Raw genomic sequence first — 257,690 nt, 5'->3', positions numbered from 1 at the left:
AATATCAGTAATGTTTTATAGGTGCCTGTACGTCACAGGAACGCTTCCACGGATCTGCCAGTTTTTACAGTAACAGTGGTAGCAGCTGGGCTGCTGTTAGCTGGCTTTTCTTAGGCCTCCTCTGCAACACAAAGCAAAAGGTGCACTGGGAAAAACACATCTAAAGCATACATGGGCACGTACAGCATTTACTAAAGTACTTCCTTCTGTGGGAACTCCCCGATAAAACAAAAGACGTCCACAGTTAAAACACAGCTGGGCAGTGATGCAGCTGAGTTTTGTATTTCTCAATTACAGAAACAAGAAGGTTGGATTCATAGTTTCACTATTTGAAAATGTGGCTAAAATACAGTTTGTTCCCACCTATCCTACAAATAAAATTTGGCATGTGATGATTTGATATTCAGTGGGAATAACAGAACAGCAGATCTCTAATTAACAGGTAGAATTTTAGTATAAGCAAAACCATCTTCAGAGCTCATGCCACTGCTGCTGTATTACACATTTGTTTAGCTGCATCATGTTTTCCAGGGAAGCGTTTGGCCAGCAAGAGCTTTGTGAGTATGCAGGAGAAAAATCCTTTTTAGGGCTGGGGAATCACAGAACACCAGCATGTTCCACAGCGTCAGTGGTGGGGGAGCTGTCAGGTGGGCATCACTGCAGGGCCATGCTGATGCAGCGAGGGCTGCCCAGTATAACAGAACTGGGGAGAAGGGTGCAGGGGAGCAGTTGACCAGGAAGGTGGGTGGGCTTCTCGCTCCAGAAAGAAAAGCCAAGGTTGCTGCGTAGCGTGGTGTCAGGTCTGTCACCCAGTGAGACTGCGTGGTGGAGGAAGGCTGTGGTGGACCAAGATGGGACGACAGTAGAGATGATGGAGAGGGAAGAGGGTAGGGGAGAATGTGGAACAGAGTGGCTGATTCACCCCGACACAGATGCAATTCAGATGCTTTGTGATTGTTGTGGAACTTAATATTTGGGAATGTATTAAATTCTGAGATAAAATGTGCTTGAAATACAAAAATGCAATGTGTCAAAACAGGATGTTTCGAAATTCCCAATCTTTTATTTACATCTCTGCTCTTCGTTTTAATGATACAGAAAACACATGGTAGAGAAACTCAATATTTAAACCAGGAAGGACTCTTGCCCCAAAGACAGCTCTGAGTGCCTGCAATTCCTTGCAGCACGCTCAGTGACACCGCTTTGGCAGCTGTACGTGGGCTGGGAATTGCATCATGGTGCTAATGACGGAACAATAATGAAGTGCTTAACCTCCGACGTCCTTGAGCTTATGGGGAAGGGCCAGTGAATAAAACAAGCCTGCCGTTCTGGGCGGAGAATATCACGCAGCACATACTCGAGGCACAATCAAGAACCAGAATATCATTGCGTTTTCTCTTTTTTTTTTTTTCACTTTCATTTTCGAAACGAGCAAAGCTGCCAGCACGGGGGCTGTGGGGCAACGGCAGACTGGCGTCACCGGGCGGTCGGCACTGAAGGACTCACGCCTCGAGGCGCTGAGCGGCTCCGGCTGCTCCTCCGCGCAGCTGACCCCGCTGGGCTGTGGTCCTGGTGCGCTGCCAGCAGCGAGCAGCCGGAGCAGCCGAGCTGCCTGAGGGGCGCAAGGGGTGAGGGAGCTCCACGGCCCCACACGGGGTGTTCTGGGGGGAAAACACGTGTATCGGTTCCAAATCTGAGCTGTCATTATGTGGGGGTCTGAAATTAAAAGGATTCTGTGGGCCTCCCCACTCTCCTTTATTTTCTCAGTGTTTTTCTTCCTAAAAAATGAGACTTCCAATGTAAAAAATGTGAAAACATTGTAACAAGTACTGCTAAGAATTAAGCAGAGTTTGATCGCGGCTGAAAGACACAGCTTGCAGTACGCGTTCTTCAGTGAGGCTTTAGCATTTCTTACCTGATGAAGACTATTTTGCAGTAGGGAAAGCGACTTCAAGATGGAAGAGCAAAGTAGTGGCAGGGACAACACCTCACTGGGTTTTTCCCACAATTTTTCAGTGCTTGACTTTTGAACAATAAGCATGATTTAAATTATGGAGAGCTGAAAAGAGAATAAGCCAAAAGGCGCTGCTAAAGATGCTGTCTGACTCTTCTAAAATAGATGTCAATTATTCCAAGAAGAAAATGTAACAGAAATTCTTAGACTTTTGAAGATAATGTTAACAAAATGGGAAAAACACTGAAGTTCCATAACCAGGTGACAAACTTTCTCTTGGGAACTTCACAGATAAACCCTTGCCTGGCAGACTAAACACCCTCCTTTTTCCTGTTATCTCTGTGCTAAGCAGAAGTGCCTACAAACCACAGATCTGCCACTACAGAGCATCCCAGTGTAAATCCAGCGTTTTCAGACTTTGTTTACAGTGGCATATCTTGCAATTCATTAACAAAAGCTAATCAGGAAAATGCATCTGGGCTTAAAATAAGCTCTAGCTGATATCTGTCACAGGCTATTCTTTGGTCTGCTGTAAATAGTCATTGCATGTCATCTAACGTATGGTTCATAGTGCTATTCTGGGACATGCAGACACAAATGGGCTTTGCAATCTCCTGAGCTGAGGGTAGCTGCCGTATCGTGTTGCCGTCAACTCTGATATGAATCACACCGCAGTTCTCAGAAAATCCCAGCTCCATGCTCTGTGTCCTATGAAAAGTTGCTCTGGGACCATTTTCCCCCGTGCAGTTATCTCAAGAATTTGCAGTGAAATAGATGTTGAAAAGAGAATTTTCCCTTTTCTAAGGATTTCCATAGTTTTCCTTCAAGCTTAACAGATAATTAGATTTCATGTGTTTATTAATTCAGCCATTGTGGGTATTGAAGTATCAGGGCTAGATAACTGCCCACCAAACCTCAAGCAATCAACTGAAATTGTCCCAAAGAAGCAAAACAGAAGCAAAGAGGAAAAAAGACAAAAAATGGACACAAATAATAATGGAAAGTGGTAAACAAACACCATGTAAGTCTGAAGAATACACAAGTCTTTCCTGAGGCAATTATTTGCTCCCAATGTTGCCTGCTACAGAGATATCACAGCTGTATAATTAAGGCTAGGTCAGGGCTTTGCATATATTTCTTAATGCTAGAAATGAGTACATCAGGGCAGCCTGTATTGCGGTATTACAGATGGAGATTGATCTTATGCTGTAAAATGAACACAAGACGTGATGCTATCACTGCCCATCAGTATACTGGAGATGGAAAATTACTAATTTAAAGAACAGCTGACAATAATTAATGGACAAACAGATCGCTAGCAAATTTAACTCAGAAATTATGGGGATCTTGGATTAACTGAAGCAATAGAGCTTTGGGAAGCCTTCTACAGAGAGGTGGGAGGAAGAAAACAGCTTTAGAGATGACACAGAAGTGTAGATGGGATCCTGTGCAATGGTTCCCCAATAACTGGAGCCTGCGGCACCTCCCAGCAGGGCGCCTCCAGGAGCTTCTCAATCCCTGAGCATACAAAAAGCTGACAGTCTGCAGGTGGGCTCCGCCGTTCTGTCCTCCTCCACAGCTCCTGTGCTTGGGCTGCCCACAAAGCCAGGGCTTGGTCCCATGGGCTCCTCACTGACAGATGAAGGACAGTGGCTGGGTACAAGCTCAGGCCTTATTTCTCCATGAAGACCTTCAACAAGCTAAACTGAAAGTTCCCTAATTCATGTCTTGCCCAGGTACCAGCCCTTCCCTCCTTGCCATCCCAGCTCCCTTGCACACTATGACTTCCCAGGAAAGAAAAACATCTGAATTTGCTGTACATCAAACACATTCCAGTGATAGATTTAATGACGTAAGCTTCCACAAACTGCCCAGATTACGTCCCTGCTACGTCGACGTGCTTCACGCTCCATTGGGAGACATTTTGGGTCTGTTGACACACAAAGATACTTCATGTTCACTGAAATGTGAGCTGAGGATCTAAAAATACGGCGCCGTGCTATAGGCTGGAGCAGCCCCACTGCTCACGCTTACAGAGGTGCTGTGAGGACAAAACTTCCCCATAGCAGTACTGCACCGGCCCTGCTGCCTCGGGGAAGGGGATGAGCCCCAAATCCCACACAGAATGGATTGGGAGCATTAAAAATATAGAAAAGTGTATTGAAAATGGCACGTGTCCAATATCCACTGCTACAGAATTTTCTAAATAGGAATACTGACTTTTTCTCCTTTAAGTATTTCATCTGTAGCTAGCCAGTACTTCCTCCTGTTGGTATCTACAGTTAAGATCAGAAATAATCTAATTTAAGAGCCTTAAGAGTAATAATAAAGCTGATTTTTAATTTTTCTTTCAGTGTGAACCGTGGCTGGACTTCCAGTTAGATAACAGATTTTTGGGACACATTACTCCTTCCAATGCATTTTTACAATAGCAGACCCAATGAAAACTAACTTGAATTGAGGCTTGGCAGGAGTGATCTTGATACCATGAAAAGGCAGCTCAGTGTCTGCGCCACAGAAGCTTCATCACTATCCCAGCTTTTTTTCCTGCACTGTTGTAGATCTCCTCCCTTTCCTGTATAGAGAGGGGCACATTTTGGAAAGTAATTTCCCTGATGAGTGATACTGTGACTTTAAATAGCAACCAAATGTGCAAAGGCAGAATTTATGCTTACACTCAGTTCACTGAACAGCAGGGAAATGTCCCACTTGCCAAGGAGCCGAGTACCATGCAATGACTCTGCACATTTAGTCTGGGGGGGAGCTGGGTGTGTTCGTGGGTGCTGTGGTGGGTTCCCTCTGAGTGACGGGAATGACCCTGAAGCATTGCTCCAAAGAGACTTCAAGCTCTGAAAGGCACAAATACGCTTCCAAACTCCTAGAATAGAAGGATTTTTAGTGGATTGCTTTAGTAAGCAAAAGCAATCCAGTTTTCCTGTGTAAGGAAAAGCCCATATGCTCACTGAGTATTCTGGCATATGACATCAGAAACCTTGCTGTACTGGCAAACTTAGGGAACTGTAGTTCTGCTGCAGTAACACGAGGAGAGATCCACAGCACCCAGTGCTGTTAAGCTTAGAGCAGATGCCAGGAGCACCCAGTGTTGTTAAGCTTAGAGCAGACAGTGTTATCGGTGCGTAATGTACTCCAAGATTTTAAGTGATACTGAAATAAAAAAGGATCAGGAATTCATTATAAAGCATGGATTATTAAAAATACATCAGTCCTAAAATAGGAAATGCTTCTGTCAGACTTTCTCCATTAAAAGTGAGATACATCCAGGCTTCAGTACTGAGGCCAAACTGCCACATTTATAATGTACCAGACATAATACTGACATTTCAGCTGCTACTAACCTACTGAGAATCCGTAAGAGTTCATGCACTCAAATAAACATAAGAGTCTAATGGAATACCTGCTTATTGCCCACTAGCTGCCCCTGTGACAGGACACTTCAGAGTGAATATTGAGAACAGCTGGACAGAAAGTGCTCCCAGCAGGCGCAATCCCTAGCCAGCATTAAAAAGTGTATTTTCTTGAGGATTTTTGTAAGGAGATTTAAGATATTTTAAAACAGAGCCCAGGAGATAACAATGACTTCTGATAAGGCAAACAGATGAAGCCGCAGTGCTTCCCTGCGCTCAGTGTAAGGGCTGCTGCCCGCAGAGCCCCAGGTGTGCGCTGCCAGAATGCTGCTCCTCTTCTGTCCTCGGAGCTCTGCTGTGCCACAGCCTGCGAGGAGGTGATGGAAGCACAGGGAGCTGCTGGCATCGCTGAGGGCTTCTGTGTTGGGCTTAGTGATGTGGGGAAAACAACGTGCCTTTGGATTCCTACATCTGAGCTGTGTCTCCTCACAATCAAGCACTGGACAGCTCTGGTCCCCATGGGCTGCACCTGCAGTGCCTGCAAGGCCGGTGATGGTTCAGGGATTGCTGAGCCGTGGTTACACACTGCGCCTGCAGCAGAAACGAGCCTTTCGGGAACCGAGGAGTTTTGAGAGCGTGGGGCAACGAAAAAAAAGACCAGCTTAAAATTACCGAGGAGCAACACCTGAGGAGTGACACAGGTTCACTTTCCCTCTTCTGAAATCCAGCCCTTCCCAGCACTTCTTTGGAGCGTTCATGCTACGACCAGAGATGTTACGCCCTCCTCCCAACTCGCGACGTACCTTCATGCTGATGTGAAGCCGCAGCAAGAGGCCGCGTTGGCTTATTCGACTGAACGAGTAAAGGCGAAGCTCCGCGCGCGATCAACACCCTCCTGACCAGCGCCCGCCGCCTCCAGCGGCGCCACAGACTTCCCGCACATCTCCACCCATCGCTGCCACGGCAACGGCGAAGCAGGAGAGACGGGCCGAGCAGCGCGCCTCCCTGCCGCAGGGCGCCCCCTCTGCCCGCGGGAGGACTTCCTTTCTGTGGCGGCCGCTCCTCCTCCCCCAATGGGAAGCGCCGGCCCGGCATGCAGCGCGGCGCGCCTCGCTTCCCGGCCGCGAAGATGGCGACTCCCATGCATCGCCTCATCGCTCGGAGACAGGCGTGAGTGCGGCGGGCGGCGGGCCGGGCCGGGCCGAGCTGGGCGGGCGAGCGGGAGGAGAGCGGCCGAGGCTTGGTGATCCCCGGCTGTTGGGCGCAGCTCGCCGTGCGAGGCGCGGGGTGGTGGGCCGGGCCGCGGGGCTCTGTGTCTCTGTGTCTCTGTGTCTCTGTGTCTCTGTGTCTCTGTGTCTCTGTGTCTCTGTGTCTCTGTGTCTCTGTGTCTCTGTGTCTCTGTGTCTCTGTGTCTCTGTGTCTCTGTGTCTCTGTGTCTCTGTGCGTAGTGCCGCAGGTCGGAGGTTTGGTCGCACTCCGCGACTGTGCGGGACCGCAGAGAGCAGAAACGAGCTGGAGCTGCTCTCGGTAAAAACTCGTTGGCTCTGTCCGGCAGAACTGATTCATGTTGAATTTCAGAGAATTACGGTGGTGGAAGGATTTGTGACATTATTGCTTTCCGTTCCTTTGTCATTGTGTACCGTAACTTATTTTCTATTTTCCGCAGGAAAGTAACTGGGAATTCAAAGCGCTTTTGCAATACTTGCTCTTTTAAGTTGTAAGAAGTCATTGCTTGATTTCAACGCTTCTGAAGTCTTCATATGCCTGCTAGGTTTATACTGATTTGTGCATCTGCCAGTCTTTGCTTTCAGGCAGGAGTCACTGATCTGTGTTAAATGATTACCTTAATCTCGTGCTTTCCATTAACACGTGTTGGTGTTGGGATGGTATTTATAGCCCTGTTTTTGCTGAGCTCTTTTGATCTGTTTCCTGGTAATTGCGTTGCTTTTAGGGCTCGATCTTATTTTAGCTTGCATGGGATTCTCTGCCTTAGTCACGTGAGCCTTGTTAAAGCCCAAGAAATATGGAGTTGTGTTACTGCTGCTTTGAACTTCTACTCCTGTGGAGTCAGGTCTGGCCTGGCTTGTGACACCATCTCTGTTGATGAAGCAGAGAGGCTTTCCTGGTTCTGCTTATGTGCCACTGTGGTGGCAAAGCCAGAAGTCCCAGACGAGACAAAGCTAACTGTTCTGCAGGCCTTGTTTTAGGTGTCCTGGCCTTGAAAAACGAGTCATTTGGTGCTGAAAACATGATACAAGGGCAGAAATAAATTACAGCAGTTCTCATAAAGCTCACTGGCTCTAGAAGTAGTTTATGGTATGGCCTCAAGTCAGTCACTTGAGTGCTCTATGAGTGTCCTTATTTGTAAAGCAGGAGTGTATCTGTGAGAAGATACAAAAGCAGCTGTTCTTTAAAATAAATAAATAAAACTTAAATAAAGCTTTAGAATCGTGGAGCAAATGCTAAAATCTGAATACACAAATTTTTCTTAGTTTTCTGCTAAAAGTGATCAAATTTATCTCTAAAAACTGAAATGCAGTTGTAGAATGCCCACTTGTGGTTCTGATGTTTGGTTGATTTATACTGCAGAAAGTGAATAAGAATCTGATCATTCTTACAATAAATCTTCTGTCAGGCTTTAATAGATCGTAGGGAAATTCAGATAAGCTGCAGCTGGGAGCAGCTCTGCTTCACTTGCTCAGATCCTGGCTGCTTTGAGTGAATTTGGAAGCGCTTGGCAGTTGGGTGATAAATACCAGGGTGTGAAACTGAGGAGTGCAAAGTAGACTTCCAGAAGTGTGTACAAGTGAGAAAAGAAATTGAGCTGCAATTCATCACTGTACGGACAGCCAGTGTCCCAGTTCAGCATTTGCTGCTTTAACCAGAAGCAGGCTTAAGCTGAAGCTCTGGAATAGAGGAAAAGCATCTTTCTCCTTCCATAAATAGTTGGTATGAGAGTAGCTTGGTAACTGCAGTAGCATGTTTGCCAAAGTTCTGTGTGTATTTGATGTTACTGTTCTTGTTCTGATTCAAAAGCACCCATGGACATCAGCCTGCTTTAACCGTAGTGATGTGTGTTGTGAAGGCTGTGCTAAAGAAAATGCGTATTTTTTCAATAGGTAAAACAGGCAGATGTGGGATCGGTCACTTAAATAATTCTGCATTTTTGTAGGGAGGCAAACAAGCAGCACGTAAGATGTCAGAAATGTTTAGAGTTTGGACATTGGACGTATGAGTGCACGGGGAAGAGAAAATACCTGCACAGACCTTCAAGGACAGCTCAGTTAGCAAAAATTCTGAAAGAAAAAGAAAAGCAACTACTGCTGCAACAAAGGTAAGACTGACAGAATGAGAATGTTCAGCTTATTAACGAAGAGGTAATTTGGTGTGAGCGTGGGAAAGGTGGTGCCCTAGGTTTTCTTTTGTCCTTTCATCTGCACTCTGTGATACTTGTTCAGTTTTAAAGCCATAGTGTGTGCTGGGTGGGGGAGGTACACTCAGAATGCATCTGAGGCAAAAAATAAAGCGTGCTGAAGTTAAAATAGTTGGAGACTTTTTTAGTGAAATGCTGACTCCTGAGTAGCTCAGTTTCATATCTTTGTGTGCTTGGCCAAGCAGGTTGGTGTGGAGCTGAAGATGTCTAGAAGCGGTTCTTTAACTTCTGCTTAGTTTTGTTGTTAAACTGTTCCTACAGGTGGCAAAGGTCCACTGTTAAGTACATAATGGTTCAAACAGATGAGCCGTAGGTTATTGGGTTCTCAGTCCTGTGTTCCTTGCAGTGTGAAGACCTCCCACTAAGTTGTGTATTGGTCCTGAGAACCTGAAGACATGCCTCCTTGTCGCCACCTCGTGCAGCTCAGTGTTTTGACCATAGGTCACCAGTGCTACCAGGATGTGAGTTATGAAAGAGCTCTGTTATCTTGCTAAGAAGAGGATAGGTGGTGACCTCTGTCAGAGTGATCTGATTTGACCTCATTGGCTGTTTCAGCTGAGACAGGAACGTAAATTGCAGTGCTGAAATACTGACTGAACTGGGAGTTGTCTTGTGTTAAGAGTACTATAAAACATTTGATTTTGAAATAACTTCTGATCCAGTGAGTAACCATGAAGCAATTTTAATCCTCTAGTAGTGCAGATAAGCACTCCTAGAGCCTAAGTGCCTAGGATCTAAAACTCGCTTCCTTTCGAGGCGTTTTGGAGGACTGCTGCCACTTTGAACTGAAACCAGGATGCTGCAGTTTTATTTATGGCTCTGCAAACACAGCGTGGTGCCTCGGGGAAAATAACCAGGTGTAGCGGAGCAGCTTTGTTTGATCTGCAGCGGATCAACCACTTTTTTGTGTAGTTTCTTAGGGAAGCAAACTCCTGGATTCATGTGAGGGTTAAAGCTCAGAGGGAGGCACAGAGCTGTGCCACTGCAGCCTGCCTCAGTCCTAACGGTGCTTCAGAGTGTGACTGTGTGCTCACGGTGGCTCTGGGACCTGGCAGCCTGTGGTAGGGTTCTACAGCCTTCGTAATGGGAATGTTTATAACATGCAGAGATACAGGAGAGATTCAAACTTGGTTCAGTTTGGAGTTTAATGAATTTTCTTCTTGCCTACAGGATTTTGTGAGGGTGTGGAAAACTCCTCGTGTAATAACTGTGATATTTTCACAGTGGTTGTATGAAAACACAAATGTGCCAAATTTCATTTTGCTAGCGTGCAAATGGCACTGAGTGAACTTCTGTTGAAATAACATAGCTTATGCTTAATGTTTTCTTGTTCCTGCCCTTCTCTGGAGTCTTTCTCAACAAATACTGCTTTCTGATTTCTAAATATAAAGTATTTCTAAATATAAAGTATTAGCAGCTCTTCCAATTCACGTGCTTTCTGTTCTGTGCGCTTAAGATGGCTTTCAATAATAATTTCAGCTGAGGAAAAGGTATCCTCCTTTGGGAAGGAACAGACAACCTCCTTATGTGTCAGAGGTGCATTAAGTACCTTGTAAATACATGATGAGGAATGACGTTAATCAGTTTAATTCAATTCCAGGCTAAGTTACATGCTGTGTTCTGACAGTCAGGTGTGAAAAGGATGCAACTGGTAAATTTAACTGAAATGTTTGGAGGGGAAGAAAAAATCTGAACTTGATGACTGGTGGGAACCTCTTAAAATAGACTGTTAAAAGAAACTTTGTCCTGTGGTATTTGCTACTAAAGCCTTCTGTGAGTGTATGAATATATGGGAATATGAAAGACAGGTTGCTGGTAGGGTCAGTAGAAACAGGTTGTTCTGTGCCTTTTGTGCCTGTGAGAAATGTGATGAAAGTTGCAGACTAATTTCATCTTCTAATCCTTTGTTTCAGTCAATTCAGTTATTGTGAAATGTGGCTGCACAGGACCTCTCTGTATCCTTATCCCCTCTGCTTTTCCTGTCCCAAGATGCTGTCTGTGCAGTACAAAGAGAAGAGTAAAGGATAAAGCATACTTACACAGGAAATTACAGATGAATTGCTTTTTTTTTTTTTTTTTATTGCTTTTTTTTTTTTCCCTCCCCTGTCCTGGGTTTGTGGACATTCCTTCTAGTTTGAAAAATGATTGAAAATGCATCCTGAATGAGTTTTGGGCAGCACAACTCTCTGCCAGTGAGACAGCAGTTCATTGATACTGAACTCAGCTCTATTGTGCTGCTAAATATTTCCTTTTCCTATGCATTAACTAAAGGCATTGTTTTTTCCCCCCTAATCAGCACTGGAGAAAGTACTGCAGAAAGGAAGACCAAGAAAAAAAGGTATGTGGGTAATGATGGCAAGATGTGCAGCTATTTGAGTGTGGGATCTTGCACTTGGGTGTTGCAGCAGGCAGTTTGGGAGGGCTGTGTATGGAAACTGAAAGGCAAAATTGTGAATGCTGACTTTGCTGCTGCTGCTTTTAGCCTCGTTACAGATGTTTGTACAGCAGATACTTGGGAGAATTTCTATTCTTCCCTGTCCAAAAACTCTTAAATTTTTTGTCTTCTGTTTTCTGTTTCTTTTTTTTCATACTGACTCTTTTATCTCTTGTGATTTTGCTTTAGTAGAAATCTTGTTTTTGCCTCAAAGTTCATCAGGTAGTTAAATGTGCAAGAGTAACACACTGTTTCTAGTAGGTATTGTTCCACCTATCTGTCTTGCTCTTCTGTTGTTTGCATCCCCTTTTCTTAACAGCTGTCTCTCTGAAGCTTTGTTTAAAGAATGAAATAAGTATCTTAAAAATAATAATAATAATAAAAAATCAGGGAGGTAAATATTCTGTTCCCACCCCACCTCCCGTTCCTCTTCACTCCTGGAAAAGAAATAGTAATTTGAGCCAGAAATTCTTAGGACGTTCTTCCTCCTTTAAATCCATGGTAATGCTAGCTTGGGAATCCACTGCAATCTCTATTAGCAGAGCCCTTTCAGGAGCAGCTTGAGCCCTGCTGCAGTGCAGCTGAGCATTAGTCTGACACATGGGGCACGTCTACAATAATCACCTCCTTGTCTCTTTGCATTTCGTAGCCTGTCCTCTATCTCTAAATCTGATCTAAAGCCAATTTCAGGAGGTTTTTGAGAAGAAGCCTTTTGCTTTGTGTGCCAGTTGTTCTCAGCAGCTTTTAAAAACATGCCTTTATATGAAGCTGTTGTTCCTTCTGGCTTTATCGGATTACTTGACAGCAGAACTGAGGTGCTGCTCAGGATTGCTGAGGGGCTCTTTATCAGGAGGGTCCATTTATTGCTGGAATTACCTGGAAATGGTGAGGTCATAAATCCAACCGATTTCTAAACAACGGAGTTCTTAATTCTTCCTTCCTCAGCTTTCTCGTGTGCTGCAGTGCTCTATTTGGCATTCTGTATTTCAGAGCATTTGAGCCCTGAACTGCTGCCAGATTTAAAAAGGAGCAGAAGGATTTGTGGTAGGAAGTTGTTCAGCCATTTTTTCCCCCTAAAACTTCTGTGCTCTTCCAATTGGTGTCCTGTTTTGATGCAAGTATGAAATCCAGCAATATAAATTCCTTTTGAGATAATGTGGGATTTCTGTCTCTTTGTTGTGATCCAGGAAAAATTAAATGCAGAAAATTCAGCAAAGCATTGCCATTAAATATGCAGGTTCCAGAATAAAAAGAAAAAAGCCAGAGTAGTGGGTTCTGGCAGAGAGCACAAAGCCTTGACACAGTGTGTGTGTGTGTTCTGATAGCAGCACAAAGCTACAGGCTTAACCAGAAAAGCAGGAATGGGCAAAACTGCCATTGTACAATGCTGTAACATCAGGTGGCACAGAGTTGGCTTCTGTGTTGGCTTCATCGTTGCTGTGTGGCATCCTTCATTTGGTAATTGAAAGCCCCCTTCGTGGAGGGCTTTTTTTTATGAATCACAAACAACTCTAACTGTCTAAAGGGTGAAACTTGTCCTAATTCACTCGTTCCTTCAGGGCACACAGCCGTAAACATCCAGGTAACTGTGCTCCACGTTGCAGGTCTCATTTAAGTAGCGTGTTAAAATCACTGGAGGTTGTTAGATGATTTAGGTGGAATTAGGAAGGATAAAGTCTGAGAAGAATGATAACATGCATTACAAAATGCAGCAGTTGTTCCATGATTTGTGCGTGGAAACTCACGAGTTTATTAACACTTACGAGCTTGTGAGGTGAATGGATGCTGGAGAAATGTTGTGCTTTTCCAGTGGTGTACCCACAAATCTGGAATCTACCGATGGTTAGCATCGAGGATGTTACATCACCTAATTAGGACAAGAGAAAATAGGTGAATTTTAGAATAGGTGAATCCTTTGTCAGGTTCTTGCCCATATAAATGGGTCTGAAATTCAGTGAAGCTGTTTAGACAGAGAGTTTGTGTGGAGCTGCCAAAGGTCAGTTTAAAATGGTCCCGTTCTCTCTCATTTAGCGACTAGTTTTACATCAGCAAAAAGTCTGTATTTAACCAGACCTTAGGGATTTTTTTAATAAACAGCCATTACATCTGCACAGAGGAAGAGAGATAAGAGATGGCAGATGTATTACAAAAACTTCAGTGGTTTGTTTACGTTGCGTTACAGACCTTGATCTTGAGAACAGCTGTCTTACTGGAAGGGCTACAAATGGGGGGAGAATAAATGAAGTTGCAGAGCATGCACAAACCCACTTTCCAGTGTTCCTAATGTCTTTATCCTGGACTGTTTCCACACCTTCTGTCCTACCCTGCAAACATAAGCACTGTGTAATTGCAGAAAGTTTGGCTCCTTTTGTCAGGAGTAATCTAGGAACAGTTTCCATTGAGCACAATTCTGACATCTGTGAAATCACTGATGAAATTTCCACCAACACTTACATAGCCAAAATGTCTCTTGTTATTACAGTTCTGGGCATCCAGTCTTTGTTAATTTCTGCCTGAAGCTTTAGCAGTACAGCACATTCATGCTTTTTCTGCAACTTTGTTCTTGTGTTGAGGTAGGCCAGTGAAGTCACTAGATGTTCCTAAAAGCCTTGCCAACTTTCAAACTTACCTTTTTTCCCTGTAGTCCTGCATTTGCTTTGATGTTGTATGGGCCAACTTACTTCACACACGTGGTGTCATTCTGCTGTTGCTCAAATAGCCAAAATTTGTTCTTTCAGAATAAAGGCAGGAGCTGGGAGGAGGACAAGGAGGGAGGGAAGATTCTTAAATTGTCAGGCCTGGAAATGTTCAGAGCAATTAATCGATCTTTGGATTACAGCAGAGTATAAAGGGCAGAACTGTGCTCATCTATGTATTTGTTTTCTTTCAGATCTAAAAGTGTAACAAGTTCCAGCAGCAGCAGCAGTGACAGTTCAGCTAGTGATTCCTCATCTGACAGTGATGATTCTTCTACCTCTTCTTCTTCTGATAGTGACAGTGATGAGAGCTCCTCCACATCCTCCTCTTCTCCATCCTCGAGTAGTACTTCCTCATCTTCGGAGTTTGAATCAGATTCCAGTTCCTCCAGCAGTAGCAGTAGCAGCACAGACAGTAGCTCTGATGATGAGCCACCAAAGAAAAAGAAGAAGAAATAATGAACAGGGAAGAACTGCTTCTGAGTGAATTATAACATTCTTCAAAGAGGTTTTGAGCACGTGGTTGCCAAACAGTTTCAATGGTCAACATTTCTTCTGCTAAAACTCTCTAAATGTTCTGTGTCGTTCATAGGACATGAAAGGTATTAAATGGCACGTGAAACTTACTGAAAGAGTATTTTTGAGGTTTATCATTTTATGGGAAATCTTTTTTAGTTTAAAAGTCTATCATCAGATTTGTTTATATGAGCTGAGGCCCAGTGACCTGGATGTTTACGTGCTGGAAAGCAAAATCTCTTTATTTCAGATCATGCTGTGCATCATGTTCTACTGCTCTGTTTATGGCAACTTTTCTTACATTTAGAAAATCCTCTAAACTATCAGAAGCAAAAGCTTCACACTGCTGCCTGTAGTGCACTGTCATTGCTGACGTGGAATGCACAGTGCACACGGAGGACCTGCCATCTCACTGTTAACAAATACATGCTGCTGAGCTTTTTTCTGGTGGCTTTTCCCGATGCTTCCAGGCCGAGTCTTACTTGCACCACAGAACTTTCAGTGGCGTTCCTTTGTTCGTGCTGGATGTACTACTTGTGCTGTACCGAGGCTTTGCCTGTTTCCACAGTTCGTGTATTTGTAGTGCTTTTCTGAGACAGTGTCTCTTGCAGCAATGTCTGTGTAAGAAAGAGGAGCAGTGCACGATGGAAGGATTGACTGATGCTGCTTAGGAGTTTCATCTTTGTGCCTTGTTTTGTAAATCACTTGTATCCTATTGGAAGAAGGGCTTGAATAGGTGTGTTTCAGAACTATTAGCTTTCAGTATAGAATAGGCAGTACAAACGGTAGTAACAAACAAAAATGGCACTATTTTTAGGAGAGAGGAAGGCTATTTTCACTGAATGTTCAGTGAGGAGAAGAGTCGTCTCTAAATGGAATTCCCAAAGGAGAGAGTTTCCCTTTTGATATTTTTGCAAAAAAAAAAAAAAAAAGAAGTTGTGTAATGTGAGACTGCCAAGCTGTGTTGTTGGGCAGGTGGTGGCTGGCGTTGTGCTCTGCAGTAGGAGCAGCCCTGCGCTCATGGGAGGTGTGTGTCTGTGAGACTCTGCAGCAGGAGGTGCAGGTTGGTGCAAAGGAATCCCAACGTGCTGCAGAACAATTACTGCTGGTTGCAGGTTGAAACTTCTGTGTTCTTTTGGTGGATTTGAGCATTGGCATTCGTATTCTCATTTGGGATGTTGTCTCCTGGATTTCTTATTGTTGGAGTTCCCTTTTTTTTTGGGAGGGGACGTCACACGTGGAAGAATTCTTAAATATCTTGATTTAGGTAAAATATAGTAACTATTTTTTATATTTTTATGGAAAATGCAGTGTGTAGTATTACTTTTGAATAAACTGTGCTTATATTTAAATGTTTGAAAATATGTATGTTGTGTGTTTTAGTCTGTAATCATTACTGTGTTTTACAGAACGCTGCAGACTTGTAAATAAAATTAACAGAAAATCGTTTGAAGTCCTCCTTAGTGAATGTACTGCTTAATGGGAAAAAGTTAATAAATTATTAAACGGTGCTTTCTAAGTTCATGCTTAATGGCAATCAAAATGTAAGTGATACAGTAGTAAAGCGTGGAAGAGGCGGTGGTGGTAGGGAGAAGGCATTTGGAGAGCTGTATTCTTAGAGGTGACCCGAATCCCAGCCCTGTGACAGCTTTGGCAAACTGATGACTGAAGCAGGTTGTTGGGAAGCTTGCAGCCCTGACTTCCATTGTAGGGGCACAGCAGGAATGGGGGACTGCTGGAAGAGGACACAACACCCATTTCATGGAGACCGCGTGCAGAGAATCCAGGCTCTCGTTCTGCGTGGCATTGAGCTGAGCAGCAGTAGCAGCAGTGTGGATGTGAAGGGGGACTGTGATGAGGAACAGCAGTTAATTAGGAGGGAGGGGACAAGGGATCAAGTCTCAATTATCTTTGCTGCCCTATTAAGATCGTGTGGGGTGTTTGTTTCTGCAATCTGTAATGCTGCCGGTACTTGTGTGGGTGGTTCATCAGAAGTGTAGTGATATTCCTCATTAACTCATCTCTGCCAAGAAAGGAAAGTTGATGATTGTCAAACAGCCTGCTAAGTGCTAAAGCCAGTTACTAAGTTCAAGGGTTGGTCTCTTCCTACTTATGTTTGCAGTGTCTGCAGCCAGCTAAATTGGGTCAATTCACCAAGGCAAAAGGAAATCCTTGTGTATGTTATGTTCTGTTAGCAGGAGATATGAAAAGGTAATATAATTACAGATAACATTAAGGAAACCTTAATTTCTAGCCCACTGTTGGGTTATGAGTGGGGAGACTGAGGTGTCTTACTGCTTTAACTGCATATCACATACTGCCTAGAGCTGATAAGGTCCCAGACCAGCCACAAAGCTATCTACTCTCACACTGGGTGTTTACTTTTGAGTATGTTTTATTTTTGTGAGTTTATGTATCTTGTTTTACAGATTAAAACCCACCAGCATATGAAGAGCCTTCCTTACCAGTTCACCTTTCAACACACTGCATCCTGATACCTTGTCACAAGATGCTTCAATTCCAATCCTTTTTGACAGGTATTTCTTTAATTACCATCCTTCAGAGCTCCAGGTTAAGTACAGAAAGGCATTAATTGGAAGCAAACAAAGCAACCCTCCCTTCTCTGAAATTATTTACTGAGCACGTATATTTTTACATGAGAGTTGTGTATCTTGGATCAGGTTCAATTTAATCCTTCCTATTTCAAGCAAAGCTGCCATCACTAATTGAAGTGAAGCAATTGATGCAGTCTGGTAGAAAAACAGCCTCAGGAAAAGGCATTGCATTTCAAGGGAAAACACTACTGAGTGATAGGAGAGCAAAAGAAGGGGGGAAACCTGATATTCTAGTGTAAAGCTATTGGGTGGATTTGCTTTATACAGAAATCATTCCACGTACCTGAGCCTCATGGATGTAATCTGTTTTATGAAGTCACATTTATCCAAGATGTGTCTCTAACCAGACACTGAGATAGGAGTGGGGTCAGGCAGGTCTTCACAGCCTAATTTTGTTCAAAATGTGTTTTTTAAAAAAAAAAGTGTGCGTGGGGGGAGAGGCATTAGGAACAGTACAAAACGTGACACGGAATATCAGCTTGAGAGGTGATACCCCGAAAATGCCACTGTCAAAATATAACTATGAAGACATGAGTGAGACGTAACACGAATGAAGCACTTTGATTACTTGCTGCTCCTCTATTTACACTGCAGCGTTACTTTCTCAGCGAAGCTGCCTGTGACCTCCCCACCTCTATAAAGCAGGGAAGTTGTTGGCACTTAACTTTGAGACAGGGCAGAGTTCATCCCCATATCATCGTATTTTGTAGTAATGTTGGTAATTTCTTGGTTTCGTAACAGAGCTCACATTTAACTGCCAGTAACAACAGTTGATCTATTGCAGATGGCGCCAGGCTTAGCTCGATTGGATGTTTTTACAGCGTCTTTGCAGGAAGGTTCCCTGCAGTCAGAGCCTCCATTTGGATGCGGTGCTCAGGGCCGTGGTTCAGTTAGATTGCGCAGTACGGTCAGCTTGTGACTTGATGATCTTGAGGGTCTTTTCCAACCTGAGCAATTCCATGATTCTTTTTAAATGCTGGAGTTTAAATTGCAGTCGTGCAAGAATTTTTTTTTACAATTCTGCTGCATTTTATTTGCACGCTTTAACCTGTATCTTTTAGTATGAACACAAAGTAGAACTGCGCTCCACTGCACTTAAAGCCATCTGCTTCCACAAACCAGCTCTGATGTATTTATTTTTGTTTTGCACGGGAGCTTTTACACAGTTTAAACTTGCAGGCTTTTCCACGATCACCGACTTTGGGAATTCTCTTCTTTTAAAAGCTCTCCCATGTGGAAGAGCCGTTCCTCGGGCGAATCCGCCTCCCGAGGTGGTGGCTGCGCTTCCGCCCGTTGTTTCGGCTCGGAGCCGCGCTCCGTTCCGCCGGGCTGCGGCGGCCAGAGCCCGACCGGGAGCCGTCGCTGCCCGCACGTGGCGGTGCTGAGCGCGGTCCGGGCGAGGCTGTGGAGAATTGTTCTGCGCCCCGCCCGACGGGAATCCGCGCTGGGTCTGCGATCTGCCCTTAGAGGAACGCGGGCCGGCCGGTAACGGCGCGACGCGGCCGGGATGGAGGCGCGCTCCCAGCGGTGACGTGGAGGTGACGTGAGGACGTGCGGCGCCGCGCAGCTCCCGGCACGGCGCGGGGGGCGGCGCTGAGGGCGGGGCGGAGCCTCGCAATGACGTGGAGTGAAGACGAATTCCGTAAGCGGGGCTCCATTCCCGCTCCCGGGGTGCGGCGCGGCCCGTGACGTGACGTGACGTGACGTGACGTGACGTGACGTGACGTAACGCTGCCGGCGTGGTCACGTGCCCGCGGAGTCTCTCTCTCTCTCTCTCTCTCTCTTCCCCCCACCCCGCCCCCCAACCGTCGGCGGGTCACGTGAGCGGCGCGGGGCTGCGGCGGCGCGGGGACTGCCGGGAAGCGCGAGTGCCCGGCTGCGGGAGGAGCCGCGGCCCGGCAGGACGGGCGCAGGGCGGGCGGCAGCCGGAGCCGGGCCCAGGGCCGCCCAGGCCGACGTCGCCAGCCCACCCCGAGCTCGTCTCGCCGCCAGCCCGGCCCCGGACTCCGCGATGGAGCGGCGGGAGCCCTGGGGAGCCGCCGTCGCCTCCCGCCTGTGAGCCGCTCCTCCCGCCCCGGGCCTCGTCCCGCGCCGACAGCCGGGCCTGCCGCTCGCCCTCTGCTGCCTCGGGGCTCCTCGCACCCCTCCTCCTTTTTCTCCTCCTCCTTCTCTCCGCCCGGCGAGCCGGTGGCGGCAGCCAGGAAATGGTCCGGGCCTAGCGGAGAGCGGCGAACGGAGGTGAGACGCGGCCGGGGGTGGGGGCGCGCCGGGCCGGGCAGCGCCTCCCGCGGGGATCGGAGCCACGGCGGGGCGGGCCGGGATCCCGGCGGCGGCTCCGCTCCCCGGGCGGCCCCTGCCCGGCGCTGTCCTCCTCCCGGTACAGCCGCCCCCATTTGTGTCCGCGGCGGGCCTGGCCGGCGATCCCCGGTCCTTCGGGGAGCGGAACCCCGCGGGCCGCCGCCAAAATGTCTGCTCGGGACGCCGCCGGGTGCTGCTGGGGCCGGCGCAGCCTCCTCTCTGGGCCGCGGGGTTTAATCCTTCTTCTGATTCGATCCCGGGGCTTTGTTCCTTCCCCTTCGCTCTCTGTTTTCGGCACCGAGCGGCTGTGCGGAAGGGACAGGGCCGGGGGGCTCTGTGTGCCGCTGCGGGCACGGCCGATCACCGGGCACAGGGACTGCACGGCTCGGAAGGGGCTGCTGGCCGTTGGTGTATTGCTGTTACGTAAAGCATCGCCCGCGATGAGGATGGCGTTATGCTCTGTGATTGGGAGAGCTGTCACCTAACATTCCTGAACCCGGGTTGACAAGGTGTTTTTTTTTCCAGTCAGTGCTGTTGGGTGCTGGGCTGCAGAGCTCAGTGCTTTCATTTGCTGACTGTTCTGTTTGCATCTTTAAATGGGAAAGTAGCAAACTTCATGACTTCCTTTCACCTGAGTGCTTACACCCGTGCCTCAAGATTGGTCTGGAACGCTGATGCCCCGATGAGAGCAGTGCCTCCTGTGGGCCCATCTCACAGCCCATCTCCATTGCACTCCTATGTGATCATTTCCTTATGAAGGCGCTGACGGAGCTGTGTTCCCACTGATGTCAGTCTGCCCTCCCACTTGCCTCCTGCGAGCAGAGCAGGCACTTACTCAGCACTGACACTCTTGGAAATTAACTTGTTCTCCTCAAGCGTCTGCCTTTATTTTCACCACACTGCCAGCTCTCTTCTCCTTACTGCACTACTCAGAAGTGCTTCTCCAGCTCCTTACTGTGAGAGGGAGTGCTGTGCAGCCTGGGGCGTTATTGTGAAATAGGGTCCAGTCAAGTGATGGAAGGAGTGGCATTCAGTATCTCCTCTAATGAGGGAACCGCCATTAAAATCACAGTGCTGCTGTTGTGTCCTGTGCCCCAGCGAGGTGTGCGATGTTCAGCCTTAGCCCTGTTGGTCCTGTGTGGCTATGGTACACGAGCTGTACAGCGGCTCGTATGGTGATTGTGGGGTTCTTGCTGTCAGTAACAGGAAGGGAAACTTTTCCATTGGGCATCGTGAATATTTTGGCTGTCTTGATGCATTAGTATTATCTTTTATGATTTCCCAACTTCGGTGTATGTGTTGTATAGCGTTGTACAAGAGCAAGTTCTCCTCTGCTGAATGCTGTTCTCAATCATGAAAGAACACAGCAAAGTTCAGCTCCAGCTTCAAAAGCAGATTAAAGCCCTGATATTTTCTTCCCAGCTCTTAGTTACTGCTTTTCTGAAACATTGTGAGAGGGAGATGGAGCACCTGGGGTTGGTTTTCTTCATCAGTTTTGTTCAGGAAGCCACACGGCAGCCCCCCCCCCCAAAAAAAAGATATTTGTGTGTTTTGCATTCTTCCCAGTTATAGTGATGTGAGCTTGATAAAAATCCAGTGAAATATTTCGTGCTTGTCTTTTCAGTGATATGGAATGTGTTTTTCCCTGGTTATAACCCAACTATTTAATGAAAGAATGCCACTTTTTTTTTTTTTTTTTTTTAATCTGCAAACACCATAGAGTTTGCATTGTTCAGGTTTTGTAAATAAATACTTTCAGCAGAAGTCTGTCCTGACCTCACAGTTGGTAGATAATAAGTTGGCAAGCACACTTGAGTTCCTCCTTCCTTTTCTAGCTCTCAGCTGCTGCCAAAGGTGCTCTGCTGCACTTTGTGTTCCACAGTGGTTGCTCCTGGATGTCAGATGTGACTGAAGGCACACAGCTTGTGTGTTACTTGCTGAGAGAACCGTGTCCTGTCTCTGTTGAAGCAGGCAGGACTGTGACTAGGTGGTGGATGGGGAAGCTCAATGCTGTCTGTGTTGCTGAGAGCAGCCATAACTGCTCATCACTGCTTCAGCGCCTCTGTTCTTTTCCCTCCTGCTCCTTCTCTTGTTTGGAGAGTTCCTTGTAGTTGTTACTAGTCTTTTCCTTTGCTTTAGATCACCAGAAGGCTGTACTGAGGGCAGAAACAGCAGCAAGCGATGTCTGTGTTTGAGGCTGAACACTGAGTGCTGAGAGGTGAAACGGGCAGCTGTCCTGCAGGCAGATTTGTCCCTGTTAGAAAGTGGGGGAAGAGTGCTAGGATCTTCCAGGAGGCCACGTTAATGGGCAGCAGTGTGTTTGCAGAGCTGGGAGAAAGTGACACAGCGTCGTGTGTGGGGTCAGAGGGTGTCAGAATAGATTAGAGATTTTAGTGACTGTGAGGTTTGTTCTCTGCGGCAGTAATTTCACATTGCTACATGTGCGTGCTTTGTTCTATGGGCAGGCTTCTGTCTGCTGTTACTGTAAGCTCGCAGTTACCTTCAGACGGGCTGAGAAGGAATAAAACCCAAGTCTGCTGCCTCCCAGGTCGTTCGTTTTCAGTGTCTCACTTGGAGTTTGTGTCACAGAGCAGCTGATGTTGGTGCTGTTGTCTCTAAAGCAGAAAACCTCCAAGTTGTGAAGAGATGGAGGGGCCATAGCATGGAGAGTGTGAAAGCGAGTCAGGAAGCTTTAAGAGTTTGTGCTTCGGTAGAGCAGCGTTAGACGTATGTAAAATATATTGCTAGCTGTATTAAAACAAGAAAATGAGAAAGTGAATTGATGGAACTGCAAAAGCAAAGATGAAATAACTTAATCTAGCAATTACTCTTCTCTTGCAGGGTTGTTCCTTTTCTGCAGTTACTCAGGGCTGACAAGATGACTTTTACCTTGTGAAATGTTAGGGGTTCTGTCGCAGCTCAGGAAATATAACTGCAGAGGCTCCGGCTCCTTCCTGTCATAAAGCTTTTCTCCTGAGTTTAGTCAGCCAATATTTTTATAGCAGTACTGTTCTTAGGCTTCTCTTTTTTTTTTCTTTTTTTTTTTTTTTTTTCCTTCTTTTCCCCTCTGGAAACCCAGACGGATTTTCTCTTGCAGTTACTGTGTCACTGGAGGGACGTATCCCTGCTGCGGCAGTGCTGGGAAGGGGAGGGCGGTGCAGTGACCCCACGGAGGTGCCTCGCCGTGCTGTGGGAGCAGGGCTCACTTCCTCGCCTGGTCTCGTGCCAGCTTTGTACGTGCAGTCCTGAATCCCACTTTCCCATTTAGCTGCAGGACTGTTTGCATCATGTGCTCATGGCTCCTTTAGTGCCTGCCGTCTCCCCAGGCTCTCCGGTTCTTACTGCTTTCCAGATTTCTTTCTCTAACTTTGTTTCAAACCTCCTTTTTTCCCTGGTGCGGTGAACTGTTCTGCTTCCCGAGAGCATTGGCTCGTAGCTCTTCAAGTCGTCGTGTCTCTTGTTCTTACTTGATTTGTTAATTATTCCTGCTGACGAATGTGAAACCCAGTTTATTAATAGCACCAGGTACCAACAGGAGGAAAAAACCCTCATGTGCTTGTACTGTACAAACACAGAATAAGAGAAGTTCTTGCCCTGAAGTCTTGAACTAATTTTCTCCTGTTAACAGCTCATTACTGCTGTTTGCCTGCACTTGGTTCTGTTGAGGCGTGGTACCAGCCCTGCCTCTCTGAGCAGCTCCCCATTTATTGATCTCTCTTTATCGAGTCAATCTCCCTTTTTATTCATGATTACTGATATTAAACGATTATTGAGAACTCAAACATGTTAGTTGTCCACTAATTTAATTGTTTTAAAATTTGTTTTAAAACTAAACAAATTAACAGTGTATTTTTACTAATGTAGTTATCCTGTAACGATCGTGTTTTTCAGTACAGACTTATCCCAGATCTCTCACTGCTGATAATTCTATTCCTCTCCAACCCAGAGAAGTCTCTTGCTATGTATTTCCTTACAATTACAGGGCAGAATAAAGACTACGTGTAGCAGCCAGCAGCTGGCATAATGCTGCAGCTCTCTTAAAGCTGGCATCATGGTTATTTTCATGTAAAAGACCGACTTTCCTTCCTTATCTGCAATCTGTGAAAGTGGCTTTAAGATGTGTATCCTTCCTTTAGGCCGGGCTTGAAACTGTCCTCAGCTGCTGAGTTTGGTGGCTCTTGAATGGAGTGTCGTGGTTCTGTGATGTTTGGTTCTCAGTATTCCACATCGTAACGTCGTGTGGGGCACGGGGAGTTTAACTGTTAATGCTCGAGTTCTGGGTACCTGCCCGGAAGAGAAGAAGAGCTACATTCCCATGACATGGAGGAGCAGGAGGGAACTGTGTGTGCGTGCCTCTTCTTATGGCTGGGGGATATCAGAGCACCTGCATTAAAGCACAGGGAATTCCAAACTCAGTGCTTTTAAAGCTTTTTCCTATGTGTGGTGTTAAAATGAGGAGGCGTCCAGATTCAGGTACCCCATAACTTCGTAGTCTTCAGGAAGCAAAGGTGGATGCTTGGTGTGATTGGTTTGGATTGTACGCTGCTTGATGCTGTTTGCCATGCAGATGCAGTGGGCACTGCTGGCCTTCCCTACAGGTGCTGCTGTGTTTAACTTCATTACAGCACCACCTGCTTCTTTTCCAGAGTGGCCTCTTCAGGCAGTCGTCGTTGGGGCAGAGCTGCGCTTTTCCTAAGTTGATACAAGGCAACAGTGGAGACTTGAGTGCATTTCTTGGTGTCGTGTGGCTTTTTTTGCTCTGCTGTATCTGCATTTTTTAAGTATTAGCTATAATTAATACATGATTTTGCTGGTTCTATACCTCTCACAATTAGGACCTGCCCAACAGTGGTATCAGAGCCTTCTATCTTCCAACCTCACTGCTTCCCACCCTGACCTGCCTGGGCTTCTCCATCCCTGTCCAGCATCGCATGGCAGCTCCACGCCTGGCCGTGCCTCCACATTTCCCCTCTTTGGGTCTTCAGGAGGGTGTTTGCACGGGGGTTGTGTGCAGTGCAGCACTGTGCTGCTCTTCTGATTCCCGCCTGAATTAGCTTTTCAAAACGAACCTTTGCAATTTTGAAGAAAAAATGAAAATATATTTAATTATGAGAACTGAATGCTGAGAGCTCAGTGTGTCTAACCAGTGACCGGTTATGAAGTGCTCTTGAGACAGGAAGAATTGTTTAAACTTGTCCTTAGCACAGGTTGTAAGATTTCAGCGGGGTGAGATGGCATGTGCTCCCTGTGAGGTACTTTGCTTGGCAGCTTTGGTTCCCACACACTGAATTCTCACTCTGCTGAACACCACCTCTCTCCTGCCATCTCACTGGTACTGCAGGTACATGGGGATCTTTTCAAGACCTGAACCGTGACAAAGCTGCAGTGTAATAATAGAAGTGTGTTTCGAGTACAGAGACCGTGGATATGAGAACGGAGGAGCCGTTCTGCTGCTCCTCCAGCGTGCATCCTGGGGTGGCAGGCAGCAGATAAGCGCACAGCCACCCCGGAGCCATGTAAGGCAATGTGAGCATAACTGGTCCTCCAGCAGCAGAAATCTGGAGACGAGCTGTGACAGCGTTATTTACTGCAGCTGACATTTAGAGAGGGTGCTGCTCTGGTGCTGTAGGGCTGCATGGAGCCGTCAGATGCACAGTGCCCTTTCCCTTGCCTTACTGAGGTCCTGCTGCAGGCGGCCTGTTTGAAATGACTGCTGCAGGCCAATGTAAATATTAAATATTTTTATATAAATCATGCTTCAGAATACTAAATGTGTGCTTCCATGTATGTCGCTAGCTATTCTGATGTTACTGAAAGCTCAGTAGCTGATAAAAGTCGTGCGCTTTTATATATTCACATATATAGCCTTGTTTCTGCATTTAATTTAATTTTCTGAAGACGTTACAGAGATTTTGTTGATGGAAGTGCTTAACTGGTTTTAATCAGACTTTGATGTGCACGAATCATTAAGGCAAGTTGGATGAGGAGATAAGAGTCCACAATTCTCTTTGTATAGCTTGGCTGCAGAGCAACTAATAGAAAATTTTTCCTGTATGGGAGGGTAGAATGAAATCCAGAAAGCCACATCAAAATGATTTTGTGCAGTGGTATGTCTTTGTGGGCAGAGGAATATAAGCCATAGTTTTCTGACAAAATCTGAAGATCTCATTACCAGTTTTCCATTGCTATTAGCATAAACATTTCCTCGTTCAAAGATCATTAAAAAATCGCTTGGTCAAAGTTCCGAATGTGAAAAATTGAGCCTTTAAGTTGACAGTATTGGAAACAATGAGCAGAAATGCATTAAAGGAGTCTGAAAGGAGGAATGCTGGGTGAAGTTGGTGTAGCAGGTGGGACTGTTTTGTTGTAAGTGAAAACAGTAGCTTTAGTGGAAGCTGCCGTGATTGGAAAATGTTTGATTTTATACAGATGCAGTTATTTTATTTGCCTGACTTTGGGGGCCTTCAGGCATAAAGATTGGACAAGATGAGATGCGATGGGCGTGATATTTTTACTATCTTACATCTCTTCTTGATGTGCTGGGTGGTCCTGCGTGGCAGGGAGCTTACCGACAGATTTGTTTGTTTGGAGCGGGCTTTGTTTGTGCGTTTGGGTGTGTGGGTGCCTGCTGATGTTAGCTGTTCTGTTTTGTTTTCTGTTTGCTGCTTTTTTGAGACTGACATTCAGCCTTCCAGCGCAGCGGTGGCGATGTGCCGGTGACGGGATGCTGCGCAGCTGCTCTGGGCCCTGTTGGCTGCAGGTGTGAGGCAGTGGGGCCGCTGCTCCTGTTCAGCATTGCTTCCAAGCCCCCGGTGAAGTTTTGGAATCACTGCCTTTCGATTTGTTCTTACGATGCAGATGGGATGGGTTGGCATTGTGAACGTGGTGATAAGCATTTCACACCTGTGGAAGCGATAATGCAGGTACCTGGAGAAGGTGGAGTGGAAGGGTTCTGCTTGGGTTACTTCTGCTGAAATATCTGTACCAATTATATTTAATGAGGAGTTTGTGCTGTGATGCATTCTTAGCCAATAATTAGCAGAAATGCTTTTTGCAGTTCAAGCGGTCTTCAGCTTAAGTTTGTTAATTGCTAATAAGCTCCTAGAGAAAGACTTTTCTTGCTTCCTGTATCTCTCATTTCTGGCTCCTCTCACTGTTTTTGTGATTGTAAGAACAAAGTCTCATATTCTCTTACAGCCACATGAAGCAGGAGCCACACGGAGGTGACACATGCTGATGTTCCCTGGTGTCATTTCCTGCAGCTGATCAGCCCAGTGCTGCCCTGGGCTCCATGTTGTGCTGGGTCAGAGCCCAGGGCTGTTGGCACCCGGCAGCACACGTTCCTTCAGAAGAGTGGTAGAGTGCTTCTGGGGGTGGGTTACAAACAAACAGAAAAAGTAAAGGTGGGCAGAAATGAGTACGTTTTCATCTTGGTTTCTGTTTAAGAGGACTCCACCATTTGAATCTCATTGGTTGGTGTCATGGGGTGATTTCTTGCTGAGTACAAACACACAGCACGCCATCTGTTTTAACCCAGTGTGCACCTCAATGTTTTTGAAATTATTATGTGTAAGAAAACAGTGAATCATACATTCCAAAATTGCTCTTCGCTTGTACCGTGCTGATTTTGAAAGGGAGATAGATGCAGGTCATTGGCAAAACCAGTAAGAATGTGCCTCCTGTGCCAGACAGGGGAGGAAGGCCGAGCTGCTGGGCTGAGCTGCTTTGCCCCCCCATGGCTGTGGGCTGTGCAGGGAGCAGGTGCTGTGATTGCTGTCACACCTGGGAGCAGTTGTACCGTTAGCTGAGGTGCTGTGGATGGGCTTTGTGCCTTGTAACACGCTGACACGGTGCCTAGCAGCCTGTTGCTTTAAGGGTTTCGAAATTCCGCCCAGTTCTGGCAGGAGTTTTGCAAGGCCGCTTGTCTATTTCCTTAAATTCATACTAGAAGAAGTTTTAACGTTCTCTCTAGTGGCAAGATTCATTGGGTCTCGCTGATTTCAATTTATGTACGTTGTTAGGATTGTACATTCTGCAGTTTTGTTTGTCGGGGTGTTCAACTCCAATTAGAAATACGTTAAGAGTGGCAGCCAGAAGCAGCGTGCACAATGCCTGTGCTGGTTTATCACACAAAGGAGTTCAGTTTGCATCCGAGCAGACCAAAAACTGCACGTATCTTCTGTGGAAGGCACCTCATGGCTGCTGTTACCCTGTGAAGAAGCCCCTAGGGGCAGGGGCTGCTGATTGCAGAGGAGCAGGACCTGCACTGGGCCTCGGCAGCACCGCCTCTCGCTGCCTGGATGTGGTAACACTGCACAGCATGGCTGCTGCATCACAGCCCTGCCCAGGTGGGTGGTGAAAAGAACTTTGAAAGAAGTATGAAATAGAAGCAGGAAACGCGTTGAGGGGAGCGCAGTGCCAGCAGTGGGCAGGTGGTGAAGCGGGCCTGGGGGTGTGGGGCGGGGGGCAGCTGCCCCATGGCATGGCCAGCTCTGCAGCTGAGACTTGCACGGCTCAGTTACTGCTTGTGAGCTGCTTCCTGAACCACTTGCGGATCCTGAAGATTGCGTCAGATGAGAAACCCACTTTTTGTGCAAAGTCCTCAGTAAGGCTGGGCACAGCGTGGGTTAATAGCCCAAAATAGTGTTTTGTTACCGATGCTTGTGCTGTGAAGATGTATCAAATAAAAGTAGAAAGAGAGCTGTGCATGAAGGAGCCCTGAGCGGGGCAGAGATGCTCTCAGTATTTGTGCAGTGTGTGGAGCAGGGCGTGCAGCTGGGAACGGTTACACAGGACCTCGATGCTTGATGCAGTGGCTGAATTTATCATCTCAAAACTGTGTTTCTTTTAGTGTGTTCTGCAGCAGAATTCTTGAGTCTTGGTTATGATAGGAAGATAAATGTCTTGCGAGAAAGCACAGACAGATGATCCTTCAGTAGGACTGGAGGAAATAGCAGTTAAACCTGCGTAATGTAGGTGATAATGTTTTCAGTCCTGCTGCTTCTGAAGTTCTGTTGAACAGGAGGAGGAGGTGGACCTGGTAATGGATTGATGTTCCCCTTCTGCCCCAGCACTCCCTTTGGGTGGCACTTTGTTAAAATGTTCTGTATTGCTTCAAATCTTACACAGAACGTATTTGTCAGAGAATTTCTGCAAAGATCCTTTCTTAATCCTAGTGCTGTGGAGTTCATAATACTCGAATGTAATGAGACCTTACAAGACAGTCAATTAACGTGAGGAAGTCAGAACTCTAATAGCCAGATTAATGCTGGATTTCTGAATAGCTATTGCTTAATAAAATTTGAGCACCAATTGTCTTTGTTTCAAAGTTTAAACAGAAGAACATGTAGGCACAGGAATTCTGTTATTAAGTTTCTGTCCAATTAAACTGTAGAATATTGTTGGGAAACTATTATAATATGCTTGGTTAGCCTGTGTGGGCATGAAGAAATCGCACGTAGAAGTTTTGTGTTCATGGTGCTCCATCTTTGCATCGTGGGAATTGTAGAATCTGCTCATGATTGAGCACTGCAAGGACGAGAAGAACGTTGTTTGAATGAAAGATCAAATTGGGCTGAAGTATGCTGATTTGGGATTCGTGCGAGAAACAAAATGGTGTTCTCAGCAGAAGGCAAAATTCTGCTGCAATGAATCCTCAATGTAGTGCTTGCTTTCTTGTTGTCTTCTGAACGTGAGCCATCAGAACTGGATTTCATTGGCTTGGTTAAGAAAACATTTTATCCCTGAATGTTGCTTTGTTATAGCAAGACAAAGCAAAGAAATGAAAATACCAACGAAAGTGAAGTTGAAATTCTGCTTCACTTTACAGCAGAAATGAACTTTGCTTGGCTTGCAAGAGTTTGTTGTTGAAGCCTCTTTATTCTGTCTGACTCGGAGCCCTGGCTTGGAGTTGTGGTAGATGCAGAAATGGCAGTTTTGGTACATGATGGCTTTGTTGCATCGCAGTTTTCAATCTTTGCCTTCCAAGTCCCGTCCCTATGGCTGAGCCACTGCTGCGCCCTCTGTGCGTGTGGTCCTTTGGGGGCTGAATGACCCCTTCCTCTGCTGTTTGCATTCTCCGGAAGAGAAGGGGGGCGCAGGGCATTGTGCTGTCAGTTGTTGGATTTCCCTCTTTCTGTCCCCTTTTCTGTAGTAACAGGACAAAAAGGAGGGACTGACGCTGGTGGCCTGTGAGCATCTCTACTGCCTGGGAAGAAAAGAAAGCTGGGAGAGCCGGGCAGCTGCTGCCTCATCCTGTCCATAAAAGGAATAGAAAAAAGAAAGCCAAGCAAAACCGATTGCTTCAGATCTGCATTTTTTTCCCTTCCTCTCTCAATAGGAGATAGGGCACGTTTCTTTCTAACAGTGCTTTGGATGCTGCCTGCCAGCCTTGTGCAGGAGTCTGGCTGGCGATGTGCAGCCCCTCCGTGGGTGCCTTGCTGAGCTGAGAATGAGCTGCAATCACTGCTTTGTTCTTAGAGCCGTCCTCAGCAGTGACACAAAATAACGCTGCTGCCTGTGTAAGGTTAACCCAGGGGAAGGGGTGGTGGTGGGCCCAGATGTTTTCACCGCCCAGTGATACTGCTGCACAGAATATGGAGTTGTAAAGAAGGAGTGGTTTGGGTTCTCTCAACCCTTCAGTAAATTCTTGGATGTAAACATTTGAGGCTCTTTTAATAGTGTGTTTTAAAGAACGACTTCAAACTTTTCAAATGAGCTCTGCTGCTGAAATGAGAAGTTTCCTGTTTTATTTGGGTTCTAAAATTCGGTTGCTTTGTTCTTATCTTAATCTAATTATTATCTTAGCATCTATGAGCTGGATCTTGGGCGCAGTGAGTAACACGTCCATCTCACACCTGAACTTGTCTAATAAAATATGCTTACAGAGCCTTTTTTGTTCTAAAGAATCCCCAAGTCCTTTCTTTGTAGTCAGTGCTGAGTTACAAATCATCATGATAGCTCTTGCATCCATCATTGAAGGGTGGTACTTTCAGAAATAGAACATGCTAGCTGTTTGGTACTTGGGTAATCCAGTACAGTGTTGTGGACTGGAGGGAGGAATCTGGCAGCCAGAACTAAAGGAGCAGGATGTAATTACCTGCATCTTCACTTGGCTGGGACACTGGAATTAATGAGCCGCTCTTAGAAAAGTGCAGAGGTTTTCCTCAGCTAAGAGTGGTGAAGGATTTGTGCTCTCTGTCTGAGGAGCAGCGGCAAGCCCAGGCACATAGTGCTTTCTTGGGGATTTTTGCAGTTCCAGAGCTGATCAGGAAGGAGCAGTGCCCTGTAGCAAGCTGCTCTTTCTCCCTGGTAGTTCTCATCAAACATTAACCTAACCCAAGGCAACTTTTTCCCTTCTTTTTTTTTTTTTAAAGCTCTGCCACCCTGGCTGTGTGTACAAAGGTGTTCAGCTCTTACAGTACTTTGTCATCGCACTGTTGTGAAGTATGGAATAGTTAAACATTAGAAACATTAGAATTTATCAAAATGATGAAAATCTGGTTCGTATTTGTGTGAAATTACCAGTGCAGTTGTATTTTATTTTATTTTACTTTTTGCTGGTAACACAGACCTTCTGATCGAGCTTTGGAAGAGGGGATCTCTCTATTCAAAATGGGATTATGTTTTAGAAACAAACCAGGAAATCTTCATTCTCATTAAAATACCCAAGTGAGGTTGTGGTTCAGGTACATTGGTGCCCTCACTGTGTGTGCCTACCACGGATGGTGGCCGATGCTGAGCTCTAACTGCAGAGCACCTCTGGCTTAGCCAACCTTTCCTCCCATTGAGCAGATAACATTTGCACTTGGAGCCATCCCAAGCTAAATACCCCTCCCTTGTGGCAGAATACCAGTGCTATTAACTAGAGCTGATGGAAAACTTCAGCCATTGTGTTGAAAGTGCGAGGGAGAGAAGTAAAATGGAGCTCTTCATTCCTTTGAAAGCTTTCTTTTTTTTTTCTTTTTTTTTTTTTTACTGCTTCTTAACACACAAATATCATTTAAACTCTCTGTCATTTCTTATGGTGGTGTTCCAGAGCTCTGTGAGGGCTGCTTGGGTGGTTGTCGTGCTTCTGTATCTGTGAGATTGTGGTTATCCTTAAACTTCACCTGGAGTTTGTGCTGCTCTGTGCAGGGCTGGAGCACTTCTGGAGGAAATGGTTTGTGGGTTTTCTCAGCAGTTCTTTTTTCGTTACCGTAGTGTAGAAAGCTGTAAGTTAAGACTGCTTGTTCACTTTTATTTGGTAAGTATTACATTGTTAGTGATGAGTTCTGAGTGCTTCACTGTTCTGTGCATCGTGTTCCTGTGTTTGCTTTGTTGTTCTTGAGGAGCAGGGTTATTCTTTTTGTTTATTGTTTGTTTTATTAAAGTCTTCCTTTCTTACTGCTCCTATTTGAGTACATTCATACTGAGCTGACAGTAATTTGGGGATTGTGCAATGTTAGTGACTGGCTCAGTAACAGTGCCATCCTGTGTGTGTGAGCTGGGAGGATGGGCAACTCCTGAGATTTGTACAAGCACAGGAATACTCAAAATAAACAACAGGTATCTCTGGAGGGGAGCTGGATGTGACATTGAAGGGGTTTCTGGCATTTCTAAAGTGCTTTGTGAAACACATCATTCCTAGTTATAAACAGGATTTCCAGCTCGGTTGCTTTGAAGAGCCGCGGTGGGAGCTGTGTGCGCGCCGTGCCGCCGCTGCGTCCTGCAGAAGTGCTGCACGTCGTGCGTTTGTTCCCTGCTCTCTCTGAACACTTTATCGTTCACGGGCAGATGCTGTCAAACAAAATTGGTGCTCGGCACGGCCCATTAGCCGGTACAGGATACGTGAGCTGTTTGATTTGTGTTGCTTACGCAGCCGATTCAGACAGGGGGAAAGAAAGCCCTTGATATAAATGAGGTTGTCTCAGAGGAAGTCTTGGTGCTGTGAACACGCTTTGAAGATCCACCAGAGCCGCACCGAACGGCCGTGGGTTCGGGACGTTGTGTGGGGCGCAGGGAGGCTCCCCATGGGCGCTGCCGTGCCGTGCTGCTGCTGGGGCGGTGCGGTGAACTCATGTGAGCATCACAGCGCTGTGATGCCTGAGGTGCTTCGGGGGGATGAGAGGGCAGGCTGTGAGTCCTGCACCTTACCCAGCGTTTGGCCGAGGCGCTCTGTTCTGCAACAGCGCTGCTGGGAAAACTCCAGGGATGCGTGGGTGGCTTTTTCTTTTTTTTTTTTTTCTTCCTAAACTGGGATCGTGATCCAAAATTCCCATACATGGGCCTGGTCCTGACACCCCGGAGCTGGAGTGGAGGGAAGGGAGGTGGGAAGGGCTGAGCAGCAGTTCCACAATGCTGCTTGGAACATCCAAGGTGGTAATTGTGTGAGGAAGCCATTGCCAAGGCCACAGCCTTCGTGTGCTGGTGTGAGCAGCAGCACCAAACTGCCTTCATAAGAAATGAAAACGACATTTCTGGTATGGATGGTTTGGATCGCGCTCTGCTCAGTGCATTTAAGTGAGCAGCTGACAGTTAACATAAATGACGTAAATGAATTTGGTATCGGATGTTTCTGATCATTTCCTGCTTGAATTGCTCCAGCTCTTCAAATTGAGCTGGAGAATAGGCACAGAGTTTGGATGCTCAGTTCCGTGCTGAGATCGCGTTCTGAGTGCGCTGTGCTGAGTGCAGCATGGCTGCCTCTGTGTGAGAATATTGGCTAAAGCATGTAGAGTTAGACTTTGAAAATAGAAACACTGTGCTGTGCTTTAGGCCTGTGCTCTAATTTCTTTTAATTTTTGCACTTTTCTTTCTCCAGATGTGGAAATTAAGGTGACTTGGGTCCTTGCAGCGGGGCGTTAGTTTTGCCTTCCTTAGCCTGGTTGTGATCCTGCTAGGAGTTCTCACATTCGCTCAGGCCTCCCAGGAAGAGGGAAAGGGAAATTATAGCAGGATCCTGTTTATAGCAGCAGGTACAAACCAATGAGTTCTTGTCTTCTGCTTCCAGGCCTGGCATGCAGGGAGGGAGGAGCAGAGAGCTGCGGTCCTATTGCAGGGGTGGGTTGGGGAGGTGGGGGTTTGGCAGCTGTTATCCCCCTCCAGGAGCAGCCTGAGCCCCAGGGATGGGTGTGGGCTGGGTGCTCCCCAGCTCAGGCTGCCCTGAGCCCAACCAGCCCTGGGCACCCAGCAGCACTGCCAGGGCAGTGTTCCTCAATGACAGCAATATATTTTTGGAGAGCAGACTACAAAAAATGGGTGTAATTGCGTGTGTTCTGAAGGTCACTTCTGCAATTCCTTTAGGCTTAATTTAATTGCTAGCAGTACTGATTTGCTAGGCAGGCCATTGTCGTTTGCTTTTCAGGGTGCCGCTACTGCTTATTTTTCATGAACAAAGACAAAGTTGTCTGCTGTTTCATGGCTGTGTAAGAGAATCACAGAATCACAAGGTTGGAAAGGACCTACAAGATCATCCAGTCCAGCCAAGAGATAAATGTGACTGAAGAATTGTCCCAAATACAGAGTTAGAGCCCACCAAATGAGCATGCACTGAATTCATTTATTTACGTATTTCCTACTGGTGTGATTTGAATAGCTTGGAGATGCTCAAAATATCTCTGTGTAGGGATCTGAAAGAGTGGATCTAGAAGTGTAATTTGGATCCCATTCAAATCAATGATTCCCCTCCCTTTCTTCCTGCATAACAAAATATAAAGCAAACCCACCCCCGGTGCCCATGCAGCCCGGCTGACTGCTCACAGAGGTGGTTATCCCTTGCTGTGTGCTTCACGAGGCCAGGGATGGGCGCTAAGAAAAGCGCTTTGCTGGTTCAGTGTTTTGGATAACTAAGTTTGCAGGTAGAGTCAGATCAGCTGTGGTTTTGCTCCGGCTCTGAACTGGACCGAGTCCCTGCTGTAGTGTCACTGCTGTGTGACGCTGTTACCAATGCTGAGTGTGTTTCCTCGGCAAAAGAGTTGCAACAGATGTTGATACAGTTTTAAGGGTGATGCTGGTCTGTGTAAGAGCTAGTGGAGGTCCTCGTGTTAAAATGTAACTCTCTACTTGTAAAGTGTAATTATCATCTTCCGAAGGGAGAGCTGCTTGTGATTCACTGTCTTAGTGCCTTTACGGGAATGAATTCCTCAAGGGTAGGTGAGGATACGCTGCTCCCTGCCTGACATTTTTGATAGTAAAATGGCATGGATCCTAACGGTTGGCTTTAACAAGTCACTGTCTGTAATTAAGTCTGACATTTGTTTCTGTTTAAATCTTGGATGTATGAGAAATCTGAAGGAGAAAAAAAAAGCTGTTTATACCTCCGACTTTCAAAGCAGGCTTACGTTTTGCCATTAGGGTGAAAATTATGTTGGTGGTTTGGCTGCTCTGCAGTGTGCAGGGCCCTCCCTCAGCAGGCAGACTTGCATTCGCTTGCAGTTGCATGAGTTCAGCTGATTTTAGCACAGTTGGAGAAGTGATTTTCAGATGTACATTAAAAGTTAGCACGCTCCTAGGCTTGATGTCAGCCTCAGGTTGGATTATGCTGATGCTTTTACCTTGTTTACAGTGCAGTTATTTCAGGGAAGTGCAGCAAACTCACACCCTAAAGCATCAAGTCTTTAAACTTACACTGGGGATTTCTCCTGGTTTTGATGTCCCTGTGGATATTTTTTATAGGCAGAGCAGTAGAAAAAAATGAAGCCGGGTGAGTGAGAAATTGCAGCGAAAGACTCCAATGATTTTAAGGTGAAAAGCACAAATAATGGTTTTTAAAAAGCTGAGTGGTCGGTGGAAGTTCTGCTTAGGATGGAATAGCTGGTTTTGTAGAGCTTTCAGATGGGCTCTGTGGCAGGCTTATGGTGCTGTACTTTTAATAACCGGGCAGCTGTCTGAACATATGAAATAATGACTTTCTGAGCAGACACCTTCATTTTACACTTACACTGGAACAGCATTTATGTTCTGGAAGCATCTATTGTAGTTTTGTAGATCAAGAAGGCGCTTTTATAAATCTCTTAATGCAAAGTACAGTATGGCACATACAAAAAGAGTTGGAGGCCTTATTTATCCCTTATTTTGTTTACTCCTGTAAGTCCTGGTGCTTTATGAGCCTCAAAGGAAATCATTGCTGACTTGTTTTTAGATTTTGTGTTGCTACAACTCGACGCATTGCTGTGAACACAAGCAGCAAGACCAGACTTCCAAGGCAGATCTGTAATATGTGAGATTTCTATTTTTTTTGCTCTGCACTGTTGCAGTAGGAGAACATTGTAAAGTGGTGTGTGCTGTCTGCTGGCCTTCGAGAGGGGCGATCCTCCTGGATTTCCTGGAACCTGGACAAGCTCTGGCTGCTGCATCGCAGTGCCAACAAAGCTGGAGGCTCCAACTTCCAGCTGTTTGCCTGAGGACTCTGATTTATTTATTTAACTGCACAAACTGTCCCTGTCAGAAACAGATTGTAGGTTATAGCTGCTCTAAATGTGAAATGGTTCAAGCTGGACAAGCTTCCTTTCAGTTTTGAGGAGCTGCAGTCAGCGGGGGGTTTTTACCTGGGATCTCTTAGCAAAACAGGGGTAACTGTGTGCTGCCATCCCTCCTTCCTTCTGTGACCAGGAAGCTGTTGGTTGTGTTTTGCAGCAACATGAACCGTGAAGACCGAAATGTGCTGCGAATGAAAGAAAGGGAAAGGCGAAATCAGGAAATCCAGCAGGGTGAAGAAGCCTTTCCGCCCAACTCTCCTCTCTTTGCTGAACCCTACAAAGTTGTGAGTTCATTTTACAAATGCTTTTTTTTTTTTTTTATAGCAGAAATTGTATGGAAATATGTACTTCAAGTCTATTTTCATCTGAAATGTTTTTAGGTTGGCACCTTAACCAGTGTTTAAACGAGTATTTGGACTGACTGGCAGATTTGGACTAATGCTTGTGAAGCAGGCACTGTTTTGAAGTGAGGAAAGGGATAATGAGACAGTATAGTATTTTTTTTCTTAAAAAAGCTTTATTTTGCTTCTGCTGTGGTCATTTAAGTGGAACTATTTAAGGTTTTTATTGCATAGTTCAAAACTCACTTTGAAAACAAAACCATTCCCTTATCACAGTTTTGTTTGCAAGAGGTCAAACATTGCAACTGAAATCTTTTCTCCCACCGGAGGGAAGCTGTGAGGTGGTTGTTTGATTCCTGTCCTCCCTTTACTGTGCACAATAACTAAATCCCACAAGTATGAAGCTAACTAAAGCTGGTTGGGATTCAGTGAAACTGATTTGGAGGGCAAAAAAGAAACAAAGCAAAGAACCCCGACTGGTTTTTCAGGAAAGAACTCCTATAACTGTGTTAGCAACAAAAGTTATTCCAGTATAAATAGGAATTAAAACTTACATAACTGAGTGGAGAGAGGTGTAGCTGATATTATTTTACTACTAAGTAAAACTTTGTATGACCAATGCATCACAGCCCTTATGGTGACGGTGCCTACAGTTCTTAAAATCTTGCATGCAACCACCAATACATTCTTTGAAGCACTAGTTAGTGTTGTTTCAGTTATTCCTGGTCAACTTTAAGTGATGCTGTATGGAACTGCTACTTAAAATCCCTGTTGAAACTTGGCTGGAGGCCCAGAATTTGGCTGCAGATTAAATAAATGCACTTTCTTTGGCCCGAATAAGAATTAGAATATAAGAATATAACAAAACTGAGTTTATGAAGTGCTCCGTCCACTTATTTGAAGTCAGCTGTAATTCTGTGCAGATGCCTTTCAGGGAAAAGAGAAAATTTTGAGGGAGAAAAAGATGGACAGAGAAGAATTGCATTACTGTGGTTGGTTGGGGAGAATGTGACTGTAGGGCTTTAAGATACGAGGATCTCTGGATCATATTCAGTCATATTTTTTACTTGTGTGACTACTTGCTTTTGCCTGTTTCCTTTACCTTCTAATACATGGGACTAAAAACTCTATTGACCGTATGGATTTTTAACAGCAGCTTCATTTTTTAGAGAATAAGTATGAATTGGGCATCAGTCAAAAACAGTGAAGTTCATTTGGCTTTTTTCCTGTAAACTGTCAAAATAAGGGTAAAGTATTTCAGAGTATTTTGTTCCTGTTCCTTCCCTTCTGTGCCTGTACGAGTTTTGTTGTTATTTTCTATGGACAGATGTTTTCTCAGTGTCTGCTAAGACAGTGGTAATTAGGGGTGGATTTCTATTGGAGATCTTATTTGATATATGCAATTAAGAAGTTTTAAAGGGGCATTTATGCAGAAGAACACATGGAAGTGATGTTTTATTTGCTAATGGCAGTTCTTTCATTCAGCCCACGGTAGTCTTTGGTAAATAGATACAGCTGACATTTGGGTTTGCTTCCTTTCTCCTGCCTCTGTAAAAACCAATACTTTCAGTAATGCTTTTCTTTGAGTTTTGTGTCCTGGGTATTTTTGTGTCTTCCCAGACTGAAGGATGAATTTTCTTCACAGATACTTTTAGGCCATGTGAAATAAGATGAGAAAATGATAGCTGGGCAAAGTGGCATTTAGTGTTAAACTTGATCAAAGATTGTAATAGAATTGTCAGTTACTTCTTTGTTAGAAGCAGACAGGTGTTACTGCTTTTTAAGTTAGTTGGCTTTTCAACATTGAAGAATTCAACAGAGAATTCAAACAGAGAAAACAAGGATTAATGAAAAAAAAATTAAAGATGAGAAACAGACTTTGAAAATAAATATCTTCCAATTTTCAGACAGGCAAATAGAGAAATAACTCGGTAGTACTGGTGGCCCTTATGGTGCGTTTCTGTCAACGGGAAGTTGGGCAGGTTATCTGCCATCTTTCTGAGCTGGTGTTGGTGTACACCAGTGCTGTGCTCATCATATTAAAAGGTTTTAGAACACGGGACTTAATGATGGGGGAATCTCTGTTCCTTACATGGCTCTTATGGGTATTATGGATATCTGTGGGCACTCAGTTCATACCGGGAGCGACAGCTTTGCCCATGAACAGAGGTGGGGAAGGTGGAAAATGCCCATGTGATTTTTCAGTAATTAGAGATCAGAATAAGAAAAGAAGAAGTGCTGCTGAGGTACATCTTTTCTGCATGCCACGGGGTGTGAAATTACTGCTTAGAGAACAAAACCTGGGAATCAGAAACACTAGCAAAAAAAGGCTTGGATGTTAGCCACGATCTTAGCCTTGAAATTTAGATTAACTACAGTAGTTGTCGAGTCAATTAACTGAAAATGAAATTGTGACTTTAAAGCTGTGTTTTGCATTTGCATTTTCTTTAATGATTTTCACAGACCAGCAAAGAAGACAAATTATCAAGTCGCATTCAGAGCATGCTTGGTAATTATGATGAAATGGATGATCTTATAGGAGATAGATCGCTACCAAAGCTTGTTGGAATTCCCAAACCTACTGTACCATCAACAGCAGATGAAAAATCAAACCAAAGTTTCTTTGGTGATCAGAGACATAATACTAGTTCACATCAGAGTAGCAAATGGACTCCTGTAGGACCAGCACCCAGCACTTCCTCACAATCTCAGAAACGGTCCTCAGGTTTACAGAGCGGCCACAGCAGTCAGCGTGGCAGTGGCAATAACACTAGCAGCAGTGGCCAGAGGCACGACCGTGACTCGTACAGCAGCAGCAGCAGTCGCAAAAAAAGCCAGCATGGATCAGAACACTCCAAATCCCGTTCTTCCAGCCCTGGGAAACCACCTGCTGTTTCTTCATTAAGCTCCAGCCATTCGAGATCTCATGGAAGCGATCATCACAGCAAAGAACATCAGCGCTCAAAGTCTCCCCGGGATCCGGATGCCAACTGGGACTCTCCTTCACGAGTGCCCTCATTTTCAAGTGGGCAGCACTCTAACCAGTCTTTTCCGCCTTCGCTCATGTCCAAGTCCAGTTCAATGTTACAGAAACCCACTGCTTATGTAAGGCCAATGGATGGGCAGGAATCCATGGAACCAAAGTTATCCTCTGAACACTACAGTAGTCAGACTCACAGCAGCGGTGTGAACGAGCTGAAGCCTAGCAGCAAGGCACATCTGACCAAGCTGAAAATACCTTCTCAACCACTGGATGTAAGTTGTTATTTACTGGGTTCTTGAATGTGAATCCCTTTGGGCTGGGATTTTCCAACTTCTTTAAAATCTCAATAAACTTTGTTTACAGTAAATTTTATTTTTTATTAAGTAAAGCATCTTAAACTTTCGCAGTGAAGACCTGTATTGTCACTGGGAAATGCACAAATGCTTCTTCCGTACAGATACTGTGATTTTTGTTAAGCAAAGCCTATGAGATGCACTGAGAAAGGCTAACCGAACCCAGACTGACAAGTTTTCCTAGAGTACTTTAAATTATAGTCAGAAGTTGGTAAGATAGTAGGATACTCACAACTATTTTGACAACCCGTATGCGTGTATTGTCTTTACGGTGGGCCATGTTCTCTTAGACAGGTGATGCTATCTCCCTGTCCCAGATTTTCATTTGAGGAATGTAATAATTTATAGATAGCTTTGCCTAAGCAAAATAAGCTAACCCCAAAGCATGCCAAACTGACAGAGGTTCAGACTTCTCATCAGGTATGCTGAATACAGAGTTCTGTTGGGCACTGACATTGACTATAGCTCGCATACAAAGAGTGTGCCTTACTTAATAACAAAATGTCATTGCATCTTGTACTGTTTGAATTGTGGCTAGAAAGAGAAAACAAAAAAAACATTTGTGCCTGGAATTTCAATAAGGAGCAAAATAAGATTGAGAAAACAGGTAAGGAGAGCTGGAAAGTGAATTACTTCCATATTCTGAAAGACTTCATGTGCTAACGGTGAGGCAGTAAAACATGCAGTAACTTTGCTTCCTTTCTGTTTGTAGTGTCAGGGATGCAAAAGATTTATAGTTTCACAGTTATTGCTGTTTCTAGTTCATGCTGTCATCTATGTTTTACTTCATAATGCAGTTTGCCTTATTGCGTATTCGTGGTCATCCATTTGAGTTCAGCTGTTATACAGCCGTGTCTTCCCAGGGATGATTGAAAGCTATGATTTTTTTCCCTCTCTCAGTTTTTAATATCCCTGACTGCTTAAGATCACTTTAACTGTCAAGTGAAAAGTAAGAGATTGTTGTGGCAGTTTCATAGGTCTAATGTATTTGCTTTTCATGACTGGTTGTGACTCATCCTGTAAAAATCTGAGTCTAGCTGATATTAAAATTAATGTTGCTGAAAAGAATTAACAAGATCTGTTTGTATTTCTGTAGAGTCTAGATGAATCATGATAAGGACCGAAGTTTATTTTTAACTGCTTCATACCCCTGGGATCTTTTAGAGAAAATCTGCTTTAGGAGACATTAATCTTGAGTTTTGATTTCTAGGCATCAGCATCTGGTGATGTGAGCTGCGTGGATGAAATTCTGAAAGTAAGTTCTCTGTCCTTTTGTTCATAACTCATTTGTTGAATGCACAAACGTTACTAAGGAGGTGGAAAGTACTCTGCACTGGATTAGTCCTTTCAAATTGGTTTGACTGCAAGTCATTACAGGAGGACTCCTCAGTTAATCCTCTGAAGCAGGTAGACTGGGGAACACTGGAAGCAGAACTGTGCATGCTGGGCATGCTCATCTCCTGGAGATCCTCATTGAATTGCTTTTCTTCTATCCCAACCCTCTGCTGTTTTCCCCAGAATTAACCATTTCTTCCACCAAACTAGAGTCCTTACATTCCAGTATCCATTTAGGTTGTAATAATTTTTTTCTACCCAGCAGCACAGATCCTTCTTTTCTACCTGTGTTATTTTCTCAAGTCTTTTTATTCCTCGTGTGACCCCTGCTCTTATGTCTGGTATCACAAAGGTATCATTGGATGCTCCACGAGCATTTGAGTAACTTACTTGCTCTGATCTTCAGTACTCCACAGTTATTGGAGATGCTCTGAGCGAACACAGGATACTTTCTTTCTAGCTTCAGGCTTTTGATTTTCACTTATGTCTTCCAAATTTCTGTGCTTCCCTTTTCCAGGTTTCTTCTTTTTACCCTTTGTCTCACATTCACTCTTCACAGCCTGATGTGATCAGACTTCAGTTTCTGTTCAGGCAAACCAATTTCATTGATTTGTGCTTTTCTTGTTTTGTTGCTATGTCTAATCTGTTTTCATGGGTAGAAATATTTTTGTGCAGTATCTCCATTATATGTTTGGGAAATTAAGATTTGAGTATGAAGTTTAGTGAATTATGAACAGTGAACTGAAAATTGAAAGGTAGTTACCATTCGAATCAGGATTGTAACTTGAAATCTTTGTGCTTTTGCTTTGCTGATAGCTGGATTTTTGCTCTGGTTACAGGAGATGACCCATTCTTGGCCTCCTCCACTGACTGCTATTCATACACCATGCAAAACTGAACCATCAAAATTTCCTTTTCCAACGAAGGTCAGTATTGTGATCAAATACTGAATGCTGTTAAAAGATGAGCTCCTGTTAATGGTCAAGATTTTGGAACTCTTTTAAATTGAATTCTGTATAGTTCTGTGTTTGTTTCTGTACCTTGAATCTCTTTATCTTACTTCACAGCATTGCCATTCTTACAAAGAATGTCATTTTCGTTCCTCTGGTTTACACACACAGAGTGGCTTGCATAGATGTATATGGGATAGCTTTCCTTCAAATATTAAAATTAGTTTCATAAATTTAAACTGTCTTTAAGGTAATTGTGAAGTTTTAAAATGCCATAGAGCTTTCTTCTGTGTTGGAGAAAACACTTTGCACTATTGTGTGCAGAAGCAAGCATTGCTTACCTCTATCTGGCAAGCAGTGGTAAATGCTAAGAAATGTAAATGTACTTTTCTGCTTAAACTGAACTTTCCTCATAATTTTGAGGTCCCTTAATAGTGCTATTAGATCTTAAGTTTTTCAACTACGAAGAAAAAAGTTAAGTTTTCAAATCAGACACTTGCTAAAGGCATTCTGAGATCACTTACCCTGAAAGATGCCTTCCTAGCATCCCATGTGCTTAGTAACTACTGAAGTGTTTAAGCTGTTGCTTTTTGCTGCTGTTGGCAGTCGGCATATTTCCAGGAGACCTGCTGAGCTGACACCTCTGAGGAGGGGGCTCTCATTCTCAGCTCTCAGCTGCCTGCTCCCCCCCCAGGGCTGGATCTTGCATCCTCAGCAGCAGTGCTTTCAGTCAGACTGGCATCAGTGATGGTTTGCCTTGAAATGCTGCTCTGTAATCTGAAGTATTTTGTAGGCTGATGAGTGCTCAGGGGAGACAGTTGTGGGTAGTGACTTGAGGAAGCACAGTTTGGTTTGAGGTAGCTGACTAATATATGAAATCATGTTTTGCTTCCTGTATCTACTGATTAACAGCAGTTGATTTAACTTGAGAATATAATTCTTCTCAAGACTCAACATATCTCCAAAATGGGTTGCTAATGTGGCATGATGCCATCTTGCAGAAGTTTTGATGGTCGCCTTTTAAAAGTTGCCTTCCTAACCATGAAGGCTCCACTTTTCCTGACCAGTCTGCTGATTTTTAGCACCATTTAACTGCTCTGCGTTTCCTGTTAGATCCAAATTGTTTCCCAAACCATTCAGTGAAGTACTTCTTAAAAATTTTCTCCCCGAGATCTCTAATGAAATCTGTCAAAGCAGATTGTGCTGTTACACAAATGCTTTGACATCAACTTTCTAGTCTTCTTACCATAAAGATGTTTTTGAATTTACTTTCCATTTGAAACCCCCCTTTAAACCCTAATATAAGCAGGTTGAATTACTCTTTATAACAATCTAATTTGAAAAGAAAGGTGTTTTGTAATTTTGATTGGTTGGCCATAAGTAAATGTTCTCATGAGTCCTTTGTAACAGTTTCCTCAGGGTAGCAGAAATGTTGAAGCTGGGTGATTCACCCAGGAGAGCAGTGGGTGAACGCAGCTTTCCAGAAGGCTCCAACTGCAGCTCATGGTTGTTTTTTGGCCAAAGGTTCCAGGCTGTGTTGTAAGTGCACATCCACCAGACTCCCACAGACTGATGGGAGGTTAAATCTTCTGTTACTGCCACTCCTGAACAGCCCAGAGCTACGGGCAGCTCTGTGTCAGCAGCCTCTGTCGCCAGCATTCTTCTCTCGGTGCCTCTTTGACTTGGGGAGGGAAAGAAGGTGTACAGAAATACAGAAGCCTCTGTGCTGCAGAGAGGAAGGACATGAGATTGCACAGCCTTGTTGACGTCTGAACACAAAAGGAGGCTGTGTTTTTCCTTTTGAATCTGTCGACCTGGATTGTGTTTCTTCACTAAGTTTGCAAAAAATTCCATTTATGGCTGCTCCGCGTCTTTCGACTTTTTGCCAGCTTTTTTATTTTGTGGCTGCACATCTTAGCCATGGAACTTTGTCAAATTCTCTATTTCCAAAGCCTGTAATTTCCTCTGCCTTCTCCCCTCTGTCATTCTTGGCAGTGGGATTTCTCAGAATTCCAGCAAGTTAGTGAGCCATAGGCTTCTACAGCCCAGACCCGGAACAGAACGCAGAGAGCTGAACACAGCACTGGTTTACTTTAATCAAGCCACACTGTTCTAGAAAATCTCTTTCTCTTTAATATTCTATTTATTTACAGGTTAGAATGCTGCAGCGTTTCACAGCATTCCTTTTGTGTGCACAAGTCTGGTACGCTTTGCCTGCACGTAGAAAATTAGGCTCATTTTGGTGGACGGGTGGATTTTATGTGTAAGATTGCTGGCATCAGATCCTTTTCCCTGTGTGCAGAGTATTTGCAGGGACCCAACATCCTGGCTGGGGCCTGTCTGCATTACTATAAATATATCCTGTAATTATCAGGAAGTCTTTGAATCAGAAGATAAAACTTTGTGAAAATAGGTCGCGAAAAGTTTTATGAGTGCTGTGAAAAACAGATTCCTGACTCTTGATAAAAATGTTATCTCATGACCTAACACTCTATAATTTTATCCTACGTAAGTCTTTTTAAAGCTATGGGCTCACAGTCAAAAACTCCAGAGCAGGAGGACTGGCGTGTTTGTAAAACACATCCAGAAGTGCAGCTGTTTCTTGGTGGGCGGAAGCTTTCCATCGGGAAGCAGGCAGGTGACATCACTGCCAGCTGTTGTGGCTGCGTACCTGAGCTGGGAGCTGCAGACATCTCTGCAGAGGTGCGCTGTGTCTCCAGGTTTGCTCGCTCTGTGCCCTGTGCTGCAGTAGCTGTGAAGGCAGTGGTCGGTTGTGTTGATGCCTTGTAATCCAGAACTTTCTTCTGAGAAGCAGAAGTGAGGTCTGACCCCGTTGTCAGGCGTTAAATGGAGATGGGTCCTGTTCACCACAGCCTGCGCTACAGCCAAACCAAAAGTGTACAGATAAGCATTATATACCTAACTACCATTCTAATCCCACCACCATTTTGTGGCAGAGTACAAGCAATGATTTTGTTACCTGGTGAAGTGTCTCCCACCAACTGCAGCAGCCTGCTGTGCTTTTGTGAAAAGCATGTCCTTCCTTTAAAATGTTCTTGATTTCTTCTTCCTCAAGAAATTGGACTTGAAAAAACACATATTTCTGTTTGTTTCTATATTAATCCGTGAGTTTCTGAAAGACATATTTATTCAAAGACAAAATAGATGACGAGTTATTTGGAAGAAGTTGCACATTTAAACATAACACCTCGTTAAAGTGCTCTTAACTGGAATAAAGCCTTAGAAATAGGAGGCTGGCGGAGGTGAGCACTGAGGCAGACACTTTCTGCAGAATTTATGCTGTGTATGCTGGTGAGAACAGTGCCAGTTACTCATCCTGTGCTCAGTACAGTACAGTTGTGCTGCATGTGGGGCATTTTGATTACTACAGGGTCTTTTTTTACTTATGTTTTATCAGTCTTATCTACTTGTCTAAGTTGACAGGAAAAAGGAAACTGAGGAATCATGCTTGCACTCATTGAACCTATGTGTAAGATAAGAATCAGTTTGTATTCTGAAGAGAGCATGGCTTTTGCTTTCTGTTGAAGTAAGAAGACTTTTCTGTAACTTGATCTTGACTTTGCAGTTTAAACATAGGTTAATGTCTTTCAATTAGTAAAATGAGGGGCATTTGAAACATCTTAAAGTTCTCTAAAAGGTTTTGTTTTTGAGAAAATTGCATTCTCTGTACCACTGACAAAATGCTCATTCAGGTCATTATTTCAACTGCTGCCACTTTTGAAATAAAAGTGTTAAAGGAAGTTGGATATATGTAGGTATGCCTTGCCGTGTGGAGCTTTTGTGTGTTTATAAAGTTTCATTTGGAAATGGCATACGTAACTGCATCGCATCACTGGGCTGCCTGTTTCAGAAGACTGCTGTGCAGCTGCGCCCCAAACCCCTGCAATTCACTGTCACCATCAGCTTGGTGAACTGACTCAAATATTCTCAGCTTTTATGCATAAGGTCAGCATTTGTCCTCATTTTAAAAGGAGGTCAGGAAGGTCCTATTTTAAAATGGCACGCTAGCTTAGAAGTAGGTTTTTGGTACCCTCTGTGTATTTGTTTATTAAAAAAAAAATGTTTAATGTTTCAGTGTTTGATAATGTAATGTGTTCCAGGAGGCAGAATTGGGTTTTGTGGAACAGGAATACCAAGGATCGAGCCAGCGCTAGAATTGGCAGGGCTTTATCTTTCAAGGCTAGATTCATAGACAGCAAATCCATTATACATCCAGGCAGGTATTTATCACTGTCTATTGGCTTTTGTACAGCCGGGTTGCCCAGTTACATGAGGATTTGGCCGTTCACCAAAGACACAGGGGTGAAGGTGAGAAAGGGAAGATAGGGCTTGCAGAAGTTACGCAGTGTTTCTGGAGTTTCAGGTATGGTGTATGACAACTGCACGTGGCCCGTCTTCAAAGCAAGCAGGCAGGTACAGATGGCTCAGTGGGACACATGAGCTAAGGATGAGGAATCTCAGGTGCTCTTCCCATGTGCTTGCTGCTCTGCCACAGCTGGTGAAGGCAGCTGGGGCCCAGATAAAGGCTCTGTGTTTCTGGTTGGTTGTTACTGCTGGGTTTTGTTTTCAGCATGTTGGTTTTTCTTTGGGAGTAGGTGTTGGTTTTGTACTGTTGTTTTTTATAAAGGATGGGTGCCATCCTTTAGAGTCAGAACAATAACTGGATTATGGCATGATTTTTGATATGTTAAAATTCCCTTTGAAAAAACTCCTGTGATCTTTTATTCCCTTAGGAGTCTCAACAGTCCAGTTTTGGCACTGGAGAACAGAGTAAGTACATTAAACTTCCTTTCCTATGTGCTGTGTTTTTGTTACAATTGAGTATTCTTAGCACCCCTTAAGAAGTCAGGCTTTTAGAGAATGAGACTCTCCAGGCTGGAAAAGGAATGGACTGTATGTGAAGATTGTCTGTACTTTCTCAAGACCTACAAAACAAGCACTTGATTTTATTTGTGGCTTCTTGTTGAGAACTGCAAAGTTAATTACTATTGTGTAACTCCCTCATAACTTCTGAAAAAGGGGGGAAAAAAAAAGTATTGAATCTTTAATTTGTTGTTATTTTTTGAGAATAAGCTTCCTTGGTTGATTCGATTGAAAATAGCAGAGTGTGAAAACAGAACACCCACAGAGAAAACCCCTGGGCACATTGGAAAGCAACAGAGTGCATGTGTTTATATTTTAATAGAAAAAGCACAATGCATTTTCTCCTTTTTCTTGTCCACTTTCACTTTGTGGATGTAAAAATCGAAGAAAACTGATCAAGGACTCAAGTTGGGTTGCTAACGTTCTTGAGTGCATTATCCCAGAATGTATTTCCAAATGTTAGACAAATAGGCCTTTTATTCCTATCTGACTGGATCTTCATTTTGAATATTACTGAAATGAAGCATTTTACCAGGTAACATATCTGGCAAAACTGAGTTAGATTTGTGCTGCTGCCTTCCAGCAGCCCTACCGGTCCCTGTCAAAGTGATTAAACAGATTAAATAGTAAAAGCGGAATGGTTTATTCTTAGGTATTCACAAGCAGCTTATTCTAAACACCTAATACACTGGGGAATTAGGAAAACAAATTAAGACTTAATTCCATGAAGCTAGCCAATAGATTTAAATTCTGGAAACAACTGGCCTTTAGGTATGTAATCAGAGAGGCGGCGTAGATAAAAGCACAGAACCATTTCTCAGCTCCTCTTTCAATTTTCTGTGAGGCTTCTAACCTCAAGTCTTGTTCTGTTGCACTATGCTTATTAGTAATATACTAGAACTAAAGAACGGGGAAGGAAAAAGAAGACAAACTGAGAAGCACGTTGTATCAATCTGTGTTCTGACTGTAGGATTTGGTTTATGAGTTTGCTTTGTGGATTTAAAGACTTCTCATTCACTAAAAAGCTGGGTAGGAATGCTGAAACAGATAGAAAAGTTGACAGGCTGATTGATCTCCTGTACTCAGCACGCAGAAGGTAACAGAATAATTTTCATGGAATGGTTTGGGTTCTAGGGGACCTAAGATCCCATCCAGTTCCAAGCCTCCCACCAGACCAGGCTGCCCAAGCCCCATCCAGCCCGGCCTCAGGCACCTCCAGGGATGGGGAACCCACAGCTCTCTGGCAGCAGTGCCAGGGCCTCCCCATGCTCTGACTAAGGAATTTCTTCCTAATGTCTAATCTAGACCTCTTCTACTTTAGGAGAGTCGCTTCTATCCTACCTCGATAAAAGCAGAACAGTTTTTCACACCTTCAGAAACAAATTAAGCACGTGTTGGCTTAGACAGCAATGATTTAAAAAAGCCTTCTAGATTTTCTTGATTGAAGTGGTTGTTTCTCTTGGCATTCTGTCTCTGCTCCGCTCACTTGGTCCATCTGTGAGCGGCTGCACCTGACGTCAGCTGGTCCCTCTTTCTCCTGTTCACTCGGCCATTCTTGAGTTTGTTTAGCTGAGCCTGTTTACTTCTGGCTGCTTTGGAGTGACCGTTTTGCTGTCTGAGTTTGAGTGTACAGCTTTTTTTTCTTTTTCCTTCTAGAACGATATAATCCTTCATCAAAAACATCCAATGGCCATCAATCCAAATCGTAAGTAGCAGTCGAGAGAACGTTTCTCAAATAATAGTCAAATTTAAATGTAACTATTTCTTTAACAGAACGTGTCAGTTCTTGCACACTCTTTATCATGCTTGCACTTCACTGACAGGGGGAAAAAAAAAACTGTTTTCAAGCCATTTTCAGGGACAACAGTGCAAATATGGTGCTTTGGTGTGAGGAACAAACGCACTGTGCCTTCCTTCCATTTCCCTGCCCTCTTGTCAGCCATAGGATGCTGAGCAGGACTTTGGCCTTAGGAACTGGCTTGTGAACTGGAAAGGTATCAGCACATAAGAATGGGCAGGATGGGGCAGGATTTACCAAACATGTGCACTGCTAAGCTGTCAGTTGGAAGCAGCTTGTTGCAGTTGCACAAATAGGATGAGGAACTGTTCTGTTATTAGAGAAGATGGTAAATTCATTGGGCTCCAGTTAAATTTGTACTACTCGTTCACTGAGTGACTGACAGGCTTTTTTATTGGTTGTGTACACAGACCTAACATTATGCTTCATTAATCATACATCAGAAAGAAAAAATAAAAAGCAGCAGGAAGATTCTAACTGTAGTCTGCCTTATTCATACCTGAAAATTGATTATATGCTGTTTAAATACAACTTCCAAACAAAAATGTCCACACTAGCTGATGGAATGTTTATTGAAAGCGATTGTGGATTCTGGAGGTCTGGTATTCTAAGTTAATACTTGCTGTGATGCAGTTGCAAAATGAAGTTTATCTTTTCTGCTTATCTGTGTACATTTTTCAGTATTAATAAGATTAAAAAACGTGATATATGAGAAGGAAATGGAAAATAATTGAAGACTCGTTTGTTTATTTATTTGTTATAGACGTAGTCAGTTTCCTGAAAACATGAGGTTTCAGATGTTTATACACGGCCCCTTCAATAAGTGGTAGCAATAGGAGTTCATCATTTGGCTTTGCTTTTGTTATAGCTGTGTAATCCTCTATGAAAGAGCTGTGCTGGTTCCAGAACGAGAGGATGCAGGAGGATGCAAGAATTAGAGTTAGCACTGAACGCTAGTTGAAGTGAGGTGCATGGGAAGAGGGATGAGAAGATATTTGCTGTGCCAATAGAATTTCTGATAAATTGACTGTGCTCTGTTCAAAAAGCATTAAAAGTGAGATAAATGCATCTTTTGATAAGGGTAGCAGCAGAAAATAGATATGGAACTAGATTCTTGAGGTTGGTGTTTCTTTTCAGACTATAAGAGCAGCTGTACTGTGAAAGTGGGAACTATTCTAATCCTTTCTTATCTTCTTTTTCCAGATGCGAATCGAACCAGACAGAGTAAGATGTTTTATTTTTGTAATAAAGGTGTTTTTCAATAAGCACAAATACCCCACTATGTTTTCACTGTGCTCCTGTACTTCAGTATCACGAAATAGCGTGTGTATGGATGACTAGGATAAATAAGAGTAATTATACCAAAATTTGCCTTGTAGAACTGTTGGGTTTTTGCCACTAGACAGGAAGCAGTCACAAGTCTTACATTTCTTAATTCAGTGTGAAACAGTATTCTTGGCCATTGTGTACACAGATGTTTTAGCTCCTCCTGCATTAGTAAAACGTGTCAGAATTCCTTTCTAAACTTAAAAGAATGAACAAAGGAATCAAAGCACTACAGTCCATAGTTTTCTTTAAGGAATGACTTAATTTGCCATTCTCAAACGTTAAATGTTTTAAATGGTAACTTGTGGATTTCACCCACACGCCCAGCTCTGTAGTGTAAACAGTAACTTGTTGGAATATAGAAGAATGCTTTGAATGTAATTAAGGTACATGGAAAAACTTGTCTCACTTTCTCCCTTTTACTTACTTAGTATGTTGAAAGATGACTTAAAACTTAGCAGTAGTGAAGACAGCGATGGAGAGCAGGTATGTTCATGAGAGACCCAAGTTCCAGAAAAATATACTAAGTGCATTGACAGTTTGTTACTTCAGCAGTGTTCAGTAATCCAACAGCAAACTGAGCAGCTTAAGAGGAGGATTTGCAATTGAGATACAAAAAAAACAGTTAGCAAGTTTTCAAACAAACTTCACGTATTCTAAAATGCAAATCTGGGGAAAGTCATCTGTTTTGTGAGAACAGGACATTTGTACCTGCAGAGTCATGCTGTGATTTCAGATGGGCTTTTTCTGAATGCGAAATGGAAAAACAGAGTCCCTTCCAAACACACACATGATGGGCTGCCACTCAGAGAGCCCCTCATGTTGTGCTGTGCTGGCTAAAGAGTGCGTGGCACGCATGGTTCCATGCAGCAACCGGCTGGGGTGAGAGCTGCTGTGTGTGCCTCTTACTCCCAGGTTGTATCAGTAACCATGAGTCTAGAAGCTCCTTTATTTTTGTCATCTCTTTTTTCCTCTTTGTTGGTATTAATTTTGTGCAACTCCAGCCAGAGGCATTCAGCGTGCTGAATAAAACACACCTGTTGAATTTATGCTATCCAGCAGGAGTCCACACTACTTTTTTTGCTGTTCTCAGTTCTGCTGTTTGGTATTTTTTCACATGGAAAACTTGAAGATAGTGCGTTTAGTTGGTTAACTGCTAGGACATGGGACATTCCTGGAGCAGCATGCTAAGAATTTGTATCATCTGGCTCTAAAACATGGTATGGGGGAGTGGAGAAAATAGGAAATCTCAGAACTACTGTCAGAATAGAGAGTTCTGAGATGACACATTTGTGGTAAAAGCTTGGATAAAAGAACTCTGATTTATTTTTCCTTCTATACAAGGAAAAGGCAGGCAAATTTAAACTTCTGTGTTTCTGAATACTGAAACGCTCTGAACACTCTTCAGGCTAAATATTTTAAATCTTTAAGACTTTAAATCAACACTTTGCAGCATAATTGCATATGTGCAACTCTGAAATAGCTTCCAGAAGCCTCACGCTGTTTTTAATTGCAGGACTGTGATAAGACAGTGCCAAGGAGCACACCTGGAAGGTAGGCATTCCTTTGCTTTCTGTGCTGCAATCCACCAGTAGTGATGTTTGGTCCAGTCAGCACTCCTGGCTTGATCTCATTCCTAAAATCAGTGTCTGTTGTTTGTCTTTGATTAGAACAGAAGGTGATTAGAGTTTAATCAGTGGCTAAATGACGCATATTCTGCAAATTGTACTGACAACACTGTGAAGGGGGGAGGGGAACAAGGTGCTCAGCTGCGTTGAATTCTTTAGCAAATGGTAGTTAAAATATTACGTTCTATTCTCCCTGATGGAAGAACTTCCAGAATGCCTTTGTGCACTGAGTAACGTTGGTTTATTTTTCTTCCCTTTTGTTTTCAGTAGTTCTGAACCTTCACAGCATAACAGTGAAGGAGCAGATAATTCAAGGGATGACTCGAGCAGCCATAGTGGATCTGAAAGCAGTTCAGGATCTGACTCTGAAAGTGAAAGCAGTTCCAGTGATAGTGAAGCTAATGAACCGTCACAGAGTGCATCCCCTGAGGTAGGATTTGTCAGGCGTTTGGGCATTGATCCTGAGTTTTGAAAGCAAAAAAAAAAAAAGAACGTGTTCTCAGTCTCTATTTTTAGCAAGAACTTCATCTGTCAAGTGTAGAATTATTTCTGCATTCGTTCAATATTCTTTCACTAAAGTACCTGTAATTGGATATGACAGTGATGTTTTTTATGAGCACACATTTGTTATTCGAGGTGATTTTGAGCATAGTTATCTCTTGGAGTGCAGAAGTAAGATATGGGAACAGCAGCTTAAAAACCAGTAGCTTTAAGTCTGGAAAGCCGTGGCAGCAAGTGCTTCCTGTGGGTTGCAGCTCCTCTGGTTGAAGGAAGAAGGAGACCTGCTATTTGTAATTATATGCATTTTTCATTAGTTAATGACCTCAGGTGCACCTCTTGCTTTGGCTTGCAGCATAGTACAGCTGCAGAAAAGATGAAGCCATGTGAAACACTGCATCTAACAGAGCTTTTTTAAAATTTGTTTTTAGCCAGAGCCACCGCCAACAAACAAGTGGCAGCTGGATAACTGGTTGAACAAAGTTAATTCACATAAAGTGTCACCAGCTTCTTCCGTGGACAGCAATATCCCATCCTCACAAGGCTACAAAAAAGAGGGACGGGATCAGGGAGCAGGAAGTGGGTACGCTGATCAAAGTGGATCCAAGGACTCGATTTCTTCAACGCCAGGGCGAGATTCCAAACCCACCCAGAAGGGCTCAGAGAGCAGTCGTGGCAGGCAGAAATCACCTGCCCAGAGTGACAGCTCAACACAGAGAAGGACTGTGGGTAAAAAGCAGCCCAAGAAAGCAGAAAAGACATCTGTTGAAGAGCCTAGAGGAGGTCTTAAAATAGAAAGTGAAACCCCAGTAGACATGGCAACAAACATACCTTCGAACAGGCATAAGGCAGCCACTAAGGGTTCCAGAAAGCCTAATATAAAGAAAGAGCCCAAATCTTCCCCTCGGCCTACAGCAGAGAAAAAGAAATACAAGGCTTCAAGCAAATCTGCCCAGAAATCCAGGGAATTCATAGAAACAGATACCTCATCCTCTGATTCAGATGAAAATGAAAGCCTGCCTCCTTCATCACAAACACCCAAATACTCCGAGAGCAATAGGACTCCTGTTAAATCTTCCATGGAGGAGGATGACAGCTTTTTTCGGCAAAGAATGTTCTCTCCTATGGAAGAGAAAGAGCTTCTGTCACCACTCAGCGATCCTGATGAAAGGTACCCACTTATTGTGAAGATTGACCTGAGCCTCTTATCAAGAATACCAGGGAAGCCTTACAAGGATGCTGACGTGCCCAAAGTGGAAAAGAAAAATGTGCCAGAGAAGCATGCAAGAGAATCCCAGAAGCAGCCTTCAGACAAAGGTTCTACAAAAGGCAAAAGGAAACATAAACAGGTAATAATACTGTAAATAAAATTTTGCCTGTTATCTTAGCCTTCTAGTGTCTCATTACAGGGGTTAAGCATATGGCCCAGTAACCTATGTCATACCTCACTGTAGTGGCTCGGTAATTTAGGAGATGACTTTGTCTACCTATTCTGTGTAGAAAAAATGGATAATTCCTGTGCCATTATAATAGGGAATATTGGAGTTTTCGTTTGGAGTGATGCGTGAAAGGCAGCAGGTTGTGCCTTCAGGTGTGTTGGCACTGTAGCTTCAGTTCCTGGAGGTAGAACAGACTGTATACCCTGTAAACCCTTTGACTTCAGGATTAGATTTATGTAAAAATCTTGTCTTCAGCACTTCTGGGAGACTTAAAGACTATTAAGGTTTCTAGCATTCATAAGATACCTGTGTATGACTCCCCAGCATAAAATCTGATTTTGTACCAAAACCTTTGGCAGATTTTCCTGGTATTTCATAGTGATGTGCTTGTTATCAAACAACTTGAGACTGCCACTTTTCAGATATTTGATACAAGCTGGATGCTTCAGGGAATGTTTTTGTGGCCTGTATGAATCTTATTCACTGCAAGATGCCCACTGAATTAAATCTGTTAAATATGAAAAATTACTGTATCTGTGAAGCTTTAAATGTAGACAGTTATTTGGATGTGTTTCTTGTTTGCTATTCAGAATGAGGATGAAAACAGAGCCAGTGAAAGCAAGAAAACGAAACTGGAAGAAAAAGCTCCATCAGGACACAAGACTTCTAGCAGTAGGGAGTGAGTATCTTGCCTGTCTCTGCAGCTGTGAAGGCTCAGGGTGATCAAAGGGAAGACTGATGTCCATCTCCACCTCTTCCTTACCTTCTTCCCCTCCCTCCTCAACAAAATGTCTCCTTATTATTAATCAGTGGGTAACATTTGGTGGCTTCTATTTCTTCAGACTGATTTTTTTGAAGTTTCCATTAGTTGTTGGTGGAAATTCATTTCCGTAACCAAAAACATTGACCAAATAAACCCTACCATGAAGGGTTCGCCTTTGATATACTATTTCAGATCAAACAACTGACAGCTGGTGTAATTACACCATGGAAAAAAAATTCTCTACAGTGAATATTTGTTGAATTACTAATGTGTGAGAAGCTGCAGCTTCTGGCTGCAGATGCCAGAAGTCTCTCTGAGTTAAATGCTTTCTTTGTATTTGTTAGGAAATGTAGAAAAAATGGATGCTCGTCTGTCGTGTTTTTTTCCTTTACTCCTAATATTTTTTTGGTTGCTAGTGTGATTATCTGAAAGGCACTTGGTTAAACGCGACAGCGTGGTTTTCAAAAAGCTGTGTATAAATAGTTATTTCATGAGCTGTTCTCTGTGAAAAGGGGAGCCAGAATTAGCAACTGGAGTCCTCAGCAATCAAGGTAAGACTGTACCAAAGGCTAATGGCTTCTAGAGAGCAGTTATCTGGGCCATCTTTTTTCTGAGCTGTCAGGCTGACTCGTCTGCAATAGACAGACTGGCGCTAACGCTGGCAGTCGTTTCTGACATTACAAGTGTTGGGGTGTTTTTAAGAACTGTTGAGGGATGTGGTTTTATGGTTCCAACTTGCCTTCTGCGTTTTCAGGTCAGAACAGATAAAATGGTGAAAACTAGTTCAATCAGGCTGCATAACGTTTCGTTACTGTGGAGATTATTCTCTTCCTCTGAATCTGTCTCGTTACGGTCAACATTAAAAATCTTGGTGGGTTTTTTTTGGGGGGGAAAGGGTGAAAGCTGAAATGGAGAAGGGTGTGAGTCTGATTTAAAAGAAAAAAAAAAAAGTGATATTGGATTTTTTGTTTATTTCTGTTTTGAAAAATAAAACTGAACGTATTCATTTTGTCCAGGTCTTTAAAACCAAGTGCTGTTAAAGAGAAGGATTTACTGCCATCTCCTGCTGCCTCAGTCCTTCAGAAGGATTCCAAACAAGAGCACGGGTCCCGGAAGAGGACAGTCAGTCAGTCGTCATCCTTGAAGTCCAGCAGCAATGTTAGTAAGGACAGCAGCAGTGGCAGTAAAAGCAGCTCATCTTCTAAACAGAAGAAGATGGAGGGAAAAGGTTCTGGCAGTGCTAAAGAAACAAAGGTAAAGGGCCTGTTCTGCGAATGCCTTGAACTTATTTCTTGGCTTTGCAGTTTGTGCGCAGTGTCATCTAAATAATTTGCAGTTGAAGATGAAATGTAATTAGTTTCAGATTTGCCTTGTTTCATGCCATGGTGCTTAAGACTCTAAATTGGAAAAAAACTTGGGAGAGATTGTCAAATACTAATGTTTATTCCTACCAAGTATTTGTGTTAATTACTAAAGTGAATTTAGTCATCCTTTGATGACAGATGCTGCTTATATTTGCTGTTTAATTTGTTAACGAGAAATATCACTACGAATCTGTTTACCCAGAATGAACAATGAGGTTACTCCTATGTTGCTGGAGCAAGTACAGGTCTTGTCCTCATTTTAAGGAGAACAGGAGCTGAGCCTCTGCACAGTGCTGAGATGCAAAGCTGTGGCTCTTATTTTTCATCCTAGGATTCTAGAAAGGTTCAGCTGATTGCAGCTCAGGAAGGCACAGGGCTCTCTGTGGTTAGAGTAGAGAAAACTGTTGAAAAGGTGATGCAGAAAATATTTTTGAATCAACTTAGATTAAGAACATGTTTAGTTGGTGGGTTTCAAAAATATTATAAGATGAAGAGACTGTAAGGTCATGAAATGTAACGTGCTTTTTCATTAGTATATAAACGTGCCTTACTGGACAGAATTTAACTTGTGAGGACACCTGGGTATCTGTGTAGAGCAGTTTCTGTTGTATAGCCAGATTTGAGTGTAATATGTTGAAGTTGGATGGCTTTCACCCTTATCTTTGGGATTCCAAATGTACTGTTTGTCTTTGAGTGCTATAAAGTGTTCAGGAAGGATAATTGATCTGGGGAGGAGTAAAGCAGCAAATGGCCATTAGCAATGGCAGAAAGTAGCTTAGTCATCAGGGTGGAGTTCATGCAATATTCAAACTGGGAGACCTGCTGGATTAATTTATGTGCCATTACTGTGAGATTTTAGAAACCTGGGAAGGTTGTGTGCATCGGTGTCTGCACCTACAGGAAGCCTGTAGATAGCAGGTCTGCAGCATAGACTGCTGCTCTGGTCTTTCCTTATTCATCGGCACAGAACTGTCCCTAAACCAGCTGTTAACTTGTTTAATGTTTATCTTTTCATACTTTGAATATGCTTAGTCATGTCTTTTTTAAAGTAGTGTATTTTTCCTGTATTTCCCTGTGTGCTTTGGTGTGTTTTATGTTGCACTGGTGGAGAGGGCATTGCTGTGCAAGTGTAACGCCTTGCAACTTCGAGATCCTTCTGATTAGCAAGGATCTGATGAAGGCAGGTTGTGAAATACTCTGTGTAGTTGGCCTTTGGTCATGATAAATCCAAAGGGCTGAAAGCACACTGAAGCTGGGAAGCTGCTTTATGGTGTTTAAGGACAGATTCATGTAGAATTCACAGGATGTTTTAGTGTCCCTTTAGCCTGAATTGTCACATTGAGCCATGTAAAATTAAGGGGAGCAAGGACAGCATGCTGTGAGGACAGCTGTTATTTCTCCTGAAGATGATGTTTCTGAAATACTAATCTTTTCAGGCCAGAGACATTCAGCAGTGCAGTGTTGAAAGACATGAGAAGTAATAAAAGTATATATAACCTCTTTGTTCAGAGTGGAAAATCAAGATTTAGCAATATGGGAGATCTCCCAGTGTAGTAGGACTCAGCTTAATTATAGCCTCTGTGTCTTCCCTGTGCCAGCATGAGATGAAAGCCTCAGGGAAACTGTGTTATTATATGGTGAATGGCAGCTAAAGCAGCTACAAAACTGACCTTATTGCTTATAGAGTGTAAAGTCATAGGAGAAATGTATACATTAAATACCTTTTTGTCTTTAAAAAAAAAAATTATTGACATTTCAGGAGAAGATTCTGAACAATTCATCGAGCTGCCCTCCTGTTTCTGCTCCATCTACAGAGAGCTCAAAGTCAAGAAGAGCAAAACTTGTTTTTGATGACAGGTAAGAAAGGCAGAGGATGCCTTTCCCTTTTTGGGGATGCTCATCTTGGAGCACAGCGAGTTCTCTGTGGAGAAGAGGGTTGTCCTGTTTGCTTCACAAAAGATGCTGAATACTGGTTTATGCTCTGGAAATCTGTGTATTGTTCCTGCAACAATGTGCTTCTCTGCCTGCTCTGTGCACCATTTACTTGGCACAAGTGCACTCCTAGAGGAGGAACTCCAGCCTGCCCTGTGTGTTCCTGCAGAGCATGGACCAAATGGTAGACTGACATATTCCAGGCTCGTCCTGTTTCTAAGTGTTGATGTATCCATTGCACCCTTTCAGAATATCACTACGGCCTCTCTGCCTGTTCTCTTTTAACAGAGCTGCTTCACCCATAGTGAGCAGTTGTTGTTTTTGGCAGCAGAGAGGAGCCTTCATTTTTGAATTGCAGATCTACAAGAATGGGATTGTGATACAGTAACTTCTGTTATTGTAACTTGAGTTAGAGGGGGAAGAAATGAAAGCTGTAATGTTAAGAAACTTATGTCAATAAAGGAAGTGCAGCGTAGGTGATCTGAGTCCATAAATGTGTCTTCTATTGTAGGACTTACTCAGCTGATCATTATTTACAGGAGGCAAAGAAGTTAAAACATAATGCAGATGCGTTGGTAAGTAAATCTGCAGTGTTTATCCAGTGTTTGCACGTTGTGCTGGGTTTTGTTTTGCTTTTGCTGTGTTGCTGCCTGTCTGTACTAGAACTTTCTGGTATTTCCTCTCAATATTTCCCTTTTTTTTTTCCCAATCTTCTCAGTCTGACAGGTTTGAGAAGGCTGTGTACTACCTAGATGCAGTGGTGTCGTTCATTGAGTGTGGGAATGCATTGGAGAAAAATGCTCAGGAATCCAAGTCCCCGTTCCCTATGTATTCAGAAACTGTGGAATTAATCAAGTAAGCACTGTAGGGCACATACAAAACTCAAATGGTTGGGGAAGAGGGCTGGAAATCAGGGCTTCTACATTTTACCGATGTTCTGCCACTAACTGTTGACCTCCCGTACTCTCCACTGAGAACGGATCACTTGCCACTGTGTTGCAGTTACTGAAGCTTAAAGTATGTTCCTGCAGGTTGAGATCCTTTGTTTCCAAGTTCTTGATGCTTTAACAATTGGTAGCATGTGCAGAGCAGAACCATTCAATGATTGCCTAGCCGTGTTCTGTTTAGGGTCTGAGGGAGGGACCTGAAACAGGGAAGGAATTGAAATTAGAATTTCATAAGAACTTTGGTGGCTGATAGATGATAGTACGATATTTTGTTTTGTGGTTTACTTGATAGATTGATTGTTTTCTTGTTGATAATTTGTTCATAGGTACACTATGAAACTGAAGAATTACTTGGCACCGGATGCTACGGCTGCAGATAAAAGGCTAGCAGTGCTCTGGTACGTGTACCCTGACCTTTATACCACACACCAATTAACTGAAACTGCTTTCCCTCTGTGAAATGCTGTCTTACACTGGGTTTTCAGGTGTTTGGAACCAAATGGGAGTTTTCCATTTGACTATACAGAACGAAGGATGCTATAGATTGATTACTGTAAATGAGGACGGGGGGCATGGTAACAACAGCAGAGAAGTCTTTCAGCTATTAAGGAAATCACTGGCTTCTTTCAGCTCCGTAGCATTACGTCAGTTGATGCTTAGAATGTGATGTCATTGGTCAGCTGACTGTTGCATGCAATGAAGTTGTCAATGTGGCTAAAAATGATAGAGGTGCCTTTGTGAATTTCATCATCCTTCATGTTTTGATCAAATTGCTGTTGATGAACTGATCTCTTCATTTTCTCTCTTTGTGAATTACAATGTACAGAAATAATGGATTACTGTTGAGTTGGTTGCGTAGTCATCTGATGTTGGGCTGTGACCTAAATGCTTTGGGAAACTGTAAGATTGCATTAACAAGCAAACTGTTGTCTGGTTTTGGCTTTAATTTTTGAAATTAAAATAATCAGCACACAGTGCTTTACTCAATTGAATGAATTTATGATTCTGATTTGAAATTTTCTTGGAAAGGTGAACCTCTCAATTGGATTTGCGAGGAGTAACAGCAAAAAGATTTGGGGTCCTTGCTGTGTGTTCACCCAGTGAAATGGCAAAACTTGGAATGGCTGTTAAGAATTGTCACTTGCCTCCTGGATTAATTAAATGGCTGCAGCAAGTAGCAAAACAGAGCTGACTGTCAGGTGGAAGAGAAAAGAGGGAACGGTGGCAGAATGCACCAGACTCTTGATGTGAAAAAAAAAGTAATTAACCCCTTCTGTAGGAAGTAAATTAGAGTTGTTAGCTGAGCTCAGAACTGGAGATGACCTGTGTCACTGCAAACTGTAGTTTCAGCTTAAGGCACAAAACTGTTCTTTACTTTCTTGAGAAGTAAAGGTGGTGTGGGACTTCTGCTAGTTACAGCTTGACAGTTGGCTTTTTAATGTTGAGGGAGAAAGCTTTTAAAAGCACAGGTACTCAATTTTTGACTTTCAGCATGTTGTGATAAGCTTGACTTTAACTGTGAATGTTTTGCTGTTCTCTCTTTGGTTAGTCTTCGGTGCCAGTCTCTACTATACCTAAGGCTTTTCAAACTGAAAAAGGAAAGTGCATTGAAATATTCTAAAACTCTGACTGAACATCTGAAGGTAATTGGAGATATATTTTCTTCAAATATTAAAAAACTAATCCAATTGAAGCTCTGCATCACTTAAAATTCCTCTGCCTGGTATTCAGACTGCTGCATGGGAACTTCCAGCATGTCCTAATTTAGGACTGGACCTTGGAAGTGCGTTCAAGCTGCGTAGTTTAAAGCTGGGAGGATGCAGCATGACTGTAATGCCATCATCCCACTGGTCCTAATGATAGCTTCCTATTAATGTTCTGATGCAGCTTTTGTTTTTAGTAAATTCAGTTGGCTTCAAAGAGAATTTTAAAATAATTCTATTGTTGTTGATATAACAAAGTTAAAACTTTGCTGATTTGTGTCTTAGTCATCACTGAAAGAGATGTTTTTCCCAATTTTGAAAGTACTTTGATGTTATTTGGGATTTTGATTATTGCTTAAAAGAAAAGCCACAATAACTCGTGTTCAGAAATGACCGATTAAACAACCAGATAGAATATAATTAGCTGAAGGATAAACATAAATTTATTTTTTCCCAACAGAATTCCTATAATAATTCTCAAGCACCGTCACCTGGTATGGGAAGGTAGGTCGTAAAAGTTTACCTGTATTTCTAATTTATAGCTCGTTTTCCACATAACCTGCAAGTCTGAGGTGCTCAAAGAGCAGCTTTCACTTTTTTGAGCCTTGGTTGCTTTTGAACTAATTCCTAATTGCTCTAAGGTCTAGGTTTTGATTCTGTTGTTCAGATGAGTGTTCTGATAAGAGGTTTAGAAGACCGCTGTGCAGAAATATTCTCAGGCAACTCCTCGTTGGGAGGAATGAACAAAAAAATCCTCAGTGTGTCCTTAACACACAGGTCACTTGTCTCTGTGGTTAGTTGTTTTATGTAATGCTTTTTCTCTCAAAACAAGAGCTTTATTAGTGCTGCAGTGATGCACTTGAAGCCCACATGGCTACAAGTACTTTCATGATTGGCTTTTCCATAGTACAACAATTTACTTCTGTTCTTGAAATATGACAACAGATTTTTAATAGATCACTCTGTAAAAAAGCAAAAACAAAAAAACCCCAGAATTTTAGGAGGGCATTTCAGATTTGTATCGTGTTACTTGAAAATATAATGGCAGTATAATTGCCTTGCTTTAATTTTTCCATTATTACTATGTAAGGTTCAACTTATTTAAGCAGTGAATTTAATTGAAAGATGCTGCTTGTATCGATTTGGCTGTGAGGCTAAAATACAGGAGCTGGAGGAACCTCAGAGATTTTCACTTGTTGCAGGGCCACTCTTGACTTCTCAGTGTGTGAAGTGGGAGTGCTTTAGCATCCCGTGTTCTGAGCTGCAGGAAGAGAGGTTTGCATGATGCACCTGCCGTACCTGTGCGTGCCTTTTACAATGAAATGTTTTTCTTTGGATGAGCAGCAAGCCTGTCGGTATGCCGTCTCCGGTCTCTCCAAAGCTGTCTCCAGGGAATTCAGGAAATTACTCTTCTGGGGCAGCCAACCCTTCAGGGAGCGGGTCTTCAGTGACGATCCCCCAGAGGATCCATCAGATGGCAGCCAGCTATGTCCAAGTTACATCCAACTTCCTCTATGCCACTGAAATTTGGGACCAAGCTGAACAGCTGTCTAAAGAACAGAAAGGTGAGGGTAGGCAAAGGCAAGTTATTACCTCAGGCTTGCATGTTGTGCTAAATCCTGACAGGTTTTCAATTTTGGAGTTATGGTTAACAGTGCACAATGGTACTTAATTGGGTCCTCTGCAAAAGGAAGATGGAAAGTAATTCCTTCGATGGCAGTGATGCCCTGGGCTGGCTGTCTTGGTTGTCAGTTGGTGTTGTAAGAAAATGTAACATTTCCTGCCAGCTGTGCTTAAAGTAAATGAATAAATAAATCTTGCATTTCCGGTAAGTTGTTCTCTGCAGGAAGCAGAACTTGGTGCATTTCCTTTTCTGAAATCCTGAAGTGAATATACACATCTGAGCAGAAGGCCACAGCGTAATTATGCTTAGCAACCTGTCTTCTGCAAAACAGTAAAGAAATGAACTAGAAAGGCCCTCTTTCCTTGCTTTCTCTCCTGCCGTCATTCAGCCATCTTCCCTTTCTTCTGCCTCCATCTGGAAGATTCGTGCTGAGAAGGGAGCGCAGTCTTTCCCGTACAGCAGCCAATGCGAAAGGCTGTGCCTAATTTGTGTTTCTGTTGTTTTAGAGTTCTTTGCTGAACTGGATAAAGCTATGGGCCCTCTGGTTTTCAATTCGAGCATCATGACAGACCTGGTGCGTTACACCCGGCAGGGACTGCACTGGTTGCGCCTGGATGCCAAGTGATACTTGGAACTGAAGGAATGGAAAACAGAACGCGTTCTTCTCGCTGCCTCCGATTTATCTCCACAACACTGTGTCATGTCAATAAGGAAGACTGCCATAACACATTGCTTAGTTGACACTAAGAGCAAGGAATGCTTTCCCGTGTCTCCCATCCTGATTTGTGTTTTGTGTTTTAACCCAAAATTATCTTGTTAATGGACTCCTTCAGTATTCCCTTCTTAAGTTATTTAAATATTTTTAAATTTGCGACATATAAAGGTGTAGCTTTGCTAATCTATCGTGGATAGATTGGGTCATTGGAATTCCCGTCATAATACGTAAATAGTTGGTTTAAATCCTATTTATTTTAATTTTTTAATTTTAATTTTGGAGAGCCCGATTTTGGGCAATTTTTAGCCGTTTCTTCCCTAAATTTACCCTTCCAAGTACTTAGGAAAAATTAAACATAGACACTTTATTTAAGTACTTTGTGAGCTTTGTTACTCTGTAATGTCTTGTGGTGGTAGAACCTGTAAAAGGAATTAGGATTGATAGGTTCTAACGTGTAGAAACACCATACTTTTCATGCCTAATGCCTATGAATCAACTAATAAATGACAGCTAGAGTTTTATTATTGCAGAATTTGTACTAAATAGAAAAATTCCAGATATTCTTCTACGTATTAAAATACTTCATTTAAATGAATTTTAAAGAAATTTATATGGAAAAATATTTAGCTGGATCTGACTTGGGTTGCTTTCAAGGCAGTTTCAAAGCATTGATTTAACACTATAACAAATCACGAAACATTGCAGTGATTTGCATTTGATGTAATATCAGAGTAATGGTGTAGGAATGACCTTCTGATAGGTGCGATGCATATAGGAAAGGTTTCTGAAATGGACAATCTTGTGCTTTTTTATATCTCTTCATTTAAGACGCATTTTGTTTCCTTGCTTGTCATTTTTTGACACTTGCAGAATCCGCCCTTTTGTGGTTTAACAAACAAACAAACAAACAAACCAGTAGTTAAATTCCTCCCAGAACTGCCATTTGCATCTTCTTCATTGACTGGAAAATCAGGAATCTTAAGTAGAGATGGAGATCCATTTTTTCCTTTTCGGGTCTGATGGTTAATGGACACTACAGCATGACAGTGCAACAGCCATGGTGGGGTGGGAGCACACCTGCTATTACAGGGAAGTTGTCTAATCGTTTTGATGCAGAATGGATTTAAAACTTGTATTTACCCCATATTAGTGAAGGTCCCATTCATGTTTGATGCATTTGGTGGAGCAGAATATTCATGTGAGAGGAAGTGAGTGGGTGCAACAGATATAGTTGGTGGAGTTGCAGTCGACTGCTCCCAAAACATGTAAACCAAAGTACCTTTCCACGTGAGGTGCTTGTCTGAGTCAAAGGTTTAAAATGCTACTGCTTTCAGTATTGCTTAGTGCCCCTAACATGTCTGGTGTGCCTTATGCCTTACTTTTAGATGAAGATTTTATGAACTGTTTACAAGATGTTTTACAGCAGGACCAGGTGTACTGTATGCAGTGGTCTTCTGCAGTACTTGGGTAAAATTCCATTTCCTTTTTAAAAGTACCAGTGTCTGTCATGCGAACTGACTTCTCCTTGCAATGGTCTCCTTTTACAGAGTCAAGCTCTGAACGTTTTGGAGTGCGATTGTGGAATGCTGCTTTGTTTTATCTCCCATTTAACCCTTAATTCTGTACCAGAGATGAACGCGCACGTTCAGGAAAAATTATTGCACTAAAGTTTTGTGTCGTTGTGGTTAAGTGCCAAAATCATGGCAACCTCGACAGAAGGAATAGAATTCTACGCTCTCAGTACTGCAGTATGTCCTATGGGCTTTAAGAGTTTAGAAGTTTTGCAAACGAGTAACCTTCCAAAAGGTAGCTGCATATTCGTAGAGCTTCCTTTGCGTTCCAGCGTGTTTTGTACTTCCAGAAGAGCTTTGCTACCTACGAGCCAACACGTGGTTGGTTGGCAGACCTGTGACTTTTCCCATTACAGCTGAATCACTGATCAGGTCTGCTGGTTGGAGCATCCTTTTTATTGAATCACTGTGCAAGATGGCGTTTCTTTTCGTGTTTGCTGTTAGGGACAGAACTCTGTACCCTCAGACTCTGCACCCTGGTTAATGGGACACTGTCAACTAAGTTTTCCTCTAATACTCTAAAGTGCCTAGCACTCTTTTGACGCTATATGAAAAATACCTTTGTAGGAGTTGCATTCATAGTTGGTTTTTTTGTGTAGAGCTGCGCCATCCGGCGCGGCTGCTTTTGGCTTGCTCCTTTGTGCACCGTGACTGTAAGCAGGAATGGTCTCATCTCGGGGAATTCGTTCTCTTTTTTCATTTCCTTAGAGTCCCACAAATACCTTTTGGTGTCACCCGCAGTTGTCTCTTAAAAAAAAATGTATCACTTGTCCCCGGGTCGGCGGGTCTCAAAATACTGTCTTCACGTAACTGAAAGACTTCTCACGTTGTGTCACAATGTGGACCTGAAATGGCTGACAGAATCTGTCACAGGGAAGTGTTCCCTGGAGTGCTGTCCCAAGTTTTCTGTCCGTATGGGAGATACGCAGTGGTCTTGTTATTGGAAAAGAAATGCCTTACTCATCTGTGGCTGTTTCCATCAGAGAAACTTAAACTTCACGCTTCCAAAAGCATATCTGCTCCGGGATTTACTGTTGCGTCAAAGACAGACGGGTGCTTTGTCAGATTTCATAGCTATAAGAAAAAGCAAATACTTAATATGCTTCCATCCCAGTGCCACAATGCAGGCAAACAGCCCGACTGCCCTTTTGTTAACCTCTGCACAGCAGGTGGTGTCGGTGCTGAGGCAGGCTGCAGGGGAGGCTGAGGAGGGGATCCCTCGCTCCTGGCTTCCTCAACGATTCCCTAAACGATTGTATCTCAAATACATATCAGTGCTGTGATTTTCATCCCCTTCCTGAACGCAGTCCCAGTTGATGAATCTTAAAAATGGCTTAATCAGACTAGGCTTGCTCAGATATCACTATTGTTTGGGTTTGCTGTGAAACCTGCAGGTTCCTAGATGATAAGGTGCAACCATTTCTGTTTAGAATCGAATCTTCAGGACGCCAGAGTAAAACAGCCCGATACTTTTATTTTGATTTGAAACTATTAGCCATAAAGTAGAGCGTGTGGATGGCTCTTCTTGGCTTTTGATGGCAGTATGCAATTTGTATTGTATGTGTCTTTTAATATATATGTATATATATATGAAATCAGTCTGTCCAAAGTATATGTTATACTTGTTTTTAGATTATGGTGCAACTGACTATATTGATATATTATTTATTGAGTGCTGCGTCACCATCTTACTGGTGATAAATCTCGCATATTATACAGGAGTGCAATGTATATTCCTTTAGATTGCTGAGGCTTGATTGCTGTGATAACAAAAGAAAAAGGAAAAAAAAAAAGCCCTGAAATGTATTTATGAATGGCCCCAACATACGGAGAGTCGTTACTTTATGGAAGTGATGTTGTGCTTGCCTGGGGCAAGTAAAATAAAGCCGTAGGCAGGTAATTATGTAGTTTTCCAAAATGGGAAACTATTGGAAAGAGAGACTACCTTTGCTGTATTTAATGTTTCCTTTACCCAACAGATATTTACTGTCACCGCAGCATTTAAGGGCCTGAGCAAGTCGAGTTTGAATTGCCCATTGGGGAGTAAGCAACTTCCAAATTTTTAGATTTCTGACAAATATTTTGGTCAGGGTTTAAATTGCTCCATCTAATGAAACAGTGTTATGAAACCTGTATGTTAATGCTGGATATCTTGAAGTGTGAAGACTAACCAAAGCTTTTGGTGGCCAACTCGGACAAGTACAGAGCTATTATGGAGGCAAATCTCCACAGTGTGAAAGTTACCTAAAAGCAATCAATCAGGGAATCGTGATGTGTGTCAAACTCCATTACTTTTCAAGGAATTGGTTTCTGATGCCATGATGCCATTTGAAAGCAGCAGTGTTGGGGGTGGGAGGGCTCAGCTGTGTGGTGGGGACGCTTTTCTCTCAGCAAGAGCTCTGGTCTTTGTGGATCAGCCATCGACCACGTTACTTCTTTGCTCTCTGCCCATCTCAGCTGAGTTTCAATTGAATTACACTAGACTGAGCAATGCTGTGTGACAGCATTAGGGTTTATATAGGCTGTCTTTATGTCAACGTTTTAATTTCACCTAGAAACTTAATGGAGACGTTCCTATTCCTGCCGCAGCTCTCTGCGGTGCTGTTGGAGCTGATACAGGCCAATTGGAATGCAGTGTTCCCTGACTTGGTTTTTATATGCAGCCCTGGGAATCGGTGCCGCTGGGTGCACAGAACTCCTGCAGCCTTCCTGCTGGGCTGCACTGACGTTACACAGCTGAAAACTCAACTCTAAGGACCAGGCGTGACTTTTGCAAGCACAGTTCCTGACATTTGTATCTGGTCCCCCTTTTAAATTGTTTTAAGAAATTTTGTATATGGAGGATAAAGTGCTTATATATTTATTAAAAATCCTTTATCTTAATTGAAATTATTATTTGATGAAGAAGGGTTTTTTTGGGGGGGGGGTTGTGGGTGAGGGAAGGTAACTTTTCACCTGTCGCTTATAAACGAAGCCCTTACGCATCCTACAGAAAGGTACTGCTGGTGACTGACGGGGTGTCTCTGTTCCACACTTTGTACATGACGAGTCCATGTGCTGCGTTTTGTTTCTATCAGAATATTTGGGCATCTGTCTTCAACCAAAACCTAAACAAACACACCGACTGTGATTTTATTTGTTGCAATACATTCGAAATTTCAAAGGGTACTTTGGGGGCTCAAAATTAGGATTTCTAAGTCAGTATGTGCATTTCACGTAATAAAGCTGTTAATGGTGAGCAAAGTATTATATACTAACTAGATTTTTTCCACATCTGTATAGTATATTCTATGTATTTTGTGGTATTGAGATTATAGAAAGTTTAGTGTCTGAAACATGCGTTTAATGTGTATTTTTAAACAAATTTATGGCAATTAAAATATTTGGAGAAAAGGGTATCACATTTCAATTTGTAAAGATCTTTTTAACTACTGTGTCATTAAAATGCTTTGTACAATGCAAAACTGTAACTGGAGAAACTAAGTTTAATAAATATCAAATAGATTTTCTGTATTAAACTTCAGAGTGGTCCTGTCTGTTGAGTGGGCCTGGCTGCTCCCTGCTGCTGAGTTCTTAAGCAGAGGGTTCTTTTTTGATCCCAGCGCTCCGTACGTAACGAGGGCAGATGCATTCAGTCGTATTTATGTGTGCCTCAGACCCTGTTGGTGTTTGGCAGTCAGAAGCAGCTTTGTTTCTCCCAGCTCTTTGAGTTAACGCCTGTCTGGTCAAAATCTGATTTTGATAAAAGGAATGTTGAAATAATAGGATTCTTCAGGCAGGGGGGTCAGCTTGGGACGTCGGCAATTTTGATTAGAAATAATTTAAAAGTAAATACTTCTTCCAGTTATCACCAGATATATTTAGTATATTGAATCTGCTAGCACTATTATTATCAGTTTGTTTGCTCTCTCTTCTAACAGGCCTTTATTTGAAGTACGGATAAGAGTTCAGCTGTTGAGACTGAAATGAGATGGAAGCGTGATCAACTTTACGCGCTTGCCAGGTTGAAGGATAAATGTCTAAAGTCCACAGTGAAATAAGCACCTCTGCTGGAAATGCCTGGTGTGCTGTCACCATACACTTTGGTCACAGGATGCAAGGAAAAATCCAGGTAGTTTGCTGAATATAAATTTTTAATGCACACCTTAAAAAAAAATATATATGAACAATTACAAAAAAAAAAACAAAACAAACATGAGATGCAGAGTCCTTTTATTGAGCTTGGCCACAGTCATCCTCAGTGCGTGCTGCGGAGGTACAGCCTCAGTGAGCAAATGCTCTCCATCTCTTTGAAGTCCTTTTGCCAGTTCTGTGACAGGAAAGTCGAATGTACTTCTTGTGGATTTGCTGTCGTAGCTTCTGAGTTGGTCAATAAATACGTCCCAAGTAGAGCTGAGCCATGGCAGCAGTAACAGGGGCGGCTGTTCTTCATGGCAGGTCACTCGGAGGCCGTTCTAAGGAAGCAGCGGTTCTTCCTGGAGGACAAAACATCATCAGGCACTGGCAGCTCAGACTTGCAGGGCTTCTACGGGTCTGTCTGGCCCTAGCAGGGCTCATCTTACTCAGCTGTCGCAGTGGTGCTGCTGTGGGTCTCACTGATGTAGTGCATGTTACCCAGGTCTAAATAGTCAGGTAGTGGTGGACAAATTACGCATATGAGACACCTTTTTGTCTATTTTTCTTCCTGTGGCTGCTGTTACAATTCATCCATGCTATTCAGTAGAACCAAAGGAAGCATTTCAAATGCATGCAAAAGAGGAGCCTGACTACCTTTTCCCGTAGATTTGCGTGTAGATGATGTATGTGTTCTACTCTTCTCCCTTTTGCTTTCTGGCAGGAGTCCAGTAGGTGCCACACAAAATCAGCTTTCAGTCTCTAAGTAACTTTGACATCACTTTTTGTAGGTATTTGGACATGCACAGCATGCATGGCAACTGAGGAATGTTGGCTTTAGTATTTTAGCTCACTTTGAACTGAGAGCTTAAGCAGTCCCCATTAATTAATATATGCTTTAAAATGAACGGTAATAGTTTAAGAAGAGTTAATTTTAAGGCCTCTTAGCTAATACCTAAATTCAGTCTAGATTTCCGTGTTCTTTTTGCTTTTTTTGAGATGACTTTTTTGGGGTTGCATTGCAATGGCTAAGGCTTGTCATCAAGGACACATGGACTCTGGTCTGTTTGTACTGCTAACACAAGAGGTCTGAATCTATTGCTCCATCCTTTTTCCTGGCATCTTTTATGCACAGAATTAATCCCGTATCTTGTTTGACTGAGAATAAGAAGGAGCTTCCTCTACATAGCACAGTATCAAGCGTCTCTGAGCTTTGCTATTGATTAGGGTTATTTACCTGCATAGCATTGTAATGCATTCGCTGTTGTCCCTACATGAGGCTCCAGCAGGTCTCAGTGAGACCCCTCTCCAGAAAGGCGTCATCCGCTTCTGTCTCAGCGCAGGCTGTGGTTGGTGCAGGGAAGCACAGTGCACCTGGAACAGAGTTGCAGCCAACTGTCAGGAGCATCAGCAGCAGTCGGCAGGGGGGCGTTCTGGTGCTCGGGTCAATCATCTTAAGCATTTTTAAGGGCTTTAAATCGTCCTTGATTTCAGACATTGCTCTCTTAAAGTATGACTGCTTTTATCCGAGTCCTAAAGGAATAGTTATTAAAAATCACCATTTTAGTGACTCTGGGAGGGGAGGCAGTTACTGGTTCAATTACTTTCCAGAGTAACCCATCTTCGCTAGGCAGTCACTCTCCTTCTTTGGGATGCTGAATGCTAACAGAGCTCTACCCATGCCGCAGACTCCTGCCGGTTTCTCTCATTCGTGCACCTCTTTGCTGCCTGACATTTGAACTAGCACTTCAAACAGTTACATGTGCTTACCTGACTGAGCAGCAGTGAGAAGAACAAAAGGAACGCCGCAGTTTTCAAACAGTGCATCTTCACAGTATGAGCTGCCCCTTCAACCGAGGAGCAGCCGTGGGCAGAGGAGGTTGGAAGAGCCCCGAATAGAACTTCCCAAGCTACAGCCAGATCTTTATAGACTTCATTCTCTTATCACTGCATCAGCTGTCAGTCGTTACAAGAACAAAGTTCATTTAGGAGCAAGAGGGAATTACAAAGTTAGCATCTATGAAGTGATCTGGTTCAAGGCCTATCTATCTAGCTAATAATTTACTCTCCTTCCACCTGTACTTTGTCTGGTCAGCTTACCAGATTTGCCAGCTGTTCCTTCTTTAAAGTCTATCTAGCATGTTACCAGAACTCTGTTGTGTGCTTGCAAGTAAAAGTGTGGGTGGCCAACAGTATCATGGTGAAGATCAAAAAGCCATAACCTTATTTGACTTCTGGGACATTCACAGTATGCACAGCTCTGAGTTTGCCAGCTGGGAGGGAAATACTTTTCTCCTGAGAGTGTTTGGAGCAGAGAATCAAACTTTCGATTCTGCTTCTCATTCTCGGTGTGCAAAAGAATCGCACCAAGCCATTTAACCTTCCTTTCCACAAAGCAGTACTTGAGAATCAGACGTAATATTTTCCATGTGGGGTTTGGAATGCAAAAATTATGTTATTACTTGATAGGTAAATCACAGATCTGTTCCTTCACGGATCCTCACGTGCAGTGAATCTCTAGATAGCTAAGCACAAAGGTAGGAGAGATGGTTGCAAGGATTTGGTGGAGACGAGTTGCTCTACGTAGCAAGCCTGGTTCATTGAGATGAACACTCTGCTGTATCTGTATCTCACAGTGTAACTCATCTTCTGAAAGGTGCCAACAAAACTCCCACTGCTGTGGACAGGCAGACTGTAAGTAAGGGGAATCTTAAACTTTTCTGTGCTGATACGAGATTGCCAACAGCCTGGAGAAAATAGTGTTTAAAAAGGACTACGTGCTGCTCTCATTTCTTCCAAAATATCAAAGTTGCTTGTCCCACTCGTCTCCCACTGAGACAAGTAGGAGCAGTGCGTTTCTGAGATCACTGCTCTGTAAATGCACCTTGTCAGTATCCACTCCTTTTTGGTGGTGGGATTTTATGCATTCAGCTACCATGTATGTCCGAGTGTGCTGTTTCTGTCCAGGAAATGATTCTTTCCGTTGCAGAGTAACAGAATGCTGATGTAGCTGTGTCAAGTTCTCCATGCAGATTTTGAAGCAGTCTGTTTTAAAAAAAAAGAAAATAAAAAATAAAAATTCAAGTAGTCTGTATAAAATATATATATATATATGTAGTATATAAAATATACTGTATAAAAATAATTATGCTTTAGCCACATTATAAATCCAAATGTGAATGCAGTAGGCTACAGTTTTCTGTGATTGCTTAATATGGAGGCATAAGTGCCAGCGTGGAAGGCAAGTTACATAGATTAAGATAATACCTGCTATGTCGTCAGGTTCCAGACTACAAATGATTACAGTGAAGCCCAAATTTCACTGGGATTAAATAAAAACCCTTTGCAGCATATTGCCTCCAATCCACTGCTGGAAGATTTGTTCCTTTCCTGGGGTTCCTCTTCACTTTTCCCACTTCCCCTTATTTGTCTTGCTTCCCTGTGAGGAGGAATCAAAACTGGTCTTTATTTCACATTCTTGGGTCTCACATAATCATTGCAGATCAAATAGCTGAACTTCACTGTTGTGTTCTTGTTGGTTTTTTACATTTGGCTGCGAATTTCTCAAGCACTTCTTCCACTGAATCCTTTCTTTACATACATCTGAGTTTTAATTCCTTCTTTCTTTGCTAGGCACTACAGAGCAGAGACCGGGGAAAAAAAGCCAGTGATTTGTCTTGACTTCACCTGCACAGGTTTGAAATGGCGTCTCAGCTCTGTAGCAGTGCCTTCAGCACGTCATTATTTCTCAGCTTTTTTGGCTAGCTAAAACTAGTAATTTGTGATGATATGTCAAAACTGTTGCGTCTCCTAGGCTCTTCATAGTGTCTGTGTAGTTGCAGATCCCTTTTAGGCTGCAATCTGTTTCACTTGTGCAAGAGAAAAAAAGGGACTGATTGTTTCCATGTACACAAATGCAGCGCAGTCCAGGTGTCTGTGCTGGCCAGTAGATAGCTACTGCAGCTGTTTAAACAACTGACAGAAAACATGAAACGCGGCTGCGTTCCGCTTTTAACAGTCAGTGAAGGAACATCAGAAATAAATCAGGTGAGGGAGAAATTTTCAACTGCGTTGTTCAGATTCTGAAACGCTGCTCAGCTGAACTCCCCCGCCCCAGCCGGCAGGGGGGAGCCAGCACTGAGCGCCCGTGTGCAGGGTTTGCATCTCGCTCCCTGCTGCACGGGCTGGGCCTGCAGGCAGCTGCAGAGATAACAGCTCAGCAGGATTGCAGCAGGCACTGCCAGCAGCGGGAGCAGACAGGGAGCAGCTCCAGCCCGCCTGCTGACCCTGCAGCACGAAGGTTAAAAGCCAGGGCCTGGCAGTGCTGCCGCTCGGGGCTCACGGGGCTGCTGGGTCGTAGGTAAACTCAGCAGCGGCAGCTGAACGTGCCGCCTGTTTACAGTAGTCTAGCAGCTGGTCGGGACGTAGTCCAGCTGTCTGTGAACGGGGGCAGAGAGCTCATCAGAAAGGCTGGGCTCTGTTCTGAGCTGCTCGTGCTCAACAGAACTGCTGAGAGGCATTGAAAAAGAAGTATTGGCTCAGGCTCCCACTGTGTGAAGCTTAGACGTCCTGTTATTCAGGTTACAAATCAACTGCTGTCACTCTTTGGGGGTAAATAAATAGGACCCAAATAAGAGTCCTGAATGAAATATGCCTGCAGACATCTTTGGCTGCTTGAAACTGGAGTGCCCAGTTCATTGTTCCCTTGCTTAAGTGGAAGGTAGGATTGAAGTGAGAGTTAAACAGAGATTATTTGTGGCAGAACTTGCAGCACTGAGTAGCACTGAGTAGCTTGCTTCACTCGTTTCTGCCAACCTCAGACTGCACTTGGGAGTACAGACAAGAAAACCTTCAGCTATAAAAGCTGTGTATCCCCCAGCTTGCTGAAGTGAGAGACTGAGCATCTTTGCCTTCCAGACAGCTCAGCCCTTACCCCACAGAGGAGCTATCACAGAAGAACGTCACACTGCAGATTAGATAAATTTTCAGTACCAGCTACAGGAATAGCGTAACAGGGAGATAAATGTATAACTTTGCTCGTGCTTGAATTTGAGACAGACAGACTGAAAAAAAAAACGAAGATAAAGGAATGAGCCAAACGTTCTGGACTTTGCAGAGCAAAGCGTGTCGTGTGCTTAACAGCCCCAGGGTGAATTTTGTAAGCACGTGTTTGAAAATATGATGGTAGTAATAGAGTTCCTCAAGTCATCCTTGGGTGTTAAAATAATCCTTTTACTTCCCTGCAGTTCCCTAAAAACTGCTTTTAATTCAGCCAATTAACACTCATCAAACATCAGAACTGCAGTTTATCATTAGATTGTTATTAATAAGGACGATAACCTGGTAACTGTAAAGAGGGTCAAAGCTCATATTCAATTTTGAACCATCAGTCAGGTTGGGCAATTTTTGTCAGTATCATATCAGACTGTTTGTTCTTCACAGGTACAGGACTAGAATGTATTCTAATTCAAGCGAAAAGCGGCTACTGAAAGATAAAGGGATCAAAGAGCCTCCGTACTGTTATTTCTCATCACCTGCATTATAGCAAGGGCTGTCTTCAACTAACTGCACTGAGAAATATTTCCTGAAAGCAGAGTCAGAGAGTCTGGAAATGTAAAATAAAGCAATTGGAGCTTAGAGAATTTTAGTACGGTTATCTCTCAGCATGGAATTCACCTCACAGATAACGTGGTGCAATTCACCTTAAACGCTGTAAGATGGAGACTTCACATGGGACAAAGTTAAAGTTTATTAGGCATTATTATATATTATCTCTCCATCCCTCCGGTTACATGAACAAGCACAGCAACAAGCCGCTGGTAATACAGAGCGGTAACGCCTCAGAGGTGCAGTCACTGGTCGTTCTCATAGTCAGCAGGATTCTTCCTCTTCAGCCTCTCAAACTCTTGTGTGCCCCAGGAGTAGAGGAGGTAGGCGCCCACGAAAGCTGGCAAGAAAAAGGAACGCTGACACAGGGCAAGGCACGGAGCGGCCTGGGCCACCCGCAGTGCTTCTGAACCAACCCAGCCCCGCCACGACACCTCGCTACAAAACCCCAGCGCCCCGCTCGCCTCCCTCTGCCCTGCGGACGCCGGGCCTCCTCGCAGCCCGCCGCCTACTCACGGGGTGCAACCTTGAAGACCTGCGAGCTGAACCGCCGCCACACGTTGGGCAGCGCGTCCGAGAAGACGTTGGGCAGGGCTCGCTGCTCGAAAGGCGACAGGCTGTAGGTGATGATGTGGCGCACCCGGGCCAGGTTCCCGAAGTGGATGCCCATGGCGGTACCGTGTCACCTTGCGGACCGCGCCGCCGCCGCGCGCCCCGGAAGAGCAATCTCAGATGCTGCTTCCGCTTCCGGGCCGCGCGGTGGCCGTTGGTTACCACGGGTTACCATTGGTTACTATGGGTTACGCTGGCGCTGCGCGCCCCCGTGCGCGAGGCCCCGCCCTCAGCCGCTCTCCTCAGGGCTGCAGGCGGCCGCGGAGCTCGTCCCGCTGCCCCGTCGCATCTAACAGCCCCACGCACGCTAATCAGCTCCGTTAAAAGCGCAGCTTCTGCTGGCTTTGCAGGGAAGGGGAAAGGAGAGGAGCGAGGCGTCTGGAGCTGCTGAGGGTGGGAAAGGCCTGGGCGCCGTGGCGGTGGGCCGCGAGGGCGGTAACGACGCTCACAGTTCTGCGCCTCCTCAGCCGAGATCCGCTGTTGCACCGCTGTGTAGTGCTGCAGGGCTGTGCTGTCACACGGCGCGGGATGAGCCCTGTAATCCACCGCAGGTTTCTGATACGAGGTTACGCATTCCTGTGACTGTATTTTACAGCTTCCGTAGCCTGAATGCTTTCTCTCGAATTTGCTCTTTCACACTCGTGCTGAAGACCCAGTAACTTTGTTTTACACCTCCATAGTTATTTCTGCTGAATCAGCTGCAGCACACCCGATCTCTTCAGTCCCCACAAAAATGCTGTGAGAAGAAGTCACCAAAGGATGTTGCCAGAATTTATCACCGAGAAAAGAACCACAGAGATCATCTGAAAGGAGGCCACTTTAAATAAACAAACGTTTGGCGGAGCTGAATTCCCATCGTTTGAAATGGACTGGTGGGAGTGACACTTCTTAAGCAAGGAACCCTTTTCCAACCCAATCAAATACAGCGCTGACCTGGCGCTATTTTGCCTTGAGCTCTTGGTAAGATGTATAGAATCATAGAATCATGTACCCTCACACTGAGCCAAAGCAAGCACTGTTTTTAGTGCAGCAGCCCCAGGCTAACACAATCAGCAGAGGCTGCATTGTGCCAGGCAGCACCGCAGCTCCACACCGCCTTCAGGCTCACGCAGAGGCCCTGAAGCACTCCTGCTGCCCTGCAGCATGCTGTGAGCCACATGCAGCCCCTTTGGGTGCTGTGCTTCCCCCCCAGGCTGCATAGAACTTTGTCACGATCCAATGTTAGGGATTGGTAGGAAATGGAGGAATTTATGCAACAATGCATTCACAAATTGTTTTAAAAGCTATTCTTAGCTATTGCAAAAAACAAAACAAAAAAAAAAAAACACAAAACAGAGCTGCATTCTTCTATTAAAAAATCCCTATGAAAGCAGTCCTTCGTGTGAGCTGCAGCCAAAGTTCCCTTAGTTCGAGTTCTCAGCCTGCAATAAGCATTTTCTGCAACATTCCCACAAGAAAAGTGCTGGGAGAATTGGAAATTTGGAAAGGAAAAAGAATGAAATACTGAGAAGGTAATTTTAATATTAAGCTTTCCTCTTTCCCTAGAAACTTAGCAAAGCATCATTACAAAGGATTTCTTTTTACAGAGGAAGACCAGCAGACACTGAATTTAAGTGATACGAGTGATAAGCATTTGTTTTATTTATTATTAAATCTGTAACAAAACAGCTTAAAATAGGCATCTGGTAGTTGAAACCACTTCTGTTCAAATGCAAGATTATTCCAATAAAAAGATATTTACATTTATTTTCACATTCTAGAGAGACCAAGTGGCTACAAAAATAGTGCTATTATATAAACACCCTCTTATCCCATGCTAAATCCTATTCAGTTTGAAAGAGCTGCTAGAATTACACAAATGCTACAAGTATTTTGAGAATGCAAAACACCCAAACTAAGCATGAAGCAGCTCAGGGGACACCCACTACCGACAAGTGCACTTAGTAGCTATCATGTCCTCGTATTCCTTGTAGACTATGGAGCCATCGGGCTCTATGGTCAGGACGCTCAGCGGGCTGTATTCAGCAGGAACACAGGAGGGCCTGGGAACAGAGGAGTCCAGTTTCTCATAGATGATGTTCTGCACCATTGTATGCACGGGAGAGCCGTAGCGGTGCCCGACCGCCCTGGGACAGTCGCCCTTGCAGTACTGAGGGCTGTACCGATGCGGCGCTATGATCCATTTGTCCCACTTCAGTTGGCTGAAGCTTAAACGGAAGCTGTGGAGCTCACACTCGTTCTGAGGAAACAGAAATTGTTTGAAATATTCACTCAAGTTTTGAGGCGGAGTTGCTGGAGCTTCCTTCAGATTCTCTGCCCTTCGATGCCGAGATGCCCTTTTACCCTGCGTGTTCTCTCTTCCTTCGCCACCTGGCACAGCAGCAAACAGGCTGCTCCTCTGCTTGGGCCGCACCGGGCTTTTCCTTCTGTGTCTCAGTGAGTTCCACCTGTGATAAGCTTGCTCGCTGGTATCGTTTAGGTAAAGAAGGAGAGAAGGGGGGACCAGAGCCATGTTAATGAGATTATCCTGTTCAGTGTTATGTTGCGGGTTACCCAAAAGACAAGTGAAGTTCACAGCCATGTGAATATTCCTCCTGTTAGTAGCAATGAGAGGCTGCAGAAAAGAAGTCACATCAATCTCAACCCACTTGCGCTTTCTAACTTCAAAGTGCAGGCTAAACGCTACGGAGTGCGAAACGCTGGGACATACTTGGCTAGAAAAGTCATGCTCCTTCACAGACAAATGGCACGTGCACGTAAAGGAAGAAGTGGGAACCGAGGTGTCAAATGAGTAGAGCAAGACAGACTTGAGTAAGTGCTCGAGAGCAGTGACACGATCCAGGTTGAAGAGCAAATCCACCGAGTGAAAGTCTCCTGAGAAGGGAAACAGAGATCTTGCAGTTAGTGCATCCTGATTTGTCACCTGTACATAAATGCTACGGCACAGTGGATAATCAGACATCGTTAAGCAGCAAAAGAAACCAATTTAGATGCCTGTATTTTTGTTATATGGAATGTCTGCCTAGGTCAGAACCAAACATTACCAACAACACCGAGGCGGCCCAAGGCTTTTAAGAGGCATTAGCATGCAGGTAAGGAGCAGCACACAAAATTGGCAGTTGTCCTTTCAGTTCTGGGAAGGGGAAAGAGGAACCAGATGCTTTGAAGTGTACAGAAAACCATAAAATGAAATAGTGTCAGTTTTAAAGGCGTGCTGCCAGGTTCCCTTTAAAACTTCAGGTTTTTTAGCATTAACTGCAGTTATTCTTCCTGCTCGCATATTGCTGACCAACAGCTGCCAGTGACTCTGACTAACAGCAAAGCAGAAAGTCATTTTTGTCAGTTTGCTTTTCTCTTACGAAGCAGAAAGGACAGCTTCCAAGCTATTTTGAATGCGTGTTTCTGTCTCATTCACCCCTACTGCAGGATACACTGTTCTTGTCATTTCCCATGATGTTATTTGTATTTAGTGGGATTTCCATCTCGTTCTGGGATTGGGGAAGCCCTGTGCTGGCCCTCTCTCCAGGCGTGGAGAATGCTCAGCACACTGCTTCTCTCACTGCTCAGCACTGCCTCTTTCCCTCTGAGTTAGAAATTGTTCCCTGTGACCACACAAGTGCAGTAAGGGATCCCCAAACTCACAGAGAGCAAAAGATTTAGAGTCAGATGAGGGCTCTATAGATCTTAATGAACTTACAATATGGTTTATGTTAATGATTTTTCATCTCAAGTTACGAATGTTAACAGCAGCCTTAAAATTCACTTTTGGAAGTTGGTTCAGATTCAGACCACTGCTTTCTGGTGCTGTATTTAGGATACCTTGGCACGAGATTTCCTATTCAAAACCAAAACGCCTACAGCAGTCTGAGCTGGGCGGCTCCACACCTACCTGTAATCAGATCCCTGTGGCGGTGCTGGCACTCGGAACACGGGGTGAAAAGTCGAACAGTGTTATAGAGGTGGCTCCTGTGGGCCTTCGGGATCCCCTCCTTGGTGGCATACATCTTATACAGCCGCTTCATGTACCGCAGGGCTCGGGAGTCCGGCTGAAGCCTGGGGGTCCCGCTTTCCCAGCTCTGACGTCCCTGGTCGGTCAGCACTTTGAGCAGGGGGGGCAGGAGGGCATAACCTCGGCTCACGCCCTGGGGCAGCCGCAGCAGCGGGTGGAGCTGGCTGAGCTCAGGAGCTCCCGGGGGCCCGGAGAGTTTGTCAGGCGCTGCGCGATCCCTGGAGCGGGGGGAGCACTGGATGCTACAAGAAAGCCAGTGAAGGCAGCAATAGAAACAAACGCAGATCCTCCAGGTACCCTCCATGCTCTTCAAAGCCGCAGCCTAACAACGCCTCCCCCAAAGACATTCAAGAAAAAAACCCTTCGAGCACGAGCCCTTTTATACGTTTCAGCTGTGTGAGATTTCTCTGCGATTAGAAACCGAAGGCAAAGCTCCGCAGCTGGCTGTGCAACACACGTGTGTGCGTGCGGCCGGGCTGAGCCTTCGCACGTGGAAGCGTCTCACCTCCAAACCCCGCTGCTCAGCGTTAAACTTTTCCGCCCGCTGAGCTGCGATGCGCGGCTGTTCGTGGATCGGCCCGCAGGGGGAGCCGGCAGGAGAAGAGATGCCAGCAGCGGGGATTCCGGTGTTTGTGGGTTAGGTTTTAAAGACAGTGCAGCAACAACGCCGGTTGGCATCGCTTAACGTGTGTAAGATGCTCCCGAAGACTCCATCTGGAGAAGCACTGAGTGCTCGGAGCGTTTAGAAACTCTTCTTGCAGGATTTGAAAGGGATGGATTCTTGTTTTATTTAATAAGGAAATGTGTGAGGAAATGTTTTCATGCCAGGTGCCTTTAATTAGAGCTGTGCTATCGGTAATCTAGGGAAGTGCCACCTGTAATCTGGCTTTCACATCTTAGGGCTTCTAAGTAAGGAGTGCTCGTTCAGGGGATGCCTGATTTACTTCCAGAATTCTTTCATTTGAGTGGAAGGTTAATTCAGATAACAATCTCTGATGTGAAACAACGTAACCTTTTTCCTTAGATCTCTTAAAGCTGTTTTGACTGTGATGGAAGGTACCATGGGATTCCATCAGATCTAAGGCCATCTGTGCAATGCAGCTTTGGATGAGGTTGGTTCATTTTAAAAGTACATCCTTCAGTGACACATGACGAGCTGATCTGCTGCTCTCCTGTGCTTGTAAACCATTGACACTCTGTCAGTGTCAGACAAACGTGACGATGGTTTCTGCCATTCCATGACTATTTTAGCTGCTCTCCAACATCTTTTCTTTTTTCCTCACCAAGTACCATATTTGTACTATCACAAACAAACAGCAGTCTTTGAATTTTGATACAGCAGAGAAGAAGACTCGTGCCTTTGCCCTGTGTTAGATAATGACATTTGTATGCTTCCACAAGAGAGAGAAAGCATTGATTGCAGGTGCAGCTGGTTCTGCCCCAACAAAGTGCTTCACTTGGGCTTGCTGAGCTGATTCAGGGCGCTGTGAAATACAAGAAGCACCAGGTGCTCTCTGTAAGGTCCCTTAATAATGCTGCAGACCCGTAGCTAACTGCACGCACACTGTAACTGAGCTCAGTGCCTGCTGTGGAGCTGTGTCCTGCTCTGAGTGCAAAGCTTGCTGCGTGCACTGCTGAGATGAGCTGCACTTCTCCATGCCAGGAGCAGGGCGTGCTGCAGAAGTGCTCTGCTGCTCCTTTGGATGCGTTGCCAGCAGCGCTGGAAGCTGAGCGTGTAGCACAGCATTGAGGAGAGACCCCATGGGCCCTTTGTACCCCTGGAATTAGTAACTGTTCTTGGCAGGGCAGTCAGTTGGTTCATTTAATACACGAGTTTGGTGACTGAATAGGCAGCGGTGTGAGAAAAGCTGTACTTCACCCTTAGTGAAAACAACCTCCTGGCACAGGGCAGCCCTCCTTTGGTCGCTGGAATGGAGCCCGGCCCTCCTCCTCTCGTGGGCTGCTGGGGCTGCTTGGCTTTGTCAGTTTTGCTGCAGTGAAGGTACGTGCTTTGGAGTGCTCACTTACAGCTCCTCTGTACTGAAACCTTGGTTTACAACTCATGCATGCGTTGTTTCCCATCAGCCATGTGATGATAGGTGATAAATGTTGATATTCAGAGTTCAAGCACGGCACTCAGCCTCACCCGCTCAGCAAATACAGCACAGAAGCTGCTGGGTCTCTCCCCGTTGTAATCAGATATTCATTAAAAAAGAATGATGAGAGCTCGTTCCCCTGCTGCTCAATCCATCCGGGGCTGGGAGGCAGCTCGGGCTCTGCCCTTTGTTAAAGAGGAAGGTAGGAGGTGAGGTGCTGGCTTTGCTGTGCTGGTTGGGATGCTGGTTAGTGTGGTTTCTCTGCACAGTGATACCATGCAGTGCTGTCATCAGGTGCACAATTTGGGTTAGAGTCATTAGAAACAAACCAAAGCACTCCTAATAAACACAGAAATAGGTTTGCAGAAGTCCTTCTCCCTTTCTATTTTTCTTTAGATACGGGAAGGATAAAAACCCAAATAAACTGACAAGCCAGGAGATGGGGGCTGATGCTTGGCATTCCTCCTCCTGTCTCTGTGTGCTGCGGAGCTGAGATCTGCCGCTTCCTCAGATCGGTTCATTGGAAGGGACTTGCAAGCATCACCAGACAGCAGTGATCCTGCTGCTGTCACCTGGCCTGGGGCAGCAGAGGCACCAGGTAAATAACAGCACCCACATGTGAGGTGTTTCAGATTTTTCAAATCGTTTTTCAATGAAACAGCAATTCCAGCCATTCTAGCCGCCGGCATTCATCGCGACCGGGTCGTGGCTGTAAGGTAGGAAATTGTTGGTTTTGTTGGGCTGCCACGCGTGTCCTTGTGTGACCCCCAGCGAGAAAAGCTCTGAATTGTAAGGCAGCCCATCGGGGCAGCTCGGAACTCCGCGGAAGGGAACCCACGCCGTTACTCTGCCCAGCGCTGCCCGTTCCCACGACTTCGGGGCAGCTGCTCCGCTCTTTCCCCGTGTCCGTATGTGTGTGTGGTGTGTTGTATGTGTGTGTTGTATGTGGGAGGCTCTCTTCCTTTCGGCCCAGCAGCTCCCGCTCCCAGCTGCCTCCCCTGACCCCACCTCCGTGCCTCCCCGCGGCCGGGCGCTCGCAGCGCTGCGGGCGTTGAGCTGAGCGGGATCCGTTCCGGCTCCGCTCCGTGAATTGCGCTGCTCGGGTCCGAGTGCTGAGAGCGCGTTACCCATCTGAAAGTGATTTGGGACTGAACGGAGGTGGATGGGTTTGGGAAGGGAGGAGGGGGAGGGATCGCTCATGCAGCGATTGGAGGAGGGCCGGTGAGCCCTGAGGAGCTCGGGGAAGTTCTGAAGGAGCGCTTTCGAGGGCTGCCGTATGGATTACTGCGGGCAGCCGATGCTGGCAGCGTAGGGCGCTGACTCCTTCCTGCCTGAAGCGGTCCCAGCTGGAAAGGGGCTCTCATCTGTCCAACGCTAAAGGTACGCTGTCCTGTTGGCTGCTAAAATGGTCTTAAAGATGATTGTATCAATGTGATGTTACCTCCGCGGCGAAAAGAGCCCTTTTGTAGATTAGAATAAGCGGCGTTACACGGCTAAGGTGGCTCTGCTGTGCACCAACGTGGCTTGTTTGTGCCGTCCTCAGCAGGAGGCTTTCAAATCTTTGTGGTCACGGCCTGAGCTGCATCGCTAATTCCTGCGGACGTCCCGGGCCGGGCATTGCGGGGTCTCCTTTGAGCAGCACAGGTCTGCTGAGCGCCGGGATGGAGCAGAGCGAATGCACTGCACTGCTGTGAGCTGATCAATTTGCTGTGAGCTGAGCAATTCCGAGCTGAACTCCCGAGCGCCGTGATGTACGATGTTCGGAAGTGTTGTGTTTGTGAAGTGTCTCTTAGCAGTGTGTGCTTCGGAGTGAAAGTCTATGGGAAAACGTTACAGTTAAAACTTGTGAACCGACCTGAGCATACAGCTGAAAAACAGAAATCCAAGGTGAACAAACCGGGCAGAGGTGTGGCTGGGAAGGAGAGCTGTTTGCAGGGGAGGGGGAGAAAATCCCAGGAGACTTTCCAGTGGTTTGTTTGGTGAGAGCAGATGCAAATGATTTTCTTATGAATCCACCTGGGAGGTTTTGTGCGCTCTGATGCTGCCTCTTGTCTGCTGGGTTTGGTGCTGAGCTGCGAGTCTGAGCACACGCAGGGCTGGGGATGTGGGAGTGCTGCCCAGCTGCTGTGCTGCCATACTGCTGTGTTTCAGAGTTGAACCCTCCTGTTCTTTGAACAGCAAAGTCAGCTTTGGAGTTGAACCTGCTTGCTGCCTTGTTCTGACTTTGCTGGAGTTTGTTTCAGCTGATAATTTGCACTCTGGCTGTTTGCTCGGTCTGGGTTTTTGGGACAACGTGAGTAGAACAAACCCTGTGTCCCTAACAATGATCTTAGAGCATAAAATGCTGTCTTCCCTATTTTCAGGAGTTCTGAGCTGTCGCTGAACAGCTGCATTTCCCATGCTTTGGAGAAGGGAACTAATTTTTGTTTTGCATGCATTTGCATTAGGGATGCACTTTTGTTCTTCCTTCTGAAGAGCCTCCCAGGTCTGGCCAATTAATAATCACCAAGAAATGCACACCTTAAATGTCTGAGGATTGTCTTTATCCTGCTGGAATCTCCAGGAGCTCCCAGCCATGGCTGGGCTGACGCTGGGCTCATCCCAAGGGCCAAATGACCCGGCTGCCTCCAGCCCATGCCTTCAGGTGCAGAGCTCGACTGCCACTGTGGGCTCCTGGGGGGCATTGGCCACACTGGAACTGTGGGCTCTGCCACTGACTGTGTGCCAGGACCTGTCAGAGCTGGGAGGGTGGGAGTGGGGCTGGGAGGGGTGGGGCGGACACAGATGGAGCAGGAGTTCAGTGAATGTTCTTTAAACATAATTATAGGCATGGATAATTTTCATACAGACAGCTGAAAGCAACGAGGAGGGGAAAAAGGAGCTAATTGCAGTTAGTTCCTTTTTGTTTGTGATGTTTTGCTAACCTTAGTTATTAAAATCAAGTTTTAATTTCTTTAGAAGTTATTTGCAAAGAAAAGACTGTGTTAGAAATATGGTGCCAAGTCTCATACACTTAGCTCAGTCCTTAAACACATTCCAGTTTCTGTCACCTTCCTCTTCATCATCTGCTCTTGTGACATCAGCTCACCATTTCTGCAGGCGTGTGGCAGACCTGGAGATCCAGCTGAGCTTAATGGAACTTCATGTTAATTTTGTACGTTTTCAAAAGTGAACAAATGTGTTCAAATATTTCATGACCTGACAGGAACATTTCCTGGAAGATTCTTTGCTGTCAGGGAAGAGATGATTCTGTGGCTTAGAGAGGCTGAGGGTTCAGGCACTGAATACTGTGGGGAGTCAGAATGAATGGGCTGAGCTGGGGGTGAAGTTGGTTGCACCACTCCTGGGGGCGTCTGGTAACCTCAGGTTCCTCTGGCTGTGCACGGAGTGGAGGTTGGGCAATGAGAAAATCACACCCAAATCCAGTCCTGTGCGTTACAAGTGATACAGGATTTACATTTTCTATTCTGTGTATGTGTGGGTGTAGGCTTTGTGTTTGAGAACGAGCTATTTGTGGCCTTTTGATGTGCAGATGATGGCAGTGCCTGGACTCGCTGTCAGGGTGTGCAGTACTATGGCAGCACAGGCTTGAGCTTTGAGACTCCTCGTGCAGTGAATGAAATGCAGGGCAAATGTAAAGAGAATGAATGTAAATAATCAGTGTAAACAAGCAACTGTAAGTCACTATGACTGCTAAAACCAGGGACTTGTCAGCAAGAGATATGGTCACTTTCTTGGTTTCAAGTGCTGATCTCTTTGCCCAGCCAAGTTAGGCTCTTCTAGTTTCCATATAATCTTTGTCTTCCTCTCCATTCTCTTCCAGAACAGCACTCCTGTTGATCTATTTTCCCCTCTGCTCACACCTCTTTTAAGCTTCCTTGCTGTGATGGCCTTTTCTGCTGTTTCCCTGCCCTGCTGCTCTGCCCTCAGTGCTCTCCTATTCTGCTGTGTTCCACTTTGCACTGCTTCTCCTCTTCCCTGTGTGAGCAGAGCCCTTCGCTCCACCCACACATGATGGTGGTGACACAGAGATGGAGCACAGCTGAGGGCTGCTGTGTTGTCAGCAGCTGGGGGTGGTGCTGTGCTTCTAAGGGGAATTCCAGGGATGGCTCTGGGAGCTGTGGATGGCCTGCATGCAAAGCTCTGTGTCACATCTCTAGTGATGTGATGTGATGCGATGTCTATTTGGAGACCTCTGATACTCTTTTTAGAGTTTGGTTGTTAGAATAACAGCACTTCTACTTCTTGAAACGTGCTTGAGCTGCCTTGCATGATGGATGGATTTTCTTCAAAAGCTGCATTCAAGAGCCATTGGTTTCACTCCTGCTGGGTTCATGTGCTCATCGACTCCAGTGCAGTAAATGAAAGCATATGGAAAAGAAATATGTTACCAGTTGTCATCCAGAGCTGAACTGTATTAATACCAAGGATCTTCATGTCATGTCTTCCTATCAACTCTGGGCACTTTTTGCCTTAAAGAACAGCAAGCTGCCGGCTTGCACTTCTGTCTATTTACCTGCAATGGTGGCAGAGCTGCACCAGCCTGTATTTGGAACTCAGTCGGGTATTGCTCCTTTTCCTTATGTCATCTGATGGCTGCATTATTTATTTAGCCTCCCCATAACAAAGACACCATTGTTTTAGAGTGCTGTGAGAGAAAGCAGAGTGCCTGCATCTGCCCTGCGACCGTACTGATGTCCCCCAGCCCCTCACTTCTTCATTTCTCTAAGTGCAGGGGAGGAACCTGTCCTGACCGCAGAGCAGGCAGCAGCTGGGGAGCTGCTCACACGGGCCCCTGTCCCAGGGGAACCCTGCTGTCCTTCTCTGTTTACTTCTCTCGCATTCTGCGGTGCCTGAGAGAGAAACAAATGGGCCTCGGTTGCCTGGGAAGTGGTGGAGCAGCATCCTGTGCTGCTCCTCACTGCTGCCACTGTGCGATCCCCGAGCGTTCCTTTAAATGCAGTCACAAGCTTCGTTTACATTCTGGCTCAATAATTACCTCTGGAAAAAAAGAAAGCATAGAACTTGTGAGCGGCGATGCTTTTGTTGGACAGAAATGTCCCACTGCTTGTTCGAACACCCTTCCACTTGGCCAGCCTGTGGAGCTCAGGGTTTTACAGCACCAGAGCCGAGGTGGGCGTGCAGCAGGGCTGTGGCTGCCTGTGCTGGGCACAGGTTGGTACCTTTGGTACCCACAGGGAGGGTCCGCCCTCTGCTGATAGCACACGTGGCCACAGATCAGAGGAAGGGCTGCAGGAATTGGGCTGCTCAGCACCAGGCTGCGGTGGTGCAGAAGGGAGCTCAGCAGTGCTGCTGCTGCTGCAGTTATCTCAGGGTGTGTTTCTGCTTGGTTCTGCTGCTCAGTGCTGCTCTGACCCAGTAGTGCACTCTTCTTTGCTCCCTGCTTGCACTGACTCTGACATTTGTGCCACCCTGAGCTGCAACAGTCCCAAATCAGTTCCTGAGCAGCTTCTGTTAAACGAGCAAACCAATTCATCCCGGTGCAGAACCCGGTGCACACTAGAGCTGCTGCTGGGAGGGATAGGCTGGTGCTGAGGATGGCACAGAGAACATGGGAACAGCAGGGCTGAGGATGGTGTCTCCCCTCCCAGCAGCAGCACACCGAGGGAGTGACTGCAGTGTGGGATCTGCTGGAATTGCACAAGCTGCAGCCATGGTGGGGAAAGGTCCAGTGTGGCTCTAGAGGTTCTGTCCTCTTCTCCCAGTACCTTTAATTGTGCAAGAGCTCCCTTATCCATTGCTTCTCTGTACAAATAAAGCTATTGAGGTATTTGCATGGGATGTGCTGGGTTAAAAAAGGTAAAACAAAAAGGTAAAACATACGGATTATTCAATAGATGTATACCGTGTTTAGTATGATCTTATTAAAATGAGGCTTAGACGTTAGGAAGTGGTCATAAATGTGATGGAAAACTGAATGTATTTTACTTTAGGGGATGTTAAAGGCTATCTTCTTCAATCCAGCCCCCAGCAGCAGCAAGGTGCCTGCATGCCTGCTATTTCCATTGGTACAGTTTGCACTTCAGTGACTGGAGCAGTTTCCTGGCTGTGGCCCATGGGTCTCTGGCAGTGCATGAGCTGTACCTGATCAAGTTCACTTAGTTTAAGAAACTGCACTAAACAGTGGCATTGAGCCCGCTGTATGCCTATCCAGGCTGCTGAAGCCCTTGGATTAAGGCACCAAACCGTCACTGTGTTGTGTGATACAATGTTTGGTGTTCCCCAAGAATTCTGCGGGTTCAAAGAGCTTAGGCTCTGAAGTTTTAGCACTTAAACACGCTATCAATGTGCTTTCAGTTGGGAAACTTGTTCAGCTAAACATGGTTTTATTTTTCTAATCAGGCCTTCAAATATGATTTGATTGCTCTGACCTAAAGACCCACAATTACATATTTTCTGGGAACAAATCCCATAACCTGACCCGGTCAAAGCCTGCAGCAGAGGTTTCTGTTGCTGTAAGAATGGCTGTGCTTTCACAACGCAAAGCCTTTGGCAGCAATACCAACATTTCAGGTAACTGCTGGCATTGGTGCCTGCTTTTCCTTGGCACTCAGCTGTTTGCTTCTGCTCCACACTGCAGCTGGAAGCCCTGTGTGCTGAAACTGCCCATACTGCTGGGATTGGGAAACCATCTCCATGGGAGCAAGGGCAGGGGAAGCCTCTCTGAGTGGCTTTGGCTGCAGAATGCTTTGTATGAAATTGGGGACTGGAGGAGTGAAGGGACATTGGTCTTTGATCCGGGGCACGTCTGTATGAATTACAGCAGCGGTAGTGCCATTATATTGCCTTTTGCCTATAACCTGCTAACAAAAAATTAAGTACATCTTAGGAAATGCTGGAGAGCCACTGAGTGTGTTTGCTGTAAGGTTACGCAGCAGGATTAACTCCTGCAGGAATTACAGGGTGATGGTAAAAGACACTGAGTGTGCATCTGTAGCGATGCTCCAGTCCTCTGCCCCATGCACTGCTCTGATCGCTCAGCAGTACAGCTGCCAGGCCTGGGGTTAATGAGGACTCTCAGGGAAATTATTTTCTCTGTTAGGCCGCTGTTATTCAGATGGTTCGGGTTGGTAAAGCCTGAGATTGTTACGTTTTTCTTCCTATTTCTGCTACCACTGACCTAGTTTTTGAAGCCGGTAACCCTGAGCAGCCATCTGTAACCCAGCTGATGCCAAGTAATGAAAATAACATTGAGAGGTAACAGCCCTCTGGGTGGATTACAGCTTTATGGGTAGCATTTGCTGTTTGTGTTTGCACAAACAAACACTCCCTCTGGGTTTTGCTTTCTGACCTGTGGTGCAACGGTTTTGGGGCTCCAGGAGCAGCATGGGCTTACAGCAGCACTGCTGCTTTGGTGGTGCTACATGGTTTGTGCTAGAAGAGAGTGGCAGAGCATCAGGCGCTATTAAGGTGAACTGGCAGCGGCCTTCTTTGTTGGCTGCAGCTGTTTTGTGCATTTTAACCAGAAATACAGCTCAGTGTATTCAGGAGCTGCATGCACATGCAGAACTCACCCCAGCAGTGGGAGCCTGAGGCAGAAGCTCTGTACAGCAGTATTCAGAGGTGAGGGTTGGTCCCAGAGATGGATTTCTGCTTTTCTGCTTCTAAGCACTTTTATGCTGTGCCTGTGGCAGAGCAGCAGTGGGGGGGTGTGCTGATGGCCACTGCAGAGCTCTGTGCCCTGAATGTTACGAGATCAGATGCATCTCTGAGGACACAGGCTGTGTCAGTCCAGAGGCTCCCAGGTGTCTCAGCTTCCAGTTCAGAAATGCACTGTGTCACCATTTCTGACAGAAGAGTTTGGAAAGACACTATAAATGTTCAGGAACCCAAGGACAAATAAAATGAATCTCAGCTCAGTTGTATTTACAAAACCCTTTAATGATCTTTATTCCTAACCATTTGTTGTTACTACCATGGAAGTTTGTGGATGACAAACCTTAGGGTGCTTTCTCGTGGTGTGATGATCTCCCAGGAGTGCAGTTACTCCCTGCTGGTGCTGGAGGAGCAGCTGTTGTGTGCGTGGCTGCATGGCACAGGAGGGAGCTCTCTGTCTTTTTCCCATGCATTGCAGTGTTCTTATTGCCAGGAGCACCTGTAAGCCCTCTCCTTTGGGGTCTCCCTGCTGCACATCATGCGATCGCTGTGAGCTCTCATCACATTGAGGAGAATGTGGGGACACGGCCAAGGGCGTTCAGCCCAACCTGCAGCATTTGGTGTGGAGGCTGGGAGAAGGGTTCATAGTTAATATTTGCACAATGTGGATTTACTGTGACAGCTGGGGGCTCTGAAGGAGCTGCAGTGCCTGTTGGCCCTGGACCCTGCAGCACCCACCTCCAGGCAGCCCTGCTGGGAGATGCATGCCATCGTGGGCTGCGTCTGTAGCTTAACAGCTTCTTTACAGGGCGCCCGGTCTGTCATTTTGGAGGAGCATTAGGAGGCATGTGATCTGTGGTTTGGACTAACTAGTGAATGCGATTATTGTATGCATAATACCACGTTATTCTAAGTTACCAGTAAGAGTTGTGCTGGTTTAGGGGTCGGGGCTGCGGGTCCCTCGCTTCTTAATGGATTTATCCCCTCAGCAGTGTGGGAAGAATAGCGTTACTTGTCACCAGCCTGCACACAGGAGATGCCTGCCAACACGTTTCATTTTAAGGATGCTTGAATTTCATAGAACTTCAGTGTCTGTGAAACTTTCGTCCAGAGTGATCAGGAGAGGGAATGTGGACTCTGCTGTATCCAGGAAACGTTTCGCTGCCTTCACAACCTTGGTGCCTTCTGAGGGCTTAGCAGCTCTCCTGATACAAGTGCCAAAGCTCGCAAAGATTTCTGGCAAATCCAGGAGCTGAACTGAACTTTCTGAAGCCAACAGGTTAGCTGCTGAACATTGCTGTCCTTGCAGTGCCTGGCAGAGGCAGGGATCAGTGCCTGAGGCACTCTGCTTTTCCTCCAGCTGGTCATTGCACAGTGCAGCACGTACCCCCCCATGGCTCAGACCCCTTGAAGCCATCCCCTCACCTCCTGTTTTGGCTTCCTTCCCTCAGATACCGAGTCACTGCTTTCAGAAAATGTTGTTACAGGCAGTGACTGAACAGGAGCTGGTTACTCAGTAACTTGCTGGGAGCAGCTCTCTGTTCTCAGTCACCATCAGCAAGTCTGCAGCTCATGTTCTCTGCTGGAGCACAGAGATGGAGGGCTGAACCCTGGATCCTGGGCCTGCTCCTGCTGGAGAGCAATTAGCTGCTTCTCACCACCGAACATAGCCATGGCAAACAGGGTGTTTGGGTTTATTTTATTTTATTTTTGGTAGAAATCTGAAGATTTCCCCCTTTTTCCCCTGGGAGACCATACATGAGAACAAATGGGAGAGCTGTTGCCTGTGTGACATTGCCCAGTTGGCAGCTTAGTTTGAGGAAAAAATAGTGGCATAAAATCGGCTTATTTTTTAAGCTCAGCTGGAAACAATTCGGAATTCATCTCACCAGATGAGGATGTTATAAATGCAATATCAGGCTCCAGCAAATAGATTTGAAGGCAGGGAGGAATTTATTGCAGAGGCTTGAATTGTTTCACTCGCACAAAGCAGATGAAAGCCTCAGCCTGCGTCTTCTGTGCTGCTTTTATGAGAAAAAGCACTTAAAAAAAAGAAAAAGAAATCACAAACCTGCAGCACTTAAAACACAGCCTCAGTGTTTCCCTGAACCACCTTGGTGTTTATTGTGCCATCCTTTTTCAATTCATCCTCTGGAAGCCGTGCTCTTTAGGGAAGGCTGGCAGCGGTGGCATCTCGTGGCTCCTGGGCTGCTCTGAGCTGGGCTGTGCTCACAGAGTGGGCGCCCGGCTGGCACAGCGCAGAGCTGGTGCTGGGTTGGGGTGGGCAGCGCTTGCCCTGCTGTGGCCTCGGCAGCATCTGCGTGGAATGTTTCGATTCCAGCCACGTGGGAGCCACGGCCCAAAGGCTCGTGATGAAAATGGGCTGCTGTTAATAATTGACTGGTGAGATAATGAAATAGCTGCGCCTGCTGTTTGCTTTTCTTTCTTTTCCACTGTGACTGTAACGCTGTGCACGATGGGACGTAATAAACCGAAGGGCGATTTCTGCAGGTGAGGCAGTGGGGCTGTGTGTGGATGCGGCCACAGAGCCTGCAATGTGTGCGGAGCCACCCAGCAGCCCTGAGCTACCACAGCACGTGGGGGTCCAGGTAAGGGACAGCAGAGCCACCTCTCGGGCCCTTTTCCAGCTGGACTTGTTAATTGCTCCTTAATTGATGGATGAATGTGTGCATTTGGGGAAGGAGAAGGGTTCTGTGAAACCCCACGGGCAGATCTTGGATCTGCAGGGAGTGTGTTCGTGCTGTCTGCTCAGTGTCCTCGGGCTCTCAGTATCCTCAGGCTCTCAGCACAAGCAGATTTCTCTTCCCCTGCACAGTGACCATTTGTAGCACGTCGCAGAGCATCTGCAGGACACGGGTGCGAGGACCTGAGCGTGGCTTTGTGCAGTCCATGTGGTGTCACCTGGTTTGGGTGCTGTCAGATGTACCTGGCCGTGCCCTGGCAGCAGGTTCCCTCCAGCAGTGCTGTGCTGCCTGCCTGCAGCTCCCTGCAGTCGGGGTGTGGAGCACTGCCTGCTGGCCGGGGCATACCGAGCTGCTGGCTGCGTGCAGAGAAGGTGACTGTGGGCACACTGCATGCCCACACCAGACACGAGCTCATGGGATCTGGCAGGAGGAAGAAGGGCAATGCTGGAACATGGAATGTCCGTGTTGTGCTTTCTCTGGATCCTTTTCACCGAGTGCTAACTCTGCCCTTGGTTGCTTCCAGAGCATCTGCTGCCAAAGTCCATCTGCTCCCATCCAAAGGCATTTTTTTCTGCAGCAGTCAGCAGCAAAGCAGATGAAGGAGCAGGAAGTGTCCTGGAAAACATTAAAACCACATTTTGCAATGTTTAACCTGGGTTTGGAGCAGCCTTAGGGATGTGTGATGATATGAGGCCTCCCACTTGCCAGGGCTTATCCTGTGCATGTCTGAGTAGGAAAGATGAGGCTTTTCTTGGCTAAACATGGAATGGAACATAGTAACTGGATTTATACCAGGAGTAAAACCTCTCAGTAAGGGACAAGTTGTGGACAGTCTGACACAGCAGCTCCAGAGCCGTCAGCCCAACACGAGAGCACTGCTCAGCCCTGCAAAGTTCTGTTTCTTTGCTGAATAAAGTCTGTCTCTGTGTGAGGGAGCGGAGGGAGGAGGTGAGGCAGCTTTACCTAGAAAAGTGTGCTTAATGATCCTGAGCCATGGGCAGTGCTGGGGTGATGGGGCTGCTGGTGAGATGCAAGGTGTGGGCACTTGGTTAGGGAACATGATGGAGAAGTTTCTGCAGAATGGATTCAATGCAGAAGGCCATACCTGAAGGGACTCCTACTGCCTTTGTTCTCAGAATGAATTCTGTTTATGCTTTCCCTGATCCTTTCTCTCTGTTGTTTCTTGTCAGTTTTGTAGTCTGAGAGCTGGTTGTAGTGGCACACAAGCAGTTAATTGCTGCCCTTGATCCCAAGTAACTTGCAACCCACTACTGTACTTGTGCTCATACACTGCTGTGTAGTTCCACTTCGGTTTGAACTATCAGTAGTTCCTCATTGTTATGGAAAGTGGTGATAACAGCGTTTAGTGTGAGTAAGAATAAATACCTATGAGCTTTGCCCAAATGAAAGATGTGGGAAAATACCTGAATGCAACACTTGCCAAAGAAATGGGCCGGTCTAATATATTTCTTGTATATACTTGGTGTTTTTTCCAGTGGAATGCTCTGTTGCAACTGGAGATTACATTGCTGCCTCCCTCGGCCCAACGGCAGCCACAGTCATGGATAAATGAGACTGAGAACAGGCGACTGCTGGAAAGGAATGGCTTCTGGTTCTTATGTCAGAACAAGAAGATGGGAGCGGGCACTGCCCCTGGCCCAGCACTGGGTCACACTGGTTGAAGCAGAGCATCCACACCTGCTCTCCTTACAGCTTTGTCTGTGGAAAACATAATTGCAGCACAGAGAAACTGAAATTGCAGGCTTTTTCGGTCTGGGCCTCATGGGTTGCAATGGCAGAGCCATCCATTAAGCTTCTGAGGACAGAAGAAAGAATATGCCAGAAAACCACTGTCCAGAAGATGACTTCATAGCATTTCTTAGCCAGCCAACCCTCCCTGAAGTCTGAGTGCATGGGAGCTCTCCTGGAGCTCTCGGGGAAGTTTGGGGATGGCTGGCTCTGATCTGTGGGTGCTGTTGGTTTGGGCTGTCTGCTAAAATATGTGGGAACTGCTTATCCATCAAGGAGAAAGTCTTCCAAGTGCATCCCCATGTATTCAAGACTTGTCGTCTCTCTGTACTCAGTCAAGTAGGGGCAGAAAATGTAGTTCTATGGCCTTAATTCTTTTAAACTTATTGGGAGGGTATGAGTGCAAAGGGAACAAGAGCTTTGCAATTGGTTTGAGTTGTCTTTTATGTTTTCTTGGATGTTAGAAGATCTGGTCCATACACACGTGTAAAAATCAACAATTGTTTCTTCTCTCTGAAATTATGAGGTCATCAGACCTTCTGGTTTAATGCTGTTGAGTGTTCTGCCTTCTGTTCTTGGATAACACATTTTGGGTATTAAGCGAGCTTGATCAAGCTAAAAAAAAGAAGGAAAATTGTGGTGAAGGAAGAAGAGCTGGAATGGGAAAGTCTGGAAAGGTGTGTTCTGGGGATGAAGTAGTGATTTCTGACAAAAGCAGGTTCTGTGAAGTGCATTCTGAGTTGGAAAGGAAAAGAACTGTTTGGCGTTCAGCAGATTAGGGAGTAAGGATGATGGAAGTCAGGATACATTTTTGAGGCTGAATGAGGAAAGTCAGTGAATTGAGGACAATGGAGAAGAATGTGGCGGGTGACTGCTCCGATTAAAAGGTCAGACTCTGTTGGGTGCTCAAAAAAAGGTCTCTCACAGGGCTGTGGAGAATTGCCAAACCTGATCTTCCTCATTAAATCATTGGTCAGAGATCAGACTGTGGCTCTTGGGCCCAGAAACATTTTATTTGGGTTGCAGTCTTCTGTCAGCCAAGTTCAAGTGGGATTTGAGTGGCAAACGTTCCTGTCCACAGTGATGGTGCTGGGAAGGGCTGTGCCAGCCCAGAGGGTATAAAAATGTATTGTTTTCATCCCCTTCTGAATTAGTCAGGACACTTCTCATGGCTCCAGAAAGCCAAAAGTCTGTTTCTGTGGCTTTTACATGAAACTCATTTCTCAAACAGTGGTGACGTTTATTTCTGTGCGCTTCAGAGGCACCAGCCACATCCCAATCCCATTTCAGCTCTGTCTCACTAACGCCCAGCACTTTGACTTTCTTCCCACTGCGTGTCTGTAAGGCAGCCTTGTTTGGGTGCACGATCTCCCCAGCAGCCCCCAGGCAGCAGCCTGTGTGATAACCCTGGGAATGGCACTGGGTGGGGAATGTGGTACTTTAGAAAACACCCATTAGCAGATGTGTTTTCCAGTTGGCTGATGAGAATGTTGCAGGTGGTACCTTCATATGCTGCTCTCCTACAAGGCAAGTTTGAAACCTAAAGTTGAAAGTTCAGTATTGTAAAGTAGAGGGGCAAAAGAAAGGCAATGTATCTATTTGGTAAAAAGGAAAGCTGGGACAGGCTTGCAGGGCTGCTGGCACAAGGATGGGCTGTGCTTTTGTGGCTGTGCCGTCCTTCTCCTTCCCTCACCCTTCTGACAGTCGTGTGAAAGTGGCAGAATCTGAAGACTGCAGACATCTGTCTGGAATTGCTGGATATTACAGTCTGGTCAGAGGAACAGCTCCTGCTGAGACGTGATGCGTCTGGAAAGCAGAGATGCAGTCAGTGGGAATGTGTGGGTCATCCACATGGTGTGCCCATGGGTTTGTGTGCAGGAAGTCCTGGATGGGGCTGCGGGAGCCCCCAGGGAGCTGCTGCACAGTGCTGCCCATGGAGCCGGGAGCCATTAAATCAGGTGGCCCGCAGAACAGCTGGATCAGGTGCTGAAGACTGTGCAAGTGATTGGAATCTGAAGAATTTTGGCTAATATTTACACAAAGTGTTTACCCTTTGATAAGAAGCAGGTCATTCACAAACACGTACATGGCACAACGCTGGGAGGTTGGTCACAGTGTTTGCTTTGTGTTCTTTGGAGAACAGTTGCATGTTGTAGTTTGATATGGATTAATCTGTATCAAAAGCTGTGGGCTTTTTTACCTTTCTTTCCACAGACCTGTTTGTTCAAAAGGGGACGTTTTACAGAAATAGGTCTGTGAAGCTTTGTGCAGGCCGACCTCTTTGCAGCATGTCACATTTATCTCCAGAATCCTTTGGAGAGGAAATCCTCTTGGATTTCCCAAAATGTGGTGCAGGTATAATTTTTCATCCACTGACACTGATAGGTCAGTCCCAAATGAAGGTTTGAGCTCTGCTTGTGTTCATTAAGTAGCCATTCCTGCTCCTCTGGTGGAAAGATTGCCTTGGTAAACTGTAAACTTGGTAAACTTCAGTGGAAGTGAACACGTGAGCAAGGGTCCTGCATGGCTGCATTCAGTGCGAGGTTCTGCTCCCCAGGGCTTACTGAGATTAATGGAGATTTGACACAGAAAACAGTTCTGTGTCAGACACAGGGGGGTGGCACTGTGTTGGGGCAAGCACTGTGTGTACCTGTAAATGAGTTACAGGTTAATTAGCAGCACCTGATGTCATCTAAACGAGGTCAAACAGGAACAGGCTGTAACTAGAAGAAAGCTTGCCCTTAAAGGAGCAGTAAGTTGCTAACAGCAAGCAGCAGGTCGCTGACTCTTCTCTGCGCACAACACGTGTGCTGGAGACACGAGGCTCTCACCTGTTCAGCTGGTCGCAAAGACCTCAGGGTTGTGCAACACAACGCCTTCCCTTGGTGTGATGGGGTGCTGCTGGCAGCCTGTGAGAACCACGGCCATCAGCAGGACCACAGCCTCGCAGCATGCTCTGGGGCTGCCTTGGTAAGCTTTTGTCTGAAGGAGGAATCTCAGCGTACAGCACTTGTGTCAAGCTGAGTCAACCAACAGCATGGGCAGCAGCAACATGAACCTGCTGGCACGGCTGTGCCACTCCTGTTCTTTTTGTCTGCTGTCACGGCAGAAACTTGGAACAAATCTAAGACACTTTATTGGAGCCCAGAGAGCGCCCAGCCTGGGCACAGAGCACGTCTGCACCGCCTTCTGCTTTGGCCGCCCGCCTGCCGTGCAGCACTGGGCTCCTCGCTGTCCTTGCTGAGATCCTGCTGCTCGTTTTCATGCTTTTGTTCACCGCGTTACTTTGTCAGATGTATGCAGCACAGGCCGTATGTTTGTGTTTGCAAACTGCTTTGCATAGAGGGCTGTGCTCCGTGTGCAGTTTCCTGGGCAGAACGGGAGTAAACATAAGAAAGAAGTGAACAGAAGTGAAATTAACTTTTTAATTTTTGTTCAGAGTTTTTAGAAAGAACGCTTCTGTCCGGCCCTTAGCAGTTGTTAGTGGGCTTAGTTCTTCCTTGGGCACCTGGAATGACGTGCTGTTAACGCACCTCCCTTCACCTTGCAGTCTCCTTTGTTCAGATATACTTTTAATTCAACTTTTTTTTTCTTTTTGCTTCTGGAGGTTTACAGTGAAAATACAGTGAGCTAATCTGGAACCCACGAACCCACTGTGTTACAAATTTGCCAGGGCATTCTGAGAGCCAGAGGCAGCTCCATGAGGGTGTGCTACACCAGCTGAGAGAACAGCAGCATCACTGGTTGTGTCAGTTGGGTTTTAAGAAAATTCTTGCTCTTGTGGAGGGAGAACGGCAGCTTTTATGTACTTATTTACACACTGAGGTCAATGATTTTTTTTTTCTGCCAGAGTTTAAGCAATGTCTTTCCAAATAGGATGACAAATGCAGCAATAGGTTTTCTCTCTAGATGTGTTTCATTATCATATTATTTAAATTTTAGTAGAGACTGCTGGAGAACAGCAGATAACTTCAGCTCTTACTACTTTTCTGTCACTTCGAAGATGTGCAATTGTAAGCTTGCACTTAAAGGAAATCAGAGCCATGGCAAGAGTGGGAGCAGAGGGCACTGCAGTGGAGAAAAAATTCTCCTGCTTATCTGGCACTTGGCTACCAGGAGGAAAGGCTGCAGGCAGCTTCATGAGGGAGCAGGAGAGAGAGCAGCTAGGGAAGGAACGTCCCATGACGTCCTGTGAGCATCCATGTCCTCCTGCAAACAGTGGGTCAGTGGTGGCTGCTGCTTTTTCCAGCTCAGATGGTCTTACCTTCCCCTTCAAAGGAGCTGAAGTTGTATATTTCCTGTTATTTATGGTGCCATATAAGCTTGAGACATAAATTGGTTTTGTTGCTGACTTCACTGTAAGTGACAAACAGGGGTAGCCTGAAATAACGGGGGGAAAGAGATCTTGGGAAACACTGGCATAGGAAACCACAAGAGCTCTTTCACCGATGTACATAAAACCAAAGCACGACTGTTGTTTAAATTCTACACATAGCTGTGGAAAGTGAGTGCCAAAGTCATGTTGTAAATCAGGGTAGCACCATGACTTCCATGGAACCGTGCCAGCACGTCCCAGACAAAGACTTGGCTCGGCCTGTTAGCAGTGGTCGGGATGTAAAAGAGCTGCCTGGAGAAGTTCCACTGGAACACAGTTTTGACTAGAAAACGAAGATCAGAATGATGGGGGAATCTGCCTCATGGTTCTCTCGTGGTTCCCACAGGGCTTCATCCTGGGCAGCTCCGGTTGTGCTGGAGCTCACAGAACTGCATGGGAGCACATGGCTGAGGATGGTGCTGTTCTGAGGCCGTCTGCTCTGCAGGTGATGTGGGCAACCCGGGGTAACAGCACAGGTGGTGCAGTCTGGCTGTGCTCTGTACCAGCATCACCGCTCTCTCGTCTGCTTTTCTCCTTCTGTGGCTTCAGGAAACCTCCAGTTTTTGTTTCACCAGATTTCTAAGGTTTTTATTTCTTGAAATTCTTCAACGTGTTGTGATGAAAAAGACAGGGAACTTCAGCAGCAGCTGTTGATGTTTGTTGTGTCACCCCTTTACCAAGGAGAGACTAATACACAGCTGCATGTTAGATGATGTTAGAAGAGGGAGAGGGAACCTCACAGTGTGTCCTCGGGTCAATTTCTGACTGCAATTTCTGGAAGAACACAGCAGAAATTCCAACCTTGTGGCGTTACGCTCCTTTCATTTCTCAGAAACTCGTTAATTTATTTACTGTGCCCCACAAGTCCAAGTTCTCTTTATAGATTAACTGGTGTATTTTGGCTTCCATCCATCTCTTCCTTTGGTGGAAGATGAATGATACCATGACTGTCTTTGAAACAGGGCAGGAATGTGGTGTTTTTTGATTAAACAGCAGCATCAGCCCTGGGATCTGTCTGTCTGCCAGCCCTGCGAGGCCCCCTGCTCTGTGTGCTGTCAGGAACAGAGGATGGAAATCTGAGTCCAACCTCTGTGATGAAGACAGACGTGCAGAACTGCAGTAGGATCTGGAAACCATTTGCCTTTCTCCAAGAGGAGCATCGCTATGGAGGAGCTCATTTCTGAAGGCTCTTGGATCTGTTTATTTGTTTGCCTTCTTTTAATAACTAATTGATCCTTACAGCTGATCTAAATGGGAGTTCCTAAATGCAGCCACTGCCTGTGGCCTGTCAGGCTCACCGGGTTGGGTTTCCATTGGGATTTGTACCACCTGTGTGCACATCAGAGGGGTGTAAAGCTGCAGAAGCAGCCAGGGGGGTCACACACAGCATGGCCACCTCCTGCAGCCTGCTGGTGCCCCTTACATGGCTGCCTGCAGAGATCCCATTTCTCAGAGTAAACCTGTGTGTGTTGTGTAAGACTCAGAGTAAATGTCAAGTGCTGCTAATGAACATGGGCTGCTTTCTCGACTCCACAAGAGTTCTGTATTTGTTGCATGTGAACTTTATTCTGGTGCCTCTGGAATGTTGGCAGAGCAGGTCCTAACATCAGGCATAAAAGCATTTGCCTGTTGTTTGAAATCTGTGATTTTGTTACTGACCACAGAACCCCTCTCCCAGGTACCACTGGTCTCCTCAAGGCACTTGCTGTAAGGCTCTGGGAAGGGTCTTCCAGGATAGGTATTTTTAAGCATGGATTGACATGGCATGAATTTATGTTCCAATTTATGTTCACTTCAACAGGGCATCGTTTACATCCTGTTCGTTTGGTTCTCGCTCCCCTGAGAAGCAATGGAAGGCTCAGAGGAGCAGGGCTCTGGGGGGCTAATGGTCATCATGGTCATCATGATTTCTTCCCGTTTGATCGTTCTTCTGGGCTAATCCCTGTGCTACTGTCCACATGTTCTGTATGAGAGCTTCTGAACAGAAATACTGAACAGAGGTGCTGGCAGGGTCAGGTGCACTCTGCGAGTTGTAATTGCAGCATTGTGTTTGCAAAACCTCCTGCTGTTCAGAGGAGGGCTGCGTTGATCCAGCTGAGAGCTGGGTGCCGACCCATGGCTGTGAGCATCTCCCAAAGCACAGCTCTGCATCCCTTGGGCTTTTCATGGAGCCCTGTCTGTGCTGTGTTTGGGTACCTCTGGGATCAGGGAGCATCTGAGCTGGAATTTCAACCTCTCAGATTTATTTGTAGGTAGACTCAGAATCAGGCTCTGATTTTGTCCCTTGGTATTTGCAGTCATAACAAGAAGGTGTCTTCCAGTTGTATGCAGCCTTACATTTAGTAAAGATCTAGAGAACTCTTGTTATTAAAAACTTAGTTGTTGTTTTGCAGTAAAGGAATTGATGGTTTCAAAATCCCTGTACCTACTGAAGCTATGTAGCTTCTCTGAACATTGTTTTCTAGTTCCCATTTTCAACAGGTGTGTGATGCTAACTGCCTGCTCTCCCTGAGTGCCACCATCCTCCCACCCACTCTCTTTCACCATTCTTTTTTTCTCCTTTCCATGTTAGGATCCTGTAAATACTGTTGAAATGTGGCTGCAGTGCAAAATGGGCTTTTCCAACAACGTGGGTGTGGATATCTAATTGAACAGCTTCCTGGAAAGTCTTCCCCATGGCTGTATCTGAGAACGAGACAGAGAGATGGCCTCGCAGGCACGGCGGCGGAATAGGAGCACTGATGGAGCCCACAGCTGCTCCTGACAGCAGCCGTCTGTCCCCAGTGCCATCCCTTGGCAGCACAGACCACGTCCTGTACCTCCCTGGGCGAGCAGACTCTGCGTACAGCTCTTTCTCAGGGAGTTCAAATGTTCCAGAGTATCACACCCCATCGTGTTATGAAGCAGACTGCTGTTCAGCTTCAGAGCAGGTACCGTACATGGACTCGGAATACGTAAGAGGCATTTATAACCTCAGCGCAGCAAGCTCTGCTCTCAGATGCCTGCAGCCGTGCCAGGCACCAGCCCAAGGCATCCCTGCTTCCTCTCACAGCCCTGCTCTTGCTGAGTGCAGCAGTGGCACTCCTTCCCGTGGGACGCTGGACCAGGGACTGCTGCCTCCGGCTGCACCTCCGCCCTCTCCTCCCATGCGACTCGACAGCTACAGAGTCACCAGACACCTGGAAAGCACAAAGGGGAGAGGGAGGCGGAACTCTGGAGGTCTCAGTGAGTGCAGTGTGCAGCAGTCAGCTCCTTGCGTGGACAGCCAGCCGGTGAGTGCATTGCATGGCCAAACAGGGGCTGGAAGCGGTGAGCCAGCTATGGTGGCAGCTAGAAGAAGGGCTCTGGAAAATAAGGGTCCTTCTGGTTCTGCAGATGGAATATCTGTATCAAAACTTCAGGGGTTAAAAATGGAAGAAAATGGAGAGTGGAGCCCATCCCAAAAGCCTGTGAGGAGAAGTAATCCCCACGTTTACAGCAGGCCATCTTCCTTCATTTTTCAAGAATATTTGAAGACTGATTCCATGGCTAACATCCCTAAAATTCTGTCTGCTTACGGTTCAGCTCACATGCACTGTGTTTCTGAAGAGGTGAAGCCCAGGCCCTACACATGTGCACACAGCAGCCCTGGTGCTGCTGGTGATGCAGGAGGGGGTGAGCTGTGCCCATGCAGTGCACACCGGGCAGTGCTCGGGGATGCAGAGCTGCAAAGCCGATGGAAGGGATCCCCACTGTGCGCTCAGTGCCCGCTCCGTGCTGAGCTGCCTCTGAACGTGGGTCAGGAGGTGTTTGAGGACATTTGTGACTTGAAATGTACGGAGAATGCTCTCCTTATAAAAAATGCATCCAGGAAGTTCAGCATCTGTACAGATAAAAATGGGTGCTATGACTACAAAGGAGAAATCGGGAGTGTTGTTAGGGAACCGCTTCTGAACCCACCAGGCAAAATGCAGAAATCGCCGCTATCCTGCAGCAGTGATGCTGTAGAATTGGAGCAGCCTCCCTCTGGAAAGTTGGATCATGGCAATAAGCAGTGCTGCGATAATACTGAGCAAATGGCTTTTCTTAGATCAAAGGAAGATTCCTCATCACAGCCTGTGAATGAAGGTTGTGCCAATAGCAGCAGTCCTGGCCTTAATGTGCAGCTAGAGCAAGAGCAACCTCCTGTTCCTTATCAGAAATGTCAGCCTGCACTTCAGCAAGAGCTCTTAAGACAGGCACTGTATGATCCTGCTGGTGAGCAAATAACCAGACAGACAACTCCGATGCTTTATTACCTGTCTGGGGGAAGGGCTGCCAACGCCACACACCACACTAAGCTCACACAATGTCCAGAGGGTGTGAGGAGCTCACCAAAGGGATTTGCAACAAGCAGCCAAGCTGCCTCAGCATGGAGCACAGAGATGCAGAGGGAAAGCAGTCAGACCCGAAAGGCTGAGCATCGCCAGCACTGTGCCAATGGGGATCCCCTGAACGAGGCCGAAGACATCGCTCTCGGGACTCCTGCTTCATCCGTGGAGGAGAGTTCTAAGAATGACTACAGAGAGAAACTTAAAGTGGCTCAGAAAAAGGTTCTGAGAGAAACTTCCTTTAAAAGAAAAGACTTACAAATGAGTTTGCCTGTCAGACTGAGACAAAAGCCCTCCAAAAGGCCTTCAATTGAGCACCTTAGATCTTTCTCATTGTCCAATGCAAACGAAGATTCCAAACCTGCTCCTTGTTCTGCTTCTCACCTAGAATCCTTGGAAGGTTTCAATAAAGACACAGAAATTAAGAGGCCACAAGCAGGTCGATTAGGGGGAAGGAAAAGGTTGACAAAAGAGGAAAAGAAACTGTGCTATTCTGAACCTGACAAACTCAATCTGCTGGCAGACAAGGAAGTCCAGGGGAGCAGAGGCAACGATGAGAGCACCGAGCAGGATATGGCCACAGCCAGGAGAAGGACTTCGGAGAGCAGAGGCAGGGCTCTTTCCAGTTCGAGCATCTCCAGGACGGAGCTGAAGCAAATCCAGCACACTGCGCTGATGGAGTACATGGAACGGAAGATCAGTCAGAGACCAGGCAGCACGCAGCACGCCCCACTCCATAAACTGCCCCTGCAGACGGGGCCTTCGCATCCTAAATGGCCTCCTGGCAGGAGCTCCAACCTCGGTGAGAGCAGAAAGACACCAAGCAATGATGCTTCCTGCCAGGTGTTCTCTGAAGAAGCAGCACCAGATGTTTTCCCTCCTTCCTCACCTGTTCCCTCACCAAACGCAGACGGTGGATGCAGGACGGTGCCAGCAAAGCCCAGCCTGCATCCTGCAGCACCGGATTGCAGCTGCAGCACTGAGTGTGTGTCTGTGCACAGCATCCCTCTGTCAGGTGCTGCTGCCCAGGGGAGGGAAGTGGAGCATCCTTCCATGCAGGTGAGCAGTGTTGGGATGGCAGGGTGCAGCCTTCTGCTGCAGAGAAAGCGGGTGGGCTGGTCACTGGGAAACCTGCTCCTCATCAGGAGTGAGAGGAGATCAGTGCTTGGCTTCTGGCAGGAGGTGGAAGAAGTTGGGGTGAAGGCCTGTCTGCTTAATCCATAGGAAATGCTACATTGCTGCTTGAAAGCAAAGCCTGTGCTCTGCTTTTGCAGCGTGCAGAAGTAATTGGGAGGGGGGATTTGAAGAGAAGTGCTGACAATTGTGATGTATTATGTATTTATGGTTACCAATAACTGTGGTATTCTCAAAAATATTTTGTAAGGATGTATTGCAGACAAACAAGGTGTCCTTTATGCAAAGAGCTGCAACATGAGTGTATAAAGGAAGGAACTTTCTGTGACAGAAGTGTGCTTGGTCTGGGCAGAAGCACATGCACAATTAGTGCACAGCTATTGCAAAGGGGGGGAGGTGGATGGGGGCTGGAAGAAAAGCTTGTGTCCAAAGCCAACCCTTTGGGAAACTCCCAAACAACTGGAATCCAAGTGAAGGACCCATCTGTTGATAATGCAGCTGCGTGGTCTGAGCGCCGCCTGTACTGTGTGCTGCTCTCATTTCCAGGCTGCAGACAGATGTGCCAGCTGTGCGGTGCCACCAGCCCAGCCTTGTGGAAACCACATCAGCACCCCCAGGTAAGGCTGCAGGAGCACTGCTGTGGGGCACATGGCTGTCTTCTTCTGCCTGGAGAGGGACAAAACCCCCCGACCTGAGCTCATGGGGCAGGGCAGAGCTCACCCAGAAGCACAAAACCTCCTGGAGTCCCTCCTGCACTCAGAGCCCCTCTGGCCTCATCACTGCTCTGTGTTGGGGTAGCCCATCTTCTGGGGATGGGTTTATCCGCTCCTAAAGCGTAGCAGAGCCCATGTTCAAGCAGTGACAGCTTAGTGCTGGGTTTGACTTCCTGCTTCCATCTTCCTTTCTTAGCATCCTTTGTTGGCCATGCGGGAATATTTGTGTACTATGCTTTAAAAACAAAAAACAAAAAACCTATTTTCATATTGGAGTGACCTTTAACATCATTTCTCCTCAGCGGAGGAGTGTGTCAGTGCTGTGTGCCTGAGCTGCTCCTCTGGAAGCACAGCTCCCTCGTGTGACTATTGGAGACGGCCGCAGCTGCGCTGAGCAGCACGGGCTGCAGTGCTGCGTGTGTGTGTGTGTGTGTGCATATGTGTGTGTGTGTGTGTGCATGTGTGCCTCCTGGGTGACAGTGAAGCCTTGGGGCTCTGCTTTCTCAAAGAAAAAAAGACATACCGTGCTGTGTACAAATAACTAGCTAGAAGCAAGGTGTGTTCAGTCTTGCTATCCGTTTTGCTTGCTTTAGCAGCAGGGGTAAAGAGAACCTGAGCTTTGTCTCAACACAGAAATGAAGCTGACGCCTGTATAATAACCTCTATAAATAGGATTTCTGCTGTTTCAGTCACTTGAGCAGCCCCCGATGGCTCCTGGAGGCCTGCTCCTCTTGGCAAAAGTCATTCACAGCTTCCTGAGATTTGGAATTTTGCTTAAACGTTCCCTTTTAGCTTGGGAGCTCAGTGAGTTTCACTTGGGGTTTAAGACAGAGCAGTGGAAGGGCAGAAAAGTGTTTGATCAGAGTTCTGTACCACGTGCTGAGTAACAGAGATGAAAAGCCAGTAGCTGGTTTGATTAGTAACTAATTTAGATGATTATCTTTGGGAAAGAACTTGAAGTATGGATTTCACTGCAGCACTTGTATCTTATTTGTTCTCTTGGTTTCCTTCCCAAGAAAGTGCTATTGAGCTGTGGTGGGAAATGCAGAGCATACAGGTGTTGTTTGTGCTGTTAATTACTACAAAGGTTGTCCCATGTAAGACTTGCAGGGAGAGTGACTTTGGTCACTGTGTGCATCTCTTCCCAAGGCTACCATCCCTATCCCTAGCTGGGAAGTCCCTCCACTGGTCCATTCTCTGTCAGGGAAGTAAAATACTTACATTAGGTTGGCTTTGGGAAGGCCGATGCCATCTGTTGCACCAGGGTGAGCAGCAGGGGTGGGGAAAGGACAGATTTTTCTCTCGGCTGTGTTGACTTTGTGACCTTAGTTTAGGTTGACAAGCACTGAGGTGAACTCTGTGCCCATTCTGTGGGACAAAACTTCTGCTTTGTGTCTACAACTTTGAAGTTTGTAAGTCAAGTCAAATCAAGGCTTAAAAAAAAGCCCCTTTTATTGAAACCCTCGGCTTTTCCTTTCTGCCTTCACAATCACAGTATTTTATTTAAAAAGGTGCTAGTGGGCAAAGAAAGTTTTGTTCCTTCAGTCATGTCAGCACCCTGCTATTCACACGCATGGCTGGGCTGCTCTGCTCGTTTTCATGTGGGTGTGTATGCATGAACACCATTTCTGCAGAGGGTGGGCTGCAGTCACCTGGAGTTCAGAGGGGCCTCTGCACTCACAGATTTGGTCCTACATATATTTTACAAGTACCTGCTCCTGCTTACTGTACCTTTATGAACATAATTGCTTATGGTGGCCTTTCCCTTCAGTTACCTGCAGCTGCTTAGCAGTATGGCAAAGTGTCTGCTATAGAGGAATCATCTCCAGTAAAGGGAACATCTGTCTTTATTCTTACAGTTCCCATGATCCCAGGGGAGACGGATGCCAGAACCACGAAGATCGAGACAGTGTTGTTGGAAGCTCTCTGTGTCAGCACAGTGAGGAGCCAGCTGCCAGCAGCTCTATCCCCAGCCCAAGAAAAGGAAGCAGGGACGATGCTCAAATAGAAAAGAAAAGCAGAAGTGGATCTCAGACTGGCAGTGCTTTAACGACGTGCCCGGAGCTGCAGCCGAAGGCAAGCAGTGCTGCGGCTGCTGAGGAGAATGTGGCAAGCTGCCTTGTGCTGCCAGCTCAGCCTCAGCAAGGAGATGGAGGTGCAGCCCCAGGTCGGGGTGCAAAGGAAGCAGCTGCACACAGCGGCCGAGGTGGTGATCTGCAGGAGGGGGAGACGGACCTGCCCCAAAGGAGGCTGTGCTCTCCTGAGGACCAGCGTTACGAGGAGCTTGCGATGGCTCTCATTGCCAAAGACAGCTCTCTGGTTGATGTCCTCATGCCTTATCCTGTTAGAAAAACTGCTCTGGACTTGATGGAGGGTCTTTTCCCTGTTAACGTTTCCGTGTTGGAAATGCACAGAAGGAAGGCAGATCTGCGACGTGCGCGGGAGAATGAGTGAGTAGACAAAACCCATTAACTGCTGTATTAAGATGGGATAGCATGTGAATGTTATACATGCACCAGCTCTGAGAAGATGTGTCTTTCTAATGTTTGTTTCATTAGCAAAGTATTATAGTTTTCTGGTTTACCTGTCCAAAAATATCTGAGGCTGAGGGGGCATGAGGGAAGAAAGCTAGAATAGGGCACACTGTGACAGCTGCATGCAAAAGAATGTGCTGTGTGCATTGAAAGCATGAGAAATAAGTAAGCTGTGCACTGGTGGATGAGCATCTGAGGTATGACAAATTTAGCCCCTTCTGCTGGGGGGGAGTTTGGTGCTGCTTAGCTGAGCTGCATGGTTTCTACATGCTGACAACTTTTGCAGATCAGATCTTCTGAGCATGCTGCATGTGAGAGGGAGATGGGCTGAGCAGGGACAGGAGGTGCCCTGGTGGCCGTGCTGCTGCACTGAGTGCATGGCAGCAGTGTGCTGAGCTGCCTGCACTGCAGTGAACAGATTGAGACCTGTCTGAAAGGGACTGACAAACCTTGTCTGCCAAAACACTCCACAGCCTTTAAAACACTAAAACGTCCCTGCTGTGAGATGAGACACAAGTGATTCTGAAGAGATTCAGAATCTCTTCTAGGTGTCTCACTTAGGAGACACCTAAGAACAAGAATGCAGCGTTTGTGAACAGTACTCAGTGTTTGTCACAGGTTATTTTCTGTTTGAACAGCAGGAAAAGCAGTGGAGATGTGACAGAAGAATGTCCTGAGTCTGAACTCACCGTCAAGCAAAGGAGTGAAGATCCCACTGGGAAGGGAGACCATGCGCTGGGCAGGAGTGCAGATGACACGAAGGACCTAGATGACATCACGTGTAAGAAGGTAGATGAGCATCAAATGAACCATTGCTATTTCACCACGTCACAAACTTATTTGCATCACATCTATTATTGTGGACGTTTTTATTCATAGCTTTTATCCCAGTGATTGTGTTTGGTGGATAACTTTGAGTCAGTCTTTTTTTCCAGTAGCTAATGTTCTAGGAATAAGCAAGGTGATCACAAATGGTGGTGTTTAAATTCTGCCTGATTTCATTCCGGTCCCTCTTTCCACGTGCCAACCTTCAGCAGGCCATGGGAGCAGTGTGTGCAGCACACCCATGGGTTGCTTGGAATTGTTTGATTGTTTGCTTCCTTGTTCCTGCACAGCTCCTGGCTTGTGAACTAACATTCAAATGTGGTCTCCATATCTGTAGAATTCATTACAATTGGCAGCCTAAATAATGAACAATAAATAATAAATGATTTTAACACGGTGAGAACTTGGCAGCATTTTACACTAGTAGCCTATTAATTTCCATACTTGCAGGGAATAGAGGTGGGCACGGCTGGATGCCAGTCCTACAGATAGGAGCATGGCATCTTAGAAGGGTAACACACAGCTTTGAGGAATTACGCTATTTTTTTTCCTGTAGAAACTCCATCTCAGGTAATTACAATCTGCCCTCTTGAAATTCCTCCTGCTGTGGGCATAGGGATATTTTCTGCTGCCTGCTGTTGATCTGCTGCTGCTGCTCATTACGGAGCCATCGGCCTATTTCTAAACAAGCTGAGGCAGTTCTTATCCCTCTCTGATCTAGGAGCCTTTTTCCATATCAACACTTTGGTATTCGACAGCCTCCTGCACCTGCTCTGCCACCAGGCCCTTGGGCTGAATGGAATCACCTGCACAGCTGCCTTTCTCTGTGAAATGAAATTCCAGTCTGTCCTCGTGCAGCAAAGTAATGGAGCTGTGGCTTCACACTCATGTATCAGAGCATAACCGTGTTTAAACACGTGGAAGTCTTTGTAGCAGTTCGCTGCTGACTCTGGCTCTCTGAGTGAGGAGTTATGGCACCAATTGAGGCGATGATCAGTTGTTTGCTTCTCAGAGTTTGAGAACTAAGTATACCATGGATAATCTTCCTTTTCTTCTTTCCCAGAGCTTGAAATTATTTTAAGCTTTAAGTGGGGCAAAGATGACATGAGAAGATCCATCCTTTGTAAGTGATACGGCTTATCTTCAGCAATCCATTTTCTCTACGCTTTTTTTTCCCTTTGCAGCTGGAGCTCATCTCCAGCCTTAGGGCCAAAGTGCGGGTGCTGGCAGAGGACAGGGAGCTCGTCCTTGCTGAGGCCAAGGAGTGTGCAGAGCGTGGTGAGGAGCTGGAGGCTGCCGTGCGTGCTGCCTGCAAGCCCAACGAGTTTGAGCGCTACCTGATGTTCATCGGCGACCTGGAGAAGGTGGTGAGCCTGCTGCTCTGCTTGTCCAGCCGCCTCGCCCGCGTCCAGAACGCCATGAGGAAGATCGATGGCAACACAGATGCTGAGGAGAAGGTGAGAGCACCAAGTACTTAATTAGTTCTGTCCACATCTGTCCCATGGGGCTGCACTCGCCTCGCTTCCCACAAGCCCTGCATGCTGGTGAGCTGCACACCGGCGCTGAGCTGCGGGGGCCATCCAGCCCAGGGCTGCTCCCCGGGGTCAGAGCACAACCTGTGCATCTGGGGTGGGTTTCTGCCCACTGGTAATTGCTGCTTTAGAAAGCTTATCTCATTTATAAGAGCTTATCTCCCTATAAGAGCTTGTCTTATAGGGAGCAGGAGGAGGAAGTGGTTGTACCTTCAGATAAAGTTCCCCATAGTTTAACTTGACCAGCAGGTTCTAGTGGAAAATTGGGAATTTTCTCATGCTGCCAGAAAATCTTATTAAGTCTGAAATACACCTTTTTTTCTAGAAAACAAGTATAGCCTAGGGACAATGATTTCCTGCTGTCCTTACTGCTTCTAGGCATGCATTTATCAAAACAATACCTGCTGCTGCTATTTCTTTATGGGGGTTGGTCTCGATGATCTCTAGAGGTCCCTTCCAACCCCTACAATTCTGTGATTCTTATTAGGAAACAAAAAAGCACGGCATTACTGCTGGGGTTTCCTGGAGCTGTGCTTCTGACCTTTACTGTGTGCTTTAGAGGCTTGCCATTATTTAGATCTAGATGAGGAGAAGCAGGATCTACCTGCTCTAAGACATCCATCACGTTAGCATAAATAATTCTGGGCAGCATTTCACACCGAACAGCCTTTGTGTTTCGTGGCTGGTGGCAAGCTGGTTTCTTTAGTGCTGCATCTGTACTCTTCATAGCAAATGCATTAAAATCATTAATTGTGGACTTGGAATAACGTGCTCTGTAAAGACTTGATCATGTGCAATATTTTCACAAGTCACTACAGTTGCCCCAGCAGCCTTGAATTCCAGCTGCTGTGCTTGGGATGCAGGTGCTGACAGCTGCTCTGTGCTGTACTTACGGACATAGTCCTGAAACTGGGGATTTTGCAGCAGTGCCCTCCCTGTGCCAATCATTACAGCTGATGGAAAATTGGTTAAAATGTGGAGGGTATTAAAATCCCATAGAACAGACGAGGCTTGATTCTTGTGTATTTGACGAGCATTTACTGCTTGAATCAAAGTTACTTTCTTGCCTATGGGTTTTAAGTCATGGTATATTTTTCACTTGACAGTGGCACTCTGGCCACGTGCAACACAGAAAATACAAAGATGCGTGCCTTAAAGAGCTTCTAATTGAAACTATATGGACACAGAATGCTCAAAATTATGAGAACATGAAGTGCATTGAGTTTTGTCCTGAGGGCTCTGTGGAAGGAATGAGCCTTGGTGGGATTTACTGTGTGTCTTTACCTTACAAGCCACAAGAGTGAGTCATTTAATATAGAAAAAACTCATGTGGAACACAAAGCCCACAAGAGGAAGCAATTAAACTAAATCGACCATGGCTTCCAAATGGAGATCTGCAGTCTGCCAGGAATTATGAGGTTTCATAGCGTGCTGCTTTGTTTTTTCATCCTATTAGCAATCGCTGAATGAACGGCACAAGCTCTTGTCTAGACAACGGGAGGATGCAAAGGACCTGAAAGAAAACCTGGATCGCAGGGAGCGGGTGGTGGCTGGGATCCTTGCCAAATACCTGACCGACCAGCAGCTCCAGGCCTACAGGCACTTTGTGCAAATGAAGACCTCTTTGTTGATTGAACAGAGGGACCTCGAAGAACAGATCAAATTTTTCGAGGAACAATTAGAAAATCTAGAGAAAAGCATCCCTCTCTAATAACAGCGGGCTGTCCATTTGTATATGTGATATTTGTGATGTTTTCCTGGGAATCCATGGGCGCTCACTGCACGGAGTTTGAACTCTTGCAGTCCTGCTAGTGCCACAGTATTGACGGGTGCTTAGATGCTCTAGGCACAACTGGATGTGCTTTTCCCCTTGGATTAGGCAGGTGACAAAATCCTGTGGTGTAGCAGACTGCACTTTGGGAATGGCTGCTGGGACATCTTGCTCCCATTAATCTGGAGTGTATTTCCCCTTCTTGTTGTCTGTCCATCTGTTTCCAGGTTGACATAATCTCAATAAAAGAACGGCGTAAACATTTTCCTTTTGTGGATGGGTTGAGTAGTCAAAATGAGAAATGATGTGGCTGTTTGGATTTGGAGATTGAACGAAGCCATAAGGATTACTGTGGATCATTTCAGTGAAACTCTTGCACTCATTTCTGCTGTTTACATGTACATAGAACAGAATAGAAATACACTGCAGTGGAAGAGCATAATTATTTTCTTTCTCAGCAGTTGCCACCTGCACATCTCCTGGCTCTGCATGGTCCAGGTGAGTGCTGATCAGATGGAACCAGCTGAAATGGGCCCTTCTCTCAATGATAGCCTCTGAACTCATTCCTGCATGCCGTGTTTGCAAACTCCTCACGGTGCTTCTGAAGTGTTTATTTTTCACACAGCACCTTCTGGGGCTGATTTTAAGTCATTTCCAATTGTCAGCATGCACAAGAAGTGCTGAACGTGGGCAAGAAGCTTTGCTGAGGGAAAAGGTACGTGGAGAAAGTGGAGGAAATAATTCAATTCCATGATTCATTTTATATGAATCCCTTGTCAAAAATCTTTCAAACCAATGTTGTGTGCTGAGCCAAACCAGTGATATTTATCATATGGATGACTGTTTTTCTTTAAGTATTCAGTGACAGGAATATTCAGGCTGAGCTGTGTGCCCAGATCATGAATCAGGTGGCTGCTTATCAAACTGGGGATTCTGCCCATGGCAAAATGGGTTTCCATTGTTCCATGGTGCCAGGCATTACCCGGAGATCTTTCACTGTCTGTGTGTGTGCTGGCTGCTCTCCTGCTGCCTGTGGCCATTCAGCTCTGTCTGTGAGCATCCGCATCCTCTGGGCTTCACAAAGCTTTAAATATCATAACCACCCAGAACGGGGCATCGACCTGAGCATGAATAAATGGTTTTAGTTTCACAACAGATCACATTTTCCATTTGAGCTTACCCACTGAGCAGCATGAACTCAAGAAATAACACTGTCCAGAAGGGTGGCCATCGTCTGTGCTGCGTACAAGCAAAGCTCACTGAAGGTAACATGGCAGCCCACCCTCCTGCAGAAGGAGGGAACCCAGAGTGGCTCCGTGTGTTGCACCTCTCGCAGCCCACCTGGGAGCAGCACTGCAGGCAGTGCAGGTTGCAGCTGCTCTGTCTTCGCTGCCAGCGAGTGCAGCGTTAGGTGCTTCCCCAGCTCTGACAAACTAGCATTTGTGGGCCTTCAGTTTGCATATTTATGCAGGAGTATCAGTAGCCCTGCTCATGTTTCCAGTGAAACAGCGTGGTGTGGTGGTGTGGTGTGCCCTGCAGAAGGCTGGGAAGGGCTCACCTCAGAAGTCTGTTCTGTGATGTGTACCAAGTATCAGTCAATGTGTTCGTAATGATGCGTGCAGGTGGATGGTGTGTATAGCAAAGAGAAGCTTTGTGGATATTAACACTTAGTTCCATTGATCTGAACAAAACAGATTACGTTCAGTGTCAAATCCACTGTTTTGCTGGGCACTGGACTCCAGCGTGCAGCAACCCTGGTGCTTCATTGAATGGCTGCTTTACCCCAGTTTACCTCATTAGATTAAACCAGAATTTGAATTCTTGGAGGTAGGTGAAGAATGGGGCAATATATCAGTGCCAGCTCACGCTGCTGCAAAATCTGCAGTCTCTCCTAGGAGACCAATTAGAAACATGTGGTTCTTTTGCAATTTGAGCTAAAGGAACTGGATGGAAATAAATTGAAGTTAACGCTTGCCTTGAAGGGAAAGGATGGGTCCACACAGCCCAGTTTCTCTTGCCTTTTTGGTCTTTTGCATCATGCAGGAGATGTTTGTCTGGATATCAGGTGGGTCTCAGTTGTGATGCTGATCATCTGTAATTGTTTCATTACTGGTGACAGAGCCTGAGGCAGCTGCTGGTCCTGGGGGTATGTCATGGCAGCATTCCTGGCACACCTGCATACAGAGGTGTTTGCTTTTAAAATCCCAGTCTGATGTACCAATAGAAATGATTTAACCTGACCCCAGATTAAGAGCTTCACAGGGCGTCTCTGCATAGGAGCAGCCCTGTGTACTTTGGGTAATGGTCTGACTGTAGTGGCTCACAACCTTCTCTGTTACCTGCAAGAGCAAGGGATGCTTTGATTGGCCACTGCATCTCCTTTTGGCAGCATGGAGTGGCACTGAGGTGCTGGGTATGAGCTCCCTCTCAGGAGGCCAGTGTTGTTTACTCCTAGCTGCTGGGATGGGGCACAGCATCGGGTCACTGGCCTCAGCAGCTGAGCTCAGGTCTCTTGGTTTCTTTCTTTCCTTCCCTCCTTGTAGCACAGGAGTTAAGATGGCCACAGATTACTCCAGCAGTGACACAGAGCCAACCTGAGTGAGGCCATGGAAGCGCTGATGCTCTGATCTCCTCCCAGCTGCTGTACAGATCCCTGGAGAGCTGTTAGCATGGGGCTGCTGAGCCTTTGGGTGAGCAGAAAGCCAGGGCTGCATGTGTGTCCTGGGGGGACAAAAGGAGCCCAGCAGCTTCCTGCATCTGGGGTCTCTGAGGCAGCAAAGCTTCATGTTGCAGCCCACAGCCCGGTGCTGGAGGTAATCTGACCACTGCCCAGGAGAGGACAGTGACCTGAAACCTGCGGGAGCATCTGTATGAATTACAGATACAGCTAAGTCCAGGTGAATGCAGAGTAACTGCCTAGGTGAAGGAAAGGGGTGAAACATGCAAAATGTGAGAGCCTTGATCTTCTTGAGGGTGCAGGCTGCTAACAGGGCCTGCAAATTGTGTCCTAAGTCATTTGGCCATCCGTGCACAAGAGCTGTGGGGGAAGGAATTTCAGTAGCTTATATTCTGCTCAGCAAAAGCAAGTGGGCCTGATTTCAGGATAAAAAGACAACTTGTATTGCCTAGAGCCAGAGCGATGAGCAAATATTGCAGGTGTGGGTGAGAACAAGTGGCCAGAGGAAGAACACGCATTCTGCCCGTGTGACAGTGCCTTGGCAGCAGCCGTGGGGATTTTAGAAGTAGTGGCTCACTTAGGATTTGATTTAACGCCCACTGCAATGTGTGGGAGTCACTGCTGGATCAGGAGCTGCTGCTTCAGCTTCTCAGGCACTAAATTGAAAGCATTACAATTTTTTTTTTCTTAGCCTGAACCTTGTTTTCTTCCCAGGGCGTTGTGCTGTGGGCCTTGTGCCTGCAGAGCTAATTAAGGAAGGGAGGGGTACTGAGGTTGATGCAAATCTGCTCTGCTAAAGATGTACTTGGTGCTGGTGAGAGCTGCGTTTAATAAATAGAAGGAGGTTCTCTTTGCATTGGGAATTCATGGCAACCATTTGAATAAAATCTTAAAAATAAGTTCAGAGCAGCATTGCAAAGCTCATCTCCTGCACCCTGAGGGAGCCCACGGGAGCATTACAGAGTAATCAGGCAGTAGGAATCATGTAACCTCTGGGTTTAACAAAATGCACTCAAGAAGCAGCTCATGAATTTCACTGTTAAACAGCCAGAGGCATTAAAGGTTTTATGAAATTTTAAAATGCCACATGAGCCGTGGAGCTGAGTCATCTCAGACACCTACAGGGGAAAAAAAACATGGGCTGAGCTGGTAGTCTTCTTCTGGAGATTAAAAGACACTTCTGAAGATGTGGTGAGCAGCCAGGTGTCTGCGAAGGTCTTCATGCAAGAACGTCCCACAGCACCTGGAGAAGAATCCCCATGTGGAGTGATCCCTTATGGCATCCCCAGCCCCACGGCAGCTCCTGCAGCTCCACGAGGTCAGTGTGCCCAGTGTCAGCATGAGCTGACAGCAACGCAGTGGGGCTGAGCGGTTCCTTGGATGGGCAGAGCTGCTTGGAAAGCCCTGCACTCAGCTACCCTGCTTTGCTTAGCTGTGGCTGCAGGAAACGGGTGGAGGAAAACACAAGAGAAAACATGGTCACAAGTCTGCACGTGCTGCAGGGTGCTGCTGGGATGGTGTTATTGGTGTGGCCTTGCTGAGCCCGTCTGTGTCCCACAGGAGACACTGCCAGCAGTGCAGCTGTTTGGAGGGAGCACGGTGCCATGCACACACACAGCATGCGGCCACCTCACCTGAATGGCCAGGAATTTCTGTGCCACAGTTTGTCTTCCATGTGCTTTACTCTTTAAATATGGTGTTTATGATGCTTGCCAGCCATGGTGTCTGCTGGCATGCAGGGCATCAAAGTCCTGGTGTGCACAGCACTCACAGCTTTTGCCAAGTGTTGTGTGTTTGGGTGCTGTGTTGTGCTCAGTGAAAATGAAAGTTGCATGGCTCCTCAGTGAGGTCTCCTACCTCAGCTGGGGAGTTTCGAGGTGAGGGGGATGGGGGAAGGAAGGGCAGGAGGAAAGTAATTCTTCCTGTTACAGCATCTCCTGCTGTAACCCTTCTGGTAACTGACTGCCCAAGGAGCAGCAGTGGCTGCTGCCACTTGCAGCAAGCAGTGCTCAGCAGTGGCTGGATCCTGGGCTGCACATCCATCACTGCTGCTCAGTGCTGTGACTGCAGCAGTTGTGATGTACCCTGCCAGCTGCTGAAGAGTTTCCTCAGCTGTTCCTCAGACAGAGAAGGCGAGAAGGGAGGTAGGAAAGGGGAAGCATTGCTTTGGCTGCAGCTCTTCCCACTGGCGATGAAAAACAGACCCTGGCTGTGATGTGCTGTTTTCCTGGCGGTACACAAATATAAAGACACTGCAGTCAGTGACAAGCTGAGCTCAGCATGAGGGTAAGAGGTGCTTAATGATTTGCCTTATAAATTAGTGAAATAAATCTTGGAACTGGAATGGAAAATGAATGTTCCTCATTATGCTGCAGAGCTTTTATATTTGCTCTGGGAGGGAGAATGAGGACAAACAACATGTTGTTTGTGCCCATGCTACATGGAGCCAAGTCTGTGTCAGTGACCTCCTCACAAATTTGTAGGGTCCCCCTTTAGTACCAATCATCAGAGCAAAAATGACCACTTTGCCATTTTGCTCAGACTAATGCGTAAGTCAGGAATGCATCCAAGGAATGTAGGGCATGGTGGAAGAAGGACAGTGCAATGGGAGCTCAGAGGGGGCTGTTCCCTGGGCGCTCTGCTCCCTTTAGGCCTGCAGTGACTGAGCTGCTCTTCTGCTGGACCTCAGCCTTGTGAAGAAGCTGAAATCTTGTAAATTCTCCTTGGCAGGACAGGGCCAGACCCTTTGTTGTGATGGCACAGCAGGCAGCTCACCAGACCGGCCTGCAGCTGGTGGTGGTTAAGCTTCTCAGCTCCCATTCACTTGTGCCAAAGTCCTTCAGCTGGATTTGGGCTTGAAACAGCAGAACGCAAGGAGAATTGAGTCAGCTGATGGATTCATAGGGCAGCATTAGCCTTAGTCTCTGCCACAAAACTACTCCCATGAGTTGGTGAGAATTCTGTACCACATCCCCTCCCGCATAAACAGCAACATACAAAACCAGGACCCAGAGAAGCTGAAGAACTGGTTTTACTGCAAGCTGAACATATCTATATTTGTCAAATTGCAGCAGTGCGTTCTCTGTACTTCTGAGGATTTGTTTGCACCTGAAGTCCTACAGCATCGCTCAGCACAGCCTGCCCAAACACCACCTCCTCCCCCATCTCTCAGCGAGGAGTGAGCTGCGTCACGGCACAGAGGTGCTGGCAGAACCCAGCCCTGTGAGCTCCGTGTGTCACAACCTCTGCTGGGTGCACTGCAGGGCCAGGGGTTTGGGCACAGCACCAGCACCAGCTAACTGCAGCACCTCAGAGCAAAGAATACTGCAGAGCTTCCTGGCTGGCACGTGCTGCAGTGAAGTCAGTTATCTCAGCTGTGACTTCTTGGTTTCGCTTTGAAGCAGCCCCCTGCTTTCCTCATGGTGTAGCTGCAACCGAGCTGTACTGGTTGTTGGCTTTTAAAACTGAAAACGCTCCATCTTTGTGCCTTGCTTCTGCTGCAGGTTGGATTTACACCAAAGAAGCGCTAAAGGTTCAGAGGTGTGATATGAAGAGGCACAGCCAGGGGCACAGGCACAACTAGCAGACAAACTTCCAAATAAGACTGACTCAAACTGGAGCCGTTTCCCAGCTGCCACAGGATGCTGTCCCCAGGCAGCCCCAGCTGCCAGCAGTAACACAAACGCACACAAATGCCTCTGTGGTTTCAAGAGCTACAGCAAAGAAAGCGTTTAATGTCACAAAAACATTGAAACAGACATTTTCCTGCAGCCCCAAGAGCCAATTTGAGCTGAAGCACAAAACCAAGGCTTCAAACGACCACACTGGTCAGCAGTCACTCCAACACCTATGGAGCAAATAGGATCATTATTATTGTTTTTAACCCATCTCCAGATGTATAAGTCACAAGGTGCTTGATCATTAACATTCAGTTAACGAGTTTGACACAGAAACAGAGTGACAACAAATGAATCCCTGTCTGTGAGAGCAGCAGCTCAGCCCCTCCTGCAGGCAGCACCACATCGGGGCAGGGGCACAAAGGAGATGGAGTCACCTTCGACATGGTCCTACGGCACTAGGCTTAAAGCAAGGCTGAAAGACACATTCCTGGAGTCACTGGCTCGGAAAGAAAGGCAAGGCATGCAAACCAGTGTTGCAAGGAAACCAAAACACCTGACTGGGGCTGAGAGCAGAGCACGCGCAGAGCTCTGTCACCTCTGTCACCTCTGCTCACACAGCTCGGCGGCTGCGTTGTGAGCACAGAAGCACTGCAGGCAGCTGCTGCTCTCAGCTCTGCCTCTTCATTTCAAGGCAGCTTTAAGTGAGTAATTTAAAAACCGATAATCTCATTGCAGACGTAGCTCCAAACAGCTCTCCAGCTGCAAGTCAAGCGCACCGCTCTACTTAAGAAAAACAATTACGTCTATAATACAGGAGAAAAAGTAAAGCGAGTTTCAGATCAGCAACTCATGCAGTTGAGATACACACTGCTTTCAGAGGCCATGCACACATTTGACCATGAAACACCCAACAGAACAAAGCCCGTTTTTTAAATAAATATTGTTTCCAAATAGCTCAAAACCAAAGTTCAAGTGTTAAATAAAAAAATCTGCCACAGCAGCCTCAGTGCTGCTCAGATACCCTGCAGGATCCGATTCCTACTTTCTCACTTCATTTTATCATACCATCTGATATCAAAAATGTGTTCATTCAGATGAAGCCACTGAACTGCAGCCAAATGCCGACAGTATCGAGGCACAGTCGGTACCACCTGGGCAAAGTCCTGCGGGAAGGGAACACAAAGAGAAATGCAAACCGAGCTTCGGACTGAGGTAGACAGATCATGGAGACAGAGCAACAAGGGTTGGGGTTTTTTCCTTTTTAACCCTGCCAAGGAAAATGCTTTAGGCGACAATAAAGACATGTTAGTATTTCTGAGAGTGAGAAACTTTGTTTTGAAAAAACTAAATGCACAATTTTAAAATAGAAATTTTCCTCTTCTGTTACCAAAACAATCAGAATCATCATAGAAAACTATGCATCTTTCTCGTAATAATTTCAGCCTGCTGTAGAACAAGCCACGTTAAAGCAGCCAGCTACCAGCGTGCTGTTCACAGTGTAAAACACGCAGCTCTTCAGCTGAGGAATGCAGAACAAGAAGCTGTACCTTAAGACATTGATAGCCTGTCTACACACAGACGTTGTTCCAGCTTTTCAGCCACAAAGTGTGATGTTTGTGGTCGTCATTGGTGTGCTGGTGCCTATGGCACTGCAGTGCTCACAGGGCAGCTCCCTCTCCTCAAGCTTCTGAGAGCTGGGCTTCATCCAGTGACCTGTGGAGCCAGACCCCATCAGCCATTCAATTAAACTTCCAAAAAGAAAGACACGGGGAGAAGAAATCCCATTGACTTCTGTGAGAGAAAACCAAGCTCCCCAGTCACGCTACTGAACGATTGCGACCCCAGGAAGGCAGAGCCTAATGGCCAAAGAACAGCTCAGAAACCGGCCTGCGCTTCATGACAGCCTCCTCGTGCTCCTCCTCCTCCACCACCTCGGAGAGCGAGCAGTATGAAGGAAATCCCCCTCTGGTTTTCGGCTTCCTCCTGGGGCCTGTGGTGGCAGTCAGCAGCTTGTTCAAGGACGAAGGCTTCCTCAAACCTTTGGTGAGATCGTAGAAAGCCATGTCATCGGATATGACCCCCAGGAAAGTGCTGGTGGAGCTCAGGATGGACGCAGCGATCTTGGTGCTCTTCTTGATGGGCACCGCGGGTCCCGTGGGGTGTTGGAGTGTAGGGTCCCCCAGTAAGCGCCTGACTGCCACAGAGGTCCCGTCCTTCAAGTACTGGTGTGGCTTCTTCCCGCTGTAGTCCCTCAGGTCGATCTTGGCATGGTAGCTGCGGACCAGCACGGAGATGACGGCGTCCCGGCCGTGCATGGCAGCGAGGTGCAGCGCCGTGTAGCCGCCGTGAGACCTGGCGTCCACGTTGACGTGGGCCCCTTCCTTCCCTGCTACATCGATGATGTTCCTCACCATGTCGCAGTTGCCATTCTTGGCGGCCCAGTGCAGGGCGGTGAAGCCCGAGATGAAGTCCCTGCGGGCCGCCAGGCTGGCATCACCCAACAGCAGCCCGTGGAGCTGCTGGGACCACTGGCCCTCAGCCGCCATCAGCAGCCAGCGGTGCTCAGCCTCCTCCAGCGGCACTTCTGTCAGCTCCTCACTGGCCCGGTGATTCTTGGGGGCCCGGCGCAGGCTGGGCGAGTGGCACCCGCCGTCCTCCTCATCGGGTAAGGGCGATGCGGCGGTCTCCGGCATTTCGGACGGCCCCGAAGCTGCAGCGGAGTTGGGAGCAGCCGGGGCCGGCACGCAGCGCACCGGCAGCATGCAGGGCTTGGGGAGCGGCTCCCTGCGGGCGTTTGCCCCGCCGGCGGGCAGCGGCACCCCGCCGCCTCCAGCCTGGAAGAGCCCGCGGAGCTCGGACACGGCCCGAGGCGACGGCAGCTCCTCGGGGGACGGCGAGGACAGCCGCTCCTCGGACGGGGGCTCGGAACCTCCATCCCCGCGCTGCTCCGGGGGCGGGCCGGGCCGCAGGTGCCTCCGCAGCACGACGAACTTGGTGCCCTGCCGCTCCTTCACCACCGCCACGGCGTTCACCGCTTCCTTGAAGCGCTCCCGCCGCTCCGCCCGCTCCGACGCGTCCCCGCCGGCCTCCAGCAGCGGCCGGAAGGCGCTCAGCAGCTCTGCGTTGCTCGCCCACCCGCCGCGCTCCCGCAGGAAGCCCAGCACGGCGGCGGGGCCGAGGGCGAGCTCCGCCATCCCGCAGCCACAGGTGGGGCCGCCGCCGCCCGCAGCGCTCCGCCGCTCGAATCCCCCGAGGCGGAGCTGCCGGGACCGGAGGGCAGCGCGCACCTGCGGGCCGAGGTGATGGAGCCGCCCGCTCCGCCGCCTCCGTCGATGGGAGCGGAGCGGGGCGGTTCGGCCGCGCCTCTCTCCTTTCTCCTCCCCGCGGGGCGGTGCTGCGCTGCCGCGCTCCCGGGCAGGTGAGGGGTGAGGGGCAGGTGAGGGGCAGGGACGGCCCGGCTCCCTCCGGCCGCTCTCCACCTCCGCCCCCAAGGGTGGGTTGGACGCGGCAGCCGGGCTCTCGGGGCCAACTTTGTTTGCTGGAGTATTTAACCGCAGAGTTTCTAGAGCCGCGTGTTTAGCTGGAGGGCTGGGGGAGAAAGGAGCCTCGGCTGCTCGGGAAGCAGTGTGCCCCCTCGTCTGTCCCCATCTTCCCCCCCCCCCGGGCTGTGACAGACGTCACCTCCCCGCAGCAGCAAAGCGCAGCCGCGCGTCCCGCTGTGTTCGTTGTGTTGCAGGAGGAGGTGCACTCGGGTTTCTCACCCAACGCTCCATCGGCTGGTTCCTCTTCCAGCTCTCTACAACGGTGGTTTGGGGCTCGGCGTTGGCTGTTGGTGCGGCTCTGAGCAGCGGTTGCAGCTCTGCTCCCCAAAGATTCTGCCAGAGCAGCGCCCGTCTGTGGCTCTGTAACAGCGCCTGGCACGAATGGGAGCAAAAGGATGGGTGGGTGGCTCTGCGCTCTGAAATACGTTCTGTAGCGTGTGCTGCTATGTGTCTGAGTGTATCTATGCTGTGTGTTTATCTTTTGGCTGCTCAATACCTACTACAACATGCGCAACTGTATCACTGATGAAACCTTCACAGCATGCCTGCGCCAATTTGTGTGCATCTGACAGAGGAGAAGTGTTCTCTTTTCATACAGAGAACTGTCTGACTGTGCTGCCATATCAATTACTTCTGCTTAAGCACTTCTCTTAATGTAATTATTGTTCTCAGCTCTACAGAAGAAAAGAAGCCTCAGAGAAACGCCTTTCCCCAGGAGGAGAAGGAGGGCTGGAGCCCTGCTGCAGTGACAGCGCTCAGGCACAAACTTGTTTTCTCCTCTGCTGAGTGTTGTGATTGAGATCAGTGAATCAATTCCTGAGTGACTGAACAGTTTGTCTAGGAAAACAGCAAGAGAGAGAACACAAAGCAAGCAGAGTCAGCGCGGCACAAAGACAGACAAAAGTAGCTCTCTGCGTGAGGATGAATGAGAAAAACAGAAAACAGGCTTTTGTTCTCCCTGCCTTAGAGTTCGACTGAAATGGAATCTCAGCCTGTGCCCAAATCTCCATTTTTGAAGGCGGCTCGAGGTGCACCATCCTCCACGCAGCGCACCTCTCTCCTTCCTGCCTCTCCGCACCCATTTGTGGTGGTGGAAGGGATCGCGCAGTCCTTCCCTTGGCAACCTTTCCCTTCCCGGCTCCATCCTTGCATGCAGATCTCCGAAAAGCTGTTTTATCTCTTGCTCACAAGCTGGCTCAGTGCCAGCTCCTCAAAATCGTTGTGCTGCTTCAGTGTTCTGTCACACAATGGCACGCGGTCCTTATGCTGCTCAGAGCAATTCAGTGCTTCTGTGGGCATCGCACACCTCTCATTACTGCCTTTCTAGCCCTCTGCTGAGGGAGCTGCTCGTGTGTGGGGTTTCACTGTATTAGCAACGCTTTCCAGCTTATGGCATCCCTGCAGATCTGCCTTGCCTACTGCAGAGAGCTAATAATGACCAAGCATCCCAAAATGAATTGCTATGGCTTGATTTCAACGTTAATCGTTCTTTCTTACTGGAATCTCTTGCAGGCATAAAAGAATCTCAGCAGTCCCTGATGCTGGCATTGCAAACCTTCAGCTGTGCACTGGGAGTAGAGTTCATACCTGACAATGAGCAAGAAGGGGGGGAGAAAACAGTTCTGAAGGATAGGCTTTTTTAATAAAGCATTTCCTTAACTTACAGTAGAAGTTAAGCTGTTTGAATGAATGTAATTAATATAGATAATAAATGAGCCCAGAGCACTGTGGGCATTGCTTACCCATCATCTGGAACTGCCAGACTTAAAAACCATGAGAAGTTCTGCTGCTTCTTTTATGCCACCAAAAACCTATAAAGCAAATATTTTGTGTGAGGCTATTTAGGGATCTCTGTGGGCTGCTTTCAGGAGATTTCAAGCCAACTGCCACATGTCTTGATATTTCTGATTTACTGGCTGGGACAAAAGCAATGTACAGAAACCCACGATTCATTTGAGGCTGAGTCTGCCACCCCCTCAGGTGAGGAGGGCAATGGCCTCGTGGCTGCAAGTATTCACACCACACGAACCCTGGAAGTAAACTGGGAGATAAAGCACTGCATCGCAGCAAAGGAATGCCTGTGGCACTTCAGAACTGAAGGAGACAGCATCTCAGGTCCTGCTCCTTCCCACCAGGAAGGTGAAGTGCTACGGGGGAAGCAAAGGAGGAAGGAAGGGGGGATGTGTGGGGCAGCTGCAGTTGGATGTGGCTCTGCTGCTTTGCAGGAAGGCGAGCTTTGGCTGTGCTGGCTGCCAATGGCATTTCTACCTCCAGGAGAGCCGACTTTCCCTGAAATGAAGTCAGAACAAGCAGAATGACAGCGCTCACCATTTTTCAGTTTCACTGTTGATATTTTCATGTAAACAAAGAGCATGCACTGTGAGGGGGAAACAGCTCCTCCTTTGTTCTCTGGAGAAATGCAGTAACCTTCAATGGATAAACAAGTGAGCGAAAGTCTGGGGAGTGGTGGGGGCGAAGGCTGTTTGCAGATAAAAGGCAGCAAGGTTCAGCTGTAACACCAGGATCTCAGCCATTCAGATGCAGCAATTCACATGTCTCAGAGTTTGTGGTTATAAAACATTGTTTATTCCACACAGATGGTGGCATGACCTGCCCCAAACATCCCATTTTTCAGGTGGTGCCCATAAACTTGGTGGGTTCTGCCAGAAGCAACGCAGACCTGCACTGTTATTCCAGCAGAGTGATGCAAACCTGGCAGAGGTGCAGTGTGGGAATGCTGCCCTTCAGTGCAAAGAAGCAGGAAAATCTGGGGTCTGTTTCCAGCCATCCCAGCCACACTGCTGGGATCAGTCAGGAAATGGACCACAACTCCCACTGACCCTTCTTCAGGCTCAGGAAGATGACAGCACTTCTGTAGGAAAGCCTTCTAAGTCCCATACGAATGAGGTTCTTGGTGGTTGTGCTGCTAAAAACTACCCGAAACCATTTGATTTGTAAAGCTACCCAGGGGGAAGCACTGCATGAAACAGTTACCAACAAGCTGCTTCCTCTGGCCTGCGTTGCAGAATGTGAGAGGGTTGTGTTTATCTGCACCACCTGGATTGGAGGACCAAGGATTCTCACAGCACAGCTGAAAGCCAGAGCCAAGCATCAGCACTGCTGCAGTGCCTTGGAATTTCCTTCAAGTGGTGGAATTTCCTTTATGCCGTGGATCTTTGCATCTGACCTGAGGCTCAGGGATCCCAGCAGCTGTTGGGGATCAGACTGTGTGAGCCTCCTGCAATGTCCTGTGCTGCATGGTCAGGGAAAAGGGCTCTTAATGAATGGCACTCAATGCACCTGGCATAATGGGATTTAAGCAAGTGTCAAGCAAGAACGTTGTGTTGTCTTAAATCAGGACTGCAAAGATTGCTTGTAATAGAAAAGTAGTTATTAAACATCAATGTCTGTTTATCTTTGCTTCTTTGTGACATACAGAGAAGGCTTAAAAATGAATCTCTGTCTCTATACAAGCAGTTCTACTTGCATCTGAAAACCAGAAAATCCAGATTTGGGTTCAGGGAGAACTGCAGAACCTTCAGGATCAGCAACAGGACTGCTGTGTGAGTGCCTGTTCTGGATGAACATCTCTGGCAGGCCTAAGTGAGCAGCGCAGCTTTGCTACCCTTGGCAGCTCCAGCACAAGGCAGCACAAACCAAGAGCTGTTTGTGACTGCAAGATGCTTTTTTTATCTTCTCTTTTTTGTTATTTTTGGAGTCGAGAGAAAATAAATCCATGGATGGTGGTCAGCAACACCCTTTGTAGAGGAATACAACGCTTTTGCAACCTGTCTTCAGCCAGCACAAATGCACGCACTATCAGAACTCATTCAGCTGTGGGTACTTCACTCAGGAAAGCTCTTCTTAACTGCACTGGATTGACCATATTTCAAAAAGCAGACAACTTGAATAACAGCTCCTCAGAAAATGCCTTGAAATTGCTTCAATGGCAAATACAACCTGCTTCCTGATCTCCAGTCCTCTGAGCACGAGCGCTTGATGACCTTTGCCTCCTCCATTCATTAATCTGTGCTTAATTTTCATATCCTGTTTTATTCCTCCAGGACAGCACAGCCACCTCCTGGGATGAGCAGTGCAATGCAGAGCTCCTGCAGTGTGATTCATGTGGGTCCTCAGGAGAGCTGGGATGAGTTGGGAACACGCTGGGGTGTAACACACCATCTTGCACTGCTGTAATGCAGCAACCCCGTGCCTGCCAGCACAGTGCAGGCTCATTTATTTATACTGTGGTGGGAGCAAGAGACCTTTGGAAAGATCACAAATAGCTGGCAAGGGAGAAGATGGAAGTTAATATGGAGCGCAGATCATAGAGTGTTATAATGAAGTATAAGTTCTGCTTTAATTTGGTTGCTTGAGGTCTTTGAATGTGCTTTAGGGCACTCCAAGGGCTGTGCTTTCATGGATGATGAATATAAAGGAACTGACATAGTGGCTGTCTCCCCTTTGCTTTCTCTTATCAAGAGGTTGAAACGTGGCAAACCTTTTTAAAGGGCAAAACAAGGTTGTTCATTATTTCCTAATAACTGGAGCTTTATAATTACGTCATCACAACTAGGTAATGACTCTACTTGAGGCCTTTCTTTGTGCAGGATGCTGGAGCTCAAGCTGTGGTGGTGTGGGACCACCTGAGTTGATAACAATGAGTCCTGCAGACAGAACCACCCAGGTAAGCTCTGCCGGGTCTGTTCCTTGGGAGGTGGCTGCATGCCTTCACCTCCCACTTCCTCCCGTGCTGCAGAGCATGCCTTCCTCTTCCTTCCAGGCCGTCGCTCTGGCTATTTGTTCCTCCTCACATCTGAGCAGCATCAGTTAGGGCTGAGGTTGGTAAAGAATGCTTAGAAAAGAGGTCTGAGTGTGTGTCCAAAGGCACTGAAAGGATTCCTGCTGTGCTCACAGGAACCGCTGCGTTTTTGTTCGGACAGCAGCTTTTCACTGACCCCCATGCGTAGCAAGTTGTCAGCAGAGCTGACCTGCCTGGGGACCTCAGTGTGCTTTTGCACTCTTTGCCCAGGCTCACGTTCCATGTGGAGGCACAGACTGCTCCAATAAAGGACGGGGAGGGAAAAACGAGGACATCGGGGCTAAACTGATGTAAAGAGCGGGGAAAGCTGAGGCGTGCCGCACGACGGGGACGCAGGTCGGGTGTGGAGACCAGCGGTGTGACAGCGAGCCGGTGGCTCTGAGCAGCTCCTCTCGGTAGGAACGCTGCAGCAGAGGGCACCACAAAGCAAGCAAATCTCCGCTCTGAGCTAACAGCTGGCGGAGCGCCGCAGAGGTGCCGGAAGGGAGCACTCCCCAACTTCAGCTCGCTGTAAGCAGCGGGCAGCGAAACAAGCCCAGAGATCACGCAACCCGCCGTCGCTGCGGTTCGCGTCCGCTGTCGTTGCAGCGCAGGGGCCCGACGGCACGCGGACCATCGCTGCGGTAACAGCCGAGCTCTCGTAGCTCCGGGCGGCGCCCCCAGCGGAGCGGAACGGCACGCACCGCCCGGACCTCCCGCAGGCGGCAGCGCGGGGCACCCCCGGCCCTGAGCGCAGCGGCCGCCCCCGGGAGGCGACCGTGACGGCACGGCGGCCGCTCCCGCCCCTCCCCGCCCCTCGACCGGTGCCGGCGGAGGGGAGTTTCCAGGAAGTGGCCATATTGGATCCATTCAGCCGCAGCCACTCGGGGCGGGCAGAGCCCCGCGCCGCGCTCAGCTCCGGCCATGGCCGCCACCGACCTGGAGCGCTTCTCGGTGAGGAGCGGGGCGGGTTGGGGGCTGCGGGCGGCTCCCGGCGCCGGCGGGGCGAGGAGCGCTGCCCGGCGTTGTGTAACGGCGGTGGGACGCGGGCTGCCCGCATCGGCACGGCGGGCTGTGCGGGGCTGTGCGGGGCTGTGCTTGCTGCGGGAGGGCTGTGCGAGCTCCGCAGCCCGGTGGCGCCTCTTGAGGGCTTGTAGCTATAAAAACCTCTTTCCCGCACGAAATAGCGGAGCTCCGAAGCGAGGACTGCTGAGCGTGATGCTGCTAAATCAGTGGGAGCGGCGGCGTGCTGCCCGGGCTCGGCCCTGCCGCCCTTCCCTCTGTGGCTGCTGCTTGCCAGCAGCCTCCAACTGCTGCGTTCCTCCCGGCCCCGAAGTTTCCATCTCGGAATTGCATTTGCAGGAGTGGAGCTGACCCGAAACTCGCGCCGCGTACAGCGCGCTGTGGGCTCCTTTCTAAGCGGGGAATGCTGCTGAGCTCCGGGCGGGCGGTTGGTGCGGAGCCCCGGAGGCAAAGCGCGGAGCAGCGAAGCGGGGCTGCGTTGGTTCGGTGTATAAATACCCGTAAGGCCGCCTCGCTGTGCCAGCTGGTGCTGCTCGGCTTTTCTTAGGTGTTACAGAGCCCTAAATGCTGCCGAGCCTGGGTGCGAGCCAATTTAATTTAGGTGTCTTCGGTGCGGGTACTTCGGTGCTCGGTGTGCTTACATCCATGTGCTGTCGCTTTTTTTTTTTTTTTTTTGTCTTAAATAAAAGTTCCTAAGTGCTTTTGGCTCCCACTGGAGCAGAGTGAGATGGCTGAACTGCAGCGTGAATTCAGCGCCCAGCTCCATCAGTGGGAAATCTTCTGATGGTGTACGGGAGCAGAGATGGGCTGGGGGGGTCCTGCAGCCCGTGGGTTCCTCGGCTGCTCTTTGCCTTTGGGCTCGTTGGTCCGGGGCTGTGGTACAGCGCGCTGGCTGAGCAGCATCTCCTCTCAGTCTGATGCAGGGCTGGGTGCTGCCCTGCTCGCTCTGCTCCCTCCATCCTCAGTGCCCACTCTGCCTCTGCTGCTGCTCCCCCAGCAGAACCGTGGGCACCTCCCGGTGGAGATGTTCCACTCGTTTGTTCAGCGGTCCTCAGAGCTTTCTGGGTGTCGCTCTGTGGCGCCGTGCCTCAGTTTCCTGAGTGTAATTTTGAATGGGAATGGTTTGCTACTGCCAAGAAGAAGTGATGATATTTATTTTCACCAGCTGTTTGTATCTGCAGGGGGGAAATAATGTGTATCAAAACCTCCTCCAGAGGCTTTTTTAACAGTAATCCCACTTTTTGGGTTGGTGAGGCTATTTTTAACTGTCCAGCTGACATTGACCTCCTGGAACATTGAACATTGACCTCCTATCCAAACTCCTTAGTTGGGATAATGTGTTCAGAAAACTCCCCTTGCACAGTCCTGCCAAGCGCCCCCAGCACAATACGGTTCCCTTGAGGTGCTGCTGTTGGAAATGCCCAACAAAATAAATGAAAGGAAGCTGGGCTCTGAGCAGCAGGATCACACCAGCCTTGCTCAAGTCAACCTTTGTTTCTGTGAATGTCGTGCCTTTGTTTTTGTCAATGCTGTGTTTGTGAGAGGTTGGCTGGGCTGCCCTGGGAATTTGCCACACCACTGCCTTGCTGGGGACCTGAGCTGCAGGCATGGTGCTGAGCAGAAAGAAAGCTGATGAGTAGCTGGGGGTGGCATCTCAGCCACACTCAGATTCACTAACAGCTCACTTTGAGCAGAAACTAATGACTTTATGTAATCTGGGCTCTGTGTATGGGAGTTTGGGTCAGTTGTGAAATGCTTCATCATCAGAGCTTCCCCATTCAGGACCATTCACTGCCACGTGCGGCGGTGCTGGAGTGGACGCTGGCAGTGTTAGCAAAGGTATGGAGAGCAGAAGGCAGAATGTGCTTGAAATGCACCAGGGAGATCCAGAAGCCTTGTAGGAAGCTGGCAAATCTGGAAAGAGAAATGAGGGAAAAGCAACTGGAGATGCGTGGGAGAGTAAATGGGATGAGATGTGAGACCCAGGCTGGTAGACAGCTTTGCTTTAGTGGTGCTTTTGCAACCACCAAATGTTGTTAGTTCTGTCTTTTCAAGCAAAACCCTTCAGCCTCCTGGGATGCTGTCTCTCTCAGGACTGAATTAAGCATCTCACGGAGGTTCAAAGGCTGTTCCTTGAGCTTGAGATTGAGCTGTGTGTATGTGAGGAGGGGCAGATGCGTTCAGCCTTCGCTTTGGACTGAGAATAAGGATTGAGCATTACACTGTAAGTTGTGCAAGTGTCACAGCTGATTGCTTTGTGTGCCCACTGTGGCTCTGTGTGTGGGGAAGGGCTCTGCGGAGATCGGCGCTTAGTGAAGAGAGTTCTGGATGTGTGCACAGGGTGCTGCTTAGAAGGTTTTATCAGAAAAACCACTGGGAACCTCTGCACTGTGCCTGTCCCTGCCGTAGCTGCTTGGGTTGTGATAAACTTCACGCATTGCTGCTGCTGTTTTCTGGAACCTCGTGTTTTCTTCCCTGATTGCCTGCATGGCTGAAAGCTCCTCCGTGTGAGGGCCAGCATTACGTGCCTTTGCCCATGGAAGGGTGGGCTGAGGACAGCTCTGTGTGCCTTGGCTATGGCAGTGCGGTTGCCAGAGGCCATGTGACGGCTGATCCTAAACATAGGCTTACAATCAAATGCTTGAGGAAGATGTTTCCATCACTCAATTACAATGGAAATCGGGGTTTGCTTGGACTCGGACATCCCTCCTTCCCCCCACCTTGTTATTTGCCCAGTCAGAGCCACTATTTGGAAGTTCCAGGGTTAAACTTCCTGGGTTGTGTTTTGTGGGGTGTGTGCTTTTTTTTTTTTTTTTTTTTTTTTTTAGCTTTATGATGAGCTCCCATTTGGAAGAAGTCATTCAGGTGTTCCCCCATGCAGCGCTGAACAGAAGCGACAGATTTTTCTCCGAGCTGCTAACGATGTGCCCCAGGAAGCAGCGCAGTGGGAGCAGCCCCTGTCCCTCTGTGCCCTGGCAGCCATTCTGCTGCTTTGGGAAGGAGGGTGGGAAGTGCTGTTCCATGGCAGCAGGCAGATCGGTAGCTGCCTCTCTTTTCCTGCAGTCCCTCCTGGGGAAGATTGCCTGTCCTCATGCAGGAAGCCAGCTCTGACTGTTTCAACCACAGGACCAATTAACCCGACCACAGTCCGCTGCAGTCAAACACTTATTTGGAATGTATGTGCTGGGAACAAACGTTGCCCAGGAAAAGATTTTTGTATGTTTTCCTACCCCGCTGCGGTGCTATCGGCGAATCCAGAGCATCTCTTCCTCTTGCAAAAGAGATGCAACACGTTGTTCTGCGTGGGAGCTCCGGAGCTGCTCTTACCCGCTCGTAATCACAGCGAGCGCCGAGGCGGTGGGTGGAAGGACGTGAGCTGGCAAATGCTGGAGCCGAGCGTGCCCTCTGCGTCGACAAAACAAATGAAGCCTGAAGAATAACTCTTTCAGGAGGCCGGAGCAGCATCAGGATTCATTGTCAGTGCTGTGGTGGCAGCTGTCAGCCCGTCCCCAGTGTTGCTGGAAGGCCAAAAGCTCCCTAAATGCTGTCTTCTGTAGGAGAATGCCGGTGCTGTCACCAGCTGCGGTGAGAGGCGCAGCCCCATCTCCGGGTGCCCCCGCTGTCCCTGCCCATGCGGTGCCCTCAGATGTCTGCAGGAGCCACTGCTGTGCTCGTCTCCCTCCTCCTCATGCTCCTCTGGCTCAGAGGTTGGGAGGGGAAGAAATGGCATGATGCTGAATCGGCCTCTCCTGGGTTGTGCAATGAGGGGGAGGCAACGGGAGGGGTGCAGGTGGAGGTGTGTATGTGGAACGTGTCCTGGCAACGTTGGGGCTGTGGGCAGGAGGGGTGCCCTGCTTGTTTTGGATTAGTTGCAGTCTTTAGAAATAGTGTTGCCCTGTCCCATGTTTAGTTTTGATTGTGGGTGCTGTGTGCACACACACAAAGCCTGCCTGATCCTCACCTTCTCCACATGTATGCATGCCATGAGCTCTGGGTTTATACCTGAAGCTTGACATTCAGATATTCGAGGCAGTGGATGGTTAGGAGAGCTCCATTCAGCAGCTGAAGTGAGAAGAAGATTTCCAAAGTCCAGGGCTTTTCCTCAGTCCTGGCCAGCTCAGGCTTCCTCCCAGAGCCTCACCTCCAGTGTGGGACCTCTGCATGCATAGGTGGATCCAGGCTGGGGGCCAGTGCTCTGAAATGGTGTGACAGCATCCAGAGGGCTGTGGTAGGGAGAACTGCGTGCTTCATCCCCAGTCATCACCTCCAGCCTGCGGGCAGAACGTGGGGTCGGGGCTTTGGAGGCACCGCTGCATTTAGATGTCCAGATTCCTTTGTGAAGCCAGAAAGCATCCGTCTCCCACACACATGAAATTCCAGAGATGTCAAACAGCTGGAGAGAGGTTCCCATGGAGCACCCTGCCTCAGGGCCAGAAATGGAAAGCTGTTCTTCCTGGTGCGGTTTCAAAACCAGATGATGGCAGGAAGCTGCGGTGCTGCAGCCCATGCTGCATTTCTGCTGAGCTCTCTGGGCTTTTTCATCCTCCTGGAGCATGAGGTGCTGCGTTGAGCCCGTGCCACCTCTGCATGACGTGTGCAGGGAAACACGTGGGGAATGTCTGCAGAGCTCTCCCCAGGCAAGGAGCATTCCGGCTGGTTCCTGCTGTAACCAGGGGCAGGATGCAGCCCTTGGCTTCCACGTGGCCTGGAGCTCTACAGGAGGAGATCTGCTGCCTGCAGCGGGCTGCACGGGCATGCCTAGAGCTGGGGGCTGGTGCAAAGGGCTGGAAATCAAACCACTGTGCAGTGGCACCCAGCACTGCCTGTCTGTGCTGTGCTAAGCAGCGTGCATTGCTGCAGGCTCAGAGCTGCTCGGGTCGGAGGGGTGTCTGTGATCCCTTGTCCATACCCTGCTCACAGCGAGCTGCTCCGGGCCTTGGATCCTAATCTGATTTGGAGCTGTCATTCAGCTCTGTCATGGTAAGAGCATTGCCCAGGGAAGGGCTGCCAGATCTGGGCCTCCCAGGAGCTCTGTCCTTGTCTGTCTGTTCTGGCCTGTGGTGGTGGGTACGGGTTTGTGCCATCGTTTCAGAGACACTGAAGAGTCCTTTCAGGTTATCCTTTGCTATACATTTAATTTTATTTTTCCGTTGTTGAGTCTTCCAATTAAAGGCATTCTGTGCTAACATGCTCTGATGCCTTCTGGAGGCATGTTAATGGGGTATCTAGCAGTCAGCTCGTTATGGTGATGACCATATTTGTGAGACTTCTCTTCCAAGCAGTACCACAAAGAGCCCTGTCCAGGTGTGAAGAGGGCTGTTTGTGGAGATGCTGTGGGATGGTTTCCAGGCAGCCGGAGAAAAGTATGCAGCAATGCCCAGAACTCTTGGGTTCCCACTAGAACATCCCTGTTCCCTTGTCTAACGATATAAGGAATCGTTTTTATTGTAATTGGGCAATACGTTCTGGAAACGTATGTGGGAATTTGACATGTTTATTTTAAGTGGTAACTAAAACAAATAGTTTTGGTGGCCGATATCCAGCATGGCTGGGTAATGACATGGTGGGGATCCAGATCTTTCCTTGTGAACACATCTTTTTAACAGCCCCAACCCTTCCTGTGCCACTCCTTACAGGTAGGCTCCGTTTCTTGGCATTGTCCCATATCTGTCTGCATGTGCCCAGCTGGGATCAATGAGGATGTCCTCTCCTCGTGGTGAGAAGGAGGGGAGGACACAGATGGGCAAGTGGGAGCTGAGAGTGCATCTGCTGCCTGGGGTGAGCATGGGAAAGTCCCGTGCTAGATAAGGGGTGAGCTCAGTGTTCTGCTGGCCCTGGTTGACTGAGCAGTTCCATTGCATTGGAAGGCTGAGCACACTGTGGGTGAATAACCTTGGGAAGGAGTGGGCTGGGGGGGTTGGTGTGTGCTTGTTTGTCTGCCATGGGGTTCTTTGTAAACAGAGTGAAGGGAAAGCTGTGTTTGTGTTCTGGACTGTGCTTTCTTGGTTTTGAATAGCTCTTGGGGGATGGAATTCTCAGGCTGCTGAAAAGCTGAACTTTCTCATCCTTTAAGGTCATTTCGGAGGAAATGTCTCTCATTTTTGGTCCCACAGTCGTCACTGTTGTAACCGACTTTCCTCGTTCTCCAGGCTGTGCTCATGTTTGCAAAACATTGTGTGCATAATGCCCGGCAAATCCTGTTTTGCTTTGTTGTAAACTCCCATCCAGGACTTACGTGATAGGGACAAAACACATGTTAATCCTCTCTCAATTAAGAAAGACCTTGCAATTAATTAGTTAGACTTCTCAACAGTCTTAGGGAAATGATGAAACAACAGATTATGAAAAGGAAACATGTGGAATTTTGTTTTTAGCAGGAAAAGCTCCGAGGGAGGTTAGAGGCAGAAGCAGTCTGTTTGTTTGCAGAAAATCAAAACTGATGTTGCATTCACAGGTTGGGAATGTATCATCTTAGTGTGTGTTGTGTAAGGAAGATGAGAAGCGCTGCGCTCCCTTCAGACTCAGCTCTGGAAGTCAGCAGAGTGATGCTTTAGGCCCGTGCCAGCTCGTTTGGTTCTGTTAGAGATGTGTGGGATTCTTATTTTACCTCTCAGAGCAAGGAAGGCTGTGAGGCTGTGCTGCAGCTCAGCTGTTGGCTGCTGCACTGAGCAGAAGGCAGTTGCCTGCCCAATGCTGTGCAGAGCTCGCCTGCTTCCCTGGGAGCTGCAGGGGCACAGGGAGTGCTGTGAAGCACCGCTGTGCCATGCTGTTGTTTTTTGTTTGTGGGAGAAGCATCACTTCAGGCAACGTAACCTTCAGCCCTGAAGGGGAGAAGCTCAGTTTTCTGTCTTCTGTCCCCATGATGCTGAGCAGCTTTCATTTCTGTTTGACACATCTTGGTGGTGACTCCATCACTGCTTCTCCTGCAAAGTTTTGCCTGCCTGGAGCGCAGCTGGGAGGAGTGTGAATAAAGACTGGAGTGTCTGGGAAAATTCTTGGCATTCTTTGCAGAGCGGTTTAAAGGGGGGCTGGCAACTGTTGGTTGTGTTGTTGTTGTTGTTTTTTTTTTCCCCAGTGTGAGGTTTTCATTGGGGAAGATTGCAGTGGGCTGGGAGCATGCAGTGGGAAGCCTGCAGCAGCTGGAGGTGTCCGGCTGCAATGCTGCATCCAGGGAGGGATGGCTCAGGTGTGGTCCAGCATGCAGTGTGATGGAAAAGAGGTAGAAGTGAGGGCCGCTGGGGTTCTCCCAGCCATTGCTGGAGTGCTGGGCATCACAGTGTTGCAATCAACAGCTCATAGGGCTGCCGTGCCACAGCAAGGGAAACACTTCTGCTTTCCCTGCAAAGACACAGCTCACGCTGTCTGAGCTGCATCCTGTCTGACCAGCAGAATGGATCAGTGAGAGGCAGCAGAGAAAGTGAAGCAGGCAGCTGTTCTATGAGAAGCAGTAAATCGGCATAAACCCCACGTTTAAAGTTCTCTCTCTGTTTTTCTTTCCCCAGCCCTCCACGGCTTCTTACAAAGCAGTAAGGATCTGGAATTTTAAGCACATGCTTAAGATTAACTGAGAATGTTCAGGCTCGAGTATGTGCTTGCACTAGGCAAATCTGCTCGAGATTAGGTGGCATTTCTGTGCAAGGGCTTTAGCTGAAGCGATGCTGAGGTCTCCCATGATCAGCCCCAGTTGCAAGTGTGCTTCCTTCCATCCCCAGCACTGCAGGAGACCTATCTGAGCCCCCTGCCCAGACCCAGCGTCCTTGAGCTTGGCAAAAGGAACATTTTCTTCCTGAAAACTTGAGTCTGTCCTGCCTGAGTGTGTGCTGGCTGCTGGTCCCTTGCAGATGTCAAGTGGCTTTCATTGGGAATGTCCAGAGATGAGGGAGAGCTTCAGAAAGCCTGGTTTGTCATTTCTGTCAGCACTGATCCAGAAACTGGGCCACGTCCCAGGGAGTGCCTGCTGGGACAGAGCAGCTGAATTTGGCATCTGACATTGTTTGCCCACAAGTCTCGAGGCAGGTGCTTAAGTGCTCCGTGACTCAGTTTCCTTGTGAAATGGGGATAGAGCAGCAGTGTCTGAGCAGGACCTTGCAGTGAGGTGTGTCTGGGGAGGCCCCTCTGCATTCCATCTGGCCCTGCTGTGCAGCGCTGCTGGGGCCCGCAGCGCCCGGGTGCCAGCATGGCAGTGTGTGGGGCCAGCAGCCACGTGGGTTTGAAAAGCAGCCACGTCTCGCTCAGCCCTTCCTCAGCTTAGCTGTAACTGAGGCTCCCTGTGTCACAGCTGGATAATTTCCTGGTTCCATGCATTTCCACCGAGGAAACAAGGGAAGAGCATTTCATAAACCCCATTGGCATTTGTATTAAATCCCTGTGTTTCATGCCCTGTTGTGGGTTGTGGACTAGGAAGCAGGAAACAAAAGGCGTTGTGCTGTGCCTACAGCGGCCCCAGCTGTGCTGGGTGCAGGGTGGGCTCCTGCCGAGCTGACTGCTGCATCCCTGCTCTTCCTCTCCCTGATCCCATCGGGGAGCTGCAATCTGTCTGCTAGCACTGCTTTCTCATTGCATTTTGATTTGATTGTAAATTGCAGGGTGCCTGGCATGCTGCTCCGTGACTCCCGTCTGCCCACAACTATTTCCAGTGCTGCAGAGCTGGCAGGTGGGGGGTAGGGATGCCTGACTGTGCCTGGGTAGGAGGGGAGCCGTGCTGCGGGGTCCTGCAGGATTTAAGTTCCAAACGTCAACTTGGCTGGAGGAGTTGATGAACCCAGAAGCCCCCAGAAGTGGGAATTGAAGCACTATGGAAAATAACGTGCAGAGATTGTTGCCTCTTATTGATAAGTACGCACGTGTGTAAAATGTGAATGGAAAAAGCTCGAGGAGAGAGGAACGTGAAATCCTGTTGGCTCTGGGCTGCTGGGACATGAAACGTTCCCCCCCCAATGGCTGTGGCTCTGCCTGCAGCCCAGAGAGCCACTCTCTGGCTGTCCCTGGGCTGGAGCTCATGGTGGCAGCCCATGTTGCTTACAGAAAGAAAAAGGGCCTTTGCTGCTTTGGAAGATGTCTTCCAAGATGCCTTGGAAGATGTCAGCTATTTATCTTTCCTGTGTTTAGTTGGGCTTGGAAAGGGACAAAGGCACCGTCGGCACAGGAAAGTGCTGCGTTACCTCATCCGTCGCAGCTTGAAGGCTCTGCACTCTGCTCACAGTTTGGCTAAGAAGCAGCAGTGCAGTTTTTTGGGGGGTTTCACTCTTGGTTTTACAGAGCAGTTCACACATTGCCCATACGCTGCTGTGTCTGCTGCAACGAGGCAGCCGGCGTTGTCTGATGCAGAGAAATACAAGCGTGTGTCACTGAAGAGCATTTCGTGTCAAGATCAATTGAGGAATGATACCACTCTGTTTATTTATTTCATTTTTTAAGTAATTGGTGTCAGAATGGTCTTTTATGCTCCAGTCCTGGTCAGTTCATTCTGCTCCCAGCGTGACAGCAAGGAGGACAAGGGCAGTGCATGGAAGGCTGATCCCCTTGGGTTGCACAGGCAGAAGCCACTTCTGGGAGCAGCCGTCGGACCATGTGATGATGCAAATTGAAACTGATGCAAATTGGGAGGTGAAGCAAGAAGAGAATGGAAGCAGGAAAGCCGTGATCAGTTTTTTTCTATTTTTAAAGCATTGCAGGAGCGTTGGTTGTTGCTCCTTCTCCTCATGTTTCCTTAATCCCTGTTTCTTCTAATTGGCATGTGGGTACTGTAGTGACTCCTCATAGGGAGCCAGATTTAGAATCAGAGAACTCGGTCTCTCTGATTGTGTTTCTCCACTGCCTTTTCCATCTCCCTTGCAATAAGAGGACAAATGACATCTTCCAAGGAAGTGGTTTGTGGCCAGCTGCCTTGTTCCTGCTGTGACACTGTGCTGCAGATGGGCTTAGGAAGCCAATGTGGGTTTGAAATGCTGCTTTCAGTTCCCTGGTGCAGCTGCAGGAGTGGGCCAGCGTGCTGTCATGCATCCTCCAGCAGGGCCGGGCGAGCCCAGTGCTGTACAGCAGGCTCCAAGTGTTGTGATTTGAGGTTTGCTTTTGGTTTCTGTGGTGCCTGGTGAAGCACGGCCACTGCCTGTCTGTCTAATGACTGTGATGTTGTTGGACCAGAGCTGGAGATCGATTCTCTCAGGGATGGCCACCGTTCCCATCATGGAAGTGCCCCCAGGTGCCATTTGTGTGTGTGTTGTCAGGATGGATGCAGGATGGAGCATCCATTGCAGGCTTAACATGTTCCAAGGACTTTGGATTTCAAAATGATCCAGCTCTGCTCTGACTTTCGCTGACTCCTTTGTTTCCCACCGAATTCCAGATTCAAAATAAAGCTCATTCCCTCTTCTCAGTGTTTCAAGCCCTTCCTGTCAGCTCGAGGCACAGGAGATCTTCAAAGAGTGCATTCCTCTAAAGGCTCTGCATAGAACCCCAGGAGCTGCCTGTGGTGGGATGCTGCTGAAGCAAGGTCAGGGCTGCTTTGGCAATCCACGCTCAGAGCCATTGTGAGCCCTTAAGTACCACGGTGCAAAATGACCATCTGTGCCTCAGGGATGCTTGGCTGCCCCTCAGCTCTTGGCAGCCTGGGGAGGGGTCTCCCACCCAATGAGCAGCAGTGCAGTGGTCTCTCCAGGCTGTGAATGTGGGTCTCACTGGGTGTTGTGAAGGGAGTGCTGCAGGAGCAGAGTGAGCCACGGTGGGTGCTGCTCTCCACAGATGAGTGCACCAAATGCTGCAAAGGAGTTGGACTTCTCAGGGAAATTGCTTGCACTCATAAGGCTGTCAAGCTCCTGTAGTTGATGGATTGGACGAGAAGAATAAAATGAAGAGAACCTTTGTTTACTATTATCATTACTGTTTTCCCCTGCTCTTACTGACTACATTGCAGCAGTCATTGCTGTGCCAACAGCAGGGCTGCCTGGGAGCTGGGATGGAGCTGAGCGTGCTGTGCACAGAGCCAATGGTTTCTGTGCTTTGCTATCGGCAGCGTTTTGGACCCCATCCAGGTTATTATCACTGCTTACAGAAGTAAAAGCAAACTGTGCACTTCAAGGTCACAGACAAAAATATGTCCCTGAAGTTTGGCTCTTTGGCTTGGGGATTTTGGGAGATGATGAGCAGTTTGGGGTAAGAGTATTTTTGTCCTGTAACCAGTGGCTGACCAGAGGAGGGCACAGCCCTGCACAGATGCAATCTTCTCTCTGTCTGAAGCACAACTGAGTTCTCAGTGTCTCCTCTCCTCGCTGGAGCCTATTTTAAACCCAAGCAGCGGTGCTGCCTGTTGCCTGGAAACCTCCTCCGAGCCCAATTGTAGCCATCCGCAGCTCCATTTATTTCCTTTCCAAAGCACCATCCCAGGCTTCTGCTTTGTGCTTTTTGTTTGCTTGGCTTGTTTATTATCTAAACCAAGAAGGAACAAAACTCAGTGACTTTGTGGGAATGTTTTTTTTTGCTTGTCAGCACATTGTGGTGATGGCAGCTGGAGTTTGGCACCGTGTAAGGGTGTCCAGGCAGAGCAGGGCTGGGAGCAGCCGGAGCTGGGAGGATGGGTGAGACCCAAAGGGACCTCCAGCTCTACCACCACTGGGTCTGGGGGTTCTTATGCTGCTCTGTGACCGTCTCCTTGAAAGGGAAGAAATATCTCGGAGCCCTTTCTGCCCCCAGTTCCTGCAGCTGCCTTGCTGAGCGTGGCCTGGTGTCTCTCCCACAAGCTGGGGGCTCACCATGCTGTCAGCACCCCTCCTGCAGAGCTGTTGGTTGGAGCTTTGTTGTCACTGCAAGCTGACAGATGAATGGAGGGAAGCACAACCTGGAGATTTCTGTGTCTATGGAGCCCTTTTTAATTCACTCAGCATTTGCCTAAACGATTGGCCACCTTGGAGCCTTAACTAGCACAGCCTCTCCCACAGGAAGGATTGAAACAATTGCTGTTTCTGCTTGGGTAGAGGGCACCATCAATCCCAGAGGGATGAAACAGCACTGATTGCAGGAGCCCAACTGCAGTCCTCTGTGGTTCTGCCCAGGGAGCGCAAGGGGAGCACTGTCCCTGGGTCACAGGGAGCTGGTGGCAATCCAGTGGGCAGCAGAGAGTTGGAAGGCGAGGTGTAGCCGCTGTTTCAGCTGTTTGCAAGCAGTCCTTGTGATATAAATGACGCATTTTGCAAAAGGGAGAATGTTGCTTTGTTCTCCCAAAGGCGGCACTGAAGGAGGCTTTGAGTCGAGATGCAGTTGAAAGGTTCATGGTTTACTGTTGGCTGTTTGTGTTGTTTGTTTTAAAGAAATCGTGTTGCAGAGCAGAGAGATGCACGAGGCTCATCGAGTCACTGCTTGAATCCAGTGTTCAGACTCTTCTCTGGGTGCTCTGCAGCATCCTGGACAAGGTGCTGGGGTGCTAAGGCTGAGGTGTGGGGGATGGATGCTTCACTCAGTGCTGATGACTGAGAACAAACAGACCTATATACCAAAGAAACCGAGAGCAAATGAGTCATGCCCTGATGCGTGTATCTTTGCTTCTTTAGGGAAGGAGGAGAGCACTGTAGAGGCTGCAGATTGTGGCATGGTCACTGGGTTTGGGCACTGTTATTTAGTTGGGCAGAAGGTTGGCAACGTGATGAAATATTTCTGGTTATCTGAACTCTCCCATTAGCCGTTAGGAACAGAAGGACCTTCTGTCAGCTCCTCTCTTCTGGACCTGCTCTGCCATTCTGTACAGCAGGTGCACAGCCCACCCCCAGAGCCCCCCCACCCCGTGTCACTTGGGCTGGGTTTGCTCTGTGGTGCCCAGCACAGTGCAGTGATGTTGAAAGCAGAACTGGTTTAGTTCTGTAGTGCTTTGCACGTGGGCCATCTGTGGCTTTGCTGCGGAGGAGTCTTGGACTCTGCCAGACGATCCGTGGACATTTATTGCCTTTGTTTCTAAGCAGCACTTCCCGTACAGGTGACCAGCTCTGTCCTGCTCCGGGGGAGGGAGGAGACAGAAGGAAGAACAACGTGTGTATGGGGGAGGCAGGAACGGGAACTGCAGAGAAACAGTGGAAACTGCGTGGTCACAGATGGTAAAGCGAGAGGGTTCCTCATCCTGACTGGGCTGGAAGCGTGAGCAAACAAAATCACACTGCTCATGACATAGCAAGGGAAACAGATCGAGTGCTTGGGGAGAACACAGAGCTTGTCTGCCTGGATTCAGTGCTGGAGGAGTTGAGAAAATAAAATGGAGGAGGAAAAATGAGGGCTAAAATGCACATAATGGGTTTTCCCTGGTTAACCTCTTCCAGCTGCATGCAGTTGGAATTCATGTTAGAGGTTCCTTGCTTTGTAGCCTGTAACTTAGTTCTGTCTGAGGCGGTTCCCCGTTAGGGCTGATGTCTGTCTGTCATTTTTCTGTTGGCTGTCAGAGGATTTGAGATGAGGCACAGCAGCGCAAGGTGTTGTGGCAGTGCTGGGCTCTGAGCAGCGGCTCTGCAGTGCCCCAGGAAGCAGCTCTTTGTTGGCTTTCTGACCTACTGCTTCTCTGCAGCTCTGCTCACCTGTCTGTTTTCTCCCTTCCAGAATGAAGAGAAGAGGAACCTTTCCCTTGGGGGCCATGTTGGCTTTGACAGCCTCCCGGATCAGCTGGTCAGCAAGTCTGTCACGCAGGGCTTCAGCTTCAACATCCTCTGTGTGGGTGAGCACAGTCCTGCAAGCAGATGGGGGTGGAACGGGCGGTGATGGGGTTGGGACTGTGTTTCCCTATGAGTCCTGCTGGGAAACAGCCCCAGCTGTGACCTTGAGCACGTCAGAGATGCCTGGCTTTGAAAGAACAGCAGCCCATTTCCCACAAAAAGAGCAACCAAAAAACAACGTTCCATCCCTCCCTGCAAGACAGCACCCAGCCTCCTCACCCTCCTGCTTGGGGTTGAGTGAATCAAATCTCAGAAATGTGATCATCTCTGAGCTGCAAAAAGGGATGGGGGGAACAGTTTTTGTAGATTGTGAAGTGTGCATCTTTGAGGACCGTGAGCAGCTGCAAGGGGTAGACTTCAAAATAACCTCATTATGCTCTTGTTTTTTTAGTTTTGGTATTTCTGTCATTTATCGGGTCATGCTGGCTAGAGTGCTAGAAGTGAACTGCTTCCAATGATGAGGGCCTTCCTAGGAGCCCAGAGAGAGGGAGTAGAAGTAGTGGAAGTGATGGACTGCCTGCAGAGCAAGTAGGGCATGGAGGGCTGTTTCCTTGGAAATTTGTCTTGCTCTCCTGGCCAATAGAGCTGTGTTTTGTGAATGAGGAGTTTAAATAGGGCCCCTTGTGGGTCAGTCTGGAAAAGATCAGTCTCATACATTTACCTGCAGCAGCACTTCAAAGCCCTTTCACAGAAAGCCGTGAGCCAAATACTCTGGGCTGGAGCTGGGTTTGTCATGCATTCCAGGTATTCTTCTACAGCTGCTGGAAATGGGGCTTACAGATGGGAAACTTCTGCTCATCTGGCCTCTACTTGTTCTCAAGAACTTCTTTGTCCCTGCTGAGTTTCTCAGTCATCCCCATTTGCCTCCAAAAGCACTCCCCCGTGCATCTCAGGGGTTCAACCCAGCAGAAATATTTCTGCTGTTAGAAAGATGAAGACACCCTACTTTAGTCTTCCAGCGCCGTGCTCTGCTGCAGTGTATAGTGAAAATTCACCGTGGAACAAGGCCTCTAATAACACTGTCACGCTTTGGCTTTCGTGTTGCAGACGCTCATGCAGCATTTTTTGTACTGTTTTCACAATGTTTTCTGATAAACTTGGTTCTTTGTTCAACTCCTTGGCTGGTCTGGTATAAAGAATCATGGGACAACAGGGCAGCCTTGAAAGAAACAGAAATTACAAGGAGAAACTCCAGTAATCAGAAGTCATATGAGGTGAAACCAGCTGAGTTGCAGACACCATCTCTGGGCTGGGTTGCAACATCTCCTTGTGCAGCTGGAGCTCTTCCGAGCACAGCAGCGCCTCCTGCTCCACCAGACAGCTGTAGCTATCTGTACAGGTTATCTGTATGCATGGATTCTCATACCTGTGTTGTTATTTCCTCCAGTTCAGCTGATGTTGTCTGTTGCACGGATGTCACCAAGCAGAGATGTGCTGTCTGTGACACGTCTGTGCAGAACGGCACTGTGGACAGCCTGCATGTACCAAGGCAGATCTCACTGAGCTCTTGTGCGGAGCTTCCTTTGTGCTCAGAATGAGGAAGAATTCCACCTGCTGCTCCCTGATGTGTTTCTTTAGCTAGCTTCCCACCAAAAAAGGCTGTTTTTCTGCCTGCTGCTTGCAGGCTGTGTGATAAAATCAGTATGTACATGCGCCTCTGCCTTCTGGTTTGAATGTGCAGCAATGCTTTTCCCTGGGTGATCCAATCCACATTGTCTCTGAACTTTATCATCTGACAGGGCCCAGATTTCCCCTGGCAGAAAAGTGAGCAGGCAGCAGCACAGCCCCAGCACTGCCAGCTAAAGGCAGAGCTGTGCCTTCAGAGGGGAGAGATGCAGAGCTGGTTTTGGTGCAGCTGCTGCGTGGATGGAGGGAAAAAAGATTACAGCAGAATGGGCTTTAGTCCTTTGACACACTAACTGTACACGTGGGACCCCAGCACTAGGGGTGTGCAAGAGGGACAGGCTGATGTAAGGCGTCCAGACCAAAGTTCAGCTGCACAGAGAAATCACAAAACTTCCATCTCAACTTTTTCTGCTGTGGAAGGAGATTTTTAGTCTGCAAGTGGTCCTTGCAGATCTGTTTGCCTGTATCTCTGCGCTGAAGTAGGCACTCTGATTTCCTTCCATATATATCTCTAAATGGGACAAGTCCTCAAGAGACTCCAATGGTGAGACAGAGAAAGCAGTTAAAAAGCCTGCTGGGGTTAGAAATCCCACAGAAGGGAGTAAGAGGAAACCTCTGTCAGACTTACCTGCCCTTCTGCAGTACAGCAGGACCCATTGCTCTGACTGAGTGCACTGTGTGTCCTGGGCTGCTGCTGTGTTTGGGATTGGCAACACCTGAGCCAGACCATTCTTGCCAATAGGAACAGCTGAGTTTTACTCCATCTCAGTTGAAGGCTCAAAAACATTGTACTAAAACTCTTCTTCTCGCCTTCTCTGGTACAGGTCCCAAGCAAAGGCAGCTTTGATGAAGGGGGAAAATTGCATTCTATATTTGCTGAATTTGCTATATTCTATTTGCTGAATGTCCCCTGCTGGGAGGATGAGCTGCATGCTGGCGCAGGAAGCCTTCAAGGATGCTTTGTGACAATTATGTCTGGCCACAAACAATTTGTAGCAACCTTTCACGTTATAATTTAGTTCTGCTCTATAATTAATACCCTTTGAAGTGATAAATTCATGCTGCGCTGAACTAATGACTTCTCATTCCTAGGTGAGACCGGCATTGGGAAATCCACACTAATGAACACACTCTTCAATACCACGTTTGAGACCGAAGAAGCCAGCCACTATGAGAACGCGGTTCGCTTGCGGCCACGGACCTACGACCTGCAGGAGAGCAACGTGCACCTGAAGCTGACCATCGTGGACGCGGTTGGGTTCGGGGATCAGATAAATAAAGACGAAAGGCAGGTCTCGTGCCATCTGCTCGGCGCTTGCAGGCTCCTCTCCGACGTTTTGACACAAACTGCCCATCGTCCTGCTTGCAGTCCTGCAGGGGTGGTGCCCACGTTTCTGTTAATGCAGAAGCTCCCTGCAGTGCCTCTGGTTTTGGGGGCTGGATGCAGGGGGAGCTGGGCAAGGAACCAAAAAGAGATGGGAGGGGTCATATGAGGTCTTTCCTGAAGAATGCGAGCAGTGAACAAGCTGTCCTCAGCACGGGGTTGGGAATTAGCTGCTCTGGCCGTGATTGGTGTCTCTGGGCCTGTCTCATGTAATTACATCTTGTTCAAGCCCCAGGTAGAGGCTTTCTGGGAGTCCAAGGTCTCTCCTTGTCATCTGGCGTTGCTGCAGCCAGATGGCTCAGCCCTGCAATCTCTGCACTGTGATCTGTGGAGGTGGTTATCTTCCATGCTCCACTGTCATTAGGCTTTGCAGTGCAGCCTCGGGAGGTTCCAGAAACCTTTGGATTAAAAGGTCTGTGCGTAAAGGCCACGCTTTTCCCTTGTAAGGATAAATTACTTCGGTCTTAATCAGTATCATGATATATCTAGGAGAATTCCTTAAGCCTTCAAGCTGTGTGATTTTGATCTCCAGTCTTTGGGTTGCTAATGGTATGGTTTTAGTTACAGGCCGATAGTTGAGTACATTGATACGCAGTTTGAAAATTATTTGCAAGAGGAGCTGAAAATCCGCCGTTCTCTGTTCAACTATCATGACACGAGGATCCACGTCTGCCTGTACTTCATCACCCCCACTGGGCACTCCCTCAAGTCCTTGGACCTGGTGACAATGAAGAAGCTGGACAGCAAGGTAAAAGGTTGGAGACTGGTGTCCCCTTCTGGAAGGGGTGATACTTGTGCTAATATTGCCATGAGGAAGGCTCTGTGCCTTCTGTGTACCAGTGCTGGACACTTCTGCACCTTAGCTGAGCACTTTTTAGGGCTTGGATAGAACTTGGTCTGCCTTGGTGGTTGATGAGGTTTTGTGCTGCTTTCCTGAAAAACAGCAGGTGACAAAAGAGCAAGCTGTGAGGGGCGTGGAGAGTTATCCAGATTTGTTCATTTTTATGACAGCCATCGCCTGCATCTCTGTCATCTCTTCTTTAAGAGCGCAGGTGAGGATCATTTGAGATCCTGCAGTTCCTGTGGCAGGGCCCCCTGTGCTACACTGGCCAGCAGGGAGAGGGACTGAGTGCAACCAAGTAGTGAACTTCCCAAGAGAGGGGCTGGTGCAAAGGAGGAGAGGGCTGAAGAGAAGCGCTGTCTGTGCCCAATGGTGTGCATGAGCTGCACTGCTGGCAGAGCTGGGCAGTCTGCATAAGCGTTCACAGTGCCTTATGACAGTGTAAATATGATAAGAAACTCACAGGATCATAGGAAATCTAGAAGTGGGTCACGAGAGGGTCCGACTGAGGGCTGTTTGTTTGCACACGAGCAATTGCTGCCTTAGGGAACAGTGGGTTAACCAGCCAACCAGTGATATTCTTGCAGCTCAGAGGAATTTTCTGGCACACTTTTTTGTTCTAACTGGCTTCTAGAGAGCTGCAGGGACGCTTCAAGGGTCACTAATGACAGCAGCATCTCCTCCTATCTTTGCAAGAATTTCCTGCCTTTAAGAGCTGTCATTAAGCAGCAAGGTGGCCCCTCTCAGATGGCACATGCTAATCCACTTATGCAGAGGGCAAATGAGGCAACTGGGACCCTGCAGTAACCTGGGGTTGCCCTGAATTGTATGAAGGGAACATGCTCTTCTCTGGCTGTTGATCACATGCAGCGCTATTGGACTTTCCTGGTGGGCACAGCTCCCTTGGCAATCCCTGCTGCTCGTCCTCACCACCCGGGGCAGCTGCCCTACTTTTCCTTGGCCCTGCTCCTCAGTAGGCACTGGCTTCCCATTACAGTGGCCTGCTGGTAACCATGGGGGCTGCTACACTGACTTCATCAAGAATCTGAAAACTTTCCCTTAATAAACTCTGTCTCTTGGTGTTGTGCCAGCATGACATGTTACCAGAAATATGTTTGGAAGAAAGCAGTTGCACAATTCCCCTTGGTGCTGGTGGTCCCACAAAGCCTTTTTCTGCCTTTGGTTCTGCATTCCCTCCTTTTCACATCTCCCTGTGGCTGCTTTTAATGTGGTCCTTGCATAGTACCAAAATAAATCCTTTGTGCTTGTGCAAAGATGGGAACTTTGTGTGCACACAAGCTTTTTATATTCCTAAAGTTCCACTTCAGCGGTCGTCTCTGAAGTCATGTTATCCATTTGCTCTCATCTCCCTGCTTACCATGGTAAGAACTTCTTGACTTTCATGGCATGTTGGCCTTGCACAGGTGCATACAAAATAACAATAAGCAAATAGAGACCACTGGTCTTTTGTGCCTGTCAGGGCTGTGTGTTGCATTAATCCATCAGTGTCATCACGGGGCTTTGAGATGCGTTCCAGACATTCCCTAAAATACTGACAGTGCTGTGCCCATTGCCAGTGCACCTGAACTGTTTGCTCTTAGAGGCCAGCACATGTGCAGGGTGGAGCTGGGTGTAAGCAAACCCCAGACAGCTTTGTTTCTGCTCCGGAGCAGTAACAGCAGTGCTTACTGTGTTGGAGCAGAGAGGTGAGGCACGCTGACTCACATCCACGGTGGTGTGAGCAACCTGAACCTGCTTTCTTGGGGAGCTTTGCGTGGCTGTGGCCTTTGTTTTACAGTGGAAGAGTGGGGCACACAGAGGCAAAAGGTACAGCAGAGGCATTGCTTTGCAGCATGGTGTGCTGGCTCACCTTTTGAGATTGGTTTAACAACGATTGCACAGGACCCTGTTTCAGTTACACCTTTGCTCTAGCACGCCAGCGGCATGGCAGCAGGTGTTGGGCAAGCTGCTGAATCTGTCATGATTTCAGTAATGCATCTTGCTTCGAGCTTACAAAATCCCTTCTGGGCAAAGCTGTTCTGTAAACAGAATCTTCCATTGTACTGTAATACAATATTCGATTGGCTGAGCTCATGGCCAGCTGTTGTCTGCGGTATTGAATTACATCCAGAGAACTGGAAGTATCTTCAGCATGGTTTGAGGTAGATGGAGCTGGCTGGTTGCTCCACAGGAAGCAGGTACACCCTGGCAGGGGTGGGCTTCCCTGTGTATTTTCCAATTACAGCCCTACCCTGAAAAGCGATGGCATAACAGTGTGCTGCCCTGGGCACCCCTCTGCTGCCTGTTTGCTGTCCCTGGATGGTTTCCATTTCTGTGTGTTGTTTTGAGCTGTGGCTAATTGCCCTTCGTGAGCTGACATGTCCTGGGTGGTTCACCAGCCAGCAATGATGCTCCAGGCCTCTTTGTGCATCTACTGCTTGGTTTCCAAGGCAGGATTTCGCTGTTGGTTTAGTTGGGACTTGCGTTTGGGAACACTTTGGAGGTGGGGGGGAGGAAACCCAATTGTATTTTGTATTTCACAGAGTAAAAATGCATATGGTCATACTATATTAGGGAAAAAATATTTTCTCTCATCGTTCTTATTTGGTTACATTCTTGAAAGTTTTATTTTTGGAGATGAGGAATGGCTCTGTGGTCAGAGAGATGTGAGCAGGCGGTGATGTGTGCCTGTGAGGTCGCTTTCTCATCTGAAACACGCTTCCTCTGCTCAAAGATTCCGTCTGCAGCAAAGACTGTGAGCACCTGCACTCGTTTTCATGCAGCTTCTGCATGCCTGTCTGATTCAGCTGGCTGACATTCCAATAATTAACTTATTGATTTTGATATTAGATTTTTAAATGGAGGATAGCATCCTTCCACCAGGAGATATGAGGACGTTGCTCTGGGGTTTTGCCTGCAACCCAAGGTGATCCAGCTTGTGGCTCCCTAGATGTGCATGAAATCAAAACCCAGTAATTTTGTGCTTACATATAAAATTAATGAACTTGTGAGGGAAGAAGAGGGAAGGAGAGAAACACTCCACTGCGCTGGAAGTCACAACAGCCCTGGGAAAGTGGACTTGAGCTGGAAGGAGGTGGTGCAGTCAGTGTGGCTGTAGTCCTGGTAGGTTCCTGCTGGTTCCCTTCTTACTGAAGGGCAGCTGCACATATTTGTGTCAGGAAGAGATGGAATGATCCAGGACAAATGTAGCTGAAAAAAATGAGAGCCTACTGAGGTTCTTTTGCTGTTAATTAATTGTTGGCATTTGCGTTGGCATTGGCTATTGGTTACTGGAAATGCAGCAGCTTGCAGAGCCCTTTTGGGTTTTGAACACAGTGATGGACTTCCCTTTTTGGAGCTCGGTTAGAAGGGACTTGATCCATCCTCGGGTTACAGCTTTTCTGAGTTGTGCCTGCTGCTGGGAAGGACACACCGAGCTGCAAGCAGGGCTGAGCTGGTGCCTTGTGTGAGGAGAGGGGGCAATGAGTTAGGCCAGCTGAGAACAGACTAAAATCGCCTGTGGTGCTCATTTATCAGTGTGCCAGGCTGCAAACACTGCAGAGCACAAAGCCCTGCGTGTGGCCATGTCTTTCTGCTCCTGCATGGGAGCTGATGAGCCCCGAGCCGAGCCTGCTGTGTGCGATGTGGTAGCAGGTCAGTGAGGCACCAGCTGTGGGCATGGCCCCTTCACCTTTGTAATGGGGACGTCTTCCTGCTGAGGAGTGGAGTGGGGCCAGCAGACCTGGTTCTCTGTGCTTTTCAGGTCTTTGGTAAATGAGGCCAGAGCAGTAGCTGGGGAGAAAGTAGGGATTTCATCTTCTTGTGCCCTGTTCCCAGGCAGGTATCTGAACTGTTAACACAGCTGCTGACTCCAGGGCATCCTGAAACTGTGCCCAAAGGAGAATGTGGGCCTCCTCCTGTCCAGCTGCAGGCGTGATGTGGGCAGGAAATAGTTTGGGGGCAGCCAGCAAGTTAAGGAGATTTTCTTTTGGAACAAGGAAAAACATTTATATTTAGTGAGAGCTAAACCAGAGCAGGGAGGAAGGATGTAAGGAAAAAGCACTGAGCTACAGAGAGAACTGAAGCTGGAAAGCAAGGCCATTGATTTTAGTGGGCACTCACTGGAGAACAGATGGCTGCTGTGGATTTCTGCAGGACAAAGAGCATTGGCTGTGGGGAAACGTTAAATGGCAAATCTCTCTTCTCATTTCATTTCTCTGCATTCCTGAGTTGTGCTGCTCTGAGTCTGGCTGCCATTCAGGCAGGCTCATGGTGCTATTCAGGCTGGGTTTGCAGTGCTGTGCGTGGCTCCTGTGGGCTCAGCAGTGCTCTGATAGCAGCCCTGTGAGTGCTCCTGCCGCTGCTGTAAAGCGCCTGTGGACTTCTTGCTCTTTCTGCTTAAGCACAGGAAGGTTTCACACCGTCTTGCTGCAGCATTTCATCTTTGCACTTGTCTTCCAAAGCAGCTGTTCAGCACAGCCAGCACTGACGGGGTGATGGCTGCAGATGTGACAGTGATAATGGCTCTGTCTCTGCTGAAGCGTGTAGCAAAACACACAGGCAGGAGCAGAGGCTTTGATCTGCTGGTTGGGTGCATTTATTGCCGTTTGTCTGCAAGGCGTGTAGGCAAATGAGTGGAAAACTCTTCCCTCTGGTGTTCAGTGCTGCTGCATCTCGCAGGCACAACCTCAGCTCCCCCCACTGCCCAGCTCTGCTGCTCACCTCTGCTTTGTCCTTCCTTCTGCTTCAGGTGAACATTATCCCGATCATTGCCAAAGCAGACACCATCTCCAAGAGCGAGTTGCACAAGTTTAAGATAAAGATTATGAGCGAGCTGGTCAGCAACGGTGTGCAGATCTATCAGTTCCCCACAGACGACGAAGCAGTGGCTGAGATCAACTCTGTGATGAATGTGAGTAATGCTGCCAACTGCAGGGCTTCCAGAAGTTGTGACAAATTGAACTGGTGTGCAAAAACTCGTCTGAAAGGCAAGTTTCCTTGGGATTGTCCAGATGCTAAATCTGTTTCAAAGTCGAGCTGTGGATCTGACAGATGCCTGAGGCTGTCGCATACAGAATTAATTAAAATGTGGCTCTTATTTAATATCTGTGGGCTCTCTGGAGATGCTCATCTCAGCTCTAGAATTGGATTTATTGGATTTCTGAAAAATACTTCCTTCAAAATTCATTTTATCTGTTTTTAGGCTGCTTATCATTTGAGGAGGGAAGAACTTCGAATAAGAAATTGACAGTTAAGATCTACGTTATCCTTCCACTTAAGGACACTAAGCAGAGAGAACCCAATTTGAAGAAGGAAAAACTGTTAGACTCCATTTTGTCTTATTTTAAACTCAAAGATCAAACTCAGATGTGGTGGAAGAATATGAAAAACCAATTTCAAGTTGAGGAATTTGGCTTTACTCCCAGCTCAGAGTTTTACCTTTTGTGGAATAGAGACAGCTGACGTGTTTTCGTGTTTGTTTGTTTGTTTCCTAAATAAAACATGTGGGAGGGATAAATGTGCTGCAGCCCTGAGCCCCGTGGGTGTACCACAGAGCAGTGTGCCTGGCCCTGGCTCCCTGCAGGGCTGTGCTTGTTGCCTTGAGTGCCCCATTCCTTGCAACCTTTGGTGCTTTGCAGCCTCAGAGAGCACGTGTTGCATCCTGCACGTGGCACAGCAGTCGTATGTGGGCACTGGAAGGGAACGGCCTGTGTGTGGATGTCTTTGCTTGTGTTTTCTGCGAGGCAGGGAGCTCCCTGCTCTTGGCACACAGAGAGATGGCAGCTGCGGGAGCAACCTGACAAATGGAGAGAGGCAGATCAGCAGTGATCCTGGAGTTCCCATAATATTTCCTCATTAAGTTCAGTCCAGCCAGCATTGCTAGTAAGCTGCTCTGCTATGGCAGAGGGGAAGCTGCTCTGAGCGTTGGAGGTAGAGGGCTTCGGAGGAAAGGTTTTTGGATAGACCCTGGGTTGGGATGAAGGCAACCTGGAGGTTAGGCTGACCTCTGCAAGGTTGGCCCAAGGACTGAGCCCTGCAATCACTGAGGCTGGAAAAGACTTCTCAGATCCCCAACCCCACCATGCCCACTGACCACATCCCCCAGTGCCACATCCCCACAGTTCTGAACACCCCCAGGTTGGTGATTCCCCACTCCCTGGGCAGCTGTTTCAGTGCTGACTGCTCTTTGGAGAAGAAATTATTCCCAATACCCAACCTGAACTTCCCCATGTGCAGCTTGGGGCCATCCCCTCTTATGCTATTGCTGTTATCCAGGAACAGAGGCCAACCCCCTATTGCTACCACCTCCTTTCAGGGGTCGTAGGGAGTGATGAGGTATCTCCTGAGCTGCCTCTTCTCCAGACTGAACCTTTCCAGTTCCCTCAGCTGCTCCCTACAGGATGTGTGCTCCAAACTCCTCACAGCTCCATTGCCCTGAGTCTCTGCTGTCGCTTCTGTTTCAGGCTCATCTGCCCTTTGCTGTGGTTGGCAGCACAGAGGAGGTGAAGGTGGGGAACAAGCTGGTGAGAGCTCGGCAGTACCCGTGGGGAGTGGTGCAAGGTAAGCTGCCACCTGCATGGACAGATGCATGCACCCTGCAGCTCTGCCCTTCCCAGTGTGTGCAGGAAGGCGTGCTGTGCTGCATGGTGGGGATGGGTCCCATGCAGCATTGTGTGGGTTGGCCAATCTTGCCTTTGAATTCCCATTACCACCAGCGTCTGAAATAAGTTGTCTGAGCAGTGCTTGGACTCGCACCCACTCTGGCATGGTCAAAATGAATCACTGTATCCAAAGAACTTGGTTATCCCATGGGGGATGGCAGCTAGACATCCATGGGAGGGGAATCTCTGGAGTTGGGCTGAATGTGCATTAGTACTCCTCCCTCTCATGTGCGTTTTGCTGACTCCTCACTTGTTTTCAATCAGTTGAGAATGAAAGTCACTGTGACTTTGTGAAACTGCGAGAAATGCTGATCCGAGTCAACATGGAGGATCTTCGGGAGCAGACCCACACCCGCCACTACGAGCTGTACAGGAGGTGCAAACTGGAGGAGATGGGCTTCAAGGACACGGACCCAGACAGCCAGCCCTTCAGGTGAGGGCCTTCACATATGCCATCGTGGTAGGGCACCAGCACCCCAAAGAAAAGCAGAGGTTTGTGGGCGATATCTGCTATGCTGGGCTGGAAGATATGAGCCTTGCATTTGAACTTGTTCCCTTCACTGATTCTTTGTTCTTAATGAAGCAGGCAGGCATGCCTTTTCCCCATCCCTAAGTCTAGATTCCGTTTGCTTTCTTATGCAGCCTACAAGAAACATACGAGACCAAAAGAAAAGAATTCTTGGGTGAGCTCCAGAAGAAAGAGGAAGAAATGAGACAAATGTTTGTTAACAAAGTCAAGGAGACAGAGGCAGAGCTGAAGGAGAAGGAGAGAGAGGTGAGTGTGCCAGAAACCCCTGAGAGGAGCCCAAAATACACTCAGCCATAGGATCTGGTCTCAGCAGCACACAGATCCTGGAATGCATGAGCAGATGCTTAGTAGACCTTGCCAGCCAAAGCAACACACACACATATACATATACACTCACACACACACCTTCCCCTGCTCAGGGAAGGGTGCACGGTGGTATTTTCAGAGCAGCATCACTGGTTTAGATGTTTCAGAAACAGAAGTCTTGCCCTCCCTGCGCCGTGCGTAGGAGACAAGGCTGCTGCTTGGTGAGCAAAGGGCAGTGCAGAATGGTTTGGTGAGCATTGGGTTGGAGGTGCACAGTCACAGGGGTCGGTGGTGGGAGGCCATGGGCAGCTGCCGTGCTGCAAGGGGAAACAGATGGACTGTCTTCCAAGGAGTGAAGAGTCACATCATGTCACAGAATGGCCTGGGTTGAAAAGGACCTCAAAGGTTGGGAATGTGGGATCCCACTGTGCCCTCGGTCCCTGAACTGAGATATGCTGGGGGTTCAGAGGACGGGGGTTATGGGGCTGGTAATCGTACCTGGTGCAGTGCTCACAGTGCCTGTCTGCTGCAGCTGCATGAGAAGTTTGAGCACCTGAAAAGGATACACCAGGAAGAGAAAAGGAAGGTGGAGGAAAAGAGGAGAGAGCTGGAGGAAGAGATGAACGCCTTCAACAGGCGGAAAGTCGCGGTGGAAACCTTGCAGTCCCAATCCTTGCAGGCTACCTCACAGCAGCCGCTGAAGAAGGACAAAGACAGGAAAAAGTAAGTGACCAAACTGGAGTGTCTCCTTTGCCTCTGGGAGGGGGCAAGTTCTCAGACTGCAGCGTTTTGAGAGATAAGGAAAAAAGGGTTTTGGAACCCAAATTTTACCCTTCAGGCTTTGTGTAAAGTGCAGGAGAGAAGGGGCCACCTGTGCCAGGGGAAGCCCTGCTGGCTGCAGGGTGGCTCCTCAGTTCTGGGCTGTTCTCTAAAGGCCTGGAGCCCTGCAGGGCATGCAGCCATGGGAGCACATAGCTGCTGGATGCAGGAAGGGAGCTGAAAATTGCTGTACTGTCTCCCCAGCAGAGAGAAGCAGGGACAGCCTTGGCACAACTGTGATGTCCTGCAGGCATGGTGCCCCATCCTGCTCTGCTCTGTGGCTTTAGGGCCTCTTTTTGTGGAATGCTGTTTATTTTTAGAGGTAGAGCTGTGAAAAGTGAAACAAAGCAGGTTAGAATGAAGAAACACAGAGAATTCATTAGGGCTCCATGTGATGCAGGACTCCAAGACAGAGTTCTGCTTGTGCTGAATACCTGAGAAAGCCCTTTTCCCCTAAAGGCAGAATTCTTATCTAGCTGCAGGTTAATTGACATTGCTGAAGCCAGCAGGAGTATGGAGGAGGGACATACAATATAATGGTCTCTCAGCTGCCTGGTTATAATGATAGAGAAAGAAGGGGGCAAACAGGTTTATTTAAAGAAGATATATCTTTAAAAATAAAAATGGGGGTGGTGCTGTCTTGCCCCCAGCCATTTTGGTTCCCAAGGAGCACTGTGCAGGAACAGGATGAGGCAAGCTGACATGCAGGGCGCTCAGTTTGTCCCTCCAGCACTTACAGTTAATTTGCTGTCAGAGCTGCGTGTGGTCCCAGCAGGGCACTGCAGTCACAGCCTGGTGAGAGGAAAGAGATGGCTGGGAAGTGATGCCCTGGTTAGCTCCTGGCAGCAGAGTGGTGCTGGGGCTCTGAGCCATTTGTTTCTTCCTAGGAAGGTAACAGCATGTGTTATTTAACTTATTTGCTTGGAATGTAAGTATGTTGGTGTTAAAATGGGTCTCCAGACCTGTCAGCATGCTCTGTGTGCATCCAACCTCACACGCAGCGCCCAAAGCAGTTTGCAAAACGTTCTGCTGGAAGTAAGGTCATATTGAGTGACTTCCAATAGGAGTGAGGGGCTGAGAACAGGACCCAGGTCTGACCTATGGCCGTGAGCACTCCAAGCATGTGCTGCTCTTTGTGCTGCTTGGCGGAAATGCAGCAGCTTCCTGCCTGCAACAGAAATAGGCTTCCTGCTGTGCACGGCACACTGCAAGCACTGCTCTGCTCCCTGCCTGCCCCTGTGATGGGGCTGGAGGCAGTGGGGCTGCCAGGAGTGAGGGCACCCTGTGCTCTGTGCCTGTCCCTGGGTTCTCTGCAGGTCTGGGGCCAGCTGTGGGACTGCACTGTTAGTGGGGATAGAGCTAAGAAGTTCAGGAGAGGAAGCCGTTTGGGATAGGAGATATGTTGTTGATGAGTTTGCAGCCTGGTTCCACATGTGGGCATCTGTGCTGCAGCACACACATGTTATCCAGGATAACAATATTCATAGAATGGTTGGGTTGGAAGGGACTGTGAAGATCACAGAACCACAGAATTCTAGAATGCTTGGGTTGGAAGGGACCCCAAAGCCCCCACTCCCAGGCTGCGCTGGGCACCCACAGCCCTGGGCAGTGCTGCCAGTGCCTTGCTGCCCGAATTGTTAACTAATAATTGAGGACCAGGCTCCTCCCCAGTGCCTTGCCTTGCTGGTGCCCCCTTCCCAGACCCCCCTCCATCTGGCCACATGCTGGGAAGCAGCACGTCAGGGAGTGCAGCCCCAGCCCAGGAGTTGGGCTGATGCGAACCACAGGACCTCACACACTGTGATGGGGTGCATGCACTCCTTGGTGAGCAGCACTCATGTGCTTGCTGGTTTCCTTACTGGCGTGTTGCTCGTCTGTGAGCAGAGGCACATCCCAGTGCTGCTGGTGGGGCTGCTGGGACTGGGATTGTGGGCTCCAGGGTAGGAAGAGGCATTTTCAGTGCTTTTTATTATTATTTTTTTTCCTTTTATGGTTTGATTGATATATTTTTTTTAGGAAAGGTGGTTGAGCCTCTTGCCCCCTCTGGTGCTTTAACGCAGGGTTTGAGTAGCATGAATAAGTGAGAAATGGAGACAGCAGAACCACAGGTGGGGAGAGGAAACAAACGTGTTTGTGCTGAGATTCTCTGTGCACACACAGCTGAACAGATGGTGCTTTGTGGTGTGTTGTTCGTGGCAGCCTTGGTGTGATGCCAGAGCACTGCTTGGCCTTCCCTCTCTTTTTTTCTTTTCTTTTGTTAATCATTTCACTACGTTTTGCTTTTGCTTAATTTTCCTAATTTTAATTTATGCTTTTTTTTTTTTTTTTTTTTATGCTTTGTTTCTTTCAGTTAATCACACACAGACTTTCAGGCCAAGAGTGGACTTGGTGCTTTCATGTGTTTAAGTTGCTTGAGTTCCCCACCCCGTGACCCTTCTCATAACATTGTGTGCGTGGACCAAAGCGAAAGAGACCACGAGCATCTCCAGTGGTTGCTGTGTCACGACTTGCTGTGATCTGTGCTGTGTTTGAGGACGTAACCTTACTGTGTAAATGCTTCTAAACAACATCAACTCATCCCCAAAGTGAGACGTCCTGTCCTAAGCCTAAGCTGTGTGTCAGGTGTCCGCAGCAGTTGGCCTGAGCTCCCCTTACCCAGCAGCTGAATGCTCACTCCCTAGATTTCGTTTGATTGTCGTTGGTTATGGGGACTGTTCGAGCCATCGCTCCACTGTTTCCCTCCCTCTGAAGGTACTCAGATGGGAGCACATCCTCCAGATGGGAGGAGTGGTGTGAAGGATGCCGAAACGTTTATTTTTCTAACAAAATCCTGGATTTGAATAAGTTTAGAACAGGGGCAAAGCCCAGAGCTCAGAACCTCCGCCCTGGGAACTTTGGTCCGAGTCACCCCTGTTCCCCTAATTATATATTTTAATCCTGAATTTCTCTATAAACATATTCTTCCTCATTTATAATATATATACATATATATATATATATATATATATATATAGAAAGAGAGAGTGGTTAATAAAACTCATGGGACAACGTTTTGAATTTTCTTTACCGCTGAAGTTAGAATTTCTATATAGAAGGGTTTTCCATACGTGTGTGTTGTGTCCTGTGGAGCTACAGGAGCTGTGGCACTTCTCACTTAGCAGCACAATTCACTGCCCTGGAATAAACTCTTGAAGCAGTCATCTTTCCTTTGTGGTTGTTAAAAAGGAAATAGCCGTAAGCACACACGTGCTGAGGAGATCCCTGGCCGTGAGCTGTGCTGCTTTTATGGCACTCTGCTCCATCTCACTGCTTTGTGATAGGCAGAACACAGCTGCACGGAGGCACACAGCCGTGTTCTCATGGAAAAAGGGTCGGACCCAATTCCATCAGACAGCAGATGGGGCAGCTATTAAATATCAGCCCTGCAGTGTCCTTGGAGTTCCAGCAAACGCTGCTGTGGCTGAGTATTTGGTGGGAGCGTGTGCATTTCTATTTAGGCATTAATGTTCGAGGATTTCTCTCATTATTTTTCCTTAAAGCCCCATCCTTATGCTGAGCTCTGGCTCTGAGGTGCAGGTCTGTGTGAAGGGCACGACGCTGGATCCCATTGAAGCAGCTCTTTCATTTTTCCTTGATACGTGCTCAGGTGTGAAACTGTTTTCGTACGGATGTTGTCCCTCTCTGTGGGTGCACTGCCAGTCCTGTTTGTGTGACTTGGTGTGAAAGAGCCTCTCACAGTGCCCTCTGGAATGCACCAATGCGGAGATGCACGCAGGCTGCATCAGCTGATGGGGCTGCCCAGGCTGTGCTGCTGGGATGCGTTTTGTAGAGTAGCCCTCGTACCAAGAGAGCCGATGTGGTTTTTATTAAGGGAACATACAAAGAACACAACCGATGGTTACATCCAGAACAGCTCCAGCTCACCATTGACTCAGTTTGCTCATGCAGCGAATCAGGAGCACAGTTTTGATTATTGCTAATGAGAGAAGCTCTGGTGTGCTAATTGCCTGTGTGAGCAGAGCTGTGCTGGAGCTGTTCTGCTTCTCAGGGCCGATGCTCCCGAGGCCCGGAACAGAGCTCTGACCACACTGCAAACCTTGCCACGCTTTTCCACTCAATGTTTTTTCCTGATCTTGTGCTGCAGCCAATAAGATCTATGCAAATACTTCTTTCTCCCCTGGTTCAGCAGAAATCATAAATCCTTTTTCCTCAGGATAAGAGATAGTTAGGCAAACGACGATAGCAACAGAGGTGTAGGAGCCTGCTGACCCGTGGCACTGCGGAGAAATCCCAGCTTTCCCTGGAGAAGAGATCCAGAATGTACATAATGATATGTTGATGATGATTCTGTATTCACTGACATTACTGTGACGGACGTCCCTTTCCTCGCAGCTGTCTGTTGACCTCAGGTCCATCTGCTCTTTGGGGCAGTCACCATCAGAGTCCAGCAGCAGAGCTCAGTTTTTGCCCTCTTGCACTCAAAGTGCGTGGTTTTCCCTTCTTGGCTGAGGCAGGATTTAAACACGTGGCCTATAGAGCAGTTCTGCATCTTATTTTTATTTAACGAGTTGTGAATGCGTTGCGATGCTGATCTCAGTGCAGCCTGAACCTCCCCTCCCGCAAGCAGAGCCGTGGCAGGACCGCCCTCCAGGATGGGAGCCATTCAGTTGCACTTCTTTCAGCCATCTCATACATTTCTCTGTACCACGTTGGCATTAACGGGGAAAAAACTGTTACTGTTTAAACGTTGACCACCATCCTCACTGTGTGCTTCCTAAACTAAGAGGTGCCTGTGGGGCTGTGAGCTCTGCAGTCTGCCCGCTTGGAGCAGGGAGGGGACTCGGTGCACTCCGAGCACTGCAGCCATTTGCTTTGCCATTCCAAACGTGTTGGGTGATTTTACCTTTCTTTCTTTTTTTTTTTTTTTTGACTTTCAGTTCTTTCCGCTCACTTTGTAATTATTTTTTTTTTTTCTTTTCTTTTATTAAATCTCACATGTATTTTGAGTTTTTTGTGGTGTCGTTTATTTGAGCAGTGCGTTTCCTGTGCTGTCTGGTTGATGTCTGTGAAATAGCAATGTGTAAAGCACGGAAGGTGTTCCCAGATCTCAGGTCTTATGGACTTTGGGAACACTCAGAAATACCATGAACCAACTTCTACATCACACACGATCCCTGACCCAGAGGGAAGTCCTAAGGCGTCGATCCAAATGCAGTCCCTCCTTGAGCCAGAGCTGTCTTTAAGTTCTCCTCTGTGGGATTTGTGTACCTACCAGTGTTTTTGGGGATGTAATGACGCCGAGCAGTTGATCAAAGCACAGCCCACAGATGGTGTCTGGATGGTATCTCCCCTTAACAGAATAGGAGCAGGATGGGCCTTTTCTAGAGAAACACCTCACTGTCCTTTTATATGGCCAGGAAAAGTGCACAGCTTCAGCCTGGGGTTCTCTTTTGGGGGATGGTGGCTGATGGAGCTCTACTCACAGCCCATTTGGTGTCAGCTCTGTGGGACGTTGCTGCCTGAGGAGCTCAGCTCAGCCTCTCTGGGTTTTATTTGCTGCTGGGCTGAGGCCAGTGCTGCACTGAAGGCCAACCTCAACCCCAACCATACAGCTTGGCTGATGAGTGCTGCCCAGGTGGTGCTGCTGATGGAGGTTTGTCCAGCAGCGTGCATCAGATTTGTACTTCAACCTGTCTGTACTTAATGCGATGATCTGACGCTTAAATATGATTCTCTTTTGTTCTTTCTGTAGCTTTTTTAGTCTTCCCAGCGCATACTCCATAACAACAGGAAGATATGTTAATTAGAAGATTTATTAAGGCCAAAACATCTCATGCAGAAGAAATTAATTGGTGCTTTCACCTTTAAGCTTGCAATATATTGCACAGAAGAGATTGTGTAGCAAGGACTAAGATACACTGATTGATTGGGAAAAGTTTGCTTGATCAGGTCTCTTGATAAAGTTGAAACCCAAGGTATTTGCCAAAAGATAACCTGCTAATTATGGCTGATGCATGGCTTACACTGAAACCAAACACTGACCTCTGGGTGAGGGCCCAGCTTTAGCATTTAACACTGTGACTGAACTTCCCAGGGGAGAGGAACAAAGTTGGGTTGGTGGAGAAGCTCTCAGCGTGCTGCTTGAGCTGCTGCTGCAGTGGGATTTGGTTTGTTCCTCTCCTTGTCTGGCTTGGGATGTCACTCCAGAACCTCTGACCGACCTTAACACTCCTGCTGGAGTCTAACATTTCTGAGCAATAAGCAATAACTTTTCAGCAGCTTTGTTCTGTAGACTTACAGGTGTTATAACCCAAATCCCTGACCCCCAGTTTCAGTGTTACCGGGGCTGTGCCCCCCATGCCTCAGTGTCAGCCCTTTCCAGCGCTCCGTGCTGCAGGCACCTGCCCAGCTCTGCTCCTGCCCTTGGGCTGGGGATGCTGGGTGAGCACAGAGCCATCTTAAAGGACAGAGCTCGATGTGACCTCCTCATGAAGGGGAAGCAGTTCAAAGCTGGAGCCTGGGCTGCGACTCCTGTGTTTATGATGCACTGAGTTCCTTTTTTACACAAACACTTGTTGAAACAAACAAAAAAGCACAGCGCTCCTGCCCAGGTCTGGCGTCACGCAGGACCAGGCTGGCCCCAGTTCCTTTTCGTTTTAAACAAACCTGTAAAGGAATCTCAGGACTGACCTGCTTGTACCGAGGTTGGGTTTAATAAAAACAGAACTGACTTGTTTAACAAACATCTGTTAAACACGTTTTGTACGCTGCTTACATTCACTGGAGGAGCACAGTGCTATGTCCACGTGTTCAGCCTTCACCGCTGCCCCTTCTCACTGCCACCTCGTGCCTGGCTGGGCTGCAGGACTGGCCATAACATGGTCCTTTGTAGGCCAGAAGACGCTCCCAGCCCTCACCACCACCACCACACACTGGGCAATGCCACCCAAGGGCTGGTGGCTCTGCCTCTGGTGTGACGGAGCCCAGCAGGACTTCCCCTGAGCTGCCTTCATCACCGCCTGCATTTGCTGGGACAGGCTGGTGTACAGGTGCTGGCTGTCGTGAGCAGGACTGAGCTCCTGTCCTCAGCACACCCTGTGCACGGCAGTCACCTCCAGATGCCCTTGCAGCGGCTGCAGATCCAGAGCTAGGAGTGCTTTTCTGCTGGCTGCATCCAGCATCGGCTCTGTGCCTTGCGCTGGGCAGGAGGAGAGCTGGAGCAGTCTGTGACCACTGGGCTGAGCTGTGCAGTGGAATGCTCTGATCTGATTGCAGTGACCGTGGCTTGGTCACAAATGGGATTAATGTTGCATAAGGAGGGGGAGTTGCAGAGACCTGCCAGGACTTAAAGCATCATTTAAGTGTACTTTTCTGCATTCTTAAGGAATCGAACCGTAAGTACTGTTTAAACTGAATTTAAAATGGTAGAGCTAATCAGCAAAAAGCACACCCTACACACAGATGCTGCAGAGGCAATCTCTCCGCTGTTTTCCTTTATCTTGATCCATTCTGCCACCATAAGAGTTGTTTTCATTTGAGCAGCTGTAATAAATGAACACTTAGATTGTTACCCACCCACCATAAGCAGTGATAACAAGTCAGGTTTGTCATCTAAGGCATCTGGTGCTGCTGCTTTGAAGTAAGGCAGCTTTATTCCTAAATGCAGCTGTTCTGGCACGGCTCGCTCCAGCTGTGACATGGCTTCTTCTGTGGTGTTTTATGAAGGAGAGATGTGGCAGCGGCTGGGGATGACTCTGAATTGCTTCTCTGTTTCTCATTTAATGTTTGGTTCATATTTACGTTTTGGTTCTGATTCTGAATCTGAGCCCCTATGGGCAGCACTGGTATCCATCAGGAAACTTCCTGTAGGACCAAACAGTTCCTTGGGTTCTTGCTGCAGGTACTTTTCGGTGCAAATGCAGCTTTGCAAGGTATCGTTAATCATCAGGCATTTGGAAATCTGGCCTGAATTAAGGCAGCAACAACAGACATCCGTTCCTGAATTGTTCCTCACCTGGGATGCTAACCTGCTCTTAGCAGTGCACTGTCCAAGCTCCTGTTGATTGAAACGGGTTAGGATGGCCACAAGCTGGCTGGATGCATGCTGTGTTGGTCTTGTTACCAATACCTTGTGCAGAAAGACTGCGGGGAGGTGCTCCCAGCCTTGGACTTGGCTCTCCCAGAAAGAAGGGTATGTAGCAAGAATGATCCTGTTGCAACTGCAGCTTGTTCCTGAGCTTTGTGGTTTCTTCAAGGCAGGAAGTTCAGTTCTGAACAATGTCAGCAACACAAAGGTAAGAGGTACAGGGAGTTACCAAGCAATGCTTTCAACCTGCTGAGGACAAACCATGAGTGTAAGTTCCCTTATTGTAACTCAACACTGGCAGAGGTGTGCAGAAAGGATCTGTGCTACCAGAGAAGCGGTGCGTGCTGCAGAGCAGGCAGGCTCCAGCTTTACTGTTCCCATTCCAGTGTGGCATCCTGCATCCCTTTGGGAACACGGGGTTCTGCTGGGCTGCTCGGCGCTGCCTTCATCTTTCCGATGTTGCCCCATTACCGTGTGCTTTTGAATGCTGCTCATTATTGATTGCAGAGGTTTTGAAAAGCAAGTTTGTGGATGCTTTGTAATGTCATTCACCTTACAGGTGAGGAACTACACATAGAGGCTCAGTGCTGGGGAGGCAAAACATTGGGTAGGAGCTGTTGTGCTATGAGGGCACAGCATGGAAATCACTGTGTGCAGAATTCTTCTGCTGACATTTGCACTGGTCAATGCAGCTGGTGAAGATTCACGAGATAGGGCAGAAAAAGAGACAGGAGGAAAAGCAGAACGAGGCACACAGCCCCACTTCCTGCAGGGACCTCTGTGAGCATCAGCTTTGGCTCGGCTTGTCATGGAGCACACTGAGGACATGAGATTGAAGCTGTATTTTATTGGAAATAACTACAAAAGACAACTTGCCTCCTCCCAAAGTCAAGCATTTCAGTCACAGCTTGTGATAGAAAAGGAAAGTGGCCCAGTGCTGCAGAGAAGAGCCCTGCCACACACAAAAAAAAGCTTCCCTACAGTCCATAGGTAGGTTTAATAAATAACATGTCATAAGAATGCCTCTGCCTCTGGGACACCTTGTAAACTGTGTCTGGGCTACGAGGGTGAGCCGAGCCTTCCTGTGAGCTGCACAGCCCCCTGCAGCTCAGCACTCCATCAGCAGTACCTGCAGTTTGCCTCATGGAACCTGCTTTGCTTTCGGCACTGATTTGAGTGCCATCTGCTCACACATCATTTGCACCACGTCTCCAATACTAAATATTTATTTCTAGAACCTTTCTGCTCTGCTTTTTTTGCAGTTTAAAAGGAAAACTTGACTTTTGCCTTGCACACATACAAAGTTTATTCATTTCCAAGCACTAGCTGTGGCAAAATTTAAATGTAAAACTTTGGAAAGCTTTATCTGTTAACAGAGCTGCTCAGGACATCACTCCTGCAATGCTTGTGGTTCAGGAATCCCTCTTCTTCAAGGTAAGATGAGGAGCAAAGGAAAGAAGCTTTGTTCCTGCACTGAAGAGTGCATCTGTAAAGCAGCACGAGGATTTCCTTGCTCCTATCTTATCCCTGTTCCTATTTATTTATCCTGTATCACTAAGACACCTGCTCAGCATTTAGCCTGTGATGCTCTGTCTGAAGACCTTTCCTGTTCTGTGACTTGCAGGTATGGTATTGCTGTTCATACACTATGCTCTGGATTGCACTTTCAAACTAGTGCAACAATCACATGAAAATGCTGGCCCTATTGTTTAAAACAAATTGCAAGGAAATATATCTTCAAAGAATGCCTAAGGCTGGTTTTAAAAGTGCAACAGAGGCTTAAACTGGCCTATGTAGTTTGTAAAACTGCTTCGCCTCATAGTGGTGAGAAAATAGTTGAAGGCATTTTGCATTGTCTAGTCTTAAGGCAGAAGAAATAGCACCCTGAATGGCCCAAACTGGTCAGTGAGGTCTGCAGTGCTGACTGCAGATAAGCAATTTCCCACAGCTTGTAAGAACCTGGAATGAGTCTTTAGTGGCTTTTACCCAGAATGGAGCCCAAAAATTGGATCCACGGTAAGGCTTTAACAAAAACTAGATGGCTTGGCTCATGGCCTTTTTACTATTAAATCAAATAAAGCTTCCCATCTGAGGGCTCATAAGCTGAGACATCTGGTGCTCCGTGGCACAGCTTGTAGCCTTCTGCCACACTGATCCCTGAGTTGTAGGACTGTGACCCAGTCCCTCCTCTCCCCAGCTTTCTGTATTTACGTGGTGTTAAAAGTGGAGCACGCTACTTAGAAAAGATAAAGCATAGGAGAATGACACCATTTCATCATTGTCCTCTGAAAAACACAGCAGCACTCTTGCTCTGTTGTGTTCACTGTCCTGTTTGCTGGGACCAACCAGTACTGAAATACTGCTTCCAAGGCAGGATGGTCTCCACTATTCCCTTCCAGGTGGCTGCAGGGGAGGACATGGGGAGCTGCATCCTCCAGACCTCAGCTGAGGGCACAAGCCACCCATGTGCCCCCTCCCACCGTCTGCTCCCCTGTCCTCACTGTACAGGTATCTGAATCCATCGTAGTATTCATCTGTCTCCATGGTGCCATCAGGGATTTGGGCTGTAGCAGACATGACAGCCGCTGAAACTGGCTGCCTTGCAGCGACCTGCAGCCTCACTTGATGAGAATTCTTCAGTTCAGAAGGGTAATAGCAGGGAAACTTGGCCTCAGTATCGCCCTGCATGGCTTGAGTGATGGGACAAAAAATATAAATGGCGTTGGATGGCTCTAAGTGCATTAGCTCTTGATCCACGAGCTCTTTGCAGTGTGTGAATTCAGTGCTAGTTACCTGTAAAGAAAGTAAGAATTATTTTTTTTTTGGTAAATTCATACAAAATTATTCTCTCCTCTGGCTTCTGTTCTAGCAGCTGTGTAATTGGGGGGATCTTAGGGACAGGCTATTCCGGATACCTCAGCTGATGCATAACAGCAATATGCACATTGGCCCTGATGCAAAACATTTAGTCAGGAGCTCCTAAACTAATACACAAAAGGTAGGCAAGCACTCCCTCTATTTTTAGGAGGCTACAACAACCCAGTGGGACAGCAGATAGCTAGGTTATATCAAATAGTCAAGCTCATGAGTTGATGGTAAGCTGCCAACCTGGGTCGTTTGCCTTCTAAGTGTACTTTCTTAGAAGCAAAGTGTTTTATGAAACTGGTGAAAAGTTTTAATAAAGCAGAGCTTGCTTCTTGTATGTATCATTAAAAGTGAAATTGATCATACTTAAAGTAACTGCTCTTAGATGTCCTCAGGCTTCAGTCGTGAGGCAGGGAGCTGAGCTATCTGTGGCCAAGCTCTTTTGGAAGCCTCTGAAAAGTCAGCCAAAGGTAGCACTAACAAAGGTAGAACATGGACATAGGCTTCTCAGAAATCTGCTAAAATGCAACGTGGGTTGCAAATACACGTGCTTTATTAATCTGCCAGTGTCTTGGCCTCAAGATATCGTGACCAAAGGCCGTTTTGACTCCTACCTGTGCTTTTTTTAGCAGATCAGTAATAACAGGAAACCAATCAGGAGTCTGCCTCTCCAGCTCTAAGGTGATGATCACCAAAGCCAATGTGGAGCCCTTAAACTGCACTAGTTGGTGGCAAGCCATACAGTGCTGTAGCTGTTTGGTCAAGAATGCAGCGTGGCGAGAAGGATTCGTCTGAGGCAGCCCGTTTAGTAGATGGGGCCAGTTGGACATCACCATGGCATGGAACTGGAGAGAAGAGAAAAAATATATATATATATATTAGAAAAAAATAAAAAAAAGCAGAGGTCAGTGAACTTTATATGTTTTCATATGTTATCAACCAGACGTACAGACTTAATTTCATCTCATATCAGGAGGCCTAGAGGGTGTCCCCCCTGTCCCTGCCCTTCTTTTTTTTGTGTTTGTACTTGCCAGCCACCAAACTGTTTTTTGAGCGTATAATGAATGTAAAGGTCTGTGTTTCCTAATAATTTCTGGGGTTTCTACTTTATCCAGATTGCTATCTAGGAGATTCGGTTCAGACCAGCACATATGAAGAGAGTAAAACCAGTAATAATGACTGTACTCTGAATTTACTGAGGAAACAAGAAGAGAGGCAGTTTTTACAATCAGCAGCCTAAGATGGCTTAATATTTGCACATAACCTTATGAAAGGGTTCCGGGATGTTTGTATCATATGATTTTTGCCTTACTAGCACATGATCGTTTCTTGAAGACAAAGTTTAATCATTTCTATTGAGTATTTAGTAACTGCGACGTGAACTAAGTGCCACATTGGGGTCTAATTGCATAAAACCAGGGTGAAGTATCAGTGGGATGAAAAGGAAAGTGGTTTGAAAAACCTGTATATGAAATGTAGCAAAACTGATAGCTTTCTATGTACAGTATTAATAGAATGGAAATAGTTAGAAATATTTTTGCAGTGTGTATTTAAAAAAAATTAAAATGACGTATAGTTGTGCATTATGAGAATCTTTTTAATGTCCATTTTAGTTGTCCTTTAAAGATGGGAGTAGATTTTTCTGAGCAAAATGAAAGGTTTTAAATAGCAGTAAATTAAAAAATGCATAATCACCATAACATTCCTCAAAAGACTTGCAGATAGCTAAGAACTGGTAGTTTCCAAAGCATCTTGGGAAGGATGTGTGATGTGTGCACATCTGTGTTTTCTAGTCTCATTTGATAAGAAGTTGTTTCTTTAAACAAAACAGAATTGCAAAACATAGTGCTTACAATGTGTAAGAAATCCATTGGTGTTGCTGTGTAAAGATCCCAGTGAAGCTTATCTAGTATAATTCTTTCCATTCTCAAGATCTCAGCTGGAGAGCGTTTACAGCCACTCTGCACTGCAAGCGTCTTCACCGATGGTATTACCTGTTAAAAAAAATTAAAGGAGTTAAAAAATAATAAAGAAGCCAACTTCTTACACAGTGCTGTGTGCGTTTCTCTGTACTGTGCTCTGAAAACTCTGTGCTCATCCCAAAGCACAAAGCAGGATGCTTTGGTCAGGAGACCACTTAGAAAATTGCCATTCTAAACACAGGCAGGCCGTCCTCCTCCCAGGGCAGCTGGCAGTGAACCCAGCCCTACAGCAGGAGCGATGCTGTGAGCCACCTGCGTGCTGCACTGCGAGGCACGTTCCCTGCTACCTCGTTAGCTTTGCTCCCCTGATGAGCAAGGAGAAGGTTTCCAGTTTTACAGAGACTTTCGTGGTTGTCTCGTTTCCTGTGGTCATTGGCTCAGCTTCTCCTTTTTAGCTGAGGGGAAAAGAAGAATAACCTCAGCGTGATGCACCCTAAGAAGGCCTATGAAGAGCATTTCACTACAGGAGCAGTTCATTAAAAGAACTGCCTGCAACTCCTAAGTTTCCTGTTCCTTTTCAAAACAGAATGAAGGAAAGAGGAGAAACAATCTGAAATGCTTTTCAAGGTCTATTTGGCTCATGTCTGTCAATGTCTGGAGAACTGTGTGCCATGACGGGTTTCAGCTATGTGCACTGGATAATTATCCCTTGTAATCTCATACTTACATGGGTACTTGCTGATTCTATGTGTTCACCTTGAGGTGCAGACCTGAGTCATTTCCTCACCCAGTTCAGTAACTGGTTTCGAATTGAAGCAAACTCATCTATCTGAAATCTCCTCTAAAGAATCTCTGCTCTGTCTTGCCTACCCTATCCTCCCAGGACCCATCACAACAGAATTACAGCACCTTGATGTCGTGCACACAAAGCTGTGCACGTGTGTCTTGGCTGTCACTAGATCAAGCTTTACTGCGAGCTGTGAATTCTGATGAGGAGAGGTTTAAGTGCAGCAGGGGAATACATTCATTACTTTACAGTGACCTTGAAGGATGAAGGACCAACTCTTACTCATGCTGAGGAAACGGGACTGAAAATGTTACTGCCACCCCTTTGGGGCTATGCAGGGTAAACAGATTTACACTTCCTCATTATGCCCAAGTTCATGAAAGACCTGGAAATGCAAACAACTTGAAAAGATGGATTTAGAGTATTTAAAATGACAAGTGTACAGACCTCATCTTCATTGGTTTTTGCTGCAAGGACGAGGCAGGAAATTGCTATGCACTGAAGATATTTCAGTCGAGCCTGAAGGGAGAAGACAACACTGAGTAACAAAGATAACATCTTGGGGGAAATAACTGTCATTCTACTGCACATGCACAAGTTTCAAATTTTCATTTCAGTGGCAGCTGCTTTGGAATCAGTTCAGCTGCAGCAAGATTCACTTGAAGCCAAAAACAGCAAGGAAATCTGAAGTTAAACAAGTCCTCTTTTTGGTCTTACTGTTAGTCACGTATCTCACAGTCTCAGACCACACAATGTCACACTATCTACAAGGTGGTGTTCTTCCTCCTCTTAACTGAGATATTACTATGCTTTTGTCAAGCAGAATTAAGAGTTGCAAGGCACGTAACTTTATTGTTGCTTCAATGTCAGAAGAAGTTGGCCTCACAGTTTTGTTAACAGCAATGGTTTCGAGAATACAACATTCAATGCGATAACGCCTTCTATTTAGCGGAGGCAGCCAGATGATGATGAACTCTTTATGCTTATCATAGCTTTTGGACTCCAAAGTCACACAGACTTTTACTGTGGACTGTGAATCAGTAAAACCTCAGCAAACACTCAGGTTCATAGGCGTGTGGGAACTGTTGAGTCGCTGCCTGCACCACTGATTGAGCACCTGGGAAAGGACCCGGTCAGCCCTGGGAGCACAGGTGAAGGCAATTCAGCTGTGTGATAGGAAGGGGTGGAGGCTGGCTGCACCTCTCTTAGACCTCATTTAAGGGCTGCCTGCCACTGGGGAAGGATCTCTTTCTGGAGATCCCTCCTTTGTGGAGTTTCCCCTGTGAGCCTCAATCTTCAGAAACAGGTGAGTAGTCCTTCTCTTATAATATTTTCCTATTGCATTAGTCCCTCTGTCCTTAGGCCTTGCATCACCTTTCCATTGTGTTGATCTTTTTGATGGTTACAATAGGTATGTATTCCCCAGAAAAGACCCTGGCTGCTCCCTAAGTCTGCTGCCAAATACAGTACTTCTTTTGTGTAAAGAGGATGTAGTCAGGTTATACATCTGCAACCAGTAATGTAAACAGATAAAAAGCTGAAAGAGATTCTTTACCTTTACTGATGCTAACAACCGGTTAAAGATGCTGATGGATAAAGCAAAAGTTTCAGAGTGAAACTGGAACTGAGAGCTTATTTCTGCAATCCAGAGTATGGTTTTCTCATAACATGAGGGAGAGATATCTGTACCCTGAGGGGAAGAAGTTAGGAAAAAAAAGTACGCTTAGCACTTTGATGATTTCCTTAACATATCTCCAAAGGAAAACTCCAATTATTCTAAGTGCTCTAATTAACATTTTAGATGTCTCCAGGCTTGAAATGAGGATACTGCTGTTGGCTGTGTGTACAAAGAGAGGGAAAGGGCAAATTGTTGGAGCAGTTTAAAGCACTCATCCATGTTACACAGCTCTTGCCTGCTCCATCAGGCTTCCCCAAACTACCTGAGTCAAAGCAAAATGCAAAGCAACTCTAAACTCATTTTACATGGGGTATTAATATGGTGTCAAACAAAACAAACACAGACCCTCCTCCCCCTCCACTCCTTAGGATTCATCCATGCAGGATGACTTTTGCATTCAGGTGGGTCAGGATGGCAGGACCAGCACTGCATGTCTGCAGGGAGATGCCTTAAGTGCTGCTAAAGAGAACGAGGGAGAATACCTTCAGGGTAAGGTTCTGGAAAATGGGCACTTTCCAAATCCTAGCCTCTCTGACTAAGGCATTTTCCAGGAAGCAGGCAAGCCTTGGGGTCTGTGGAGGTCCAGGGCACTTCATAGTAACTCCTTGAGCCAGTTTCCCAGGCGGGAGCTGCTGCCAAAACCAAGAAAAGAATTATAAAGCAATATACCACCTCCTTGTGCTAGGTATGGTTTCCTCTCATGCTGCCTTTCCAATGCTGAGAACTAAGTCAGGGGCAGCCATACAGTTTGTCTGTGTGCTGATGAGCAAAAACAACTCTATCATCCATCCTGGGGAAACTGATGATGGAAGAAAACATGTCTGAGAGCTAAACTGCAGCTTGTTTTCTTTTTTTCCACCTCTGGGCCATACAAAGGCTTCCTCTGGTCATCTTAGGTTGGGAGTACATAGCACTCCATTCAGCTGTCCCTTCATAGAGCTATTAAGTTGCAACCCACTGTCAGCTTATTTTGAGTTTCTGGCAAATACAGGTCTATTGTTTCTGCAAAAAAAAAAAAAAAAAAAAAAAATCTCCAATATTGTTGTTCTTAGGACTGAACTCTCAATGAACATTTTTCCTTGAAACAATTCAATCTTCCTGTTGCTGTTGAAGACGCACAACACTATAGAAGCAGCACTCTCCAGGCTATGCATGTACGCATGAAATAAAGGTATCTGAGTGCTCCCATCTAAAGGGCAGTGAGAACCTGAGATGGAGCATTTCAGTACTTGTATTTCAGTGTCTCGCTAACAGCAGAAAAAAAAGGTGTTAGATCTAGAGCTTCTGCTTTACTCTATCTGCGCAGTGGTGGATGAGGGCTCGTGGCTTCGTGCCTCCAATCGCCCTAAACTGAGTGAATCCTCTGGAAACTGTTGATTTCTAAAGCTGCAGATCTGCGATGTGAGCGTTTCACCGCACGGCTTTGGCTGCGTCTCACGAACACCCGACAGCCCGGATCGTTGCAGCAAAGCGACCAACCGCGTAAGGTTTATCCGAGCGGGTCGATGCTCTGAAGTTTCTCTTTTTGTAGCTGGAGGGAAAGAATTCATTCGAGGCTCCCCTCCAGCTTAACCGCGACCGTCCCATACAATCACACCGATCCGCCCCGTTCCTGCCTTTCTTTCCCCGCAGCACGGAGAGCCCCGGCCGGCAGCATCCACCGCCCGCTCCCCGTCCTTACCCGCCCGGACGGGTCGCGCTGCGAAGGGGCTCCGTGGGCGGCCGGGCACGGAGCCGAGAGCAGCGACGACTCCGTCAGGCGGGGCCGCACCGCCCTCAGCCTCCGCGGCTGCGCACAGCCGGGCCCGGAGCGCCGCGTAACGGGAGCGGAGGCGCTCCGCCGTCACGGCTCCGCTCTCGAGGCGGCGCTGCAGCGCGGTCTCCGGGCGGGGCTCTGCCGTGGGGTGACGGGCTGATTTCGGCACAGCCCCGCGTCGCGCCCGTCCCTTCCCGGGTACCCCGCTGCCGCAGCCCCGCTCATCGCGGCTCTGTCGTTCCGGTCACGTCGCGGTGCGCAGGAGCCCTCGTGGCAGCCGGGCCCTGCTCCTCGCTGACGGTCTGTGCTTTTGCACTGGGAGTCTACACAAATAACTGCGTGTGTGAGGAACGTATGGAGAAACGGACGGATCTGTGAGGGAGTGCGGCGCTGAGGCCGTGTCGGCCCGGAGCGCGGCCGGAACCCCGCGGGGCGATCATCGCGCCGGGTTCCATCACGCGCCCTCCGCCGCTCCGTCCCGTGGTTCCCGTGGCGACGCCCCGCCTCACGCCGCGGCTTTGTCCCTCCCACCTCCTCCTCTCCGCTCACGCCATTGGCTGCGGCTCGGCTCCCGTGGTGGCTGGGGGCGGGCCGAGCCCCTCCTTTCCCCGCGAGCTATTGGCTGCGAGGTCTCCGCAGCGCGCGGTGATTGGCCGAAGCCCTGGGCAGTGGGGGCGGGCGCAGGCGCGGTGCTGTTATTGTTCCGCCGTGCGGCCCCGCGGCTCCTGCGACCGGCGGCGATTCGCGGCCGCGCTGCGCCGCCATGCCGGTGAGCAGCGCCGGGGCACGGGAACGTGGGGCGGGCTGGGAGCGGGATGGCGGCTGGGGACGCCGCGGGCCGCTTCTCGCACTCTTTGATTTTTCACTGACGGGAACCGCGGCCCGTGGGGATCGGTGGGGCGGCGCGGGCCCGGCGCGGAGCCTTAGAGGTGACGGCGCGATTCTCCGTGCGGCTTCACTGCTGCATCTGTGCCGTCCTGGGGGGGGGGATGTGGGGTGCGGGATGTGGGATGCGAGATCCCTCCCCACCCAGATGGGAGCAGCTCTGCGTCTGTCAGAGCCTCTGCTAAAGGCCCTGCGGATGTGGAGGCGAGGAGCTCGGGAGCGGTTTGTTCCTTGCTGACATCCGAGGGTTTACAAACGGCTGAGTGCTGATCCGTGGCATCGCTCAGCGGGCGGCACCTCGGGCTGCGACCAGCGGCTTTTGGAGCTCCTCTGTCAGGAGAAGCGTTGTCAGCACTGTCAGTCAGCTCAGTGTCCAAATCCGCGTCTGTAACCGAGAGAGAAAGGCTGTGTGAAGTCCTGTGAGCCAACCTTTGAGTTTTCAGAGTCGTTCACCTTCAACAAACGCACTGAAGCTTGTCTGAATTCCCTTCAGCCAATGCCCGCTGCTATCTGCTGATGTCATCGGTGAGGTTTGAGGTTGTTTCCTTGTGCTCCCTATTCGGACAACAAGCTCCGTGAATTTAAAGGAGTGGCACAAAAGCCTCTGCTTCCAGCAAGCTGTTTGCAGGCACGAAGTTGTTTGCTGAAGGATTTAACAGATGAATGAAATTCTCAGGTTTTACTCATTTGGTTTCCGCAGTTGCAAACAGAAGATTGCTTTGACAGAGTAAGTGCAGGGTATTCCCTTAGCTTTAATTATAAACCAGTCCTGGGCTAAGTGTGGCTTTTATGCTTCTGCTGAGAAGCATGCGTCTACAGCTTAAGCACATGGGTTTGTTACAGGAGTGCTGCAGCCTGTGAGTGTTTTGCCTTTTCATAATTGCAGATCAACAAGCCTGAGAAGCCGGACAGGCCAGAGAGCTGTGATAATGTCAAGGTGGTTGTTCGGTGCCGGCCCCTTAACGAGCGAGAGAAAGCGACGGGGTACAAAATGGCAGTCAGCGTGGATGAGATGAGAGGAACCATCACAGTCCACAAAGCAGACTCGTCCAATGAACCTCCCAAGACATTCACATTTGACACTGTTTTTGGACCAGAGAGTAAGCAGCTGGATGTCTATAACCTAACTGCAAGACCTATTATTGACTCCGTCTTGGAAGGCTACAATGGTAAATTCCTGGTTTATTTCATCTATGTTCCTTGTGCTGTTGGTGTCCCCGATGATCTGACAGGAAGCCTTCTTTTACGAGGGCCACATCTCTTGTTTCTATTCCGGCCTCTGACCTGCAGCAACCAGATGGTGCTCCTTACTGAGTACCACCATGGTGGTGTGTGCTGAGGTTGCTAACAGTGGGAGACAGCAGTGAGCAAGTGAGGCTGGTGAGCTGTATGTTTTCATTCTCTGTCTTCTGTCTGCAAAGGAGATACACTTTATTTCATTATCAGAATTCTCAGCGACTCTTGGCTATACAGTTTCAGTACCCCAGCAGCTGCCATGGTCCTGCAGTATCTAGGTATGCCTATTCTTCTTGTGCATATAAGTGCTGCATTTTCATCTCTAAAACTTGCTGTTACAAACTAAGATGACTAGTTACACCCATCAGCCCTGCCTGGCAGATAATTGGTTGCTTCCTGCAGCTGGGAAGAACATGTCCGTGGTTTGTGTGTGTTTGTTATGCATGCAAATACAACGTGTAGAAGAAAGAATACTGAAATAAGGTAACAAATTACTGCTTTCTGTAACTGCTTCTGATCTGTGCTGTAAGCAACAGATTAAGAAGGTTTTTAAAGGTTTGCAAAATACCTAATAAGCTTTTGTGCTAACACACCCATCGTCAGCTGATTAAAATTCATTTCTTCCCAACAGTAATGCCAGTGACTTGACAATGAGCTTAATTTGAGTTGAGCTCATTTTGTGCTGGGACAAAATTAATTAACCTCTGTGTTTCTGGAATGTCTGGGCTGAGGTCTCAGTAAACTCTCTCGTTGGTTTCCTTGGGGATGGTTATCTAGTCCAAACTGTGGCTGCATTTGCAGTTTCAGAGCTGGACACTTGTACTGCGACCTGTGTTGTGGGAGCCTCATGTTTCTGCTGTGGCTTGAAGTGCTAGCAGTCGTTTTGTGGTTGGTATATAATGATCTTTCTCTAATTGACGATGCTCTTAATTAGTCTGATTTTAATTATTTGCGTGTGAGCCATAAGTCTACTGATTCTCAACCCTTTAATTGCTCTATACAGCTCAAACAAGCTGACTACTTCTTAAATATTTTTCAGGCTGGATAAAGCAGTGGCTTGAACATTTTTGCCGTGGTTGTCCAGCATTTCTGTTTCTCATAGCATTGACAATGCGTACTGGAGAGGGTGAAAAGTTTCAAGTCCATAAAAATGTGTTTAGTGCTATTAGGCTGAGAATTGATGAGGTAAAACTACAGTTATACAACTGCATGACATTCATTAGTATGTTCTTGTTCTTCAGGCACTATTTTTGCATATGGGCAGACTGGAACAGGCAAGACTTTTACCATGGAAGGGGTCAGAGCAGTTCCTGAGCTTAGAGGCATTATTCCAAATTCCTTCGCCCATATATTTGGTCACATTGCCAAAGCAGAGGGGGATACAAGGTAAACACCTTCCTTTACTGCTCCTGTCTTTTGTTTGTCCATCTGGAGAAGAAGCCTGACCTCAGTAATGACTTAGGCCATTCTTGATGGGGTGGCAGGAATGTATTTATGTATGGGTGCTTTTTCTTTGCATTCCGTGTCTCCTGGACTTTAACAAATATCTTGTTAAGAAAGCTTCCCAACTGTTTGCCTTCAGGTTTTTAGTTCGTGTGTCTTACCTGGAAATTTACAATGAAGAAGTGCGGGACCTGCTAGGAAAAGACCAGTCACAGAGATTAGAGGTGAGCCTGCTCTTCTGAATCTGATGCTTGTTGCACCTCCTTGAGCAAGATTATTGGAAAGACCAGAGAGCATCTGAAGGGAGCCGGGAGGTTGGACTCCTCAGTGTGTGCAGTGTTTCCTTTGAGATACAGCAGCAGTTGGATATCACCATGATTTCTCTGAGTCTCTTCAATTTGCTCTGTTGTACAGTGAGAAAATGGCTCTCTGCTGAGTCAGTTTCATCCGTGCAGTTCTCCTGCAAAGGCCTCTTGGCAGTCATTCTAGGACTTAGTGAGATTTGAAATCTGAGATTTGAAATCTGTATTTGCCTCTAGGGAGGACCAATGAAGTATTATCCTGCTTGAGTCTTGATTCCCTAGCTATCCTTTTGGAGTACTGCAGTGTTCTCTGTGCAAACTAGAATCTGGGGGAGTAAATCACTGTACTAATACAGTGCCACTGAGATTTGCTGTGTGGGCTCTAAGCATGCTCCCTCTAAACTGTTTTTCTCTTAGGTTAAAGAGAGACCTGATGTGGGAGTTTATATCAAAGACCTTTCAGCTTATGTCGTAAACAACGCAGATGATATGGACAGAATCATGACTCTGGGCCACAAGAACCGTACGTAGTCCCACAGTGGGCAGGCTGACAGCTCTGTCAGACAGAGTGAGGGTCTGATTTTGAGACTTTGAGATCCTGCTTCTAGACCTGATGCTGTCTGATGTCCCTCCCTAATGCCTTTTGTGCAGGGACAGGTGAAGTAGGCTGTGCCTCAGTCAGCCAGGCAGGGGGAAGCAGTGAAGGCAGTCAGCATTGTCAGGGCTACGAGTGCTTGTCATGGTTCTTTCCTTCTGTTCTAATCTGGATGACCAAAGACTAGCCCTGTGTTGTGAATAGAAGGTTGTTGATGCTTTCTGGAAGACTTAATTAAGCTCTTTTATAAAGTAAAATTCTGAGTTACTGTTGCTGCTCATGTGGATTGCTTTGCTCTTATTTATTTAAAAAAAAAAAGCAGCTTTTTGCATGGATCAGCTGCCAAAGTGTTAGGCTAGTGACTTTTTTTTTTTTTTTTTTAATAACTTTTAAAAAGAAACAAATGAGAGCTACTGCTGCTCTTGGATGGGACCTGTGGTCAGCTTGGACCTACTGAAGGCAGCAACACTTCTAGTCTAGGCTGTGCTACAACTTCAGTGTCCAGCACAGTTTGCTGAGCCTGGGCATCTTTTCCATCTTCTGAAAAAATGGGTTGCGTGTAGAGTTGGGATTGAATCGAGTGTGATTCGTTGATCTTTTTCTCAATTGAAAGGTTCTGTTGGTGCCACAAACATGAACGAGCACAGCTCTCGCTCGCACGCCATCTTCACCATCACCATCGAGTGCAGTGAGAAGGGAGTTGATGGGAACATGCACGTGCGCATGGGCAAACTGCACCTCGTGGATCTTGCTGTGAGTAGAACCAGCAGCTGCTGCCACAAAACGTGGTGGGCATGGCTCCTCAGGACTGTGAAAGGCTTTGAAGCCTGGAATTCTGTCTGACAGTTGACTTGTAGGGAGTATTCGCTCAATGCTTTAAATCAGATGTGTGCCAGAAAGAGCCTCTAGGGTATGTGGCCTTGTGCTGTATGAGGGCTCTGTTCTTCCTGTGAAGTAGTTGTAAATAATATAGACTGCACTGGAAAGAGCATGCTGGATATCAGAGCTGGATCTTTGCAAAGTTGTTTTTTTCCAGTGTAATCATCCTTGGGGGATTGTGACCATGCAGTTCTTCACTAGTGCAAGTTCCCACCCTCTGTTGCTCACTTTGAACCAAAGTAGTTGTGTTGATAAAAGGCTTTGTAGCCCAGATTGTACACTGGAGTACCTTCACTTGGAGAACAGGCAAGGAAGGGAATGCTCAAAGCCCTGTGTGCTATCTGTTACTTTATTTACATGAGGTGTGTTTATGTCACACTCTGAAACTACCTGTAGAACAATTGCAGTGTCACTTCATTCCCTTGACCTTGGGTAGAAAAGACAGGAGCTGAGGTGCCTTGTAACTGCTGACTTGTTTCTAACAATATTTTCATTCACAGGGACAAAACTGTATTTTTCTCAGTTGTTACCTCCAGCAATTCAGAATTTGCTGGCACCGAAAGCTTCAGTTGGCACCTGTCACTTGTCTTGTTAATGATGTCTGAGGTATATAGCTAGGTCCTCTAGTAATGATGGAGGTGCTTTGTGAGTTGACCATTAGCAACAATTTAGGGGTAGCTATGCTATCTGGAGAGAGATCACATGGCAGGTTTTGTTGCAATTGCTTTTGCTTCCTTTTCCTTTTCCAGGGTTCTGAAAGACAAGCAAAAACCGGAGCAACGGGGCAGCGACTGAAGGAAGCTACTAAGATCAACCTCTCTCTTTCTACCCTGGGGAATGTCATTTCTGCACTGGTGGATGGCAAAAGCACTCATGTGCCCTACCGCAACTCCAAGCTTACACGACTCCTTCAGGATTCCCTGGGGGGCAACTCTAAAACCATGATGGTAAGCTCTGAGATGCTTTCGTAAATTGCAGCTGTTCATACAGGGATAGCATAGTGACTTTGCCATGAGAACAGCCTGCCATTTACCTGTTCTTTTCGGAGCATCGCAGTTGAAAAAACCTTTTGCATGCTTTTGGTGCCTCCTGTCTGCACAGGCAAGGATCTAAACAGGATGTAAATACACATGTGTAAGATGAAGTACAAGCTGTATTTAGGCAGACAAAAGCAACCTCGATGTAAAAGCAGCAGGAAGGCTTGGGAAAGGATGGCAGTACCGTATTGTTGGAGCTAAGGCTGGGTTCCTGTGAGGTCATTTGTTCTGGACTCTGATTCTTTACGCTCCATTAACTTGTTCTTCCATGTGTTAGTGTGCAAACATTGGTCCAGCAGACTACAATTACGATGAGACTATCAGCACTCTGAGATACGCAAACCGAGCCAAGAACATTAAGAACAAGGCCAGGATTAATGAAGACCCCAAGGATGCTTTGCTGCGTCAGTTTCAGAAAGAAATTGAAGAGCTTAAGAAAAAACTGGAAGAAGGTGAGATTCCCCTTCCACCTAGTATTTCTCTCCAGACTGATGCTCGTTCTGCTTCTGTGAGAAGTCTTGACCATTTGAAAGTGTCTCGTGAATTCAGTAGCTGATTGCAAGTCATTGTTCTGGCCCTGATGACCCAGCAGGATGCTCCCAGCGCAGGGCCTGGCTTTGCTCGCTAGGTGGCACTTGGCACTAGCATAAGGTGGTGGATTCTGGACTGAATTTAGTGTGTGCTGAGAACCTGAGGGGTCTCTGGGTATGATTGGATGTGGTGTAGGGATTTAAAGTGCGTGATAACGAAAGCTAAATGTTTTCTTTGCTTGAGGTGAGATCCAATTTGGACTAAAATGAAATGAATTTGTGTGGCTAGAACTGAGACTGACTATCTAATTAGTGCGTAGAAGAAACAAGAAGCTTCTTTAAGCTTTGGAACTTTATGGGCTTGTGATATTGATTAATCCACCAGCATTCAAGGATCTTTCCAGAAGGATTCTTCCTGAATAATGCCCTTGATATAACATCCATCTCCAAAGATGCTCACAGCACAAAAGAGCTCTAGCAGTAACTCCAGTAAGGCTTACTGCTTGGAACTTCTGCCATTAAGGAGAAGCAGGAAATAGCAATGCTTTCTTCAGGGCCTGGAATCTAGACATAGCTGTTTCGTCCCTAGTGTGCTACAGGTGACTTCTTAAAGTTGTAGGTACTGAACTATAGAACAGATAGCGTTGTTCATTTGACCATTTTCTGCCTCTGATGGAAGTGAAGGTATTGTGAATTTCTTCTAAGCAAACATAATGTAGCATTTCAAGGATACGAGGGTACTTACCATAGTGAGTGGTACTTACCATACGAGTGGTACTTACCATACACACTGACTTGGCAGCATTATATGGCATTATATAGCCTTAATTTTCCAAAGCTATTGCAAGCCATCTCCTCGAAAGTGATTGACTTCTGCTGCTACTCATAGGCTGATATCAGACACTGCTGACTTCAGGTAAGTGCTGCTGTCACAATAACAAGTCAATGAAGCATCAAAAAGCATACTTTTTGTTTCTAGGAGAAGAGATATCTGGTTCTGAGACAAGTTCTTCTGAAGAAGAAGATGAAGAGGATGATGGGGAGATTGGAGAAGATGGGGAGAAGCGGAAGAAACGGCGGGGTAAGGCAGCAGAGAATCCTGTCAGTGCCACCAATTTCCTTTTGCCCAGCAGCTTGTGTCAGGAACTGTAGAGCCAGGCAGGGAGAAGTGGAGTTGTAGGGCTGCCCTACTGCCGCTGCAATTATCATGCCTCCCTAGAAACACGGCTCTTTGGTGCCGTCTCTGTAGCCGACGGCTCCGCTCCTGTGTGGTATCTGCTTCCACTTGGGTAGCTGTGCTTGTGGTGACATCCTCTTCTGTGGTGGTTCCCTGGTTGCCGCAAGGTGGCTGCGTATGGCTTGTGACTCATGTTGTGGAACTTCCCCTCTCATTGAGATGGGAGGAGGAAGACACCAAAAATCAGAGGTCGGCAGATGTATTCCTTTATAGCCATTCTCATGGCTTAGGTGGGGATTTTGGCTGTGGTGGAGGCAAAGGATTCGTCTGTCCTGTGGATGTTCAGTAACTGGCTTCATTCTGGCGTCCTATTTTATGCTGATAGAGGAAAAACTTGACCTTTGGGGGTGTCTGTGTGCTAGCTGAAAAGCTAAATGGGAGCCACACATCCCTTATTTGGGGACACTCTGGAAATCCCATGGCAAAGTCTACTTTATCCTACACTGTGATAAACTAGCACGTAGTGTCTAAGCCCCAGAGGATGCTGCTGAGCCTAGAATTGCAGGTCACTGTACCATGGAGAACTGTAGGGAACCTGCTGCATCCCCTGAGCCTTTGTTTATTCATGGGGAGTAGGGAAGTCAAGCCCAGTGCTGTGCTTTAATTTCCAATTTGTCCAGTAAACGCTGGCATTTCAGCTGACTTCCTGTCTTAAATCACTCGCATCTCTTTAAACAGCATTCCTGCATTAAGTAGATTCCCCTCATTCTGATCTGTCTGTCCAAGCAGAATCATAAATGACAATTCCAAGCCTCGTGTTGGTTGTAACACACCATTTTACTTCATTTTTCCCCGTTGGTGCTTTCTAGAAGCAGGAGGATCAACAGATTGACCATTCTGTCCATCAAGGAATAATTTCTGCCCAAATCTGCCACAAGAGAAAGCTGTCTTTAAAATACTGCTTGAAAAGAACAGAGGGGAAATAGCTGTTGCTTAATGAGAGCAGCTTGTTTGGAAGTTAAGTTCCCTAAGTAAGGCTGTGCTCAGCAGGAGCTTGCACAGTAGCTGATCCTCAGCTGCGTAAGCTGATTCTCTCTTCTAGACTGGGAAGTGTACATTGCCATGTACACTGGGAAGGATCCTGGTCACTGAATCCTCTGTTACTGTAGATATCCACAGCCACCTTCACTGTGATCTGTTTTTCTGTGCTATTGCTTGAAATGGAAGCAGCCTTGGCATGAGATTTTAAGCTATAGGCTTGTTAAGATGGGTTTTAACTGAACTGTCTCTCTGAGCATGCCATTCTGTGCTGGGAAACGATGGCTTTGCAAGCTGAGTCTGGGGGGGATTCTAGCAAATGCTTCCTAATGAGAACTCTGTGCCTTTTAAAACTATTTTGCTGTCTCTTCTGGGTTTCTTTTCCTTAGAACTAACTTCCCATCTGCATGTTTCTTCCTCTCTGGGTTTTTCTGTGGGACTCATTTCTGTTTTCCAGGCAGTAGCAGCAGCAGTAGTTCAGACTCCACATGCTCTGTCATAGAGAAACCTCTGGATAAGTCCTTCACTAGTGAGTGGGAGCTCTTAAGTCCTTTAAGCTTTGGCCTTTCCATGATCTGTGCATTTCATTTTGCAGTGCTGCACTTTTCCCTGCTATGTCTATTGGAAGATGAACCTGAACCTACAATTTGGCTAAAGCATGGCTTTCCTTTGTTGCTTTCACGCTTGAAATGGTGGTTTGATGTGCACATTGTCAGCAAGACGGGGGAATGGCGAGCGGTTCAGTAGGCTTACTTAACAAGATTTAAAGACATTTGGGAAACTTAGGTTGGAAGCTTGCAATTCCTGTTTTAAACAATCCCTCTAAAATGTCAGGAAAAAGTGTGAGCAGCTTTCTTCTTGGAAGGTGTTACGTTATATTGGATGTTGCCTTCCTGAAACTAAGTTTGGACTGAATGAATGAACAGTCAGCAGTTAAGCTACACTAGTTTTGTACTTAGAAGGAAAACTTCTTAACAGTTTGGTTTTATTTTGGCAGACCTTCAAAGAACAACCCAAAACCAGGGCAGTGGTTGCTGCTTTTTCTTCAGACTGCCTCATGAGGTTAAGTTTTTGGTTGCCACAGGAGGGCGCAGTTGAGAAGAACAAAGGGTCTTGATTTCTAGCAGCGAGGAAAGTTTGGTCTGCTCCTGATCAGAGGAAGAAAGCTGTTCCTTTGAAAGACTTACAGTCAGTGTTTGCTTTTAATCACACAAACAAAAAAATCATATTTTGAACTTGTAGGAGCTTTACCAGTCGTTGTGGTTGTAGTGTTTAGCTGTAATCCACACTTCTGTGTGTGGGGAACCTGGGAAGTCCTGCTGTGTACACCTAACCTTTAGTTTACACCTAAATTAATGTTAGTAGCTGTGTTAGTATAAAGCATCAGCTCAGGGGAAGTGGTCACAGGTAAGAAGGCTCATAGCCTAAGTGTGACTTGTGGATAATGGTGATACACTTGGAAACCTGCTTGCTTCAAACTTGCTCTTTTGAAGCTTGCTCAAAACCTGAATATTTCTCTTTGGATGAGGGCAGTTAACAGCAAACCACTGATGGATGGATCAGTCCATCTCCTTCAAGTCTGAAGATGTTGCAGAGGTTGCACTGAGCTTTTGTGGTTCGTCTGTGTGGTTTGGGATATTAACTGTCCTCACGTGTAGCCCTTCTGCATGTGGTGCCTTTCATCTTTTCCCTGTCCTGCTTTTTTTACTGCATTTGCTTCAATAACCAAACCTGGCTCTATACCTCTATGGAAGCATCAGTTACTGCCAATTAACCTACTAATATCTTATGTGCCATTGTCATTATCTTGCAAGAAAATTGGCTGGGTTTAACTTGGTTAAAACTTAAGTCTTCTGTATGCTAAGATTTTGCAGGTAATTTAAGAGAATTGGCTGCCTTCAGGAAGGGGAAAAAACGTTAGGTCTGTTAATGAAGAAGACACCTCCAATCTGTTTCTTAGGGCATGATCTTTGCGGCAGGCTCGTAATGTTACGTTAAGTTCTGCACTGCATTGGATGGGCAGAGGAATGCAGGAGTGAGTTCAAACTATCCTGGACATGCAAAGGACGCTGCAGAAACATTCTGTGCTTTAGCACAAAATGGTGATTCGTTAATATTCACTCTGATGGGGTTTCATTTCTTAGTGATTATTCCGTTTTCTACTCTAGAAACATGCATGTAAAATCAGTGCTTGTTCTGATGCTGATGAACTTTGTTCCAATGATCAAGCAGTAATATATTTTATTTCCTCCGTTGTATGTGTACGCTGCCTCTCTGCGATGTGCTTTCTACTTCCTCTTAATGCAAGATCAAGCAGGTTGGTGTCATTTTGATTTTTCACTAATAGATTTTTCAGCCCCTCACAATACAATTGCACAGCTCGTTCAAGCTCCTCCCACTCAGTGTAGTTCACTGGTCTCCAAAACTGAGAACACACAGGGCTGTGTAACAGCATGTTGGAAACCTTTATCTGCTTCACCTCTTCATGTGATGATCTCTGTATAACACTTCTTGAAATAAAACTTCCAACTTGGGTTACCTGAAAACTAACTGGTGAGGGATTTTCTCTGCAGATCCAGAAATGAGTGTTAGGGATCTAGCTCCTAAATTTAGCAGATGGAAGCCAAGATATTTTCTGCTGTAGCGCTGAGGTCCTTACGGTGCTCTTGTGTGCATGCATGCTTACAGGTGCCAGTGTATCTTTGCCTCTGCTGGAGGTTATAAATGAATATAAACAAAAGTGAATGGCACGAAGACTGAAGGGAAATAAGCCTTTTAGTGAGCAACAACATTTTCAAGCGTGCTTTGACCATATGCATTACATCACTGTGAAAGTCTCTTAATACTAGACAGTTTCTATTAGTATCTAGGCATCTGGATTCTGTGGGTAATTCTCTCATGTCCAGAGAAGAGCAAAACAAAGGGAAGGGTTTGTCATTTTGTAACGAGTAAAGGGGGATGTAAAACTTGTGGGAGACTTGTGGTTTTGGGGAGATCTGTATAGGCTGGGTTCCAATCTAATTTTTTCCTTCAGTTGGTCTAATCTGCGTAATTAAGGCATCCAGGATTCTGACTCAGGCTTCTCTTTAGGCAATGTTTCTTCTCCACAAGTATTCTTCATGTATTTTGTTGTAAGCACTGGAGGCAAATAAGCAAACATTAAAATGGGATTTGAAAGACTGAGATGTGCTCAGCTTGGAATCCATGAGTTCTGACATCGATAACTGCACTTAAACGTTGAATTAAATTTTAACTGGAGGGGAAGAAAAATGCTGTGATACAGAGACTGTATTATTTTTGTGAAATATTTTTTTCCCCACTCTTTGAAAGGGAAAAAGAAAGTTTCCCCTGATAAGATGGTAGAGATGCAAGCAAAGATTGAAGAGGAGAGAAAAGCTCTTGAAACTAAGCTTGATATGGAAGAAGAAGAAAGAAATAAAGCCAGAGCTGAACTGGAGAAGAGAGAAAAAGATTTGCTTAAAGCTCAGTGAGTGCCCTGCTCTGAGTAGTTTTTGTGGTGTTGTGGGTTTTTCCTCCCTTAATCTACAAGTCAGATATCAATATGTGGAGATGCATGGTGAGATGCTAGTCGAGCTTTGTGTAAGCTGAACATCAGCTCTTGCTGTTATCAGAGTGAAAGAGGAGCTTCCTCTGTGCTTGCAGATTAGAGCAGGTAGCAAAAAGAAACTTCATTCTTCTACCACTCTTCTCTTAGCCTTATCTAGTTGAGATGGCCTAGAAACTTAAAACGAATCCTCCGAAACTCTGGAGGCCAGTGAAGAGTAGCAGAACTGCTGTACTTCTTGCTAGTGGGCAGTAGCTGTATAGCAAAGTGGGTTCCTTACAGCCCAGGACCATGTTGTGGGCATGCTCAACAGCTGCTGGAGTTCCTGGCTTATCTCTCAGCTGCACTGTTGTGACCTCGTTTCGCTTGCTTCTGTTCCATTACAACCTGTTGCAGTCTGTCTGCATCCCAGCATCGCTGTGCCTGGGCCCTTGGGGTGGGAGGGAGCACCCTGGGTATCCTGGTAACACCACTGGTGCCTGGCAGCCCCTGACAGAGGGAAACTGCAGCAGGAGAGACTCGTTTGCTGAGTTGGTTTTGTTTGCATGAAAGTGATGGGAGCTGGAGTTAAGGAAATCCCTGTGCACTGCCTCACCCCTACTTTAAAGCCTTTGCAGCTAGGCAAGTTTTTCAAGCCCTATAAGTGCTGTCTGGGATGTAAAAACTGAGCTGAACCTGGCTGCCTTGTGAGCACTTTAAGACAGGAAGTTCCCAACTTTACCTGTCTCTCTCTAGACAAGAGCACCAGTCCCTGCTGGAGAAACTGTCTGCGCTGGAGAAGAAGGTGATTGTAGGAGGAGTGGACTTGCTGGCAAAAGCAGAAGAACAAGAGAAGCTTCTAGAAGAATCAAATATGGAGCTGGAAGAACGAAGGAGGAGAGCAGAGCAGCTTCGCAAAGAACTCGAGGAGAAGGAGGTGGGTTGTGCTCCCAGCTAGCTGGAAGTGGTAGGACACTCCATTACTTGTCTTTGCCTCTTCAAGTGGGTGAAATGTGACTCTACTCTGAAGCTCAGTAGAAATCAAACATTTTAGAGGCATGTGTAACCAGTGCTCACCTGCAGGACAGTGTGATCATTGTGAGTGTCAGCCAGCCTGGCTAAGCCAGGTGTCTGTGCCCTTGGCAAATGCTTTGTTTTGTCCGAGTTACTTCCCTTCCTGTTCATATTGTTGCAAATATTTTCTTTGATTGTGCTAATGTGTGGATGTCTGTTAAATGTTGTGTACAGCAAGAACGCTTGGACATTGAGGAGAAGTACACCAGCCTCCAGGAAGAAGCACAGGGAAAAACAAAAAAACTGAAGAAAGTTTGGACCATGCTTATGGCTGCAAAATCAGAGGTCAGTGTTCCGAAGCATTCAGCTTGTGGTGGAGGAGCTGTAGGTGGAAAGAGCAAGCCATCAGCTTTGTCACTCTGGTTAGAGTGCTACAGTTTAGAAATACTTGTGTGCTGCCTGCTTGGTTTATGCACTGTAAAGAGCAAATTAAGCTTTGTGTCAGATCTGCATGGGGGTACATTGTAGAGCTTTTCTTCAAGGAAAACCATTGGTTATTTCTGAGCAAAATAGAAGTTGTTTGGCAGTCCAGTCTCCTGCCTTGCAGCTGCTCAAACCCACATCTCTTAGCTTGCTGCTCTTTGTGCATGTTGCTCTTATTCTCTCTCAGTCACATTCAATCAGTCACTTGGTTGGTATCAAGCCTTCCTGATTCATGAAAAGCACGTTTTTGTCTTCGGGAGCTGAGATTTTCCTTAGGATGTTGCCAGAGATGGAACTTGTTTGCACACTTTGCCTGCTATTGGTACTTGAAATGACAGAAAGCCAATTTCATCTTTTCTGAGACCAAGAACTTAATGCTGTTTTTAACCATCTCTGAGCTAGAACATTTAGGAGCGTTTATTCTTGAGAGACATATTCTAGTACTTCTAACTAGAGTTTGCTTTCGTTTCCCAAAAACATACAGGCAGAAAACAATTCTTTTAAGTTGTTATTGTGTCATATTAGTTCTGACCTCTCATATGCTTGGTCCACAGATGGCAGATCTGCAACAAGAGCATCAGAGAGAGATTGAAGGCTTACTGGAGAACATTCGGCAGCTGAGCAGGGAACTTCGTCTTCAGATGCTTATCATAGACAACTTCATTCCTCAGGACTACCAGGTACAGATGGGGAGCCGAAGCCTTTGATGTGGTCATATACAGTATTCACTTAGCCCTCCAGCATTATTTAGTCCACCAACAAATGGAATGAATTGGCTTCCAAAGGCAGTGACAGGCAACTTGACTGACACTCGTCTGTTAAGCTGTAGTACAAATGTGCATGTGTGGAAAGCCCTTACTGCTCTTGTGATTGCATCGACATAATGGTAAATCCATGCTTTAGTAGGAACTTCATTGTGCACAGCTTGGGAGTGATGTTTTTTTGTGGCCTTCAGACTGTAAAATAGGGGTTTTGAATGTGGTATGGCTGCCTGGATTAAAAATACCTTGGAGTGGTCAAGGCTGTCCTTAAGCAACTTGTCTTGGCTTTTGGGATGCATCTGGAGTGTAGGTTGTGCAACTCTAACAATGACCTTATCTTCTGTCTAGGAAATGATTGAGAACTATGTTCACTGGAATGAAGACATTGGAGAATGGCAGCTGGTAAGCTAGCTTACATACAAGCTAATGTTAGCATAAGCTTTTGAGGAGTTTAACTGAGCCCAGAGATAAACTGATGGAGCTGTACAGCGCTCAGTAAAACTGACTACATTTCACTAATGGGCCTTTCTGGTTTTTTTAAGAAATGTGTTGCATATACAGGAAACAATATGAGGAAGCAGACTCCTGTCCTGGACAAGAAAGAAAAAGATGTGAGTAACTCTTAATGAGCTTTTATTGAACTGCGTAGGTTTAAGTTCTGCTTTCTGTGCATTCCCTTTGTATTCATGGGAAAACTGTTCAACTTCAGTTTTCTTGTTGGAAGTCTTTCTGGTGTTCCAAAAGAGCAGCTGATCAACCTACTAAATAGTTCTGGTATTTTGTTATTTTTCCTTAGCCCTTTGAGGTGGACCTTTCCCATGTTTACTTAGCTTACACTGAAGAAAGCTTGAGGCAATCTCTGATGAAGCTAGAGAGGCCGAGGACTTCAAAGGGAAGATCCAGGCCCAAGACTGGTCGAAGGTGAAGAACTTTGGAGTATCTGTATGTAATGGGGAGTTTTCCCAGGGAAAGGCTTAAGCTGGTGTCTGCAAACTTGAGACAAATGTTTGATGACTTACAGCTAAGAGAAAATGCTAAAATTCTGCATGATAGAAGGGTTACTGATGTCAAGTGTAGTAGAACCAGGCTGAAATCTTTCACTGTGGTAAAATATTGTCCAGAAAGTTTTGTCTGTGGGGGGGGGTTTGATTTCCTGCTTTCACATTCCCCTCTTCTGGCTGCTTGTTTTTATTTCACTGATTGCTGGTTCAACACACTGACAGTGTGTTTTATTGCTGGAAAGTTGGGGAAGATTTCAGCATGGCTGCTCTGCTGCTTTGTGACGAGGTCGATGATGTGTAGTTCTGACCTGAGAAGTGGCTGCTCCCTGCCTTTCCTGGACAGTATAATGATGTGTGTGGTATTATTGTTTTTTTTCCTTTCCTTTCTGCTCTCCAAACAGAAAACGTTCTGCAAAGCCAGGCGCTGTCATTGACTCCCTGCTGCAGTAGGTGTGACGTGTTCAGAATTGCCGTTAAAGCAGTGAGTGTGAAAGGTTTGGCCAGAATATGGAAGTTGAGATGGCACAGTTTGAAGTGGCTGTAGAATCCATGCCTTGCTGGGATGGAGCTTTAATTAAAAAAAATATATGTATTTTTCCTTAGTTGCCTGTATACTGTATGTTATATTAACATAATATTAAACTGGTATATTTTATGGTTGTGGAATTCCATGTGTTAAACAATGTGTTGTGCAGGGAACTATTGTTGGTAATCCTTGAAATGTAGAGGAAATGAGGACTCTAGGTGTGTTCAAGTACTAGTCATAATAGCTCCAAATGGTCGATGGAATCCTAAAACTTAATGCTGGTAAATCTGTGTCCTGCTTTGCACATCACTGGCAGCTTTCACTGTTGTCTTCTGTTGCACTGATCCGTTTGAATGTGGTTGCTGCAAACCTTTGAGTTAAGAGCATCGAGCCTTTTTATTTAAATATTTCACTGTAGTTATTAAGCTGATCATGTTGTGTATTTTGAGACACAACTCTATTCATCTGCAGTCTTGCTGTACCAAAAGTAGTTGGGTAGAAGAGTACTTAGAGCTACATTAGCCTGAGGTTTGTGGGAAGGGACCATGCTCTGTTTAAGTGCAACACTAGTAGTCTAGTGCTTTGATTTTTGTCTATTTGTGTGATCTGCTGGCAACGTGGAGAGTGAGGGCTGATGCACAGATAAGAGAGCTGTTTTCCTCCTCTGAAGGCTGCATTGCTGCATTGCTTTGGCTGCTTTTCATGCTTCTGAGCTGGAAGTGGTTTCAATTGGTGTGAATTGTTTTGTCGTGATCTGGACAGCAGAGATTATTTGAGGGGAAGGCTTTAACACCAGGGGGACTGAACACTATGGCTCCATTTGTCTCACCCCTGGCCACAGCTGAGGATGAATTTCTCCTGTGTTAGAATAGGTGTGAATTTCCCAGTTGTCCCAGTGCTGCAACATCCCCTGAAATAGCTGATGCTGTTCATGTCTGTGTGCACCATCTCCTCTTTCTGACTGCTTTGAGGGGAAAGAAATCTGGTCTCTGCTGATAACCATTTATGGTGGCTGCTCTTTTTCTTTGCTTTTTGTGCTGCTAACAGACACTGAACCTCTCAATGCATTGCTTTTGCGTCACAGAAATGAATCTGCTTTGGGCTGTGTGCTGCATCAACTCCTGCTGGAGTGCAGCGGTTGCAGGTACCTTAGCAGTTCCTGTGTCAGTGTGGTGTTAATTAGGTATGATTTTCATTTAATCTCCGTGTTTCCTAGAGTTACAAAAAAAAGCTGTGATTAATAACACAGACTGAATACTAGAGCTTGGTATAAGGAGCAAGACAACTCCTTGGTGTCTCATGCCTGATCGTAGCCATGTCTGCAATTACCAGAACATTCCTGTGAAGTGCTGACTGCACTTGGAGCAGATTGCCCTTTCTCATGGTCACAGTGTTGAGCTGGATGCACCTCACCAGTCTGTAGCAGCTCCAGCTGTGACAGTTACCATGGGTCTTGCAGGGGCACCTGTTGATCTGGAGCTGTATTCAGTGCAATTCAAAAAGAGCTCTCAGCTTCCCCTGTGCTTTTTCTGAAGTGTTTCTTCAGATTGTGCTGGGGGAGGAGAACCTGGTCGTCATCTTGGGGGCAGAGGTGAGCAGGCCTGGTTTTGTCACCCAAATGCATCAAAGCTACGACTGCAAACACTGGCAGTTCTTTCTGGTCCAGCATTTGGGAAGAGGTGAGGAGTCAGGATTTTTGTCTGATTGAAACTAGTCAGATTTCTTCTCGAGGAGTTCACCTTGTTTTGAATGTGCTTCAGCTAAGAATATCGTGGTGAATTTGACATCTAAGACAGACTGGAAATATCTCAAATGCCAGTTTAGAAACAGGCAGGGATGTTCTGGACTGAGCAGAGAACAAGGGCAAACTTTATTTCCTCTTGTTTAATGTGTTGCTGTGCTTTACTCTGTTGAATAATCGGTTCTTAAGGGTGTTTCTCCTGAACTGTGCTTCAATTCTCTGAATTCTTCACTCAGCAGATCATCAGCAAATGAAAACTGGGACTGTGCATCCTGACTCTGCATTTACAGCACGTAAAATCTAACTAGGAAGGGTTGAATTCCTGTTATTTCTGCTGAAAACAGAAGTGCTCTGCATGTTTTAAAGACCCATGAGGCAGAGAAAAACTTCAAGTAAATAATGGCACTGCTTTGTAATTAGATTTGGGAGGAACTGGTTGTGATTTCCTGGTACAGGGGCTTGTTTTGGAGAACAAATTCTCTGCTCTTACCAGAGGACTTTGTTTTGATGTAGAACAGTCTTCATGATGATCTGTCAGCTTGGCTTTACATTTTCACTGTGCTGTTTTGCTTAAGTTTTGGAAACTTCCTTTCAAAACAGAGCCCTGCTTGCAGGTTTGCTGTATGGGCCCTCTCTGCAGCTCTGGACAGTCTGCAATAATGTCAAATGTCCCTTTGCCATGTCTTAAAGGAGAAGGACTGAAGTTTGTGTGTGTTTTTGATGGCTCAGTTGATGGAGCCATCTTCATCCCAGGCCCGTCCATGCCACTTAACTCTAGCATGCATATAATGTCTATTCATTCCTTGCATCTCGTCACCAAAGCTTCCCCTCATTCCAGCAAATTGCAGAGAGTTTCTCTGGCCGTGTTGTTCAATGCTGTGTAAATGAATCATTTCAGAATTAACTTGTTATGGAACCTTTCTTCAGGTTCAAGGGAAGTGAAAATGGTCCTTAGTGCCTTTCAGTAACTAACTCAGCCTGCACACCCAGCTCTCACCTTTCTCAGCAGTTCTGCTTAGCTGGTTCTGTACAGAAGAAAAACTGCTTATCTGTTTGTATAACGTGTCTGGCTATTTATTTGTTTTCCAACTGTTTATTTTAATACCCTTTGTTGTATGGTTAAATTTTATTCCCTACGCTGTACATATCAGTATTGTGTTCCTGGAGCATGAAATAAAATTGTTGATTCCTAGTTCTCCCCCTCTACCTGTTTTTCAAAGAACTTCATCCATACAGCCTCTGTGTAAATCCTTTGAGAGGCAGAAGTGACGCCAGGAGGGGCAGCTGGAGCAGTGCAGTCTGCAGAGCTGTAGGGGGGCTTGCGGGGATGCTGCTGCAATGGTCTGTCACGAGAGCTGCAGGCAGGGCAGCATGAGAGCGGGTTCAGCAAGACTGCAGAAAAGAGGAGGACTGGGAGATGCGCCCCATGGAGCAGCACCACTGCTGGGAGGGTCCTGAGCTGCCCTGGGAGCAGGAGAGTCTGAGCAGGAGCCACTGCACTGAACCGCAGGCAGTGCTGTGCATGGCTCTGCCTTGTGTGCGTGCACTGAACAGCTGCTACTGATGAGCAGACTTCTCACCCTGACCCTTTTCCTTGAGCTACAGTGCAGGCCTGGTGCCCCCTGCACAGCATGAAGTCGTTACCTGCAGTGATGTTTCCTTTGCCTTGCATTTCTTCTGGAAGACGTCTCAGCCTGCGCACGCAGCAGGTAACAGGTTTTCTGTGGTCTGCTAACTCTGCAGCTTCCCTGAGTATTCTGACTCAGTTGATGCACAAACCAAACCCTTCAGTCCTGGGACTTTCCAAGGCCCTTTCCTACACCATGCCAAAATTGCAGACTGATAGACCTGTGAGGCTGCCCTCTGCTATTGGGGAAAGCCTGACCACTACCACTGCTTTGAATTGTCCCTTCCATGGCTTGCTTTTGCTATGTTCTTTCCCTATTCTTTCAGCTGCAGCCTCTTTACTCTTAGGCCACCAAAGGCTATGCCAGAGCATTAAATGAGGGGGGAGTCAAATATGTCAAACACTTAGCAAGGGACTTGCTCAACCCCATACTCATTTTACAGCCCTCCCATCTCTCTAGCTTTAGCCACGTGATTCTGTGAAGTGTGGGCACTGCTTGGAGCCTGGCTTCTCTTGGGCTGTTTCTAAGCAAAGATTCACTCCTTACAGGTCCACTTCCATCAGTACCAGTGCAGTCTGAACTCTATTCACCACCCCAGCACAGTTTTCTATCAACTTACACTGCAAATCTGCACCCATCTTTCCTCTAGAAACAGTCAGCAAATTTACTCAAAAATATATATATATTTATTTAAAGAATCATTATAAATAATCTTTGGAAATACAGCATCAAATATAATAATTAAAAAGAAAACAATAAATTCTCTTTTACAAGTCGTTGGAGGAATCCATGTAGGTCCCTGAGGAACTTCTCCATTGCAGTAGTGTTGCCTGCTGCTATGGGACACGGTGCCTGCAATGGAAAACAGACTGTGAAGGTGTTGGCCCAGTGCCCTGGTTTTCCTACACGGACTTGGCTGAGAGGAGAACTGGGCAGCGCATGGCTGCAAAGTGCTGAGCAACGTGCCCAGAGTGTGTGTGTGTCAAATAAATGGAGTTGTTGGTGAGCAGCAGAACCCCAGGGTGCAGCAGAGCATCCACCTGCATGCGGTGCCGTGGGCTGAGGGCAGTGGGCTGCCCTGGGGACAGGCAGAGCCTTACCTTGAGGGTGCTGCTGGCATTCAGGAGCTGACGCATGTTGAGGAAGAGGCCCTGCAGGTTCTTGTGGCAGTGCTGGCTCTCCCAGATAATTGTGGAAGCTTCACACAAGAGCTCAGTTCTGCTCTTCATCTGCAAGAAAATGCATGTGGCTGTTTAAGAGACTGCTCTGTTCAGCTTTTCAGTGGGCTAGAACAGCACAAAGAATGCATTTCTAGTCTAAGGGGAAGGTGGCTCAGCCTTCCCCCTCCTCTGTCCCCAGGTGCAGCTCAGCCACATCAGCTCTGGGCCTGGGCTTCGTGCAGCTCTGCAAATCCTCAGCCCCAATGAGGTGAGAAGAAAAGCATCCACAGTGGTGAGGAAATCATTCGGTTGCTTTTCTCGTAGAATGCTGCCTTCCTGATGCTGCCTGTGTTGGGAAATGCAGTGGGTAGGTGGGAGCTGCTGCTGCTCCTGTTTCTTCAGCTTGCACCTCAAATGCCTCCAATAAGCAGCCGGCCTGGGTCTGCAGCTGTCTGACACTTGCCCAAACCCTGCTCCCTTCTCCCTTTGCCCAGGGACCCAGCTCCGCTCCTTGCTTTGTGCCTGCAGGGGGCCCTTTCTGTGAAAACAGGAACTCTGGGGCTGGGCTCTCGCCTTAGGCAGCAATTCTGAGAGCAGAAAGAGGCTTTATTATCTGCCATCGAATCTTCTGCTAACTGAAGAGCCTTCCTCCAGATAAAGGGCTAAAGAGGGATAGCACACCTAACGGTGCCTGAGGCACAGCACCATCAGTGAGTGTGGGTGTCTGAGAGTGACACGGGGCTCCAAGGCAAAGGAAGAAGTTCCTCTCTTCCTTTCTGAAAACCCTGCACAAACAAGCTCTGTGCTGCTGAAGCACACGCTCAGCACTGTGCTCCCCGTGGCCCTTTTGGCTGTAGAAGAACCCAAGTGGTAATGGTACCCCACAGCACTGGCAGGCTCCTCATCCCATGCAGCTCCCACTGCAGACTCCATCCTGCTCTCCCAGCACCTTCCGCAGCCCCCTCTACCAGCCCTTGATCTGGCTTTCCTCTTACCTTACTGTCTTCAAAGATATCTGTCACGTTCATCTTGCCACAGGAAGCCTTGAGAGAAAGAGAAGAGAGGAACAATATAGGGAGATTGATACCAGTGTGAACAACACCTGCAGTCCGTGTGTCTGTCTGCATCTGCATGGAGATCTCAGTGCAGCTCAGCCCCCCTGGCCCAGTGCTGTGCTCCGTACCTCTTTCTGCATGTCCTTCACTATGCGGATGCTCTCCCTCAGCAGCACTGCTGACTGTGAGCGCAATGTGCACACAGCCCCGGGGCCGGCCAGCAGCACCAGCAGTGCCAGCAGGGTGGGCAGCGAGGAGCTCATGGCCTCTATGGCACACCTGTCTGTGCTTTTCTGGGCGAAACATCTCAATTTATGGCTTTAAAATTGCTGAAACGGAGGGAAAAACTGATTTTTTTTTCCCTTATCTGCACTTTCCAAAGTTGCTCATATCCATTTAGGAGAACAGGTCTTTTTTGTACAAGTCAAGATTTTCTTCTGATCTCGCATTACGTTTCAACGTAGGAAATTTCCACCGTTCAGATAACGGTGGTAGGAGGCAGATGGTGCAAAAAGAAAAGTCCGTGCCGCTTTTTGCCTCTTCGTTTCTCCGTATCCCAGGACTTTCTCTCCCCGTGGGGTTTGGGCGCCGTGAGCCGCACTGAGGACCGCAGATGCGACCGCGCGCAGATAACAGAGCAAAGCTGCTTTTTTTTTCCTCTAAATATCCTGTGAGTGCTTCCATCGCTCGCCTCTCCCGTCATTTGACTATCTCCAAATCATGCAAAGCACCCTTGATGTGCACACAGTTTGGTCTAGGTCGTTATCTCCATCTGCACAGGGAGAAACAGAAAGCACTGGGTCAGCACGGGGCACCGGGACCTCCTGACCTGCAGGGAGCTGAGAGACACTGAGGAGTGACAGAGCTGAGAGACATAGAATCACAGCTTGGTTTGGGAAGGACCTCTAAAGGCAACCTGTGAGTTACTTTTAGTGACTCCACAGCGAGCATCCCCAGCTCTGCCAGTGCTCAGAGCCCCCCAGCATGACCTGTGCTGTCTGCAAGATGGGCAGCACTGCTTCTCTGGCCAGCCAGCGCCTCACCACCTTTACATAAACAACTTCTTCCTTGTAGCCAATCTAAATCTCCCCTCTTTGATTGGAGAGAATTTCCTCTTGCCTTGTCCCAACAAACCCTAAAGAGTCTGTCCCCTCCTTTCCCCCAGCCCCTTTAGGTCCTGACTGGCCACAGTGAGCTCACCCCAGAGCCACCTCTTCCCCGGTCTCTCGGGCCCTGTGACACCCACGAGGACATGGGGACACGTGGCTTCATGGCTTTGCCCCAGTGACACAGAGCTGGGGATGCCACGTCCCACCCTGGCACCACCCTGCGAGGTGACAACACCGGCGCTGGTGGCATCACTGCAGGAAACAATGCTGAGAAATTAGCTGAGCTGGGAAACTTCGGAGTTTTGTAATAACTAATAGGTATTTTTCTAACTCAAATAGCAACTTGCCATCAGATGCTTGATAAGAGTCTGCGAGCTCTCCCATTAATTCAGGAGCAGCCAGAGTAAGTTTGTTTGTCTAATTATGCCCCGGCTGAAGGCAGTGCTGCTGACTCAGAAGGAACCTCTGTGAGGGATCAGCAAGGGGAGCACCGTGCTGCTCCCTGCGGGCACAGGCAGCTCAGATGTCAACAGTGCAGGGGAGAAGGGGACGGGGTGGCACAGGGTGGGCATCCTGAGGGGCAGCAGCAGCAGCAGCAGCAGCAGGCAGTGTTTTCTGCAGTGCTCACAGTAGAAAGCTCTAGAACCGGAGTTGATTAAAAGAAAAATGCCAAATTAACAGAAAAATGTAACCTTTGAGCTACTTGAGCTGAATCACTGTGGAAAACCACATCAGTGAGTGCTGGGCAAGGTGCAGGGCAGGTCAGACTCCTGCATCCCTTCCCAAGGGTGGGATGCAGCAGCGATGGTGCTGCTGCCTATAGCCACAGTTTGGCCCTATTGTGCCCTGCAGGGCCAGAGGTCCCAGAGCCCAGCTGTGCTCCTGGGAAGCTCCCCGAGCTCAGCCCACCTCTGCTGCAGGCCTTGTCTCCAGACCTTCCCCTTCCCACCCACCTGCCCTCAGTGCTTTGGGGACCTGCCATCTCTACTCACAAGTCTGTGTTAATTGATGGCCAATTTGCACACACCTGCATGTGGTTGCTCCTCTCTCCTCCTGCACTGCTCTCATCCTGCAGGGATGAACCCACTGCCATTCCCATGCAAGCGCTGCCAGCTGCTCCTCCACAGTGTGGCTGGAAGCATCCCACACCATGGGGATTGTTGTTACCAGGAATGCCAACACTGGTGTCTCCGTGGCCTCACAGTGTGGCACAGCCACCAGCTCAGAATCGCTGAAGTGTAGGAGTTGGAAGAGAACTCTGGAGATCACCTCTCAGGTTCCCTTCAGCAGCTGCACAGAACAGCATCCAGGCAGGTGTGAGCAACTCCATTGGAGAGTCGTCATCCCCTCCCCCTGCCTTTGGGCTCTGCCACCTCACAGCACGGAATTCCTCCTTTGTGTTCAGATGGAGCTCTCTGGGCTCCAGTTTGTCCCCACTGCCCCTTATCCTGACACTGGTTACCACCAAACACAGCCCTGCCCTCCTAATGCCCTTCAGATACTGATCAGAACTGAGCAGATCCCCTCTTGGTTCTCCCTCCCCAGGGCAGAGCACAGCAGACCCTCCATTGCCTGCTGGCCACGCACTTTGTGATGCGCCTCAGAACACCGCTGGCCTTCTTGGCCATCAGGGCACACTGCTGGCTCTTGGACAGCATTCATCAAATGTTTGTTAACCCTTTATCCACCAGGACACTGGCAGCCTGCTTGGCCATGAGAGCATACTGCTACCTCACTGTTGGCCACCAGGATGCTCAGGTCCTTCTCCACAGAGCTTAACTTTCCCCTTTAATCTCTGGCCCAAAGGAAGGGCTGTGGTTTATCCTTAAATCAATGCCAAGGCTGCAGCTGGCCCCCATTACACACATGCATCAGTGTTGGCCTGCTCCCTATCAGCACCCAAGCATCCCCAGCCCTGTGCCAACAGCACCTGAAAGGCAGCGCAAAGTGGTGGAGCAGCAGCATTCAGTGAGATCCTGGTTAGTGCTGTAATGGCAGCAGGACCAGTCTCAGATAGCTGCAATGGGAATGTATTACAAAAAAAAACCAAACAACTCACCTGCATTCAAAGAATTAGGCTCACAGGAAGACTCCACAAAGCAGAGATCTCCAACAAGAGCTCCTTCCCCACTGGCCATCAGCCCTTAAATGAGGACTAAGAGGGGCTGAGCCAGGCTCCATCCCTTCCTATCATTGCCTTCACCTGTGCTCCCAGGGCTGACCGGCTCCTTCCCCAGGTGCTCAATCAGTGGTGCAGGCCAGGACTCAGCAATTCCCATACAAGTGCTTTATTGCATAACATTTCTACAACATCAGTGCAAAGTCACCAACAAGAAACAGAATACTGACATCCAAATACGGGATGGTTTGAATATATTAACTCTGACATCATACAAATACTTTAAATACAGAGAAGAATAATAAATTATCCATCAGCGTACATTCATTTGTTGTCGCGGAAAGGCAATTAATCAGGCACTAACGGTTCCCTGGAAGTGAGGTAGCAGAATTTTAAATATGACTGTATTCCACAGCATTACTATCATATAAGTTAAAAACAAAGCATCTGAACGCTGTCTTTTTCCTTTCGTTTGGGCCTGAGCTGAAGAAATGCACACCGCTTCCACAGCCCGGACTTCTTGAATCTTCAGATAGTGCAGTAAAAAAATAAGTTATTTAAATAAAACATAATAAATAATCTCTAGAACCATGATGCCCGTGAGTAGCCATTGGATCCAGCTGCCCTGCAGACTCTCCTAACATTGCTATTAATAACTTAGAAGCACACAGACGCTGAAAGTTAAAGCACCGTGCCGGCCGTGCTGCCTCCCTGCTCCCTGCTGCTGCTGCGATCTCATGAGCACTGCAGTGGGGCCTCCGTGCAGAGCTGTGCCTCAGCCTAGATCTTGATCTTGTTAGGATGAGAAGCCTCCCCTCATTAGAGGAACAGGAAGCAGATAATTTGGTTTTGGTTTTGCTTGTCTCTGCATTGGGAGGTGAACGAGTTAAAGAACTGTGTTGATAGCTGCTTTGGGAATACCCAGCACTGGGGATAGAGGACACGTGTCCCCGGTGTCCCCCTGCACATGGGACACATGGCAGCACTTGGTTATGGGGTGCAGAGAGCTTGGCCTCAGCCAGAGAGGTGCTGGGGTGGGATTGGGATGAAGATGGGGATGGAGATGGGGGTGAGGAGGGGGATGGAGATGAGTATGGGGATGCGGACGGAGATGATGGAGATGGAGATGGGGATTGGAATGGGGATGAGTATGGGGATGGAGATGGGGATGGGGATGGAGCTTGGGATGGGATGGGATGAGAATAGGGATGGAGATGGGGATGGGGACGTTCCTTTTGCCATAGAGGGCAGCAAGGGCCGGGGTGCTCCTGAGCATTTAGGACCGAGTTGGGTTTGGGTTCAGAGCTGGGGAAGTGCACGCAGTGAAGAGCTCAGAACTGTGAAGGGCTGTAGAACCAATCTCCCAGTGCGGGGGCCGCAGGGTGGAGGCGGTGGGGCCGGGCTTCAGTTTGCAGCCGTGGCTGAGATCCGCCTGTACAGAGCCTGGGTGAAGTTCCCCAGTGCTGGCAAGAAGTTCCGCAGGTAGATCTCATTGTCAGTGCTCAGCGAGCAGTTCTGGGGGGAAGGAGAAGCATAAATGTGAACACACAGCAGGGCTCAGCAGTTTGTAGCCAATGGAGCAGGAAAAGCAAGCGGCCCCATCGCATTTGTCCCCCCGGATTTCATGGCCATGGGGTGAGGTGCCCTGGGGGGGCTGGGGACAAACACCCAGCTACACTCCTGCAAGCATAGAAATGTGGAGATGTGGCACCTGGGGACGTGGGCACGGTGGGGATGGGCTGGGGTTGGACTTGATGATCATTCATTTCTAACCTTAATGATTCTATGATTAATTCAGCATCTTCCCCCCATGATGAACCATCCTGCAGTGTGGGAATGGCTGCAGGCCCCGGAATGAGACGCAGGGATGGCTGCAATGCTGCTGCGTGGGGTGCAGTGCTCAGGGCTGGGGATGCTGGAGCTGCTGGGGATGAAGGCATCGCCCTGCCCTGTGCTTACCGTCTGGCCATGCAGGCTCTGCAGATTGGTGATGAGGGGCTCGTAGTCCTTCTTGCAGCGGGTCACCTTGGCCAGCACTGTGGCAGCCTGGCACAGCAGTTCCTGCTCCAACAGCTGTGAACATGAACATGAGTGTCAGCACCACAGCACTGGCTTCACACCGTGCTGCCCACCCGAATGCTCGAGGCTGGCGGGAGTCCTCCCAGGAACTTCCTAACCCTCGGCTGCACTGTGCTGTGGAGGCAGCAATGGCACCCATGGGTGCTGGGCAACAGCCCAGCCCTTTTTATTATAGGGCAGGGAGATCTCACCCACTCTGTGGGTATCAAACTGAGCTCTGTGTTCTGTGCATAGTGATGGCAGCTGGTTATGGCTATATCAAATAAAAGCGCGTTTTCCACATATCTCTAAATTTTCTTTTACCTTCCGATCCGTGAAAGCCACCTGTGCCACTCTGGTGTCATTGCAGGGGACCTGGGGAGGTGACAGAAGCAAGAGCTGTAGTTAGCAGGCTGCACTCCCACAGTGGCACCACCCACAGCCAAGCAGCAGCGGGCGAGGAGCAGCTGTCAATTGCAGAGCCCTGCCAGCCGCTGCCCGGAGATGCAGTGTCCTCATCCCACAGTGCAGGGATGAGGCATCGATGGGCCCCAGGTGCTGCCATCGTCACCCAGCTCTGCTTATACGTCCCTGCCACCGGCTGCCTATGGCCACCCCAAGCAGCGCTCCACGTGGGCTGCGGCATTTGGCAGCTTTTTTCAGCAGCGCCCGTGTGTCAGCTGCCCTGTCCCAGCTGAGCAGCAAGGGGAAGAGCTGCACCCTCCAGATGTCACCCTACGGGGAGAGGGGATGCCAAAGGAGGGCCAGGGTTGTGCACAGGGCAGCACTGGCTGCCAACAGCTCGAAATGCTCAGTCAGTAGTGCCAGCTAACGGCCACTGGTGAGGAAAAGCCGTGAGCTCTCTGGTCCTTACCTGCTCTCCTCTGTTGAGCTGCTGGATGCCTCGGGTGATGTCCGACAGCTTCAGCTTGGGCGAGGAGCTCGTTGGCAGCGGTGTGGAGGCAATGAGCTCTGCCAGACAGAGGAGAGCAAGGGCAGCCTTCAGTGTGCGGTGCATCCTGGCTCTGCCACCTGGCTTGCTCTGAGGGCTTCAGTGCTTCACTGCTGGCAGGACGTGATTTTATAGAACCGACCCAGCAGCATCATCCCATCCAATACCAAATATAGGTTCTTCCTGTGCTGTTGAGTGGGCAGCAGGGCCCTGCTCCCCAAAGAAGGGATTATGTAACGGTGACAGCAAAGACTTTTTGCCCTTAACCAACTTTATGTGCTATTCCCCTACCGTGCAGATTTTAATCACCTTATTGATAGATTCAGAGATACTGAAATGGGAAGTCTAGAATTTCTGCTTGGCACTGCAGGATCCCGGCGCAGCCCCACACCGTGTGCCATGAATGCCATGAATGTGAGCCACAGCTGTGGGGTGAAACAAAGCTGGGCAATGGGCTCACGACACAAAGCTTTCCTTCCCTTGTTCATAGAAAAGGCAATGAGGAGCACAGGAGGACCCACTGTGCACATGTGCAGCCGGATGCATTGGTGGGCCCTCCTGCCATGGGATTTGGCACAACCCTGTGTGATTGCTTGCATGCTGGTGTATTTCCCTCCCATGTGTTTGGGAACGGGGCAGTGAAGGGCACTGCTTCTGTGGGCCCTCCAACCACTGGCACAGGGACCTCGCTGCCACATGTGTCCCCAGGGGTGACCCCATGGATGAGCCCACAATTGCTGGTGGCAGTGGGCATCGTGAGGATCAGCACAGGGGCAATGAACAGCTGCAGATGGAGAGAGGTAGGTGAATCCAGAGCCAGGAAGAATTCACAGCACTTGGCCATAAAGGCAGCAGAGCCCTGAGCTAAAGTAGTCCAGATCAGATTTGCAAGGAAAGAAAACCTCAAGATTTTTATCAAGATGTTAAATATCTGCAAAGAAACAAAAAAATTGCTCTTGCATGTAAAGGAAGAGGCAGCGGAGGGAGTTTTGTGGCGTGTGGGTGTTGGGGTTTCAGCGAGGTCTGGCTCAGCTCTGCACCATGTACCCTGTCCTGCAGGGGCAGCTCTACAGTGCCCATGCCTGGGGACCAGGCTGCAGTCAAAAATTTCCCTTTTCACTAGGTTTTATTCTTAGCTCTTTTAATACTCACTACAGTCAAGTGCTGCGTGGTCCATCCCAGCACTGAGTTTCAAACTCCATCCCATTGTAATGCCTTGCTTCTACACTGGATGTCCAGACGATGCAGAGGCAGAGAAGAGGTGGAGCATTCCATCACTGTGACAACTGCGATCACTGCTCTCCTGGCAGCTGATGGAAGGAGGACATCATTTCCAGCCATTGAATTTCCCTCAAAACAGGGAGAGTTGGGCACAACCACTGCAGGCGCTGGGGGGAGGAGATGCAGCTGGGGTGCATACAGAGCTGTGTGTCTATCTGTCCATCCACCCCAAAGCCATTTCCTGCAGGAGAAGCTCTCAGCTCTGTTGAGCAGGTGCAGGAGCCAGCATCCCAGCAGATGGGGTCGGCTGTTGGGGTCCGGGTGCCTTGGGGATGTGGCGTCATGGGGCGTGGATGTCTCTGCACCCACAGACCTGCGTGGAGAGCGTGTGTCACCCACCCTAGGGCAGATAAAATCATTCCTTCAAATATTGATATGATAACGTGAACTCGATGATGGGAAAAGCTGACGTACCGATTGGGCTCGTGTGGGTGGAGAACGAGAGCTCGAAAGTGGAGCCCGGTTCTGAGAAATGGGGCAGAGCTGGGGGGATTCTGGGCTGGGGGCTGTGGGGGAAGGGAGCTCAGAACCTGGTGAGGTCTGGGAGAGAAAGAGCGCTCATCCTTGGCTGGTCTAGGCATTCACTCGCAGTGGTCACGCAGTGCTGAAGGAAGCGTTCAGATGCGCAGCGCTCGGTGCTGGCTGTGCTCCCTCTGCTCATCCCCAGGGCTGGGGGCACACGGGCACAGCAGGCTGTGACCTGACCATGGCATCTCCAGGGTCATAAGGGTGCAAACAGAGTGGGACCAGCTGAGCTGCGTCTCGTTCTCATGAGGGCTGTGCCCCAAGCACAGCAGCTGGGGAGCTGCTGCTGCTAGGGCAGCATGAATCACAGAATCACAGAATCACAAGGTTGGAAACGACCTGCAAGATCATCCAGTCCAACCACCCTCCCATTCCTATCAGTACCACAAGCACTAAACCATCTCTCATAGTTCCTCATCCAGGCGCCTCTTGAACACTGCCAGGGATGGTGACTCCACCACCTCCCTGGGCAGCCATTCCAGTGCCTGACCACCCTTTGAGAGAAAAAGTTTCTCCTAATGTTCAACCTAAACCTCCTCTGGTACAACTTCTGGCCGTTTCCTCGGGTCCTACTATTTGCCTGGGAGAAGAGGCCAGAGCCTTTTGCACCACAGCCTCCCTTCAGGAAGTTGCAGAGTGCAGTGAGGTCTCCCCTGAGCCTCCTCTTCTCCAGACTGAACAATCCCAGCTCCCTCAGCCGCTCCTCATAAGACTTGTGCTCCAGACCCCTCACCTCATGGAAATGAGCCCGGGGCCAAACATGCATTGGAAAACATCATTCTGAAATGGAAAGCATGCAAAATGCTGCTGCCGCCTCTTGTTTCTAACTCAACAAGGTTGTTCTAGGTTGATTTGGGTGGTGCTTAATCCTTGCCTTGCCCCATGAATTGGAGAGATGGGCAAGGACCGCAAACTCTGGGTGGCACGGTCGGGCTTTTCCATAATGGTGCCTCTGGATGGTGACAACAGAGGACAGCAGGGTGGCTGCACATTCAGTGCAGCCCTGCAACCTATCCCAGGCAGAATTGGAGCACCCGCAAGGCCAAGCAGGGCGGTGCTGCAGGCACGGAGCAGCACTGGTGGCAGTGGATGTGCTCAAGGACCCAATGGAAGGAGTCAGGCACTGCCAGAAGCTAAGTCTGATTTTAGAGAGTGAATCTCCCCTGGGGGCATCCCCTGCTTGCTGCTGGCTCTGGCAGTGTGATTTCAGGTGGGCTGAGTCTACGCCTTTCTGTTCAGAGCAGCAGCCTTGTGCCATCTGCCAGTGCTGTGGGCGCCGGCCTGGGCTGGGACGCAGCATCCCTGTGTCAGTCCCACCTGCACTGAGCAATAGCTCTTCTGGAGGGACACGATGGGTTGTCATTAAGAAACAGTGCTGCAATTCATTGGGCGCAGGGGGTGACATGAGGTTTAGGAGCAGCGGCCTGTCTCTTCTGTGACTTCAAGGCCTTGATTTTGGACAGTGTCGATCACCGTCTTCTCATTTCCAATGACATCCAAACACTCAAAGAAATCCTCGGAGCAGCCACGACATTTTTTTGAGGCCATTTTCTCCCGCGTGCCGCTCCTTAATTTTAGAAAATGGTGGAGAACTGAAATAAAACATTCTATAACGTGAAAAAAAACCCCCGAATGTGGGTCACTGTATAATATGGAGCATCAGCACATACGGTATCTCTTCCATCAGTGGTTGAGTTTACAAACGGAGGATTTCAGGCTGTCTGCTGGGGGTGGCTGCAGCTGCCCTGCAGCTGGAAGGTGAGTTGTGCTCCAGGGGCCACAGTAGCACCAGCTTTCAGCACGATCCCAGTTACTTGGAGCAGGATGCAGCCAGAGGAAGGAGAGTTTGCAACCTGCACCAGGTTTCCCAAAGGTGTAACCTTGCAATGAGCAGAGACCAGAAGCGCTGCCTCCTGGCAGGCTGCCGACGTGGTTGGTAAACAAACCGTCATACTGAAATAGATGAGATGTGATATTTGCTGTGACATTTTGCTGCTAACGAAGCTATACGGTGACATTAAATTATTAAACTTTTGAAAGCATCATCTATTTTTGTTGGGTTCTTTTGTGGTATTTATTTGTAGACAACTGCATCTTTTTTTGTGTGTTCTAGTTTTCAGTAGTGTGAAATGCACAAAGCATTTTGGATTCCAAACAAAGAACCAAAGGAAGTGTTGGGAGCGTTGGTTTTCCACTGCCAATATAAACCCCACTCAGAACAAAGGCTGCTCAGACAGGGCTGGCTTTCAGGCCATTTTTCTCCTAATGAACGTGTCACTCTGCCATCTAAGTGCCAATAAGCCAAAACTAAGCTCTGCTGGTGATGCACAACGTGGTGCAGAGGTTGTGGTGGTGATGGGTTGATGGATGGGCGAGATGATCTTAGCAGCCTTTCCCAGCCTTAATGATTCTGTGATTCCCAGTACTTTCCTTGGGTGCTGCACCATGAAGACCTCAACCCAAGGCAGATTCTCAGTCCTAAAAACATTCACCAAAGCCATGGCAGTGGGAGCAGAACTCCCCTCCCCTTCCCCATCCCCCTCCCAAACCACTGCTGCCCAGGAAGGCTGCAAACCCACCTCCCCTCCTGCAGGCTGAGCTGCCAACACTTGTCCGTGTGGACCAAAGGGGCATTCGGTGCCCTCAGTGCTGGCATGGCTATGCAGTTATCATCCTAGCAGCTGCAGTGTTCTCCGAGCCCATTGCTCTCCTGCCCACTGACAGTTCTCTGAAACCAGGTGAATTATTTGTAATTTTCTTCTTGGTTCCTCAGCCCAGGTCTGTCTGCGGGGCAGGAAGCGCACGCAGCAGGGATGCCCTTGACGTGGCGCCGGGGGCGGCTGACTGCTTCCCCTTGCAGATGAAAGGTGTGAAAAGCATCACTGCGTTTTTTCATTACTGGAGTACTGACACCTGATAACAGACAGGTTAGTTTCATTTCCCGCCTCGTTCTCTGATTTTTTTTTTCCAAGTCCTGACAAAATCCTTCATCTCTGAAATGCACACGTGCACACTGTCTGCAGCCAAGGATCAGAGAGAGGCTGGTATAACCAAAATGCACCCAGACTGCTTCAGAGAGGATTTGCAAACTGTGTCTTTAACCTGGGGACAAAAAACAAAGCATAGAATTCACATAAGTAGGGGAATGCTTCAGAAGATAATGTAATTCTTCATGAGCTGGGATGTATGTGTCATGCAAAAATAAGCAGGTAGAACAGGAAAATTTGTGAATTCAAAGTCATTTGGTTCTGTTGATTGTATCTTTAAGAAAATTCCCCTTCAGGAAGTAATGCTAGAGTCAGTGAAGCTTCTTAGTTAAAACTGCAAACGCAGTGTATGTTAGTAGCATTTTCCTCTGCCTTCTTTCTTCCCCCACCCCAAGTTTGGCGTTCATCGCCTTTTCAGGGGATCGGTGAGAGCGTAATTGATAGGAAGTCCCATTCATCTGTTTATCTTTGAGTGGTTTCTCAAGTGGCTGGGGCACCTTGGCTCTTTAAACTCGCATTTTCAGAAAATTCAAGCGAAAACAATCCTTAGTTTTGAGTGCTCGGCTCCTGCTGCTACTCTTTACGGCAGCTACAGCCAAGGCCGCTCAGCTCTGGTCCCATACAGGTCTCGGGAACATCAACTACAGAGACATACAGGTAGATCCAGGGCGCTGTTTTGCGTATCAGTTTTGGTACAGATATTATCCAGATACTTCAGCAGGTGCTACACAAGGCTCTGCAGGACCCTCCGTGTCAGCACGACCCCCAGGGCCCCGCAGCCACGGCCGCCATCCCTGCGGCAACGCGTGGGGCGGCAGCTGCCTCTGTCCGTGGTGCTTAACGCGCCCAGCGCCGCTGCTCCTCAGCTCTGCTGCTGTTGGAAAGCGCTCCTGGTGCGTGGGGAAGCGTGGGACAAAGGAATCCCTGCTTCCTGGAGCAGGAAGAAGGCGGCGTGAAACATTCCCAGGTTCATTCCTGCATTCTCCGAAGAGAAACGTGCTGCTCAAAGTCAGTTTTGGCAGCGGTTTATAGATTCTGTCTCTGAAACTGAGTCATTCACCGTCATCTCAGGTTCAGAAAACATTTGGTGTCTGCAAGAGACTAAAGAGCTCTAATTCCAGCTTCTGTTAGTACACTTACGCCCAATTCAATCTCGAATAGATGCTCCCTTATTTGGACACAGACATCACAACCCTCAGGGCCTGTGTGACTTCACAGACACCACACCTAAAAGCTCAACACTTCTGATGATCAGGCCCAGTTGGCTTTTTGGCTGCCATTCTGTTTGAGTGGTAGGTTCCCTTTGGCCATCAGTTGCTGCTGTACCAAGGCAAAGAGACTCAGAAGAGCTCTGAGCAGGGCAGGTGAAGCTCAGCCCTCCTGCAGATTAACTCTCCAAGGCATTTTTGTTATCATTTTCAGAGAATTTGTCTAGATACTCCAAAAGATAAAACCATGACCAATTAATCTAGATTTTGACATAATTCCTATAAACTTCATCATCTTCAGCTAAGTGACAGTAAATGGCAGTTCTGCCCACAATAAAGAAAGAGAATATGGTTAGAATATGCTTCTGTCATCCATTCACTCATCTAGTCAGAAGGGACTTTCCTTTATTCTTAAGGAAGGTATTATACTTCGTGAAGATTCCGAGCAAGGGTACCTCACAGAAACAACAGCAACGTCCTTTGTGAAGGCTGTCAGTTTTCTGCAGCCCAGGCAGGCAGCTATGAACAAACTGTGGCTAGAGATGTGAATCAATCTTCAACTTCACATAAGAGAGTGATGGAGAGCAAGCTCTATGGTATTGACAAAGCTACAGCCGTTCCAAAGAATCTGCAACCAGATGTATTCCAGGACATATACAAAGACCACCAACACTTTATTTTCACTTTTAAAGCATAAAATGTATCTAAAAGGTAGCTACTTCCTATTCATTACATTCTCCCAAATAATGATATTCAAACCAGGTTAGAAATGCACACAGATACCCAGGTTAATTGTATAATAGTTTCAGAGGCCAGCTAAAACCTTCACGATACCACGTGATACGAAGACAGTATTTTCAGATGCCTTCCTCTGAGTTCTGTAAGCCAATCTGTAACACACATTGACTTAAAACATTAATGAACATATGAGCCAAGGGAGCTGACGCTGCACTTCATGATCTCGGAGCACTGATCAATGTTCTTCTTGATCCTGTAGAAGGTTTCCACATATTCGGAACGGCCGAGGAGTTCCACAAAATCTTCATCGTGGGTTATCACCAGGAGCTGAAAGTTCCGTTGTCGTGAGCGGCTTTTTATTATCCTACAAAGACAAGCTATTCAGTGCACATATATCACATTCTAGTTTTAGTACTTCTAGTTTTAGTACTTCTAGCTTTAAGTACTTCTAGCTTTAAGTACTTCTAGCTTTAAGTACTTCTAGCTTTAAGTACTTCTAGCTTTAAGTACTTCTTTTCACTCACGTTAAAAAAAACAACACATAAGAGCGACAACCCCCCCAAATTACAGAAGAAATATTTTTCCTCTTCCAAGTAAAGAACAGAGAATCTAATGCTACTGCCCTGCCTATGTCAACAAAGACATACAATTTACTTCTGCTGACCAATACTAAAATTTGAAAAGTATCCAAGCCTCACAAGAAGAGATTACTTACTCCACGAGGGCATGTGCAAGAGATTCTATATTTTCTCGATCAAGATTGGTAGTAGGTTCATCCAGTGCCAATATGCCACAGTTGAGGCAGAATGTTTCTGCCAGAGCGAGACGGATGATAAGAGAAGCAAGTACCTGAGGAACCAAAAAATCTCAGTGCTCATAGAGAACCTGGGTGCGACATCCGATTTCTAATGCCACGACACACTGTGACTTAAGTTCACATAACAATGTACTGACGTGAGCTAATTAGTTATTGAAGAACTACATTAAAACTTGAATTGAATTGAAAGGTCCATTCTACAAAGTACTGTTGGAAAACAGGAGAGAAGTGAAATAATCAAAGTCCTGGAGATACTGGAGTTAAGGATGCTTCAGCGCTGCCATCAGCACTACCTCTTCTCACTGCTGAAGCTTCATCCCAACAGTGCAAGGAGGGTGGAAATCTGCATCACCCAGCTTGAACTACTGACCTCACACTCCTTACTAAAACTGAAGATGGTACTATTTAACACCTCACATATTAGTCTGGTTATCAGACCTCATTGTGTTTTTATTAGCTCCCATGAATTAGTGAAAATCATAGAACGCTTGATGGAAACAGGGCTAGCAAAAATACTTTCCAAACATCACAACTGCTGTCATCACTGCTCACGATCAAAGAAAGATTCTCAGAATATCAGCTAAGACACCATGAACAAGTTTCACTCTCATTTACATAACATTTTAGCATAACTGCTTAAGGAGAAGATGCATTTTTTGCCTACTGTGATGTTCTGTAAGAAGTTTTGGATTCCCTCTGACATTAGTACAGAGTTTTCAAAACAAATACACTTCTACATGCAGGTGAGAACTTGACAGCATTTTTCACATTCGAGAAACAACGCCGTCACATCCCTTCACAGAATACCTTTTCAAGATGTTACTGCTGTACGCATTATAAAATGCTATGCACTGTTTTGCTGCATTCCCTGGTTTCATTTTCTGTGGCCATTAACACCCTCTGGACAGGGAAATGTAAGAGAGGAGACATCTCAAGGCGTGGCTGCCAAATAACTCACAGACACTCGTTACCTTTTGCCCAGCACTGCACCTTCCTCGCATGTCCAGCGCCGTATCTCCCTTTATCATCACCACTCTGTAATTGTAACTCCTTCTTTTATCAGATGCTGAAACGTTCTCATCTGCATCAGAACGGATTTCTATATATTCAATATCTGAAAATGGAGACAGTTTTTCCATTGTTAAAAATCTTTAAAAATGCCATATCATTAGATGGCTAAATTATATTAAATTGAGAGACACAGCATACAGAAGCTATACAAATCTACTTGTAACTCCCACCAACAGATAATACTTTCAAATGATTTCTGTTTTTAAACTGAAGAAATAAAGGTGAGAATTTGACAGCAGTTTCCCTGGCTCAAAGAAACCTCAACTTGGGAAGACACGGAAAAAGGAAAATTATCTCCATTTCTCACAGAGCCAACTACAAAACGTGTAATAAAAAGGACACAACAGTGGTAACCAACAGACACAGCCTTCCAAAGGGAACCAACCATTTCCACCTCCCGGATTTTCAACAGTTTGAAGAAACAGTTTTCAGTATGCAGTGCTGAGTATAAAGCAGATCCACACGGACAACACTACAAATACACACCTTGCCCTCTGTAGGTACTTCGCCAAAGGTCGCGGATTATCTTGTTGATTTCTTGCATCTTCATGCTATGAAATGTCATTATTGCTCTAAAGAGGAACAAAAAGCCACAGATTTTGATACGAGCCACTGCGAACTACTATGGGCTACAGGAGAAGGGAAAAGCTCCCTTTCCATTCTCTAAATACTTTCACTAAGAGTATACTAACAACTCATTCACTTTGAGTGCAGACACGTACAATTAATTAGCTAAATGGGTGTCATGACTAGAGCTACCTTTCTCTTCAGCAGCGAGAGTGGCACAGGATATCATTTAAAATGTTTTATTTCCCCAACCAGAATTATCAACAAGTCTTCTGTCCAGAAACAGCTGAATCCTCAGGCAAGCATTCAAAAAAGGACACGATGCTACTTTTCTAATGCAGACTTTTAAACGCGGTGTTTTTAATGAAACAAAAAGAAAAAAAAAGAAAAAAAAGCTTGCTTGCTTGATGCAAACAGTTTCTTTCCAAAAAAAAAAAACAGGTCTGCATTCAAAAGTAATTCTGAAATTGACTTCTTACGCGTACTTTTCCCACTTCCCCTCTTACAGGAATCACTTCTACCTGTTCTGAGGAATACTGAAGTCTCGACTCTAAGAGGATTAGTTAAGTCTGAAGAAAGAAAAGCATGCTCTACTATTTACTTGATTAAATCCAAGAATGCATTCTTCACCAGCAACTATCAAAAGCCTCTAAACATTAAATCAATGAAGATCAATAGATAGCATAAAAGAACACACAAATGTCATGTTTTCCCAGCTACATGTACAGCTTTCAGTCTCTGGCCATTAGAGTTAACATTTCGTCTCACTGATTTTTCAGACGATTACCAATAAGTGATGCTTATCTATTTTTCTTGAAATTACAAGTCTGCCTTCCTGTTTTGCCTTAAATAGAAACAATAGATGGCCTGATACCACACAAAAAGAGTCTGAATTCTCAAAGGGAAATTCTTGGATTGCATTTCCATTTAAGCTGAAAGGAAGGAATGATAAAAGAACAGCTTACACCTTCACAGAATCAATTCTGGACGGGTTTACGTTCAAATACTAAATGCATGCATGTTATCATTAAGGCTGATTAAAGCAGAGCTCCTCTATACCCCACTGTTCAACAGCCTTTGAGACCCGTCTTTCTGAACTACAATCTCCATGACTGCATTTAGCTTATCCTCCAACTTGGAACTCTGTGTGCCAAGGCTTTATTCTACCTTGTATCTCAAACTGCTGCTTGGAACTTTCACAATCATTTCCTCTGCCCCTTCTCTACGCCATGCAAGACTTAAGAAACCTTTATCAACCCTTCTCAGTCACTTCTTTTCAACATGGAAACTTTTTCTGTTGTTGTTCAGGGCGCTGTATGTTTTACTTTCTATTTGTTTACAGTGTTAGAGATGCTATTTTTGGTCAGTCAGTCCAAAAGCATGAAACAAGCTTCCAGGGGAAGCAGGAACAATCACAAAGTTCACTACACTTTCCATCCAATGCAAGTTGCACTTCTTTTCATCTCTGCTTTCTCTGATATAAGTACAAAACCACCCACACTGGAAAAGGGTAAAAAACAAAACCAAGCCTCACCTCTGTATGGCAATATTCTTTAATGCAAACACAACTGTTTACCTGTAAAGAGGATCATGGGGAACAAGAAATCTACATGGCAGATCGTATGTATGGTATGGTACGACCAGAATCAGCAGTGCTGGGACACACACTTACAAAAGCTTCCTAAAAACGCCTTCAAGTGGGAAGAACTACTAGAAAGCAATAGGGACAGAGGAACAGCCTGAAAGTTTCTGGCTCTTCCATCAGTTTTCATTTAAAAATGAAGGTGAATGTGTTTATGGTCTAGAAATCTTCCAATCACCAGAGGCAGCAGAGCAAAAGGTTATTTCATGCCAGGATTCCATCACAGAAGGCACAAATGTGTCATGTGTTGGGTTCATTTCCCCAATGCCTCTCTCAACGTGAATTGCTGTAATGCAAATATGACTCCTGAGATGTACAAGCAGTACTCAGAAAGGGTCCTACAGAGACCTGAGAATAAAACTGTAATGATCACTGAACTTACCTAAATCTACACTAAGCTCCAGTCAACATCACCAATGCACTTTTGAACTTTATATACTCTACAGAGTTCCCAGATTCTAACAAACCTGTGCAGTCTGTAGCACGTTTTCATTCATTCACTTTGCTTTCAGGAATCAGCTTTCTTCAGAAAGCAGAAAAAGGAAGGTTACAGCAATTGGTTATTTAGGCTAAATGCAAAAACAATGGAAGTAACACATCAGTGCACAGCTTGCTATCTTCACACAGCAGGGTGGCTGAAACCAGATGATCACTATGGTCCTTTTCAACCCAGGTCATTCCACAATTCTATGATTAAATATATTCATTTATTAACAGAAATAATTAAACACCTCAAAGAGTTGCAACAATTTACTATTTCTAAAAGTTCTCCTAAGAAGTTTGATATTGCAAGCTGCTTTTGCATCAAGGCTATCAGTGGTAACGAAAACTACACAAAACACAAGAACTAACCTCACACAACAATACTTACTTATCGAGAGCCTTGTAATAAATGTCCAAATCTTTGTTCACCAGCTCCATTGTTCTCATAACAATCATCATCTCCCTGTGCTTTTCCTCTGCATCCTTGAACTGTGACTCTTGAAGCTCCTTTTTGAACCGAACAATCTCTTCCTCAAATCCACGCTGCCGGCCCACTGCAACGTGATGGTTTCTTTTCAGACCTTCTATTTTCTCCTCCAAATGTTTCTGCTCACTGCCAAACCACAACTGATCAATAACTCTTTTGCATGTAGTGTCTCTCAACATTTTGAACAAGGTTCTAATCTGTAGCACCTTTTAGACAGCAGCTCGTTCTTTTGTACACATAAAGTTCGTAAGTCAAAGTAACAGTATTAACGTTGCTGGAACTAAGATGTAGTTAAAATATGTTCTTAGCAAACTTAAATACGTTTCAGTCACTATTCTGAATGGGAAATTATCACACTCAAAGGCCAAAGTGCTACAGTTGACTTAATTGCAGGAATTCCGTGAGGATACTGAGGAAAAAAAAATGCAAGGAACAGTTGGGTGCTCTACCAGTTGGGTAAGCTAAACAAATAGTTTGCACGTAAAGAGCTGAATGGGGATAATTCCTTCTCAAAAACGTTTATCATCTCAATATTAAGCTGCTATTAAACTACAGAAATAAACACAGACTTTCCTGCTGAGACCTGTCTGAGAAGACTGCAAATAAACTATCCTCATCCAGAGCCATGCTGCCTTTTGAACGTGGACTAACGAGTGGAAATTGTTAGAAGCAATGGCTTAGATTGGAACAGGTTATGTGCGTAATTAGTAGATAGAAGAACTCTGTAATTTCACCAAGTCATCTTTGTTGTCATGGGGATCATACGCAAGCATGAGTCTGAAGGAGGAAGCAGTCCACGTGAACGGGGAGAAAGGTACAACTAAGAACACAGGAAACACTGAGACACAGTGAACACTGCATTCAGATATTTGAATTCTTGAATGAATTCTTACACAAAACATGCTGCTCTGTTCTGAAGATGCTTACTTTTTCAGCTGTGGGACTTTCATTTCTCCCATCTCCTTGACCAGTTGTTTTATATCGTCTTCAACTTTTTTTAGCTCCTCATTCCGCTGCCTCAAAGTAAGATTATCCTCCAGCCATCTCTCCTGGATCTGTTTCCACAGAAAGCAAGAAGTTCTATCAAGTTTTAGTGTATCAATTCTCAGTTACAAAGTACGAGGGCTGCACAACTCAGCAACGTTCTGTGCTCAGCGCATAACTGACAACACTGAAAACCATCACAGTACAAACTCATTTTGTACTAGAAGCAGGACATGTGGAAACCAGCATATTTCAATCTGAAAAGATACTTGAAATAGTTATCAGATAAACCTAAGAGTGATCCTGTGAATATTAATCAATGATACAAGTGAGAAAATCGTGTGGCCCCCAAACTCAATTGTAGAGGTAAGAGGTGAGATGGAGCAGGGAAATGCACCGCTCCTATACAGAACGTGAGCAGAGCTGGAAATGCACACAGCAAGAATTCAAGGCATGTGACCAAATCCAAAGTGACAAACTACCCCTGGTACCTGCAGTGAGAAACACCTTGCAGCAGCCTTCTTTGAGAAGGCAGGTTATTTCCCACTGAAAGCTGCTTTGGAAAACGCTGGCTATAATCACAATGGATTTAACTCTCTTGGAAATGCCACAAAATGGAGACGTTTTTGTGCATATATAAATCACAAGACTTCTTGCCTTCTTTTTTAAGCCCAATGCCCCACACAGCAGCCACTCTGACCAACAGATCATTAAATACCTCATGTGCACCAGCAGACTGAAATCACTTCAACTACACAAAGGATACTCTCAAACAGTGCACCTACTTTTTGAGTGTCAATATCCTGCCGAATAATTTCCATCTCTTTACTAATCTTTTCCTTCTTTTTCTCACAGGCAGCTAACTGAGAGTTTACTTCATCGAGTTCACACTCCTTTTGCTAAAGAAATAAAAAAAGAGGTGTATTATTTACATACACAAATGCTTTTAAAAGCAGATTTTTATTGATTGTTTTTAGGTTACCTTCTTATATTCTTCCTTTCCTTGTTGAATATAGCTTTCAATTTCTTTCATGTACTTATTTATATCTTTAACTTTCTCTTTTATGCCGTTCATCTGCAGGGAAAACACTTGAAATGAGTTGCAGGCTCACAGAAGAGGTATGACTTACATCACAGATAACTGGCCAACACTATTTGCAAGACACAATGCCTTATTGTAATTCCCTTTCATTTACCAACAAAATACTCTGACTTTTGAAACCCAGATGCTCCTTCATGCTGCTTTCCAAAATAAATGGTAAATACTCATTTGTGCTTAGACAAGAGGAACACCTGCCCTGAGAAAGACAGCTTTGCCTCTTACCAAGGGCAGCTCGCAGCCATTCTTGCTGCTCCTCCCAGATCTACTCATTAGTGACCTGTGGCACTAAAAGCCCTCAATATTGCCAAAGGTCCCCAGAAGCCTTTCAGTAGACCACCAAAGATTACATTACAATTGGTGATGCTCCTTTTCTTCCCCTAAAGTTCCACAAAACAAAACCATTAGCAACAGCCTCTGCTGTTTCCTAAAAGCCAACTTGTTATCAAGGCTTCCACCCGTGCCCCAAAACCAGCATGTAATCCTATCACCCAACCAGTCAAATGCAAACAAACCTTCTCTTGTATTTCTCTATTACTTGCAGTCCTTTTATTAATCAGATCCTCCTTGTCTTGCTGCAGTTTTTCTAAAGTTGCATCCAGAGGAAATACCTGTTCCTTTGCTTCCTGAAAAGCAGTTAAGAAAGCCCTTTTTATTTTCACATTCTGTCAACGACCAACAACGACCCAACAAGGGTTTCTCATTATGTCCTACCTTGATCTCTCTGCATAAGGACTGAAATTCAGTGGTTAATTCCACTGCTTGTTCCTCCAGTTGCTGACGACGCTGCAAGCTGCTGGAAATCTGCAGTTTCTCTGCTCTGAGTTCATTCACTGTACTCTTCAGCTCCTGAATTTGATTTTGCTGGTCTTGTTTCATTTTCTGATTTAACTCAATTTTGCTAGTAACTGCAGATAAAACCACACACACAGTGAAATGTCGATACATTATTAACGACATTTTATGTCTTCCTTTTATAAGAAAGTTGTTATCCCTCCCCCAGCAACAACCAACAAACAAGAACTATTAGAATATGGTTATTTCCAAACAGAAAATAAGTAAACTAAGATTTATACTTTAACGACAGCAAGTCAGAATATTGTTTGTAATATAAAAACGAAATACCAGACTTGTACGACCCACCTGTATCCCACAAGTGTTTTTTCTCTTGTTTCTCTTGGCTTACTTGCAGAACAGTTCTATTTAAATCGACCCCTAGCAGCTTAGCCTCCTGCTGAGCAATTTTTCTTTCAACGTCCCTAATGTCAGTCTGAAAGTAAGATGAAAGTGCTGCTATTACTCTATTAGTGTTTAACAACAGGCTTTTCTTTCTTTTCTTTAATCTTTGGCATGCAGAAACAACCTGGGAGCTTGAGGCATGTATGACTTAAAGCACCTTCAAGTGCATCTCCTCTGCTGGAGCAACATCACCTCATTAGCACAGGGTTATGTTAGCCCACAGGCTGCTGGAAGCTGGCATCCCTACTGGTGAGAGGAAATTAGTCAGTATGGGCAGACTTCTGAGGTACCCAGGCTACCCCAAAGGAGTTACACGTACAACCTGTCTCTGCAACAAGAGAACTGTTTGACTTGTTTCATATCATCTCTGCCAACACACCAGATGGACTGACATGATGGGCCAACCATTGGACAATGTGTTGATGGTTGGACTAGAAGATCACAATGGCCTTTTCCAACCCTGATGCTTCTATGCTCTATGATTAGTATCAAGATCAGCTATGTTATGCTGCCTTACAAACTATTTTTACGTGTTTGAAAAGTATTAACTCCTCAAATTCTTTGTAGTATTGTTGAATAACTACTTAAATACTTGGCAGCAAACAAGTGTCACTTTACATATGGACAGAAATTACAAACACGTACCTGGTACCTTTCCATGAGAGTTATGTCCTGTAAACATGCATTAGCACCTTCCTTTTCAGACAGAACTGTCTGCAAAAGTGTTTCCTGTTCTTCTATCTCACCCTTCAGGCGTGCAAAATCCCTGTTCACAGTCTGCAGCCTGTTCCTCAAGTCTGGTATGTCCCTTTCTTGGAGTTCCACTACAGTTTGCCTTAAATAAAACAAAAATCCAGCAGTGTAAGCTTAAGGCCACAAAATCTATTGAATGAATTTAGCCCAAATAGTATCCCCTAAGGCAGGTGAGATTTAAAAACAAAACCAACCAAACAAATCAATCTCTTCTGGTTTTTGATATCAGTACAGCAAGTGCTACAAAAGGGCCTACGATCCACTGCACAGGAGTGCCCTCTTGTGAAGGAAAGGTCTACTCACTAACATAAGTTCTTCAATCTTTCCAAAATAATGGTCTGCAAATATCTCAAAGTCAGAGCCTCTGATCCACTGGCAAGGAACCTACCTGTACTCTAAATTCCTCTACTTTTACTCTAAAAGCGGATCTTAGGATAAGGAAAAAACCTCAAGGCTCCCACAGAATCAAGATTTTATTAAATAGTGGTGTTCCCATTAAAAGGTTCACTTCCCATTCTATGAATGCCATTTCCACTTCAGCATTTTTGAGAAACTTATTTAAGGTGTTGTGGTGTGAAACCTTTAGAAACAGCAGCAACCAGCCTGTCCATTTTAAACTGTAATGACAAAAACAAGGACAACTGCTCCTGTATGGTGTAAACGACTGGTTGAAAAGGAAGTATACAACCACTTCTGTCTCACTCTCATGAGAAGCATCAAAGGATCAGAAATACCAAAATTATAAGGTAGTTTAATACTGCAGTCCAAATGAGCAGAGAAGAATTGCTGGGAAAATATTTATCTCTTGAATGAATTACCTAACCCTAAAAGTAAGCATCCCAGATGTCAACGTAACTTCTAATAATCCAAAAACAAGAACTCCAAAGAAAACGGCTTGCAACACCACCACTTGCTAAGCACTTTACCTAATTGGTTTAAGACCCATCATCTCATCACGTTTTTTCTCTCTTTTTTTAAGCTCAGACTCTGTTGACTTCAGTTTGTCCGGGGCGAGACGCAGCTTTGACTGCAGGTCACTGATCACATCTTGCAGCTCAGCCTCCGTTTGAAAAACTCTTTGGCAAACTGGACAACACGACTGGTTCTCCTCTGTCAGCTGTGTAATGAACTGTGAATAAACTGCAGTGGCTCCAGCAAGCACAGCTGGTTTAAAAAGAAACAGATGATGTTGGATATGTAGCACATAAAAGGTCAAAATTAGGTACATATTTACCACAAATGAAATAAAATTATAACTGAGATCACTGAGATAGGAAACTAAAATGGCCCTATGCAACCTGGTCTGAATTCAGGGCTGTCCCTGCTTTCAGCACTGTGCCTGAGGCTCTCTCCAACACGAATTATTCTATTTTATTAAACCTCAGCCATCTCTCAATAATTACCAGTGAAAGTAAGTGCTCCCATGATTTCTTCTGGAACTGCTTTCTCTCAGAGAGCAGCAGGCCCTGTGGATCTAACTCACTATGCCACACTGCCATCTAATGCCACACTGCCAGCCCTGTACTTCTCTTCACACCTGGCAGAGTCAAGAGCTCAAACACTTCCTTAGTTTTGTGAAGGCTTATATTTAAAATGAGCAGAAATGCAGAGCTTCAGGCAAATTTACCTCGTTGCTTTGAACTTCTTTCAATCTCATCTTGCAGTTTGTTCAGGTTACTGTCAAAATCTTGGCTTCCACAAACATCAAAAAGCTTTGCTTCATAGCTGGACAACTGTTCTTCTTTCTTTCTTAGTTCAGCACTGATGTAATTTTTCTGTTGCTCTGCTGATGCCAGTTGTTTGCTAAAACATCAATGCACAAACTCTTACATTACAGAAACACATCCTTATATTTGTGTTCCATACTTCTGAATTATGGGCTGTTCTTAGACTACAAATTCTGCCTCTTTGGCTCTGTGGAAATTTAACTATTACTGCACAGTGTGTTGATGTCTCCTAATTCTTTTATATAGTTGAGTGAAATCAGGAAGTTATTGACCATTCTGCAACTCGTAAGAAAGCCAGAGGGCCACCATTTTATTCCCCAAAGCACATTCATTCAGATAGGATGGCATAAATAATTAAAGGTGTATTAGAATACTGTGTCATCTACTTTTAGTGCTGCCTTTGACACACTTCTAATGTCATGTCTTGCTTTTATCAACCAACACAAACCATACTGGCTACACATTATACACATTTTGCAGACTGCTTTCTTTCATTTGGAGGACATCTCTGTAAACAATCATGAGTTAAAGTAACAAGCACGTTAATTATGCTAAACTTCCCAACACTTAAATTCACAATTGCATAAATACTTCTGGAGACACAATCAGTTAAACCAATACCTACTTTAGCAGGGCATGTCTATTCCTTGTCTCGTTAATCTCAGTGCTTTTGCCATGAAGCCAGTCTTCAAGTTGTTTTTTGTTTGGAAAATATCCCAGCAGTAGTGTCAGCTCTTCGGAATGCCTCGATTTTACTTTTCTAATCTGCTCCTCTTTGTCTGCCTTGAGAAATAAGGCATTTTAAATTAATGTTTTCATACGTTCAAGTTTATGCCACTCAAGTATTCATAGAGGAAATGGTTTCCATGAAGTCACACAGAAGTTTTACACACAGCATCATGATAAAAAGACACAGATATCCTGCAGGAACTGCGTTAAGATCATGCCACTTCCCTTTCTTTGAAACAATAGAAAAATTACTTTGTCTTTCTTCAGCATCTCCATTTGGGTAATAGTTGTGGTATGCAGATTCAGCTGCTCCATCTCCTGGTCCAACCGCCGAAGAACTTTGTCCAGGTTGATTTTCTCATTCTGCAGAGCTTGCACTTCCTGTTCCAGAGTTTCTACATTGCTGTTCCTCTCAGCTTTCTCCAGCTCATGCTCCTAAATAAAAAAAAACATAAAAGCCCAGAAGAATTATATAATCACAGCAGACAATAAGATTCTAACTAAAAGGAAGCAGAGGAAAGTTCTTTAAGTTGAAGGAGGGGAGATTTAGGTTGGATGTCAGGGGAAGTTCTTTACTGTGAGAGTGGTGAGGTGCTGGAACAGCTGCCCAGAGAGGCTGTGATGCCCCGTCCATCCCTGGAGGTGCTCAAGGCCGGGTTGGATGGGGCCCTGGGCAGCCTGGTTTAGCATTAAACGTGGAGGTTGGTGGCCCTGCGTGTGGCAGGGGGTTGGGGATTCATAATCCTTGAGCTCCCTTCCACCCCTGGCCATTCTGTGGTTCTGTGATTCTTTAAAACTGCCCAGCAGCATTTGCTGTTCAGGATCAATACAAGATTTGCAAAGGACACATGCAAAATGATAAAGGCTGTGATGCTTTCATAAGAAATGTACAGCAACGTTCTGAAATGTAGTAAATCACAACGTTTCACAAAATGCAGTGTTTATAACCAACTAGCCTCTTTCATAAGGAAGTTATCTGGAAAAAAAACACATCTAACAGCACTTATTTTTCTGGGCCAGTAATTTAAGACTATGAAAATCTTCTGGTATCTACAGAATCCAATAACACCACAGCCACGGTTATCACAGTACTGACAACTCCATGAGCTGAAGCAATATATTCTAAGCATGCATTTCCACTCCAGACTTGTATAAACGTTTCAATCACATTCACTCACCGTCTTTATGATCTCCTGATCCAACTCCACTATTCTGTCTGAAGAGCCCTCCAACTGACGCAGCTCATACTTTACATTCTTCAGTTCAGCCTGCCTCTTATTTTGAATGTCTGATTTCAGGTCAATGGTTCTCTCTAATCCAGTCTTCCTATCTCTGATTTCATCGATCTGTTTTTGTTTCATTGCTTCTTTCTGTGTGAACTCCCTCTGAAAGCCAGCAGCAACACGTTCGTTATTTTCTCCATATGAAAAACACAGCTTTCAAACTGCTCCTTCACACTGGTTTGCAAATAGCCACAGTTAAAATACAAGGCATGGAAATACTCTGATATCGAAGCACTTTAACAGGAATGTTTTTACATAAGAAAATGTGAACTCATAATGGTAATGTTTTATGACATTGAAACTCCACATTGAAGATAACTTCAAAACAAAGTTGCTTGTTTTCTTACTAACTGCCTATTCTAATTCTTTCTTGCTTGCTTGACATGGCTGCTGAGAAGGAAAACCAACCTGCAAAGCTGCCTGCTCATTAGCTTTGGCAATTCAGATCACTCAAAACTAATTTTTGTGGAAAGGTTCAAACACCTCATAATAAAAAATACAAGAGCAAAAAAAGGCTCCAGTTCCCCCTTCCCCCCAGCACTCCTTCTGCCAGAACCACAAAGACACACCTGGACAAACAACAGACTAATAACACAATATGGAACGATAACACAACCCAAAATGACAAAATCCTTACCATTAACTGATTTGCAGCTTCTGTATCACTCTTCTCCCTCTCTTTCAACAACTCATGAAAAACAGCAATCTGCCTGTCATTAAAAGGTGCTTGCTCAAAGCCATCTAATTCCAGCTGTGCTGACAAGGACTGAATTAAGGAATCCCTCACTTTGATGTGCTCCTGGTGACGATCTGCCTGCAGCTGTAGACGACCTTCATGAGGAAAGAAAACTCACCATGAGTAAAGTCCTCTGACTGCCCCCACAGTAAGAACATCACAGGTTCAGCTTCCACATGCTTCTTGGTTGGAATAGATGCATACAGTCGTAACTGGCTAGTAGTCATTTTCCTAACTTATAGCACGTACAAGCTCAGACAGCAAAAACAAACATGTTGAAAGTCACCAAACTGACAGCGTCTTATACCACCAGAAATCATCTGAGTACTTCTAGAAAAGATGGTCCATCTGAGAACAAACCTACTGCATGCTGCAATTGTACCTCAGAACAAGTGCACACTAAAAATCCCAGAGGAAGGATGCTGAGGTGTGGTTACCTGTGAGATTCCCACATCACAGTGACCCAGCACCAACACACATTTCTGGGGTTTTGTCCTTTCCAAATACCTGCAATTCTTATCAAATCTATTTCAGATCTTAATGGCATGAAGAATAAAAGCAAATTTATAGACCAATGTACCTCGTTCAATAAGCAGCTCTGACTTCTCATTGTTAAACCTCTGGCATTCTTTAGAGGCTCTATCTAATTCTCGCTTGCAGTCTGATAACCTCTTCTCCTTTTCCTTCACTGTTCTCTGGTGGTTCCTGTATCTGTCCCTGAGCTGTTCATCTGTTCCTTGAAAAACCTGTTCTCCACACAGAAAATAAAGTCAGCTTTTAAACACGAGTTTATAAACAACACTACGATGTTCAAAAAACAACAAAGGTTTTAGGATAACAGAACCCAAGAATTATCAAGTGAGCCACTTGGGCAACGGAAGTGTTCTTAACCAGCATCTGCTGCACAGCTCATTTGCTAGCAAAAGGCAGACTGATTTTTCTGCAGAAAGCATGGCAGCATCGAATTGAAGGGCAACCTTTTCCATTTTCTGCTGCAGATCTTGATTATCCTTTTCCATCTGCCTCTTCCTGCTCTCCAGGGCTTTCGCATCGTTGTCCAGTGACATCACTTTCATGAGATTCTTCTCAACTGCTGCCAGAGAACTCTGCAAAGGAAAGAAGGGTGCAAGTAAGAAATCTCATTGGTTTATGATGCTCTATGCAATACAGGACCCTAAAGTGTAAAACCTTCAGTGTTATGAAATACTTTGAAACAAACAAACAAAAATTTCATTCAGTTTTAGTTACGGTTCACAACAGTTTTATGGGCAACAGCTAAATATTAAACAGAGATCTTTTAAATTAAGACACAAAAACCCATCCCAGTGCTGCTACAACAATTTCACAGACTGCTCTCATGCCTCCAACATCTGCATACAGATTAGAGCAGCATCTGAGGTTTGCTGCTTAATTCTGCTGCAGAATACATGGTTAGCTAGCAACATAAATGTGTATGGTTTTAATCAGGACATCCTTCTGGCTTTGACATTTTGCTCTGTTCTTTTTTACTTATGTGTTGTTTTATACTAAAATCTTAATGCAAGTAACACACAAACTACCTTTAAAGGGTCGAGCTGGCTCTCAATAGATTTTATATTCTCCTTAGAAGCAGACAGCTGAGCTTCTGTCTTGGTAAGATTGTCCTGGATTTCCTGGGCTTTTTCTTTATTCTGTTTCAGGTATTTCAGTTCTGTCTGACACTCCTTTACTTTCATGCCTTGTTTCAGCCGTACTTGACGGAGGGTTTCCAGTGCTTTAATATACCTTAAAAAAAGAAAATAAAAAGACATCACACAACTGTCAGAACCTGTTGGCAACACAGCCATCACTACTGACGGATGGAACGACGCCTCAGGACAGAGGAAAACCTTGTTGCTGAGAAGATCTCATCAAACTTTTGTTTCAGGGCCTTCCCTTCGCTTAATGGCCAGTTGGATTCTTCTTGGTGGCAGAAAATGACGTTGTTAAGCACGGACTTGGAAACGCCGAGGGCACTGATCATCTCCCGATCAATTTCTGCACACTTGGAACTGAGGCTGACCTTCTCGCCATGCCTGCTGAGCACAGAAAGAAAAGCCACAGAGTTATCAGCAACTCTTTTTCAGTCGTTTTGTTTTAATTAAGAACAACAACAACGCTACAAGCATTTTCCATTGTACTGGTTACAAAGCTTGCTAAGAGTAACAATTTTTAAAGTACGTAATTACCATTTACATCATTGGCACTTCACAGTCAACCTTTCTAGTCGAGCAGTACACATCAAAAAGCTCTGCAGAACCACCAGAGGGAGCAAAACCAAGTTTGAATAAAGGCAAGTGAACACACTGCTTAAACAGTGAAGACTGGAGTTCAACATGGGCTGACCATGCCCTGAAACTGAAAGTGGTGCTACAGGAAGTACAGATTGCGTCTTCCCTGCAATGCTACTTTCAGCCTGTATTATTAGTAATACGACTCTCAAATAAACACAAGTCAGTAGATGTCAGCAGTTCTTAAAGCAATGGCTTCCCAACGTGAGATTTTGAATAAACTGATAGATCAAGTGCTAGAACTCCAAACCTTTCATCTAAGAGCACAGGCAGCAACTTCGTGAAGTTTTCCCATTTTATAGATAAAAACATGCAGCTCTCAAACCGAATTTGACACTGAAGTCAGTAAAAAACTTACTTTGTTCTGGTAATGACCCCTTCAAGTGTTTTAAATTCTGTTTTCTTGCTTTTCTGGGTACAAACCATGGATCGTTGGACAGCTACGAGCTCGCCATTCACATCTCGAAACTGCAATCGAATCTGAGCTCTCACATCTGTTTCGTTGGCAACCTTCAGTAGAAACAACAAGAGAGTGAGTAAGGAAAACTCTTCTCAACCTCCAAACGAGTGCCAGCCCTGCCAGCTTCTAGAAACCCCTTCTTCTGTTCTTCTTGAAATAATATGGTCAGCTCACGTCTACCAAATCCTTGAGTATGCCTATTTTCACCGCAAGCCTGAGTGCAGCTGGGGTTCTTACTGAGGACTACACACACACACTAAATCTACTAGATCTAATCACTGGGTCTTTTACCTTTGGGTCATGAACAAACGAATTTCCTTTGGTACCAGGAGGGAAATCTCCAGTGGAGATGTATTTAAGGCACTCGATGATGGTCTGAGAGAACAGAAAGAAGCAGGTAATTAGAACAATTTAGAATAAAAAAGATGGGCAACATCAAAACACAGCGATAGCCCAAATACTCACAAATAAAAGTCAGACAGGAGGGGAGGGAGAAATAAGACACGACATTTCACTGCTCAGCATCATGAGAAGATGTTTTGCAGAAGCAGTTTTTGCCGGCACGGTGGGGACGGGGCGATGGTTGGGGCAGATGATCTCAGCGATCTTTCCCAACCTTAACGATTAATCATGCTAATTGGCACCACCGGTTTCCTAAGAAAAGCACCACGTGGGACTCGGCCGGACCCAGGGTTGGCAGCAGAGCTCTCACCGTTTTCCCTGCGCCGTTGGGTCCCACCAGAATAGTCAGGGGATTAAAGAAGGTGATAATCTGTTTATCTTTGTCCTCCACACCGAAACTCCTCACTCCCAGGATGCTCATTTTCTCAATCTTCGCCATTTCGGCAGAGCTTCCCCCCTTCCAAAACCAGAAACGCAAACGTCACAAACCACAAACACAAACGAAACCTCGGGAAAACGCAAGCATAACCTTGCGAAACACGAGCAAGAAAGCACGGGGTAGGGCTGGATTAACGGTCCCAGGGCTCTTCCCCGACCCCAGCATCCTTCAATGCTCGGCGTGCGCCTCCCCGCAGCTCGGGACGCGCACGGCTAAAGGCGCTGGAGGTCTGGGAGCTCCTCAGCACTCAGCCCGGCCTCGGACGCAGCAGGGATTTAACAGCGGCAGCAAAAGGCAGAGCCCCGCGAACGCTCGGCAGAGGAGCAGGTCTCATCACAGCCCCCTCCGTTACATATGTTGTCGTTTATTATGCTTTCCTGCCGCCTCGTTCCTCACAACGTCCCGCCCCGTCCCGTCTTTGCGCAGTCTGATCGCACAGCCGCTCGATCCGGGGCATTTCCTGCAGAAAGCCCGCGGGGCAGCGCCGAGCAGCGGGGGCTTCCCCACCGTGCGCCGGGGGTGGGAGTTTTCCAGGGAGAGGAGACGGCCGCTCGGCACCGCCGGGCCGGGAAACGGCACTGGGGCCAAACGCCCCCCCCCAACCCCCGGCCCGCTCCCACAACGCGGTCACCTCCGATCCCCGCCGTGCCGCAAACGCCCCGCGCCGCCCCGGCAGCCACCGCGGCCGCCCTCGCTCCGCCCCGGCGGTCCGCCCTGCCCGTGCTCCACAGCGCCCCCTGGCGGCCACGCGCGGGGCAGCAGCGCAAAGAGCGCGCTGTTTTCCGCGCTGCTCCGCGTTGCTTTTCGCTGCTCTCCCCGCGGCTCCCCCCCACCCCCGTGCCTCCCTTCGCTCCCCTCAACCCTTTAACTCTTCCCCTTTGCTCCTCACCACTCGCACAGCCGCCCTCCTCTTCCTTTTGTCCCCTCTGCACTCTCCAAAGTCCCGAGGGCCGCCCAGTGGCACCCAGCTGTTTTATCCCCCGGTGAAAAAGACATTTAACGCTTCTGAAAGAACTGAAAGCAGTTCTAAAATAATCACTTATTAGGCTTTTTACGGTGTTCCCAGCCTTCAGGCATGGCCCGGCGCATCCCAGCAGAGTTGCACAAAATGGCAGCAGAGTCCAATGCCAACCCTGTGCTGAACTCATCTCCAGCATCACTCTGGGCTGAATCACTCATTGCTGTAATTAACAGAGCCAAAGGATGGTGTCTGTGCCTGCAGCGGTCCAGTTCAGTGCTTCAAGCTCAGGCCAGGCAGAGGAAAACCACATTTCCAGCACTGGGTTTGATTACCGCTCCCTGCCCATTACACACCGTTGAATCAAAACCAGCGAGAGATAAAGAACAAAAGGGTGGCACAGCATCACCGGCCCTGAGGCCACCTGGACCCTGCAGCTGTGCCCAACCTACCAGTAACTGTGCGTGCTAGCGAGTATTTCCAGTGCTGAGCCCTCAGGGCTGTGGGTGAGCAGTGGTTCACCACGATGCTGGGTGATGCATCCCTCTCACAGCGACCATGAGAGCCAGGAAATGGTTTACAAGTCTGAGATGTGGTACAACCCGGTAATTCACCGTGCTTCATGGGAAATCTAGCTTACCAACTGCAAAAATCCCACCCCGACCTCTTTGTGCAGGAAAAGGATGAAGAGTGGTTGTCTGTTTCGCTGTACGATTACTCCATTTAAGTTTATTATTCCTTCAAATCTCTATAAGAATACTATGTTTCCGATGTTTTTGAAGCTGATGTCTTAGCTAGGTTCAAAGACAAGTGCTGCTGGATGAAACGTGCCAGGACAATTTCTATTTCAGGGCAGCAATTGCAAGGCATCAACCATCACGCGTCAGTTTTCTCTTTCTGGATTTTAGATCGTGGTGATCATTTACACACCATTCTGATTCATGGAACATGAAACCCAGGCAGATGTCCTCACATGAAGTGGAAAAGATGTAATTGTAGGGATGTAATGCTTTTTTCCACACTTTACACCTGTAGCTGGAAATAGAATATAAGCTAAATTCTTTCTAAAGAAACTGTATCACCACCATTACCAACCCTGCTTTATATCTGCTCAGAATGTTATGAAAATCTCTCATGCAGACTGAGCTGTCTTGCACAAAGATGAGATTTGTTGAGTTATTGATACGTGGAAGTAAATTGCAGCTTCTTTACAGTGTGAAGAAAATCTGCTGCTGTTCCATGGAGAGCTCAATGGCAGCTGAGCACAAGTGGCTCCAGGTGACTGGTGCTGGCAGCCTGGAAAGAAATCCAAAGGAAAACTCATTTTTCTGATTTAGTTACACCAAAATTAGAAAAACATGCAGAACTGACCTTTACATGCATCCAAAGGGAGACTGCAAAACAAAGTAGTTGGAGTTCCGTGCAGTCGGCCACCAAGCCGACCTGTTTTGCTTGCCTTGGGTCACAGTGTTAAGCCTCTTTTTTTATAGTTTCTTTTTTTAAGGAAAAAGAGAAAAAATGGGAACAGATGATGCCCATATCTAGGGTACGTGTTGTATAGTAGTTGGTTGCATGATGTAAGTCTGGTTCTCAAAAGCAAAATCAGTTGTTCAAAGCTGGTACAAAATATTGTGACAGAAACTGCACTGCAAGAGCTGCTGTTTCAATTGGTGCCCACTGGGATGAGGAAGTAAAAGTCCAAATCACTTTAAAACGTGTGATCTATTTCTTACTTGGAAAAAGAAATAGGGAAAGGGAAGGGAACCACTTCCCTACAATACGAAAAACTTCAGCTACTCCTGGTTAGCCCCTCAACCACTATTGGAGTGTTTTTCTGTGTACCCATGAGAATATGAACTCTTAATATTGTCAATTTTCTGACACTGATCATCTTGGGATAGTTTTTAAAATACTTTCGGCACTTCAGCCTGCCCTGGAAAAGAATCTGAGCAAAAACCTTTCACAACTTTATATTACTAAATGAAGATATTAATAATGATTACACGCACAAAGCGCATAAAAATCATCTAATGGAGCATCATAAGGATAATACGGCATGTCAAGAGCTGTGTGTCACTGGATGTAGATGTGTCTGTAGGCACAGTCAGTGCCACAGGGCACTGCTTTGACCAGAAGTTACTCAACCACAGACATTTTGTGTCTGCAAAGGGGTTGGAAAGGAATACTAGAATTTGGAGACAGATTTAGGGGCTGTAGAGAGATTCAAAGTTATGGTGGGTGACTAAAAAGCTCTCTCAGCACTTAAGTTTACCTTTTCTTGGGCCCCTTATTATTAATCTCCCTCATCCATTGCAAGAAGCAACTCTTCCTCTTTGCTCAGTAGCTCCTATTTGTCTCCCAGTTAGAAAAAGGTCCAAGCAGAACGCAGAAAGCCAGAGGGCTGCCTTTTCCTCCCTTCTCTGCAGCTTTCTTTCTGTCTCCAGGGTTGACTGCAGGTAAACCAGGCCAGCTGCCAGCCTGGGGAATTTAACTGGCTGTACTTCAGCCATCTCTGAATTTCATGAGTAACTTTGCTCTGCTTACTGCATGAAAGGAAACAAAGCAGCAAATCAAGTTCACGGTTAGATAACGGATGCCAACTTTGGGAACAGCCCTTTGTACTCAATCCCAACATCATCTGCAATTAAAATGAACAGCAAATTAATGATGAGGAAGTTAGCCTGGGCCTTATCATGAACTGGCAGCTAGAAGATGGTTTTGTGGCTAACAGTTCAGACTTCATCTGTGGTTGCAATTTGATGATAATCCTGCTTTTCCTAATGGTGAAAAAGGTTCACAAATGAACAACTGACCACTACAGATCTTCAGACATGGAGAGGTCAGCATTCACTTCACCGCTGTGTCACTGGCACAGCAGCTCGAGGAATATCACCAAAGCCAACAGCAGAAGTCAGGACAGAAGAAGTGAGGATACAGGAGAGCATCTGCTCCTTGGCAGGTGCCTGGTCAAGGACCTGTTCCAGGATACTGAGGGATTATAAGAAAGGGAAGCAATGAAAACCAGTGTTATATTTGATCCAATCCTACCATTTACTCGTATGGCATTAACATGTTTCTTTCCAAACCTGATCTAGGGCCAGCTTTCAGTATTCTAACCTGTGTTTTGTGTGTAATCAAATTCTGCGCTTCATAGAGGCTGAGGGATTTAGATGTTATCATCTCCTGGTCTGAAAGCAGCGCAGATCCAAGCCGTGCCTGGAGGAGTGCCACAGCCACCAGCACCTCCCATTCTCCCCCAGAGCTGCCAAATCATTTTGGTTCATCCTCATTTCTTTGCAGGCAGCTCCATTGCTGCAGATGCTGCTCTTCACTCACCGCACTGTCCATCTTGCAGCATTTTATGAGTGTTTTTCCTTCTACTGCCCATCCTCCACTGAAATTTTTTAACCACCACAATGTCTTCATTTATCTGGTCTGTATTATTTCTATGTGCCACGAGTTCTTATTTCACTCTGCTCTACAGGGCACACACATGCATACTGATGACATCTTTGTGCTCAGCTGGAAAATGGAACCTTGCATGTGGATCTTAGGTGCTTTTTGCTTCAGTTAGTTGAATGGCATCTTACTGGGAGACTCTTATCCTATGTTGCCTTCATACATTTTTTCCACTCCACTCCCACGTACCCCCTGTAATGTCACTGCTCTGTCTTCACATTCTTCCACAAGACTCATTGATACCATGATACAAACAACAACTGCAGTGGTTCTATTTTGGATGATGGACCGAAGCCTGCTGTTATCACAAGTCCTGTGCATCATGTCCCTCTGCAGGCTGTACCTGAGTGCTGTGTCACTTCGGGCTGTGATCAATTTGAAGCAAAGCTTTTCAACATTTCAGAGTCATTTGGAACATTGTTGATGAGACTGTAATTCAGATGCTGGTGACAGCCAGTAAGGATTAGATTATTGCCAATGTAGCAACCAAACAAGCAGGAATTTTTCTTAGACAGCAAAAAGTAGACTCCAATAGAACACGATATAGTAGACATGCTAATGTCTATGCTCATGTTTTTATTAGATCTCTGAATAAGGAGATTTTTTAGTTAGAATCATAAGATCCATTTGAGAGGGTTGTGCTTTTCCTGTTGAATTTTGGGACAAAAGTATGTATTTCAAGATTGAAACTTATGTACAAAGTTTAAATAATTTGAGTGGTATTTTCAACAAGACAAACTGATTCGTTCATAAAATCAGATACCAATAAATTCCTCGACATGCACAGGGTCTCCTTTGTCTGTGACCCCCAGGCGGATGCCTGTGGAAAACCAGATGACTCTTCTCACATTTTCAGTGATTAGCTTGATTTTGCTGGAAAGTTTTAACCTTTTTGTGACTGATTCTTCCCTTCTCACAAACGCTTGCCAGCCATATGGAACTGGTGTTTAGCCATTTATTCACACATCAAGTTTTTCCACTACCATTGCAGGACGTCTCAAATGCAAGCAAGGTTTTCGCTTGATGCCAAGCCTGCTAATTGCTACCAAACTTTCACTATTTAGCTGTTGATAGTTAAACCTATGCCTTTTCCACCTATATATCATCTGCTAAGTTCTGCAGAACAGCAAGGGGGATAGAGAAAGGCTAAAGAAGTCAAATGTGCTGTTTTAGAGTCTGTGTATGTCTATTTGCTGTCACTGTTTTACTAAACCTAGAACTGCAGCTTATTTGAGACAACCCTACTGAACAAAGGAGGTCATATTGTGGAGCACAATGTAAGAGCTACCGAGGTTTCCAGATCTCCATCTGACTACAGGATGCAAAAAGAAGAATAGAACCACATGAATGTATGTGTTAAACAAGGAATACTCCCATTTCCTGTGATGAGCTTTTGATATAGTGTAAGAAAATGGCATCTCTTATCTACAAAGGTATTTTCCCCTTCTTGATGTCAGAGGGAAGGAAACCCCCAACCTGTCCCCACGGAGGCATCCCACAGTGCCTACAATAATTTTCACAGTGCTCTTGTGCCTTTTCTTATACAAGAAAATTTTCCTTTCAATTTAGTATTCAAGGTGTTCTTGGGTATATATAGGCTGCATATGGCATTAAAAAGGCTTAAATCAAACGTGGCTTTCCTGGAAGCAAAAATGCTGCTTTTCTACTTTTTCTTCTTGAATTGCTGCTTCTCTGCCTCCATGGGCAGTGCAATAGAGGAATTTCAAGAGAACTTCAAGGCATTGGTGGAGCTGGCAAACCAGGAGGTGGGTCATTCTCTTTTCCTCTTTATTTTCTACAGTTCTCTTGATGGAGTATGAAATCACTTATGGGCTAGCAGCAGCTCCAGCTGCATCACCTGTGTTTCATTGCTAAACCTGAGATGATGCTAAACCTGACTGCATGTCAGCCTCCCCTCTGAAGCTGGCACTGCTGCTGTGTCCCCAAAGGAAGTTCAGAAATAGAAAACCTGATGAAGGAGATAGGTAGATAGAGATGCTTAACGGCATGGCAGACTCTTAGAAATACCTTCTAACATTATTCTTTCTCTCTCTCTTTTTTTATTTTTTATTTTTTTTTCAATCTTTAGCTTTTTGTTCACGTACCTGCGGGGAGATTTCAGGTAAGACTTCTAAAAGTTCTCCTGCACTGCTGCTGGTAATCATTTGGAAAATGGGGATGGTTTGTAGCTGATCTGGAGAAAGAGACCACTGAGAAAGACCCAGCATTTCAAAACTGAATGTGTGTGCTGGTGGCGTTCTCGTGAACGGCTTGGTGAAGTTCCTTATGCAGACGAGTCACAGATTTGGAGGCCTTTGAGCCTTTCTCACAGTCCTGCTGAAGTCAATCTCATGAGCCCTCTGACAGAACTGAGCACCAAGGCTGTTGTCAGCACTGATGCCTGATCCCAGTGGGACCTGCTGCCATTTGGGAACACAGCTCACACCGAAATGCTGCCTGCTCTTACCTCTGAGCAGGCAGAGGAGCCGGGCATTGCAAAGCACAGTGGAGCTCATCTCTGAAGGATGCAGTCTGCAGGCACGAGGTGTCTCACGCAGCCCTCTGTGCCGATTGGTGGCTTCAGCCCATGGCCTGCAGGTTTCTCAGGCTCTGTAAATGACAGCAGCCTCATGGAGAGTAACAAACAGCAGGTGTTCTGCTTCTAGGAGGCTTTAATTTCAGGGGAAAATTGCTTGTTTGCAATTTTTAAAAAGATGAAGAGCAGCACCTGATAGACACATGGGTGTGATGCTTCTGTCCTGTGCAGAGAATGCAGCTCTGAGGGGCAATTAGCAGATCTCATCTCCTCAGGCCACTCGCTCTGATCTCACTAAAATAACAACCACATCAGCCTCTATTCCTGTTTACCACTCTTGCTGCTGTGTTGGTTCGTATTTCCTTTATAGTGATCTGTTCTGATTGCTCGTTTCTTCCTCTAGATTCCTTTACTTCCAGAAAATATAGGAAAGCATCCCCTTCCTACTCATAGAGAAATAGAGCAGGAAACTGACATTTCTATTTCCAAACAGTTTGTTATGGAGGGAGATGAACTTTAACTAATAATGTAATTTAAAGTTAACTAACTTTAACTAAATAATGTAGTTTTGCCATTGTTTGATTTTTATTTTAGTGCAGCTGTGTTGGCAGTCACCTGAATAGAACCATGGCACAGCTGAATACCAACAGCTACTTGGAGAACGACCAGATGAGAAGGCATATTTCTCTGATGGGGAGAAACGTACAGCACATAATAGCAACCTTCCACAGAGAACATCCAGTAAGTTTCTTGAGTACTATTGACACTGATTACATGGGTAAAAATTAGACATCACTGTGACAGGACTGCTCATCTGTTTTCAAGCAAGGCAAAATTAAACATCTCTGAGCATTTTGGTCCAATAATGTCCGTGGCAAAATTTTGACGTTGTCTCTGTAATACTCTCAGTTTTGCTGCCATTCAGCGATGGTTGTGTAAAACTGCTTCCATGAAGGTCATGGAGCTGGGATGCGATGTACAGCTTTCTAAATATGCATCCCCTCCTGTAAATCCTGGGCTTCACAAGCCTTCTATCAGCTCATTCACTGTGTCTCTCTTCTCATTAAACACTGCCTGAACAGCAAGCCACCGTCACGGCCACTGCGCTCTTTTCATCCTCCTCCTTCTCAATCTCATTATCACTATTATTCTAGGAACCTGAGAGAAATCAGCCCTGTAAAACAAAAGAGAAGCTCCTGCTGAATGCCCTGGATCACTACAGGAGGTTTTTTCAGCGGCTGCATGAGAGCTGCCGGGTGCCAACACTGCAGTGAGGGCTGGCAGAGCGCAGCACAGCAGCTCCACGAGGAGACGGCGTGAAGGGAGCAGGAACGTTTTGCATAAGGATCATCGGATATTTATAATTTCTCACTGCGGCTATTAATGTATTTATTTAATTTTAATTTATAGAGAGCTTTTTATATTTTGTACGGAGTCCAAATGTTCAAAGTTATAATGAATAAAGTAAGAAGTTAAACTAATTCTGCTGCGTCTGTATGGGCGATAATAATTAGAATAAAACCATCGATGAAACTGTGTGAGTGAAATTACTTTCCCTGAATAAAAACTTGGTTTTTCCAGATCCTGAAGCTGTTGTGTGAGAAGAGCAGAGATGAGCAGAAAACTCTCATCCCAGCTTCTCCTCAGATACTGGAGGGGTTGGGGATGGCTGAGCTTAGATTCTGCATGATGCCCAGTGCAGCGCTGTTTAAGTCTGGTCACATTTAACAGAATAACTGTCACAATTATGGATTCACAGTTAGCACACCGCCCAGTTCATCCAGTCACGTTCAGATGGGCTCTCACAGCTATTAGTGAACAGTGCCATTTATTAAAGCAGCAGACTACAGATCCTTTTGGCTTGCCGGTGGTGAGCGCGCTGTCTGCAAAGGAGGTTAAACCAGGATGATGAGCGATATCCTAACTGCAGTTGCATTGAACCATGGGACAACTCCAGAGATCTCTTAGTTTCTGAGTATTTGGGATAACTGAGGTGTCACCCTTACCCAATTGGTGGCCCCGTAGGGGTGGTGAGCAGCTCAGTCCATTGACAGATACTGGAATGCAGCAGTGTCCTCCCAGCTTGTCTGCAGTGTTATCTTCTCCCTTCAGCCATTGTATTGCTTTTTCTTAGATTCATGTGGTTCTCGAGCAGCCCTAGTTAAACACACCACTGTTTGGTTAAGTTTATATAAAAAGAAAGCTTTTATCAGGAAGGTGGAAAACTGTTGGCTCAGGAAACAAAATGGTTTATCAGTGGCAATAGTAGCATCAGTCCCTGTCCCTGCAGAATGGTCACAGGGTTTGGCCATGGGACCTCCACCCTGTTCCTCATTCTGTGTGTATTTTCCTTAGAGTCGGCATTCCAGGCTCCCAGGTGTTTGCTGGCAGCTAAGGTTGCAGGGCACCTTGCTCAGGGAACTCTCATGGAATGGATTATCCATTGCATTCCACTCTGGAGGTTTAGGTTCTCTCAAGAGGCGAGCCTTTCCCTAAGTAACCCCTTAAAAGTGTAAGAGGAAAATGGTACATTTGCTATTGTATAGAAGCGTTCACTGGTTCCCAAATAAAATGTAATGTATTTCTGCATGTGTGTGAAATCACATCTGGGTTTTGAGGCATGAAGTAGCATGAGTAACTGCCTAGCCCAGTCCCTGTCAGCCCAGTCATTAGTAGCTGCCCATTCTAGACATTAGTAAGTTTTAAGTCAAAGCTATTTGACATATGAATATCTTTGGCAAGCCGTAAAGCTCATCAATGAAATAAAACATGTGAATAAGTAACTGAGCAAAATTATGTTTTTGTGCAGGGGGATTCAGGTTGGATATCAGAACTTTCCAGAGAGCAGGCAGAATGGGCATAGGTCTGCCTATGGAGTGGGCAGCCACTGTCCTGCAGTGCTTCCAGACGGGGGGATGTGGCAGTGGGGGATGTGGCAGTGGGGGATGTGGCACTGGGCATGGAGGGGTGGGTGAGGATCCAAGAGGTCTTTTCCAACCGGGTTCTGAGATTGTAAGTTCAAGAAATCAGCAGACCTTTGTGAAGATGGTAACAGACAGACTGTCAGTACGTAAAGGAGCAGATGGGTGGCTGGGAGCTGAGGGTGATTCCACAGGTCCTGAGAGCACAGCAAGGGGATTCCTGTCTCGGGCTGAGATAAACCAGAACAAAACCAGACATTGTTACTGCTAGTGTGAAGGTAGCTAATGCGTTGGATTGATGAATTATGAACTTCAGCAGGAGCTAATAGACACAAAACAAGAGAAACTTTACAAAGCTCTGACCTGTCCCACAAGTCACTTGTCTGCTTAGTCATCCTGACAGATGTAGCAGCTGCAGGAGAACCAAACACTTTCAGAGCATTCTGACACAGGGAGGTGCCTCCCGCAGGGCACGGGGGAGATGACTGCATCCCAGAGATGCAACAGCTGGGAAGCTTGATCCATGGAGAGGTCATGAAGCACTCCAACAACAGCTTTCATGCACAATTATAACGATGCAAGATGGCTACAATTGAGTTGAGGATGGAGAGCTCTGTTATTTTTCCCTTGTATTTAATGATTTGTTCTAGTTTTCTGTGTAGAACTATAAAATATGAGTGAAACAAGCACAACATTTGCAGAAGCCATACAGTCCTATTTAAAAAAAAGAACAAAACCTTTCCACCAACCATTACCGTGTGACTGTAGCATTATTACAGAGGACACCTGAAGCTCACTTTCCAGCATGCGTACCAAAGCCTGTTTAAACACAAAAACAGATGGTGCAACAAGATGAGTGGGACTGATGTCACACACTGACGCCAGGCCAGAACTCCTGAATCAAGCACAGACCAATACTGCTGACTGCTTAAAGGATGCCTGAGGTAAGGCAGCTTTACAGCAGAAGAGCTCTGATTGCAGCATATTATCATGTAACTACGTGAAAGCTCAGCCCATATACAGAAGAGTGCAGCCAGACGGAAATCTGTCTTCATTTTACTCTTCTGCAAACAGAGAGTCTCAGAATCACTCCAGTTGCAAAAGACCTCCAAGATCCTCAGGCCCAACCCATTCCCATCACGCCCACTGACCATGTTCTACCATTCTGGAACACCTTGACACAGCACTGGTAAAGGCCATATGTGCCCATCCTCAAGGTGCCTACATGCAAAAAGTGACCTTGGCAGAGCCTGGGCTCAGGCAGCTCTCGCTGGAGGTGGGGATGCAGAGCCAGACTGTTTCTGCAGAGTGTGATTTACAGTGTGGGAACTGAAACCCAGCATGCTACTTCGATGATAAAAATCAGAAAACAGAGAACAAAGAACCAGAGACAAAGGATCTGAGTTGTTTGAGCTGTAAGAATTATAATTGCGGATTTCCGCACTCCCACTAAATTCATTTGCTGGCAGAAGAAGCTAAAGGATTTTAGGAACAAGAAGAGATGTTAAAGCTGCAGGAGGAAATGTGGAAAGCCAAAGGATCCGTCCTGCTGCCGCTCTTCTGCAAGGTCACTTCAGGGAGCTGTGGGGCCACGGTTTGGGTTATTTCTTAACTCTTCTGTTGCCCACATTTCCTGTGACACCAAAGAGTTTTCTGCTTTGAGCTGAGTCTGACAGCGGTCTCACTACAGAGAGCAGCCAGTATCATCAACTTTGACAAGGATCTGAGAAGCAGCCGCTTCCTCTGTCACCTTCCATCCCCTGCATCCCTCTTTGCTTGCACTTCTTGCCTGCTCCTGGTGCTGTGCAGGTCTCCCCCAGCCCAGGGACCCTGCTTTGTCTCTCACAAAGGGTAACAGTAGGCCACAAATAATGGTCACCTGGCCAACGTTTTCTCTTTTCTTCCAGAGCAATGCCTGTCACACCACTCCAGGGACTGGTAAAACCCGGCTCTCCTTGCTGTGCATCTCTTTGTGTGGAAAAATTAGGAAACATCACAGAATCACAGAATTGTAGGGGTTGGAAGGGACCTCCTGAGATCATCGAGTCCAACCCCCCTGCCAAAGCAGGTTCCCTACAGCAGGTCGCACAGGTCGGCATCCAGGCAGGTCTTGAACATCTCCAGAGAAGGAGACTCCACCACCTCCCTGGGCAGCCTGTTCCAGTGCTCCGTCACCTCACTGTAAAGAAGTTCTTGCGCATGTTTGTGTGGAACTTCCTATGCTGCAGTTTCCAGCCGTTTCCCCTTGTCCTGTCTCCACTCACCACTGAAAACAGTCCGGCCTCGCCAATCTGCCCCCCACACCTTAGATATTTATAGACCTGGATCAGGTCCCCTCTCAGTCTTCTCTTCTCAAGGCTGAACAGACCCAGTTCACTCAGCCTTTCCTCATAGGAGAGATGCTCCAGGCCCTTCACCATCTTCGTGGCCCTCCGCTGGACTCTTCTCCAACAGAGCAGTCATACAGGGATGCCCAGGGGATGGGGGAGGTGCTCCAGAACATGGAGCTATGGCTGTGAGGGACACGGTCAGTGGGCATGGTGGGGTGGGCTGGGGTTGGACTTGGGGATCTGAGAGGTCTTGTCTAACTTTGGTGATTCCACACCTAAACAGGGAAAGTGAAATCCTTTGTTAGTCCATCCGGTTCCATCCTTCACACATTTACAGTGCATTTGGTGAAGCCCTAAGTGCCAGGTGTACAGCAGCCCTGCAGAGCACCCAGAACACACTGCACCCCTATAGCTCTGGCCCTGGTCCCCTCCCTAGCACAGCTGGAGGTGTTCTCAAAAGCTGCTTGGACACAGTATGGGGCGTTTCCAGAATGCTGTCACTTCCACAGAATACTACAGAAATGCGTTCTACCTAAGACAAGGATCTATCTCATGCCCTTCGGGCCAATTGCAGTTGTTTTTTTTTTTTTTTTTTTTTTTTTTTTTTTTTTTTTACAAAATTTCTCAGCTCATCTGGGACTGAATTCTGAGTCGCTGATGGGATGCTGAGAACCACACAGAGAAAATGCATTGACACAGCACTCACTGAGGAAGCGCGCTGATAATCCATGCGTGAGGTTATGGAAGTAAAAAGCTGCCCCGTTATGAATATGGATTAGAAAACAAAGAAGCCCCATGATCTCCTCACACATCTTGCTCGCACTTCCTGACAGGGTGGGGAAGGACTCAGCACAGTTCCTTATACATGCCATCACCCTGCCCTCGGGCTCCTCTTAGATTTCCACATCTCATTATCCAGCACTGGGCATGTTTTGCCATCTCACCGCTCATCCCTCCCAGGGGCTGCCCCATGCTCACAGCATGGGGACTCCAGCCAGCTCTGCCACATCACTGCCATCTGCCCCAGACCCCATGGATGGTACTAAGAGCTGTCACCATCCTCATTGGAAAGATGATGGAGGAAAGGAGCTGGAGCCTGGCTCCACCGTGACCTCTGACCATGCCCTCAAGTGCCACATCGGCACATTTCTTGCTCCGTGCACCATCACCACCTGCTGATGCAAGCTGTTTCATTCTAAAGGAATATCTGAGATTTGATCAAATGTTATCAGAGGTATTACAGAAACATGGTTTCCTTTCCAGACATTAGTCCGCACGTTCTCCGCAGTTGTTTTTGCTCTGAGGCTTCATCTTTCACATCATCTATCAGATGATCACATGCAGTTATGAGGCTCCCATTTCCAGAGAAGCGTAGTGAGAATAAAAGCTGGCTGGCTACACTCTGGGTCATCCTGAGCATTGCTGATTCTAGTAGAAAGAGGCCACATCCTTGTCTCCTTATTACCTACTTATATGGAAATGCTGACTGGGTAAGGAGTATACCCAAAAATTAATCTCAGAGTTTCCAGAAAGTTTCGACAAATAGATTTTTTTTTTTCTTTTTTTTTTTTTTTCTAACATCAACCCAAACTATTTATTTCCCTGTAGAGAGGCCGTGCAATGATAGAGGCTCCAGAAGCACCCCCAGGTTCTCTGAGCACGTCAGGACCATGAGGACCCATCTGTACCTTTTGCTTCTTACTGCGGGCGCCTTCGCCACTCCGCTGCAAAGCAACCTGGCTGAGCTACAGACATGGCTACAAGAAATCCATCAGTCAGTGGACATGCTGGTAAATTCCATTTTCTACTTCTATTCAGTGGTTGGATATGCAGGTATATTGAATAGTTCTCTGAACATTTAGCTTTTATTGAAAGCCAAGCCATCGTTTTATGCCATACCTTATTTTTGTTCATGTTAATGATGGCGATATTTGAAATGCTTAATTTTTTTTTTTTCCCCAGAATCTGAGGATTGAAACCCCAGTTTCTTCAGATGTAAGTGGAAATTTATCTCAAAAGTTTTCTGAATGATCTCCTAATCTACTCCACCTGTATCTAAGAACAAATAGTTTGAAAATTAAGCTATTACACATTATTCAATGTTATCAACAGATTATCTCAAACAATCAAATTTGAGTCAAGCAAAGGCACGCTGTGATGCTGAAGTGGCCAAGGACAGTAATGCAGTAACTGTTCTCCTTCTGTGGTTTTCTAAAACCTCTGCAGAGCACACAGAGCGATGTTCTGCTTTAACTCTTGAAACAGGGGACATCAGGAAGGGACGAAGAATGAACTCGCTTGTACCTTTTGCTTGTCCTTCTTGCCGCCTGCATGAATGCTCTGCTTGCATCAAACCGCTTTCAGAAATGTCTTTTTCTGCTTTTGCTGTCAGCCAAGGGATCTCAGGGCTGTGTGAAGGCAGAGCTGCATTACTACATTGCATGTGAGCAGTGCTTTCTGCCCCGAGAGCAAGTCACTCACTGATGGGTCCTGCGAAAGAGGTCTGTCTTAACAGGGCACCAAATCCCTCTCCACGCATTTTCTGGCTCCTTTTGCATCTCCAGAAGTTCCTCAGCAGCTCAGAAAGATTCACGTTCCCTCTCTGGCAACTTTTCCTGCAAGCCGACACCACAAAAGAACTTCATTCTACGGTTGGAAAAGCGGTTCTAATGGGAAACCACATTGCAGCAGGGAGCTCTTCAGGTGTATCACCACCAGATGTGTATTTGTGACAATACAACCCAAGCAATTGACTTACTGTGAGAGCAGAATAATTCACATTCCTGACGTCAGCTAGCTACAGAACTCATTATTCATTTATAAACTCAACCCATTACCTTGCAAATCAGATGCAAAGCTCCCAGCTCCATCACTTCTCCCTGTTCTGCTACACGACCGAAGCTCACATCTTCCCCAGTGAGGGCACAAGGTCCTCATGGCCATGGAGTATCCGGGAGTGCACAGCATGACACCACACCTCGGGGGATTGGTTTCTTCCACCCAGAGCTGATTTTTGCTTCATTTTCCTCACTTTCTCCTCCTGTTACACTTCTCTCTGCTCCTGCTTCTGACAGCAGCGCCGCCTCCTCCTCCTTTCCTCCCCTGCATGTTTCACTGATGTCTCCATGCCAGACGGTGCAGCCATTGCTTCTCCACGCTCCTCTCCTACCCCAGCACCTCCCTGGCTGCAGGACCAGCTCTGCAGCACCATGCAGCCATGCTGACTGCTCTCTGGGCATGCAGATATGGTGGGGTTAAAGACAAGAGAGCTTTGGGTTCATTTCGACTCTTTCTCTCATGTTCCAAACTCGCAGCTCCTGGGGCCAGAAAAAGAAATGATCAGCTGGAAGAGCAGATGTAAGAGCTCAAACTGCTCTTCAGGCTGCAGTAAGAGCAGGGGCTGTGCTATGCATGAATCCAGTGCTCCATCCAGGCAAAACAAAAGCTATCATGCAGCAAAGGAAAAATGAGCATCAGTTGGGTGCACTCACCTAAAGTCATTTGCAAACAAGAGTTTGGAAAGTCAGGAATACCACGTTTTTGTCACCCAGCCAGCTGGATGTCAATCAAAATGAGTTTAATCAAACGAATTGCAGTTCATAGTGATGAATTTGTTTCTCGGTTTTGGTATTTCCTCCATCCTAGGACGAAAGCTGCATCAAAACATTGTTTGAAGGAACCGAACTGTTGAAAAATAATCCTGAGATGAAGAGATTCAGCACTTTTTTCCAAAGTTTTGACAAACTGAGGCCATCTCTCGCAGCAAAGCTGGCAAGAGAGGTAGGGATCCATCTCTTGTCTATCAGAGATCGTGCAGCAGAGATCTGTGAAACACAGTCCATGGTTCATAACTGTGCCCTTATGGCTGCAGAAGGGGGATTCACTTTTGCAATGGATTCATTCAGCACATGGAAGAAGAAATCCTGGCATTATTCTCCTGGCTCTGCACTTCCGAGGTTCTAACCTCTAAAATGATGATTCATTGCCACACTTGGCTTATTTAAATCTTAAGGAAAACATGGTTTACAAAATGATTTCAGGGTGAAAAAGCATGATGGTCAAACACCGCATAATTTCACCTTCTTTGCTAACTTTTCAGGGCGAATGTGACACAGAAAGAAAGAATGTGAAGAGATTCATAGAAAAACTGAGAACATTCATCCGAAAATTATCAAGAGGTGCCAAAGAGTAATTACAACTTCCCAGAGTCACCGTAGGCTTAAACAAGCAGCAAAAAAGCGTGCTTGTTTTAATTCTTTATGTTCAAGTTGCAAAGGTTACCTCTTCCACCCAGCAGCACTGTGCTGGCTCACCTTCAGAATGGAATCTCACAAAGCATCGACCACAAAAAGCCATTGGTACCTGTAGATGAAATTGCAAATGCTCGCTGGTGAAGCAAACAGAGCAGGGTATGGGGAAATATGGGCTAATCCCAAAGCCTCCTGGTTTCACGTGCAAAGCTCACATTGTTACCAAAACACCCACAGTAAGGGTGGGTACAGATGGATGCTCAGACATCACCCCTTGCTCCACCACGGCTGGGCCACGAGTCCAAGCAGTGCGCTGGGATGTGGGATGGGTGTTTTCTTTGCCTTTCTGTAAGACCAGGTCCCCCCATTCCAGGAGGGGACAGCACAAATTCCAACCACAAGAGCCACGTGTTTTCAGGTTTAAGGCCAAATTTCTGCTGGAAACATTTGCTGGTATCACATAACCTCAACAGAACTGGGTCCCACATGGGTGTTACTCTCAATAGCACTTTCAGAAGAGCAAGAACCCACTTACAGACCAACACACAACGGATGTTGCTAGAATAGTTAATTTTCTTCAGGGAATTGGTATTGGGAGAATCTCAACATTATAACAGGGGATTAATCAGTATAATTATACCAGCAAAACTTTCTTAAGTTCTGAATTGGCTTTGCCACTGCTTTGAAGGCAGGTGAGGGTGAACAGCAAATTCATCTTCACGTAAAGTTCTGCCTTCCCTGCCCTGCAGGAGCACTGCTATGCATATTCGTACACCCCCCACTGGCAAGCAGTAGGAGAACACCGTGCTCATGCTTTGCAGCCTGGTCACAGCCTTTCCTAAGCACTGAGAAACGCGGCCCAGCAATCTCCTTCACCTGCAGCTTTTGCAGATCAGGGGAGATTGGTCTATTGAAGATTAAATGAGCCAGGTATGGGCCTCTTTGAGACAGCACGTGTTTCCTGAAGCTGGTGGTGAGGATGGGAATGCTTTGATCATTCTGAGTTTGTTCATACAGCGACAATTAAATTATATTGCATTTTTTTAAGATACGTGTCTTTTGGAGAAAATAAATATTTCGTATTTCTACCACTTTTCACAGAGGAAATAAATGCATCTCTGCCTTTCTTTTGCCCTCATTTTATTTTCTCCCCCTCCCCCCAACACACACACACACACACACACACACACACAAATCCCCTCTGAGCCATTTCCACACTTGGGTAAATCTAACAAACATCCAACTTGAACTTCCCAGAGCACAGTGTGAACCCATCACCTCTCGCCCTCATCACAATCAGAGCTCTCACTGCACCTTGTGTTACGCCAGCACAGAACAGGCACTGCTCATCCACACCCTCACACAGCCAGCCCTCATTTTACATTTCGTTATCCCTCGCCCCACTGATGCTGTGCTAGGAGGAGGGGCTGCCAGCCCAGAGCCCAGCAATACAGGGACATGCTTAGGGAACACATGTATTTGGTCCTAGCAAGCACGTGCCTACTGATGCCATCTCAACACAACAAGAGCTCAGCACACACATATAGATACTTACTGCCAAAATCCTGGGTCAGCTGTCACTGAGAGCAGCGTGTGCACTTTGGAAGGGTCAAAGGATGAAGAAAAGGCCTCAGCAGTCTCCTGTTTTACCAAAAAAAACCCAACACCATGAGAAGACAGCCAGGAATAATTGAGCACTGAAGGAGAAGTGAGACGGCTGTGATAAAACTGCCTACAACAAAGAAATTCATCCATCCCCCACCAGTTAAATGGGCCCAGCAGGATGACTTCAGGATCACCAAAAAAAAGGACTTTTCAATTTAAAAATAACTCTCAGCTTCACCCAGAAGCCAGGCTGCAGCCGTGCTGCCCCAACACATCTCCTCACCCACCTGCATCAGATGTGAATGATTCCAGCTGTGCTTTAAATACTTCTAAGATACCTCCAAACCAATCACTTCTTCTAGCACTAAATAAATGCTATTTTACTTATTAGAAGTTGAATCACAGTAACTATTACATTTTAATAGACCCTTATAACAATGTATTACTCATTTCCAGAGAGCAGCTGTATATTTCTTCACGTTATTATTATTCCTGTGATTATTTCTCCTGTAAGCGAGGCAGCTGCCTATGAAATCAGGATTTTAAAAGCCCTGTTATTCTCTACGCATGGAGGTCTCCCTCAGCCCTTCCCAATGCACAGCCAGGGCTTACAGAATACAGCTAACAAGGCACAGCTCTGGTGTGTGCTTTCTTCCCACAAAACATGGAGGCAAATCCTTGCCAAGAGAAGCTGAGATGCAAAATCTCCCAAGCGAGGGCAATGGAGCAGTCAGAGCAGAAACCTGTGGGTGGTGGCTGGTTGTGGGCAGGCAGGAGCATCCCAGCACCAGGCTGGGCCCAGCTCTGACTCAGCAACACCTGGGCTGCGTTTTCTGCATGACACCAGACTGGGAATGTTGGTCTCACCTTCCAGGTGCATCCCCGCTTGTGTCTCTGATGCACTCAGCCATGGCTCTGACTGAAGATCATGGCTTGTGCCCAGGGCACCGTTCACTGACCGACTTTAAAGCTGTGGCACGTACCCTGTGGGCACTGTGGTGCCCGTGATGTGTTTAGCAGTGTAATCCGGAGCCAGACATTCAGCAGAGCAGTGCCAGCTAGCAAAGAAGGCTGCACAGGGTGGCACTGCTCTCGTGGCTTGGACTGAAGGCGCCCAGTGCTTGTCTATAGAGCTTTGCACCAGCCTGCAAACTTTTGAACGGGTGAGACCACCCCCCCCCCCCTCCCCCTAGTGGCAACATGCAGAGAAAGCGTCCTGCAGAGGAGCAATTCAGAATTAGCGGCTTGTTTTGCCTCATCAAAGTGCGGCTCACGACCCGGGGGTGGCCCTGCTCTGCTAAACCCGCCCGTTTATCACTGTGAAATAACGGCAGAGATGCGCGAGCCAAACGATCTGTGCGAGGTAATGAATACATACGGCACGCAGAGCGCGCGTGGATGATAACCATAAAAACCCGCTCCTCATCCGCGCATCCACGGGCGAAATCCTGCGCCGCGCGAGCCAAAGGGCGCAGCGTTTGGGGTTTTTCGTTGTTCTTTTTGTGAGGCATTGCTCCGGGGGCGGCGGCACTACGCCCCGGGGCTGCACACAGCGCTCTCATTGCCCCGGTGCTTTTCCCTCCCCGTGGATTTTCCCGGCGGGCGGAGGGCAGCCCCGCAGCCCCGCAGTCCGGCCGCTCCCGGCCCCTGACTCACGCCTGGGATTCCCCCGGCCGGGTCCCGCCGCGTGTTATAGCGCCCCCCCGCGGCGGCGCGCGGTACCGCCGATTCCCGGAAGCGCTCGGAGCCGCTCCCGCGGGGAAGCGAAACTCGGCGGCGGGGGCGGCGCGGGGCGGCGGTGGGGCGGGAGGAGCGGAGCCACCCAGCGGCCCGTCCGGGAGCCAAAGGGCGGGTTGTTTTTTCGCCAAAAAAGAAAAAAAAAAGAGATTAATAACATAATTAATAACATAATTAATAACATAACGGTAATAGAATACAATTAGTAGAATGATAGTCTTGCCGGGGGATGCACGGAGGAAAGCTCTTCTGGGATGCCTGCCATCTGGGGTGTGACAGCTGGCGTCGCGCTGGGGCTGCGGATGGCACCCACGCTTGCCCTGAGCACCCCGAAGTGCAGCGTGCCAAAGGGTGACTTCTGCATTCCTGCCCCATCCGTCAGCGGTTCTGTGCTGAGAGAACGGCCACCAGCAGATGGGGGATGTCACGCACCCACGGGTGACTCAGGTGGCAAACAGGCACTGGGTTCTTTGCCCTCTGTGGACCCTGAGAGAGGTGGGGGTGACACCGTGCTGCCTGTGGCCACCATGCTGCTCTTTGGCCAAAGAAGGGCAGTTGGTGCGTTGATCTCCAGTGGTTACAGAGTAATTGCTGTTATAGACACAAATACACCCATGGATGGGTAGGCAGATGCAGAGGGCTGCTCCAAAATTAATGTTTCCTATTTTATTCTGTTGGCCCGCAATGACAGAGGAGGACGTTGGTGGTACGGCAGTAGGGATTGAATCTTCCCACCCACTGACATTCGCTGACCAAAGAGTGGATGTGAGCACAGTGTGGGGTGCATTGCAGCAGTGGTGATAGTGAGGCACCTCTGCTGGGGCAGATCTGTATGAGCGCACTGCGCAGGTTCTTATTCATCACTGGTGAAAAAGCATAGCAAATGGTGGCGGCTATGCTGAAAAACTGTTTTGTAGCTGAGAATTTGCTCTATCAAATAGTGTTATTGTGCTCTTTGTATCAATTGTATTTTCTGTGGCAATAGACAGGAGGCATTACTTTCAGAGCGACCTACATCGTTATGTCTTTCTCAGAAGAAATCACATCTGCGCGACACAGGAAGGTGAAGCTGTCTGAGCAGAGACCTGCGTGGGTCGGATGCTCCTTGCACAGTGCCCCGATCCCTGGAGCTCCCTCCAGGTGCTGCCCAGGAGTGCCCCCATTTCCCTGTGGGGACAAGCATGCGGATGAGCCCAGCTGCTGAGCCCCCCAGTAGAGCTCTGTGGGGTTCGGCAGGACACTGAGCTCAGCCCCTCAGCCTTTCCCTTCCTGGCACAGAACTGGAGCTGGGCTGGCTCAGCACAGTGGGGTGTAACCAGTAGGCCTGGGCTGAGCCCTGCTGTAGACTCCAGGACCTCCAGGGATGACTCTTTTCTGCACAACCCATGAAAAATGCACTGTTATCAAGTAAAGCTGCTGGTCACTCCTTTGGACTTCAACTGGACAGAAAAAGTCTGCATCAAGTTAACAGCTAACAAGTAACTGACCATAAAAATAAGGAAGAATGCTCAGATGTCTGAACCTCTGATGCTAGACATGTATTATTTTCAGTCTTCACTGTCGTTATTCCCCGAGGATCCCAGTGCAAACCCAATGCCCCTCAGCAGCCTGGCAGTCGTGCTGGGCTTCCACTCTGCAGGAGTTTCCTCCCCTGGAGTTGAGCACAGAGCACAGCCCCAACGCATCCCAACCTTCACTTCTCTGCCCCACAGCTTGCACTGTGCCAACTGGATGAGCCCTACAAGGCAACAGCAAGAGTTTCTTTTCTTTGGTAGCCTCTTTGCAATATGAGGGGACGGAGGTTTGGAAATAAAATGATCGCCATTCGTTCCTTCCTCAAGGCAGAGCAGAGGGTGAAATGCTTACAGGTCCTGCGGTGCATCTTCCACTTTGTGATGAGTCCTTCTGCAGAGCTGCAGGACGAGGTGTGGGGTGGGAACAGGGGGTGGCAGCCAGCAGCCCCCAACCTGGGCATGGGGTGGCAGCCCCTATAGTACAGCTCCCATGTTCTGCTGCTACCAGCCCTGCTTGCATCAGTGCTCTACAGGGAAAGACCCCCAGGTGCCCCATGCCCACCCCTGGCAGGGAGGTCTGGGCAGCTGCAACTCTGGCCCTCATTAAGCAAATGCACAGCTGTAGCACATGGGATCCACTCCACTGCAAACTGAGCTTTGCCCTGCAAACATTTTGTGGAAAAGCCATCTCCTGTGAGGTTCAGAGAAAAGCAGGGAGTGGGGAAATTCAGGAAGCATGGGTGAAATTCTCAGAATTTCCTTTTTCTCCCACAAACCTGAGCATAGAATCTCGTGTTGGTTTGGTCTGAAAAATTGGCTGTGTCATCAGTAAGGAGAACTGCACTGATTTCTTGTCCTGAGATAGAGATTTTGGATTCCAGGAAGCTGCAGGCAGCCCATCCCAGGATGTATTTATTGCAGCCTGAGAATCAGAGCGCCTGTGAGCATTACCTCACTGGGCACAGCGTCAACATTTTTCACATTTTGCCCTGCGTGTGCTTCAGCCAGACTTCCTTTTTGTAAGAGAGCCATTTATAAGAAATGGAAAGAGCTTGCAGCAAGCACTGTACTCCCAAGGTTGCGGGCACAGGAGAAGCTGCTTTTTTTGGTGTTTGCTTTTGTAGCCAGGGCTCAGCCTGCACCCTGCACCCGCTTGGTGTTAACCCCTCCCTGCCCAGTGCCACTCAGAGCCACACGCAGTGCCCCAGGAGCCGGCGGTTGGGTGCTCACTGCTGGGGCTCTGGGCTTCCCAGGGGATGGGGTGGGCTCTGCAGCTATTCCATGCGCCCAGGTGATCCGGTGCAAAGCAGATTCCTTGTTTCAGAGTTTAATGGGGAAAGGGTGGAAGGGGAGCAGGGAAGAGAATGAGAAAGGACGTGGGTGAGAGCAGTTTGCAGAGGGAGAGGGGAGGCAGGCAGTGAAGGGAAGGAGTGGGGAAGGGGAGGGGAGGTTTACAGGACAGCCTGCAAGGGCACCAGGCAGCATGGGGAGAGACTGGAACCTGGCACTGGTGGTGAGGAGGAACTACCATGTGTGGTGCTTGGCCTGGAGAGGCTGCTGAGTACTGGAGAGGGCGGGGGGTGACAGTGCATCTCTGGAAGGAAGCATGTGGCACGGCGGGGAAGCAGATAAGGGCTGATTCTCCCCATGCTCCTGCTCTTCCCACCTTGAAGCCACACTGCATCCCGTCTGCTCTGTCCTGCAGTCGTGCTCTCCCAGCAGAGCTGTGATATCCAAGCATCTGTAGGGCTGGAACCCTTTCCTCACCCCCGATTCAATGCACGCAGCCCAGTGCCAGCCAGCATGCTTTGTTTTACACAGCACCAGAATGAAACCATCTTGGTCTGCCTTATATAGCAGCTTAACTGACCCGAGGGGCAAAGATGGGGAACAAAGTGCTACATCAACACCATTTGGCCAAATCCACGATCCTCTGCTTCTGTGTTCTCCCAGCCAATCCCATGTAGATGGTGCTTTTTGGTGTCACATGGAGTATGGAGCTTCCCAGGAGCATCTGGTTACAGACAGAGCTGTGTCCATCTCCGGATAACACGCAGCACTCGTGGAACACCGCCTGGGGATTTGGTTAGGTTTTAAGTAAAAATGACATGGAAAAACTTCCTGCGGATCAAGGAAACAAATTGGGACTCGGGGTCGCCCTGCATTGGGCAGATGTGATGAAACACTTCTGGTGATCTTTTTCCTTACGTCTCAGCTTACTGTTAATACCGTCAGCGAATCGCAGGGCGATATGAGGAAGAGGGCAGTGGGGGTTGCAGGGCAGGGGTTGGGAGCAGCCTGCATCCAGATGGAGGCCAGGGGACTCCACACCGCAGAGCTGGGAGCAGTGGCAGCTCCCTACAGGTGACAGCTGGGTGGAGCAAAACGCTTCCCTGGTGTTTGTTTGCCTCTTGAAGTGCATTATTCACTGTCTGTGTTTTGTACGAGCACACCCCACCTCCACACGCATGCCTTCCTGCAGCAGGCATGCAGGCACTGTGAGCAGCTGATGTCCCTTGGCGTGGTGGCACAGAGTGGCTCTGTAAGCTCTGTGTGAGCCTGACACAGCTCCACTGCGAGAGGTGAGCTGTCAGTTCCTTGTTTCTGCTGAGAGATAAGAAAGCAGCAAACAAGCAGGCTGCATCCCAGCCTGGGGAGGGCACTCCCCCAGCACCGACTGGCTGTGCAGATAGGGCATAACCAGCATAGAAAGGTCAGTGGGCTTTCACCGGGAGCGATCTGTGTGGGTTCATACCTGCAGAAAGCGGTGGAGATGCAGAGTTAGCGCTGCGTTTCTATGCTGGGTGTATTTATTTGATGCCTCGTCGATGCCAGTTGCTGCCAGCGATAAGCACTAAAAATAGCTGGAGCGGTACTGTGGTGCAGAAGTCACGGATCAATTAAGTTGCCACTCAAAATGAGGTCACTGAGGTATCTCTGACACATCTTCCATATATAAGCGTCAGCACATTGGCCCAAGAAGCTCAGGATCATTCTGGTGTGAAGCCAGCTGAGGGCTGAGCAACAGACCAGGGGAGGCTGGAGCTTGAAAGAACCACGGCGTGACCTGCCTTGCCAATATTTACATTGTGTAAGAGATGCTGTGACTTCTTTATTGTGATGGCATTGGTGTTGGAACCTCACGTACCTTCTGCCATCTCTTTTTCAAGTTCCTTTTGCTACCTTTAAGCACTCCTGAGTGCAGGGTACTTTGTGCCCGCGGGTCACCATGAGGCAGCTCGGAGCCCATGAGCTGGAAATGGCCTTGTGCTACCCTGCCTCGGCCGCGTGCCTCTCTGCCTCCTCCTGTGTTTGATTTACCTGATGCCTTCTATCTTTATTGACACTGAAAGCTCACCAGGAGCCCTGCCTCACCCTGCACAAAGGCAAAACCTGAAGGTACTACCGAGACAGTGAAAAAATGAGTGGGCAAAAAACATGGGGCACTTTCAGGGGTGAGAGTTCTGCACGAAATCCAAGTTTGGGCTTGATTTTTCTTTAATTTTCTTGTTGAAAACAAGCAAACTTAACAGCAGTGGAGGTGGAGTGCAACAGTGTGACACTGTTTGTCCAGGCTGCCTCTTCCCATTGCACATGACTCCATCCCGGCCCTGAAAGCATTCCCACTTGTCCAGCCCAACTCTTTTATGGTTCTGTTGTTCTGTTATCTTTTAATTTAAAAAAATAAAAAAAAAATAAAAAAGAAACAGGAAGAAGAGGAGAGGAGAGGAGAGGAGAGGAGAGGAGAGGAGAGGAGAGGAGAGGAGAGGAGAGGAGAGGAGAGGAGAGGAGAGGAGAGGAGAGGAGGAGAGGAGAGGAGAGAGGAGAGGAGAGGAGAGGAGAGGAGAGGAGAGGAGAGGAGAGGAGAGGAGAGGAGAGGAGAGGAGAGGAGAGGAGAGGAGAGGAGAGGAGAGGAGAGGAGAGGAGAGGAGAGGAGAGGAGAGGAGAGGAGAAGGAAGGAAGGGAAGGGAAGGGAAGGAAGGGAAGGGAAGGGAAGGGAAGGGAAGGGAAGGGAAGGGAAGGGAAGGGAAGGGAAGGGAAGGGAAGGAAGGGAAGGGAAGGGAAGGGAAGGGAAGGGAAGGGAAGGGAAGGGAAGGGAAGGGAAGGGAAGGGAAGGGAAGGGAAGGGAAGGGAAGGGAAGGGAAGGGAAGGGAAGGGAAGGGAAGGGAAGGGAAGGGAAGGGAAGGGAAGGGAAGGCTTTGTTACTTAGGTACATTGATTGTATATTTTATACGCATCCAAAAACAATTCTGCTTCACTCAACTTGAGCCAGGCAAGCCAGAAGGTGGGACAGCCCTTTAAGTGTTGCAATATTCTGCTCATTTAAGGCAGTGGGTAAAACCGCAACTCCAATCTACTGCCATCCAAGGGTATTTCAAAGCAGCCCAGCACTCACAGCCCTGGCTGAGGAAGGTGGGAGAAAAAAGCATTGCCAGGCTTTACAGAATGCCTCCATTGCCCCAACCTCTTCAGCCATTTACCCAGAAGACAGATGATCAGAAAAATACGACTCGCTGCAAGGTATTGCACAACGCATGCCATTATGGTGATGGGAAATCAGACTGACTGGGAGTGTCCAGCACCTACACTCAAGCAAATGGAGCTCAGCTGGGAGCTGCATGAGAGCAGCACTGCAAGAGGGCTCCGGTACCACCAGCACTGGGCTGAGCAGCCCCAGTCCAGTGCCTGAGACTTCAAACCAATGCATGCAGCAGCACTGCCCAGCAGGACGGTGGACTCTGGGCTGTTCAAAGGTCTGGCAGCACTGTGCTACGCTCAGGGGTCTTCTGGGCACTGCATGCCTGTGTCCATCAGTCGTGTGCTTACTGGATAGGAGTGCAGCTCTGCTCGTGTATATCGCTGGAAGCCGACAGTGGGCACGGAAATATAAACACAGGAACACGGCTTATCATTTTCATTTCTTTTATTTCCTTTTTTATCGACCTTCCTGCCACCCATCCCCGTGGTTCCTATTCTTCCACATCCTCCAAGTCCCTTTCTGGGAACTGCTGGCACAGAACACACGAGGATGCAGCACGGACCCTCCATGCAGCTCTCAGCAGGGCAGTGCTATCGTGCTGCTTTGGGGTGCCGTGGTCCTCGGGGTGCTGTGCACGTTGGGTGCAGTGACTGACCCTCCCAGCACATTCCCTAAGTGCAGCTGAGTGCTGGCCAATTCCCACTGCACTAAAAATAGCCCCATTCTGACCCTTATTTTTTTCCACTTCCTTTCCTCCTTTACTTGTGCTGCACCGAGCCGGCGGGTCCGCGGGTGCGCGTTTTGGGATCGCTGTGGGGTCAGAGGTCCTGTGCTGCAGCTCACCTGCCCCCACCCGGGGTCAGGGGTGAAAACACAGAACGGGGGAGGAGAGGAGGACAAACACCGAATGTCTGTGGGCTGAGTCCCTTTTGTCATGCAGAGGCAGCCTTCGGTGGGGCCGAGAACCGTGCCCGCGGAGCCGCAGGACGTGCATAACCGTCCCATCGCCGTCTCATCCCTGTCCCATCGCCGTCTCATCCCTGTCCCATCGCCGTCTCATCCCTGTCCCATCGCCATGTCGCTGCCGTGCCGTGCCGGGGGGGGGCGATGCTCCCCCCGCTCCGCTGGTGCTACAACAGCCTGATTTCCCCGAAATGATGCCGGATGCAGCCACCAGTCAGCGGCGCGACCGTCCTCCAGCTGCGGCGCTGATTGGTGGAGCCGCTGCCGAGCCCGGGCGGCGGGGAATCCCGGCCACCGCGTTATACCCGAGGGCGCAACCCGCGGGCGGCAGAAGTGGCTCGGCGGCCGTCGAGCACGGACGGCTCCGCTCGGCTCCGCTCGGCTCATCTCGTCGCATCTCGTCGCAGCTCAGCACAGCACAGGATCTCACGGCGAGGTGGGTCCCGGCGTTCTCCGCCCCCTGCTTTGGCTGCTTGCGTTCTCAAGGGGACACGGCTCAGCTCGGTCCGGTCCGGCTCGGCTCGCCAAGCGGAGACACCGCCAGCCTGAGTTATGCTGAGGTTTTTTTGGGGTGTCTCAGGTGCCGCTGCGCCCGTCATGCTGCAGCCTTCGAGGGGCACCGGGCATCCTTCGGGGGCTGCGGCCCCGCTCCCACAACACGGACGGGGCGGGACGGGACAGGACATCCTCCGCACCCTAAGGGGACGGCGACGTCTGGGCGCGGCTGTGGCTTTGTTGCTCATCAGGAGCCAGCGCTGCACTCCGGGGTTGCGCCCTGCCGGGCCGCACACACCCCGGCCCGGCTCGACTCGGCGCCGTCTGCCCTCTCTCCCGGCTCCGAGAACTTTGCGAGCCGTTGTCTCGTCGCTTGGGAAAGCCGCAGCCCTATTGTTCGGGAGCGGCTGTCCTCGGGCAGCGCAAACAGGAAGCTCCGAGAGGGGCAGAGCGGAGCAGGGGGGGGGGGGGAGGACGGCCGCAGCGCTGCGCTCCGGGGGGGGGGCAGGGGAGGTACGGCGGAATCGCCGCTTCGCTCGGCGCAGGAAGCGAACTTGGAGCGAGAGGCCGTGCAGAGAGGTACCCGGTGGCCGCACAGAGGGGTGGTGCGGGGGTCCTCGCTGCTTGCTTTGCCCCCCTCCCGCAGCAGGACCTCGTCATGCAGCGGGACTCAGGGCAGAAGGCTCTGAAACGGAGCAAAAGACTCTAAACGCGGCTGTGGTCGCTGGGAGAGCTGGGAGATGGGGGCAGTGCGGGGTGGTTGCGGTAGGAGAGGAGAGGTTTCAGCTGACCCCGTGTGTCCCCCGCAGGAAACATGCCTGTCTCAAGGATGCGCATGAGACCCTGGTTGGAAATGCAGATTAATTCCAATCAAATACCGGGGCTGATCTGGATCAACAAGGTGAGCCATCCTTTTTACTATTATTGCTGCATCGTTATTATTATTACCGTATCACTAACCAAGCTTGGTTTTAGTTGATATTAAACATGAGTCAAGATCATAAAGGAAAGAAGAAAATGAACAAGTTTTTAAAAAACTTTTTATTTTTAAAAGAAAACTATAATTTTCAGGAAAGGTGGCTCAGGTTGGTACAGAATGCAGGATTTCAATGTTTTTCTTGATAACTCTCCTATGAGTAATAATAAATGCAGTTTGAACTTGGCTGAGAACCAAGAAAACTCATCTCTTGGTGCTTACTGGAGCCAGGCCACCTTCTGTCCCAGCTCAGTAGCTACTCCTACACCTCCCCCCACAGGACAGAAATCTTTATCTCTGACCTAAAATAAACTCTCAGTTCATCTCAGGTTGGCGTTGGGAAGCACATCCCTGTTGCTGTCCCACAGGAATGGGATCACCAGGCTTATTGAGTCAGATTTCTGTCTCTGAAGCTTCCAATCCATCCCGAGGCATCATTTAAGCTAGGGCATGGTTTTGGTGGGATTCATGCATGGTCTCACTGGTAGCCTTTCAAGGGATTCTGTATCCAGGCATACATGGAAAATGTTACACTAGCAGATGAGGTGCAACACGTTGCAGTGGTTCTGGGCTTGAGCTGAGGCTGTTCACTGCTGCTGTACCACTGCACAGAGCTTTCCCAAACCCAACAGGTGGACCAGCAGTTCTTAAATGAGGATGTGAGGAGAGGGTTTCAAAGTTTCTGAGGTGCTGCTGAGGAAATTCTGTGCTTAAAGCCATCATTGCAATCTGGCATGTGATGCTTTTTTTTTTTTTTAATTCAGATTTCTGTTGGTTTAATTTCAGGATAAGATGATATTTCAGATCCCATGGAAACATGCAGCTAAGCATGGCTGGGACATAGAGAAGGACGCCTGCCTTTTCCGGAGCTGGGCCATCCATACAGGTGTGTGCTGGCTTCAGTCCCCCCCACTCATGTGAACATCTCCAGTGTTATCATTCCTGTCCCGGCTTACACCTCAGGTGTTACATGTCAGAGGAAACAGAGAAAGAACTTTTCTGGGGTGAAGAACTATCACTGCGATGAAAACACTCAACGTTCATCCCATCTCTTCTTAACAGGAAGATATAAAGTAGGTGAGAAGGACCCTGACCCAAAAACCTGGAAGGCAAACTTCCGCTGCGCCATGAATTCACTGCCCGACATTGAAGAAGTGAAGGACAAAAGCATCAACAAAGGCTCCAGCGCTGTCCGTGTGTACAGGATGCTCCCACCCCTGACAAAGGACCAGAAGAAGGGTAAGCCCTCAGCTTAAGCACTGCTTAGATTTCCTGCTCTGCTTAGGCAGCATCCCAGAGACCTGCAGGCAGCCCTGGGGCTGTTGGGCTTGCTGGCGATGGTTTAGACAAACAGCTCATTTCGTCCCAAACAAAAGCACAGGGGGTGCCCTGGGGTCAGCTTGGCAGCAGTGGTGGAGCTGCTCAGCAGCCCTGCAGCCGTGCTCACCTTTGTCTTATTTCTATTTAACAGAAAGGAAGTCAAAGTCTTCAAGGGAAGCAAGAAACAAGAGCAAGAGAAAGGTACGCATCTGCAGAGGCACCTGAAGGAGCTGAGGTTTTATTTTTTTTGGTGGTTTTCAAGCTTAATTTCTTTCGTATGGGAACTTGTGAGTTCTTAGACAACCTATCATGCTTTGTTCTTATTTTTGTAGCTGCACGAGGATATGAGGACGGAGGAGTCAGCAGAACGACTAACCAGCACCCCTCTGCCTGATGACCACAGCAGCTACACCGCTCACGACTACACAGGGCAGGAAGTGGAGGTGGAGAACACGTCCATCACCTTAGGTGAGAGCTTCAGCTCCCAGCAGAGAAAAAAATGCTGCTGGTGCTAAAGCCACAGCGGTGTCACCAAGAGACAGAGCTGCCTGAGGGCTGTGCAGGGGGGGGAGGAGGAAGAGGGGGAAGTAGGGGGGGGTCTGTGCTGAGTGCCACGTGCTGCGGTGGGATCTGCTCTGAGCAGCCCTCCCTGTGCATCCCCAGACCTCTCGTCCTGTGAGGTGAGCGGCTCCCTGACCGACTGGAGGATGTCGAATGAAATCGCCATGGCTGACAGCACCAACGACCTCTACCAGCTCCAGGTGTCCCCTCTGGGTTCGTCCTCAGAAGGTTGGTGTTGCTTCCTGCCCACCTCGTTTTCTCAGCACTCTCCTGGTGCTATGGAAGGATGGAGGCAAGGGTGCCGTGGTGCTAAGAGAAGCAGGAGCTGCTCTGTAGGAAAAGCAGCTTCTGTCAGATGGATTTGGGTTTCTAGAGCTACAACAGAGCCAGGGTAGATTGGAGCTGGGGTGTGCTGTTACAGTTTGGGCTGTGGAGCTGCTTCTGGACCTCAAGCTGTGAGCATCTCCTCAGTAGCACATGTGGGGCACAGTGGGATCCCATCCCCACTGCCTGCAAAGGGCTCTAAGCCTGTGGAGAAGTGCTCCCGTTTGAGCAGGGGCTGGGAAACCTCAGCATGCTGCTGGTGTGAGACAGGGATGTGCAGTGGTGGTGAGGAAGCAGAAGGACGGCAGCTGCTTCATGAGAAAAACTGACATTCAGATCTCTTTTTTTTTTTAATGTGATTACAAAACAGTTGCGGATGAAGATGAGGATGAAATGAAACCACACATGATGAAGGTAAAAACAGCCCTTCTTTTCAATTGAAGTTGTCCGAAATTGCTGTTTGCACCAAGGAAAGAAGAGCAGTAGCTTCCTAACCCATAGATAACCCCCATGTGAGCTGAACACATGCTTCCTGTAATCCAAAACCCTCATTAAATGAGGAAGCCTGAAAAAATGATTGATAAAAAAGAGGTGATTCTGCAAGCACAAACTTGAGATGCCCTACGTAGAAGCTAGTGAAAGCTGTTGAGTACTGCTAGAAGCAAAGCTTGCTGTACCAGAGCCCACGAGGCCTTCGAGTTCTCTAGAAAGACTTATTTATTTTGCCCATCCCTCTGCCTCGTGTTTGGCTTTTAATCTCTGTCCCCAGACATGGGGCACTCATCCCACTGATAAGGAGATGGGGTTCGTTGATGGAAGGTGCTCCCACCCTCCCTGCTGTGCATTAACTTCCATTAAATGAGGAGTGAGATGAGTTTTGTATAATTAGCATTATCTTAACAAAACCTTCTTTTTTGCTCTGTTTGCCCCCTCTTCTAGCTAGATGAGGATTTACTCGGTGCATGAGGACCCATATTTCCCCTACCCCTCTCTCTCTCAGGCTTTTTACCATCTCCTTACTGCCTTGCAGCCATTCGAACCCGCCCAGGACTGGCACACAACCAGCGTTGAGGGGAAGGGCTTCTTCACCAACGAGCCGGGCACGCAGACCATGTGCAGCACGTTTGGCTGCGAGATCGACATGTCTTCAGGTACAGAGCCTTGTGCCATTATAGGCTGGGGGGAGGTACAGGAGAGGGCCTTCATCAAGGCACTCCTTGAACCAGGAGGGAGAAACTGGAATCTCATGACACGGGAAAGTGTGAATTCCTCTAATTAGCCTGTTGGGAGTCCGTAGGGAATTTGTTGAGATAAAGAGAGCCTCCAGTAGAAGCACGATATAGATCTGTGCTGCAGTTTTCCTAGCAACATAACAAGGTTTTCTACTAGCGATAGCTTAAGTTGGAGAGCTTAATTAGCGAGCGTTTGGAGTATTGCAGCAAATTGTGAATCAAAGGCATTTGCTCACCTCTGAGGGTGGTTTCCTTTGCTGATACATTGCCATCCATTGGTTCTCACGCTCCCTCTGTTCTGTGCTCATTTCTGTGTCTCTCTGTGCAGGGGAGTTGGAGTTCCACATGCTGGACCAGAAGAGCAGCCTGGACTTCTCCTGGCTGGACACCGTCAGACCCATGCAGGCCATCTCCTGCAGCCTGTAAACCCTTGGCTTCCCAGCCCGTGAACTGCAGTTCTGTAGAGACTCTTAGAGACCTGAAGGGAATGGCAGAAGTCGCTTGTTACTGACTGGAAGAGGAAAGAAGCCGTTTTATTCCGTTTCAGTTTTAGGCCTAAAAAAGCAAGAAAATCTCCATGAGAAGCAGAGGAGCCCATCTCACGCATGGGGCACCGATGCTGTGCTCCCAAGGTGATGCTCATACTGCGGGCCAGGAGGTCCTGCATCCCCAGCACCCAGCACTTTACTCATGGGGTGCTTAGGAGACGGTGCAATGGGTCTCTGTTGGTTGCTGCTCACTTGTGCAACACTGCTGACGTGATGAGCTTAATGACTCTCATTACACTTAGTCAGAGAAACTGCACTAATTGGCCCTCTCTCTTCTTCCATTTGCTCCAGCACATAGTTCAAGTTCAGATCAGACCTTTCCAACTCATGTAAATAGTTCTGACCAATAAAATGTGAAAATTCAGTTTAGGCTTTGCTTCCATTTAGCACACTTACCCGGGCTCGCTCGTAGGCTGTTATCTGTCGTAGGCACGCCGCGTCCCTTCCCACCGAACAGTCGAGGAGCAGCCGCATCATAGAATTTTGCACTGACGAGGGCAGAACTTTTATTTATGCAATGCCTTTCAGAGCTCTGTTCCAGAACTCCTCCTGCCAGCAGATCCTGCAGTTCTGCACCCAGCGAGCTGCAGCTGCCTCAAGCAAGGGCACACACAGAAGCAGGATGGAGGAGCTTCTAGTCCATGCATAATGCATAGAAAACAAATCACTAAGATGCCATAGACTTATTTTCTTGTACATTTTATTTTTGTATATAAAGCGTTGTATATTTGTTGTAATAAAAGTGTTTTATATACAACATGTTTACTTTTCCTCATTGGAGAGCTCGGGGAGGATGCATTCCAGATTCCATGAAAACACCCTAACAGATGTGCTGGGGAGAGGCAGCGAGGGGGGTTATTCACAGGAGTCATGAAAACCCAGGGAATCTAAGAGCACGTATTTCCCTCCTCATCCCAGTGCGCTGACGGGAGGAGCCCTGCATGGCCCAGGTGCAGGCGTGGAGTCGGTGTGCCCTGCTGTCATCAGATGCACGAGCCAGCAGCGTCTGCCAGCTGGCAGCTCCTGGGCTAAGGAAGCTGGAGCTGAGTTAGTGCTGCCCAAAATGAAAGCACAGACAGTCTGGAAGGGAAGGGGAAAGAGAGTTTGCTTTTTCGCTGTGTATTTAGGTCATTTGCTAGTCTTTCAGGCTCGTGTGACATGTCAGAGCATCGCCCAGGCTGGCTGATGCAATGTGTGCCCAGCTGCTAGCATGGGAATCTGCTGCTGCACAGAAAGCCCTGCAGTGAGCAGTGCAGCCCTGCTCCTTCTGAGCCTGATACCAGAGAGAAACAGGAGCAAGAGAACTGCTAGGGATGCACAGGGCCAGTGAGATTCGCTGCCTTTGGGTCAAGGAAGGACAGGCCACTGGAAACGACGAAGTACCACAAACATCCCTACCAGCACCCTATCTACAGAGCAGCACCATCCCTTACCATCTGGGGGTCACCCAGCATGGAAATGGGCTGCTCTTGCTGCTCTTAACATGAGTTCTACTGGCTACAGCTCCCAGCGAAGCTCTCTATCAACAGCCTTCAGCACACAGCCCTACTCACAGCCAAAGGGAAGAAAGCACCAAAAAAGCATCTGGACAGCTGGCAGGTGCCCAAGGGAAGCTGTGGGGGACGGGCTGTGCTCCTGGGCAGCTCACCAAGCTTGGGAAGTCCAGAGCAAGCAGCTCAGTGCTTCAGTCTGTTTAGATCTTGTTTCAGAGCTGTGCAACTATAACCTTTGGGGAGAACTTTGAGCAAGCAGGAGGGAAGGCAGCCTGAGGGGAACATCAGGTGCTGGGAGGGGAAGACTCAACCCAGATTGCTGGAACCAGGCACACATTTCCGACTGCCTTTGTCACAGGCTCTGCTGTTCCAAGGGTCCCACACAGACAGCAGATGTGGGGCTTATAGGGGAATTTGGGGCCATAGGAAGCTGGTGGTGGCAGTTCTCAGAGCCACTCAGAGCCACTCAGAGCCGCCTATGGACTGAGATATCACCCCTGGGATCATAGAATCATTCAGATTAGAAAAGACCTCTCAGATCCCCAAGCCCAACCTCTGCCCAGCCCACCATGCCCACTGACCACATCCCCAGTTCCACATCCCCACATTCTGAAGCACCTCCAGGGATGGTAACTCCCCACTCCCTGGCCAGATGTGCCAGTGCTGACCACTCTTTCCAAGGAGAAATTGCTATCGCTATCCAACATGACTCTCCTCTGGCACTATAGGGCCATCATCTCTCAGCCTTTCAGGCCCTGTGCTCCATCTCCTGTAGTTGTTCTGATTTGGAGCCCTTTTCTTACAGCTGGATGGCAAAACCATTCTGTGCTCACCAACACAAGAGGAAATGGGGTTTGCTCAGGAACAACTGTGACACTGGGGAGGGAGAAGGGAAACTTTCTGTGATGCAAACAGCGCCCAAAATAACATGTGGATTCATTTGCCCATTGATGCATTACGGGTTTTTCACAGCTATGCTCTGACACAAAGGAGCAGCGCCCAGTGCAGCACAGATTAGAGGGCTGACCAAGATTTTAGGCCAGAAGGAGCAGAGCCATCCCCTCAGCCAAGAGCCACACACACAGTGCCTCTTATCAGGCCATGGAGGTGCACACTTGCTGCCAGCAGCTGTTTCGCCAACCGAGTGTATCTGACTGAGTGAAGCTCCATGACAAGGCAGAATTTATCAGTGTGGGCACTTGGGTGACAAGCCGCCAAGTTTGAAGTTGTTTGTTTTGGTTGTTGCTCAGAAAAAGACAGAGGAGTGCCTGGAGCAGGAGTGTGATGATGTGCAGAAGCTGGGCTGCTGCCACCTGGGGCAGTGGGCTGTGCAGAAGGGACTCCAGATGCAAGCTAAGGAGCAGTGCAGACTGCCTATACCTGGAGGAACATGATCTCCTGAAGGTAATCCTGCACAGAGCATTCTATTAAAATCATTTTAAACCCTTGACATTGGATTATTTTCAACTTGCCTGTCCTAAACGAGCTTTTCAGATGCTCAGTAAGCTTCAGCTGGTGCTCCTGGGTCTGGTTTACAACTTCAGTGTGCACTCAGCAGTGTTCAGCTGGGGATGCACTCACACAGCAGCACAGCAGGTTGCTGCAGGAGCTCCCCGTGCCCAACCCAACAAAGCAGCACAACGCAATGCTTCTTCCACAGCTCATTATGTACACGACTCTGTCCTGTGCTCTGAACCCGGTGTGACCATGAGAAAGAAACGCGGGCTGTGCCACCATTTGGCAAATAACCAGAGATCACCTCTCCATGGTTGGAAAACAAAGCAGAGCCATTGCACAGTTGGCACTCATACGGGAGATGAGCAGAGCTGACACATGCAGGCTGCTGGTTGCTCGCGCCGCACCCAAGTCAGCTCAGTTGGCAGCTAACATGCAAATGTAAAACTGATCTTGAAACAACAGCAAAACTCATCTTAATTTTAGAGCATTAAGGACCGAGCCTACTGACAATACAATGAGAGTCACAGAAACAGCCCCACAGCAGCAGATCCCACAGGTTTACTGCCACACCATCCTGCACCTCTGCTGCTGCCAACTGACCTTCAGGGCCGCAGGAGCAATAATTCCATGCACCTGTTTGTTGCAGCATTTTCTTCCCCCCCCCAGTGAAAACCCTCCACCTCCAAATAAAGCATCGCTGTTTTTCACAGATGTGTCCACAGATGCCCTTCCACAACGAAGGCGCTCTGCTCAGCACCCTTCTGAGCTCTCAGCCCCCCATCAGCAGCGCCCTCAGAGTGGTGCAGAGCTGTGCTGTGCCCAGAAACCTCCTGCTCTCAGTGCCCACAGCAGAGGCACCTCGGTGAGCTTTGCCCCACAGGCAGCACAGCCCACAATTACTGCCCCAGCTTTGTTTGCCATGCTGATCGGCTCTGATAATTAGACACATTTCCAGGAAACCACATGGTTTGTGATAGCACACCTATAAAGGGCAGCCATATTTCAGACCAAAGGTATGAGTTTATTACTGGAGCTAATAGTAAACGCTTGTTAGTATTACAAAGTCAAACGGCTGCTGATTTAGCAGCCAGGTGTGCAGGTCTGCAAACATCATTCTGGCTGCTCTGGACACTCGTCCTCTGCTGGTTCCTGAAGTTCCCCACATCAGTGCATGCGACACAAAGCCCCACACTGCCAACATGGCACAAATGGAGCAGCTCATTGCTGAGCATCTCCTGACTGCTGCTGACAAAAGTCCTCTGCTGCACGGGGCTGGGGAAAGGAGCCTGTCCCACCGCACAGCACAGGGCTGGCTTCTCCTTGGCTGAAATGCCTACAGGAAAGTCAGCATCAGAGCACAGATTGGTGAAAGTCTTCCCTAAGAAGGGAGCAAACATCTACAAACCCGAAGCCCCCATCCTGCACCATGCACCATCCAAGTCCATGGGCTTTCTCCATGCTCTGAGCACAGAGGTGTTAGTACCACTGCTGGTGGGTGCATCGGTCCATGGGCAGGGCGAGAAAGGAGGTGTGAAACCATGCCATTAGGGATTCTGAACTGTTACCTGAGGGCAATTATACGCACATTCCACTAATTGCCCTGTTCAGCAATGTGGAAATCAGTGCCACGTCATGGAAACAAGGCAGGAGGATGAGTAAGCAACAAGCACTGCAACCATGGGGGTGGGTAGCAGCAAGCACTGCTGTCCTTACCCTGCACCCAGCTGAGGAGCTGAGGCACCAGGATCCACATTACACGGACACAGGACTGTTAACCTTCCCTTCTGTGAGATGGGCGGGCTGGATGAAGTCAGAAGTAAGCAAAGGGACACGCACAGATGGAGTAGGCATTGGTTTGCCAAGAGATTTCCAGGAATAGGAGGAAATTCTGCCACAAGGAAACAAACAGACGTAGCTTTCATTGCCAGCACTGCAGCTGCCCAGTGCCAGGGCTGGGCTGTGGGATGCTCTCAGGAGTGCATGTGTTCTGGCTGCACAGAAGGAATACCCAAGGGCTGT

General features: G+C 47.2%; 14 protein-coding genes across 18 annotated transcripts; 7 read left to right on the top strand and 7 right to left on the bottom strand.

Annotated features, from left to right (window-relative positions):
* Nucleotides 1-6,429: 6,429 nt before the first annotated feature.
* ZCCHC10 (zinc finger CCHC-type containing 10) lies at nt 6,430-14,341 on the top strand (the record flags this gene model as incomplete). Of its 4 annotated transcripts, XM_079542493.1 has the most annotated exons (4): nt 6,430-6,489; nt 8,492-8,653; nt 11,049-11,090; nt 14,077-14,341. In XM_079542493.1, the coding sequence occupies 4 exons, from the start codon at nt 6,449-6,451 to the stop codon at nt 14,339-14,341; spliced, it is 510 nt and encodes a 169-aa protein (XP_079398619.1). The 4 variants fall into 4 exon arrangements, with proteins under 4 accessions (XP_079398619.1, XP_079398617.1, XP_079398616.1 ...); XM_079542491.1 differs by lacking the exon at nt 8,492-8,653 and having other exon boundaries at nt 6,449-6,489; XM_079542490.1 differs by lacking the exon at nt 11,049-11,090 and having other exon boundaries at nt 6,449-6,489.
* Nucleotides 14,342-35,929: 21,588 nt separating this feature from the next.
* On the top strand, nt 35,930-62,261 carry AFF4 (ALF transcription elongation factor 4; the record flags this gene model as incomplete). The annotated part of the gene is made up of 20 exons (XM_079542539.1): nt 35,930-36,052; nt 38,573-39,364; nt 40,656-40,700; nt 41,620-41,706; nt 46,485-46,521; nt 48,271-48,319; nt 50,170-50,224; nt 51,255-51,292; nt 51,634-51,796; nt 52,296-53,210; nt 53,894-53,982; nt 55,083-55,320; nt 57,190-57,287; nt 57,874-57,937; nt 58,081-58,217; nt 58,636-58,707; nt 59,859-59,952; nt 60,473-60,516; nt 61,357-61,577; nt 62,143-62,261. The coding sequence occupies 20 exons, from the start codon at nt 35,930-35,932 to the stop codon at nt 62,259-62,261; spliced, it is 3,480 nt and encodes a 1,159-aa protein (XP_079398665.1).
* Nucleotides 62,262-73,760: 11,499 nt separating this feature from the next.
* Nucleotides 73,761-74,348, bottom strand: UQCRQ (ubiquinol-cytochrome c reductase complex III subunit VII). Its single transcript, XM_079542173.1, has 2 exons — nt 74,159-74,348; nt 73,761-73,982 (listed from the first exon to the last, which is right to left on the bottom strand). The coding sequence occupies exons 1-2, from the start codon at nt 74,310-74,312 to the stop codon at nt 73,888-73,890; spliced, it is 249 nt and encodes an 82-aa protein (XP_079398299.1). The 5' UTR covers nt 74,313-74,348; the 3' UTR covers nt 73,761-73,887.
* A 1,830-nt stretch (nt 74,349-76,178) lies between these two features.
* GDF9 (growth differentiation factor 9) lies at nt 76,179-78,567 on the bottom strand (the record flags this gene model as incomplete). The annotated part of the gene is made up of 2 exons (XM_079542534.1): nt 76,179-77,128; nt 78,144-78,567. 2 exons carry the CDS (start codon nt 78,565-78,567, stop codon nt 76,179-76,181), a joined length of 1,374 nt encoding a protein of 457 aa, XP_079398660.1.
* A 20,913-nt stretch (nt 78,568-99,480) lies between these two features.
* SHROOM1 (shroom family member 1) lies at nt 99,481-109,603 on the top strand (the record flags this gene model as incomplete). Its single annotated transcript, XM_079542280.1, has 6 exons — nt 99,481-101,956; nt 104,861-104,940; nt 105,222-105,451; nt 106,174-106,362; nt 107,508-107,817; nt 109,349-109,603. The coding sequence occupies 6 exons, from the start codon at nt 99,481-99,483 to the stop codon at nt 109,601-109,603; spliced, it is 3,540 nt and encodes a 1,179-aa protein (XP_079398406.1).
* Nucleotides 109,604-117,816: 8,213 nt separating this feature from the next.
* SOWAHA (sosondowah ankyrin repeat domain family member A) lies at nt 117,817-119,154 on the bottom strand (the record flags this gene model as incomplete). Its single annotated transcript, XM_079542452.1, has 1 exon — nt 117,817-119,154. One exon carries the CDS (start codon nt 119,152-119,154, stop codon nt 117,817-117,819), a length of 1,338 nt encoding a protein of 445 aa, XP_079398578.1.
* A 6,073-nt stretch (nt 119,155-125,227) lies between these two features.
* On the top strand, nt 125,228-156,985 carry SEPTIN8 (septin 8; the record flags this gene model as incomplete). Of its 2 annotated transcripts, XM_079542540.1 has the most annotated exons (10): nt 125,228-125,257; nt 138,899-139,013; nt 141,730-141,934; nt 142,583-142,769; nt 147,613-147,774; nt 149,327-149,423; nt 149,789-149,957; nt 150,167-150,299; nt 150,892-151,082; nt 156,931-156,985. In XM_079542540.1, the coding sequence occupies 10 exons, from the start codon at nt 125,228-125,230 to the stop codon at nt 156,983-156,985; spliced, it is 1,344 nt and encodes a 447-aa protein (XP_079398666.1). The 2 variants fall into 2 exon arrangements, with proteins under 2 accessions (XP_079398666.1, XP_079398667.1); XM_079542541.1 differs by lacking the exon at nt 156,931-156,985 and having other exon boundaries at nt 142,589-142,769; nt 150,892-151,086.
* Nucleotides 156,986-161,649: 4,664 nt separating this feature from the next.
* CCNI2 (cyclin I family member 2) lies at nt 161,650-167,112 on the bottom strand (the record flags this gene model as incomplete). The annotated part of the gene is made up of 6 exons (XM_079542542.1): nt 161,650-162,057; nt 162,744-162,974; nt 163,983-164,123; nt 165,286-165,357; nt 166,394-166,528; nt 166,999-167,112. 6 exons carry the CDS (start codon nt 167,110-167,112, stop codon nt 161,650-161,652), a joined length of 1,101 nt encoding a protein of 366 aa, XP_079398668.1.
* A 1,923-nt stretch (nt 167,113-169,035) lies between these two features.
* On the top strand, nt 169,036-184,647 carry KIF3A (kinesin family member 3A; the record flags this gene model as incomplete). Its single annotated transcript, XM_079542279.1, has 18 exons — nt 169,036-169,041; nt 170,044-170,326; nt 171,635-171,779; nt 171,976-172,060; nt 172,556-172,661; nt 173,347-173,486; nt 174,362-174,559; nt 174,927-175,101; nt 176,159-176,260; nt 177,852-177,923; nt 180,725-180,881; nt 181,695-181,875; nt 182,187-182,297; nt 182,990-183,115; nt 183,545-183,598; nt 183,739-183,807; nt 183,993-184,117; nt 184,599-184,647. The coding sequence occupies 18 exons, from the start codon at nt 169,036-169,038 to the stop codon at nt 184,645-184,647; spliced, it is 2,184 nt and encodes a 727-aa protein (XP_079398405.1).
* Nucleotides 184,648-188,434: 3,787 nt separating this feature from the next.
* Nucleotides 188,435-190,570, bottom strand: LOC306951750 (uncharacterized protein; the record flags this gene model as incomplete). The annotated part of the gene is made up of 5 exons (XM_079542278.1): nt 188,435-188,449; nt 188,864-188,944; nt 189,193-189,321; nt 190,248-190,295; nt 190,436-190,570. The coding sequence occupies 5 exons, from the start codon at nt 190,568-190,570 to the stop codon at nt 188,435-188,437; spliced, it is 408 nt and encodes a 135-aa protein (XP_079398404.1).
* Nucleotides 190,571-194,939: 4,369 nt separating this feature from the next.
* LOC306951874 (uncharacterized protein) lies at nt 194,940-196,611 on the bottom strand (the record flags this gene model as incomplete). The annotated part of the gene is made up of 3 exons (XM_079542427.1): nt 194,940-195,050; nt 195,495-195,608; nt 196,468-196,611. 3 exons carry the CDS (start codon nt 196,609-196,611, stop codon nt 194,940-194,942), a joined length of 369 nt encoding a protein of 122 aa, XP_079398553.1.
* A 6,850-nt stretch (nt 196,612-203,461) lies between these two features.
* On the bottom strand, nt 203,462-220,511 carry RAD50 (RAD50 double strand break repair protein; the record flags this gene model as incomplete). The annotated part of the gene is made up of 25 exons (XM_079542349.1): nt 203,462-203,648; nt 204,000-204,133; nt 205,073-205,215; nt 205,659-205,744; nt 208,253-208,477; nt 209,279-209,406; nt 210,121-210,234; nt 210,318-210,410; nt 210,950-211,060; nt 211,149-211,342; nt 211,578-211,704; nt 212,319-212,508; nt 213,353-213,590; nt 214,054-214,229; nt 214,779-214,936; nt 215,135-215,317; nt 216,061-216,267; nt 216,803-216,996; nt 217,482-217,647; nt 217,879-218,007; nt 218,461-218,665; nt 218,770-218,955; nt 219,569-219,720; nt 219,962-220,045; nt 220,383-220,511. 25 exons carry the CDS (start codon nt 220,509-220,511, stop codon nt 203,462-203,464), a joined length of 3,939 nt encoding a protein of 1,312 aa, XP_079398475.1.
* A 13,874-nt stretch (nt 220,512-234,385) lies between these two features.
* On the top strand, nt 234,386-236,907 carry LOC306951749 (interleukin-5-like; the record flags this gene model as incomplete). Its single annotated transcript, XM_079542277.1, has 4 exons — nt 234,386-234,535; nt 234,678-234,710; nt 236,361-236,495; nt 236,815-236,907. The coding sequence occupies 4 exons, from the start codon at nt 234,386-234,388 to the stop codon at nt 236,905-236,907; spliced, it is 411 nt and encodes a 136-aa protein (XP_079398403.1).
* An 11,666-nt stretch (nt 236,908-248,573) lies between these two features.
* IRF1 (interferon regulatory factor 1) lies at nt 248,574-252,598 on the top strand (the record flags this gene model as incomplete). Its single annotated transcript, XM_079542625.1, has 9 exons — nt 248,574-248,660; nt 249,522-249,621; nt 249,798-249,974; nt 250,207-250,256; nt 250,388-250,523; nt 250,719-250,844; nt 251,323-251,354; nt 251,971-252,091; nt 252,501-252,598. 9 exons carry the CDS (start codon nt 248,574-248,576, stop codon nt 252,596-252,598), a joined length of 927 nt encoding a protein of 308 aa, XP_079398751.1.
* Between the last annotated feature and the right edge of the window lie 5,092 nt (nt 252,599-257,690).

This window comes from Tetrao urogallus (assembly GCF_951394365.1).
Source record: "Tetrao urogallus genome assembly, chromosome: 14".
Taxonomy (NCBI): Eukaryota; Metazoa; Chordata; class Aves; order Galliformes; family Phasianidae; genus Tetrao; species Tetrao urogallus.
The sequence above is the reverse complement of the archived record's forward strand: the minus strand, read 5'-3'. Positions and strand labels throughout refer to the sequence as shown.

Excerpts from the sequence above, each read along its gene's own strand:
- UQCRQ (XM_079542173.1), bottom strand. The coding sequence starts at position 74,312 with ATGGGCATCCACTTCGGGAACCTGGCCCGGGTGCGCCACATCATCACC. Across the intron at positions 73,983-74,158 it reads GGTCTTCAAGGTTGCACCCC|CTTTCGTGGGCGCCTACCTC; the intron begins GTGAGTAGGCGG and ends TTTTCTTGCCAG.